Source organism: Brugia malayi, assembly GCF_000002995.4.
Source record: "Brugia malayi strain FR3 genome assembly, contig: Bm_v4_Chr3_scaffold_001, whole genome shotgun sequence".
In the NCBI taxonomy this organism is placed as follows: Eukaryota; Metazoa; Nematoda; class Chromadorea; order Rhabditida; family Onchocercidae; genus Brugia; species Brugia malayi.
Genome location: NW_025062477.1, coordinates 2,528,221 through 2,792,500, shown reverse-complemented (window position 1 = coordinate 2,792,500; position 264,280 = coordinate 2,528,221). Strand labels below are relative to the sequence as shown.

At 26.6% G+C, this 264,280-nt stretch overlaps 39 protein-coding genes, 2 non-coding genes and 1 further gene across 59 annotated transcripts; 22 read left to right on the top strand and 20 right to left on the bottom strand.

The window, feature by feature from the left end:
• Positions 1 to 2,936: 2,936 nt before the first annotated feature.
• On the top strand, positions 2,937 to 6,226 carry Bma-pars-1.2 (Uncharacterized protein; the record flags this gene model as incomplete). Of its 2 annotated transcripts, XM_043079812.1 has the most annotated exons (10): positions 2,937 to 3,026; positions 3,274 to 3,378; positions 3,833 to 4,042; positions 4,121 to 4,273; positions 4,456 to 4,713; positions 4,871 to 5,065; positions 5,155 to 5,379; positions 5,470 to 5,579; positions 5,664 to 5,874; positions 6,140 to 6,226. In XM_043079812.1, the coding sequence occupies 10 exons, from the start codon at positions 2,937 to 2,939 to the stop codon at positions 6,224 to 6,226; spliced, it is 1,644 nt and encodes a 547-aa protein (XP_042935746.1). The 2 variants fall into 2 exon arrangements, with proteins under 2 accessions (XP_042935746.1, XP_042935747.1); XM_043079813.1 differs by lacking the exons at positions 2,937 to 3,026; positions 3,274 to 3,378; positions 3,833 to 4,042; ... (1 more) ...; positions 4,456 to 4,713; positions 4,871 to 5,065 and having other exon boundaries at positions 5,302 to 5,379; positions 5,470 to 5,570.
• A 595-nt stretch (positions 6,227 to 6,821) lies between these two features.
• Positions 6,822 to 11,356, top strand: Bm3645 (Utp14 protein; the record flags this gene model as incomplete). Its single annotated transcript, XM_001894533.2, has 16 exons — positions 6,822 to 6,976; positions 7,103 to 7,249; positions 7,477 to 7,600; positions 7,840 to 7,962; positions 8,071 to 8,165; positions 8,306 to 8,429; positions 8,504 to 8,719; positions 8,797 to 8,961; positions 9,063 to 9,293; positions 9,450 to 9,533; positions 9,748 to 9,838; positions 9,908 to 10,045; positions 10,205 to 10,385; positions 10,506 to 10,611; positions 11,086 to 11,205; positions 11,291 to 11,356. 16 exons carry the CDS (start codon positions 6,822 to 6,824, stop codon positions 11,354 to 11,356), a joined length of 2,166 nt encoding a protein of 721 aa, XP_001894568.1.
• A 10,941-nt stretch (positions 11,357 to 22,297) lies between these two features.
• Bma-trpa-2 (Uncharacterized protein) lies at positions 22,298 to 29,114 on the top strand (the record flags this gene model as incomplete). Its single annotated transcript, XM_043079811.1, has 14 exons — positions 22,298 to 22,377; positions 23,215 to 23,291; positions 23,727 to 23,779; positions 24,071 to 24,277; positions 24,734 to 24,886; positions 25,530 to 25,661; positions 26,523 to 26,621; positions 26,804 to 26,882; positions 27,065 to 27,168; positions 27,273 to 27,341; positions 27,431 to 27,584; positions 27,751 to 27,826; positions 28,402 to 28,525; positions 28,857 to 29,114. 14 exons carry the CDS (start codon positions 22,298 to 22,300, stop codon positions 29,112 to 29,114), a joined length of 1,665 nt encoding a protein of 554 aa, XP_042935745.1.
• Positions 27,598 to 27,674, bottom strand: Bm15763. Its single transcript, XR_006228031.1, has one exon. The product of XR_006228031.1 is annotated as a pre-microRNA Bm15763 (primary transcript).
• Positions 29,115 to 38,994: 9,880 nt separating the features above from the next.
• Bma-tep-1 (Uncharacterized protein) lies at positions 38,995 to 59,363 on the top strand (the record flags this gene model as incomplete). 3 transcript variants are annotated; one of them, XM_043079810.1, is made up of 32 exons in its annotated part: positions 38,995 to 39,113; positions 39,425 to 39,594; positions 40,189 to 40,386; positions 40,523 to 40,645; positions 40,753 to 40,951; positions 41,164 to 41,272; positions 41,351 to 41,536; positions 41,791 to 41,934; positions 42,315 to 42,461; positions 42,935 to 43,129; positions 43,346 to 43,537; positions 43,738 to 43,887; positions 44,195 to 44,338; positions 44,506 to 44,563; positions 46,204 to 46,299; positions 48,744 to 48,915; positions 51,205 to 51,322; positions 51,503 to 51,616; positions 51,788 to 51,867; positions 52,102 to 52,276; positions 52,362 to 52,509; positions 53,080 to 53,281; positions 54,489 to 54,654; positions 54,731 to 54,847; positions 55,038 to 55,200; positions 55,438 to 55,643; positions 55,904 to 56,053; positions 56,612 to 56,787; positions 56,952 to 57,117; positions 57,440 to 57,550; positions 57,821 to 57,914; positions 59,359 to 59,363. In XM_043079810.1, 32 exons carry the CDS (start codon positions 38,995 to 38,997, stop codon positions 59,361 to 59,363), a joined length of 4,593 nt encoding a protein of 1,530 aa, XP_042935744.1. The 3 variants fall into 3 exon arrangements, with proteins under 3 accessions (XP_042935744.1, XP_042935742.1, XP_042935743.1); XM_043079808.1 differs by lacking the exon at positions 46,204 to 46,299; XM_043079809.1 differs by lacking the exon at positions 48,744 to 48,915 and having other exon boundaries at positions 46,204 to 46,369.
• An 8,344-nt stretch (positions 59,364 to 67,707) lies between these two features.
• Bm8924 (Uncharacterized protein) lies at positions 67,708 to 73,990 on the top strand (the record flags this gene model as incomplete). Its single annotated transcript, XM_043079807.1, has 12 exons — positions 67,708 to 67,750; positions 68,834 to 68,984; positions 70,588 to 70,697; positions 70,850 to 71,018; positions 71,218 to 71,293; positions 71,872 to 72,024; positions 72,153 to 72,227; positions 72,369 to 72,494; positions 72,739 to 72,873; positions 73,040 to 73,249; positions 73,521 to 73,646; positions 73,901 to 73,990. The coding sequence occupies 12 exons, from the start codon at positions 67,708 to 67,710 to the stop codon at positions 73,988 to 73,990; spliced, it is 1,464 nt and encodes a 487-aa protein (XP_042935741.1).
• A 945-nt stretch (positions 73,991 to 74,935) lies between these two features.
• Positions 74,936 to 79,617, bottom strand: Bma-ngp-1 (Autoantigen NGP-1, putative; the record flags this gene model as incomplete). Of its 2 annotated transcripts, XM_043079805.1 has the most annotated exons (18): positions 74,936 to 75,035; positions 75,138 to 75,192; positions 75,225 to 75,267; positions 75,536 to 75,643; positions 75,765 to 75,932; positions 75,999 to 76,061; positions 76,269 to 76,403; positions 76,563 to 76,721; positions 77,086 to 77,190; positions 77,295 to 77,402; positions 77,463 to 77,597; positions 77,822 to 77,980; positions 78,113 to 78,265; positions 78,351 to 78,449; positions 78,643 to 78,776; positions 79,088 to 79,182; positions 79,282 to 79,363; positions 79,476 to 79,617. In XM_043079805.1, the coding sequence occupies 18 exons, from the start codon at positions 79,615 to 79,617 to the stop codon at positions 74,936 to 74,938; spliced, it is 2,043 nt and encodes a 680-aa protein (XP_042935739.1). The 2 variants fall into 2 exon arrangements, with proteins under 2 accessions (XP_042935739.1, XP_042935740.1); XM_043079806.1 differs by lacking the exon at positions 74,936 to 75,035 and having other exon boundaries at positions 75,163 to 75,267.
• A 712-nt stretch (positions 79,618 to 80,329) lies between these two features.
• On the bottom strand, positions 80,330 to 81,199 carry Bma-mutd-1 (Uncharacterized protein; the record flags this gene model as incomplete). Its single annotated transcript, XM_001895398.2, has 3 exons — positions 80,330 to 80,500; positions 80,697 to 80,822; positions 81,038 to 81,199. The coding sequence occupies 3 exons, from the start codon at positions 81,197 to 81,199 to the stop codon at positions 80,330 to 80,332; spliced, it is 459 nt and encodes a 152-aa protein (XP_001895433.1).
• A 940-nt stretch (positions 81,200 to 82,139) lies between these two features.
• Positions 82,140 to 83,927, bottom strand: Bma-hprt-1 (Phosphoribosyl transferase domain containing protein; the record flags this gene model as incomplete). The annotated part of the gene is made up of 6 exons (XM_043079804.1): positions 82,140 to 82,283; positions 82,443 to 82,568; positions 82,826 to 82,909; positions 83,357 to 83,479; positions 83,645 to 83,776; positions 83,877 to 83,927. The coding sequence occupies 6 exons, from the start codon at positions 83,925 to 83,927 to the stop codon at positions 82,140 to 82,142; spliced, it is 660 nt and encodes a 219-aa protein (XP_042935738.1).
• A 465-nt stretch (positions 83,928 to 84,392) lies between these two features.
• On the bottom strand, positions 84,393 to 87,819 carry Bma-riok-2 (RIO1 family protein; the record flags this gene model as incomplete). The annotated part of the gene is made up of 12 exons (XM_001895400.1): positions 84,393 to 84,533; positions 84,787 to 84,929; positions 84,988 to 85,094; positions 85,348 to 85,484; positions 85,663 to 85,780; positions 85,883 to 85,995; positions 86,081 to 86,182; positions 86,526 to 86,638; positions 86,761 to 86,905; positions 87,101 to 87,246; positions 87,423 to 87,564; positions 87,754 to 87,819. 12 exons carry the CDS (start codon positions 87,817 to 87,819, stop codon positions 84,393 to 84,395), a joined length of 1,473 nt encoding a protein of 490 aa, XP_001895435.1.
• A 1,840-nt stretch (positions 87,820 to 89,659) lies between these two features.
• Bma-mfap-1 (Micro-fibrillar-associated protein 1 C-terminus containing protein) lies at positions 89,660 to 93,115 on the bottom strand (the record flags this gene model as incomplete). The annotated part of the gene is made up of 9 exons (XM_043079803.1): positions 89,660 to 89,845; positions 90,264 to 90,413; positions 90,690 to 90,789; positions 91,135 to 91,304; positions 91,619 to 91,727; positions 91,801 to 91,985; positions 92,128 to 92,290; positions 92,687 to 92,782; positions 92,961 to 93,115. The coding sequence occupies 9 exons, from the start codon at positions 93,113 to 93,115 to the stop codon at positions 89,660 to 89,662; spliced, it is 1,314 nt and encodes a 437-aa protein (XP_042935737.1).
• A 1,170-nt stretch (positions 93,116 to 94,285) lies between these two features.
• Bma-spt-5 (Micro-fibrillar-associated protein 1 C-terminus containing protein) lies at positions 94,286 to 101,841 on the bottom strand (the record flags this gene model as incomplete). Of its 2 annotated transcripts, XM_043079801.1 has the most annotated exons (24): positions 94,286 to 94,426; positions 94,712 to 94,807; positions 94,877 to 94,998; positions 95,084 to 95,125; positions 95,241 to 95,315; positions 95,412 to 95,618; positions 95,890 to 96,082; positions 96,246 to 96,427; positions 96,626 to 96,769; positions 97,040 to 97,196; positions 97,538 to 97,663; positions 97,741 to 97,908; positions 98,375 to 98,530; positions 98,775 to 98,926; positions 99,102 to 99,177; positions 99,394 to 99,496; positions 99,750 to 99,817; positions 99,917 to 100,009; positions 100,194 to 100,439; positions 100,533 to 100,767; positions 100,841 to 101,028; positions 101,101 to 101,205; positions 101,311 to 101,376; positions 101,770 to 101,841. In XM_043079801.1, the coding sequence occupies 24 exons, from the start codon at positions 101,839 to 101,841 to the stop codon at positions 94,286 to 94,288; spliced, it is 3,213 nt and encodes a 1,070-aa protein (XP_042935735.1). The 2 variants fall into 2 exon arrangements, with proteins under 2 accessions (XP_042935735.1, XP_042935736.1); XM_043079802.1 differs by lacking the exons at positions 97,040 to 97,196; positions 97,538 to 97,663; positions 97,741 to 97,908; ... (10 more) ...; positions 101,311 to 101,376; positions 101,770 to 101,841 and having other exon boundaries at positions 96,626 to 96,674.
• Positions 101,842 to 102,499: 658 nt separating this feature from the next.
• Positions 102,500 to 104,161, bottom strand: Bma-prx-19 (the record flags this gene model as incomplete). 2 transcript variants are annotated; one of them, XM_043079799.1, is made up of 4 exons in its annotated part: positions 102,500 to 102,794; positions 103,108 to 103,241; positions 103,470 to 103,655; positions 103,967 to 104,161. In XM_043079799.1, the coding sequence occupies 4 exons, from the start codon at positions 104,159 to 104,161 to the stop codon at positions 102,500 to 102,502; spliced, it is 810 nt and encodes a 269-aa protein (XP_042935733.1). The 2 variants fall into 2 exon arrangements, with proteins under 2 accessions (XP_042935733.1, XP_042935734.1); XM_043079800.1 differs by having other exon boundaries at positions 103,967 to 104,059.
• A 1,780-nt stretch (positions 104,162 to 105,941) lies between these two features.
• Bma-hda-3 (histone deacetylase 1 (HD1), putative) lies at positions 105,942 to 110,429 on the top strand (the record flags this gene model as incomplete). The annotated part of the gene is made up of 13 exons (XM_043079798.1): positions 105,942 to 106,002; positions 106,312 to 106,424; positions 106,990 to 107,113; positions 107,366 to 107,440; positions 107,613 to 107,761; positions 108,235 to 108,366; positions 108,569 to 108,673; positions 108,872 to 108,968; positions 109,145 to 109,285; positions 109,443 to 109,551; positions 109,840 to 109,898; positions 109,988 to 110,047; positions 110,200 to 110,429. The coding sequence occupies 13 exons, from the start codon at positions 105,942 to 105,944 to the stop codon at positions 110,427 to 110,429; spliced, it is 1,455 nt and encodes a 484-aa protein (XP_042935732.1).
• Positions 110,430 to 114,276: 3,847 nt separating this feature from the next.
• Bma-hnd-1 (Helix-loop-helix DNA-binding domain containing protein) lies at positions 114,277 to 116,927 on the bottom strand (the record flags this gene model as incomplete). Of its 2 annotated transcripts, XM_043079797.1 has the most annotated exons (5): positions 114,651 to 114,683; positions 114,901 to 115,028; positions 116,060 to 116,156; positions 116,603 to 116,761; positions 116,898 to 116,927. In XM_043079797.1, the coding sequence occupies 5 exons, from the start codon at positions 116,925 to 116,927 to the stop codon at positions 114,651 to 114,653; spliced, it is 447 nt and encodes a 148-aa protein (XP_042935731.1). The 2 variants fall into 2 exon arrangements, with proteins under 2 accessions (XP_001894335.2, XP_042935731.1); XM_001894300.2 differs by having other exon boundaries at positions 114,277 to 115,028.
• A 3,465-nt stretch (positions 116,928 to 120,392) lies between these two features.
• Positions 120,393 to 121,098, top strand: Bm258 (Uncharacterized protein; the record flags this gene model as incomplete). Of its 2 annotated transcripts, none has more annotated exons than XM_043079795.1 (2): positions 120,393 to 120,510; positions 120,899 to 121,098. In XM_043079795.1, 2 exons carry the CDS (start codon positions 120,393 to 120,395, stop codon positions 121,096 to 121,098), a joined length of 318 nt encoding a protein of 105 aa, XP_042935729.1. The 2 variants fall into 2 exon arrangements, with proteins under 2 accessions (XP_042935729.1, XP_042935730.1); XM_043079796.1 differs by having other exon boundaries at positions 120,426 to 120,510.
• A 316-nt stretch (positions 121,099 to 121,414) lies between these two features.
• Bm6338 (Src-associated protein SAW, putative) lies at positions 121,415 to 125,603 on the bottom strand (the record flags this gene model as incomplete). The annotated part of the gene is made up of 13 exons (XM_001894299.1): positions 121,415 to 121,585; positions 121,709 to 121,812; positions 122,195 to 122,336; positions 122,505 to 122,627; positions 122,735 to 122,822; positions 122,986 to 123,137; positions 123,338 to 123,466; positions 123,651 to 123,853; positions 124,070 to 124,244; positions 124,364 to 124,482; positions 125,079 to 125,181; positions 125,284 to 125,376; positions 125,511 to 125,603. 13 exons carry the CDS (start codon positions 125,601 to 125,603, stop codon positions 121,415 to 121,417), a joined length of 1,695 nt encoding a protein of 564 aa, XP_001894334.1.
• A 298-nt stretch (positions 125,604 to 125,901) lies between these two features.
• Bm6339 (Mitochondrial ATP synthase coupling factor 6 family protein) lies at positions 125,902 to 130,808 on the bottom strand (the record flags this gene model as incomplete). Its single annotated transcript, XM_043079794.1, has 16 exons — positions 125,902 to 126,015; positions 126,209 to 126,406; positions 126,609 to 126,749; positions 126,947 to 127,084; positions 127,243 to 127,449; positions 127,528 to 127,687; positions 127,968 to 128,056; positions 128,126 to 128,213; positions 128,408 to 128,527; positions 128,649 to 128,881; positions 128,956 to 129,060; positions 129,359 to 129,523; positions 129,776 to 129,948; positions 130,162 to 130,318; positions 130,411 to 130,602; positions 130,683 to 130,808. 16 exons carry the CDS (start codon positions 130,806 to 130,808, stop codon positions 125,902 to 125,904), a joined length of 2,406 nt encoding a protein of 801 aa, XP_042935728.1.
• Positions 130,809 to 131,380: 572 nt separating this feature from the next.
• On the bottom strand, positions 131,381 to 132,517 carry Bma-atp-4 (Mitochondrial ATP synthase coupling factor 6 family protein; the record flags this gene model as incomplete). Its single annotated transcript, XM_001894297.2, has 3 exons — positions 131,381 to 131,644; positions 132,013 to 132,180; positions 132,440 to 132,517. 3 exons carry the CDS (start codon positions 132,515 to 132,517, stop codon positions 131,381 to 131,383), a joined length of 510 nt encoding a protein of 169 aa, XP_001894332.1.
• A 4,399-nt stretch (positions 132,518 to 136,916) lies between these two features.
• Positions 136,917 to 138,740, top strand: Bm5101 (Uncharacterized protein; the record flags this gene model as incomplete). The annotated part of the gene is made up of 4 exons (XM_043079793.1): positions 136,917 to 137,070; positions 137,861 to 137,956; positions 138,178 to 138,336; positions 138,646 to 138,740. 4 exons carry the CDS (start codon positions 136,917 to 136,919, stop codon positions 138,738 to 138,740), a joined length of 504 nt encoding a protein of 167 aa, XP_042935727.1.
• Positions 138,741 to 141,037: 2,297 nt separating this feature from the next.
• On the bottom strand, positions 141,038 to 144,294 carry Bm1182 (ferrochelatase family protein; the record flags this gene model as incomplete). The annotated part of the gene is made up of 9 exons (XM_001894295.2): positions 141,038 to 141,146; positions 141,253 to 141,351; positions 141,781 to 141,891; positions 141,999 to 142,231; positions 142,440 to 142,513; positions 142,743 to 142,815; positions 142,989 to 143,082; positions 143,226 to 143,422; positions 144,187 to 144,294. 9 exons carry the CDS (start codon positions 144,292 to 144,294, stop codon positions 141,038 to 141,040), a joined length of 1,098 nt encoding a protein of 365 aa, XP_001894330.2.
• A 2,625-nt stretch (positions 144,295 to 146,919) lies between these two features.
• On the top strand, positions 146,920 to 150,435 carry Bm8922 (Uncharacterized protein; the record flags this gene model as incomplete). Its single annotated transcript, XM_001894293.2, has 6 exons — positions 146,920 to 147,071; positions 147,503 to 147,589; positions 148,050 to 148,168; positions 148,625 to 149,074; positions 149,471 to 149,659; positions 150,227 to 150,435. 6 exons carry the CDS (start codon positions 146,920 to 146,922, stop codon positions 150,433 to 150,435), a joined length of 1,206 nt encoding a protein of 401 aa, XP_001894328.1.
• A 3,119-nt stretch (positions 150,436 to 153,554) lies between these two features.
• Positions 153,555 to 155,237, bottom strand: Bm7587 (HD domain containing protein; the record flags this gene model as incomplete). Its single annotated transcript, XM_001894292.2, has 4 exons — positions 153,555 to 153,749; positions 154,518 to 154,616; positions 154,706 to 154,836; positions 155,132 to 155,237. The coding sequence occupies 4 exons, from the start codon at positions 155,235 to 155,237 to the stop codon at positions 153,555 to 153,557; spliced, it is 531 nt and encodes a 176-aa protein (XP_001894327.2).
• Positions 155,238 to 155,674: 437 nt separating this feature from the next.
• On the top strand, positions 155,675 to 158,469 carry Bm8921 (DEK protein, putative; the record flags this gene model as incomplete). The annotated part of the gene is made up of 9 exons (XM_001894291.1): positions 155,675 to 155,710; positions 155,896 to 156,166; positions 156,350 to 156,493; positions 156,756 to 156,943; positions 157,212 to 157,268; positions 157,397 to 157,523; positions 157,601 to 157,791; positions 157,911 to 158,027; positions 158,374 to 158,469. The coding sequence occupies 9 exons, from the start codon at positions 155,675 to 155,677 to the stop codon at positions 158,467 to 158,469; spliced, it is 1,227 nt and encodes a 408-aa protein (XP_001894326.1).
• Positions 158,470 to 159,592: 1,123 nt separating this feature from the next.
• Positions 159,593 to 161,499, bottom strand: Bma-ubxn-1 (UBX domain containing protein; the record flags this gene model as incomplete). 2 transcript variants are annotated; one of them, XM_001894290.2, is made up of 7 exons in its annotated part: positions 159,593 to 159,639; positions 159,708 to 159,852; positions 160,065 to 160,277; positions 160,344 to 160,451; positions 160,551 to 160,752; positions 161,070 to 161,285; positions 161,450 to 161,499. In XM_001894290.2, the coding sequence occupies 7 exons, from the start codon at positions 161,497 to 161,499 to the stop codon at positions 159,593 to 159,595; spliced, it is 981 nt and encodes a 326-aa protein (XP_001894325.1). The 2 variants fall into 2 exon arrangements, with proteins under 2 accessions (XP_001894325.1, XP_042935726.1); XM_043079792.1 differs by lacking the exon at positions 159,708 to 159,852 and having other exon boundaries at positions 159,634 to 159,639.
• Positions 161,500 to 162,761: 1,262 nt separating this feature from the next.
• Positions 162,762 to 164,027, bottom strand: Bm8920 (Uncharacterized protein; the record flags this gene model as incomplete). Its single annotated transcript, XM_001894289.2, has 5 exons — positions 162,762 to 162,848; positions 163,057 to 163,145; positions 163,264 to 163,342; positions 163,429 to 163,613; positions 163,925 to 164,027. 5 exons carry the CDS (start codon positions 164,025 to 164,027, stop codon positions 162,762 to 162,764), a joined length of 543 nt encoding a protein of 180 aa, XP_001894324.1.
• A 728-nt stretch (positions 164,028 to 164,755) lies between these two features.
• Bma-rpl-4 (60S ribosomal protein L4, putative) lies at positions 164,756 to 166,978 on the top strand (the record flags this gene model as incomplete). 2 transcript variants are annotated; one of them, XM_043079791.1, is made up of 6 exons in its annotated part: positions 164,756 to 164,773; positions 164,946 to 165,126; positions 165,451 to 165,593; positions 165,779 to 166,006; positions 166,116 to 166,652; positions 166,901 to 166,978. In XM_043079791.1, 6 exons carry the CDS (start codon positions 164,756 to 164,758, stop codon positions 166,976 to 166,978), a joined length of 1,185 nt encoding a protein of 394 aa, XP_042935725.1. The 2 variants fall into 2 exon arrangements, with proteins under 2 accessions (XP_042935725.1, XP_001894323.2); XM_001894288.2 differs by lacking the exon at positions 164,756 to 164,773 and having other exon boundaries at positions 164,955 to 165,126.
• A 524-nt stretch (positions 166,979 to 167,502) lies between these two features.
• Bma-lmd-2 lies at positions 167,503 to 168,794 on the bottom strand (the record flags this gene model as incomplete). Of its 2 annotated transcripts, XM_001894287.2 has the most annotated exons (3): positions 167,503 to 167,617; positions 167,931 to 168,205; positions 168,627 to 168,794. In XM_001894287.2, 3 exons carry the CDS (start codon positions 168,792 to 168,794, stop codon positions 167,503 to 167,505), a joined length of 558 nt encoding a protein of 185 aa, XP_001894322.1. The 2 variants fall into 2 exon arrangements, with proteins under 2 accessions (XP_001894322.1, XP_042935724.1); XM_043079790.1 differs by lacking the exon at positions 168,627 to 168,794.
• Positions 168,795 to 169,732: 938 nt separating this feature from the next.
• Positions 169,733 to 171,857, top strand: Bm8919 (RNA recognition motif domain containing protein; the record flags this gene model as incomplete). The annotated part of the gene is made up of 7 exons (XM_001894286.2): positions 169,733 to 169,791; positions 169,876 to 170,016; positions 170,174 to 170,287; positions 170,518 to 170,637; positions 170,725 to 170,799; positions 171,586 to 171,624; positions 171,803 to 171,857. 7 exons carry the CDS (start codon positions 169,733 to 169,735, stop codon positions 171,855 to 171,857), a joined length of 603 nt encoding a protein of 200 aa, XP_001894321.1.
• A 970-nt stretch (positions 171,858 to 172,827) lies between these two features.
• On the top strand, positions 172,828 to 176,295 carry Bm7045 (Cyclin, N-terminal domain containing protein; the record flags this gene model as incomplete). 3 transcript variants are annotated; one of them, XM_043079787.1, is made up of 13 exons in its annotated part: positions 172,828 to 173,020; positions 173,201 to 173,274; positions 173,438 to 173,526; positions 173,612 to 173,664; positions 174,012 to 174,087; positions 174,603 to 174,678; positions 174,788 to 174,895; positions 174,962 to 175,022; positions 175,147 to 175,292; positions 175,382 to 175,488; positions 175,649 to 175,745; positions 175,944 to 176,048; positions 176,152 to 176,295. In XM_043079787.1, 13 exons carry the CDS (start codon positions 172,828 to 172,830, stop codon positions 176,293 to 176,295), a joined length of 1,329 nt encoding a protein of 442 aa, XP_042935721.1. The 3 variants fall into 3 exon arrangements, with proteins under 3 accessions (XP_042935721.1, XP_042935723.1, XP_042935722.1); XM_043079788.1 differs by lacking the exon at positions 172,828 to 173,020 and having other exon boundaries at positions 173,263 to 173,274; XM_043079789.1 differs by lacking the exons at positions 174,012 to 174,087; positions 174,603 to 174,678; positions 174,788 to 174,895; ... (4 more) ...; positions 175,944 to 176,048; positions 176,152 to 176,295 and having other exon boundaries at positions 173,612 to 173,723.
• Positions 176,296 to 177,442: 1,147 nt separating this feature from the next.
• Bma-rps-17 (40S ribosomal protein S17, putative) lies at positions 177,443 to 178,821 on the bottom strand (the record flags this gene model as incomplete). Of its 2 annotated transcripts, XM_001894283.2 has the most annotated exons (3): positions 177,443 to 177,502; positions 178,005 to 178,185; positions 178,661 to 178,821. In XM_001894283.2, the coding sequence occupies 3 exons, from the start codon at positions 178,819 to 178,821 to the stop codon at positions 177,443 to 177,445; spliced, it is 402 nt and encodes a 133-aa protein (XP_001894318.1). The 2 variants fall into 2 exon arrangements, with proteins under 2 accessions (XP_001894318.1, XP_042935720.1); XM_043079786.1 differs by lacking the exon at positions 178,661 to 178,821 and having other exon boundaries at positions 178,005 to 178,169.
• Positions 178,822 to 179,734: 913 nt separating this feature from the next.
• On the top strand, positions 179,735 to 181,590 carry Bm4807 (cDNA sequence BC008163, putative; the record flags this gene model as incomplete). The annotated part of the gene is made up of 7 exons (XM_001894282.2): positions 179,735 to 179,781; positions 179,910 to 179,976; positions 180,129 to 180,278; positions 180,434 to 180,589; positions 180,785 to 180,925; positions 181,247 to 181,375; positions 181,564 to 181,590. The coding sequence occupies 7 exons, from the start codon at positions 179,735 to 179,737 to the stop codon at positions 181,588 to 181,590; spliced, it is 717 nt and encodes a 238-aa protein (XP_001894317.2).
• A 2,619-nt stretch (positions 181,591 to 184,209) lies between these two features.
• On the top strand, positions 184,210 to 191,071 carry Bma-dyf-1 (MGC80272 protein, putative; the record flags this gene model as incomplete). Its single annotated transcript, XM_043079785.1, has 17 exons — positions 184,210 to 184,263; positions 185,175 to 185,240; positions 185,646 to 185,828; positions 185,949 to 186,101; positions 186,704 to 186,766; positions 186,881 to 186,989; positions 187,144 to 187,272; positions 187,440 to 187,553; positions 187,709 to 187,797; positions 187,917 to 187,982; positions 188,136 to 188,261; positions 188,566 to 188,636; positions 189,832 to 189,894; positions 189,999 to 190,062; positions 190,218 to 190,340; positions 190,434 to 190,623; positions 190,935 to 191,071. 17 exons carry the CDS (start codon positions 184,210 to 184,212, stop codon positions 191,069 to 191,071), a joined length of 1,800 nt encoding a protein of 599 aa, XP_042935719.1.
• Positions 191,072 to 192,369: 1,298 nt separating this feature from the next.
• Positions 192,370 to 196,799, top strand: Bm1995 (PWWP domain containing protein; the record flags this gene model as incomplete). The annotated part of the gene is made up of 15 exons (XM_043079784.1): positions 192,370 to 192,441; positions 192,596 to 192,748; positions 192,867 to 193,008; positions 193,265 to 193,408; positions 193,510 to 193,625; positions 193,740 to 193,927; positions 194,128 to 194,358; positions 194,440 to 194,524; positions 194,737 to 195,080; positions 195,356 to 195,457; positions 195,673 to 195,742; positions 195,816 to 195,899; positions 196,045 to 196,090; positions 196,250 to 196,436; positions 196,628 to 196,799. The coding sequence occupies 15 exons, from the start codon at positions 192,370 to 192,372 to the stop codon at positions 196,797 to 196,799; spliced, it is 2,136 nt and encodes a 711-aa protein (XP_042935718.1).
• A 1,780-nt stretch (positions 196,800 to 198,579) lies between these two features.
• Positions 198,580 to 200,879, bottom strand: Bma-syx-7 (SNARE domain containing protein; the record flags this gene model as incomplete). The annotated part of the gene is made up of 6 exons (XM_001894279.1): positions 198,580 to 198,708; positions 198,870 to 199,007; positions 199,540 to 199,632; positions 199,966 to 200,121; positions 200,250 to 200,404; positions 200,804 to 200,879. 6 exons carry the CDS (start codon positions 200,877 to 200,879, stop codon positions 198,580 to 198,582), a joined length of 747 nt encoding a protein of 248 aa, XP_001894314.1.
• Positions 200,880 to 205,300: 4,421 nt separating this feature from the next.
• On the bottom strand, positions 205,301 to 209,579 carry Bma-fcp-1 (NLI interacting factor-like phosphatase family protein; the record flags this gene model as incomplete). Its single annotated transcript, XM_001894278.2, has 11 exons — positions 205,301 to 205,570; positions 205,684 to 205,821; positions 206,054 to 206,138; positions 206,528 to 206,724; positions 207,057 to 207,263; positions 207,368 to 207,507; positions 207,930 to 208,110; positions 208,336 to 208,464; positions 208,572 to 208,662; positions 208,859 to 208,956; positions 209,385 to 209,579. The coding sequence occupies 11 exons, from the start codon at positions 209,577 to 209,579 to the stop codon at positions 205,301 to 205,303; spliced, it is 1,731 nt and encodes a 576-aa protein (XP_001894313.1).
• A 2,039-nt stretch (positions 209,580 to 211,618) lies between these two features.
• Bma-mtx-1 (Metaxin 1 homolog, putative) lies at positions 211,619 to 214,013 on the top strand (the record flags this gene model as incomplete). Its single annotated transcript, XM_001894277.2, has 8 exons — positions 211,619 to 211,687; positions 211,865 to 211,934; positions 212,032 to 212,123; positions 212,606 to 212,698; positions 212,884 to 213,116; positions 213,258 to 213,441; positions 213,527 to 213,616; positions 213,888 to 214,013. The coding sequence occupies 8 exons, from the start codon at positions 211,619 to 211,621 to the stop codon at positions 214,011 to 214,013; spliced, it is 957 nt and encodes a 318-aa protein (XP_001894312.1).
• An 8,720-nt stretch (positions 214,014 to 222,733) lies between these two features.
• Bma-che-14 (CHE-14 protein, putative) lies at positions 222,734 to 225,897 on the top strand (the record flags this gene model as incomplete). The annotated part of the gene is made up of 5 exons (XM_001894324.2): positions 222,734 to 223,134; positions 223,628 to 224,185; positions 224,406 to 224,686; positions 224,958 to 225,388; positions 225,727 to 225,897. 5 exons carry the CDS (start codon positions 222,734 to 222,736, stop codon positions 225,895 to 225,897), a joined length of 1,842 nt encoding a protein of 613 aa, XP_001894359.2.
• Positions 225,898 to 233,012: 7,115 nt separating this feature from the next.
• Bm3618 (Papain family cysteine protease containing protein) lies at positions 233,013 to 241,225 on the top strand (the record flags this gene model as incomplete). Its single annotated transcript, XM_043079783.1, has 10 exons — positions 233,013 to 233,268; positions 234,194 to 234,257; positions 237,600 to 237,689; positions 238,639 to 238,735; positions 238,985 to 239,094; positions 239,493 to 239,666; positions 239,764 to 239,913; positions 240,123 to 240,218; positions 240,596 to 240,667; positions 241,006 to 241,225. 10 exons carry the CDS (start codon positions 233,013 to 233,015, stop codon positions 241,223 to 241,225), a joined length of 1,329 nt encoding a protein of 442 aa, XP_042935717.1.
• Bm16338 lies at positions 233,322 to 233,491 on the top strand. The gene has a single exon (XR_006228060.1). It is a non-coding gene; the product is annotated as an Unclassified non-coding RNA Bm16338 (non-coding RNA).
• A 3,968-nt stretch (positions 241,226 to 245,193) lies between the features above and the next one.
• Positions 245,194 to 248,261, top strand: Bma-lact-3 (Uncharacterized protein; the record flags this gene model as incomplete). Of its 4 annotated transcripts, none has more annotated exons than XM_043079780.1 (9): positions 245,194 to 245,348; positions 245,493 to 245,616; positions 245,859 to 246,029; positions 246,176 to 246,240; positions 246,424 to 246,542; positions 246,667 to 246,812; positions 247,074 to 247,214; positions 247,564 to 247,698; positions 248,088 to 248,261. In XM_043079780.1, 9 exons carry the CDS (start codon positions 245,194 to 245,196, stop codon positions 248,259 to 248,261), a joined length of 1,230 nt encoding a protein of 409 aa, XP_042935714.1. The 4 variants fall into 4 exon arrangements, with proteins under 4 accessions (XP_042935714.1, XP_042935713.1, XP_042935716.1 ...); XM_043079779.1 differs by having other exon boundaries at positions 246,424 to 246,584; XM_043079782.1 differs by lacking the exon at positions 247,074 to 247,214.
• A 77-nt stretch (positions 248,262 to 248,338) lies between these two features.
• Bm15640 lies at positions 248,339 to 248,397 on the top strand. The gene has a single exon (XR_006228018.1). It is a non-coding gene; the product is annotated as a small nucleolar RNA Bm15640 (small nucleolar RNA).
• The last annotated feature ends 15,883 nt before the right edge of the window (positions 248,398 to 264,280 follow it).

The window sequence follows — 264,280 nt, the reverse complement described above, 5'->3', positions numbered from 1 at the left end:
TTAAAAATGATTTTATTTATTGCTATTAATTAGTGCAGAATTAGAAAGGAAATGAGAATAAAAAAAAAGAAATATGAGATCAAAAAGTGATCATTGCAAAATTATTAATTTATGAAGAGATAATGATAATGATGATGATAGTGATGATAATAATAATGATAATGATAATGAAAAAGAGATAACAGTGCGACAAATTTATTTTTCCTACAATCATCCAACAATGATAACTGAATTGAATTTTAATAAAATAAAAGTTTCCTTTTTTTTTTTTAACTGGAAATATTGGTGATAAAATATTAATGAATGATTTACTATAATTCTAATGAAATCTTTATTGATACTATGCGATATAATAATTGATAATTTAATATGTATCACATTGCTCAACAATTCATACTTATCAAATTTTTAAATCAAAAATTACAATCTTTCATCTTTTTTATCAGATATCATTTCCTTTTTGTTATTTCATTTTAAGTTACTAAACTGCAATGATTGCTATAATGCTAACAGAGAAAAAAAATAGTGAAAAATCAATAACTCATATATTTTATGTAAATATGTTATTTTATAGCTTATCATCGTTATCACTGATATTCCCATTTAGGTTACAGTTCAGTGAAGAAATATCAATGTTCCAATCTTTTTTTTTTGGTGAAATATTTCGGATTATAATTGATCATCTCTATTAATTTAAATTTAATATATCAGGTAGATGATGACATGATGGTAATATTCTATAAAATGTTCTGCAGTGGATCAAGCTCAATAATTCAGTCTCGGGTTGATGAATTGTTTATCAGTTTCATAAGATATGACATGCTAGCAGCATAAAAAATAACATTAGAATCTCTTCTACAAGCTTACTGGTATCGTTCTATGAGAAATCATCGCTAACAAGTAATTATAATTGTTGGTATCCCTTGTTTGTGAATTTTCAAAACACCCATTGAATCTCCGATATATGTTATCCTCCGGTAATGTGTCATACTTGATTCAACTTTTTCGCGACATCTTTAATATCCTTGTAACATATGTATCAAATGTTCACTGAACTCAGATTGAACTAAGCAAATGCAAATACTCGAATTTGTTTTATAGATCATTGAGTTATCCAATTAGTTCACTTGAAATAAGATCGAAAAAATTGGCACCAATGCATTTCTTCAACGAACTTCATTTGATGTAACTTTCATTGCATATTTCATTCTTAAAATTGATAAAATAAAGGAAGAAACGGAATGTACTCAATTGAAGGTATAAATTTATCAGTGACAAATACAATGGAATAATTTTAATATTATCAAAAATATCTTAGTGTTCAATGCGCAATAAAAATTACAGTACAACAAAATATTATTTCAAATTCCATTTAATTCCCATAATTCCATATTTAGTGTCCACTTTCTGACACAAAACACTAAAGGTTCACTTCTCTCTCTCTCTCTCTCTCTGTTTATCGATTACATTTCTAACTTTTACTATAAAGCAATTGCTAAAATATATAAATATGTTTATTTCCTTAGTGCCAAAGTTTGTATAACACATCAAATAATTCACTTTTCTGGATGACAGTTTTCCGCTCAGTGTAACATTTTCCGCCAAATAATCTTCCTCACTTTAGTTCTCCTTTTTGTCTTTTTTTTTCACATTCACATTCCATTAATTTCTATTTGAGCGAGGACTATTTTTATGAACATGAAAATATCTATTAAATTAAATTTTAGCCAAGAAGAAGAGAAAAAAGAGCCAAGAAAATAACTGCATCTATTTATACAAACAGATATATAAACAAACATTTATACAAATAAACAAGAGTATCAGTCTGAATATATCGATATTGATAACAGCAATGCTATTGGATAATTTTATATCACAAATTCGATACAATCTACCATTTTAAATCCTATTTATGCATAATTTTACATGAGATATTAATCTAAAACCTAATGATGATAATTATATATTCGATGAAGATAAAACTGATTGTTAATTTTCATAGCTAATAATTGTCTACTATCTCTATTTTATCCAAATAGATAACTTTTAAATATTTGAAGTCAAAAAAGTAGTATTATTACTGTTAAAACTAATAATTTAAACTGTCAATTTTAATGACATACACTTTCAGGCTTAAATTTTCAATTTTCCAAATGGTACAGCAAATGCTAAATAGTTCATAGCTATTCCTACTTATTTATGGCCATGGCCTACGATCTATCTAAGACATTCAGTTTGAGTGACTGACAATCAATCTTCTTCACAAAAGCATACATAAAACATTCGGTAATAATGCGAAATAACTTTCAGTAAAATAAAATATTCATTAAATTCATACTAACCATAGTGAGGTTAAAGGTCAGCAAAATTATTGGCGATTTGGGAAATGAAAAATAGAGGATTTGTGAGATAAACTGAACTGAGAAGTCATTTTAGAATAATATTCTCTACTCCCTTTCTCTCCTACTTTCTACTTCCCTCGGTGGTCTGAACAACGAGACATCGCGGGAATATTGGGTAATTAGTTACTCGGCCGAGTCAGCGCATTTTTCGTTTCATTTTTCCGTTCTCGATTTAACTTTCAAGTATTTGTAGTGATAATGGAATAGCATGACTGTTATATGCAGGGAGTTCACAGAGTTCGTAGTGCGAGAAAAGTTTGGGAGATACCAGTTGAATTTTGGGGAATTTCGTGTTTGGAGAGGTGCTAAAACGGAAATCTTTGTCGAGATTTTCTGGATTGTAAGAAACGAGAAGGCAATTAAATCATTAAAAGTAATATGGAAAATAAGTCATTAAAAGTAATATGGAAAATAAGGTCGATTTATTGCGAACTAAAATTATGTACATTTGCATTTTCTTTTTTTGAAGTAAGAAGTTATTGAATTCATTAGTAACTTATCACTTTATTTATAATTACAGTTTCAAACAACGTGATGAAGAATAAAAATAGCACATTGGAAGTGCAAACTGCTTCCCAGCAAGACGTCATCCCGAAGCTTGAGAATGATTTGTCAAATTTTCATGTATGTATGTTGTTATTCATTTTTTTTCTTTTGCGAAGTAAATAGAGTGAATTGTTGTTAGTGTTTATTTATTTATTTTTTTTGACTTTTTCATCACAATTATCATCATTTGCCAACGATGAGACATATTTTAATGTGAGCGGATGAGGAAAGATAATTGGTATGATTATAAGAAACGAAAAATAGTGCATTAGATATAGGCTTGATAGTTTTAACTTCATTTATATTGCTTACATGTAGATTTCAGATAGCTACTACTTCATCTATGAAAGGTCGAGGAGATGTAAAGAAGCAAACAAAATTGGGTATTGAAGTAACTAAAGATGAGAATTATTGCGAGTGGTATGTTCAGGTCAGTTTCCTTTTTTTTTTTCTCATATTATATATCAACTAGTCTTGACGAACGTTTAACTTTCATTTTGCATTAAAAGTGCCGTAACGCAGATTCTGCAGCACAGATTCAGATTCCCTTCCCTTTAATTGAGAAATTATGTAGCAGAAAGTTAACGTTAACAAAGGCTTGAGAGTATTAAATGTGTAATAATATTATTCATAAAGCAACTATTACTCATATCAGAAGTAATTCTTGTATTCCTAAAATACAGGAATTAGAAGCAAATCACTTTTTAGGACAGAAGGAAATTTTTTCCCTCGGTATCTTTTTCTTAAGTAGTGTTAGGCAGTGATGGAATTGATGCAAAAGCGAGCATTATCAGCGTGTCATAAATTAGGTTTTAAAAATTTGTGAAGTTATGATGTTGGTTTTATGCTCATATTCTTTTTTTTAAACTATGCTCATATTTTAGGTTATAACGAAAGCAGAAATGATAGAATATTACGACATTTCTGGTTGTTATGTATTGCGGCCATGGTCGTATGCTATTTGGGAATTTATTCAGGAATGGTTCGACGAAAAAATTAAGAAACTAGGTGTTAAGAACTGCTATTTTCCATTGTTCGTTTCACAAAGCGCTTTGGAAAAGGAGAAGACTCATATCAGTGACTTTGCTCCCGAGGTATCATTTTAAATTTATTTACTGTGTATCTGAATTTTTCAAATGTAAATATTTCTTTAAATCTACAATGCACTGTAGGTTGCTTGGATAACGCGAGCAGGCCAGTCGGATCTGGCGGAAGCTATTGCAATTCGTCCTACTAGCGAAACAGTGATGTATCCGAGCTATGCAAAGTGGGTACAATCTCACCGAGATCTTCCAATTAAGCTCAATCAGTGGTGCAATGTTGTCGTATGTTTCATATTCAAATACCGTAAAACAAAAGAAAGAGAAAATTTTTTATGGTTTTTAAAATTAACTGCTGTTTTTAACTTCGATTTTTGTAATTGTATTACAATTATATTGTATTATATTATTCAAGATTTTCATTCATACTGATTGTTTTAGCGTGTTATTCATACTGATTGTTTTAGCGATGGGAATTTAAACATCCAACACCATTCTTGAGAACTCGTGAATTCTTGTGGCAGGAAGGTCACACTGCATTTCAAACTAAAGCTGAGGCAGAAGATGAAGTATTCAAAATACTTGACTTATATGCTCAAGTATACACCGATTTACTGGCTATACCAGTTATTAAAGGACGGAAAACTGAAAAAGAAAAGTTCGCTGGCGGAGAATTTACAACTACCGTTGAAGCGTATGTACCTATTAATGGGCGTGGGATACAGGTTGCTAGCTTTTTCTTTTGTTCAAATTCTCTTTTTCTTGTTTTACAATGTACTTTTTTTAAATTGATTGGACAAAAAATAAAGAAAAAATCAGTAAAAGATTTTGCTATTATCTTTTTATACATTTTTCTGAAGGCTGTTAATGTTCTACTTTTAGGGTGCTACATCGCATCATTTAGGACAGAATTTCTCAAAAATGTTTAACATATCGTTTGAAGACCCAAACGGCGGCGGAAAGGTTTATGCATGGCAGAACAGTTGGGGTTTATCAACGAGAACAATTGGTGCTGTTGTGATGATACACGGTGATAATTATGGCCTTGTGCTTCCACCCAGAATAGCTGCTATACAGGTTTGCCTTATAGATTTAGACGTAAGCTTTGAAAAGATGAAAATCTTTTGTTTTCGTCATTCTTAAATATCTATTCATAGGTTTTGTAGATGGTTATTGTTCCTGTAGGAATAACTGCCCGAACAAAAGATGAACAAAAAACGGCTTTGATTGAAAAAGCAAAGGAAGTCAATAATATATTGTTGGATGTGGGTATACGGACTGAGCTTGATGTGAGAGACAATATATCGCCTGGATGGAAGTTCAATCACTGGGAATTGAAAGGCGTTCCTGTAAGAATCGAAATTGGTCCCAAAGATTTAGCCAACAGCCAGGTATCTTCGAATATTATTTGTTATCATTCTCTTTTTATTGTAAATTTATAACTTATATTATTCTCAATTACAACTTATTCTCTTTTTTAGATAACTTGTGTCATTAGGTATTCTGGTGAAAAGAGAATCATTCCTATTGATGTTCTTGCTACAAAATGCAAAGATATGCTGGACGAAATTCACAATTCCATGTATAATAGGCAAGCTCTTTTTCAGCCTTATTGATTTAATGATAATCTCCAGCATGGAATAAAGTATTTCTGAGTATGATAAATTATTTTTAGAATACTGGAAGTTCGCGAATCGCATACAAAGATTGTATTGGAATGGAGTGATTTCCGAAGTTTCCTAGATCAAAAGTTTATTCTACTGTCACCTTTCTGCGGACGCACTGAATGCGAAGATGAAATCAAGAAAGAAAGTGTGAGGGAAGAGGAAAATGATCTGAGTGCTCCTTCAATGGGGGCAAAGACCCTCTGCATCCCATTTGAACAGGTGATTCACATAATATTTTTATTTTTAAGAATTAAGTTAATGGAATTACTTTTCTGTACATTTGTTGAATATCACAGTTTTAAAACTAATCCTACTATATATATATATATATAAAGCTTAATAAAAAAAAAAAGCTGAATTCTATTAAATAATATTTTAAAACAAAAGATGATTTCTATTTGCACCATTCACAGCATCTATATATTGTTTCACTTGCTCTCTTCTCTGAAATTCTGTGAAGACTTCCATGAGTTTATCATTTCAGCCTGATATTTCGCTTCCGACTAATTGTATCAATAAGAATTGTTCAGTAAAAGCGCAGTTCTTCGCACTGTTTGGCCGAAGTTATTGAGCGGGATCATCATTTCGTGTGAACCGGAAGATTCTGAACTACATGTGATTGTCGTTTTTTATGGATTGCTTTGATGTATTGTTTCTTTATTGGCATAGTAATTAATTTACTACTGACGTATCTTTTACTGTTATGTTGTTATGGACATGGTAACTGATTCAGTTTATTTATCTGTTATATTGTTTGTTGGCATTTTATTTAATCGCTTTTGGGTCGGTTTTTATTTGGTGGAAGTAAGAATTTTAAATTACTGAAGCGGAAATGCTTTTATGGTATGCTATTTCTTTCTTTTTATTTGTTTCGCACTGTGTATTATGAGAAAGTGGTTAAGGTACACTAATCAGTCGAATTTGCAAAACTGATAAATTGTCTTCTGTTATTTCTTATGACGATGTTGTCGATCTCGTTTCGTAGCATATTTGATGGAAATCAAAATTCATATCGATATAACCGAGTATTATAAAGTAAACTGAAGAAGCATTATGCAGTACTTTGCAAAGTTTTACTTTCTAGTTCATTAGAAATTCATAAGGAAGGCGCACATGCTAGTCAATTTTTATCATCCTCACTTTTTATTACAGTTAAAGTGGGTGCGATGTCAGAGGATTCGGATTTTGATGAAGAAGCTCATACAAAATTGCTAAACAATATCAATAGCTTGGGTAGTAGTGTCAAAAAAGGACCACTGATTAGGAAGTGTCAGAAGAAAGTTCATGTTAAGGAGCTAGTTGGCCTTATACGATCCACAAAGTTAGTTTTTCAACTGATTTGCTTTAATTTATTACAACAATGCTTCGTCATAAAATTCGGGCAGTATTTTCCAATTGCATAATTGGTTTAGATAAATGTTTTGGGCTATTTTCAAAATGATTTCAGAAATGTTGACGACGTGAAGGAGAAATTGGTAAAGAAAAAGAAGCAAGGAAAAACAGCAGCAAAAGACGAACCGAGAACCTTGCAGGCACCATCTCATAGATTGGTCCGAGAAAAGATTGAAAGTTTCATTGCATACAACGATATTCGGTATTTTCTTTACCTACATAGTTTTTAAATACATCTGGTGCAAATGGAATGTTTGGTATGGTATCCAACTGGAAATTGAAGTATTTATTGTATGAAGTAAATTGAAATGTAAGTGAAATGTAGAGATTTCCTAAACTCTATTCTTCACTTAAAATTAGAGATGAAACTAATTAAAAATCAGGAAAGATGGTTAAAACCACCACAAATAGCTTGAAATATTGTTGCAGGAAGGATTTGGAAGAATGGGCTCCAATTGTCAAGAGAAATAGACTTGCTGAACAATTAGTATTCCCACTTACTAAAGACCCACCACTTGAACGAACAGCATCGGATTTGGTACTCTTTTTCAAGGTTTGTTGAATCCTTCATTTGCTGTTTTTCTAGAATGAGTTCTGGCTTAAAAGGAAAATGTTTGAATATGTTTTATGTGTTGTATCCTGTGCCTTAGTAAAAGTACCTAGTAACTTCAGTAGTGGAATTTCTCGTACAGTACTTTTTGAGGTGTTAGAAAAGTTATTGCTATCTTAAGTACAACATATGATGAGGGCTTGGGAATAATCTCTGCTTTTGCATTAAGAATTGAATTATAGCCAAGGACACCGTTGGAAATACAATTGGCCAAGCTGTTGAAAACATCAAAGAATAATCTTCGTGATGGCGAAGAATATACAGAAGCTGAATTAGAATTATTGAGAGCAATGAATTTGAAAGAGGTATTTTATGTTTCAGTTTTTGTACCAATCCTACAGCTATGCAGTTATAAGTAATTCTTTTGAGGAAGAGTCAAGTAGATATTTGATTTTTTTTTTTTTTTCTTCCAGGCAAAAGCGAAATGGGCTGAGTTAAAAAAAATGCGGGCTTTAGTTGGTTATCGAGAAGCGAAACTGAAACGACAAGCTAAAATAAAAAGCAAATCGTTAGTTTAACTATCAATGTATTCTTCCCTTCATTCTCCCTTTGCTCTATAAACCTTAAGACAATCTTGTCTTTGAACTTCTACCATGTTTAAAAAAAAAAAACTTTAATGTTAAAATGTACTAACATGATTGGTTACAGATATCATCGACATATGAAACGTCAAAAGAGGAAGCAGTTAATCAGAGAATTTGAAGAAATGATGGTCAAAAATCCAGAAGCTGCCAAAGAAAAACTGGAAGAAATTGATCGGCAACGGATCCTGGTATCATAGTCTTATTCACAAACCGGATAGGATTATGAAAATTCAGAATAAATAAATTAATACGAATGTTACAGGAACGAGCTACATTAAAACATCGCAACGGTGGAAAAGGTGTCCAACAGTTGGCAAGATATGCGAGTAAAAATAAGGATTTCAAAAAAATATATGAAGAGCAAATAAGATTGGGGAGAGAACTGGCCGAAAAACATGGTCGTGAGAGGAATTCGGATTCCGATTCTGAATCAGGAAATACGGGTGCAGTGCAGTTGACCAGTGCAAAAATGCTTGAGGTGTAAACGTTGTTTCTCGATCTTTCAACAGTTTTTGAAAAAAAAGAATCTAGATCTTTTGATTTTTTGAATTACAGAGGGCAGCCGAAGTGCTGGAAAAAGAAGAAAAGGAAAGGGAATCCACCAAGCCAGAGTTGAAAGCGAAACTGCGTGAAATGAGAGAACGAGAACGTGAGAATCTCAGAAGTAGCGCATTACGCGCCGCAGATGCAGGATCCGTAGCTCGCCAAAGACACGAATTGGTACATTTTAGTTTGAAATTATTTTTATGTTTATAAGGTATAAAGTATCATATAATTCGAAATCAAATTCTTACTATTCTCATTGAATATATTTATTTAAGGGCACTGATGTAGCTGATAAATCAGTGGTTCCCATTGAAAAAGTTGTGGAAATAGAGTGGGGTCAGGAAGATGCAGTGAACAATGAAGAGCAGTCGAATGAAACAGAACATCAGCAAGATATCTCTATAAACTCTGAACAGGACCATACTGAAAAGAAAGTTGATAAACAGTCTAAAGAAGGTCTCAAAAACTTGAAAAAAAAGAAAAAGTCAAAGAAAATGAAGAATAAAGTGCGTTTCCCCTTTAGAACTGTACATTAAAATGAGCAGTTTTGAAGTTTCCGAAAATAAATTCCGATTTTATTAAAGTATTTGTTTACTTTTAATAAAAAAAGCGCTGGATATATTGATCGAAGTATAGAATAAAGAATTGTTATTATTTTTTAGCAGGAAGTCACAGATGTAAAGGACATGGATATCGATCAGCTATTTGATAAAGCAGAGCAGCAGCTCATTGAAAATGCTCTAAAGGTATCAGATGCGCATATAATTTTTTTTTTTTTTTTTTGTATTATTCGATTTGTTTTCGTAGTAAAAAAAATGTTCTAGTTTTTTTAATGACAATTTTTCTATTTGTCAGATTATTTTTACTGGGATTGCGAGAGATTGTTGTAAAGGCTTCATAACAAACAATTCAATAAAATGTACGATATTTATTAAGTATCGGAAGCACTATATTTTTTAGAAATGTGAACTTCTGAAATTAGAGGACGAAGAAAATAAGCGTAATCATAGTCTTCCAATTGCTCCTGAATCTACAGTGATCCATCGACAAAGTAAACTTTTTTTGAATAATTATGCTAAAGATTGCTTTTTGTTGTAGAATTATCTTAGTGTATTTGCAGAAGAGAAGAAAATCGCTACAAAAACCGAGGAAGCAGCCATTGATATTTCTCTGGATCCAAGACATTTTCTTCAAGTCGAAACGATGGCATTGCCACAAGTGTCAGCTGACTTCGTTGAAACTTTGGAAGATACTTATGGCATGTCCTTTGTCTTTGACTGACTTATTTTTATGAATATTCAATGTTTAATGAGCAAGGAAACTGATAACAATAAAAATAATAGATTTTACTGCAGGATAATAAATTGTAGTTGCAATGATAATGATATATTATACTTGCAATCATCATTAATTGCAGAGCAAGCAAAGGATCAGGAAGAAATTATAGCCAAGGCATTCGAAGATGTTGATGTTATTGGTGATTTTGAAGCGGAAAAGGAAGCTGTGGAAGCAGCAGAGAACCCAAAAGACATCGATCTAACTCTTCATGGATGGGGTTCATGGACGGGACCGGGAATAACCGATAAGAAAAAAGATAGGTGAGATTTTTTTCGAGATTATGTTGCACTGTTCAAATATTACAGCTTTACAGTTATTTATCTCTTCGATATCATAGCATCTTGAACTTAATAATTAAGTACAAATATAGCAAATTTTAGATTTGTAGTCAAAGTGCCGAAAAAGAAGAGGAAAGATGCTGGAAAAACAGGCTTAATTATATCAGAAACAGTGGATCAGTCAATTGAAAAGATACAACTCAAATCGGTGAGGGTTTTTTTTTTTCTTAATTTACTTGAATAAGTATGAAAGATGTTCATAATTTTCGATGATTTATGTTAACTTTTCAATTGTAACAATTTTTGGGTATTGTTTCTTTAAGTTAAAGGATAATTATAAAATAGTAATTATATGATTATAATGGAAATTCCTATCATAGAAACAGGAATTGAATGGTAAGTGTTAATGCATGAAGAAATGAGGTCCTAATAATTTTGATTAGCATGTCATTTTTAATTTGCTAATCTTCTGGAAATACAATATGGTTCAGAAAATGCAAATAATCCAATTAGGTTTTTAAAATTTGTATGAATCTTATATAAATTATCTTTCGACTAGCATAATGTTTCTTTAACAGCACTGATTTTTTTTTTTTTGTTTTGATTTAATGCAAAATATAATGACTAATAGTAACGGAGTTTTTGAATTTTGATAATAAATAATTAAGTGCTATTCTTTCAGGTACCATTTCCTTATACAACCGTTGAGGATTATGAAGCTGTAATACGACAGCCATTAGGAAAGGAATGGAATCCACAACGAATTCATATGAAACTTATTCAGCCACAGATTGTAACAAAAGTACGTACAATTTGTTTATGCTCAATTTGTCTTTCTTTTTTAAAAGGAAAAAATACCTATATTTCACCTTTTTTTTCCTTTTCAGGCGGGTAGAATAATCAAACCACTGGATAAGAGTATATTGGAAGATGAATCTGATGATGAAAAATAAATGTTTTGTTATTATTAGTAAATTCTCTCAAATAAATGCTCATTATAAATATTTTTGTTTACAGCTTAATCTGATGAAACAAAAATGACAGAATCAGTGAATTAGGTGAGAGATAGATTGACTAAAATCTGTTAAGGATGAACTTCTATCCATTTAATATTAAATTCTGCATAATCATAATATTTCTTCATACTTTACAATGGATATCACATTATTTGTGACTATTATTTCTGATTTATACCAGTATTAGAGTAGAAAAACTGGATATAAAAATCGAAAATTTTTTCAGAATATTTGCCAAATTGGTTTTAATACATTACCGATCTTGAACAGCTGGTAAATGCAAAAGTAACACATAATTTCCTTTACAGAATATTTCTTCTGCAACTTTTCGTTCTTTCGTAAATATGAATTTGTTAATTTAAATGATAATATAAAATGAGAGAAGAAATAATGTTAGAGTAAAAATTAATTGGAAGATTAAATAAAACTCAATTTCACAGCTAATAAATCTGTCTTTGAATTTATGCATTTGAAAATGTTACATGTATTTATTTAAAATACTAACGAAATATTTGTGTAACAATTTATTAGATCTTTTAACATTACTATAAAATGCTATATTTTAAAAACATTAATAACATTAATATTTCTTATTATTTACATAAAAATTTAATGAGATTTAATAATAATAATTAACAATAATAATAATCCATTATCACATATGAAAGATATTATCTATCACTTTGATTAAAAAATTACTCATTTATAATAATTTCCATAAATTATAGAAATTATTTTGAAATTAGAAAAAAAAATATGAGTGAAATAGAATGAATATATGTATTTGTTTGATCAGCTTTTAGTTTTTTTTTTTTAACTTTAAATAACCAACAGAGAAATGAAATGAAATAGTGAGTGCATTACTGTTTTATGATGATTATTTGCCATGAATAATTTGCCACTAACAAATAATAAAATTAATTGTATTTAAATTCAATGAACCATAACTAGTATTATAGAGCTAGACATGGAAAAACTAAATAATTGAGAGAGAGGGAGAGAGAGAGGGAGGGAGGGAGAGAGAGAGAGAGAGATGAAGTAAAAGATAATTTTGGTATGTTTAAACATTTCAACAATAGCTAGAGTTTAATGTTTATGTTATTACCTACCATACATCCTCTATCCAACTATAACTTTTCATCACTTTATTGTCATCCTTATTTGGATATATAAATAGTCTATCAACTTGTTAGCATTAATATTTATTATTATTTCATAAAAATTTAATGAGATTTAATAATAATAATAATTAACAATAATAGTAATAATAATAATAATAATAATAATAATAATAATAATAATAATAATAATAATAATAATAATAATAATAATAGTAATAATAATAATAATAATAATAATAATAATAATAATAATAATAATAATAATAATAATAATAATAATAATAATAATAATAATAATAATAATAATAATAATAATAATAATAATAATAATAATAATAATAATAATAATAATAATAATAATAATAATAATAATAATAGTAATAATAATAATAACAATAACAACAACAATAATAATAATAATAACAATAATGGTACTTCCAATTATGTTTAAGGAATGATTGATATAACTTTATGATAATTTTCTGATTAGTTAAAATTTTCACTATAATACTCAAATATATTTCCATTTCATTTATGAATTTTTTAATTCCCAACAAGAATCTGAATTTTAATTTAAATTTTGAAATTTTTTTTTTCTGTTTGATTTAACATAGCATTTATCTTTCTTTGACCACTTTCTTTGCATAAAAGCATTTCTAATTAATTAACATATTGTTATTAAGATCAATGCTGTGAATACTATTACTACTCGCATACTTATGAATCATTTCTAATTAACATATTGGCATTGTCATTTTAAGCTTTAATCAAAATGAAGAATAAATGATCGTTGCTCTTTTCAATAGTTCTTTCCGGTAGAGTAAAAAGTTTGTTCAGAAATGTAAATCAATCCGATATTGATCCAATCGAATCCTTTAAAAGGCATCATTAAACATTTCTGCAATACACAAACATCGATGATCAATTTTATTTCATTTCTCTTTTGGAAAACGACTACTTTCCCACGACAATAGCGCCCATTACCCATTCTCATTCAATATATCTGTGAGAATTTACGCTTATCATTTCCTTCATTTGATTTTTTATCCTTCTAAGCATAACTAAAGAAAAGGATTCATGTGATAATAAAAAACAAAAACAAATTATAATATAAGGGAATAGTTGAGGACGTGTCCTTCACTTATTATTTACGTCTATTACCACTTTTTTAGCGTAGATTCTCATCAAACGTTTCATACGGCAGATGATGTATATGAGTGACGTTTCAAAAGTATTGTTTTGTTTCGTTTCGTTTCGTTTCTATAAGTCGATAGAGAGAATTTACACGAGAAGAGAGAGAGAGAGAGAGAAAGCGAAGTTTACTGAAACATTTGTTACTGATAAGTTTTATAAATTTTTTTCCACGTAGCAGCACGCTACTTACGTAATTTTATTAACTAAAATATTACGTGATGTGATTTTTTTTGTGTAATGCATTGTCTAATTTAATTTTTACCCTCAATGCATTTTACGTGACGTAAAACTAATTACTATGATACGTTCAATCAAATAATAACAATCGTTGACTGATTACGTCAATGAAATTTGAGCTCATTTCTCGAAATCTTTATTTCAGCAAGAAAAAAGAGATGTGTGATTAATTTAAACTTATTAAAATGGTATATTTTCAAAATTTGTCAATAATAAACAATGGAAAAGATCAGAGAAACATTTTATAATAAATTGAAATATTTAGAAATTTAATAAATATGCTTTCATAGCTTATGCATCAATTATTTTTGCTTCACAAAGTTAGCTTTGAAAGAATATTCCCGTGGGAAAAGACTCTCATAGATTTTTATCTTGTTTATGTCTCATATTTTGATATTTTACCCAACGGTTGCTTACCCAAGAGATGTCGCTATAATCAATTTTTAAAAATCATTTTCCTTTTACAAAGTTTTTTCCTTGATTAGAAAGTAAAACATTTTAAAATTCTGTCGAATGTAAAATTCTTTGAACAATTATAAAATGTATAAGCAATTATACTTTTATATTTTAATGAAAAAATTATTTATGTTAAATAAATGATTGAAAATTAATTAATTATCAGATAATATCCAAAAAAAAAAATCATTTGTATGTAAGAAATGTTTTAAGTAATAAGTAATTTTAGGTAAAGTTAAATTTACCTAAAATTAAACAAAAGTATTAAAAATTGTTTGAATCATTCATTCAAATGCTTATTCCGTTATTGTTTTTTCTTTCTTTTTTTTTTTTTTTTTTATTTATTCTTATTAATAAAATCATATGTTCAGTAATAATTTCAATTTCAATATAAATATTATAATTTTATAAATAAAGCTTTTCTCATTATTTTTTTTTTTGCTAGGCCAATATTTCATCTTCTTTCTTTGCTAGGCCAATATTTCATCTTCTTTCTTTGCTAGGCCAATATTTCATCTTCTTTCTTTGCTAGGATGCTAAATTGCCTAATATTATTGTGGGAGTAATTTTTCACTTATGGCAAATTGTCTTGTTTAGCCAATTTAATTGTTCAATTTAGGAAATTACATCCATGGCTTCGTCAAGTGGTTGCAAGAAGAATTTATTTTGTTCGTTACGATTGTAAATAGCTTATCATTGAGTTTTAATGGTACTTCCGTTAATTAATTTTTTGCTTAAAACTTTGGAACTTAGCCTTTTTCATAGATATCATTTGAAAAGTGGTTGATTGATAAAAAAAAAAAAGATAAAAAATAATAATTTGAAATATGAGAAGAAGAGAATGCCAGCTTTTTTTTTATTAAATATTTCTAATAATTTAATTTTTAATTGTGGTAAAATTATATGTACATAAAAATTTAATTATATAAAAATTTTTTAATTATAATAAAAATTAATTTGTAAACTAACTTCCTTCATCTTTCTTCTACAATCCAATATTATTATAACATTATGTTATGAGATCAGTTTTTTTTTTTCTTTTCTTTTTTTCTGATCGATAATTTCACAGACAAAATTTCAGCGAATTTCATTTATACTTGAATAGCACATAAAATTTTTATTTGGAAGAAGGATGTTATTAAAAATAAAATTTAAAATTCTTTTTCCTATTGCTTGCAATATATATTGGATCCGCCATTTTATTTATATATTAAGCATAAGAAATTTTGAAATTTAATTAATAAATTAATTGTTTTGAGACGAATTAATTATTGGAATATGTATATTTAAATAATTTTAAATATTTTTTTTTCTTATTTTGATTTAAATAATTTTTTGAAGCAGTTAAATTCATTTCATATTTATATTCTTGTCATTTTTTTTCTTCTGCTCTTTTCTTTGCTCTTCCTATAGGTGGAGTTTATAATTAGCCTAGAGCCTATAGTAGGCTTCTATTGAAATAGCCTAGCCCCACCTTCCACTTTTTCGTTCATAGGCATATAAAATTGAATTGAAACTTAAGTTTATTTGAAATGCTCTTACCCATCCCAATTTTATCAATTTATTTTGCAATATTTTTATGGTACATTCATAACTTAGGTATGTGATACATATTTAATCTTTTCCTTAAAAAAAAAAATTCATTTCAATCTTTTTTTTTATTTCTTTGATTACTGTACATTTTCATTTTCATTTTTTTATTTTTCCGTCATTTCTTGATATCATTCTAATGTAATCCATATGATCCATCAAATCAGAAGATATTATCGATCGATCGATCGATCGATCAATCGATCGGTATACATCATGAAAAATTCAATTATTCGAGACTAGGCTATTTGCACTTTGCTTAACTAAAAAAAAAAAAAAAATGAAGGAAAAAAATTGTCGAAGAAATTTAACTTTTCAAAATTTTTCTAACAGTTAAAGTGTATAGCTTTAAAAAGAAGAAAAAACGATTTCTAAATATTTAGAAGTTTTAAAAAATTGGAAAAAGAAAGAAGTCGAAGCAATCAAAAATAAAAATTCTCTAAAAGATATAAAAAGATTATGTGATAATGATAAGTTGATATGATTCAGAAGATATGTCACCTAAATAATATCTGTCACCTAAATCATTATTATATCTTTTACAGTTCTCATTTTTCTATCTTTTGTACATTTACAGTAAATTATTTTGCATTATTTTGTTTAAAACGAAATAATTTCTTTTCCATTCTTAGCTAAATTTCTTCATGTACAGAGTTAAACATTAAAATTTACAATTTACACTCAAGAAAAAAAAAAAAAAAAAAGTTTTGTCAACAATTTATTCAATCAAAACAAACAAACAAACATTCAATTGCAATGACATACATATACAATTTGTGGAATAATACAAAGAAAATGTGGAAATTTTGTTGAAAGATACACAAAAAAAACTAAGTCCTACAGTAGTTACTCTTATAATAAACTTTGGTGACACCAAATTTAGATTTATCAAAGTTTGTCAAATTGAAAGGAATAAAAAAGAGTAATGAAATAAATAATTCAGTAGTAAATTTTAATTGCAGTTATTTGATATATTTTATATTTGAATTTCACAGTTAAGCATTTATTCCAGTATTATCACATTTTGATTATCATTTATCTAAAATGATAATTATTTTATGATTGATAAAACATTCTTTAAAAAAAAAAAAAATTCCTATTCAGCTGTAATATTTTCAATATTTCATAGAATATTTTTCATACTTTTTTGCATTTTTATAAATGAAACTATAAGAAAAATATTTTTTCAAAAAAAAAATATTATTGATAAATCAACTTTATATTGATAAATTAAATTTAACTAATGTACACTGAATTTTAATTCTCTCAAATGAAATTTTTTTTTTTTTTTTTAATTGAAGAAAATAGGAATAATTATATCTTTAAAGATAAAAAATGATATGAGATGAAAGATTTTGAAATTTTATATCACTAACACTTATCAATAAAAATTTCCACTAATTTTTTTTTTTTTTTTGAGCAAAATTATTAATGTTAACTAAATTATTTAATGTTTTTTTTTTTTTTTTTTTTTTTTTTTTTTTTTTTTTACTACTTTATATTTTTTATTAGTAAATAAATTTGGTGAAATTTTACTGATGGATTAATAGGAAAAGTATTTGTTATTGTTATTGCTATTATTGCTATTATTGTTATTATTGTTGTTATTGTTATTGCTATTATTGTTTTATTAAAGCAGTAAATAAGGGATGATTTATCAAAATGCACCAACAGCTGCACATTTTCTCTCTTTTTTTTTTTCATATCTCTCGAAATGATCCATAAAATATTACAGTGAAAGAGATTTTCAACCAGATGTTAGCAATATTTTCACAAACTTTTTTTATTTCATATTTAAATCTCTTCTTTCATACCTATAATATAGAAGTTTACTTCATTTAAATTAAATTGAAACAATTTTTTGATTAAATTTTGAGAGTTTTTTTTTATTTCATATTTAAATCTCTTCTTTCATACCTATAATTTTTTTTTATTTCATATTTAAATCTCTTCTTTCATACCTATAATATAGAAGTTTACTTCATTTAAATTAAATTGAAATAATTTTTTGATTAAATTTTGAGAGTTTTTTTTTTTTTTTTTCAAATTAAATTTCTTCAAAATAAAGAGTTCATTTTCAAATAAATAAATTTTATGCATAAGTAAAAGTAATTTATGTATGCTAATAACTTTGTATTAATAGTAAAATAGACAATATTACTTCAATATTTAAGCAATTTGAAGAAGATTAATAAGATAAACAATTGAAATATTTCCTAGTAAAGTAAAACAATACCATTCAATAATTTTAATAAATTATTGTTTGAAGAAAATTTTCATATTTCTATAATATTAAACCAAAAAAAAAAAAAATATTAAAAGAACAACAAAAACAAAATAGCTAAGTATTAAAATTTTAGGATAATAAATGTTATAAATGAAAAAAAAAAAAATAGCTCTACTAATTTTTCATTTTTTATTGAAATGAAAAATTTATAAATTCAATTTCTGATAATTTCGATTGTATCATTTTTCCTTCTAATATTGACAACAACATGGATATTAGCAATTGTTGTTGTTTTTATTGTATTTTCACGATCATTCTGTTAAAATAATTTGAAATTAATTCAACGAAACAAAAAAAAAAAAATCAATTTAAACTTAACAGAAATATTTTAATATACCTTCTTTACTTTTTTTCTTTCCCTCCCTCTCCCTCTCTCTCTCCCTCTCTCTTTCTATCAATAAGAGAATTAACAAAATCCTATACGAAATGCTGCTTCATTTGCTTTTATTTCCCTTTTCCTGTCTATAATTTAAATAGCCAAGGCCAAATGAAGACAACATCATATTTTAATCGATAAATGTGATACGGTAGCATTTCCAATTTATAATTTTTTCTTTTTTTCATTTTGTCCTTTTTAAGGGGAACTTTTTGATTCATTTTAATTTCAAATAAAAATTTTTCTCATATATTTTCATCATTTTTATCATCTATTCTTATCATTAACAATGGAAATGTTTATCAATTAATTATTATTTATTAAATTAATTACCACTTAGTAATATCTTTTCTTATTTTCATTGTTTAAAATTAAAATTTGCTCTAAAATATTATTCCTTTATTATCTAATTTTGTTATATTTTTTTTAAGGTAAAAAATATTTCCAATTTTGAAATTTATTTTTTGAAAACTTTGAAATTGCCTTAAATACATTGAAATTCATTTTTTTTTACATGCATTCTCTTATGGCACCGTAAATTTTATTTTCATTTCATTCAAAAAAACAAACCATCAAGGCATTTTTTTTTTTTTAAATTAGAAATAAAAATAATTTTCTATTTCAATTTGAATGTTTGAATAAGATAATTATTTATAAAGACAAAATTTTAAGATAGAAATATTTTTTGTAACATTTATTATTCCAAATATGAATTTTAATTTTAATTCTAATGCAATTTATTAATAAATAACATAAAACAGAATTTAAATTATTGACTAAACTTTCTTTGAAATATATCAGAATTAATTGATATATCACTTAGTATAGTATTAGAAATTACAACAATTCAAAGGATAATTTTGTCATTAATTTTTTTAATTAATATTTCATATATCTGTGATATATATTCTATAAACGATAATATAAAGTATTTTGAAATGATATTAAGAAATAAAAATGAATTAATGATTAACAATTAACGATTTAATTTTATTCTAATTTAAATAATTATTGAAATAATTATTTCTTCATTTTAGGATTACTAAAATGAAATGAATGAATTGATGTGATCGTTTAATGATGATACATTCATTGTCGATCATTCATCTATTGATGAATTTCCTTCAGATATTGTTGAGCGTTGAACGAAGAGAAAAAATAGTTTAATCCTTTCATTGCTTTTTCCCTCTTTCCTTCTCTCTCTCATTAATTCTTAACAAAATTTTATTCCCAACAATTATTTTAGTTTATTTTATTTATTCATTTTCAACATTTTTTATTCTTCAATAAAAGGAAAGCAAAAGAAAAAAAAAAGTTGAATTATTCAATAATTATTGCTAATTTATACTCTAATAAAATCCTTAATTAGCAACTATTTTAGCACTACAAAAAAAAAAAAAAAAAAAAATGAAATAATTAAAAAATTGGAAAAAAAAAAACGAGAAAAAAATATTCTTTCATATTTTGCTTACAAAAAATTTTCAAATTTTTCCATTTTCTCATCAAATGAAAATCAATAAAGAAATTTTATTAACATTCAAATTTTATTATTTCTTATTATTATTCACTTTTAGATAGAAGCATTGAAAATATAAAAATAAATATTATGAAATTATCATACTAAAGTATATTGATCAGTTCTAAGAGAATAACCAATAAAGTATTACACTGATAACATTGATAACACTGATAACATGCTAAATAAGTAAACGATAACCTACCATATCATAATTTTTCCAATATTTCCCTTACTAAATTCTTATATTAATATGAACTGATAAAAAAAAAAAGAAGCATAACAGGAAATCCATCCATTATTTATAAACAATTTTCAGATAATCCAAATGATACTAAGTTTCCGTTAACAGAAACGTCAAACGGAAGTTAAAAACGTTAAATTAAGCGACACAATTTGTTAACAAAACTTTTTATCATCTTACACAATTATCACCATCCTAACATCAATTCACAAATTTTACATTTAAAATTTGTCATGTCACTGTCCTCATCCTTTTCATCATCTAATCTTTGCTAATCAATCAGCAAATCATTCCTATATTAGCTTTCATTATTCAACTATTCCAAAACAAAAAAACAAAATTGTCACTCTCTTTTAGTGAGTAAACAATATTTCTGTTTATTGAATTTATTGTTGACTAACTGACATATAAAACTGTTTGTCATCTAAATTTGCTTTTTTAATTTCACCCATTCAAATCGATAATGTTAATATTTCCAATATAATGAAAACATAATAAATAAACAAATAAGGCTAATAATAACAATTTATTTTCATTGTCAAATGATTTCAAACGCTCTTACATTATTTTCAAATGTGATATAACGGTGTTTGGCACTGTGATAACGCTATCTGATATGATAAGCACTCTCGATTTAGTCGTAGCTAAAGATCTCTCCCTCTCTCTCTCTGTGTGTGTGTGTTGTACTATTCATGTAATTCAGTTTATTATTGAATAGCTTTTCTTTTTTAACTCTATTTGACAATCAGCAAATTTTGTTAATGACAATTCGGATGACAGTTCGGCAGTAATCAAAAGTAATATCAGTATGATAAGTGATAAGTAAATACGTTTCATATGATAAGTAAGTATGTTTCAGTTAATTGCAATATTCTAAAACATTTAAATAATTTACAAAAAATTATATTTACAATTACTTTATAATACCTAATGAAAACAATCTAAAATAGCATCTTTTTTTTTCAAAAAATGTAAAAAAAAAAAAATTCAATTTTATCTGAATTTTTATTTTTTGCTTCCGTTATATTTGATTTTAATCATTAAATTAAAACAAAATTCAAAGTTTATATAATAACTTAACATAAAGCATTCGTTTTTTTTTTTTATTATTATTAATATTAATTTTAAAACAAAAATAGATTTTATGATTAAACTATTCTATCAAATTGTTTATTTATTCCAAGAGAAATGAAAAAAAAAAAATCATACTAAATAATAAATAATTGTAAAATTTTAAGATTAAATTCGATACTAAAATATTGTCTATCACTTATAAATAATAGTTTAAAGTATCTCTTTCAGCTTCTTTTATCAATTTGTTCTAATCAGATAATCAATCCTTTCTCTCTTCCTCAATTCCTCTATTCTTTTCCTCTTCTTCCTTCTCTCTTTTTTTATTTCAATTCAACGACTATCAAAACACATCGATCGACAATTTTCTCATTTTTTTTTTTTTTTAATTTTATTGATAATCATTAACCATTGCTCTTATTTAATTGATTTAATTATTTGTATTTATCAATTATTTATTATTGAATATTGATTAGTTGGTTTATACGTATTTCACGTAAACAAACGTAAACAAACGTTTACATAAATTACACAAATCAATTTTACAATCAAAACATTTGCTATTAGTTATTTAGTTTGTATCATATCATCTGTTCTTCTAACACTTTTGAAATTAATAAATTTATTATCAAGAAATTTTCACTTATTAATATCACACTAATCGCATTATTGCAATATTATGATTATACTCGAGAATTGCTATAACAAAAGTTTAATTTAAGACTCGAGAATGACGATGAATAACGAAGCAAGCTGCTATCGAAGTGTTTGATAAGCTTAATTTCTATGAATTTTACAAAACAATCAGCGGTAAAAATTCCCGAACTTACAAGATTAATGGAGAATAATGACGAAATGCTAAATCCGTTCGTTTTTAAGCACATTTTTCGGAATAAGCAAAAACGGAATACGAAATGATTAAACAATTTAAAATTTTTTATTATCTAATTTGATCGTTTCAAATTAGCATAAAATTATAAACTTTTTTAAATTTCTAGTTAACATATAATTAAAATGAATATTTGAAAAAAAAAAAGTTTATAATACAATCGTAAAAAAAATAAAAAAAAATTTTGTCATAGTAATATGATTACCGTACTTCTCTGTGATAATAATAGTTGATGAGCTTATGAGTGATACTGTAGAAATTTGAAATGTAAAATTACCATTATTTTACTTAATTTGAAACTGAAATAATTACAAAATAATTGCTTTTAACAAGAATTATCAGTAAATAATAAATGCAATTAATTAAATTAATATATTAATATCTAATGATTATAATTATTCATTGTAATATTAAAAAATTTTAATATATGCAATTACTTAATTTTAAAAAATTTCAATATATTTTAATATATTTTAAAAAAAATCAATAAATTTAATGTTTATAATTATTTATTGTAATATTAGTATTTATCATAATGATAGATCTTTTTTTCTGAAATGTAAACAGAACTAATAATTGAACTGATAAAATTATCAATTGTAAAAGCTAGATTTCTTTTTTAAATGTTAGATTATTAGAAATAAAACTAATGCTTAGGTTCGAAATTAAAATGTAAAAGTTAAAATTGATTTGTAAAAAAGTGTAAATTTCTAATAAATTCAATTTTTAATTTTTTTTTTATAAATAGAGAAGCATTTATTTAAATATGATTATATTTAGGAGAAAATAAATGTTAATATTATGCATTTTATAGTTGTAGTAGAGAATTCTATAATAGTCGTACACGACGGATACAATCTGATGATCGAATTGTTTACTTCTTTCGATACGGTAAATTTAAATTTAATAATTGCAAATTTATTCTACAATACTATCTGATGCATTTATATGTGTATCATTGCACTATGATAAGAAATACTACTAAAGAATGATAAATTAATTTTTAAAGATAACTTTCATCATTTTTTTAATAAATAATGCAAATGATCTCAGTTCAGCTTTTTTTTCTCTTAATCTAATAAATTCAAATTTCATTTTCAAATATTTTAAAAAAAAGAAAAATTAAATTAACAAATTGTTGTCGAATTGAAGCGAAACATTTAAAAATTATTTAAAGTTTAGCAAGAATATTTGCTTAAGTTTAAATTGTTATCATAATGATATATAAATTGTTTTAATTATAATTATTATTTATTAAAATTGAAATTTTGCTACTCCGAATTATTTACTAATAAATTACCTAAAATGTATAATAATTTATTTTAGATAGTTCAGAGGAAGGAGAAGAAGTGATAAGTTGGCGAGAATTGAAACATTTGGTAATTAATTAATTAATTAAGCAATTAATTGAAATAAATGATAGATAGAACAGCAAATGCATGTATATATTTTCAATAAATAATACAATTAATTAGTTACAAAAAAATTTTTTTTCCTTAAGCTAATAAATTTGAAATTAATTTTAAAATTAATAGTTTATGGTAAATATAAAATTTCAAATAAATGTGTTTTTTTTTTCTTTTTTCTTTTTTTTTTTTTGTGGTAAATATGAAAATTAATTTTAAAATTAATACTTTGTGAAAAATAAATATGAATTAAAAGAATTTCAGAGAGATAATCATCGATGGAATATTATTCGTCATCCAATGGTACTCAATTTTATCAATGAAATACTTTTATCACAAGCTTATCTCTACGTTGCACATATTATTTCATATTTGATTTTTCTACTTTTACTTTCAAGTTATATTTTTGGTAAAAATAATATGCAAGATTTTCTGTCAACGTTATTTCTTATTGTTTTTGGATTTTGTTTGGTTCGTTTTTACAATTTTTTTTTTTTTTTTTTTTGGAATTTTGTCTAATTTTACATTAATAGTAAATATTAAAATTTTTAAATTATAAACATATTCAAAAGATGCAATCTTAATTATTTTAAAAATATATTTCAAATTTAGTCTAAATTTTATTTATTGTGATTGTATTGTAATTGTTTTTATTTATTGTAATTGTAAAATAAAAATAACAAAACTTTCTAATTTCTTATATATTTTCATTTTTTTTTTTTTTTTGAATTCTATTTCAATGAAATATAATTTATAAATTTAAAATTTAAAATAAATTTAGCTATAATATCAAAGGGAAATATAATATAATCATTAATGATAATTATGCATAGATTTTATACTGATTTTATCAAAGAAATATTTTTTGATAAAATTATTACCTAAAAAAAAATTTCCCTTTTTATCATTTAATTAATTATTTTACAGGTAGTGAAATGTGCTGTAAAACTGCAAACAGGTAAAATTAGTAAATGGTTTATCTTATCATATTCATTCAATGTGATAACCTATATTGCTACTTTCTTATTTATCTGGACACCATTGCTATTTTCCTACAATGATTACAATTCTGATTTAAAGGTTATTTCTTTTCTTTTTTTTTTTTTTTTGGAAACTTTAAAAATGCATATTTTTTTATTGTTTTTTTAAATTAAATTCAAAATTTTTAAATATAACAACAGACAATTTTATGGTAAATTAATCATAAAAGAAATCAATTTTTTCTTGTTGAAAATTAGAACAACAAATTATTATCAATTTAAATATGATAAAATAAATTAATTTTGTTTATTGTTTGTATAAAAAGAAAAGGTTTTTATTTGGTTATAACAACAATAATAGTTACAATCAGTAAACAATTTCATATATTCAAAAATTATCAATAATATTTAACTAAATTTCATAAAATAAGTACAAAAACTGAAAACAAAAAATAATAAAACATAGAAATAGAATTGTAATAAATATAAATTTAAGAAAATACTTTTAAATATTTCCAGAAAATAAACTATTATCAGTCGTTTTTGATGACTGATAACAATACATATTGATATAACTATTTAATTCCGAAAAAAAAAAACAAAAAAAACAAAACAAATCTGAGAAGCTAAGCAAAAAAAGTGAATTAAAGTTTAAAAATGATAATAATAATTCTTTACTTATTTACCAAATTATAGAAAGGACTTATTTAATTAATTATAGAATTATGTTTATTCTTTTATAGCATTTTATCACCTGGTTATTACCAATTATCGCTATCATTTCGGCATGGATTAATTTCTTGTACATTCTCAGAAAATCACCGTACGGTATTTACATTCTTATGCTTACGCGTATTCTCTATTCATTCTCTCAGGTTTTTTCTTTTTTAAATTAATTTTTTGATAAATTTCATTTTTTTTTTTTTTTTTTGGTATAATTTTTCGCATAAATATATTTATAATTTCAACAGTAATATATTTTAATATATTCTTATATTAAAAGTTTTTTTTTTTTTCTTCATTTTACATTCTTAAAATTATTGTCTTTGATTTTCATTATTTTAAGTATTAAAATTTTAAATTTAAACGTTAAACATTTTGCGCTTATTTTCTTTAGAACAATGAGCGCATCCTAATATTATCATCCAATTAAAAATAAGAAAAATAAATAAATAAAAGGAGAGAAGAATTAAAGATAGATAAAGTAATGATTTATTTTTCTACAAATTTTTGTAAATATTTTTTTAGGAAAAAGAATTAACAAACTTAGAAATCAAATTTTTGATTTGAAAAGATTAAGCAAAAAAAACAAAAAACAAAAAAAAAAAAATGTTAATTAATTCTCTTTCTTTCTTTCTTCCACTTTCTCTCCTATCTTTCTCTCTCTCTCTCTTTTTTTTGTAAAATATATTATTATTATTAGAAAACTATGAAACAAATAAATTTGAATGAAAAAATTTCATTTGAAAAGTTTATTTTAAATGAAATAAAAAAAATCTTTTTTCTCAATTTTCAAAATTTCAATTTTTTTTTTTTTTTTTGCAAAAAATTATTACAAAATCATTGCTATTTTGTCAATATTTAATAATTTTTAATTATATTCAAAATATATTGAAAAGATTATTTTAATTATTATTGTTATTATTATTATTATTAGTGTATTATATTGGTTGATAATGATAATATAACAATGATAAAATATGATAAGGATTGATAATAATTTAATTAAATAATAGATTGCAATCATATGGATACCAACGCTTCTTGCATTTGCATTCGCTTTTCATTTAGTTATGCGAAATAGTGGCCAAGAACCTTGGGAAGCTGCCGAAGTGGTAATAAAGTATTAATAAAATATTACAATTTAAAAAATTTTAAATATTCAAAAATCTTTTGCATAGTAGTAAAATAATTTTAATTAATTTATCAAATAAATTTTTTCTTATTGTTAATGCATAAAGAAGAAATTACCAAAAAAAATTGTTGAGCAATGATAAGTTAAAACTATTACTTTTAGTTTTCACCAAATTCAACAGTATCACAAAAATTACTAATGATATTACAAGCTATCACAAAAACATCAGCTATGATGATTGGTTAGCTTAACTTACTTTTTACTTTTACTTATTCTATTCGTTTCTCTTTTCAAAACAAAAATTAACTTAAGTTTTTGCAAAAATTAGCAATAAAATTTAAAATGATCATTGATATCCTTTTTGAATTTCATTTAATTTAAATTAATTTAAAATTTGAAAAAAACAAGAAACAAAAATTAAAGGTGAAGTGGATGCAGACAATGTGTTAGAACGTAAGGAATGGATACCAAATTTGCTTTTATTAGCATTTGAAATAAGCACAGTTATACTGCTAATGAATTTAATGGTTTGTATTAATTTTTTTTTTCTCCTAATTAATTAATTTTTCTATTTTAATTAAAATAATTATTCAAATATAAATTATTCTAATTTTAATGAATTAATTTACAGATATCTCTAGCAGTTGGTGATGTAAATGAACTTCGTCAAACAGCTCAAGAGAAATTACTTGATATTAAGGTTAATTCTTCATCACTTTTTTCAATTTAATTTTTTTTTTTCCTTTCATTATATTAAAATAAAACATTATATACTACTCTTAATTACAGGTAAATTTTGCAATCGAAAGTTTGCAATTATCAGAGACATGCGACTGCTTATCCATTTATATAAATATGCTACATCGTAAACAAATTAATAATATTCTTGTTATTCAAAATGATGGTACTTCATTTACAACATGGATGAATGTTAAAATTGATGGTATCAATTTTTACTTTTATCTCTCTCTCTCTCTGTTATCTTTTTTTTCTAAGAGAGGGAGAGGGAGAGAGAGAGAGGGAGAGATGAGATGTTTACTTTGGAAGAAAGAAATTGATTATGTAAATAGGAAGTTATATAATTTAAAAAATGATTTTCTTTTTTTAAGATGAAGATAATTTCGATATTACCAAGCAAAATATCACCGAAACACGACAAAATATGAAGAAGAATTTGTCACATTGGTAATTATCATTAATCTATTATCAATCACCTATCAGTTAATAATAATACAATTTGATAATAAAAATTAGAAATTTAAAAGTTATAATAAAATTATGGTTATAGGTTCTATTTCTTATATTTAAATAAATTATCAGTTATTTATCAGTTAATGACAGTGATGCAATATGATAATAAAAAATTAAGTATTTAAAAATTATATTAAAATCAAAAAGTTATAATTTCAATTTCTTATATTTAAATGAGTTATCAGTTATTTATCAGTTAATGACAGTGATGCAATATGATAATAAAAAATTGAGTACTTAAAAATATATTAAAATCAAAAAGTTATAATTTCAATTTCTTATATTTAAATGAGTTATCAGTTAATGGCAATGATACAACATGGTAAAAAAAATTAGAAATTTAAAAATTACAATAAAATCAAAAAGTTATAGTTTCAATTTCTTATATTTAAATAAATTATCAGTTATTTATCAGTTAATGACAATGGTACAATATGATAATAAAAAATTGAGTACTTAAAAATTATATTAAAATCAAAAAGTTATAATTTCAATTTCTTATATTTCAGTGATTCAAATAGAATACCATTGGAAAATATCACAGTTAATTGTGAAAATGGTAAATTTAACAAAAGTAATAACGAAAACGAGCAACAATTGAATGAAAGAAATACGCAAGAATTATCACATAATGTTTGATCTTTTATTTAAATATTTCTAAAAGATATTTTAAATGAATTAAAATAAAATAAAATAATAAATTAAAGATTAATCAGTAATACATTTTGAAGATATTACAACAAAATAAATTAGGAATAATAAATTTTAAATTTCAAAAATAAATTACAAATACTAAGTGTCAAATTTTGTTTTTTGTAATACTTAAAAAAAATAAAAGTTATTTGCAACGAATTAAAAATTAAAATAATAGAATTAAAAAGAAAGTATTATTTATTCATTGAATTATTTATCTAAAGAATAGCAATATTTTAATCAAATCAATACTTACTTACCTACTTTTTAGATATATCATCTACAGTTTCCTTCCGGTAATCGACGAATGCGTTTACTGAAAAGAGGAATGGTTGGTCGAACGGTGCAGATTACATTAGATGGAGCAATAATAGAACTTATTGAAAGTATTGAATCCGGAATTAAATCCTTTCAAGGTACCATTAATGGTCAACCGTATGCCGGAATTGATGAAAATCCGGATGACTGTAGGCGAAAATTTGCACGATGGCTTATTGGTTTAGATTGGTCAAATCTGCTACAATTATAATTGTGATCTATTAAATTTTAATAATTTCAAAATGTTTGAAAGCGTAAAAATACTGTACTTGTTGAGTAGTTTTATCCTAATTTAATTCGTTTTTATTCCGGAAAATGCATTTGTATTCATTCAAAAATAGCTTTATTCTAATTTAATTCGTTTTTATTCCGGAAAATGCATTTTGTACTGTTTCAGATTTATCAATTTCTTGTAAATACAACAAATCTTTTCATTCGTTTTTTTTCTTTTTTTTTTTTTGTTCGAAAATATTTTTAAACTTTTCAATAAATGTTATCGCAGACTGTTTTTCTTCATTTATTTTTGAATTAATATTGATAACCATAGAAGTTATTTTGTTATTTATAAATTAAATAAAAAGTTATCGTAAAAGCTCTCTGACACATTCGTTCAAATATATTTCTAAAATTTTAAAGAGATTAGCAATTTATAAACTTATATTTCTAAAATTTTACAAAGATTAACAATTTATAAACTTATATTTCCAAAATTCTACAAATTTAATTTTACAAAGTTTTATCTAAACTAATTTGTAAAAAAAAAAACTTTTTTTATTTAAAAAAAAAACTTTTATTTAAACTAGAGAAAATGATGATGTCCAAAGTTGATCATTTTATAAATTTTGATCTATGGTATTTAATTTTTGTTTAGATAAAAAATAAAACTAAAAATTCAGAGCTTTGAAATGAAATCCATCAAAAAAAAAAACTGTAATTTTTGAAGTAATTTGAAAATTTTTCAAGTAAAAAAAAACTTTCTGCAAATGTTTTTTTTTTTTTTTTTTTTAAATTGCTTATATGCAATTTAATTTTGAATTACCATTCATACTTATTTTTCTAACTCAAATAATCTAAATGTAACTTTTTTGACAATACTTTTTCATCTTTTTTTTTTTTTTTTTTTTATAAATCAGAAAATAAATGCGCTAATTGTCATTCCTTTTTGCAATTCCTTCATGGATTGTTTCACTTGATTTGAATTGACAATTGCGCACAATAAAGTCCTTTCTAATTTCTCAGATTATCGAGAAATTAATTCATTTATGCATAAATATAAAAAATTTATAAATGTACGAATTAATTGAAAAAGCGAAATTTTTCATAAGTTGAATTTGAGCAATTTAAAAAAAGAAAATGAAATTTTATAAATTGAAATATTTATTAGCTTTTCAATATTTTTTTTTTTTTAATTTCGTTCTTTTTTTTTGTTCTCATTTGATTTATAAGACAGGATTGCTCGGCTTTCTTACATTTATCAAAAATTTAATAATTTTCAAATGATTAATGATTATTTAAATTCTGATAACTTTAGCTGACATTTTTGAAGTACGAAAACGAAATTATTCCATCAAAAATCACTTCAAATAATCTTTTCTTCAAAAAAAAAAAATGAATAATCGAGAATAATTGTGATTGCTACGATATCTCTTATCAATTATCTATTATCTAACATTAATCATTTTTTTTTTTAAACTATCATATTTGTTAATTTTTTTTCCTTCTTAGTTAGAAAAATTAATTTCTTTTCAAATTATTTATAGAATTATCTAATTTCATTTTCAATTTTAAATTACTTAAAGACTTATCTAAAAATGCTTATTTATGTATGTAAGTGTTTTTCTTTTTTTTTTTATCTTTTGAAGAATTAAAAAAAAAAAAAAAAACATAAAAATAGTGAAATTTCCTTTTTCCATTGTCAATAAAAAACTTAAAAAAAGAGAAAATTTTTCTGTTCTTTTTTTCATTGTTAAATGGCAAAATTATTTTTTGTCAATAATATTTAAAATGGATGTGTTTTGTGTTAAAAATGATAAATAAAAGAGAATATTTTTGAATTCTCTCTTTGGCCATCGTTTTATTCATCAAATTTTTGTTTCATAGATTAAATTCTCTTTTAAAAATTAAATTCTAATATTTCTTCCTTTGATGACAAATTTTTAAACTTTCCTGAAAATATCACATTCATTGGTTAATTAATAAATACCATTTTTTCATTTTTATTTCATTTCATTTTAATTTCTTTTCAATATTTTTATACAATTTCACTTTTTATTATTTTTTCAAAGTGGAAAAAAAAAGAGAAATTAATTTAACATTGCACTTGAAATATCATTCATAGCAATTGAGATAATAAAAATTGTATTTAATACTTTTTTTTTTTATAAATTTTTATAATAATTTTATATTTTTAAAATTTTTATAATAATTATAATAATAAAAATTTTTTATAATAATTTACAATAATTTTATATCGAAGAGAATTGATTAATTTTAGTTTATAAAGGGATATTTTTCTTTCTTTCTCTCTTTCTCTTTTCTCTCTCTCTCTCTCTCCCTTTTTACTTGTCATAATTCCATCAAGGAAAAGTAAACATATACAAAAAGCTTTTAGAAAATTAAAAACTATTATTCTGTTAACACAAATGTGCAATACATAAATATTTTTATTTAAATTTTTAATCAAAATCAGAACTGAAACGAAATAAAAATACAAAATAATGTTTTAATTAAAGAAACAACAAAAAAAAAAGTAATTATCACTGTGAAATTTTTAAATATGTGAAATGAATGATTAAATTTCAACTTACTTTCAAATAAATTTTTTTTTTCGAAACATTTAAAATGAATTGTTCATTTCACAGAAATTATTCATTTCACATATTTTAAATTACACAATAAAAATTATTTCACTTTTATTTTTTATTTATTTATTTTTTTTTTTTGGATCAAATTACATACATAATAATTGCATTAATTGTTAATAATTACTGATATAAGATTATTGTTAAAATTTAATCCATTAATCAATATTTTATAAATTTCAATGAGGAACAAATGCTCAAAGAATTTGAAATTTTGACTAAATTTAATGAATTTAAAAAAAAAAAAAAGAAAAATCAAAGATTAATTATAATGAAATACTAATTTTTCCCTTTTTTTTTTCCACTTCTTCCTTATAACTTTTTCTTTTCTCTCAAATTTTTTCTTCCTTTCGCTGACCTTTTGAACTTTCGTCTTCTTCAATCTTTCATCCTTCCGAATTTACTTCTTCTTCCTCATCAGAATTAGCTCAAACCTTGGCTTATATTTGTTTTTTCTTTGCCACTTGCAAACCAATAATTTGTAGGCTTCCATTGTAAGTAATCCTCTCTACATTTAAGCCTTATCCCACTTCATTTTTTCGGTCCCATTGCGCAGAAATCGTTTTAGCATTTTTCCGCTTATGACACTGCTACCTACCGCAATACTACTTTATGCTTATATTTACATTTCTATTTTTGCTTTATGACCTTTTCATATAACCTTTTCATTATGACCTTTACAACTTTTTCTTTTTTTTAAAAGAGCTTAGACTAAAAGCTAAAGCTACATAATTACATTGTTTATTCATCGAGAAATTTTCCAAACACTCAATTTCATAACCCATTAATTAGACTTGGATATGTTAATTAATTAATTAATCCATATTCAATTTTTTGCTTTTTTTTAGCAAAAACATATTTATTTATTTATTTGCTTAGTTTGAAAGTTTGAAATGGCTTCGAAAGATTAATTAACAATCATTGAAGTTGTATCTTTTTTTTTTTTAAATCATCAATAGACTATTTATTGATTGATTATGATAACAGTTATCATTCAATAGCTTAGATCAAAAGCACTGTTAAAAGATAAATGATAAATGTTACAGAAATGAAATTAACATTTCACAAAAGTAAAAATCATTTCATAAATTTTAATTTAATTTAATTTAATTTACAACCATAGCAAATATCAAATACTATGCTAAATATCAAAGATCAAACATCAGAGATTAACTTATCAGATCACTGCAATGCGCTCAAGTGTTATGACAAATTGTCAATTTCATCTTTCCATGTTTTTCAATTGTTTTATGTTATGCATTGTTCCGTGAATTAACTTACGTGATATACGTGGTACGTGATATATATATATTTCTGTATTATACATTTATTACATGCATGCTACATTAGAAAATTTTAAATTAATCAACATTTTAAATTGTAATTTTTGAGAAAAATGTGAAACGTTAAATTTTCTTTTTTTAAAAAAATTCAAGCATTTTGAATGTTCAAAAATTCTTTATGGAAAGAAAAAAGTGAAAGTAATCGATTTAATTAAAAATATTATAAAATTGATTTAATGAAAAGTATTATAAAAATTGAGAAAATTTCTGAAAATTTTTCCTAAAATTAAATATTTCATGCAAATTTGATATTACAATTTCTTCATTTCTTATCTGATCCAATTCAAAATATTAAAAAAAAATTTAATTTATATGTTTAGATATTTTCAAAAACATTTTTTGCATTTTTTCTGTAATAGATAAAAGGATAGTATTCAATTTTCAAAATTGATTATAATTTATCAATTAATCATTTTTGATACTATTGGTCACTTCAATTCAAATTAATTCATTCGGAAAGTGTCATATAATTTAGATACTTTAGTTAAATAAATAATAATTGTTGTAAAGGATTGGAGTTAAAATTAGAAAAGAAATGAGAAATGGGACAAATGTTAAATGAGGAAGAAGAATTGAATTGTACATTGTTGTGGACATTGGCCTGCTTCTCGTAGTGGACACTGGCTAGCAATTCAATACAATTGGCCACTTAATGCTAGCTTAAATACAACCATTTCTTGCAATCAGTTTCGAATCATTTTAACATTTTTCAATTTTAAATTTAATTTATTTTTAGTCTTTTCCTAACTTGACTTAATTCAATATTTAATTTAAAAAACTCAAACAATTGTGCTAAATTTTATTGCTACTTTTTAATCTATGGTACATTTCATTAGCAATGAAATTTTTTAAAAATAAAAAAAAAAAAAAAAACTTTCAATTTAAAAGAATTACATGAAAATTATAAAATAAAGTACTTTGTTTTTTTTCATCAATGTTTAATGTCTAATTTTAAATTCAATAATTGTTGGTAAAATTCGCTGATATAATAAATTTGCTAATTGTACAGCTATTAAAGAATTGAAGTAAAATAAATGCTACCTATATAAATTCACTCAATTTTTTCACTTTTTTTTTTTTCTCAAAAAGACAATTTTAATTGCAAAGAAACAAATTCAGATAGTATCGATAACATTAAATATCTCAAATTATATTTTATTGTACTAAAAAAATTGTTAAAATAATTGAAAAGAATTTGAAAAAAAAATATATATATAAAACAGAAGTATTTTGTGCTATTTCTAATGTTTTAAAAAAAAAAAAAATATTAATAAAAAATTATCAATAATATTGCAATATTGATTAATAAAAATTTAACTGATTAAAATAGCAAATAAATTGTTGATTAGATCTGTAAAGTACAGGCAAGTTAATTATTATTAATTATAAAAACTAATTATTACAATATTATAATAACAATAACAATAAGGGCATAACAATACGAGTAGCAACAACAACAACAACAACAACAGCAATAACAATAGCGATAACAATAACAATAATAATGATAAATAATAGTTATTGTTAGTAATACAAATAGATCGTGACAGAATTGGGAGAGAAAGATTGAAAATGGATGAGATTATTATTATTATTATCTGTCCACTTCAATTCTTCAACAATGACAAAAACCCATTATAATTGTTCGCAAGCAATTATATTTCATCAATTCATCATTTTGTTCAGTTTTAAATTTTAAATTATTTATATTAATTTTCAGAATTTTCTTATTTGCAAAATTAAACAATTTAGCAAAACGTTTTTTAAGTTAAACTTTAATTAATTAATTAATTAAAAAATAGCTTTTTCTTCTTTCTTTAAAATATTTTTTTGTATAGAAAAGAAAAGGCATTAATTGTAAATAAAAATAAAAAAAAGTGCAAAATTTCTTTCATTTTTTTTCTCTTTGTAAAGAAAAAAAAAAAAAAAAAGAGATTTTCTAGACTTTTTGCTTTTTCTTTTTGTCTTAAAATCAATATTATTGTTGCAATATTTTATTTAAATAATATTTTTGAATTAATTTACTATCATAATTTGTGATAATTAATAATGATTGTAATTAATGTTAAAGCAATGATAAACTTTTAATTTGATGAATTTCTTTTTTATTTTAAAGATTATCAAAAAGAATTATCAGTTTATTCAAGTTATCAAAATTTATCACTTATTATCAAATTATTGTTTAAGTCTCTTCGTCTTTAATAAAATATATCTGTTATTTATTTTTTTCTAATTATTTATTCATATTTATTGATATTTTTAGGTCTTTACAAAATCGTAGAATTTATTTTATTTTATTTTTTTTCTTTTTTTTTCGTAGAGAAAAATTAACTTTTCTGAGGATGCTATTAATTTTCTTGTTGTTCGTTCTTGAAATGCTACCAGATGGTAAATATTTTATGAAAGTAAATTATTCTCTAATCCTTATTATTCATATATCTTATATAATTGTGCTATACGACAATTCTATTAATTCAAACAAAAAAAAAAAAAAAATGTTATCAAAATTTTTTTATCACTTACAAATTTCCATAATTGTGATAGAGTTAAAATTATCAATATTTCTCGTTACATTTTTTTTTTTTATTGTATTTTATGCTTATAATTTAGTTTTTGTGCAAATCCACACATTTTTTTAAAATTTCAATTAGTGATTATAAATGATAATTTTTCTTTTAGTAGCTGTAATATATCAAAGTATTTTGTATGTTATCATTATTATCATTATTATTATTGTTATTATTAAGTAGTAGTAGTAGTATTAGTATTAACCATATTCTAATTATTATCAATATGTCGTAAATATATGGTTAGTAATTATCACCTTTAATTGATGAATGAATGTCCTTGGATGTCCTTATGAAATGGCCAAGGTATCATATGCAAAGGTAGCAGGTATGCTCGTGTTAACGGAGGCAAAGGTAACCTCTAATTAACTAATTAGTAAAAATGGAAGAATAGGAGAAGTGCTGGTAGAGCAATTAAGATTAATTATTTCTTCTTCCGAGGACAAACATTCGAACTCCTCCTTCTGCCATTGCATTTACATTTTTATTTTATTTTATTTTTATTTTTATTTGTTGATTCTTTTCTCATTCTTTTCCATCCTTCAAACTCATCAATAATTTGTCCTCCTTTAAATCCTCTTTTCTCTTTAAAAAAAAAAAAAAAAGAAAATTGATTTTATAATTTTGCTAACATAAATATACCATTGAAAATTAATCTCTAATTTATAATTTAAAATCTGAAAAGAATCTTTCTCAACTATCATTCATTCATACAAAATTTTTCAAAGATCGCATCTAAATAAATGCAACTGCGATTATTATTCGCATCGTTGCGAAAATCGTTTTTATCCGTTGATGCGATTACTTACTCATATCGATTGATATTTAATTATAGGTTAGAAAAGTTATTCAGATCAAGTTGAACGACAAATTTATCCTCTTCTAAATTCTTTTTTCTTTTAAAAAATTTTAAGAAGAAATTTCATTAATTAAAGCATTGATTTCTACTGATTTATACTTACTACATTCATAGTTACTTTTTAAATTTGCTTACTTACATTATCAGAAGTGATAATTTGAGTAATTGATATGATTATCATACAATTATCACACATAATCATATATTTAGAAAATTTCTTTTTCAAATTGATATCATTTCATCCATATAAGGATGCAATTTACATTCAATAAATATCCTAAATTGAATAACCTGAATTTGAATTCATTAGTCTTTCTCTCTCTCTCTCTCTTTTTTTTTTTCCTTCCCAATTTTTAAAATTGGAAGCTCCATTGATCATCATCAATGGATAAAAATATATGTTTGCAAACAGAATTTTCTCTATCACTAAAATTTCCTCCTACAAATTCAAAAAAAAAAAAAAAAAAATTTTTTTTTCGCAAGTTTCATTGAGAAATTTCAATGATTTTAAAACTGGTTTAAAGTTATTAACAGAGTGAGCGTTGTGTGTCATACCACTTCGTAAAGGCAATAATATCATTTTATTTCCTCTCTTCAATTTTCTCTATTACATTACAAAATTGAATCATTCTTGAGATATTTGCTGATTTTTCTAGAAAATAATTAAAAAAAAAGCTTATGATAGCATATATTTATGTAATTTAATATAATTAAATTAATTAATTAATTAAAACTATTTGTTTTGATAGTTAGAAATATGATCAAATATTTATAAATTCGAATAATATTTATATTTTACATTTATTCAAACTCATAATTTTAGCATCTCATCAAAAATTATCTCATTCAATTATCTACTTTTATCATTTAAGAAAATAATTGAAAATATTCTTAAAATTGATTTGCTGACTCATTTCTTTTTCTTTTTTTTTTTTTTTTTTGAAGCAGCTGACAGAAGAATTGCATTTAACCGATCACATGTCTCAAACATCATTTCTCTAAAATCTTTTCAAAAGCAAAAAAAAAAAATTTTTTAATTCTTTTAAAATTTTTTTGTAAGTATCATTTTATTTTGTACAATTTTGATTATAATTTTAATTGTTTAGAAATTATAATAATAGTAATTATTGTTACTGTTATTATGATAATTTATCAAGATTTTTTTTTTTTATAATTTATTATTAATTATTAATTAATTATATTCGCTCAATTTGTTTTTGTTTTCTTTTCTTTTGCATACAAATACGAATTATTAAAATTCATAGATTAAATTTACAGGACAATCTACAATAATATCAAAAAAAAAGAAAAGAAAAAGAAAAGAAAAGAGAAAATATAAAACTTTGCTGAGATTTTTCATTTGCAAATTTAAAATGCTATTTGCTTATTCAAAATTGCCATTTGATTTTTATTTTTCTGTTAAACCATTGAATTACATTTTTCAATTTCTATTTTTATTTAAAAAAAAAAAAAAAAAAAAGTAGCATTTGAAATGTTTTGAAAAATGAGAAATCTTAACGATTTATGTATGCTTCAATATTTAAAATGTTTAACAATTTGAAAATATTTCTTCTCATTTCTAATTTCAATGCTAATGTAAATTTATTATTAAACACAAAAAAGAGTTATTTGATTAATTTTTTATTTACCTAATAATATAATAAAAATTAATGGAATGCTAGGAATTTATAAATTATCCATTTTTGAATTAATTGTCATACTTTTAAAATTTAATTCCATTCTGTCCTATTCGAATAAAATTTTATCAAATATGTATCGTTTAATGGAGGAATTTTTTGTTTCAAATATTGAATGAAATTATGTGTTTCCCAAATTAATCATCCTAAAATGATAATTAATTAATTAATTAATTCTTAGATTATAAACTGATATTAGCAGAGCTAAAAAAAAAAAAAAAAATTATACTTTTTATGCAACTATTATTAATTTTTTAGTGATAATTATAAAACAAAATGTAAATAATTGTTTTATAAATTTAAAATGAAATTAAATGAAAATGAAATTGAAACTTAATTGGAAATAAATATCGAAAACGGGAATGAAATTCTATTAGTAATTTTAATTTAAAACATTTTTAGCGTAATATTTATGTGAAAAATTATTAAAGAAAATATTTATCTATCATATTGATAAGAAATTATTATGATAATATTTATTATCAAAAATATCAAATAATTATCAACGCATTTTCTATTGTGTAAAAATTGTTTGATTGTTATACTATTTATTTAAATAACATTTTTATAATGCATAATTTTAACTTATATCAGAAATGCTATAATTGATATTCATTATCAGTTGATATCAATTATTATCATTTTGCTTTCACGTCTTATGCATCACTCATTTTTATGTTTTTCTGAATTTCATGCTATAATTAATACTCAGAAATAGAATAAATCAGTGCTACAAAGAAGATAGCAAATCCGGAAAGGCCGAAATGTTTAATGTGTGGCTATTCGGCCTTACTGCCGTAGCCTTACGTAACGTGATAGCTGTTGACGTGATGAAACCATTTGGAGATCATTTTGGGATCACTGATGGAACTGAACAAACGCAGTAAGTTTTATAAATTTATCAATTTATCATTATTCAAATTACTAAGGTTAATTCATTAAATTTTGAATAATAAGTAAATTTAATTTCAAAAATTCTTATTTAGTAAAATATTAATTACATTCTATCAATTATTCATTACGAATTAATCAATTAATTAACATGGGAAAAGGTATAATGTTACAGATAAAATTAATGAACTCATTAAGTATTACAAATAATTTTATGCTAATATTATAGCTAATTATTCGATCTTTAATTATTTCTACTTCTTACAATGAAATGAATTATTAAAATTTAAAATGAAATTTCAGTCCTGGGACATATTTGGTGATTGCTCCTAAAGTGGTAAGGCCAAGTTTGCCGTATGCTGTTTCGGTGAATGTGCTAAAAAGTCCGGAAAGTGATCATATTGTAAGAATTGAAATCCGAACTACTCAAAATGATACAGTGGGAGCTCGTGTTGTTAATAATGTTAAGACAGGTTCTTATCATCTTTATCATTATTATCATTTTTCTTATCATAACATTAAAATGATTCATTTTCCAAACTAATCAATTATTTTTAGGCTAAAGATTTTAATAATCATTTTATATTCTAAAATTTGACGATACATTTATTCAATTAAAGAATACAAAGAGAAGAAGAAAGAAAGAATTTAAAAAAAAAAAAAAAAGGAAAAAGAAAATAATTAATTTTGAGTTAGTTTTTCAGGTTTACTGAATTAAATTAATCAGGAAATTTCTTTCGGTTTTACTTATTGTCCATTATAATTATTCTAATAATTAATTTACTATGAATTATTTCATAAGATATTTATTTTATAACTTTTATAAAGCACATTTTTATTAGTTTAAATTAAAACAAAAAATAATACCTCAATGTATAAGAAATGAAAGTATCGCTAAAATTTAAATGTTTTAATTTGAAATTGATAAATTTAGCAAACGAATAGTTTAAAAAAGACTCATTTGATATCATTTTCAATTTTATTGGTTTCCAAAAATAAACTGCTTAATAAATTTTAAATTCTACTCATTTCATTGAATTAATAAATTACAAATTCAATAAATTCAGGTGTACCACAGACAATAACAATCGATGAATTATCACCTGAAATTCTTTTACCTGGCTCATACTACAAGGTGTATGTGAGATGCGAGACGTTAAGTTCAAAAATTTTATTTGAGGATGAAGGCGATGTCCGTTTTGATGAAAAATCACTTTCAGTGTTTATACAAACCGATAAAGCAATCTATAAGCCTGGATCTATTGGTTTGTTTAATTAAATTCTAGAAATTGAATTTAAAAAAAAAAAAAAAAGAAATGTCAAATGGAATAATTAATTTGTAATTTCTAAATTCCAAAAAAAAAAGTTTTTGAAATTACTATAATTATTTAAAAATTGCAGTGCGATATCGTGTAGTAGTGGTAAAACCTGATTTGAAACCTTATTCGGAAACACTTTCGGTAATGATCAAAGATCCAAATCAAAATATTATTAGTCAAAAAAATGATCAAACGTTGACAAAAGGTATTATTAAAAATTAATAATTTTATTCAAATATTTACAATTTCTTTCCTTTTTTTTTTTTCTGATGAAAAAAAAAAAGGAACAAATTTTGGAAAAATGATTTATAGGAGTGTATTCAAATGAGTTGGAATTATCAGTGGAACCACCACTTGGTGATTGGCAAATAATGGTGAAAACAAAAAGTGGAATTAAATTTGAGAAAGATTTTACGGTGGACAAATATGTATTACCGAAATTTGAAGTAAACGTGAAAACGCCAAGTTTTATTACTATCAACGATGATTTAAGCGTTCATATTGAGGCTAAGTAATTCATTTATACATTATATAATATTAAACATTCATTTTAATATAAACAATAAATTCAATAAGTATTACTTTTTCATATTACATAAATATTTCTTAAAGTATTTGAATCAATAATAATCAATCGATTTCAAGCATTCGCTTCATAATGTGTTAAAATTTTAAAATAATTCAATTGCAATGAAATCATTTACATATTTTAAACTATTATAGGTATACATATGGAAAAGGAGTATCTGGTAAAGCAAAAGTAACTTTAGAATTACCTTGGCATCATTTTACAGTACCATTAGTTGTCTCAGATGATGGAACTATTCAAAAGGTTTGAAATTAATTAATTAATTAATTTTAATTTATTTTATATTAGCTAGCATTTATGTAATGTTCATTTTATTGCTAGGAGGAGCACGAAAACATTATTGAAAGAACGATAAATTTGAATAATATGGGAGAAGCAACGATTGTTTTCACAAATGATGAATTGAAGAAGCATAAATTGGTGACAGGATATGGTGGTAGCTCGGTGAAAATTACCGCAACAGTTACCGAAGATTTGACAGATATTAAACGAAATGCTACCACACAGGTAATTTTTATTATTCATAAAAAGAAATAAGTGCTTATTATTATGATTTATTATTCTAACAAAGAGTTTTATTTGCTTTATTTATGATTTTATTTTTTTTTGTTCAATTTAATTTTAATTTTTTAATTTTTAATTTTATTTTATACAATTTTATTTCTTATAATTTTATTTATTCTGTTTATATTCTTTTTCTAAGAAGAATTTCTTTTTTTTTTTTTAATTTCTAAAATTTAAAAGATATGAAATAAGTTCAGATTGTTGCTTATCGACATGATGTTAAACTTGATATGGAAAAACAAGGTGAAACATTCAAACCTGGCCTTGGATATAATATTGTCATTACATTAAAGCAAATGGATGATACACCAATTAAGGCTACCATACCTAAACGTGTACAGGTAACACGTAGTTTTACTTTACTAAATTACCTAAACGTGTACAGGTAACACGTAGTTTTACTTTACTAAATTACCTAAGCGTGTACAGGTAACACGTAGTTTTACTTTACTAAATTACCTAAACGTGTACAGGTAACACGTAGTTTTACTTTACTAAATTACCTAATGTGTATAGGTAATACATAGTTCTATTTCACTAAATTTATAGCTTAACTAAACTTCTAATTCTTTTTTCCATCACTACAAAAAGTTATTAATTGTCAAAACATAACTTAAGTAAAAATTGTATTACTCATAAAATACAATAATACAATGGGAAATATTTTATCATTTTTTATCACCGTTAATTTTTTATAAATTTTAATAGATGAATCATTCAGGTGACAACATTCTATAGCTATTTGTTTGGGACCGATTTAATAACACAACATGAAGATAAAAAAGTGAAAATTGTGGATTTGGATGCACATGGAACTGCTGTGATTACCTTGCAACCACCAAATAATTGCACCGATGCGAGAGTTGAAGTTACTTTTTATCCTATTTAAATTTTAATTAATATTTATCATTTTCTTTCTTTTTTTTTTTTTTTTTTTTTTTTTTTGCTATTAAAGTATCTCTTTGAAAGAGAGAATGAAAATTTTTTTAATTCTTATATCATTTTAGTTTTATTACATATTTCAAATGTAAATTTCAAATTTTCAGATATATTACCTATAAATTACTCATAATTACTGATAATGATTTGACGGAGAAATGCAAAGATTACTTTTCATTTACTTTTTTCTAACATTTAATACTGTTTACACATTTGTTTATATAAGTACTTGACTATAATTTACTTTTCTTTTGATAGTTCATAGTTCAAATTCAATTCATTTTTTCTTTTGTTAACATTGAGAAAGGTTAAGATAAGTTTTAAAATTAATAAATAATCACTAGGGATTGTCTTCTTTTTATTTTTGTATATAACAACAACAAATATTATTAATTATTATAGGCTCATTATGATCGTTCCGGAAAAGACGATTTCGAGAGTGCAAGCATTTATTCAATTCTTTATATTGAACCAAGCATAAGTCCATCAAATAATTTCTTGCAATTGATTGCCGATCATACCGGTGTTGTTGATACCGGGAAAACATTATCATTTACGGTGAAAGCTACTGAACCGTTATCAACAATCACTTATCAGGTTTATATACTTTAAAATTTTAAACCAATGCTAACTTTAACAAAAAGTTCATGGCTAATTAAGTGATAGTCTTTTATTTCTATGTCTCAAATTTTTTGAACTTTAATCTGATCGAATTGCTATTATAGATGATTAGCTGTTATCATTCTTATCACAGCATATCAAATATTATCTACACTACTGATAAGTATCGATACTTTATAAGGTATATTTCAGGTAATAGCTCGTGGATCAGTAATTCTTGTCCAAAATATGTCAGTTAATGGTGATTTAGCAACGATTACATTTACTGCGACATCACAAATGGCACCAAAAGCAATGTTAGTCGTATATACTGTCCGAGCATCGAATCAAGAAATTTTGGTTGATGCAACCGATTTCCGAGTTGATGGCTTATTCAGGAACAATGTTAGCTAGTTTACATTTTAGCAGATTGTCAAAAAGATTCGACAAAAACTATTGATTGTAAATTAAAAATTAATTAAAAAAAAGAAAGGGATTAATCTTAAAAAAAAACCAATTAAATAATTTAAAAAACATAATTGAAGATCAAAATTTAAAAAAAAAAAAGGAAAATTTTGAATAAACCATTTCGAATAGACTTTCAGGTCTCACTTACTGCTGATCATAATACTGCAGAACCGGGTACTTCAATAAAATATACCATAAAAGCAGATCCGGAATCATATTGCGCTTTACTTGCAGTTGATCAAAGTGTTTTGCTTCTAAAATCTGGCAATGATATTACAAAAGATTTGGTAAATTTGAAATTAATTTTATTATTAGCATTAAAATACAATTTACAAAAGAATTGAAATGAATATATAAGTCAAAATTTAAAAAATATTTATATTTAATGCTATGATATTATTTGTTTATTATGTAAAATTATTTATTGTTTATTGATTGTCATACTCTATTCTTTAAAAAAAAAAAAAAAAAAAATGAGTAATAAATTAATTTGATCATAATATTTCATTCTAAAAAATAAACTTACCATTTTTAAATGTTTAAAGGATAATTTTTTTTTTTTTTTTTTAAAAAAAATAAAAATAATATTTTCAGGTGGAACAAGATGTAGAACAATATGATACAACAATTGCTGGCCATAGCTTTCGATCATGGGAAGCAGATGTAAAACGTCGAAAGCGATCCGTCTGGTATCCGTGGTGGGGTATTGGTGGTAAAGATGCTGCAACAATTTTTGATGTTTGCATCTTTTTTTTAAAAAAAAAAAAAAAAGTTTTAATTATTTTTAATTAGTTTAATTAATAGTAAATGAAATCTTTTTTTTTTTTTTTTTGAATTAATTAGAATTAATTTCATTCTCAAAATATACAAACAAAGAAACAAAAAAAAACAAAAATAATTTGCAGAACTCAGGTCTTGTCATTCTAACTGATGCACTGCTATTTCGTGGCCCTGATGTTGCAAGTAAGTATTTTCTCGAGCAAAAAAAAAAAAGAGCCTAATGTATGGCCATTTTTTTTTTTTTTTTGAACTAGGCTTTAAATATTAATTTAGCATATGAATTGATGAAAAAGATTTCATCTCACCTTTGACCTTTCTTCTAAGCATTATAATTTGCTATTTTTAAATTTCTATTTTTTTATTTTGAATTCAGCAAATAAATTTTACAACATTTGGTTTTAGTTACAATAAACAAATGTTCACAGATGATTGAATTAGTAATAGAATGAGGATAAGGATGAAATGCATGCATTGCATGCATGCATGCATGCTAGTATGTTTTGCATTGATGTTTTGCTGCTTTTTTTTTTTTTGCAAGTAACATTCATTTATAACTAATCCAAAAATGCTTGTCTTTTACTCAAATAATACTTAATATACCGTTCATTTTGATAGTTCAAAAAATGATAATCAAAATTTGCCTCTTTCTTGGGCTAATATTAAATTATTTCCTTTCTCAGTGAATTCCCGAGAGCTGTTTGATTCGAGAATTTTAATAAATAATAAAATAAGAATAATCAATAGAAAAAAGATCTACTGATCAAAATCACTCATTCTATGCGATCAATCTTTTTTTTTCTACTATAGTTAAAGTTAAAAGCTAAAACTTTAATATGATCTCTCTTTAGAACTTTTATTTTTTCTAATTTCACTATCACTCAGAAATGCTTAATGGTTAAAAATAAGTCATTCATCGATTTTATATCTTCAAAAAAATAATAATAAATGGATCTCTCTCTCTCTCTCTCTCTCAATAACTGATCCCGAGATGTCTAAATAATATTTGGATATTTAAATTGGAGTCTTTTCTGATATAATAATTGATACAATACTTTTGCAATTTGTATTTTCTAATCGTTTTGCTGAAAAAAATCAAAAAATCAATTGATAATTTTATTTATTAATCAGATTAGATAATACTTGTAATAGTAATGATAGGCTTTAAATGAAGAATTTTGATTAAAATTTGTTCTAAATATATTTGCATAAAAAATTTAAAGTTTAATAATTTATTTCATATTTAACACATAAAATTATCTTTTATTCATAATTCATCAGCTTAAAATTATTAATTTGCTCATTGTTATGTTTACAATCATTAACAAAACGCGTTAATTAATTAATTAATTAATTATCATAAAAAATTAATCACAATTAACTTTTTTTTTGCATATTTTTTGCTATTAATTAACACGAAATATTTATTTATAAGCTTGTTTTTATACTAAATAAAAGTTAACTAATTTTCACTTCTAATTTATCACACTTTTCATAATATGTTACTACTAGTTAGTAACTATTATCAATGATAATGTTAATGATATGTGTTACTCTTGATATTGCAATTATTATTCTTATTATCAGCATAGTATTTTGCTTTATCAGTAGTACCATCATTATCGATACCATTTGTTTAGTTATTAGTATCACTGTTAGCAGTATCATCGCATCATCACTATCACTGCTCTTATCACTAACAACAATTGAGGTAGGATTTGGCATTTCTAATATGACATGAAAATATAGTGATAATGTCTACATGAGCAAAATGATATCAAAATTATACTTATCAGCATCCGGAGCGGAAGGAGCTAATATTTCAGGATTCGCTCAACCAATAGTAGCATATCCATTGGGCAGTAATTTTCAACCTAATCTAATGTTAGAAAACGATGTGAACCAAGCCGGTTCTATGAAAGGTTCTGAAATGACACGAATAAGGAAGAATTTTCCGGAATCCTGGATATGGAGCGCTACTTTTGCCGCAGAGTAAGATCGATTCTTGTCCATTCTTCTCATTTTTATCAATTTACAAGTTTTAGTTGAGGTGTAATTTCTATTTGATTCTCTTTTTTTTTTTTTCTAAAAAAGAAAAAAATTTTTTTTTTTAGTTTGATAGAAAAATATGGGCAGGCAGAAAATGTGTGGGCAAATTTCAACACTTTTTCTACATCTAAACTATAATTATTTTAATGATAATTAATTTAGTCCATAAAAAATAAAATGAGAATTAATTTGAGTTATATTATTTCAAAATTAATAAAAACTTATTTATCTTTGTTTGATTACTTTAGAAGTAATACTAATTAGGGACAAGTTAATTAGGGAATGCCTCATTTTTATTTTTAATTTAATCGAAAAGTTTACTTCTATAATAATTTATTGACTAGAAACTAAAATTTGTTTTCTCCTTTTCTTACAAATACAAAAGTACATTCATTTATTTGTTAAATTTATGGGAAAAAAAGTTTGTAAAAAAAGTTTATTTATGTGACATTCACTTTTTGAATTTTTTATAAGTATTCCATTTGCCTAGGATACTTCAATTTAGTCTGAGAATTTGTATTTAGTGCTAAAATCTTTTAAATTTTGCCGATCATTAATTAACTATAATACTATAATATTTAGTTATAATTAACTAATTAACTTTTAATCTATCATAATACTAATAATCGTATTTGATTACAATAGTTTATTATCAATTTATCAACTTGATTACAATAGTTTACTTATCAATTGTAATCTATTTTTCTACTTTATTATCAATACAATAAACTTTAAAAGTTTAAGCTTATTCTCCTAGCAGTATGATTAATTCAATTAAACAAATGTCAATATTAAATCATAACTAAATTTCATAAATAGCTTGTTGATTTTTCAAATCACATAGACATACAAGATATCATTTTTATTTTGAATTGAAGCTCTCATTATCAGCACCGTTATCAGTTTTTGCTTATCCTTTACGTAATCCTAATTCAAGCTACGTAATATTGTAATTTTTAGAGATTTATAAGATTATTTGCTCTTTTTGTCAACTTTATCACACATACAATCATATTTTTTAATTGAATTATCAATGACATTTTAATTTTAATTATCAGTGATATTTTAATAATATCATCTATTTAAATTACATTATCATCATTACTGATTATTATAATATGAAATAATATCTCGTGATAGTTATCAGAGAGAATAGAGATAGATCATACCATTTATAAATGAATAATTGATATTGATTGGCACAAAAGAATTTGAAATTATCAGATAAGCAGCTGAGAATAAATTTTGAATAACATTCAACTTATTCCATCCTCTATAGTTCTTTTCCCTTTTTAGAAATTATTATCAGTGTTAAAGAAGAAAAATTTTTTGCAGTTCAATTCATTTTACAATTTTAATATTATCACTTGGATTTAAATTTTCATCATTTTGGACAAAAGCAGTTAATTAGAATTGGAAGTTTTTATTTTTATTTTTATTTTTTTTTAATTTTCACCTTTAACATTCATTGCATCATTATTCTTTGACTTGCAAATATGTTAATCACTTAATTTAAAATTAATTTTTAAAAAATAACTTCAATCGTTAGAAAAATTGTGTTATCATTGTGTTATCACAGTGCATTTATCTCATTGTTTTTTTTTTTTTTTTTTGTTGTTTACTGGACGCATGATAAGCATCCATCAATCACTAGCAAACATAACGGTGTGATTTTAACCGAAATAATAGCATTTGATTTCCGGTCAATTTATTTCAGACATATCCTGAAAATACTATGAAAGGAAGATGACAACATTAAATTTATTATTTATTTTGCAAATAAAATTAAAACTAAATCATTTACTTTTCGTGATAACTTTTACAATTAATATGCCTGAAGAGAAATGAGAATTGTCAAATTTATCAATTTTTTAAAACTTTTGTTAAGTTTTTAAGACTATTGAAATTATCATTCTACTCTCTTGCAACTAGCTGCAGAACAAATATCACTTTATCAGTGTAATCATAGAGATGTTGTCACTTATCTTTTCTTTCCTTCTTTATCAGCACCATATAAGAATGATCTCTTTTTTTTTTCTTATCATTAGCACTGCATGATATTGCTATTAAGTTATTTAAGAATGCATTGATCATATAGGATAATCATTCTGATAATGTTATCACTAATTGTTGATAACATTCTGTGTGATATTTTAATTTATCATTTTTTAATTCATTTTCATTTCTCTCATATTACATAATCATTGCATTCTCCCTTGGCCCTATACAAAATCTTTTCGATGCAAAGCTTTGATCCTTTGCTTTCGCTGAAGTTTGTTTATTCCAAACTGATCTGATTGGCTTTTTTCCATTTTAGTGAATTTCAAAAGTTGGCGACGATTTCCAGCAATTGCATTTGGTGCTGCGCGTTCTGTCCTTAAAGTAGGTATGGATGAAGAAATATCGGAGAAAAGTTCCGACCTATATGACTTACCTAAGATACGGAAATTGTTTCCGGAAACATGGGTTTGGAGCAACATGCGAACTCGGTACTGTTTATATCATTCTGTTCTTACGAACTATTTCCTGCTCCACTTGGTAGTAGTAAATTCTGATTAATTAATATAAATTCAGTACAAAGATTGATTATTGGTCTTATTTAGTGGATAAATTAATAATTAGATGCTTGTTTTCTCAATTTTTTAGTTTATCATTCTTATCATTTTCCTTTCATACATACTTAATTAATTATCATATGCAAAAAAGTATGTCAAATAAATATAGTCAATTTAGTTTGACCTCCTTTAAGGTTTGACTTTTGCATGATATTAATTACTTAGGTTAAACAAGCTATAATAATTTAATTATTAATATCAAAAATGAACTCATACGATTTGTATATATGTTGACGTACCATCATTCTCTTCATTACTTCTCTTTCTAACTTAAAAAGGTCATGATAGTATGAGTACTTTAAAAAGGTCATGATAGTATGAGTACTCTTCACGTATCATAATTTCACACCTGTGTAATTGTTTGATGCACAGCTATTACTTACAATTTTGAAATGCATTATTTTAATAACGTACACACGCACATCACGCATTACACGTAATTCTTTCAGTGTTCTGCTACGTACTCATAAATTCTAACTCATTTTGATAGTTTGAAACTGAGTTACTAAGTCATCAATATTATCATATTGAATTGAAGACATAACTCTGTACTATATAACTTTCTATGGAATACTTTCTGTTTTTCTTTTTTCTTTTCCTGAAACCATAACACTTTCTAATTTATTTAACAATTATCAGTATTTTGATTTTTTTTTTTTTTTTTTTGACTTTTTTCAATGATTTTCGTTTTAATTTATCTTCCATCTTGTACTTCAAGCTAAATTATCGGACTTTTAAACTTGTCCCCGTATAATTTTTCAATTTCTAAACATATTCTTTGTATAATTTTAGCATCAATCTATTTTCCTAAAGGACAACAGAAAACCTGTTCTCATTTTCAATATATGTATATTCTACTAATTGGTTGTAAAAATTTTTGAAATCGCTTTGAATGAAAAATATCTCACGCAAAGATAAACAGGTTTTCTATTACTATCACTAAATGATAAATTAAAAAAAGAAGAAATGATTGTTACAATGATTTCTCACTTTGTGTCATATCATTTACACCTGGAAAATTATCAAAAAATGTATTTGTTGAGAAAAGTATGAATGTTTTATTTCCTCCAACGATGTCTTTTTTAATTCAATTAGAGAAAAGTTTTTTGTAATTAAGTAAAATATACATTTCATTCTTAATTATTCCTTCTAATATAAGCAATAAAATCTAAGTAATAAATATGTAAGTACAATAAATTTTCTATTGGATTCATTGAATGGCTCTAAATATTATTATATATCTTTGTGCTGTGATTATTAAGGTGATAGCTGATGATAGCTAATGGTGATAGCTAATGATAATAAGCAATTATATCAGTGATAAAGAATTAATTACATATTTTATTCATAAATTCAAATTTATTGAATTATTTATGTTGGCATACACCCAGAATCATTCACTTTGCAACACATATCTAAAAAAAAGAAATATATTGCCGGACAGTAGTGATAATAAAATGATAAGAAGATTGATAAGAACAAAGTCAGTTTTATGTTGTCCTTTTGAAATGTAACTTTTAGTCCTTTTCCCTGAAATATGACAAACTGCTTGTGATATAATTAAAGAAGCATGGTGATAAGTTTTTAAGAAAAAACTAATTAATTTTGATTTGCTATTAAAAGGAAAAAGAGATAAACATTAGGGTTAGAATTCAGTGAAATTAAAATTTTATATAAAAATTTGTAAATAATTTGAATTGAATTGATCAAATTCATATATTAAAATTTCAATGTTTGAAAACTGAAACTTTGATTTTTTTTTTTTTTTTATGAAAAGATAAAAAAAATTTTTGCAAGAGAATATAGGCTAATATTAATTAAAGTCATTTTTTAAAAAAATGGACTAATATAAATGAACAAAAAAATTTCGCTTAATGAAAAGATCTAAAGTAAAATCATTTTTATAGAAAAGAAAAAATGTTTTAAATGGAAAAGATATTTTGAGTTTTCCTTTTTTTTAAAGAAAAAAAAAATTTTGATTACATTTAATTTTGATTTTAATAGCATTTTCTTTTCGAATTGAAAGATTGCAACTTACTTTATTTTTTTATGAGAGATAATTTACAGTTCGAAGTTATTACTCTGTCATATAAATTTTAACTATTATTTTGATTTTAACAGGATGATAAATGCAAATTGAATTTGAACACAATGATATTTCAGAGATACCGGAGAAGCTGTTTTCGAAGCGGTTGTACCGGATACAATAACATCCTGGGTTGCAAGTGCTTTTGCTATCAATGATGAGAGTGGTCTTGGAGTTGCTCCATCTACTTCAAAAGTATTTTTTGTCAATATATATAGTATAAAACTTTTTTTTTTTTTTTACTCAAATCTAACTATTAAAATTATTATTTATTCTATTTCAAAATTTATAATTAATATTTGTTACATTTTTTTTTTCTTTGAAATAATATTTAATTTGAATAAATGATATTTATACTTATTTATTCAATTTTAGCTTACAGTATTTCGACCATTTTTCATTCGTATCAATTTGCCATACTCAGTGAAACGTGGAGAAAAATTTGCTTTGCAAGTGTTAATTTTTAATTATATGGACAGTGAGCAAGATGTTAGTTTATTTATTTTATTCATATATTAATTGTAATTGGTAATAATAAGTATAATAGTTATGATTATAGTTTATTATGATTGTTATTATTTTTTATTGTTTATTTAAATTTACACAAATTAACTATTAAACTTGTCATCTATCTTAGCTAATGATAAATTTTCTGCACAGGTAGCAGTAACACTGAAAGATGATGATGATATTGGTTATAATTTTCTACAAAAAGATGGTACTACTAAAAAACCTATCAGGTAGGTTAGATTATTGCATAAAATGAAACATAAATGATAATGAATTTCAGTTGATCAGTTGATCAATCAATTAACAATTATTTCTTAAAAATTAAAAATTATTGCAAACATTACAACTTCATTGATAGTTTAGTTTAGTTTTTTGTTTTTTTTTTTTGTTTTTTTAGCTAATTATATAAAAGTTTTTTTTTTTTTAGCTAATATCACTCAAAATTAATCAATCTAGTTTTACAGTAAAAATGTAAAAGACAAGGAGTATAATGTAAGATTAATATCGGTACCAAGTGGTGGTGTATCTAAAGCAGTTTATTTTCCAATTGTACCAACTAAAATTGGTGATGTGATTCTTTCTGTGACAGCACAATCTGCTATAGCTGGTGATGCGGTGGAACAGGTGTTACGAGTTGAGGTATATTTGTTACCTTTTCTTGGCTTAGTATCAAAGTAAACAAAATTTAATAATCAGAAATGAGATAATTGAATATGAATTGCAGCCGGAAGGATATCGAGTAGACAGGAATACTCTTATAATGATCGATTTAACACAAACAAATGATAGTACTGAAATTAAAAAACAAATCGATATGCAATTTCCAAGAGATGCAGTAGAAGGATCTCGAAAAGCACGATTTGATGTTATCGGTAATAATTTTCAGTTTTTAATCATTCTGATGCTAAAATATTAAAACCATTTCTGTTTGAAATTCTATCGCTGATATTCACGTTATAGCAATTATTTCACTTGCGTGTATAAATCGACGTAATTGAATATTTAACAAATAATACAGCATTAGATTTCATACCTTAAATATAAATATTTTACTCTCATTTGCTTTTCCCTACATTTTTACAATCACTATATTTCATTATTTGAATGTTTGATCTGATTTGATACTGAAAATAAGATTTAAATCAACAAAAAATAGAAATTTGTTTATGAAATTTTTGAAGTGAATAAGTTAAAAGTTTATAAACTAGATTTACAATTAGAATTACAATAATTCTTAAAATGATCAAAATCATTGATAGATTAGAGTACAAATAAAATTTCAATAGAAAATATTCTTTTTATGCTAATTTAGTTAGCTTTTAGAAATCGTAATAACTTTCAAATGCATTTATATCTACCCTTTAATTCTTTTAATCTTTTTTATATTAGTTCATGTAATTCTTTAATCTTTATATTTCACGTGTTCTTTCATTTAATTTTAGGTGATTTATTGGGTTCAGCTCTTGCTAATATAGATTCTCTCGTACGTATGCCTTATGGTTGTGGTGAACAAAATATGATCAATTTTGTGCCAAATATTGCTGTACTTCGCTATTTAAAAGTTACAAAACAGGCAGGAACGCAAATTGAAAATAAAGCTAAAAAGTATATGGAATCTGGTTATCAACGAGAGCTTACTTACCGGTAATTTTGTATTGTTAATTGGAACAAAGTAATTGTTGGAAAAGTTTAATTTTTTTTTTTTCGATTAATACCTTATTATTGTTGATCAGTTAACATGAATAGTCAGTCGGAATAAACGTTTGTTAATTAATAAGAAATATTAAATAATCATATACAATAATTAATCGTGGAAAATTTTTGATTGAGATTAGCTGCAAGTTTTCATTGAAAGAGATTGATTGATCAAAGGTAGAGGAAGTACTGAGATACATTGAATTAAAATTTTCTGTCGTTAAACAATAGATTTAAATTTTTATTTAATGGACATTGATTTAGAGGAAAGAGTATATAACAGTGATTTGTTTAAGTAAAGAGTTGTAACTTTTGAATTAAAAAATTTGTGTAACATTTTAAATAATGCAAATGAGCTGAGCTATAAATTAGACGATGAATTTGAGATGTAAGATTGAAACAGTTTTACATTGTTGTAAGAAATATTCAAACGAGATAATCTTTATATCTAACTTATTTCGACGTATTATAAAATTATTTTGGTTTTTTGGGACAGTAATGATTGGTGATAAAACTGAAAGGAATAGGAGTTTAAAATTATCTTTGAAACATTTGATAATTCTTATCAGCAATCATTAATGATTAGGCTAATGATAATGTCAGTGACAAAAAGATTAAATAGGAATTTATTTCATACTGGGAAATTTCATATTTGAGAATGAAATATCTGTGAAATGACATCAATTAATGAAACAGCAAACTTTTTTCCTCTTTTTTCTCTTTTGTATGCTTTTTTCACTTTGTCTCTTTTGTCATTTGTTCTCTCCATTCTATGATAATAAAATACTAAGAAAAAAATACAGTTAAGAAGTAAATATTTAAGTAATTGTTTAGGATTTGTTGTAAAACTCTAAAATTGACAATTCTAAATATATGACAATTTTTCTAAAACAATTTTGACACTGTCGTGTAAACGAAATCTATTAAATTGCATGAGATTGTAAGCTGAAGTAAAGTCTTGCTGATAAGTACACTTATGAAGAAATTATCTGATTGCGCATTAAAAACTTACACTTTAACCTTGATATCATTTAATCTTAAAAGTTATAATGTTTGCAAATTTGTCATCAATTTTTTTTTTTTTTTTTTTTTGGAAGTGACATTAAAAGAACCCTAAAAGGATGCATAAATGAACTTCAAAATTTGTCTATTCTAGAAGAGATGACCATTCATTCTCGGCATTTGGTCAAAGTGATAAACATGGCTCTACATGGCTTACAGCATTCGTTGTTCGATCTTTTAAACAAGCCCAGCAGTTCATCTTCATCGATGAGCATATCCTTCAAGAATCTATTGCATTTCTGAATGCTCAACAACAACAGGTTATTACTTTATTCCTTCTTCTTCTCAATGCTTAAGCGCATTTTAGCAGATAAAGCGCTAATTGTCATGTTGCAGGAAAATGGTGCATTTGCTGAACGTGGTGAAGTTCATCATAAAGCGATGCAAGGTGGTGCAGCTGAAGGTGGTGTATCACTGACGGCTTACGTCTATATAGCACTTCTCGAAAATGGAGTCAGTTTTATGTAATTCAAAATAAATATATTTAGTTACATCATATCAATGGTAAATTTGTTACCAAAAATTAGCATAAATTTTTTCATTAACTAAAATCGTTAGTTTGTTAATAGTATAACTCACTATCTTGGATTAGTGAACTTCAAAAAATACATGTATTTAATTAGATCATGATCCGATATTTGAGGTTCGGGATGATAAAGCACAGTACTACTTGGAGCAGCATCTCGAGGAAATCAAAGATGACCCATATGCATTAGCTATTGTCACCTATGTATTTCATTTAGCTAATAGTTCTAGAAAAGAAGAAGCATTGGAAATGCTTGAATCTCATAAAAAAGAAAATGCTGGTTAGTTTTATCAGATTCCATTATTGATAACCAAATGATATAATTATAGATGGAAAAAAAGCTGAAAATTTTCTTACAAGAATACAATTCAATTATTTGTTTATTTGTAATATTTATAAATAACAGTATATAGATTACATGAAATGAAATTCATGAATTCATTTAGTATTTCCTAAGATTTAAAATATCTATCGTGAAATGTTTTTAATGATAAAATTTAATTTTCAAAAATTGTAGAAGGTGTTTACTGGTCTACGAAAATTGGTCAGGAGAAGCCGAAAGATACACAACATTACTTCTACCAACCAAGACCAGCAGATGTTGAGATGACAGCCTATGTTTTACTTACTTACATGATAAGAGATGATACTGATAAAGCTCTTCCTTTGGTGAGATGGCTTACATCACAACGAAATGCATACGGTGGCTTTAGTAGTACACAGGTTGGACTATCTCATACATATTATGGAAATTATTGTTTGATTCATAACTGACAATGATAATTTTAGGATACAGTAATACAGGCATTGTAAGACAATGATAATTTTAGGATACAGTAATACAGGCATTGTAAGACAATGATAATTTTAGGATACAGTAATACAGGCATTGTAAGACAATGATAATTTTAGGATACAGTAATACAGGACTAATGATTTTAGGACACAATAATGAGATTGCAAAACAATAACAATGATTTCAGGATACAGTAATGGCATTGCAAGCTTTGGCCGCTTATGCAGCTAAAGTTTATTCACCGCAACTCAACGTTAGCATTATGATAATGAATGGCGCTGATAAGCAGAATTTCGAGGTGACAACTGATAATGCTATGGTACTACAAAGTTATCAGGTTATTTTAATTCTTATTTTATTTTAGTAATTGTTTCGTAACATTTGAATTTAAAAAAATTCATAGTGATATAACTACTAGTGAAAGCTGTATGCTTTGCATATGAAACTGATCTGAAATTCTGTCATTTACTGACTGCAAAGTTAATGTGATATCTCACTTTCAGTCATTCCTGTTCTCCTAGAAATTATCAGTAAATAGCATGATAACAACATCAGCAACAACACTTATAGTGATAATTGATAACTGTAATTAACTGTGGTAACTATAAGAGAAATTTCTTATTCATACATTACAATTCTACAATTCCCCATGAAAATCTTTCACTTTTCTCATCCAAACTGCCATTAATCTTTTTCTCTAATGTTTAATTAATTGTCTTGAAACATGAATCTCTTTTCTGACAGTTTACTTTATATGATTATTGTACTTTTTTAAATAAATTTTAATTTTTAATATGTTCAAATCATTTTATTTAATTTAAAACGCTACATATGTGTTCTACTTCTTATCATCTTTTATGAATAGAAAAGAAAAGGAATTAATGTCTGTTTGTAGTTGACAAATTTGGACGAAGGATTAGAATTGAATGCTCGAGGTAATGGCATTGTTCTTGCACAACTGCAATATTCATATCATCGTACCACAATGAGAGATGATCTTCCGTTTTATTGTACAAAGGAAGTTCGTGAATTGCATAGTGGCAATCGATTACAGCTCGACTTATGTTGCAAGTAATTTTAATTTTAGATATTTTCTTATCTTTTCTGATTATAAAAATTTCCTAATACTTTTAAATTATCATCTATTAACCGGATTATCATTTATTAAATTTGATTATTATTTACTAAATTTGATTATCATCTATTAATTTAATTATAATACTTTTCTCTTTCAGTTACACCAAGCTAGATTCACGTTCTAATATGGCAGTTGCTGAAGTAGATGCCTTATCAGGATTTCGATTTGATGGTGATCAACTTGACAATCTTATGGATATTAGCGATTTGCAAAGAGCTGAATTGGACAAAGAGGATACAAGGATGAACTTATACTTCAATCCTGTATAAAATTAACATTTGTCGAAAAATTTAAACAATGAAATGAAGTCTATGATAAGAACTATTAGTTATTATTAGATTTTTCTTTTTTTACTTTCTTCTTAAATATTAAACTGCTTTTTTTTTTTTAATTCAACATTTTTTTTTTTTTTTTTTTGTTTATTCCACTAGACTTTCTCACATATCTGATAAAGCTGACTATATGATCCACTTTTTTCCTCTTAAGAAAGAATAATTACTTGTTATTATTAGCAGTACAGGGAATATTTTTCATCATTTTTCTTTATTTTAATTTCATCAACATAGAAAATGTTGCATGTTGTAGATTGGTTCAACACCGGTATGTCTCTCATTGTACAGTGATATGGTTTATCAGATATCAGAACAAAAACCTGCACAAGTTGTCCTCTTTGACTATTATGATCCCGAACAACAGGTATTGCTTATGATGGGAAACCATTATTGATCTTTGCTTTTCGCAAAGTTATAATAATATTGTCTTTATAAAATGTAATGCAATCGTATGTATCACAAATGTTTAACAAATACATTATCATTCACTGTATTTCTTATAAAAAGGATAATTGAAAATTCGACTAATTAATTAACTTTTAAGTTTAAAATGTTTTTGTTATTAATTTAAAATGAAAAAAAGGAATTCAATATGATGTTCATAATTTATATTCCAATCCAGTTAATGTTACAGGTGAAGACAACCTATACGGCTAAGCAGACGAGATCGTTGCAAGATGCTTGTCCGGAATGTTGGCCAGCAGTTGAGGCCAACGAAAAGAGTGCAGGTATTTTATCAGTGCGGGCTGAAGCCTCTTCAATTATTAGTGGTACCAAATTGCATGTTATCATCCTGTTTGCTTTACTTATTTCAATTGTTAGGCCATAACCATCTATGAAAATACTTTCGTGCCTTATTGCATGGATTGAATTTTATTGTCATAAAATAACCACTTTTTTTTTACTCTGATATTAATATATTTAATTATTTATAACAATGCTTGGACGTGTTTGAATGAATAAACATACACATACACATACACACACACACACACACACACACACACACACACACACACACACATACATACATACACATATACGTATACATACACACACACTGACAGACATGTATTTATATTTATTATCAAATTTCTCTTTTTTTTAAAATAGCTATTGCTGTAAGTAATAAGCGGTAGTAGTACCAAAAAGATATTACTTTTGAGTCTTAATTATTCTAAAATGATAAAATTGTCATTACTTAGATACTCTCATTACTTAGATACAATTTGAGCTTTTGGAAAAGTCAATTTAGATTAGATTTTTACATATATTTTTTACACTAATATAACTCTCAAATTTCATTTATTTTACTTGATGAAATATAATTTGTTTGCATCCTTTTGTATGAACTATTTTGACTGTGATCGGGAAATGTTATCAAAGGATGTCAAAGGACATTCTTATCTTCTTTTTTTTTTTCCCCTCTCACTTTAACTCAAATTTTATGCAAATCTGAATTTGTTCAAATTGTTTGAACGATTCAATTATTTGTGAGTATTTTATAAAAGGAAGAAAAAATTGATAAATCTTATTTTTTAAAATTTTTCAGTCATTTTATGATTTGAATGATCTTGCTCACACTATCAATCATTATCATCATCACTATTATTATCATTTCCCTGACATATATCAAATGTTTAAAAAATGGGATCGAAATTTAATCAATCTTATTGTGTATGCAAATAATTATATGGTCAAAAAGATAAGCAAAAATATTTCAATAAAGGTAGGATCTAATTTGGGATTGCTTTAATGAGTTGTGTATTCTAAAAATAGTGCTCCAAATACTATTTTATATTACCATTTTTAATTCATTAATTTGCTTGTCAGCATGATTTATTGAAGTGAAAAAGGATTGCTGTGTTCTTCTGACAATAAGTTACAACTGAAATAGATTTCAAATGAGCAAGATTCAATTAAAATTGGAACTCAGCTTTTTCTTTTAATTAATTTATTTTAATCTCTAATTGATTTGAAATTTCGAAATTGTATTATTTTCATTTTTGATTTATGAATTGATTAATTGTTTGAAACTGTTCAACTTATTCAAATGTTTTTTATTCGCTAAGTGATAAAAAAGAGATCTCTGTAGAAGTTAAAAAAAGAATTAGTTGTCAATTAAGGGACAATTGTATCATGAAATAGGGCTTATTTTAAAATGAATTTCAGGATAAAAGGAAAGCTAAACAATTTTTCTGGTACCACTAAACAGGATGGCAGCAGTAAAAAAAAAAAAAAAAAAAAAAAAAGATGGCATCTTTCTAATGCCTTCCTTTCTAATTTCATATAATTTATTGTTTTTTCTTTCTTTTTTTTTTTTTTATCTAATTCTTATGTGTAATTTATACTAGCTTATCAATGATAAATGATGATAATGTTGACATTTTCTCATTCCGACAAATAAATTATTCAAATGTATTTAAAAATTGCACACATATAAACAAATAATTTTTTTTTTTTTATCTATCAATAAAATAAAAAGAAGAAAAACGATGAAAATTGAAAATTTAGATAAAACATATTTTTTTCATTAATTTTAATTTTTCATTCATCATACACTTATTGAAAGTAACAAAAGTATATATTAATTATTGAAGGAAATTTTAAACAATTCTTTTGCATTGATATTTTCTTATGGTAACAATTTTTACACATTAATGAATGAATGAATGAGTGAAGGAGAAGAAGAAGAAATATTTGCTGATTTTCATTAGCAATAATATATTATTTAATTGTTGATTGGTGCAGGTTATTTCTTACAAATATTACCGGTTTTTTTCTCACAGACAACAGAAATAAATTAGAATAGAAATCAAATAGTGCTGATAAGAAGTTTATTAGTATATTACCTATCAGTATGTCATAATTTTGTCTTCTCTTCTTACTTCATTCGTTGTTAGTAGTATTTGTTAAATGTTTCATAAATGAGAAAAACATGAAAAGACAAGAAAAAAAAAAAAATAAAGCAAATAAAAAACAATGTAATAAATATATTTTATTTTTATCATAAATGAGCATCCTGCTATTATTATTTACTATTATTATCATTATTATTATTATTATTATTATTATTATTATTATTATTATTATTATTATTATTATTATTATTATTATTTGCTATTTTTGATGCTTTTATTTATGAAATAGTTGACAAATAATGCTAATAATGAATGATATTATTATTGTTACTAACTATTTATTATTATTATGTTATTACAATAATTAATTAGTTATATTATTATTATTGTTGTTATTACTATTATTATTATTATTATTATTTGTTATTTTTGATGCTTTTATTTATGAAATAGTTGACAAATAATGCTAATAATGAATGATATTATTATTGTTACTAACTATTTATTATTATTATGTTATTACAATAATTAATTAGTTATATTATTATTATTGTTGTTATTACTATTATTATTATTATTATTATTTGTTATTTTTGATGCTTTTATTTATGAAATAGTTGACAAATAATGCTAATAATGAATGATATTATTATTGTTACTAACTATTTATTATTATTATGTTATTACAATAATTAATTAGTTATATTATTATTATTGTTGTTATTACTATTATTATTATTATTATTATTTGTTATTTTTGATGCTTTTATTTATGAAATAGTTGACAAATAATGCTAATAATGAATGATATTATTATTGTTACTAACTATTTATTATTATTATGTTATTACAATAATTAATTAGTTATATTATTATTGTTGTTATTACTATTATTATTATTATTATTATTATTATTATTTGTTATTTTTGATGCTTTTATTTATGAAATAGTTGACAAATAATGCTAATAATGAATGATATTATTATTGTTACTAACTATTTATTATTATTATGTTATTACAATAATTAATTAGTTATATTATTATTGTTGTTATTACTATTATTATTATTATTATTATTATTATTTGTTATTTTTGATGCTTTTATTTATGAAATAGTTGACAAATAATGCTAATAATGAATGATATTATTATTGTTACTAACTATTTATTATTATTATGTTATTACAATAATTAATTAGTTATTTATTACTATTATTATGTGACTAATTTCATATTTGTTGAAACTCCTTACTTTTCACTTGTATATATGATGAATTCTGTAAGATATTTCGACAGTTTTGGAATAGTTTAAGATTTAGTAAAATTAATTTCATTTATAGTTTTTTTTTTTTTTTTTTTTTTTTTCTAAAAAATATTATCATCCAATCCTTTTTTTTTCCTGTAATCTATTATAGCTTACATAAATTTGATTTATTATTAATCAGTGAAAGAGTTAAAAACTAAGTTTAACAATCAAAAAAAAAAAAAAAAATTTTATTTTCATGGAGAAAAATATGATTTATTTTTGCAGAACTAATTTTAGAGTAAATATATTGGAATTTATTTGAAAACTGGCTTAAAGTTGATTTTGCAACGTTTCATACAAAAAAAAAAAAAAGGAAAGCAAAACTTTTTTTGAACTTTTCATGTCAATTTAATAAAAAAAAAAAAAGCACAGGCGGAAATGACCTAAGAGATCATTATCACTCAAACATTTTTCAAACCTTTTATTTCAAAAATATTTTACCTACAAGAATTACTAATGCGATCTTAGATGAAAAGTGAAAGTGTTAAATGAACTCTTTCAGATGCATTAAATTTAATAATTGAAAAGAATATTTTAAAAAACATTTGAAATTTTTAGTTTTTTCATCCAACTTTTTTTTTTTTTTTTACAAGAAGTTTCTGATGAGTTTTAGATGATTTCTTGGTAAATTTGAAATTTTTTAGAAATTTTATTGCCTGAAATTTTTCAAATTTTCCTGATAAAGCATTCAGGCATACTATAAAAATAGTTCATTAAATTAATTCAATTTAGTCAATTTGATTAATTAATTCAATTTTTTGAATTGATATAATTTTATGAAAAATTTAATGTAATAAATAAAGAATTGATTCATTTATAAAAAAAAAAAAAAAGAAAACCATGGTAATTATTAAATTTAATTAATTCTATCACATGTTTCATAAAATATTTTATTAAAACTTTTGAATTTAAGAAACTTTGATTTGTTTAAACTCTAACATTGCATAAGAAAAGCAGAAAATTTCATTTACTATTTGATTTAGTTGAAAAACTTGCTATTGTTATCATTTTGAAGAAAAAAAAAAAGAAAATTATATGCTTTAACTAATTTCCTCTTTGATTTTTTTCTTTTTTCTCTATCAATGACATTTTTTTAAAATTTTTTTCTCATTTGAATTTCATCATTTGTCACGAATATTTAATTATTAAGAAAGTATTATTAGTAGCATTTGATGTAGGATGTGACAATCCAAAAATTGCGTTACCTCGAAGCCATCATACATTTTCAATTTCTCTCTTATTCCTGTCCCTCCTCTCCTGTCCCCTGTCCCCTGTCCTCCCCCCCCCCCCCCCATCCCCCGTGCTCATCTCTGATTCTTTTCTTGCATTTTGCACTTCAGACTGCTTTTATGAGAATTTGTTCATTCTATCGGAACCTGTTTTTACAGAGGTACAGTGGAGAAATAAATAATATAGCATTTCTCGGAAGCTATCACTCTTCTATTTCCCCTCCCCGTCCCCATACCTCTATCATTTCAACCCTACCCGTCATTCTCACTTCCCATAGAGAGGTTGTTTTTGCCAAGTTTTTCAAAATTATAAATAAAAGCTACAAGTTATGAGAAAATTTGACAGAAGATATTTCGCTTCTTTAACATTTATCATTTTAAATAGCTGCTTTGTTTTATAGTAAATGCATGTATTAGGAGGAGATAAGAACTCCCAGATATAGGTTGATAAGCTTTAGCTTTATTTTAGATAGATATATCAATAAAACTTATTTGTTTAATCGAATAATTTAGTATATTGTGAAATTTAACTGATAAATGATAGGTGGTAGGATTAATATTATTTGATCTGAAATTACAATTAATTTCTTTCTCTAAATTAAAATGTTAAATAATCAGTGGTTAGATGAATTATCATTCATTTACCTTCAGCCAATTTTTTGTGCTTAATTTTGTATTAAACTATCTTATCACTTCCAATGATAGATGAATTAGTTATCATGATAAATAGCATCTAACTATTAATGGCTATGTACACAATTTAGGTAATTAATTTTATTGAGAAATATAATATAATTAAATGAGTAAGTGAATTTTGTTTATTCTAATAAAAAAAAAAGAAACAATAAAATCATAAACAAACAGCAATTATGATAAACAAAAATTTGTTAATAAACAATACAATAATTATTTTTTTTTAAAAAAAATGAGAAGAAATATATGTCTAAATAAAAATTATTGGTCAACAAGAATTACAAAAACATATCAATAATTTTAGAAAGGTTAAGCAAAATAATTTAAATGATTAGCAAAATTTTCTAAAGAAGGTGGAAAGAAAAAAAAAAGGGGGAAAGGTGCAAAAATAACAAATTATTCAAATATTTAATTGGTAGGCTAAAATCAAAAAATCAAAAATATTGCTACGACTTAAATTTAATAGAAATAAAAGGAAAAACAGGTGAAATTATTGAAGGTGTTTGCTCTGACACCGTATCATTTATTTTAATTCCACTGAAATACTTTGCTGTAGGTAAATATTACCTACCAAATCATTTGTTAAATTTTTTTCTTCTTTTCATTTTATTTTATTAGTAATGACTTTTAAACTTTGTTACCGAATTATGTCACAATTCTAAGTTCTTATCTTTTTCTTCTAAAAAAGAAAAAAGGACGAAAATTGCGAGGAAACAACGCACTCTCTTTTATCATTCAATCTTCATTATCTTCACTGGTTGAGAGCTCTTATTACTATTATTATCCATCTCGAAATATTATTAATTTAAACAATAGTTAAATTAATTGGTTGGATTTGATCGATTTAAGCATTTACAAAGTCTTATTGCAGTAGCATTATCACATCAACTATTATCAACATTATCAGTGTTATCATTTCCGTTGTCACAGAATGTTGCTACTGCCAGTATTATCATTTATTATTATCGTTAGCATAATTTTCACATTAATTAATAGATAGAATCTTAAAATCATTAAAATTAATAAAACTATAACCAAAAAAAAATTTTTTTTATTCTTATAATGATCAGATTCCAATAGCATTTTCACTCTTTTCTAATTTTTCTTATGTTAATTTGATGTAAATTTCAATTTTTTATCAAAATGAATTTCTAAAATTATGGTGGAAAGAGACTAATAATTTTGTATGACTGCCATCATTTATTTAAACTTTACTTATAATTTGCTTGTCGTCATGGAATGAGACAATATCACTGTTTTATCACCATTATTTAAATATTCTTTTCTGCTAGTTTTTTTCAATTTGTACGATTGATTAACTGATTTGATTTTTTTAATTATTAAGTAAAAATTTAATTATTTGTTCACAAAGTTATATCTTGTTAGTTTTTGTTACATAATCATCAGTCTTACTTTAATTTAAGAAAAAAAGAACGATAAAGCTGCTAGTTTACACTATTTTTTTTTCCATTCTTGACAAGAATTTTCAGGTAAAAACAGGAAAAACTATTGATAAATTACGGTAGAATTGTCATAATTTAATTTGAAAAACATTTTAATTTCAATTTTTTTTTTTTTTTTTTTAATCATACTTATATAAATTTGGAAATGACACAATGATAGACAAAACAAAGTAAACTTTTATTATTTCATTTCATGGTGCAGAAGTATATATAATTCAGATTATAGTTTATTGCACTTTATATGATAGATTATTGTAAAAGAAATTTGTTTATTCATATATTATATCAACTAAAAAAAAAAAAGAAAAAATTTTCTTTTTTAAAGAAATTCCAAAAATTTGAAATTAAGAGTAGAAAAATACGGAAATAAATTTAATTTGAAATAAAAAGAAATGGAAAGGTGGAGCAAAAAGAAGAGTAGAAGTAGTTATGTAATTGGTGGAAGATGCTTGTATATCATAGCAAAATTACTTCATTTTCTTTTCCTGTTTTTTACACCCACTATGTGAGCTCTTTATCGATACGAATGATTTATTATCGAGAATGTCATACTTCCATTTCAATCAAATGTTTGTACTTATAGAATGATATTCATAAATATCAATCAGTCTACACTTTTTCTTATCAGGATATACTTCCTTTTTCTTTTTTTTTTTTTTTTAAAAAAATTTCATTTTTTTTTCAGAAAAGAAATGTTTAAATTTTTAGAAAAATTTTAGTCTCTTATAAATGTTATAATTAAAATTAAATTATTTATTATTCATAATACATCTTTAGATTACTAATAATGTTAGACAGGAAATGATAAAACAATATTAATCTTTGAGATTACTTATTTAAAAAAATAAAAGAGGAAGAAAATGAAGACAGAAGTTAAGTGATATCATAAATTTTATATCAGTAGTATTTATTAATTTAAAATTCTAATTTAACTTTATTTATCTTATCAACGCAAATGTTGCAGAACTAGACTTATCCTACAACAGTTAATTAGTTGTAGTTAATATTAAAATGATATCAATGTTGATTTCTTCCGTTATTATTGTTTAATTATTAAATATCTTTTTAACAAAAAAATTTAACTTTAATTTTGGTCATACCATTAATTTCTAGACAATTTTTATTACAAAAAAAAAATTTTCTTTACGGTAATAAAAGTAAAAGGAAAATTAATTTAGTCATTTTTACAGCTTTACATCTATTCTTCCAGTCTTCTGTAATGATTTTGATAAAAGAGAAGCGAAACAGGTTAAGGTTAAAGTAATTAACAAACAGTATGCTATGTTAATTACTCCCTTCATTTATTATCTTCTAATATTTGTTGGTAGTGTAGTGTCAATTGTTGTAGTATACATTTACCGCTTACCGAATTTAACGGACATCATTGTTGTATGAATAAAACATGCGCTAAATGCGCTAAATGTTATGGGTTAAATTTTTTAGCAAATTCTGTAGTGCTATCAGGAGACAAATGACAATTGAGCCATGTTTGGGTCATCGCTAATTTCCTAAATATATCATTTCTCTATCTCTTTCTTTCTCTCTCTCTCTCCCTCTCTCTTTCCTTCTCTCTTATTCATAAAGATAAAATGTTGTCAAGTTAAATTTAAAAAAAAAAAAAAAAAAAAAAACGCAAGTCATTTTCATTAAGAAATGCTATTTTACCATCAAATAGAATAGATGATTTAATGATGATATCAGTGTGAAAAAAATATATTTCTGTTTAAATGTCCTTATATTTTGAAAAATAAAAAGTCTTTTTTTTTTTGTAAAAAAAAAGAGAAAAGATTTAAAAGAGAATATAGAAGAGAGAAGAAAAGAGATTCGATAGCTTAAATAAAAAACAGAAATGAAAAGAAAGAGAAGGACGAAGAACAAGTAAAAATTATTTCACAATAATTTAATTAACAAAAAAATCGAAGTTATGAAATTTTAAATGGAAAAAAAGTAGGTATTTCCAGCAGAATATATTTTCATACACACACACACACACACATACACAAATTCACATACATACACATACATATACATACACACATACACACATATATACACTGATGAACAAATAAGCACACCTGTACCACGCCCATTACACCTTACCGCACAGGTAGTTTTCATAGTGATCGGAACCATTCAACCATCCGATTGAACCAAATTAAATAGTGCATGCATTTGTTCCTTCCTTATGGAATTTCAATTGAATTTAATAAATTTTTATCGGCTTATATCATCTCATTTAGACTAAGCACTACTATCCGTTTAGATGACCTATGAACTTTATGCCTCTTTGAAATGTCTTAACCTAATGGAATGACTTATTCATCAGTGATTATTATTTCCATAGAAATTTCAACAAACGATTTAATCGCTTAATTTTAATCCTAACTAAACAAATTAAACCATAACTATTACAATGATGTATTACGGTAGAGTACAGTATGAAATACTACAGTATGATAGCATCTTATGGCAGAAATTCAATCTGATTTCAAAATTTTCTCTTATGGTTTATTTGATTAATGTGATATTACTATCAAATAATTCATACAAATAATTGGTGATTGATAGTATCAGGCAATTTGTGACGTTCGTTGCAATCAAATAACCTATCTAATGTCTCATTGTTTTTGCCATCATTAAAATGTGAAAAAAGTTCAGCTAAATAATACAAAATAAATTTATAAATTTTTTCAATAAGTCTTTTATATTAAACAAATACTCAATACTAAGTATAAATTTTATTATTTAATATATTTTTTTGCCTTGTTTTTTTTTTTTTTTTTTTGTTTTGTTTTGTTTTGTTTTTTGTTTCTCTCTCTCTCCTTCTCATTTATTTTTTTCACATTTTTAACTAAAGACTTGTTTAGATAATTGACAGAATAGTAATATCAAGAAAACCACAATAGAAGGAAAACAAACTATCAAAAGATATTATCATCATTTATACGTATTCCGTGGAAAAAGAAAATGAAAATTTGGTGCCTTCTGTTGCTTGTTTCAGCTATAATTGGTAAGTTTTATTTGTTTTCTAAGATATTTTAAAAAGTATTCTATGAATTATTAATCAATTAGAAGTTCACACTTTTCTACAATAATATACTGAACTGAATGATATTGAATAAATTTTCATTAGCTATTAAAATGAGAGCTTTTATTGCTTTAATTCATTTAGTTTTAATAGAAATTTTATTTAACACTCATAATATATCAATAATAATAAAATAATAATAATGATAATAATTTCAATTATCAATTTTTCATTTGATAAATAAAGAATAGTTTATTCTTTTCCTCTACACTTTATGAAATCAAATTTTAGCTAATTTATTTTTCCTTCACACCGTATCTCATCAAATTGTCACCCTCAATGTCCTTTTCATTTCTTCTGTTATTTTTCTATCAATAATTAAAATTATTTCCTGTTCATCATAACATGCGATGAATATTTTATTTTCTTTCATCATTCATCTCTTCATTCAATCTCTGTCACATAATACTTGCTGATATGTAGTAGACAAAAAAAAAAAAAAATAAATAAGAAAGAAGGAAAAAATAGATTGAGAAAAATATCTGAACTTTGAATGCACGCATGAAAGGAAACGATTTGAAATTTGAAATGTTAGTAGGGATGAACGAAGTCAGCTGTAATCACTAGTATTTGATGACAGTCATTGTGTTGAAGGACATCGGACGGAGAAATGAGAGAATAAATGAATCAACAACAAACAGTACAAGTATTTCCTATGAAGGGACCGACCGTTCATCAACCATTCTGAATATTTATAAAAATTTCTTAGAGCATTAGCTTTTTGTATATCACATCTTTATCAATTCTTATCATTCCTTGAAATCATTTGATAAGTCTAAAGATAAAAAACTTTCTAAAAACTATCATACTTTATGTACACACTTTAATAGTAACTAGTAGATTTGCTTCTCTTTGTGATCTGTAATTAAATTTGCAAAAAACAAAAAACAAAAAACAAAAAAAAAAAAAAAAAGAGAGCTGCGCTAAATACTTGTTTGTTGTCATTTAATTTCATTCATTTCATGTTTTTTTTTTTCTTTAAATTTAATATTAACTTTAATTTAGTGTCTGTTTCGACTCAAATTCCATCACAACCAATTGCAACGACAAACAGTGCATGTCTTAATGATTGCTTAAAACAGGGATCACTTATTTTTGCAGCTGATAATCTTCGTAATTTCCGAAAAATTGTGCTACACATCGAAGAATTCTGCAAGTGAGTACTTCTGTGTTTCATAGCTTTTCTTTTTTGCTTCTTTATTTTGATAAATTCTTCCATTCATAGTTAATTATCATTTCAAATATATTTCTTTTGTTTTTTTTTTTTTTTTAAAATCCTATGCTACTGTATAATTTACATGTGCAAAAATGTTTTGAATAAATGCAATTAATGTTAAGAAACATGAATCGAACAATAGTATCAGATAGAAAAATGCTTTATAAAAAGTTTTAATTTCATCTCCTAAATTAAAATTGTAAAATAACCATATGATTTTATTTGTACGCAAAAGAAAAAAGACTTCAAACTTTTAAATTTTTTTGTCTAATTTATTAACTTTTAAATTTAATGCTCATTCCATAATTTTTAAATAGTTTGAAGAGAAATATTTTCATTAGATTGCCTATTTCTTTTGAATATTTTTTTTCTTTTTTTTTTTTTGATCGTTAACGAATGCAAATATATTTGACTGTTTTGTTTGCACTGATAAAGCATGGATCAGATGATAAGAGATGATAAGCGGTATTTTAATCGTTTATACTGAATTGTTAGCTTGCACATTTTGTTTTCACTGATAAACATTTGAAATTTAAACAAATGAAAAGAAACAATTAATTCTTGAGAGATACTTGGGAATATTTTAATTCCTCGAAATAAATTATATTGTTTTAGAAAAAGTTTTAAAAAATTAAAAAAAAAAAAAAAAAAACAACAACAAAGAAAATGTAGAATGAATTATATATTACCTTCTGAGAATTTATTTTTGACTTTCATTTTCAAATTGTACTTCGTCTTAATCATGAAAAAGTTTAATCATTTAAAAGCTGCTTAAATTCACTTTCAATGTTTTTCATTGAAAATTAATTCGTTTATCTCTCTATTATTTATTTAAAGCATTAAAATTATTTATCAATTTAATCCTGTGCACTTCAGTGAAAAGCAGTTTAATTAAATTTACTATAGCATTCCCAGATATTATATAATTTCTGCTAACAAAATTCAAATTTAACAATCTTTATCAATTTTGAAAATTATGTTAGCTAAAAGAAAAAAAGCAATACATCGATAATTTTTAGTGAGTACTATGAATTCGTTACAATAAACTTTTTAAAATATTCTTTATAAATCATCAAATAATTTATTCAGATTACGATAAAATTGTACTTTTATTCAAAATTACACTTGTAAAATATTTTATTAACTTATAAATACTTATTTCCTAAGCATTACTGATAAGTACACTTCTAAAAGTTTAACATTTGTCCCTGGTTTGCTAACAAATGGTACTTGAAATTATAGAATTTTTTTTTGATGACCATAAATTAACCTCTTATTTCATAGAGTTAAATACTTATTTCACAGAATTAGTGCATTTGTTCCTTCATCCTTCAATCGAAGAAATACTTTGAAAATATAACTAAAATGAATTACGGAAGAATTTGAATTAATGCAAAAAATATTTGTGATACTGTAACTGAATGTCGATTACTTCTCTTCCTCCTTCCTCTCTCTCTCTTATTCTTTCTCTTTGTTTCTTCAAGAAATAGAAATTAAATTGTTATTAAATGCTAAACCTATGTTTAGTAATATTTAATTGCAGTACTCGTGAACAATTATTAAAATGTATTCAATCATGTACTAATGATGAACAAGAAGAATTAAGAAAGAACACATCACTTAGTGGATATATATGTAAGGATAAATTAGAAGGTAAGTTAAAAAAGTATTATTTTAATTAATTCAGTAAATTTCTTATCATATCATTTATTATAGTACTATTGCTATAATATAATAATCATTCGAATAATAAAAATTTAATTAATTTTTTTTTTAAAAAAAAAAAAAAAAAGTTTCTATTAAAGAATTTCGATTGGTAAAGGAATGTATGGGAAATCAAGGTGATATTGATAGTGTCAACAATTGTTCCAACAAATGTGGACATCCTCTAGATGCTACAATTCAACTTGATTCATCACCATTTGCACCTGTTAATCCATTTGCAATCACTGATAGCACTACACAAATTTGTCGGTTTGTATATTTCAGTAGTAAATTATATTTACATAATTAATTAACTAAAACCTAATTGTTTATTTGTGCTTAAAATAATTTTCATTGAATTATTTTATTTTTTCTTTTTTATATGTTTTAAAATGAACTTTATTCATTTTCTAGTATTTATTAATAGAAGGTATTAATGAGTTACTGTAACTTTTATTTATATTTACAGTACGATTGAATGTACCATCAAATGTTCCATCGTGGAATCTAATAAAATATGTGCTGGAAGTGGTTATTTATTTAGGGTTTGTTTGTTTTCTTTTCTTCCAGAATATTAGTTATAATGTTTTCTTAAGCTTAAAAGTATGCTAAATTTTATTAATAGATGAAAAATTAATTAAAAATTAATTTTGTTCATAATTTGATCTATTTGAATTGAAGAAAAAAATAAATTAAATGCAATAAATTAAAAGTGTAATTTCGTATAATTCAATACGATGAACATTAAATTATATATTGTTTAAGTTTGCATTCAACGGTAAATTATATATTATTTAAGTTAATAATATGCGAATTTAATATAAATTGTTGAAAGTAATATTTAATTGTTTCACTGAAAATCAAAATAAGGTGCAATTAGCAATTGTTCAATAATTAATCGAATTATAGTACTTTTAGAAAAATTCATAAAATTATCCATCTGCAAAATTATCATTTCAAATTATTTTTAGAGAAACAAATAAACAAATCTTCAGAATATCCATTGTTACAATAATAAATCTGAGATGAAACTATAGTACAATACAATTAATTAATTTATTTTATAAAATTAATAAAATCAATTTTCAATTAACTATCATTAAATGAACAGGAATTTTTGTAGGATATTGGCTTTAAACAAGTATTGGAAGCAAGTCAACAATTGCAAAATGATGCATTAAATTCATCATCAAGTACTCAACAATTAACAAAGACATATTTAGAATCACTTCCTCAGCAGTGTACATATATTGTTAATCCTACCAATTACAACATGGTATTAACTTTTTTATCATTTCTTTAAAAAAAAAAAAAAAAGAAAAAGACCTAAGCAATTATCTTATCAGTCATAATTAATTCTTCGTTTCTCTTATCAGTTTACTTTTTCATTTTTTTTTTTTTTAGACATTTGGAGAGCATGAAACAAACGATGAATTCAAGACATTAATATCAGAAACATCGGAAAATGAAAAAAATATGGTGAAAATTCCATTTTATAAAAAAAAAAAAAAAAAATAGGATGAAACATTTTATAAGCTAAATTAGATTTTTCTATTATCTTATAACTCTTACTTTCAAATTTAGTTGTAATTGTAAATGTTACAGTAGCTGTAAATTTAGGATGAAGAAAGAATAACTCCTGAAATGCTTAGTACAAATAATGATGCTATTATAACACGAATAATTGATGAACAATTTACAACTAAAACTATTGATGTATCAAATGATGATGATACAGCAAAAGAGGTAAATTCAATTTTCTTTTTTCTTTTTTTTTTTAGTAGAAATGAAAAAAAAAAATAAATTTTAAAAAAAGATTGAAAAAATGTGAAAATTTTTTAGCTTAAATTTAAATTCATTTATTTTTTTTTTTTTTCACAGCCATTTTGTTACAGTTACAGCTAAAAATAATTTAAGATGATTTCAACTGATAAAAATAGCATCAAAAATTATGCTAACTGTTGCTCATGAATATGTGAGTGGAATTTAGAAAATGGAAAATGAAGAAACAACGATTGCTAAAATTGAAAATGAATTTGATAATATAATGGAATCAACAACATTGGACAATGTAGCATTTACTACAGAAAATGTTGATATTACATCGCTAAAATCTGAAATAACAGTAAAGATTAAAATATATTATCAAAATTGTTGTATTCTTATTAATTAAATAAGTATAAATAAATGAGAATTGAAGCGGAAATGTTCTAATAAGAATACAGCATCTCTTTATTTGTAATTTTATTCATTTGTTTAATTTAATTTAATTTGTTAATTCTTAATTACAGACAGAAATTATGGAACAAGAAGAGGAGGAAGAAATAGAAAATAATGATAAACATGATGATAATGATGATGATGATAAATTATCAGCAACAACAATTTCAACAGATGAACAAACAAAAAATATGGAAGAGGATGAAACTACTGTAGCAAATAATGAGGAAGAGAATGAATCAGTCAAATGGTCATCAACAATGGTTACAATTCAAAAAACGGTTAAATTTTTTACATTTTGATAATTTAAAAAATTCGTTTGATTAATTAATAGATGATGATTATAATATTATGAATTGAATAAGGAGAATAATGGGAGCATTTTAATTTAATTATCATTGAAGTAATGATTATATGTATATATAGAATGTGAGAAATTAAATTTATCCTAAATTTTATTTAAATTAATTAAATTAAATCAATTCAGTTAAAAAAAAAAAAGAAAATTAATATTAGGATGAAAATGATGAAAGAGAAAGCAACAAGTTACAGCATCAAAGCACTTCAACCATTGCTCAAGAGATGACAGAACGTACTATAGTAGTTGTAAATGATGATGATAATGATAATGATAATGAAATTGATACTAATACTATTGTAAAAGCTGAACAACAAAAGGTTTTTGTTTTTTTTTTTTTTAATTATATTTTTTTATTTCTATTAGCAAATATCTCTATTATTAATTAATTCAATTGATAATCTCTTTTTTTTTTTTTTAATTCAGTTAATATTTTTTTAGAAAAAAAAAAAAAAAAAAACCATACACACAAGCAAAAAATTCAATTGGTTTTCAAAAATTGAAATTAAAAAATTAAAAGATAGAAAAAGTAATGATTAAATGAGAAATGAGTAAAATCACAATTTTCTTTTAGGATGCAACAAAACATGGCGTACGTGAAAGGATTACTCTATCATTACTACTGATACTTCCATCAATGTTGTTATATCTTTTCAGTCAATGAAATGATGCACATTAATTTAAACTAATCTAAATGTATATATAATTCAATTTTGATATGATAATTATTTGTCAGGATGGGATGAATAAAAATGGGTAGTTTTCAGGTTAACAATTCCTTCATGTAATTTCTCTTTTTTTTTTTCTCTTTGATAAATATTCTATGGGGAAATATTGTTTCAAACATTTTTTGAAATTGATAATCATTATCACTTTTCTCTTTTTCATTTCTCTCATACATCATCCCATAGTGCACAAGTTAATATTTTTATCAAATTTGACCATCTTCTAATTATTTCTGGCTAACTGCAATGAAAATTTTGGAGATTATTGCAGTTAGCATTTACTAAGTATACCAATTAATATTTTTACCTCTTATTTTCTTCTCCCTCTTTTTTTTTTTTTTTTTCATCCTAAACTCTTATAATTGTTAAAAAAGAAAAAAAAAAAATCTGTTTTCCATTTTATCTACGATGCCTTTAACAGTTAATAGTAAAACTTTATGGCTGAAATTTAAGTATTGAGAGAATAAAATGTCTAATTTCTACACACAACTTCTTGCACATTGTTATGCAGAATTAGCTGATTAATAAGACATTTCTTATCTTCCCAAACTTCATATACAATAAGAGAAGAAATAATGAGATTTAAGTTTCATCTTCATAACACCTATGACTAACACTCAATGATAAGCAGAAAATATTTAACGAAGTGAGCAACAAGAAATTAAAAATTAGAAAAAATTGGGCAAAATAAATAAGTCAAATTGTTCCGGTATACTATGAAAAGGTTAACTGAAATATTGGTGTTGAAAGTGACAACTCATTCGAAAGCTAAGTCATAAACATGCATGCATTGGTACTAAGTAATCGAGTATGAGTTAATGATATATTTCAAGTTGCAAAATTGATAGAATGCTTTCTTTAAAATAATTGTAATTTTATTTATTTTACAACATGACACACATTTCAGCAACATAATTTGACAAGTGTAACGAAAGCTGGAGATCAGCATGTTTACTTATCGGAAAATTCACCAAGATATAAAACCTGAAAAAAAGCTATTAAATGTTTACTTCTTTTCAAGCTTTAACCAATTTCATAAATGATGCAAATCTATTTAACATTGATAAGGTGATAAATAAATCTTACTCAACAATGATAAAGTTAATATTTGTCACTGCTGATGCTTGACACGTCGACGTTTCTCCAATTTTCTTCTCCATCCATTTTTATTACCTTTTTTCTTCTCACTTAAGCCAAATTCAACGATACCACTACACTGTAATTTATTATATCTTTTGCTAATGATTCAAATTATGCTCTTACCAAATATAAATTAACGATTTCAATATTCCAAATCATGAATGAGTAAATATTCATTCCAGTTATAAACAAGACAACAACAACAACACATAATCATTATGTTCAGCAAGATCATTCAATATCAAATAAATTTTTTGATGAAGATTTTACTCATTGCTCTGTTGCACGATTGAGAATATGGAAGTTTCAACTATGAAAAGAAATCTGGATTAAAAAAAGATTACCTTGTCGAAAGGCTTTCCATGTTTCAATCTGTTACGCTTTTCCGAAAGCTTCTTTCCTGCTCTCTTTCCTCGTGCACGTCGTTTCTCTAACTTTGGTTCATTCTTTTCCTTAATGATTAATTTGCTGTAATATATTCATCTCTTGTACAATAAGTTATACAAAAATTTTTTCAAATTTAAATAAGAGCATTCAAAAAAAATTTTTTTTTTCGAAAAATGCAAAATTCACTATAGGTTCTGCACCAGCATCGATGGTACCTTCAGGAGCTTCCGGAAGTTGAAAATCTAAATCGTCTAAATCCGATAAGTTAGTAAGACCACTACACGTTGAACCTAAATCCGTTAGAGTACCATTATCATCATCGTCATCGCTGTTATTGTGATCATCAGCAGCATTCTATAATAACAACACTATTATCATTATTATCAGCAATTCTTTTAAAGTAAATTCAGAATTACTCACACTTTCTTCATTTGCAATATCATTTGAATCGTTGCATTCATTTGTTGCTATTTCTTCTGCACACTGGAAATTTTCTTTTTAGCTATCGTATCAAAAGAATAAAATATGTTTTTGTTTGTACATTCTGCTTCAGGTCTCGTCATATATCAGGCAGCAAATTATGTTAAAATGCTATCAAATAAGATCACATGTGTAGTTACTCGTTTTTTTAATGCATCATCAGCAGATATAATTACAATTTTAAACTATATAGAAATTTTTTAAACAAACTTTTACGTTATCTTCACAATGTCCTTGTGCATTTTGCAGTTCACAACCTGGAGGAAGAACAAAATAAGGTAAACGACCTCGCTGAAAATCATTCAGCACAATTTTTGCTGCTGTGTTCCAGTCAGGTTCACCACCCTAAAACAGCTTTTATGCTCAGTTTTTAATAGGAAAAACTGAGAAAAAAATGTAACAACTCATGTCAAAGATATACATTAATTTTATTTTATTTTCATTTTAAGAATAATAAATCTAGAAAAGAATTCATGCATGAATAATTGCAATGGAACGATTTACCTTTAACAATCGACCTGTCTTAACACAAATTTTTGTTAAGAAATCATACACATCATTCCATGGGTCGATGGAATACGTCTTTAACAGGTATTGTTCTCTTACTCGATCCAAAACTCCCTGGACATGATTGATTGGATCTTTCACATTTTCAACACGTACCTACAAAACTGAGGTAATTTTATAAAAACTAAACAATCAATCAGCGGGAAAAGTTTTCAGTGTAATTGCATATTTCATGTTATTGACGTGCATGACATATTAAAAAGAAATTGTTTTGGCAACCGTTTACTTCATTTGTTAATTAAACTGACATAACTAATGAATTCGTTCTCCGAAAGATTTTAGAAAAATAATTGCCTTAAAATGTAATTTAAACAAGTAATTAAAAAAAAAATTATTTTAAAATGATAATTTAAGTATATGCAAATATTACTTTATAACTATAAATTAACGGGCAAAAAATAAAACAAAAAAAACAATACCGGGATTAAAAATATTGATATAGATAAAAATTTAGACTAACCACTCCCTTCAAGATGATCTGAGTCTCCGAATCTCCTTGTGGATAGACAACACCTGGACAGTCAATCATATAGATACGTCGCATCAAACTAACGTATTGCCAAACCTTAATGCTTTTTTTTAAAATGTACATAGAAATATAAAATATCCTGCTACCATAAGTGATCAATTCTACAGAACTCAAAATAAGAGAATCAAAACAAAACTTACTTTAGTTTCTCCTGCAATTGGAGCAGTTTTACATACTCGTTTAGACCGCAGTGTATTGATCATTGAAGATTTGCCAACATTTGGATAACCAATGAAACCAACGCTTATCTACAATGCGATTTCATCATTACTAACTACATATATACCAATGAAGAGTAGGTAAATTACCTGTTGACGATCCTTATGAAGATTTGCGAACTGTCTTAATAGGTTAATCAGTGTCCCTTTGCCAAAGGAATGCTGCATAGAAGCATGGAAAGCCACTGTTGGCAGTTCTTGTGATAATAGTGTCAGCCACTTTTTCTGAAATAAAAATACACTTTAAAAGTTTGCAGCATATTTCAAAAAATTTAGGCCAATTATAGTAATAGTACTATAAAACAATGAAGTCCAACTCTTTTTCTTATTATGCTTCTCTTATTGCATACTAATCAGTTGTTGCATCCTCTCTGATGAAACAGACAAAATAAAAGTTTAAAGAATTGTATATAATAAAGAAAAAAGGAATTGAAAAGCAAACAATATACCGTAATCCAAGTTGGCACCAAATCAACCTTGTTCAGGACCAAAATTAAATGCTTATGGGGCTTTTCCTTTCGTAAAAACTGTTCAATATGAAGACATCGAGTTCCCATTGGATCTCGTCCATCAACTACTTCCACAACAACATCTGATGAATCAATTACCTGAAATTCACAAAAAAAAAAGCTCGAAGAAATTACAGTCACATATTAGAATAGAATTCCACATATCTTTACCACTGGAAAATAAAAGCGACACTATGCAACTGGTACACAAAAGACATAAAAATAAAACACCTTGTATAGCTCTCCCCAAACACGATTGCTCTGTCCGGCCTTAAATAATGGATTTGAATTCTCCACTGCTTCAGGAATGGCATTTTTTATCAAACTGCTGTCAGTTGCTTCATCGTATTGTTCGGTTCGTTGAACAACCTCGCCGCATAATGTCTACAAATATGAAAATTATGGCTCTTTCATAAGCTTTCATAAGTAATCAAGTGATTACTTATGCAACAATCGTAAGATAGTATACCTCGAGACTTTCCACTTTGACCTTTGGCTTCTTCCTAAGAGCTTTTTTGCCGAAAGTGTATTCGAAGCTCTCTGTGTCAAGTACGTGAACACGCTGTTGCTAAAAATATTTCAGAGCTTAAACTTGGCATCATCTGAATCGATGAATAACACAGAAAATGATTACTTTGCTTCAGGAAAATTTAAATAATTGTATCGCTTCAATAGGTTTCGTCTGTATGAAAGCAGTTCGACTCAATGGATAAAGCTGTGCATCAATTAATTTAATATAAGGAATTAAAGATAACAGTTACCTTTGCTTTTTCAGTTAACAACGAAATAGGGAGCTTGGTTTGCCGCATAACCACTTGGAATGGATCTTGCAATGCCTTTCCCAAATTCTCCTGGAATTTTTGTAGTTGTTCTTGTCCAACCACTCGAGTATTTCCTAAATTAATCTGATTTTTTTTTTTTTTTTTTGAAAATTTCGCTAAATTAACACTTCAGCAGCAACGTTACCACATTCCTTTAATTTGTGGCTACTGAAATTTGCACTCCATAGCAATCCTGAACTGCTCACTCTATCTCCATAAATCATATGTATTCTCTTTTTTGTAATTTTGGTAGCAATCTTTACCACTAATTGAACAGTAAATACTTTTGCTTCATTAAGATTTTTTTTCATTAAATTGCAATAAATTAAATGGTGTTTAAACTTTCATGTTATATAAAAGTCCTGCAAAAGAAAAATATACTTACCAAACCATTTTCGATGAGGTTCAACCCTGGCAACTGTTCCAGAAGGCAGTTTTTCTTGATAGGGTGCAGCTCTGACAATTTTACCTCTGGCATCTCTACAAAGAGATTTAAAAAATAAAAAAAAAAACTTTCAAATTTAAAGCAGTTACTCATAAAAAACTCATTGTGCAAATTTCTGATGCAGGATTACTTACCTGATAGGTTTGAAATTTTTGTACATGCGTAACCGATTGATTGTAGCTCTGGAGCGAAAATGATCTCCTTTCGCTTTACGATCTTCAATAATGAAATAAAATACAATGTATTATGTGTTAACTATTCTTTAACTAAGTACTTTCAGAACTTTACTGCTATTGCTTGAATCTCTATTTGAAACTCTAAACCTTACCTGGATTCAAGCTGTGCTCGCCTTTCTTGAACGTCAGACCGTTCCTCGTTCCCTGTGTACGTTTCACAAACTTCTTGGTGTTCATTGCAGCACTCCCAGAATCAGAACGACTCTTCTTCAATGATGAACGTTTTTTGGCCATGTTGCTTGTCCCTACAACAAATTAAACTTTATATGCAATGTAAGCATTATCCGTTCTCGGCAGACATTGTAAATACTGAAATGCTAAATTAATAAAATACAGCATGCATATAAACTGAGAAATCCCGTTTAAATGACGGTTTTGCAGCTAAAAAATCATGGTAAAACTTTTTATACTATTTGCAGTATACAAGAGAAACAAGGGACTACGAATCGTAAAATCTACATGTGGTACAGAAGCTTTTAAATAAAAAATTAGAATGAGAAAATCATCGAAAAGACTAGGGACAATGTTAAAAATGGCACAATTTCTTTCTTTTTAAAAAAGCAAGTACTAAATTCTTTTCATATGCTACCGTACATGAAAAAATGTTTAGTCAATAAATAAAAGGAGTGATTAATATACATAATGTATAAAGATATACAACATTAATTAAATAGAAAAAAAAGAAGTATGTCACAAAATCTTACGCATAACAACACTCGAGTCTACTATTCTTGAGATAATCAGAATTTGTTATCAATGACCACCCCTAAACTTTAAATTTGCTTCAAATCACATCAGAAAAATTGTTTGAAAAAAAAATTCCTTTATATGCTATAGCACATGAAAAAATCTTGTCAATTTTTTTTTTTTTGAAAATTTGTCAACAGCGATTAAATATACATTGAGAATTAATGAATTAGGTAATAAAATCTACAAACAACAAATCTCAATCCAAGTTAATTTCAGTAGTACTGGAAATATTGGGGGAAACAAGGACTTCATCTGCATTACTATCACCCGCTTTCAACGCTTGTCGCTGCTGTTCAATTGCTGATTCCACTATTGCTTTTTGTTCATTCTGACTTTTACGTATTGCTTCTAAATATTCGTCGTGTTCCTATAAAATTTGGTTACAGTAAATTATCACAATAAAGTTTAACAGAACAAAGTAATTTCCAACCAATGCTGTTGCCATTAAAAAAAATTAGAAATACAAAATAACCCCGTTGCTGATGAAAACGAGATAAATCGCTTTAAGCTAAATGTTTTCAACGTACCACTGTTAAGAAATTGAGAAGCAAAAGAACTATTACCTTACGATAAGGCGGAACTGTGAGTTCTGACAATGCACAAGTTGTTTTCTTAATTTGTTCGTTAAGCTTTCGCAAATCATTCTTTACTAGTACCATTTCCAAAGGTACATCTGCCGCTTCCACCAACTGCAATACAACCAAACATGCGTTCAATATTGACTTAGATTAAATAATCAATAACAGAATAAAATATATGTAAGAAAAGAAATGCACAATCCTAAATAATGCCCAATTTCCGACCTAAAAGATATCTGGGATTTAACGGAATTTACCATTTTGCAACAGTAACTTTTGCAAACAATGATGATTCCCAGTAAATATGAAAAGATATCAGTACATACCGAATGACTAGCACGAATAATACCATCAAATTCTTTATGCCGTTCATTTCGTTCAAAATTGTCCAGAAATTTGTTAATCTGATTTCGTATCAAAGAAGTATGATCAAATATTTGCTCACCAACCAAGCTAATATCCTCCATTAATGTAGAGACCGAAGCCATTACTAAAAAGAACGAAAAACATTTCGTTGATTTTAGTTATAAAGGAAAGCATTACGCGGCATTATAAAATTGATTCTTACGTACTTAATTCCCATTTACCAATTTCCATAATCCTCTTATTCTCTTGATCTAAGTAAAATGCTACTGAAAGTTATGGAATATTCTCTTTTCAGGGACATGTTCTCAACTTCCTTACTCAGAGTTTAAAACCATACTGTTGTCTAGTGATTAGGAATATTTTTAAAACATAACATTTTTTCAAGAAAAAAGAATTGTTGCAACATAATGATCGAATTATGATTAAGCAAATTTGAGTGACGCGGCTCTGCAACTGCAGCAGACCCAGAGATCCGACTTATCACTATTTACTTTTCGTTGTTTTTAGGCTTACTACTTTCACATTAAATATTTATGAATCCACAGATCCAAGCAGCCCATCCGAGGATTTCTGATAATTATGCCGATTCCACAAGTGTTTGCACATAATAAAATCATTAGCAAGGTTTCGTACTACCTATCTTAAAACTGTTTTTCAACAGCCAATACAAAATTTATAAAACTTTTATCCCAAATTAAGTAAAACAAAGAAACAAAGTTAGTACAGCATAATAAGCATATGACTGTATAAATTTAAAGAATGCCAAAGATAAAGAACAAATAACTGGTTAAGAAGAAGGGATAACAAAACATTATAGAAAACAAGGAAAACGGATCGAAAGATCAATGATATCTACATAATATTAAAAATTTTATCGTTTGCAATTAAATTCGTTGGAATCATGAGCTAACGTCAAAAAGTACGGTTAGACTCAATGCTTAGCCAGTAGTCTCCGCTGAGCGTATTAAACGAGAAAAAAGTACATATATCTATAAATTATCTGTAAAACGAAATAAAAATCTGAAAATATTACTTATGATATCGAAATATCTCATCGAATGTCTACTCTGCCACTCTATGTCTTTCAATACCAGATTCGCTCATTATACATATATGACCTAAATCTCGAAACTTCTGGTTATAGTCTAATCCAAATCCCACGACGAATTCATCCGGTATGTCGAAAGCAACGAAATCTTCTTGCACCTGAAAATACAATTAATAATAAATAGCAGACCCGATGTAATAAAATGTAATGTAATGAGGCCATGAACATCAATATTCCCGTCACATTGCTCACCGCTTTATCGTTTTACAACTAAAACCGCTTACCAATTTTGCGATATAAAATATAAAGCCAGATACCTCAAATTCTCTCTTGCATCTCTTAGACAGCAAAATCGCGGTCCATTTCTGCTTTATACCCATTTCCTCTAGTGTTTTCAGAAGCTGTGACATCGTTGCACCACTATCTACGATGTCTTCTACGATCTGTATCAATATTTTATTTAAACATTTTTGTAGTATATAGATAAGACTACTACTAAGTAGCATAGCTTTTTGTTGGCAGGAAGAACTCCGCAATTCCTAAACTCGATTTTCTCAATCTACCACGATGACAGATTTACGGAATCTGCATTATGAGTGAGACGACAAACATGTTCACCCATTCAATTTTAAGAAACAAATTTCCATTTAAAACAAGATTCAAAACAAAGTTGCGATAAACATAAAACATAAATTCTCACCACAACATTCTTATTTTCAAGCTGTTTTGCATTCAAAAGACCAATTATTTGCAGTGTGTCAGAACGTTCCGAATTCGTATAACTCTAAACAAACGCAGCGTAAAAACTTCTTTAAGGACTAACATGATTATCATAAAATGGCCATAGCATTCAGTCTTACTTACTTTTTAGATTGAACAAAAAGTAAGGCCACAAATCAATTACTAAACGTCTGCTAAGTAGGTTAACTAACAGACTAAACTAGAAAAACCAAACAAGAATGCATAAATCCATATGAATATAACAGTACATGTCATAGTGTCATTAATTTGAAAAACTTTTGCTTCTAGATGACAAATCATCTTTCTGAAGATTTCTTCTCCCTTACTTATCTGTTGACGATGTTTTGATCCCCTTCAAGACATAGCATTTACAGCAGAAAATTTTCCACTAACTACTAACCAATAACAACATTTACAATGCCGCAACGAACGACATGGGATCAGCTCATTTCATTATGATACTGTGAAATGAAGGATGCCTAATGATAACCTTAACTCGAATGAATTCAACCTCCAGCGGATGTCTGCAGGACACTCGAACATGAGTTAGTTCTTCAACTAATTCCGTAAAAAACCGAAATGAACCTTTCAGAATACAAAGTATTATCAGCGGCTGCAATAATGAAATCTTGTAAACCACATAAATATGAAAATAAAACAACTTTAGACAAGTTTTTCGAATACAGATCTTGCTAATAATTTTCATCAACAATTTCTTCTATATTCTCGAAATAAGGAGGCACAGAAAGACCTGAAGCGAATAACAACGCAACATTACTTTGTCACCGGTGACTTGAAATATTTCTCGTGCGAGACACTTGATTCGATCACTAATAAGACCTTTTGGTATTAGTACTGATTTCAGGTCACCACGGTAACAATTTGGAAGTACGAATGACTCTAATTTGAACTGAAAATTTCAAAAAACCCGAAAAATGAAGAAAAAAGACAAAGAAAGAAAAATGAAAAGAGAGACATAAAGCGCACATCATTTCCATGAATCAGGTTACCTCAGTATTATCAGGAATTGAAATCCTTGACGATTTTGAACCTTTTTCCATGGCTTTCCTAGCGAACAGTCTAGAAAATTGCGCTGTATATTCCCAGAAATGATATCAAAACATCACGATTTAACTCAGTACTCATCCACGATAAATTGCACAATAAAACAAGTAAAAAAAGGTCATTTATACCAACAATATTGAAAGAAGCATTTTTCATATCATATTTTATTGCATAACATGTACTTTTATAAGCAAACCGTTGAAGTACGGAATATTAGCAAAGCCCGAGAAGTCGTTCCTGTGAAAATTGCAAAAGCAAGCATTCATTAGGTGATAATTGGCCTCAAATTTGTAATAGCCTAGAATTTGAATTCGTCAAGCTAAGTAATGAAAATATTCTATATTATGAAATTTGACTTTATGAGATCAGTTAACCCTTTAAGTATATGCTTGAAAGCAATCTGAGAATTTAACAATACATTCCAAACGACAGATTTCGTAATTATGATTTAGAACAGTCCTTCAGAAATCCCATCCAGAATAATCCTTAATAATCTTTGCGTTGGTTTTTCTTCCTCGAACTAATGCGTTAGCTTTCCCTTTCACTCGCAAACGTGTCTTTTTCTTTGCGTTCATTTCTGCAGCAACACGCTTTCGGACCACCTAAAATATTTGATTTTTTCAACTTTTTTTTTTCAACTTCACAACTCTAAATTTTAATATATACGAGATGTTTCATAATATTTTATTTGGGATATTAGGCTATCAGTATAGACAATAAGCTATAAAGTCATTTTGGTATATGAACAGTCATCCAACAATGGACGAATGAACTCCTATAACTGTAAAAATCAATATGGTGATACAAAAGATCAACGACTACATATTCACACTCGTTTTACTATTAAAGTAATACCTCTGGTGCTATTGTTGACCCCATGCTAAAAACAGACTTCGTAGTCACTCTATTTTTAAGCGGCGCTACGACTTGCTCCTCTTCATGCAGCATATTATCTTCAGGCTTTGAACAGCTTGCAGTACAATCAACAGCAATTACTTCTGGAATTAGTTAAAGTACTATGATGTTCTTTTGGTATCTGAAATATGCTTCACTAACCACGATTCTTTTCATTGACGGTATATGAGCAGTCATCCAACAATGGACGTTCGTTAACATCTAGTTTTTCCAGCTCATCTACAGCATTCTTCAACCAATCGCACAGCCTAAAAAAAAGCTGTACAAAGAAGTATTAGAAATCTAAATCAATTCATAAATATAGCTCGAAAGAAATCGAAGAGTACCATGAAATGGAAACAAATATAAAACAAAAACAAAAATTGCTTTAGTGATTTCATGGATACAGATCTATTGATAAGTCGGAAGTTGAAACACACATTGGTAAGAAAAGGGTAAAGTATCCATATTAGTTTTAGTATGATTCATTTAAAATTGATGCAATTATACATTTTCACCAACCTATTATTACAACTATTATTGAGCATTTGTTCATTCGATTCATCGATATCACTGTGAGGTTCAGATGACTCCTCGCTACTATCATTTTCATCCCCGATAGTTGAGGAATCATCATCCTCTTGCACTTCTTCCAGAGCCTACAATTATTTTAGTATTGTGGAAAACCTTTAACTCCAATGTATAAAAAAAAAAAAAAAAAACGGAATTAAAACTCACTACTGCATAATAGTGAGTTTTTTTTTTAATAAAATTAAAATGATTGAATTTTTAATAGCAAGAATTTTTTAATAAGATTAAATATGATTGAAAGAGGACCTTTTCATAAACTTTTGACATGCGAGAAGTAAACCCGCTAGCACTCACTTCCACATCAAGATTATATTTCCTCGTCATAGCATCGAAGTTTGGATATAATTCGCTCTCATAATTAAATCTGAAATATATATGAATGCTTAAAATTCGTTTCATGATTAGGAAACAAACAAGAAAAAAATATATAATGGCTTAAACCAGCTTTTAAAGAACAAAAATATACCGTCTTCTAAAAAAGGTCCGAACGCAGTTTACATCCCTTTCGAAATAGAATTGCGCATTTGTATGATCCATACTGACCATTTGCGGTAAGTCGATTAATACAGGTTCCTCTTCCTGTAGATGATGTTTACCTTTACTTTCAAATATCAGACTTTCAAAAATACACAAAAATATTAATGGAAAGAGCAGAAATTCTTACTTCAGTTAACATAATATTGAATTCATTGAAATCACCATGTATAAGTCCATAACGTGCTAAGCGTACGATAATATTCATCAATTTTTCATATAGTCCCTCTACCTGAAACCATAGCTAACACTGATCATAACATATGAATATCTGATAATTTACATAGAATCAGGTCAAAAAAAGACATCGTTTCTTGAAGTTTTGGTATTCCAATATGGTCGAAATGGATGCATAATGAAACTGTTTTTGATATTTAATATTTTTGTTATTAATGAATTCAAAATACTAAATGTTACACATTTTATTCACTAGATAATATTACAAATATAATAAATAAGCGTGATTCCAACCATTTATTTGTACTACTATTTCATCTGTTAGCTAAACTGAAATTTCTTTTTTAAGTCTTAAACACAGTAAAAGTTTTGCAGAGGAAAGAGAAGGGAAACCATACATCGTTTAGTTTTTGCACATGGCAAAGCGTTGTACCATTAATTAAATCCATAACAACCACATGACGACACCTATCGATTGGCCTTGGAAGTGGGAAATTGTGGTCGTGTAATGCTGAAATAAATAAAGAAAGTATATAACTGATCTTAAAAAAAACGAATGGTAAAATATGATTACACTACTTCAGAACAAAACAAAATTCAATTTCTGCTAAATAGACAAAAGCGAATAAATACCTTTCAGGAAAGCAAACTCTTTTGCTGCAGCTAGACTAGAAAGATAAAGCCAAGAACATGACTTTCGCTTTTTGCAATAATCTCTTTTTTCCTTTAACTTTCGAAATGATATTCTTCCCAATCTATGGAATTTCAATACTAAGTCCTGAAAAATTCCTTAAGAAGGAAAAATAAAAAAATAAATGAAACTGACTAGCACGATTCATATAATATGGAAAATTGATAAAAAAATTAACTTAGGCTGCTGTAAGATGAAAAAATAAACTATACTACTGACTCTAAGAGACACCAGTAAAACTTATGACGAAAAGACTTCAAAACAAATCTTTAAAAAATTAACATTAAGTTTTGGATCGCCACCAACAAAAACATCAGACTCTTTGCCAACGCCTATCTGATTGCCAACTGCTCCAACTACTTCCCGAGAACAGAGATCTTTCAGAGCAAGAATATCGTAACCAAGTGTCGTTAAGCGATAACCATCATCTAAAATCCTACATATTTCCTCACAACATAATAGCTGTAATTCCAAACAAGTAAGATACAATATTATTTGTGTGTGGCAGAATTCTTAAAATTATCTCATTATTTTAAATTGAGAAATAAAACACTATTCAAAATAAATAGTTCTGCTTTTATCTCATATATTACAGTCAACTTACAGCGTTTTCCACGTTCATGTGCAACAGTGCCATGCTTTGCTAAATTAATAAGACTACATGAGACAGCACCGCGATGTATTTTAGAAATTGATGCAATCAATTCCAAAGGTACCAATTCATGATTTCTCATTCCCATTTCCAACTATAAAAATTTGCTATGTATCATTAAACAAATTAACATATCAAACTAATTCTTTCAATAATTTGTTGTAATCAATGAAAATTTTGAAAAAAAAAAAAAACTAACGAATACCAAAACAACATATAGTTACAATTAAAAAATAATATACAATTATATATAATTACATAATTAGTATAGCCAAAAACAAACCGCAAAAAGAACACGGAAATGTTCTTGTTCCATGTAACGAATCACAGCTACATTCATACGTCCCATAACTGAAACACATATGTGTAATAGAAACTCGGAAATATTTCCAAAAGTTTGATGAAATTAAAACATAACACAACGATGACATATATATATATATTACAAACATTGTTCATAGCACAGTATGCATTAAAAGAAGCAAATATCATAAGAAACACATAAATCATCCTTCTCCCATGCTCAACTACTTTCGTTGGGTAACCAAACATCATATGCATGTGTGACCTTTAACCTAGCGTTGTGAATTAACGAATCGTATCTTGCAGCACTTCTATTTAAAATTGAATCTTCCATTTACTAAAAGCCAATCCAAATAAATTAAATTGTTTTAAGAGTATTTTATTAATGAATAGATATTTCGCTGATATTTAGCAAAATAAAAAAAGTTAACAAAAAAAAAATCTATTTGGATAGTATTATTTGTTGCGAATTAAAATAAACAAAAACAATTCGCTTCTGGACGATGTGTTGATAATTTACCAGTTTAGTTGCTAGTAGCTCAAATTTTTAGATGACCTAAACGGATTTGGAAGTGATAATATCTGATGTAAAATAACATTATTTCAGGAAAAGACCAACCGGACTCTCACCTGTACTCACGTGAGTTACGCTTACTGATACTTATAAAATTAGTTTTGTTGACACTAACTGGAAATAAACACGTCATTTATGCGGTATATGTACAAAAAAAAAAAACTTTCTTCGATCATAGAACAAGGTTAATGACAACCTGTATTCTCCAATACAAAAAAAAAGTACATTAAATTTAAATCAAAAAAAAAAAATTAATGACAAATAATTATTAATAAGTATAATAAGTAACAAATTCATTAAATCGCAAGAGACATATACTGCAATAAAAGTCAAACGAAGAGCTATGCCTACATTATTATTGAAATTAGTTGAAAGAAATTATAACGAAGTATAGAAACTTTTTTTCCAAAAGTTCCAAAGTTAAAATACCAAAATGTGGAAGAAATGATGTAAAAACAAATGATACTTTTCATGTGAAACTAATTTGATAGATTTGGCAATATTGACGGAATTAAAAAAACGAAATGGAGATGATAGAACTGACAGAAGTACGAAACAATTATAAAAATCTGTACTGAACTGGAACCACTTGTGTATATATACATATTACTTTTGAAAACATTAAACAGAAACTAGAATCTCAGTTTAAATTTTTTGTAGAAAGTGCAAATAACACTAACAGTATTACTAACCTTTTAATCATTTCTTTGTTCATCTGTTATTGTCTCTTTTTGTTTTTCCTTACTTTCCCCTACTTTATTTCTTTTTTCATCAATAAGTTCAAACATATTTATCTAATGATTTCAAAATTTTTTTACCTGGACATGCTGAAACTAATGTTAAAGATGTGTTTATTCACAATAACAGTGCTTGTCAAATTGAATAAATAACAACAAAGATACTTCCTCGTAACTCTATTATCAGAGCATAAAGATGAGAAGCCAGCAAACAAATAACTTATTGTCGTTGTTCATTCACTACATACACATACATCTACGGAGAAAGCAAAAATTTTCTTAAAAAAAAAAAGAAAAGCAATGTTCATCTTTGTAACATTGCCATAAAAGATACCTATAATTATTTGTTTTTACTATCTCTCTTTCCTCTTCAACATGATTTGGAATAAATCAACCATTTTAAGGGTAATCAATAAAGAATTCAGAAAACATGTGAGTCTTCATTTTTTGCAGTAATATTGATGAACATAATGAAATAGTGTAGAGAGTGATATCTGTCATAAAACAAAAAAGCATCTAAATTCATAAACCAGTGAACAACAATGGAATATATCCTGCAGTTCATTACAAGTGGATTATACTTCAGTTTTCCGCTTCTTTGCAGCCGGCCTTTCAAAGTTATTTTTCATACCACCGGCGTGTTTTACAAGGAATTTACTATTTAATGCCGTCGTAGCAGCCCAAGCACCCTGATGATCAGTTGTATCCTCTGCTGTCAAATGTGTCCATTTCGAACGGCTAGCTTTTCCAAAGTTTTTGACCTTAACAATAATCATTTATAATTTCTTGAACTGAATTATTTATCCCCCAAAGTTCGATTTATCTAACAATTCTGTAACTTCTTCCTTACTTCCACCATGGAAACATCTAAACTAAATATTTAACGACAGCATCTTTCATAGTTATATGGTACCAATAAAGCAGTCCTTTGTTCCTTGTGAGTTTATTTCCACGAATTTTATAGTACCATTTAATATTCTGCACACTTTTTAAACTTGTTACTGTACTTCCATCATGCAAATATCTATTCTGGTACCAATAAGTAGTCCTTTTTGTTCATTTTATTTTGTACTGCACCATCAGAAAGATCGCGAAATCAGTGAAATTGGTTTTTCATTAAAAATTCCTTTCGTGGAACAATCTGACCCAATTTAACTGCAAAATGAAGTATATCTCTACCTGCATAACCTTCGGGAGCACAGATTTATCAAACTGGTCATCAAGCGTCGCTTCAGCAAAATCTCGTTTGAATATATCATCTTCAACATCCAAATAGAATGCTCCACGATGAAAATACTTTTGAAGGAATTTGTACTTGCCCTTCTTTTGCTAAAATTTTCAACCAAATCGAAATAAAAGTTATTTCGAAAAGAGAAGTAATAAACCATTTGAAAGCAGATCGCTTCGTGTAGTTAGTTTTCCGATATAAGTAGAAGATACAAGATATATTTGGAAAATATGTTTGCACAGAAAAACTAATATGCCATTTAAAATAAATAAAACAACTCTTTTTAAAAGAAGGGAATTATAAGAACAAATGCAAATGCTACGTAAAACTGAACAGATTTCCAATGAAAGAGAATTACATAAAGAGAAATCGCTAACCATGTTCGTAATAATTTTTGGATTCATTCTTAAATACTGCTTGCGCTCTTCCTCTGTCATGCCATGTATTCGATCTAATTCTGCTTTTTCTCTTGCAATTCTACAAAACCTAGCAGTAAGCACACTCCAGCAAATAATAAGAGACAGAGAATCCTAACCGACCAACTTTCACCAAATAACTAAATTCATCATAAAAATATTCTCCGTCTCTATTCAAACATGAAATAAAACGAAAATCTGACAACTACCTCGATTTTTTTCTGTCAGCTCTAAAAGCATCATGATGGTAAGCATTCTACAAGTGCCTAATATAAGCCGATTTTCATCATCAGTTACAACTGATGCATTTACAGTAATCATTTTTAAAGCTATAAACCTAGAGAACTGGCAAAACTTTTATTGAGAGTTTTCGCTCATTATAACTGTCAAGTAAATCACTACTTACGCGTCACGCTCTTCTTTATTTCTTTTTAATCGCTTCATTTCACGGAGTTTCCAACTTTCATATGCAATTTCTTCATTTTCATCATCAGTTACAACTGATGTCAAATCGATGTTATCCTCCTTTTTTCTTTTTTCCATATCTGCTTCATGTCGCAAAATCTCTTCCAATAACTAAAAAATTTTACATAAATTCCGGAAGTTTTGGAAACAACTTTCACCTTTCATATTTATTTGGTCTTATCTCATGTACTTTCACAATATGCATATATTCATTTTCAAAAGAATGTTATGTCTTTCACCAAACGGTTGAAATAACAAAACAAAGCAGTGTTACCAGAAAATACAGGAAGTTTAGACTAACTCTGTTAATCATATAACTAATCAGAACTATTCAGCAATTTTTTGCAAGATTTGCAAGATGAAAGGTAAAGAAATCAGGCAATAATAAAGAGCTGAAATGCCAACACATTTTATAGTGGTGTTACCTTTGCAGACTCTTTCTTCCGCCTTTCCTTCCTTTCTTGCTCCTCAATTTGTTGCCTCTTCGCACGTTCTTTCTCCTTCTCTTCTTCTATTTTTGTTATTCGTTTACTCCTTAATATAGTGATATGAAAATCACATTTTCAATTAAAAGTTAAAAATGAGAACGACGAGAAAGCACATATACTTTTCTACGAAGACAGGTTTCATTCTGGGGACTGTTTCATCTTCGCTTTCCTCGCTTTCTTCTTCACTTGATTCTTCTTCACTATCTTCATCTTCTTCTGCTTCTTCCTGTTTTCCTATGAGCTCCTCTTCTTCCTTGATCAAAGCCCGTGCTCTCAGTAAAGCTCGTCGTCTTTCAAATTCCTCCTAGAGTCACCTTTTTTAATTAAAAAATTATAAGGAGAAAAAATTTATTGCTGCGAGACTGTGTATTACCATGCAAAGATCAAAACGAGGAACTGGTAACTTACAATGAACCTTTATTATCAGTAGAAGGATCATAACTTACCTCATCATCCTCGTCAGGTTCATCCTCCTCAACAGGGGCTTCTTGCATTTCCAGTTGCATTCGTCGTAATCTTGCTCTTGTCCTTCTTTTTTCTGCCTCTTCATCATCATCTGAACTCGATGCTGCTTCTACTTCTTCTTTCGTCACATCTGCTGCGCGTCTCCTAAACGACTAAATTAATCCCTTTCTTCAGTGAAACATGTTTAGGTCTCTTGAAGAACTAAGAACTAATAGTTTGCAGACCACCATGCTGCAGATTTTAAATTAATCATGCATTCGTATGGATGAGTTTCTTTCAAGCTTTCAAAAAAAAAAAAAAAAAAAAAAAAAAAGGATGATGGAGATTTTCAAAAAGAGAATAAGTTAAGTTAATTACAGACATATATTTCATTTAACTGCTAAAGTTACAGTTCTTATGACCAGTATCTTTCGAGCTCCTTCCAAATATAGCAGAATATGAGTCGCTGCGCTTCTATCCACTTCCATAATTCGATAAAAGAAAATTTTAAAAAAAATAATAAAAAGCTCTTTGAAAAGTGACTAGCAAACATAAGCTTACGTTTCTCTTTGAAACGCATCATTGAGAGGTTTTTCTTGTTCTTCATCACTCTGTTCTCCACCAGATGAATCATTTTTCCCTAAGGCATATGTTGGTCTGAAATATGCATTTACAAACTCAATAACTTACCACAATAATCAATTCAGTTTCGAGCAAACAGTGGTAAAGGCAATAATTTTGACCATTATCGCTTCAAATATAATAATTTACAATTCCAACAATAATAGCTTTCTGAGAAAAAAGATTGAAAAATTCTAAATAACGAGAAACGCACACTTTCCCAGCCATATATCGAACCACCTTCACTTTCTGCATTGTTATTTCACCTTTTTCATTCCTTACAGCAATAGCACCAGCAGTAGGTAAGGCTTTTGGCCCCGTACTACGGCTCTCCAAATCTCGCTCAAACTTCGGAGTGAATTCTCCCATATCTGAAGTATACTGAATGCATCCGGCTAGTGAAACTCAAAATTTGATACGAGTTTCTTGAAGGACAATATCCAACTATAAGCCGGTTAAAAACCACTATAAGTGAGACCACCTATCAAGAAAACTAAAAATTTTACTTCATTTTCAACTACAAACTTTATAGCAAACACAATTATAAATTTAAGAATAACAGTGAGTCGCCCACAAAATGATCCATTCAGAATATTTGCCAGTGATTAGAAACACATCTCAAGCAAACTAGAATAAAGATAAAATGTAAAGTTTAACGATTTTCAGTAATTTTTTCATTTCTTCCAAATTTGAACAGAAAAGTTGAGTGGAGCATCTCAATAATCAACTGCAATAGTGTTTAATCATATTTTAAAAAGAAAAAGCAGAAAAATCCTCATAAGATATTACATAAGAAAACAATATACTAATAATAAATTTGACATTGATGTTACAAATGTTAAAAACAATAAATATAACCAGTATCAAATGACATTAGTCATACTTAAATGAATGATAATGGAGAAGAAGGGTCATGGAAGAGGCCAGACTTCTTCTATTAATTTTCAGATCTTCAAAGAACGTCAGGGATTGCAAGTTCATAAGAAGCTTTGAATTCAAAACTCTTATTCAAGAAATTTGATTTTTTTATATTGTTTAATTTATTTCTGCAATTGTTTTTGAAAAGAGATATCGTATCAACATTTGAATAACCAAATCCTTAAATCTTTTTGAGGATTGGAATCCTCAGAAAATCTCAGGACAGTATTTTGAAAGATTCCTTTTCTCCCATTCACTCTTCACTGGAGGAAAAAATATTTATCAAATCTATTATATGAAGAGTATGAAAATTCTGTGTCAATAAAGAGATTTTCCGACTTCTAAAAAAAAATTTCAAGTACAGAAAATTTCTGATTTTTTCATCTTTAAGATACAATTATAAACTCTTACAGCTCATGTGATTTGTAATGTGCTGCATTTATGGTTTTAATTTGGCTCAAGATTTGAAAAAAAACCTTGTATACCGCCAAATTTTATGGTTGAACTATTGATCAAGTTTGAATTCCAATAAACAAAAAATACTGTATTAATTTATGTCCCAATCATGAAAGTCAGAATGGAAATAAAGTTGAGAAAAAATCGCGATACAGCGAAAAAGAATTATAAATTTTCCATGCGACAGAGTGATTCAATATGACTCAAAACAATATCGTTGTTATCAGTTTTCACCACTGCTTCAGTATTGTCCACGGACACCAAAGTACCGCTGATGCCAATATCATCGCCGTATATTATTTTTGCCTGAATACAACCAGTGTAGAAAGCTAATTTTCAGTAAAATGGTAGTAAACATTCCAAGCTTAAGAAGGTCAGTCAGCTGTTTATATCTATCGTTTATATAAGTTGTTTATCTGATATTATCGTCCTTTAAATTCATGCAAGGAAATAAGAGTAAATTAAGTGTAAACAAGGAAATTGCCAACTGACTTAACATGCTACTAATTTCCTTGACTTTTTGTTGCATTGAAACCGGAAAACAAACCTAATTTCTAGATCAGTTACAGTTATTGAACAGAAGAAACGTACCCTATCACCCTGTTGAGGTTTGACCGGAAGAATTTGGTCGAAATATGCCATTACCTCACGATCTAACTCAAACGAATAAATACTGCAACGACCCTCCTGAAAATCCACAAATCCATTAATTTATACCATGTATAGTAAGAAAAAGCAAAAACAACGGCTACTTACCACATTGTCGACATTTTTAACAGTTCCTTCTTGACCTTTGAGCTCATCATCATCATAGCTGTCACGGAACCGTACCATCATGTCAACTGATACCCATTCGCCTGAGTTCAATACGTGTTGCGCTATAAATTGCAGGAAATATGGAAATTTTTTCAAAGCGATCAAAAACTTTGTTTTGCATTATTTTTCAAAAATAAAAACACTTACGTATAGCACCAGAGCCTGTTACAGCGCCGCTTGTATTTGAACCTAAAATGATTATAGTAATTAGAAATCGTTAATAAATCTTAATATATTTGATTCCCAAATCTTTCAAGACATTTTGAGTCTCATGCAAAGTGTAAAAAAGGACATGTAAACTTACGACCATCCGAAAAAGGACTCGGAGCAGCGTAATCTGCATACATTCCGCCAGGTGTCATTGGTGCATATGACTGACCTGCAACTATGCGTACATAGGTACTCACACTACTGTTTACTTTCAACAATTCACCAAAATCCATGGCAAAACTAATTTTGAAATAGCAAATCTTACCAAGAGAAGAATCCGGATTGTAGCCAGGCGTATGAGGATTCATTGCACCCGGAGTAGGTACATTGAAAGGTGATGAGGGTTCATCATAATGAATATCATCACTGATTGGATGCGCTGGTGTTGTTGACGGATCCCAAGCCGAAGAATGAACTGGAGTACGTCCACCATCATATGACGGCGTCAAAGCACCGTAATGTGGTGTACGTCCTAAATGAAAGATAATTTATTAAGATCATTCATCACTATTCACTATTTTTGGAGACTTAACTCAGAATCTCTTCTCTTAAGCGCAATAGAACTCTTGTTACAAACTCTTTTGTGAGTTATTATAAATTAAAATATTGACAAAATTAAATGCAAGCATTCCGATTTGTATCGTGCAAAATGGTTAAGTAATTAATATATGCGAAAAAATCTGAAAGCGATAGCGCGTTAAAATATCCTTGTTTGCTAAACAAATAATAGATGTTATTCTCACCTCCTTCATGCATAGGTGTTTGAGAACCATACATTGGTGTTTGAGCTCCATACATTGGAGTTTTACCACCACCGCTGTACATTGGTGTTCGACTGTCACCCGATGGTGTTCTACCAAGAAATCCACCAATGAACGTGCCACCAGGAATGCCATCACCAACGATCATTATTCGTGATCGGTCAACACTGATTGTCTTAATAACATTTAAAAGTTATCAAAGCTTCCACGCAATATTTGACATGAAATTTCAACTAATTATCCTGATAACTATAACTATGGTACTTCTGGTCTTCACGAACATACCAATAAGTAGCTCTATCAACAAAGTAACCGAAAACCAGAATAAAATAAACAACCTTGCAATTAGAATGAAGTTCAACACGCGCAGTTTGTTCAGTAGCATCCTTAACAATACCGAAATATCCTTTCAAAGGTCCCTGTGTTATCCTCACACTTTTTCCAATTATCTGATTATCTCGCCGCACTCGATTTTGTGAGTCAAAACCACCAGTACTTGGTACACCCACAGAGCTACCTTCTAAAAATTACAATCAGTCTCCGTATAGCACAATCCACAATTAAATTCTCATAAACAATCTTACGTCACGACTATTAAAAAAGAATAAAACACAATGAAAACTGGTCATAATATAGAAACTGTTCACAAAAATACTGAGAACACCAAAGAAAATACGGAAGAAGAAATTAGTGTTACCAGCAGTAACACAAAACTTGCCATGCTGTGAAGGAGTTGCGCCGCCACGAATACTCCTGCCACTTGACATGTTACCAGGTCGAGGTGTCTGTCCTCCTAGCTCAACATGTCGAGGACTTGAGAACGGATCAGGGGTTGCCAATCCTTTCACAATGAAATCGCCAACTGTTAATTAAGTGTAAATTAAAAGACGTTTCTAACAGTTAAAAATAAATGAAGGAGTGTTAAACTCATTAACGAAAAATAAGAAAAACTGAACTGAACAGACATATACTTTCTGTTAGTGCAGAAGCAAATACTTTACATATTGACCTCTGAACAAACTAAAAGCAAATGTTCAATCAAGGAAACAATCCATCAATGCGAACAGTTAAAGTATAGATCCATCAAGATTTTCCGCAAAGGCATTCAAAAATAAATCATTTCCTAGCTTACTTTTCGTATTTGCCTTTGAACCAACCAAAAGCAAATGTCTCGGCTTGCAAACGAACAAGCCACCATTTTCCATATGTTTTCTGGACATCACGAATGCATATGAACGATATATATGCTTAATTTCGCCCTGTTTCTCATCTTCTGCATCACCACGGCTCTAAAAAAATGATTAATATCTTTGCAATTTACTAATACACATCTAATTTGATAAAGCTGAATTTAAGGTGTACAGTACCTCATCCATAATTTCATGCTTCATGCAAAAAACAATTAGAGAAAAGGTATCATCAATAAATCCGAATAACTATAATTCCTAATCTAGAAAACAAGTTGATTTACGGAGCAAAATGGATTCATCAACTAATACTAAAGCAAACAAGAAAAAACACATCTTAGAGAAAACTCGTTAGCTTATTTCTATGCATTGCACTGCAAACGATTTGTGAAAAGCAGATAAATATAATAAAGCAGAATAGCTAAGCTCCGAATAAAACTTACTGCATAAGGTCCATCTACAACTTTAACTGTATCTTTCACTTGAATGCTGTTCTGTTGACTGTCAAGTGCTTGTGCAAAGCGCGTATCTTTTTTGCCGTGAATTGCTTGCGGTTTTACTCGTACAACCTGGAATTCAGACAGATGTATAATAAAAACCTGTATAAAAATGCAGATTGTAGTGAAAAACAAATGAGGTGTATTACCTTTCCATGCATATTCAAAACTTCCAAATATTCTCTCTCTAAGCGAACGATAACACCAGCTGTCTGCTGATCCAGCATTACAAGATCCTGATACTGGAACTGTCCAAGGGAATCCACACCTGTGGTCACATCAGCACAAAGTTGGACATCACGTGGTAATACTTTCAACTGAAGAAAATATAACTAACAATTAAAGATAACATTTGATTACAAAGAATTTGAACTGTTTAAATACCAAATTTACTACGTTCTCCTTAGAATAAAACCTAATCACAAAATAAAGTATATATATATGAAAATGTTTGATTGTGAGTTCTACTTAAAAATACATTCCAATTAAGATCGTGAGCCAATAACTAAGACGAATGTAATATTAATATATAATCAAACGCAGATAAAAATATTATCAACGCTACAGATACTTTCATATACCAAAATAATCAATTCAAATTTCTAAAATATAAGATAAAAGAAAGCAAGTTTGACGTTATATAGAGAAATTAATGTAAGACAGTTTAATTTCTGAGGAAGTGAGGCAGTATTTGTTCTTTTCTACCATCGATAGCCCATGCTAAATTTGCAATTCTTTTTTATCCCAACTAATGAGATTCTGTGTAAAAGATTTCCCGTTTACCTCGTGCATTGTTAAATCCGATAATAAAATGACAAGATTATCTTCCACACGGACAATCAAACCGGTATCTCCTTCGTATCGACCGTTGATCACTTTCACATGATCACCTGTTTTGAAGAATTTTCTCAATTCACAAGCATTTAACGTCAGTGGCTCCTGCAAAATACACTACTTTGAAAAGTTCAGAATACATAATTTATTCCTCTATGTAAACTATATTTCTTTTGTTCTTGACCTATCAATGCTAATAGTCCTTAAATTTACTCATACGGTCAATTTCTTGATCTGATTGGTGACCATATCGTTTCATCAGCAATAAGAATTCATTAAGCATTACGAAAGCTTTCAATGTTTATAAGATATTGCTTTGCTTATTTTCATGATTAGAAAAAGAAAATACTTTTAAATCTTCATGGTCAGGCAACATCACAATTTTTTCGCCATCAACACTTTGAACTCTACCACGCAAGTTTACAAGTTCACCATCTGCGACTTCAACGTAATCTCCCGGTGAAAAGATACACGATAAATCTTTTACTTTCATTCCCTCTACTGCAAGGATTAATATTTCTTCAATTAAATCAATTGAATATGTCCAATTATTATTCCAGTTTCAAATAAACAATCACAAACAGACATGATATATTATTTCTATGAAGTTATCGAAACTAATGAAAACTCAACGCGTAAAAGAAAGCACTGAGATGTTATAAACTAAGAAACGAACATTCTTTTTTCAAGTCATCGCTTGTTTCTTGGAATTTCTCCAGTTCGCTCAGAGAAGGTTTCACACCGTCAACCTGCTGAAAAAAAAAAAAAAAGTCGCTAAAGTATTTTCAACTTCTTTTACTAAAGTATCTACTTAAAATTGAGATAAAAAAAAAAAAGATTCCTGAATCCCTTGAGATACAATTGTGAAATTAAGACAGTATTATAAACTAATAAATGATGAATGATTTTAAAAGTGAAGATTAAGATATAGTGAATAAAATATGTCGAAATGGAGAGATGATACTTACGATAATATTCAACGGAAACCATTTATATAAAAATCCTCGACGATATTGATTTCCTTCAAATGTCACGAAATCGCCGTCTGTTGATACATCACCTCCTATTTCTCTGAAATCATAGTATTTATTCGTCTAACGATATAAGACAGAAAACTAATGCTTAATAACTGTGATAAAATGACTATTGAGAATCACTAAATGGTAACACAAGTAGTTTGCCTAAACTGATAGAACCTCTTTCCTAATTCCGATTATTGTTTCGATTCAATGAAATATAAATATAAGGAAATAAACTGCTACAGAAATGTCCTTTCAAAGAAAAATATTTTCAAATAATGACACAGTGCAATCATTAAACTTACTTAATTCTTTCAATATCAAATAATCGTGCTTGTGGTCTTCGTTTCATTTTTACAAAACGAGGTTCATCCTAAAAATGTAGCAGCATATCAATAATGCAAGAGAAGAAACATTAAACCAATTTACAATGTACATAGGAAGACAGACATAACAAAAATGCACAACCAACCGGTGCTCTAAGCGCTCCACGCATGCGAGTGTAATCTATACGTGGTACCAACTTCAAATAAACCTTATTGTGTGCCACATCCACCCAATCAACCTGTTTTCAAAAAATATATAAACAATAAGGACAGTATTAAGATAATTACCAATTATTCGTACTCTAGAAAAAAAAAAAAAAGAAAAAAACAAAACAAAACTGTTTAGTAAATAATGACTGTACTCATATCTGACTCTATACTTTACTTAACAGAAAATAGTATTTTGAAAAAAAAAGTGAAAACCTGAGCTAAATCATCGCGATACATGGTTCTTCTTAATCGAACGTACATTCCATTCTTCAATGATGGAATATCTTTAGCTACCTTCAGGGTGTCACACATTTCTTTAATTGGTACCATAGCTATTCGGAACTGATTTAAAGCTGATACTCCAGTAATTGCTGTTGCTACATGTGATTGTTTGAATGCTTCGATGTAAATCATTCCTTTCAGACCTTCTTTTACTACCACCGATTTGATTTGCAGAGACTATAAACCAAATTTTACTTGATCTAAGCTTGCCAAAAAAGGAAAAAAAAAAAAAAGAAACATTTCATAGCAAAAGGAATAATGAAAATTTACATTATCTGTGTTTTCATAAGCGATGAATTTCCGCATAAGTTGTAGTGCAACCAGTTTCTCCTCACCCAAACGGCATTTTACAATCCACAAATTCGGATCTTTATTTGTGCTTGGAAGTAAAGAATGACGACTTATGTCATCTAGGGCAGTTTCGTCATCCATCACACTAGCATAGGACGATTGATTTGCATATTTCTTCTTGAAATAATCTTCTATTTGGTCTTCGTTCATTCCACTGAAAAAATAAGCCATTGAATAGTCATACGTTAATCCCATAGAAATTTAAAACAAACTACGATATCTACTACCTGAATAAGTCTCGACGACGTCCTTCACGATTCCTTTCATCTTGTTCCTTCATCATTCTTTCGGCCTCCTCTCTTTCTCTTGGATCAATGCCCATCTCGTCGCCATCCTCTTCAAAACCATCCTCTTCCTCCTCGTCTTCATCAACTTCCACATCATCAAGAATAAATTGGTGTACTCCTGTACGTCGCTAAAACTCATATTTTTTGATCAAAGTTGGTGCAACCTGATGCAACCAAAACAATTAAATACAGGTAATTACCTTCTTCCTCTTCTTAGACTTTTTACTATGATGGCCATCCTCATCATCATCATCATCATCGTCATCCTCTTCTTCATCCTCATCTTCTTCATCTTCATCGAAGTGCTGTAACTTGTTCAATACTTAATTATATAAAAGATTTCTGATGATATCATCATCATTAAAATTATGAACCGATTTAAAAAAAAAAAAAAAGTTAACAAATGAAACCTTTCTTTTTCTGCCATTTTTGACAACTTCACCATCACTTTCCGGTCTCTCATCATCGCTTTTTTCCTGTAATGATTTTGCATTACTTTTAACTCAGATAAATGTTCAAAGCATTTACCTGAACATAAAAATTTTCAGACATTGAAAAATAATTCAAAGAACTGTGAAACATGAAATGACCCCAAATTACGCCATCCTTGAACGAACAATAAAGCACATTGAACTAAAAATCGCACTACTACCTAAAACAGAGGCCTTTCCTGAACGCCATTTTTTAATTCTAAATATTCTATAATAACATATTGTGCAAATCTACTTTCTGGCCTTATTTCATCTATAATATCTCTTTAAAAGCCTTGTATCATCTTTATCTGTTGGCTAAAATGAGATTACAAGGTATTAAATGCCTCAAATCAAAACGTGGAATCCCTACATAGGACGAAATCAAAAATAAGACACCTGGCTATCTACAAAATCCTCTACTTCATCTTGGTCTCGTTGTTCATCACCAGATTCCCCACTGTCGGACATTGCGAAGAACCCTTAACCTGAAATAATTAGACTAAACCTAGGACATTACTTCCTGAAATCAACGAAATCAAAGAATATGTAGAATTGCAGTACTGATTAAAATATCGAGTATAATGACAAAAATATGGGCATTTGGAGGATTAAAAGAGTCCCACACAGTGAAATTAAATATAATGTAATGAATTTTTTATGAATTTTGATAACAGCATTATTACAGTTGACATTAGTACCAAATGTAAGCACATATATCGTTATCAGCTTTGCTATAAAACAACAGTACCTACCAACTGAAGTACTCCAATATTTTCCTAAATCTTCATTTTTTTTGTTCGCAACAAGAATTCTTAAGGTCGAACATAATAGCTATCACTGTTTCCACAACAATAAATATAATTTCATTATAAAATAGGGATGAACACTGAAATAATGGGAAAAAAAAAACCTAAAACCTAATGACAGCAAATTTTTTTAGGTGGCAATTGCAGTACTTCTTACATACGACTTTACATTCTCATTATCAAAAGAAATAGCTAAATACCCATCTACAGTCAAAAGAACAACTTAATAAAACTTCTTGCAGACAATTACATGAAAATGTACAATAAGTGATACTCTACATAAAAACTGATCTAAGACAGAAAAAAAAAGGAGTTAACAACTACATAAGTGAGCAAGATTCGGCAGCCTTTGATATGTCATCCACTTTTGGTAAACCAGTTTGAGGATCCGTAATCCAGCCAGGGGGTGCTTCACCCACTAAATCCTCGGGAGGATACCCATACGATTGCAATTCCAGCATTAATGTGGTGATAGTATCAAATCTTCGTTTCATTTCTTCCAAATCTTCGCTATCGTCCTTCTCATATTCCAAACATATACGTTGTATTACACAAATCTGTTTTTCATAACGAGCCTTCGTTTCTACGTCTAACTCACTGTGTTCTGCTGTATAGCTGAAAATGCTAACTCATAAAATCGAAGCACTCCTTCAACAATTTGTATTGTTAAAAAAAGTAATTCTAAATGCATGATTTTAGAATTATTTTTAACAGTATAGTAAAAATAAATTTATTCTTTACTCCATATTAGCACTAATCTTATCTGAGAAAAAAAAAAATTAGAATTCTATTTCTTAATGAAATTCTCAACAATTCCAACCGTCCAACAACTTAATAATTTACACAGTATATAACACATAAATTCACACAAATTTTTTATCACTAAAGATAAATAACGTAAGTGGAGTAGCAAATATTAGAGACATACTTAACAAATCTCTCCAAAAGCTGCTTCAAAGGTGGATACATCAAATCTTTTGAAAAGAACGCTTGAACAAGATTTATTAACGTTTTACACTGCGATTCGTCCGTTATATTAGCTGGATCTTGTTCGGATAAATTCTGTAAAATAAAGGGTTTTATCTTGACAATTTGCAAATTCACTTCAGCAAAATTCCAAATATATCTTCCAGAAAAGTTGCCAACAAAACATTTAGTTGCACCGCAATTCAGAAAACAATTCAGTTCACAATTCAAAACATTTAGTTACAAATTCTGAACAATTCAATTCAGAATCACTTTTACAATTCAAAATAATGCAAGATTCATGATAACAAACAAAGAACTCACTTTTAGTTGCCTAATAAAAGCTTCAGCACTATCCTGATCATAGCTATGCTGGTCATCCTTATTTGGCGGATGTTCGTCTAATGCTTTTTGCTCAGATTCAATCAATGTTTTAAGCATGTTTTGGAAATTTTCGGCCGCTTTGCGCTCATCCACAGTCATTTGTATTGTTTCAGATGAATTAACACTCTGTAATTATTACATATCAAAATCTTTTCAAGATCGTAATGCTACAAAAAATATAAACTGAGATAGAAACGACTGATAAGAGCTTAGCACCTAAAGACAAATTTCTACAAATCTCAAAACTCAATATCGCAGATCATTAAAACATTGCAAAACTAATTTGCAAAAATGAAAAAATACAGTAAAATACTCTCATTTCACTTTCTTCTGCTAATATTTTTCTCATTAAAAGGGAATGCATTGTGAGAGTTGTAAAAACATAGGTATTAGGAATAAAAACTGAAAACCATAAACAAGAAAATATGAAACAGTACCGTACGACTGCTGGATCTTTGAACTGTTTTCATTACATCATCAAATTTCTGAACCGCCTTTTGTACAGCTTGCTGATCCATTGTATTCATCATTGAATCCAGTTCATCATCCGTATTACGAGTACGACCAAAATCTGCCAAAGCACTATCCAACAATGCCGACAAATCATTCTCCGTTTCACCGGTTTCTGCCATTTTCTTGTTAATTATATTCCAACTTCAATTTAAAATTTAATACAACCAGCACGATATTAGATGGTAATTTTAATATCATCAAATGGATAAAAATTAGCAAATAAAATTAAGCAAAAGTAAGAAGTGTTGGAAATAAAATATAAATTAGGAAAAATAAAACTGACATGAGGAGGAAATTTCATGCACATAATATTTATATTAGTAAATTTAAAATCAAATCACAAAATGATTGATAATGAAGAATGACAACATTTTGTGAAACGAAGCTATTTTTAAAGGATTAAATATATTTGGAAACATTACAATTCTAGACTATATAATGAATAATGCAATGGAAATATAGCACAGTAAATACAATTAAGACTGATAAGAATTGATAACAAATATTTCATAAAATATATGAATATACTTTCTATAAGTCAAACAATGTTACAAATGAAATTAAGAATTTAAGAATAAAAACGAACAAAAATAAATGACAACACTGCACCATAACACAAACTCCTTAAATGTGACACAATGCGTGAAATATTGAATGAACCAGTATGAAAGAAAATTGAATCAATGAGCAAACATTGAAAGATAGGTGAAGTAAGATTTGTTTGGTAAAACGTGACATAACACGTACGTAAACTTGTCGTAATTAATGACAGTGCTAATTTTATAAATATTTAACAGTGGAGGAAAATGAAGCAATCAATTAGTTCTTTTTGACCAAATCAAAGTCAAAGTAACATATCGTACGTGTCATAAAGTATATTCTAATTTTATGTCCGTGCGCTTTGATTTATTTGTTTTTTTAATTATTAATGTGATAGGTTAATTAATACCTGAATAGATATGTGATAAGTGTTGGAAAACAGAAGATGTGAGAAATTTATTCTCGTTTACTACCGTTACGAACACGTCCGTAATAGAAATGAGTACGTGATGCTGAAAGGAGGAATATGTGCAACCGTGAAGAATACGTGTAATCGAAAATGCATACATCGGGATGAATATGTGCTACTGGCAGACGGGAATATATGTGTAGCCGTGAAGCCGTGAAAAATACGTGTCATAGGTATTATCCCAGTTGCATACTGTTAGGGAAGGAGAAAAAAAGTGTTTCTTTATAGTGAATGTCAAATGAAATTAAATTCAAATTTGTTTGTAAAATTTAAATTTTAACTGAAAATAGAAATATGAAAAGAAAAAAAAAAAATGTATTGGTGCAAAAAGTGAGATAATAGAAGTTGGAGTTATTACGATTGAAGCAATTTATAAGAATATTTATTCATACAACATGTACGTTTTATTTTATTAAATTTTATTATAATTTATCTTTAATACATTAAGATTAATGTAAATCTTGTTTCTAATCGACTAATTTTATTGTTAGATATGGTATAGGATAGACCATTATGTTAGTATTTATAGCATTGCATCGATGAAGGAATCATTTGGGAAATATTTAAAAATAGGTTAGATTCAATTCATGCAAATTATAACTTTACCATTACAGTCATCGTTCTTTTAATTATTTAATGGATGTTCTGACTTTGTTTTTTCTTTTTTTTTTTTTTTTTTTTTGATTATTCAAGAAAGAGGATTGTTTTTAAGAGGAAATTTTTCAGATATATTCGCTTCAATGATTGTTAATTGTTTGTTTGATGTAGATGGCTTTCAGCTTATCCATTGCTTAAAATATTTCAACCGCAAATGCTGTTTGTATTTCAGTTTTTGTTCGGAAAAGTTGGACTGCTGAAGAATTATCATTTTTGTTGATCACTGAGGTTGAATGATTATTGGTATGGCTATTCAGGCTCATAGCAAAATCAGGGTTGCATACTACTATGATGGTTAGTATTTTATGATTGTAAAAAGGCTATTTATTATTATTATTATTATTGTGATTATTATTATTATTGTTATTATTATTATTTATTATGCCACTAATTTAATGTATGATGTTATATGTTTATGTAATATAATAATTGATTAATAAAAATTAGTGATGCATTCTCTGGTATATAAGAATTAGATAAGATCTCATACATTGTGGTACTATTATTTAATACTGAAAATCATTACATAATAAAAAAAGGAGGTATCTAGGTGCTTCCGTTTATGGAATTGTTTCGCGTAGAACAAATTTGTAAAATTTGTAGGAGATGTTGGGAATTACTACTACGGCCAAGGGCATCCGATGAAGCCACACAGAATTCGGATGGCGCATAATCTCATTCTCAATTATGGTCTTTATCGACGAATGGAAGTTTATGTTAGCTTTTACAGCTGTTATAATTGCATGAATTATGTTGTGAAATTAGAGAATTTAGAGATATTTTTAAAAAAATACTTTCGTCAAATTCATCAAATGCATTGATTAGGTTGGTTTAGAAGAAAGTTTATGAAACATTTAGAGGCTTGCGTTTAATCTTCCACGTAATGATTTCTTCTCAGAGTAAAGCAAATTTAAAAAGAAATATCCTAAAAATTCTTTAAAAAAGCCAAAAAATTCTGAAATCCGAATATGCAGCTAGAAAATATAGATGTAGAGCACTTATTTTATGAGGGAATTTATAAACAAATATTTCTTTAACATTCTAAAAAATTGACTTGAAACTTGTTTTATTGTTGCGACGAGAATTTTAAGTTGACAGAAGGTGTGAGGGAAAATTTCTGATTTTTTAAAATGATTTTTAAACTTTTATAGTAAACTGATGATATAGGTATGTCCCTTTGGTTTTCCTACAGTCTTAACTTAATTTTGGAAAATGCTTGAGTAATATTTTCGAGTTTGCTGTTAATTTCTTTTTCCATACCTGCCATTGTTTATATTTCAGAGACCGCATGTGGCGACATTTGAGGAAATGACGAAGTATCACAGTAACGATTACTTAACATTTTTAAAAAACGCACGACCAGAAGATACCATTGATAGCAATACAGCGAAAGCTCGTCAACGATGTTACTAATTTTTGAATTTTATGCACAGTTGTAATTTCATTTTAAAAGCATGGATTACGATTTAAGCTGTTTAATGTAAGTCTAAATCATAAAAGTAGCCGTTTGTTTAGATTCTCCCACTGCAAATATTCCTTGATTACGTTAGAATTGATGTTAGTTAGGAACTATGGTGTTTCGAGTATTTCTCTTAGCTTCTGCCTTCTATACTGATGCTCTCTAATTATGTGCAGTGTTTATTCTAAATTCTTGCAGACAATGTTGGCGAAGATTGCCCTGTTTTTGACGGTATGTATGAATTTTGCCAAACTTCTTGCGGTGGCTCTCTTGGTGAGACTTATTTCCCCAAGCTTCTTCGTACCTTCTAGGAAATAATTATGTTTTATTGTTATCATAAAATTGAATTATTTAATTGAATAATTTTCACGGAATTACTGATTTGAAAGCATAAATGAGGATAAGTAATATAGTGGATTGCTTATGATTTTATGTTTTATTTAAGCCGCAGCAGCGAAACTTAACAAAAAGCAAGCAGATATTACCATAAATTGGATGGGTGGTTTACATCATGCCAAGAAAAGTGAAGCTTCTGGATTCTGCTACACGAATGATATTGTCTTAGCAATTCTTGAGCTTCTCAATCATCATCAGGTTAGCTACGTTTACTTATTTTAGTTTTAATGATATGGAGAGTAAAGATCTACTTAATATACCCACAAAACCATGAAGATAAAAATCTTTATAATGATCGAAACATAATTGGAAACATTAAACTGATATAACGCTCATATTTTTCATCATTAATGATATTCATCATATATTGGCCTAATCAAAAATCTCACGGCATTAAATACTTCATAACATTAATCCCAGGTACGGGAATATTAACCTGTTTCTCTTTCAATTTATCAAACGAATTACACCTTCATTCCTCTAGTTTATTAAAACGGCATTAACCGATATCTTAGGACCACATGAATCAACTGCTATTCACTAGCACCCTTCTTCATTTCAGTCTTCAAGGATCTCACTTTAATATTTTTACCTAAATTTTCCATTTCATTTTCATTCTGTTTTAGCTATTGTATACATATATGAAACATATTCGAGCAGTGTAATTTCAGCGTGTTTTATATGTCGACATTGATGTCCATCATGGTGATGGTGTCGAAGAAGCATTCTACACAACAGATCGTGTAATGACCGTTTCGTTTCACAAATTTGGTGAATATTTTCCAGGTACTGGAGATATTCAGGTAACGTTCAGTTTTCGATGCTGTTTTGAAAGGTTTTTCTTTTTTTTTAGTTGTTTTACTATTATTTTAAGGAATGGTATTTTTTCAACTAATTAGTACAGCATGACAATTTTATATGGTTATTACCATTAGAAATGTAGGATCAGAAGAGTATAAGTGTTCTAATATCTAATATTTTATTGCTTAATAAAGATATTTTAAGGATATCGGCTCAGGTCGAGGAAAATATTATGCTGTAAATTGTCCATTGCATGATGGTATTGATGATGACACGTATCAAAGTATATTCAGGGCAGTTATGGAGCAGGTTTATATATTAAGTTTGCTTGAATCATTACATATCTGCAATAGGTTTTGTTACAGTACAATAGATTTTATCATCAATGATGTTTTGGTGTATTAACCTATACGATCTGAGCATCAGTACATAAGGATTATTCATTACATTTATTCTTGATCCAAAATTTACGCTTTTGCTCAAAAACAAATCTCCGTGTCATTTTAGGTTATGCTGTCTTACCAGCCATCAGCTATTGTCTTACAGTGTGGCGCTGATTCATTAGTTGGTGATAGACTTGGATGTTTCAATCTTTCTCTAAAAGGTAATCCTATATTAAACATAAAGCTAATCTCAGAAAAGTCTTCTACCGATTGGTTGTAACAGCCTTATGCTTCAAAGATATATGCTTTATGAAAATGCTTTAAAATGTCAGCGATTCATCTTATTCGTCATTTTGTTTAACTATGAAAGTAAACGTTTTTGCATTCTTAATTGTAGGACATGGCAAGTGTGTTGAATTCATGAAGAAATTCAATTTACCACTTTTGTTACTTGGTGGTGGCGGTTATACCATTCGTAATGTTGCACGTTGCTGGGCTTATGAGACAGCTATTGCTTTGGATGTTGAAATATCAAATGGTAAGCTGCTCATTCATTCTATTAAAGCTGCAATTTTCTGGGATTTATTTTTGCTTTTATAATTTTCTCTTAGCTTTCAGCTTTTTCTTTACAGCTTTCGAAGTGTTTCTTTGCTGTACAATTTTCAATTTCAAATTTTAAGTTGCTTTGTCTTTAGAATTGCCGTACAACGATTATTTTGAGTACTACTCAAATGATTTCAAGCTCCACATCATCCCATCAAATATGACAAATCTGAACACACCCGATTATCTTCAAAAAATGCAGTAAGTTTTAAATGATTGCTGCTTATAACATTTCACAAACAAAAAAAAAAAAAAAGAAAAGAAAAATGATACAGGAGTTTATGCGAAAATTATAAGAGTTTCAAAAAGTTCGTTTTAAATGTAATTTCTGTAATTGAGTCACGAATATCAGTAGATTTTTTAGAATCATATTCTAAGGACTAGGTGTTTTTAATTTCTTTTGCAATTAATTTTCAGTTTATATTCGTAGTTGCTGCTTTTAACTGTAAGGCATATAAATCAGTCGAATTAAAATTGTATTTATTGTAGGTCGACGATTTTTGAACATCTGCGGCATTTACCATACGCTCCCAGTGTGCAAATGCAACGTAAGTTGTATTGTAGCTCTTTGTCATGATAACTTTTTTTCGCAATGATTGCATAATTATGGCCTGACTTTTGCATATTTTTATTTCAGCAATAAAAGACGAAATCACCGACGAAACAGTGTCGAAAAGTTCATATAAATGCTTCTCAAGTAAGTTGTAATCTTAGTTATTCTGGTGTAAGAAAGAAAGTTTCAAAAAGGTAGCATTTTACAATTTCTTCAGTTTGTACAAAAACAGATAATCACATTAGAAAGGTTATTTTGTCATACTTTCAATTTCTAACTTCCGTAGTGCATTTCAGTTCTAGAAAACTGCGTGGAAGGCGATAACGAATTTTATGAAGAACATAGCATAAAACCAAATCGAAATGAACGATCTCATAATCTTAGCGCTGAGGATTTATCTCCAGAAACAAAACGAATTCGGATCTCATCACCAAAGTCTCCAAAAAGTCCAAAATCTCCTAAATCATTCTTAGGTTCAAAGTTTTCGAAGTCTCCTAAGTATTCTAGGTCCACATCAGATTCATGATCTCTCACATCTCCTCCAGGTCCGGAATCTACCAAATAATAGCCTTAAAAACATTTTTGTTTTAAGATTGTTTTAAAAGTTTAGTACAACAATCAAGGTTCAGATTCTAATCAGAGATTTTTTCTAATCAATTGTTGAAACTATGTGTTGTTGAAGGGGAAGTTTATTATGGATGAACTTGGTTATATTTTTAATCAAGGAGTAAATTCAAACTGTTATATAAAGCTTTTTTTTTTGGTAGGAAGAGCGGATTCAAATTTTTATTATCAACGAATTTAATTCATTCTGTATAGTTCCGCTCTACCTCACGCAGCCGCGCACTGAAATATGAAATGAGACTCTGCGCTGCAAACGACATACTGAAAAAAATAAATAAGTTTTGATCTTTGCAAATTTTAATGCTGTTTATTCGGTAAAAACTTCGATATGACAATTTCAGTGCACTTTTTATCAACTGTTCATTGACTAGTTCATTGTGCCTTTGAGGAGTTCTTGTAATAATAATAATAATAATTAAAATAATTTTTTCCATAAACTTTGTATTCACGTTCAAGTTTTCTAGAGATGAATATGTTATTCGGTATTTGAACTATTGCTGCATTTTGTTGTTGCATTTGTGCTTCTTTTTATCCACTTCACATTCCTCTTTTTTGCCTTTTTTTTTTTTCTTTTGTTGCTGACATAATATTAATTGATAGTTTTTTTTTTTCATAAATATTTGTTTTGTATTAATTGACGTTATGTCCTGGATTAATTCCTGCATTAATATATATGCTTTAATAAGTTTTTCAGTTTAACTTTTTAATAATTTCTGGTTGTTGAAATTTGATTCCATCAAATTGTTTAATAAGCTTCCGTCTTCAATCTTAATTGTTTAGTATTATTTCTGAGTGTCCTGTTTTTTACAATGTAAATGATTTTTACTTATGCTAATTTCAAGCAATAAATAATATGTTAGCCTTGTTATCTTTATGAAGTTTGAAATTGTATAATTTCATTTAAAATCAGAAAAACAAAAGTAATTATCTTTCTGAATGAATTTAGAATTCTTGAAGTTCATTCGCCTTTCTCTGTTTTCTTCTTAAAAGGAGCTGAGAGAGAGGGAGAGGAGTGGATTTAATCTCATTACTTGTATTGTTTCTCGGCTCAGTCTAAAGCGTTCTTCCGCAGTTGCTTCCATCAGTTGAAGAAATTCAACTCATAATAAATACATCACTGCCGAGGAGAGAGAGAGAGAGAGAGAGAGAGAGGGAAATAAACAGGTTATTAAGTAAACAGAACCTGGTGGGAGAATTGAACTCCGAAGGAGTTTTTTATGGAGGAAACCGATCAACCACTGAACTTCAAGCAAAAGGTCGAGAGAATCCTGTAGAAGCACACAAATATTATAGAACTAGTTGAATAAATGATTGTCATTTTGACCGGAAATACTTACATATCGGATAACCGAATAATGCATTCCGACTGACCAGACGTATGTGTATTGAACAGTTAAAAAAGCGAGAGATTAGAGATCAAAATGAGAATTTAAAGATTAAAACGAGGGATTAAGAATTGACACATACAAAATGAAGAAAATAACCTAAATTGTTTTAACTTTTAAATTTAGGTGGCAAATATAAATGTGTAATTGTTTCCCATCAAATTATGATTGTATTAATTGGACGATAATCCATCGTTTCCTTGGATGCATGTGAATAATTAATTGCATTGTTATCTATTACACTTTACATTCACCTTTAATTATACCTAATCTTTTCGATTTTCTCATCTTTTCATTTTTTCAACTTAATCTTTAATTTTATAGTTTATTTGATGAAATTTAATCAATTTTAAACTATCTTTTTGATTATTAGATTTACTTAAATTCTTTTTTTTTTTTAAATTAATTGTACAATTTTTTATCATAATTGTCAGTTGTATTTTAATTTTCATCATCGGTTCAGGTAATGAACAGGTAAGATAGAGATGTTAACACCGATGTTGTAACTCAAATCAAAATATACTACATGAAATGAATGACTAATTAAATAATTAGTATTGAAGATAATCAAAGTTTGAATTTATATTCTAGCAAAATAATGACTTTCTAAGTGAAAGCTAAGCTTAAGAACTGTTTACTAGTGTTGAAAGTATATTTATATGTTGATCCTCTAATTCCTAAAATTTGTTTATTATGTTATGAAATTAGTCTAATCAAAATTTCTAAAAGTTAGCAAAAAAAAAAAAAAAAGTTTGGTGCCTTAGTCTAATCAAAAATTTCTAAAAGTTAGCAAAAAAAAAAAAAAAAAAAGTTTGGCATTGCTGAAAACACAATTTAATCTGAAATGATTTTATTTCTCAAATGATGACATTCTCTTAGATGTAATTGCTTGTGAAATTGATGACTTTAGTGCTTTTTCAGATATTTCGTAAAGCTATGAATGATTTAATTGAATTAGATTAATTTTGCATTAAATTAACACTCATACATTTATAAAACAAACTATCCATAATATATTTTCCAGTTGAAATATTGTTTAAAATATTTATTTTAATTATCTGTTCAAAATTACGGTAAATTCTGTTTCAAAATGAAACAGATTTGAAGAGTATATGAAAGTCACAAAGAAGAAAGTTAAACTATTCCATTGATTATTTTTTGATTTTTCCAGGCAGATTTTAGAGATTTGTAGATGAGTTCATTGCGCGTTAAAGTAGTGGACAGAGAGGAAAGAGGACATTCCCAAGAAGGATTACTTAAGGGTCATTGACAACATAAGCATTTTTTTTTTTAATGTAAACAAAAGAATTACTCTTTATGATTGTGAAATCTGATGATAAATGGATGAAAAAAAGAAAAGCAATAATGCTAAATATACTTTTTAATGAAATTTTTAATGAAATAGCGCACTTTTTAATGAATGTAACAACAATTGATAATAATAATAATAATAATATTAATAATAATGACGATATTAATAATAATAAAGGCCAATCAATTACAATTAATAATCATTATAAAGGATATAATCATATGTAAATGCATGATAAAATGAATGATCATGCTTAAGTAGTTCAAATATAAATCATTTAAATGATATTTCTCATTCATATCCACAATATATTATAACAATTTCAATAAAATGTCAATCTGCTATTCATTTCAAATTTGTAACATTTTCTCATAATTAGAAAGATTTTCTGGCTATTACATATGAAATATTGTCATTTTATGATTACTTACCGTCTAAGGTATTTCTATTCATTGTACATAGTACAATTCAATCTAAACAATGAAAGTAATAAAGTTGCATGAAAGAATGGGGCGCATTACGTCATATGCATGTATGGAGCTAAGTGCGCAATTCAATACTTCATTGCAGTGCTATTATTCTTCAAGTTCACGAACTATTGGCACATTGTTTCGTCCTATGGATTATTATTCATTTATCCTTCAAATGATAAACTGTTTATGATTTCCCGTGGCGCAAGCAGTGCTACACTCGGGGAAATAGAAGAAAAATGGGATTAAGAAAGAATCAACAGTAAACTTTACTTATATATGTTTTAAAAAAAAGAGAGAAGAAAAAGAGGGAACAATTCATATTTATCACTTTTATACAACAATTTTTCATTCATAGAAAAAAAAACAAAACAGTCAATTAATGGAAAATCAATAATAGTTGAGTTGATCACGAAAAGGTTTATACTATGTAAATACTATACAAATATTTGCATATTTTTGCCAGTGAAAGAATATTATATAAATAACCGATCTGTCGAGAAATGCAAATGTAAACTAGGAAAACAATATTTGTTGTATGAAAGAAATTTTTGAAAGTGATGAAACAGGATTTTGCAGAATTTAATTAGGAAAAGAAAAATAATTTAAATTATCTGCGACAGATTGTCCGGAAAACGATGAAACCTGAGATGAATTATCATGAATTACTGGCGGTGATGTTGCATTACTAGGAATTACGGTTGGCGAAGTTGCGTTATTACGGATTACTGTTGAAGTGGCCGCAGCAGTATTATGAATTATTGCCCGCTGCGTTCCATTACTAGGAATTACTGTAGTCGACATTGCGGTATCATGATTATTATCATTATCATGAGCTATCGTCGGAGATATTCCATTATTAGGAATTACTGTAGGAGAGATTCTGTTATTAGAAATTACTGTCGGAGACATTCCGTTATTATGAATTGCTGTCGGAGAGATTCCGTTATTATGAATTATTGTGGGAGAGATTCCGTTATTATGAATTCCTGTCGGAGAAATTCCGTTATTATGAATTACTGTGGGAGAGATTCCGTTATTATGAATTATTGTCGGAGAGATTCTGTTATTATGAATTGCTGTCGGAGAGATTCCATTATTCGAAATTACTGCAGGAGAGATTCCGTTATTAGAAATTACTGTCGGAGAGATTCCGTTATTATGAATAAACGTAGAAGAAGTAGCATTATTATTATGAAGTATTACTGGAAATCGTATAATTGATGAGAAGTGATTTTGCGTCGTTTTTTCCTGCAGTGCGTAACGTTCTGGTACAGTTTGTCGACAAATATCTTCCGTTCGAACGCCACGTTGCAATTCCTTCTCTGCTAGGTCTAAAATTTATTCTTTTATATTACTTTGAAATATTTTGAATGTCGTTATTTGATACGGTAGAATTAATGTTTACTATTATTGATGATTGAATAAATAATGATTGCATCCGTGAAGTGAATTAATCACCAATTTAGGATTAGTTTACTTCAGATGAAGCTTGAGAGTTAATGAAACCTGAAGTTATTATATTTGATAACTTTAAGATTCCTTATTTTTTTTTTTTTTGTCTCAATATTTCTTAAGTATTAGCATCGGAAAGTTCAAAATAAAGACGGCAAGAATATGACAAGATTATAAAAGGAGACAATTTAGAGCAATTAATTAATTACATCTGAGGTGTATTTAAGATGGATGGCTCATTTAGTCATATAACAGGAGACAATAGAGTTGTTTACAGGTATATTCTATGATTTATTAATGCATGATTGTCGCCATGTCATATGACAGGTCAAGTGAATATTGTTGACAACAAAATTTCAATTTGTTTCTCTACCTGAATAAATGAAGGATATTTTCACGTTTTTCTATTCGTATTTCAGGTCAATAGTTCAATGATCAGTTTTAAGATCATTATGAATGATTATTATGTTATCATTCATCTATGATAAAGGGATCTGTTGACTTATTGGAAAGGAAGAAATCAGTTAACTCAGTGCTGTTAATTGACAAATGATTATCATTGCTATGACAAATAAATTGAGACTGATATGATAAAATTTCAATCTGAATTCCATTTTTTGCTGTAATAAAGATAAATGATAGTTAAATAAAACATTTCAAGAAAAAAATTCAAAAAAATGTTAAAAGAAATTGAATTAAATCCAAACACAAATATGTACTATCATTTTTATCAATCATTTTTTTCACTCAATGTTGACAAACAAATATGTCAAATGAAATGAATGGATAAGATTAGGGAGAAAAAGAAAGAGAACGAGAAAAGGAGGGAAAGAGAAAAAGAGAGAGAGAGAGAAGTGGTAATGATAATTCTAAATTGAAATGAGGTAACATTTTATTAATTTTTACTTACCCTTGTAATTATTTCTTGCTTGTATTTCAGCCATTGCAATTGATGCAAAATCTTCCACTTCAAGCGGTCTTAATTCGTGTGATGATGAAGAGCGAATCTTAAAAAGAATACTTCGAAAGGACAAAAATGACCTTGATTGACAGGTATAATAATATAATGATCCCAAAAATTTGTTTTAATTCAAATTCTTTTCTAATCCTCATTCATAATTTCTATCATCATATATATATATATATATATTTTTTTTTTCTTCTTAATCTTTCATTACAAATTTTTCACACGTAGTAATTAATTAGTAATTAGTTAATTGCATAGATAATTATTCAACCAAGCAAAAGAGAAAGAAAATATAACTTTTTTCATGTTTAATTATGTTCAAAAATACAATTATTTTATTTTTTTTTTTTACCACTATTTTACTAAATTGATTGAAATTAATTTTTCAAAATTTTACATCATTTAAATGAAATACATGTATATATTAGAAATGAATGAATTTAATGCAAATTTTAAGAAAAAAAAAAAAAAAAATTTTTTACATACCCGAACAGATCCATCTACTACTGCTTCTAAATGCTTAATGTAAAGCATAGCAAGTCGTAAAGTTTTAATTTTAGCTAATTTCTGATCATGCGGTATATGTGGTACACAACGTTGTAATCGAGCATATGCAAGATTCATCTCTTCATTACGTCGTCGTTCCTAGAAATTATTTTTAACTTTCTAAATATATCTTAAGATTAGTTCATTCATTTATATTCCATTAGTTAACAATATTTTATTCAATTATTATTTTTACTTTAAATTTCATTCAATAATGAAAACAACAATGACAAACCTTTCGATTAGACTGATTTCGTTTCTTCATACTTAAATTTTGTGATGATCCTTCACCTTCTGTATCATTTATCATTCTTTCATTTTGTTTATTTCTATTATCCCTTCAAAATATTTTATGACACTCCGCCTTGGATTAACATTAATTAGGATTAACATTAATAAAATATTTGAATTAATATTGGTAACTAGTAAAGTAGTATAGAATTTAGTTTAATATCATTTGCATGAAATGATGCAAGGAATTGATGAGAAGTAATATCAGTATTTAATTTTATATTACTAATTAATTAAATAACTTAATCCCGTTTCTATGTCTTTCGTATAAATTGATATTAATAATTAATGAGAAAAAATATTAATGCTTAGACCTAGTATAAAATACTAAAATAACTTAAAATTTATTTTTGTATATTAAAATTTTTTGATGTGCATAGAAAATACGAAAAAAAAATTTTGAAACTTATTTTTATATATTAAAATTTTTTAATGTATGAAATGATGTGAAGAATTAAAAAGAAGAGATATTGATATTTAAATTAATATTACTAATTCATTAAATAACTTACAATTTGTTCCCACTAAATTAACTAAAATTTAAATACTAATACTTATTAATGCTGTTAATTTGTAAAATAAATTAGATTTAAAATTATTCTACGATAAGAGAAAATGTTAATGTTTAAATTAATATTAGTTAAAAAAAAAAGAAAAACTCAAAATTAAATTAAATCTTAAATCAAAATTAAGATCTCTGTATTTCTTCCTTCACTCTTTTACAACTATTCCCTATGAAATGCAATAAAATGCAAATTGATAATTAATTTAAATTTAAAAATTAAGCAAAATTAATGCAAAAATACAAGTTAAATTATTGGAAATGAAACATTTACTGCTGAGAAGCATCGAATTAGATAGCAAAACTAACTTTCATCAACAAATATTTTCAAAAAGAAATTCTATTAGCTAAAATGATGATCCAAGGGCGTGGTTATGTCATCCGCTATATCGATGATACTTCTTCTCATCGATCTCTGAAGGATCTTTTTTTCCTCTTTTTTTTTTTTTTTTTTTTTCAGTTGACCTCTTTTCCGCTTTTTCACAACTTTATATTTCTCATAATTTCATCCTTTATTAGTTTTAAATCATTCTAGCACCATTTATGATCGTATGATTAACAATAATACTGTAAAAAAAAATTGAATTCTTCCTTTTTTTTTTTAAAAAAAAAAAAAATAAATAAATAAATAAACATTTAAATATATAATACTAATATTTACTTAAATTATTATACTAATTAAAGAAGTCAAATGATTTACTCTAAATTGCACAATTTTCGTTTGTATATTATCATAATCATTTTATCAAATTACCGTACATGAGATATATTACTGATTATTATCAAAAAGCGATTATCAATTACTAAAAAAATTTGAAATAACGGAAAATAAGTAAATTAGTTTGAATAAGAATTAATTTTTGGTTATATAATAAAATAAAATATATTAGTGAAAGATAACCAGAGAATGAATATATGATGTTATTATTTATGCAGTACATATTACAGTATATGCATTGTAAAATAGAAAGCGGCCGGTTTCTTTGATCAATGTAAAACGAGCAATTCGTTGTCACCTCACGAGCAATTCGTTGTCACCTCACGTCATTTTACCTTTCTGCAAGCGAACATAGCATATAGCTCACGCAATATAACGCAATTCTTCACTTTCACTTCACGTCGCTTTTTTTTTTTTCTTCTCCTTTACTCATAGTATCATTGACAATTTAACGTAACTACTGCTTAATTTGTTCATCTTGCATAGCTTTTGCTTTCTTTCTTTTTTTTTTTTTTTCTTTTGTTTACCGACACATTTCATCTAATCTCTTTCAGGTCATTTCGATTAGTTATTCAAATATATTTTAAGAAAATTTTAAAGTAGTATTTTTCAAAAGTTTTTTTTTATTTTTTTTTATTTTAGAGTAGTATTTTAAAGTGAATTTATTGTACAAATTTATTGAATTTATTGTATATTTTTATGAAAGATGTTATAACACAAATATTGAGTGTTTTTTTTTTTTTTTTTTTAATTAAATTTTAAATGAAATAGATGGATGAATAATGATTTATATCGAATATTTTTTTTTTTTTTAATTGCTATGTTATTTATAAATAAATGAAATTTTTTTCTTTTTCTTAAAGTAAGTAAGTTTGTAAGAGTTATTTAAATAGAGTAACACTTATTATCAGTGTGAACAGATAAAAGTATAAGTAACATAATCAATTCGATAGAGGAATTTGATTGAGTAAAGTACTCCACTCACTCAATCAAATGAAGTGGATGAAATATCAGAGAAGCATCATATCATTTCTCTATGGCTTATTGTCCTTAATCGCCAGGAATAATTCGTCGGATACGGTATAGCAATTAATTTCCTTCTCTTTCTCCTTTAATCCATCCATTCATTTATTTATTTTTCAAATTTATCATAAATTATTGGCACACTAGGCTAAGGTTCATTTTTTCATATCAACAATTAATTAAATTAGTTGTGACATTTTAATCGAATGAAAACGATTATCTAATGTTGTCCCCTCTCTGTCACTCTCTCTCTCAGCACTTAAATGATCACTAAGTATTGATCATTACAAACATTGATAACTGTGATCTCGTGATGAAATCCGTGTAAACAACGGTATACGTGATTCGTGTAAATCCTTATATTTCATATAAATTTGGTATTGATTATTTTTATAATAAATTATTTATGTTATTAATTTCATTTATAAACTAACACCGATAATTACTACTGTAAATTTTGTTAATTGCAGATTAGTAAGATGACAAATTCGAAATGAAATATCGATGTGAACTATACTAATAAATGATAAAATATTCTGATATATCAATTTATAAGTAGTCAAATATCATCTTAAAATTTAAAATGAAATTTTGGATATTGACAATATAGAAAACATGTTTCCATTATATGATTGACGATCGTGTCAATTGAACTAGTTTCTTATAACTTTATATAAAAGTAAGTACTTACTTATAGCTTCAATTGCCAATAGTTCGTTCATCATTTTAACTCAACTCTTCATATATGTTTACAGTGATTCTACTCTTTTTCAATATACTTTATATTGTCATCCCACAAGGTTACATTATTTTTTCTATCATTTTACATTAAGAATAATGTTATAATGATAATAGTAAAAATAACATTATAGTATAGAGATCTGTTAACTGTTATCATTATTATTTGTATAAATTAATTATTAGCAGTTATTTTTCCTTATGCAATCAGAATTTTGTCATTTTTTGTGTCAACATTATCTTCAATATTTTGATTTTGTCCAGCATGTAATTTGAAAAAAAAGCTCATTTCAAAAGAAGAAATTTTTTCTAATGGGATGAAAATTAGGGAATTGAAACGAAATGTCATATATTTTAAAAAATTGAAAATAAACAGGAGATCTGCAAAAAAGATTAGTATGAGTGATTTAGGATACTCGGTGGTATGTTACATGTGCGATAGCATCGGAGACATTAACTGCTTCGGCGGAACATGTATTGGTACCGCATGTATTAAGCGTTCCGCTCTTATCGACGGTAAGTACTACAATTAGTATAAAATACGTACACAAAACTTTTAAATTAGTAAAAATATTGAGCCTTAAAGCAAGAATGTTTCAACTCAACTTTTTGTTATGTACTTTATTTCAAAGTGATTTTGGTAAACTCTGATGAGAGATTTATGCTCATAAAATTATTTGCATACGTTGTCAAGCGATATTACTGAAGTTTTAAAAATAAGTCCAACATTTTTTATTTCATATATCTTAAAAAACTGTAACTTTATCACTCACTGCTTCATACTGAACACCGAAACTTATATCACTTAATCGTTTGAAGTACTTATATGAATTTTATAGTGAGTGTTTCAGCGACATATAAATCAGAACATTTATCAATAAAGAGCATAAAAAAGTTACTTCAGGAATTCTACGAGTACAAAAAATGTGTCAACAAATCAGTGAGCCACTGTTAGAATATTGTGAAACAAGCGTTTTGTGGAAAGGGGGTATAGGTGACGAATGTATTTGTCAAACCGATTACTGCAATAATACCGGAAAAATATTTGAAAATACCGCTCTGATTTTCCTTCTATTATTGCTACTTTTATTTCGACAATTTTAAGTGCCTGTTTTTGAATAAACCAAAAATTACTTGTTGATTGGAGTCAAAAAATTGATGAAATAACCCCAAGGATAGAAATGTTCTAATCAAAAGATGCGTTTCAAGTAGGAAGAAGATAAGCCGATGCAAACTAATCCGTAACCAAACAACACCTGACATATCAAATGTTCCCGTGTAGGTATTAGTACCAAATAAAACAGAAAAACAACAAAAAACAATGCATTACTAAAAAGAGAAAAATGTTATATCACTTTATTTTAATTTTATCTAAACCTGAAAATCGAAGGTTTACTTAGAAAATTTTTCAAAGAAAACTTTAGGCAGTACTAGAAAAACCGTTATTCTTACTTCGTCCATTAGCATCCATTGTAAAAGGAATAGGAGTTACAACGACTTCACCAAAAATTCTATCATCTTCTTCATTATCTATCAATTTTCCATTGTTCATTTCTGATACTTGAATGAGCATATCTAACATACCACGTAACTAAAAAATGAAAATATAACCATATAGTATTAGTATTAGATGATGTAACATATAACTACTTTATGTAGATCATTAAAAGTAATATGCGAAGTTGAACATTGAAAAGAAAACTCAGTTGTTTACCTCAGCTAACTTATTGCGAACTTCAATTTCTCGCTGAACTGCGCGATGAAGTTTAGAAAATATTCTGGCAATTCTTTGCTCGATATTCTCATTCCCATAAATATCTGTAAATCAAATCATAAAATATTTAGCTCTCTCTCTCTTTCTCTCTCTAAAAAAAAAGTAACATGTTTAACAAAATATGTTCCAGTAAAACAGCTTCATGTCTGCTCATGCATGTACTCAAATTTATTTAGGCTAAAGTAGTGACTTAGCATATAAGACATCCATTTGGTTCTAGAAAAGTGTGACATACTTAATGATTCCCTTTTGAGTAAAGTCCCCTCCCTTCTTTTTTCGATCATTTTTTTTGCCCCATTCTCAATTGATATTATATATATATATATATTTTTTTTTTTTTTTGGATTTGGAGAAAAAAAAAAAAAAAAGAACGTGCAGTTGTAATAATTAACTTAGCAGTGTGAACTATAATAAAATAGAACTAACCACACATAATGGTTATTGTCTTCAGTAATATATGCAGATATTCGGGGCGAAAGAAATTCTGCATCAGAAAGACAAGTATTGGATGAATGGTATCTGACTTACGTCCTGACAGCGCCACCGTTAATGCTCCACGTTTATAAATCTGAAGAAATAAGGTGTAAGGGAATCGTATTTTTTAGATTGCAACTGTTTCTAGTATCTTACTGAATCTACGATTAATAATACATAACTCTAAATCTTAATTACTGATGATTAAGAAAACTTGATGAAACAAAAATAGTGATTGAGGAGCAAAATGCATTAATGCTACCTGCATTAATGCTCCGACAATAATATCAGGACGTGATTTATAGTGTTTCTCCCGAAACAGAACATCGACTGCTTTCCAGTGCTTAAATCTTCGCAACAATAAATCAACTTTATTCAATTTCGCCTGAAATTAAACATTTTTACAAATAAATAATATAATAAAAAAATGTAGCTAAGCTTCTCTTCCTTATGATTATGAACAATTCATGATTAAACAAGGTTGAGAAAAACCTCCGGAATGCGAGCAGCAGAGAACTCAGCCTTTTCTACAGTTCCACCTCGAAATAGTTGGCGTACGACAGGTACATCTGGGGGCAATCTAAAATAAAGTATTGTAGTGATAACCGAAATATGACTTTGCGGGCGAAGTGTAAATAATGTTGTTGATAATATTAAAGATAAAACATTGTCAAAAGTATATATTTTTTTTAAATATATTTAAATTTGAAAAGATGAAAATTCTAAAATTTTGTAAAAAGTACTTTTTATGGTATTCAAGTCCTGCATTTTCAGCTTGTGCAGCTTCTAAAGATTGTTCCAACTTTCCTGGTTCATTTCGCATGGAAATTTGCAATAAATTACCCATACCTATAGCAATGAACTTGTCATTTGACGAAATCGACAACGTAAGTATCTGAAATGAATGACAAAGTAAATATATACCAATTTTAAAAAAGCAGTACTATGCCACACTAAAGGAAATATTTGCTTTATTAATAACATTTAAGTAAGAAAATTTAAAAAAGCATCCAAACTGACAAAAATAGTTATTTTCGACTGAAAATAACTGAACTTTAACGATGTTTAAAGTAGTTGTAAAATTATAATATGTACCTGAGCAGGTAAACTGAACGAATGTACTAGTTTGTAGTCACCACTGTCGAGACTGAAAACATTTACCCTTTTATCAAGGCCACCCGAAAGAAGACGAGTACCTTTTGAAGCAAGGCAAAGTGAAGTCACCTGGAAGTTTTTTAAAATAATATATATCATAACAGAGGATAAAATATTTAGCAAAAATAATTGAAAACAAGAATAAACCTGTTATAAAAGGTTTTTTTTTTTTTTTTTTGTAGAAAAGTTTACTTATTTTTGGAAAAAGAATTTAGAACTAATTGAATTTATTTCAAACATAACATATATCTACCGTTTTGTGATGATGATGAAGAGTATGGTGCAAAATACCACCAGAAGCAATATTCCAAAATTTAATGAGCTGTCCGCCGGCTGTAACAATGAATGAGTCACCGGGAAGAAGTAAAATTTGTTCAATGGGTGAGCCATGATCCACAGACATTAAAGCTTCCTCTGCTTCAGCATTCCAGACTTTCGCTGTATGATCGTATGAACCTAAGAAACAAAAGTTACAGATAAATTTCAAATTTCGCTATCCGTTTTTTTAGTGATGCAAATGTCACATGCATCTAGAAAATTAAAATTTTAGATAGAAAAATTACAGTTCACCGGTTATGAGGGCTGAGCTTGATTCATTTTTATCAATTTGATGAAGTAGATATGATGTATGGCTCATAAGTGAGAAAAAAAGAAAGCAAAAGCAGAAATTACCGCTTACGAATAGATGATCAGAAAGGACAGAAGCATCACTGCATCGAATGTGATCCATATGAGCGGCAGTGAATACTTTAAGTGGAGTAGACTTCGTCTCAGTAATATCCCATAATTTGATACTACCTTCATCACCCATTGTTACAAGTGTTCGCCCAGATCTTGTGAAAACCACCTAAAAATTTAAATGAAATACAGTGCTAATGATGTAAACTAAAACCAATACATCATATAAGATCATACATGAATATAAAGAGTAAATTTTTTGTAGAAGTAAATGAAATGTCAACGGACCGTATGGACTGCACTTTCGTGAGCTTTAAAAACTCTTAATGGAGCTTTCTTTCCGTCAGAAGTTGCTGCTTGTTTTCGCACATTAAACAGACGAACCTTTCCTTCTTCGTCACCAACAGCTAAAAAAAATCTTTTTTTAAAAAAATATGCCAAGCAAAACGTATGTTTTTACATAGAAACCTGGAACTCTTAAAAAGTGGGAATGGAAGAAAATACACAAACTAAGCTTTCCTGAACTTAATAAAATTCCCATTATTTAAAACATAATAACATTTCTCATTGGTTAAAATAGTACTCAGCTTAGTCTTCATTCCACTCGAATAATGAATAATGAAAACATTCCTCTTAACTATCGTTAAAACAATTTTTACGGTATCAGAGAACTACAGATGCAAGAAATATATTTCTCCGTGCTAGATTTAAGGTCCCATTAATACATCAAACTTTCATAACCATTTAACTTACCTTAACTTATATTATTACTTCCAACTATATTCTCCTCTTTGTGAATAACTGATATGATTCCTTTAAAATGTAGTGTACCACAGTACTCCATCTTTTACGGAACAGCTACGACTCTAATCATTTTATATAACTAATATCTACTTTAAATTTTTTCGATAAACTATGCAAAAAAAATCGCATGATAATTCATATGCTACCATTTCTTAAATAGGCAACAAATTAAATCATTACAAAAAAGAAAAAAACATACCTAACAGTTTGCCATCACGACGAAGCCTTGCCCCATAAACAGCTTGCTTGAAACGTCCGTATGTTACTAAGGGTTCACAAATTGTGGCATCATAAATTGTTAGCTGGAAAGAATTTCTTTTTGTTTCACCCAGAGTTGCTATTTAGTTCTCGAATAATCACTTTCAAAGATAAACAGAAAGTAGTAAGGTATAAAAAAAAAAAACCTTGACAGAAGAAGTACTAGCGACCATGTTGCTATCTGTTGGAGAGAAAAACGTGCTAGTAATATTACCTGGCTCTTGAAAAACTGCCAAACGCTGAAATGAAATTTCTTTAAAATCAACTACAAAACATCTTCTGTATTCAACGATTGATTACTTTGTTTTCTTTTGTAAATGCTGCAAAATTCCAACAAAGCTAAAAAATAGCCTCTAAAATCAAGTAAACTAACTTCCACACGTCGCCAATATAATACATCTTTTGAGAAGCGCTTTTCCATTTTATCGCTCATAATACGAGCTGCTGGCTTGTAAGGTTCTGCCATTCTGCTCTGTAATATCCCTTCCGAACGTCTATAAATTCAGTACAATAATTATTATACTAAAATAGTTAATTACAGTTATGATAAATATAAATGTACATGAAATGCTGAATTGCTCTCGATAGATACTGGTAGAAAAGTTACTGAACAAAACAAAATCTTATAAACAAAATCCAATTATTTTATTTTCAATCACAATAAAGAACTAAACAATTCACAGTTCACAACATATGCAAAATTTACTAAAGTAATATAAAATACACAAATATCATTATAAATGAAGAAAGCTGATATTTGAAGATTAGGAACAACGCAATAATGCTAAAGCTCTTTCTTCATCATCCAATAGTTTCCTTTTTCGTCCTCGTATTGATTTCATTTCACTATTATCATTAGCATTACCATCCATATCTTTCTAAAGAGAATATGTTAGTGAAATTATGAAGTTCACTGCTGCCACAGATTTACTAGTAATGAAAAAAGTTACACAATGATGTTCGTTGAATTTTTAAAATAATATTTCTTCAACAGAAATAAATCCAATAAACTTTCTAAAACATCTTTACTGCTACCATAATTAAATACTAAACTCGCAGAAATAAACATACATCGGATTCATTCATGGAATTATCTTCAACTTCATTCCATTCTTTGTCATACTTCTTTGGCCTATCAGGATCAGGCAACCACGACAAATCCGCTTCGCCATCATCTGAACCACTCCCTTCAGCTCCCAAATCCAATATTGCTCCACCCTCCTTGTTTTGTAATTTCTTTATCTTGTCTTTCTGTTTCTCTTTCTTTTTCTGACAATATCAAATATTTATTTAAGAAACTTTGACGAAAAAGAAATAAACGCTGTCCAATAAAAACTGAAGTCTAACCTTCCCACGAGTAAATCTATCCATAGAAATTCTTACCTGAGAGATGAAACGGAGAAAGCAAGAGAAAAAACCAATATATAATAAATTACTGAATCATAAAAATAAGAATAAAGATCAAAACTACCTTTCTCCACATCTTTTGCTTCTCCTTATATGTCATTTTATCAATCTGATCGATTTGTACCATTTGACGTCTTGCCTCATCTACATCGAGACCGACCAATTCGTCATCATTTGAGACAGTAGCAGGGAACAATTTGTTTTCCTTCAAAGAAAAAAAAGATGCAAATCAACTCAACAAAAACCGAAACTTGAATCGACTATTCCAAATCCAAAAATGAGTGCTTCATTTTCGCAAATATACTGCAATAATTATAAACTAAAATATATATTCCGCTTAAAAAATCATTAAAAAATTTTTTTAATGAATAATGTTAAAAAAAAATAACGACAAAATCATACTACGATTTCCATTCCGTCGTCTGTGAATACCTTTTTCACACCCAACTTCACTCCTTTCTTCAAAATTTTCCTGGCCAATGCATGACGTGTCACAGGTTTCCTTGATTCTCTTTTCGTTTCTTCTGGCATCTCGGCAATCTAAGTATATAAATCAAAAACATGACATATGATTGATGCCGACTGATATTTTGTAAAATTAAGCAGTACTTTCGGTAATTTATGATCCATAAAAGACAAAATACTGAAAGTATTAACTCTTAGAAATAAAAAATGAGTTGCCATATAATATAACCAACTTTGTCTGGAAATATATTGAACACGTTTTTTCGGATTATTTTCAGAAAATCGTCGCTACCTTCATCTAAACCACTACCACTTGCAGATAGATTGAAATCGCTCTGATTTTCCTTAGCTTCATTATTTTCACTTGTACCTAATCCTAGATCAATTTCTTCATCCTCTATATTATCGTCTTCATTATTACTATCATCTTCATCACTTTCCTGAAATATAATTCAAATATATAATAATAATACGTAAACATAATACCCAATAATCTGGAATATGGAAAAGAAACTTACCATCGCTTTTTTTCCTCCCTTTGCAGATGAAATCATCATTTCCACTAATTCTTCAGCACTTTTCTCTCCTTGTTTTTGGCTTATGGTTGCGTGTAAATTCTGTTTATTTGCAACTCGCTTCAAAAATCGAACTCGCGGTGTAGCAGCAAGTCCATAAGATCTATAAAGGAACGAAAAAAAAAAATATCTAAAGGCAAGTTAATGCAAAACTAGAAAATGACAGTCAACAATTAATAAACACATCAAGTGCAACTGGCCAATATTTTACTCATTTCTTTACAGATGAACTCTTGAGACGTCGTATTTACAAATAACTTAAGCCTTTAGGTCATATAAACTGAATGAAAAAAAGTTTCGGGTAGCCAAATTTAAACTAGGAAGAACATAATCAAAAAAGGTAAGAATTTCTGAAATTATGAAAAACAACCAATGATCAGTACTTGGCCAATGATGCCAGATCAACAGTGTCCAAATTGAAAACATCTTTGTTCCGCATCAGATAAATTGTTCGAATATAAGCCACAAAGCTCTAAAAGAAGTAGAAAATATTCTTCTCAAGAAAAAATTAAATTGTCTTAAGATTTGGGAATAAACAAACCCTCTGAGCGAATTCTTTCATTCCCGGATATTGTGCAATTACCGACTGCAAACGTTTGCTGATATCCATTATTTGCTTTTCATTGACACTAGAATGAAAAATTTACACTTCTTAGTTCCCGAATGGTAATAGCAGTCTGGCTTCGATACATCAAAACTACCAAATTCATCCAGTACCAATTTCGAAATGACAATTAAACCAAAAAGTTACCTAATTCTTTTCAAGTGTTTGTTTAATTTTTACATAAAACAGCGCATAAATTTCAACTTTGCGAAAACAAACCTAATTTTAGTGATTAAAATGTTTCTTGCTTGCAGTCGTGTAAGCATGGCTTGTTCTTGCGCTGGCGTGAGAACTAAAATTGCTTCACCCTTGGCATCCATTCGCGCAGTACGTCCTACTCTAAACATAACAATGAAATAATTAAATTGTGAAATAAATCCATTATTCTTTTTGATAAAACATTAATTAATATGGTCTTTTTCTTTCTTGAAGCAAAAACTGCTTAAAACTAAAAATTAACCTATGAATATAATCATCAACATCTACAGGACAATCCAGCTGCAATACAATGTCAACACGAGCAAAGTCTAATCCTCGACTGGCAACATCTGTAGCAATCATTGCAGCTCCATATGTTTTATTATTAAATTTTTTAAAAACTTCTAGCCGTTTCATTTGATTCATTGTACCCCACAATCCCATCAATGAAAGGCCCGGTCGCAAATGACAGAACGCTTCGGTTAAGAACCGTGCCTGAATATTTCATAATTGCAAAAAAAAAAAATAACCTGCACAAATTATAAAATTGCATAAAGAATTAGAACAACCTGCTTGCAGCATGAAACAAATATTAATGATTTCTTCTTTCGGTGATTCAGTAAAAATGACCATAATGCATTTAATTTATCTTCATCACTGCATACAAAATAACTCTGCAAAAATAGTTTATTTTCAACAAGTAATTGTTATCATTTAATTTGAACAACATCCTTAACAATTTCCATGATTCGCTGATTTCACATCTTTGTTGCTCTACTCCTTCACTATAAATCAGTACTCGATTTTTATATTTGTTCATAGCAAAGTGAACCAGCGATCACTTACGACGGCAAATTTATGCAAAAGATTAGCAAAGAAAGAATTCCAAAAATCCTAGAATACTTCTTAAATCCTACAATCTTATCTGGAAGTATTAAAAAAAAAATTTAGGAGAATCAATTAACACTTCACCTGCTGCAAAGATTCTGGTGTAGCTTGAGGAGCATTTTCGTGAGCAGAAATATACAGTGGATCTCTCAGAGCCAAACGCACTAAATCTTTCACATTTTTGGTTTGCGTTGCCGAAAAAAGCAGCGTCTGACGGTTTTTTGGCAAATTTTCCAAGATTGCATTCATCTGCAGCGAGTAAAAGGATGAATTACATTACATTTTTGATTTCACTGCTCCCTTCACAGCATTCTGTCTTCGAATCAGAAAAGAGATTTACGATCATGCATTATCACTCGAGAAAATGCAGCAGTTAAATCTTTCTTGAACTTAACTTAACGGAAGGTCTTTTAATTCCAAGTTCTTTATACTACAACGCATAAACTGTTGTATATGTTCCAAAATTATAGTATATGTCGTTTATAATGAATGATATCTTACCTGTCTCGAAAAACCAAGGTCTAAAATCCTGTCAGCTTCATCAATGACAAGAATTTGCAGCTGTTCACATGAAAATGTACTATTCTCGTCCATATGTTGCAACAGCCTGCCAGGCGTACATACCACAATATTCACCGAACCTATCCGCTTACTTTCAAATTCTACATCAGTTCCTAGAAAGATAATGATAAATAATTCTCAGTTACTTTAGAAAATTACAGGTGAAATTTAACAAGATAATGTTGCCCATCTGAAGAATGAAAATAAGCCTTAAACTTTGGCATCTTTATCAAAAGATGACTTGGAAGATTAGCAATGGAGACGAAATCATCGCACTAGTAGCATTTGTGATTACATATATGATATTAGCAGTGCATAAAACATACCTCCAATAAGTACAGCAACAGAAAAATTATGGTGTGCTCCGATTTTGTTCAAAACTTGAAACGTTTGAAAAGCGAGCTCCCTGGTAGGACTGATAATCAAAGCACCTAATCCGTCAACTGTACGCGACCATCTCTGCCTCCACAAACACTCCAAAACCTGCAAAACCACAAATGAAAACAGATCCAAAAGCAAAGATCTGTAAGAAAATCTACTGAATAAATACAAAAAACTGCATGAACAAAACTGGCCGGAATAAGGAAAGCAAGTGTTTTCCCACTGCCTGTTTTGGCAGCACCAACCACATCAGCACCGGTCAATGAATATTGCAATGACTCGCGTTGGATGTCAGTGGGATTTATGAAATTGTTTTCTGCAAGGCCTCGTTGTGTCGATCCCGATAACGGCATTCGCGAGAATGAAGTAAATGTCCTGCTATCTTCCTATAATTCAAATCTCCTTGCGAACAAAAATAATTTACACCTGAACACACTAAGTAAATTAACCTGAAATCAAAACATACTTTCGCAAAATCAGCATATCGCGCGGTTACAGATTCAACAGTTTCCTTTACAATTTTTCCATTTTTACGTTGTTTAGAAACACATTTTTTCGTAAATTTGTTATGCGCATCCCGCGTTTGACGCATGTCTAACACTGAAAACCCTGATTTGCTATAAACCATGTGAATAACACGCATCACAACAGTGATTAATATTTGCATAAAAGCCGAAAAAAAAAAAAAAAAAGAACACGAATGACAACTCAATATGCAATGTGGAAAAACGTACTACTCGAAGATAATTCTAATTTATATCTTTTCATCGAACTGTAGTTTTGTAAATCCTTTCATAAAAAATACCGTATCGAAAAAAACAATTCAAATGAAGGAAAGCAAAACCATCAAAAGAATAATGGACTTTACTTTATGCTCGTCCCATTTCAATGATTAGATGAGAATCTATGAAATGTCTTAAATATAAACAAATTCTAGGAGAAGGAAATTAACAAAAATGCTGTGGCACATGACCAGTTCAAAGTACAAAGAAGTAAACCAAAATAGAACTTTTTATTTACATACTATTCATGCATACTATAAATTAGCTAATACCAATGCACTGTCAATGACAGCAGTAAAATGACAATACATTATCGTTTCAAATTAAACTCCTCTGAAAAAAAAGCTTGTCAAGATAAACTATTTTTAGGCTTTTCTGACTATTACTGCTTGACAGTTCGAAGATGTGACTGCATTTCCTCTTCCGCTGCTTGCTTCTTCCGTCGCATTTCCGTGTATTTTTGAATTTCATTTTCCAATTCTTTATTCAAATCATCAACTGTTTTCCCCTCGAACATCACGGCCACAGCACTTTCAATAGAAGGAGTTTCCATTTGCTTCACTGGTAACTCGTTCACCACTTCTTTATTTTCTAAGTGATACTTACTAGCTAAACGGTGCAACTGATCTTCCAATGACCGATGTGTCTGCAATGAATTATGCTATATTCATTTGTCAATGAAATGACCAACAATCAAATATTAAATATATCTATGACTCACAAGTCAAATGCATTCTAGTTCATATCACAGAATGTGTTGTAGTATTATAAAATTCATTTACTATCAAAAATTCCTTAAATATGAAATAAAAAGTGGCAAAGAAATTAAAAAATGCTTGATCTTATATTCTTCTAAAAAAAGAACGGTTGTTTCTCTAATGAATGCTCTAATGATGCTCTAATGAATCACATTGATTCAATAAAAAATTGAAAGCCATTTGGTTGAATCCTTGAAGCTTTCAGACGAATGCTGCTATAGCTGACCACACAGCTGAAATCAAAAAACGATCGTACCTCAGGTGTGGCATCCACAAGTCCACCTTCTTTTCCAGCCATCTTGGACTCATATTCCTTGATCTTTTTCAGAAATAAATTCTTAACTAAGTTATCCGATTTGAAACTTTGCGTTCCTGTGCTTACCATTCGCCATCCTGCTGGTAATCTCAATCGCAACAACATCACCTGACAACTACGAATTATGAATATTTGAGAGCATATAACATCAATAAATCAATCTGAATCTTGATATTATAACGAATTAATACAAAATAAACATACCAATAAAATATTATACTAATGAAATAATAATAAGTAGACACATACAATTATAAAAATATTATACGTAGTCAGAAACTCGTGAAACGCATTTCCTAAAAGAATCTCAACTTTCTCTAGGAGTAGCAATATGTTCAAAATTTCTGGAATAATTCCTCCACCTCACAAAATTGCCAAATTCCTTCCTGCCACCACCTTCCCAAAACAACCAAGGTGCCATCATCATACGAGCATTTTCGAACATAGCACACAATGAAAATTGCTATCTCAATAGATGATTCGATTCTATAAATAATTCCATTTTGTTGAAATTAAGTAAATTCAAATTTAATGAATTTATTTTCACTGAATCAATGTTAACTCTAACCATTGCATTATTAAATTTATTCAGTCATTTACTTTGCAAAAAATAAAAAAATAAAATGTAAAATATACACAAGAAAATGAAATAAAATATACCATAAATTTGAGTTTTTTTAGCTAATAAATAATTTCATTTACTTATTTATTTATTCTTAATTTATTTTACCTTCCAATATATTTCCAATACATATCACATCACTTATAATCAATTAATTTAATTATTATATTAGCAATCATCAATTCTTTCTCTTTCTCTCCTTTTTTTCCTATTTCTTTCTGTTTTATTTCTGTCATCGAATATTTAATTGAGAACGAAGGATTAAAAGTGGACATCTTGGCTTAACGACATATTTACAATTCTCCTTTTACATTTATTGCTTTAAATGCCAGCATTAAAATTTATGTGTATTATCTAACACTGTATTAATAATAATACTAGTAGTACTAGTGGCACCTGCAATTGCACCTGTAGTTGCAGTTGCAGTTGCAGCTGCAGTCATCGTCGCAATTTTAAGCTTTAACATAAATGTTTTAGTCTAAGCAAGCATACAACAAGTGGTTGTTTTGTTTACTTAAGTAAGATGTGATGAGCAGACGACCGTTAATTCCCAAAGCACGCCAAGCATACCATTTATTTTCCTTTCTTTCCCTCTTTCTATCTTTCTCTCTCCCTCCCTCTCTCTCTCTCTCTCTCCCTTTCTTTCTACTTCAGTTTCATTCTCTTTTCGTTTTACCTCCTTTTTTCAAATAAAAAAAAAAATTGAAAAATTCCATTTATCTATTTGCAGAAGGACCAAATTTCATTATTTTAATTAGTATTAGTAAGATTTTTTTTTTTCTTCTTCACTTAGCAATTATTTACGGAAATTGAACGTTTGATAAAATGAAAATACTTTGTATGCAAATTAAAATTAAAACCTTATTTTAACATTTCAATAAATTTTAATTATCAAAATTTATAATAATTATATAACTATATGTAATTTCGGATGTATGAATTGTTTATCACAGGAATCTTTATTTGATTAGTAAGCAAATGAGCGCAAATATTTCATTTTGTGTGATACAGCGACGAGCAGTATGTTCCACTTATATTAGTTTTATCAAATTTAAAATGATTTTTTAAATTTTATCACATAACTTTCTTTATACAATTAAGAAATTCAAAGAAAGCAAAAATTCTAAATAATTGATTTCTTACATTAATTTATGGTATAAAATTTACTTTCTTTACTAATTGATGCTAAATTTGTACTAAAAACTTCATTAAAAATCATAAATGAATCGATTATTTTCAAATGATTAAAAATTTGATTCATTTATATAAGGCATAAAGTTAAATATGTAAGTACTGATCGGAATTGATCATATATCGATCAGAATGACTCATCCAATTGGAATTGATCAGAATGACTCATACAATTGTTTATTAAATATTTTCTGTTCATAACTCTATCGATTCATCAAATATGCATCATTAAATGTTAACTTTTATGGAAATAAAATTGACAATGCCTTGGATACTACTATTCAATAATAATCAGTGCATTCAATAAAATATTTTTTTAATCGTTTTGCAAAAGAAAAAAAGAAATTTAAACTAATAAATGGATTATTCTTACTGTTAAATTACATATTGTTTTGACGTATAAATGATAAAATTAGTGAGAAAATGGCTTACTCAAAATATATTAATATCAAATTGATTAATTTAATGATTATTAATTAATTGTCTAATTTCACATAACTGATAACTTAATATCAATTTGATTAATTTAATGATTAGTTAATATCAATTTGATTAATTTAATGATTATTAATTAATTGTCTAATTTCACATAACTGATAACTTAATATCAATTTGATTAATTTAATGATTAGTTAATATCAATTTGATTAATTTAATGATTATTAATTAATTGTCTAATTTCACATAACTGATAACTTAATATCAATTTGATTAATTTAATGATTAGTTAATATCAATTTGATTAATTTAATGATTATTAATTAATTGTCTAATTTCACATAACTGATAACTTAATATCAATTTGATTAATTTAATGATTATTAATTAATTGTCTAATTTCACATAACGGATAACTTAATATCAATTTGATTAATTTAATGATTATTAATTAATTGTCTAATTTCACATAACTGATAACTTAATATCAATTTGATTAATTTAATGATTAGTTAATATCAATTTGATTAATTTAATGATTATTAATTAATTGTCTAATTTCACATAACTGATAACTTAATATCAATTTGATTAATTTAATGATTGTTAATTAATTGTCTAATTTCACATAACTGATAACTTAATATCAATTTGATTAATTTAATGATTATTAATTAATTGTCTAACTTCACATAACTGATAACTTAATATCAATTTGATTAATTTAATGATTATTAATTAATTGTCTAATTTCACATAACTGATAACTTAATATCAATTTGATTAATTTAATGATTAGTTAATATCAATTTGATTAATTTAATGATTATTAATTAATTGTCTAATTTCACATAACTGATAACTTAATATCAATTTGATTAATTTAATGATTAGTTAATATCAATTTGATTAATTTAATGATTATTAATTAATTGTCTAATTTCACATAACTGATAAGTGTATTGTTTAAATTCAAACTAATTCCTTTATGCTAAAGAAAAGTGTCATAAATCATTGTCTTTAGTAATTTTTCATCTATAACAAAAATTTTGTATACAATATGAAAATATAATAGCTATCAAATGAAGAAATTCATACTTAAACATTTATCTAAGTAATTACATAAACATTAAACTTTAAACGTTAAAAGCAGGCGTATCACACGTAATTAATGTATAAATAAAGTTGTATATTCCATTTGATGGCTAAGCACTGACACTTTAATCTTTTTGAATGTATGATTCATTGATGAAAAAAATGAATTACTCATCACTGATATGGATAGAATAGACCTTCTATCAATGCTTCTTCATGTTTGCATTAGCATAATGCTTTCAATATTTTCATTTCATCATCAAATTTTACACTGATATATTTCATCTGATCAGTTTATCTTCAATAAAAGCAGTCGAGAATGTTTACTTTTCTCGAGAATCTAATTAAACCAATTAAGTTGTAGGATAAAATTAATAATTCTTATACTCGTTTTTTTTTTTTTGTTGTTTTTCTTACTTCTTTTAACTTAATATTATTTGATTACTTATCATTGGATGTAACAAAACTGTATCATTCATTTTATGTTTTAATTTAAATTAATAAGCTTAAGACAAGAGAAATATAGGTAAGCATAATTATTTCAGTAATATAGTAATACTTAGATCGTTATCTTCAATGTATGAAGCAAAAAATTGAAGAGTAATGAAGTGAGGTCAAAAATTGATAACACTGATTTAATTTGTGATAATGAAAATAGTATCCTATAACTTTAGGACTATTTATTATTATTATTTTATTTATTTATTTATTTATTTATTATTATCATTAGATTATTATTGCTATTCATTACTTATTAATTACTTTTAATTAAAAAAGTCTTAACATAAATTCTATTATGATTCACAATTTCCTTCATTAATGTACTTGTTAGATAGAAATTTATTTTAATAATAAATTTATTTCAAATTGTGTTTCATTCTATCTTTATGATTCTATTCCCATCGTTCATTAATGATTCTGTTATCACTACAACCATATGGAGAAATGATAATTTTCTAAGCATATCATCATGTAATATTGATTAGTTTAAAACTGATCACTGATAACACTATCAGTGTTTTTATTCACTCCATTTTTTTTTTTTTTTTTGATTTTTCAACATTATTTCATTGCTCTTTTCAGTATGCGTTAAACTAAGCATTCATCATCATTTTTTTTTTTCTAAAAAAAGAATTCGAAAAATTGAAATTTCACGAAATTGTCAATTGCAGAAGATAAATTCATTTTCATTTTTCATATGGATGATAAATTAAAATTATGGATGACAGATTAAAATATAAATTCTTTACATCACATATTTGTTGAAATGAACGATAATCGGAATATTTCATTTTGCTAATTTATTAAATTCATATTTGTAAATTATATTTTATTTTTTTATTTTTTTTAAATTAAAAATAGAGCCATTGAATAATTTCTATCATAGCACTTTCATTCATTAAGCAAAATATTTAATTTTACTTAAAATTCACACTGATATTAGCAATGTTTCATAAATTTTGTAAGATGGGCTAATTTTCTCGATCGATTGGGTAAAATGAAGTGGAAAAAAAAAGAATTTCTCTCAATTTTCAGCTTAATTTTCAGATTCGATTACAAATCAAATTCAGTGGAAAAATCTGAATCTATTAAACAAAATATGCTGATTAAACCGACTTATATTTGGCCCTGCTATTTAATATTTGCACTAAGTAAGTATTTTTATTATAAAAATTTATCTTAAATTTGAAGAAATTATTAACTGTTTTGCAATTTTTTTTTTTTGCTCACGAAAATAATTTCCATTATTTTTTTCTTTAAATGAATTTTAGTATCACTTTTTTTTCCATTTCGATTAATCGAAATTTATTTGGATTTTTTCAATTTGATAAAGAGAAGTAAAGATAATAAATTTATAAACATTGAAAAAGTTTTTTTTTTTTTTTTTCGATCAATTAAAGCAATATATAATTTGATTAAACAAATTTATAATAATAATTTGATTTAACCGGAACTGTAAATTTCCAGAAAAGTTTCTAACTAATCAACCAAAACTACAAAATCTATATAACTATATTTGCATTTGGCATGAGAATAATTGTCTAAACAATTGATATAACTTTATCTAAGTCTTGATTATAACATTGATATTACTAACTATCAATTATTCTAATATTGTCATTAACAATATGATTATTAATAATTCTATTTAACATTTGCAAAATTTTATTTTAGATGACATATTGAGTGGTCACTTTATTTTAGGTGATATAGTGAGTGGTCACTTTATTTTAGGTGATATAGTGAGTGGTCACTTTATTTTAGGTGATATAGTGAGTGGTCACTTTATTTTAGGTGATTAGTGAGTGGTCACTTTATTTTAGGTGATTAGTGAGTGGTCACTTTATTCTAGGTGATATAGTGACTGGTCAGTTTATTTTAGGTGATATAATGAGTGGTCACTTTATTTTAGGTGATTAGTGAGTGGTCACTTTATTTTAGGTGATATAGTGAGTGGTCAGCTACACAATCCATTGTCACATTATATCGAGGGACGCCTTGGTAACAGAAAAATTTGGTGGTGTCCATCGGGATACGGTATTCTTCCTAATTAATTCAGCTAATATCATAAATACTTCAAGCATTTACGAATACTTTTTTTTTTTTTGTCTTAACTATATAATATTTTCTAATTGCAATAATTTTTAAGTTTTAAGTCCATCATAATTAATAGTAATTTTTTAATTTAATTTAGTTAATTAAAAATGTTAATTAAAAAATCTAATTAGTTAGTTGTTTTTTTTTTCTTGGAAATTCAGGATATTTGGCTTACTGTCCACAGCCAACAGATTGGGATAGCTACAATTGGTGCTGTACATGGCCATATTTAGGCTCATGGAAGCCATCTTGTTGTCCATTTGCTATTCCAACTGGTGCATTAATTGCTATTATTATTGCTTCACTTATTTTAATAGCTTGTAAGTTTTGCTTTCTTAATTAATTCCCACTTATAATAAAATAAATTATTAAAAATTTTATTTATTAAAATGACTTTTTTTTTTTTTTAATTATCAAAAAATGATTATAGAATTTTAAATGAAATACATCTTTTGGTTTTTTATTTGACATAGTAATTATCGAATTTTTTGGCATAGAGTGAATATAATTTCATCTGGATGAATTATCTGATGTTTATCATCAAATGCAGAATCAATTCATCAATGATAAGATAACCTTATCGGATGATTGATCTCATCAATCAATCAATCAATAAATCCTTTTTGCAGTGCTTGTTTTCCTGTCCTGTTGGTGTTGCTTCTGTTGTCCACTTTATAAGCAACTTTATGATATCGATGAGAAGGATTATGATGCAAGGCGCTAATAATGCAACTTGAAGCGGTAATTTCATGTCAAAATTCATTTTTCCATCATTGCTTACTGCCATATTTGAATTTTTGCTAACTTTTGTCAGATTTTGGAACATTTTGAAATATGCTATTTTCATTTAAATTATCAAAAAAAAAAAAAAAAAAAAAAAGGGAAAGAAAATTATTAAACAACAAAATTATTTAGTCACAATAGAACTTTTAGCAAGCATTTTTATCAATTTCATCGTATTATAATTACAATAATGATGTGTGTTTGACCAGTGGTCAAATTTTGAATCAAATTTTCAATTATATACTCTAAAACAAAAATTAGTGATAAGTAAGCCTTAATCATAAGTAAGATGAAAGATAAAAAATGATAATGTTGGAATAATAATGAATAAAATTTAACAATATTTAAAATATACATTCATCATTTATCCCATTTTCATGCATTTCACATCATTTACCACTTTATTCTAATTGTAATTTTGCTTTTTTCAATTTAATTTCTAAGTAATAATTAACTCTTAAACTATTCATCGTTTCTTTATGAGTAAAAATAAAATTCTACTCCAAATATTTGAATGAAAGAAAAGGAAAAAAAAAAGAAAGATTAATTCAGATAAGTTAAATTCATTGTATTTTCGAATTATTCAAGCGAATATAATTTCTTTTTATTTCTCGAACTTTTTTTTTTTACCTCGAAATTTTTTTTGAATTAATAAGCAATTTATCCAACTATTGTGCAATATGAATTGCTAAGGAATGATATGAGTTTGACATTTTAATTAAATTGCATTTTTTAATTTCTTATTTATATAATTATTTACTTTTACCTTTTTCATCCATACTATTATTGCCACTTATCCCAATTTGGATCACTTTTAATAACATTACTGCCATTAATGAATTCAGCTGAATATTTTTTTTTGCGAATTTCATTTTAAAAACTTATTTGAATTCCATTTTTATATGGAGTGGAAATAGATGTGAAAGAATCAGAAAGCACATTTCTTCATTTAGTCATTTAGTTGTAGAAACTTTTCGGTTATTTTAACTTTTTAAAAATAGGAGAAAATACAGGAAATTGCTTTAAGTCTTCTTTTAATTAAGAGTAATTAAGAATGCTTTTAAATAGTTTTAAAATGGCATTCATAAAACCTTAACAACTAAACAAATCTGAAAGAAGATTCTTTTTTTCACTCTCAAAATAACTAACTTCTGTAAAGCGATGGAATTTTTGTCTCACATTTTCCATAATTAGCTTATCATCAACAATATAGTACTTTTTACTTTTAAGTATCTTATTTTGTTTACCTAGAAATGAAACCTAGTAGTATGACTTTCACTTATCTTTTGTTAATTTTAATTTCATTATCTATTCATATGATAGTGCAAATTGTTTCGAGGATGATCTTCTTGTCAACAAACATAACTTAAAGCTAAAGTTACACGCAAACACTTTTCATGTTCAATTAAATGTTTTAAAAAAGGCTATTAGTGCCAAATGATATTAGTGCCAAATTTGTAGAAAAAATCCTTATATACGAAAAAAAATAATCCTTATAAGATTGCTTGTTTATGATTGTTGTCATTTTATTACCTCATTTAACAGATGCTCCAATATCTTTTTGTATGTCTGTAAAGTGCTGAATAAAATGTGATTGATTAGAGCTTTTTTTGTGTAAATCGAAAATCTGATGGATAGTTTATAGCAAAGCAACTGAATTGTTATTAGATTCATTGCTATTTATATCACAGCTCTTCATCACAGATGACAGAAAGTGTAATGAATGGTCAGAATGACCAGAAGTATGAACATAACAGATGACGTAAGTGACATAACTGATGTAAGTAGCAAACATTATAATAATCTATAATGTTGTCTGAATAATGCATGTTTGATCATGAAAAAAATCATATGGAATAACGAACAGATAAATTAAGAAGGTATTCAAATTATAACTCATTTTTACAATGTCGTTATTGTAATATTATAGTAAATCAGTTTGTAACTAGAATATGATTATATTTCAAGATTTATTAATGAGGATGTAGCGTAAAATAGTTCCTTGCCGTACATTTGATTGAATTTATGCTATGTTATGACATAAGCCAACGGATGGAGATGTAATTATTTTCGTTTGACATCAATTCGTGTATTTTTCACAGTGACAAATAGAAAAGACAAAGAGATAAAGAGAAGAGGACACAGTAATAAAATCACATTGAAATGGTTTGAATTTTTAATAGATTACAAATATGTCTGGAATGGGATCTATTAAATTATATTACTGATTAGTAGAAGTTACAGAAAACATTGGATGTGTTTACGAGAGAGTGATTCAAGGATATCGATTGCTTCCGTGCTATCATTTAAACATGGCACATAAACGTATTCTTCTCCACCATGTTTTCTAGAAAGTTATACTTGGGTTGAATCGGGATTCAAAATTTACAGATATAATTACAAGACATAAATGCATACTTTTTCGGCCAAATTTTAATCACAAACTAACATACCGAAAAGAATCGGCAAGTTGAAGTTTCAATTCATCTATTGTTTCCAGACAATCGCTAAAGAAACCGGGTGCAATTACCATGATTCGTTTCACTCCACGCCTCAAAGTTTACAAAAAAATTTTCAAAAACCAGAAATTCATTAAAATTTCAAAAAAAAAAAAATAAAACAAAAATTTTTACTGAATTAAGATGCTTCAAGCTGGTTCAGACGGCTTAAACTAAAACATTTTACAAAAATAACAGATCAAATCTACTTGAAGCTATAGAAATTTTATTGCTTATAGCAAGTTAATAGTAGCAATTAATAAACTATTAATATAGAGATGTTTACAGTTTCAAGAATACCTAGCAATAAAAAAAGCGCATCGTAACAAGCATTTGATCTCTCCTTAAATTAAGTTTTAATATGTCAAAACCGTGTTGATAAATTCTTCCTCTTTTAAAATGAATAACTACTGAAATCTTTCTGGCCTATAATGCAATAAAGTAATGATTCGAAATTACGTTAAGTCTGAGCTGAAAACTTACTTTGCTAGTTCTATGACGGTATCTTCAGTGTACGGCTTCAACCATTCTGCGGGTCCAAATCGGGACTGGAATGTTGTTATTAATTCACAATTCGAAATTCGACATCTTTGCCTGAAATTACCTAATTCCACAAAGATCAAAATTTTGAAGTAGTTTAAACATTGCTCAGTGTTTTGTTATGAATTATTTCCTTAATTCATCAAATTCCAAATACAAACCGTAAAAGTGAAGTTGTGTACTTGCACTGGAACCCATATGGATCACCACTAGATTGATATGACAATGGTATTCCATGATATGAAACGATAATTACTTGTGGTGGTGCTCGAAATCTTTTTAGAGCAGAATTTAGATGCTTAAGAATTGTTTTGATGTACAATTCGTTATCATAAAATGGTGGTACTACCGACAAAATCATTTGACGACGCTGCTTCATCAAACAACGACAAGTCTAAAATTAGTTCTGACGACGAATAAGAAAAATCAATAAATTTGAAATGGTAACAAAAAAAACGTGTTAAGTAATGAAGAGATTTTTCGTGTGAGAGACTTGTTATGTGGGTAATGTACAGTGTTGGAATTTCACTAAATTGTTCTTGAAATCTGTAGTATTCAATAATAGAAGCTATATAAAGAATGAGTAGATAACTCAAACACACTTCATCGAAAATGGAAGCATTCGTAACAGCAGAGAATTGCGGAAATAATGGAAATATGATAAGCTTGTCGCACGCTGAAATTCTTAAATTTTTTCTGTAAAAATTTCGACAACATATTTCAAAAATATTCTGCCTAAAAAACCTGTTTTTGAATCTTATGGTTTTATTAAAACCAAGCTAAATCTCATTTAAACCGATCCAACCATTTAAAACTCATTTAAACCATTTAAACCATTTTTGCGACAAGCGAAGTAAAGTATTTCTTAGTTTGAATGTTTGAAAAAAAAAGGAGGAAAAAGATACCTTCCTTTTCAAATTTACGTATTCGGGAAGCAATTGATGGCTCACCATATCGAAATGCCCAATCAACCATTATCTAAGCAATAAAAAATCAATTCTAATATTAGGTTAAAGGTAAAATAATATAAAATTAAAAACCTTCAGAGCCTGATCCACGACCAAGATATGCTTAGGAATATGACATCTACAAGATCATTACCCTTATTCATCTTTCTAATCATCCAAAATCGACAACTATTGCAACATTACCGATTGATCACTTAAACGATTAGCCAATTTAGCCGACTGGTTACGGGTTACAGTCTGCAATGGACATTCGTCTTCTACTGTATTCCAAATCAATCTAAATATTGTAATATTTCCATTATCATCCATTTCCGATTTTATACACTGTCGAGCGGCGCCTAATAAAAATATGAGAGTAATAGTTGAAGGATTCTACTACACCTAATCTAAATTTCTTCCTTCTTGAAAACATTGTATTACTTGTATGATTTTCCTACGATGAATGGTCTTGTTGTCAGAATAAAAAAGTGCAAGATGGGCCACCAGAGTATTCGGGGTAACTCGATAACTCGTCGATCACTGAGAAATTCCCGCAGGAAACGTCTGATCGGCAAATAATCATAACCAGATGGTGTACCAACATTTACCACAAGTACACCTGTTTTCTTCTTTAACTCCTGGAATAAGCATTAGAACATATGGTGGAAAAAATAAATGAATTAAATGATGTCACTCTTATGGATGTAAATGATTAAAAGAAGAAATATGAGAGAAAATAATGGTAATCCGTAGATTGATATATTTATCAGAAGTAAACACTGATGGTAACGAAGTGAAGTGATAACGATGGTGACAAGATTTCATATGGTTATAAGACTTAAAAGTTCAGTGTATGACAGTTCATTCTAAACTACCACGAAACTACCGAAAAACATTCAGTGCAATATGACACTTATTTGAAAGCACAATAACAAATCAATATAACCTAGTACCAATTAATCGTAAGAAATTTCCCGATAGGAAGAAGGAACTGCTAAAAAGAAAGAAAAAAACATTAATTTGAAAGAAATTTTCAAAGGAGGAGGTTAAAAGATGTATTCTTTTTTTTTGAACAAGCTGAGGAGGAGTTATCTGACTAAAAATAAATCAAATAGCGATAATATTATCGCTGTATTATATATATATATATATATATATATATATATATATTATCTTTATAAAAAAATAATATTATCTCTATCTCTCATAATGTATCTCAATACCTCTTGGAGTATATCTCGAGTATATTTCTTCAACAAATATATCTCTTATCCCAACATCTTCTTCACAAATAGATCTTTTATAATCTTAGAATATATCTTCCTCATAAATCAGAAATGATCCCAGTGAGATATTGAGAGTAGAAAGTTAAGTAATTTCTAATAATTAAAAAAAAGATTACCGGTATTGATCTCTCCTCATTGATAACACTAGGAATTTCATTAGCAATCCATGAAGTCATACGTCGAACAGCAGTATACCATACTCCACTATTTTGAATAGCATACATTATCACATATTACTTGTTACACGTACGTAATACTCCATTAATCTTGCTATAAACATAATATATACAAGTAACAGTAATATTAATGCATAAATTATAATTTTCAGGTATTGATAAAAACAATTCTGAAATGAATGACAATTAGCTAACAATCGATCGACCAGTTAATAATCGATTATTAATATATTGATTACAGAGCAAAAATCGATGATTAAATCATTACTAAAATTCGGCCAACATAGCATCACAAGTAGGTCGGATGACGAATTCTATGAAGTTTATTTAATTGATATAAAGCATGTGCTAAGCTTATGTTAAGTTTTACGACAAAAGAAATGCCGCATATTTTACATTAGATTTTATACTACGCTTCATACTACGTTTTACGTTGAAAGAAATAACAGATTTTCAATCAATCGATAATCGATAATTCTTTTTTTTTTTTTCACCCAGTTTTTTCTTTTCTTCTCCTTCATTCAGTAATTTACTATACTACGTGTAAAAATAAAAAGAATGTTATTCAGATATACTGAAATTCAATCACTTATCTAACTTTAATCAATTACTTTCATTCGCAAATAATGATTAGCGATATGATATATTTATATATAGCATTTTTAGTGTAGTATTATTAAAATATAAAATACGATTTAATATGGTGTAGTTTTATTTACAATACAATATAATATGATAGATTCATGATTATTTGCTTAATCGCAATCTTTTAGATATTTTTAGTACGAGTGATATGATGAAATTATTTATGATTATAATGTCATATGATTACCATTTATGACTTATAATTGTTATAATTACAGATAAAAAGAAAAATCAAAAAAAAAAAAATTAACTTACCGTAAAAGAATCATTGCAATGATAAACATTTAATATTCGATATTAAATGAAAATGAATCACCCATTCATTCAATCTTATCCATCATGCAAATATTATTGTGAAAGGAAAATTTCCTTTCAAATTTTATCACTGAAAATAGCCGAATAATTTGAGAGATTTATTATTCATACATTTATAGTATAATTTCACATATTAGAAATAGATTTAATCACTACATTGTTTGTCTCAGAGAAATTTGATCCTTAAATTGTGCTAAAATTTTGTAAGACACGAAAGTTTATGCTAATTGTGAAAGTTAATTCTTGCTTATATAATAAAATGAAATTCATTTCAACATCCAATAATTACAGTTAGTTAAAATAATTTTAAGAACACATAAATCGGACTGGAAAACATTTGTAATATTTTATGATACTATAATAGCTTTATTATATAATTAAAAAACATTCAAAGCATCAAAAAAAAAAAAAAAAAGAAGGAAAATCCAACATAATAATACGCTTATGATTAAATTAGAAAGATTTCTAAATATTACCTAGCAAATGTTTTGTTATTTTAAAACATTTACAAATTAGATAAAAGATCTATTATTTTTAAAAGTTTAAGCAATAGTTTATTTTTTACTCTGAAATGTTTCAATTAAAAATTTTTATGAATAATTTTTCAATATACTTTTATATCATACATCATCTCGATTATTCCACAAATATTGGTATGTGCGTTAGCAGTTTATTAGTTAAGCCGACCATTATCTCGTGCTACAGAAGTACACGTGAGTTAGAGTAGCGTCATACTTAAGCACTTACGTGAACCGTAACATAATGACGGATTGATACGTGGAGGAATGCAATTAAGCATTTTGAGAATATACGAATGAGAGATTGGAAGTGAAAGGAAAGAGAGGGAAAAAGGGAACGTAAAAGAGAGATAGAAGTAGTATTTGTGGAGTAACACTTTGTTAGAAAATGAAAACAGAAAGTTTGAGTATATTAGTTTACGGAGAGAAATGGAAGTGAGAGGGTTTTCTGCTCTGAGAGAAACCGGAAATGTGAACCGGAAGTGTACCGAGACATAAGGCAATCTCAGAATGATTGTAACTTCTTATTATTACTGCAATTTTTCATCCCAATGGATTATTTATTGGTGAAAATATTGATGGAAAAATAATCTTACCAGCGTTTAATGGATGAAATTAATTTCTGAAATGAAATGAAATTAAAATAAGATGTAATTTGGATAGGTAATTCAATAACGGTATATTATCATTATTTTGTGTTTGTTTTTTGTTTTTTTTTTGTTTTTATTGTTGACAGAAAAGGAAATGCTAGTTAAGGAATGAGATTAGCTGTGGAATAGTTACTTCATTTGAGGATTAAATACTTTTAGATTTTTAAAGATTGGGTTGGATGATCTGTAAATCTGTGTTACTGTCGAATTTGATTAAATGCAACAGATCAGTTGTTGTTGATTTATTTTGTTGCTTAAATTTTAAACCTTACCTGGTTATTCATTGACTTTTGATCGATTTTTTTTTTCTTGTTTACATCACGGAAACCGAACCAGCAGTTATTTGTTATATCAAATGATTTGCATCGTTGGTTTTTAAAAATTTAACATATAATGGCAATGACCTATGATTTTTTTAAGAAAGTATTATATTGCTTAGTTACTTTGGAAGAAAATCTCGAAGAAACATCATTTATCTTTTATCAGTTTACAGTCATCACTGGGGAAAGTTTTATTCTAATTGTTTTCGTTTTTAGATGTTCTGAATGGAGCAGCAGTTAATTTTATCACAGAGTCAAGAAGTCGAAATGCCTGCTGGCACAGATGAATTCGGGAAGCGGGATGGTGAAAATCGGCGAGAAGAGAAACGGAAATCAGAAACAGAAAGTCGACCTTCAACAAGTGCTGATGACGGAATGTTAGTTGTTTAGCTTAAATTTAAAATAAGCTTTAGAAAAGTTGATTCTGAAGAGCATTTTTATCTTCCTTCCTTTACTTTTTTCTGTAGCTAGCGGAATTATTATAATTACATATATTGAAACCACAACACTTTACACCAGATTTCTATTTTTTAAAAGCTGGTGCTGCATAAATATGTAAAATAAGCATATATAAGTACTTTAATGCTATTATGAACAGTGGTTTTGAAAATATTTGTATTATAATACCACTGAGGCCATGTTACCTGGAAATTTTAGGAAGTTATAGGTGGCTTGGTTACACATCCCATTTTCATAATATCTGTGTAACATAATTGTTAATGATGTATTAGTGTTTTTCCAAGAGATATTTTAGTCATGCATCAGCATGATTCTCTTTAATGAACAAACTGTGCACAAATTATTGCAGTTCGTTACCTGTCGTCGATGGTGTTATCTATAGTTACAAGTACATATCGAAGGTCAAAGATTTGCCAATCAAAGATATGATTAGCACGTAGGTCATTTCATTTATCTGTGTTGACTTTCAGGTTCGTATATTCTGACTTCTAAAATTCCGTAGTTTTTTTTTTTTTTTTTTCTAATCCAATAAAATATGGTGTGTTAAATCTTACTTCAGAAATATTCTTTTATTTACTCAAAACTGATCTTAGACGATAATAGCAGTTCGTTGTTGTTGTTGAATATAGTATTTTGAACATTTTGGAGAAATAAATTTCTTTTGCTATTATGTCGAGCTTCTTCTTTTCGGAAGCTCACTTGTTATTGTTGTCAGTCCTGCAGATTGATACAGTGTTGATAATATCAGGAAATAACTTCGAGTAATTTTATGTGCTATTATTTTGTCAAATGATTTTATATTGTATTTTAAAGTTTTATGCAGCTGATACAGATTTGTAGTTTTCGGGATCGAATCAAATATTTTGCATAATTAACCGTTGGATATTTGTTTTCAGTTTTGTGGAAAGGAATATAAGATTACCGAAAATTTATTTAAATGGTCAACCTTTTGAAATTTCATTTCTTTTGGATACAGATTTCATTTCCGAGCGAGATCTTTGGGTGGACAATTTAGGTATGTCTCTTTTTAAATAATTTTTCATATGTTTGTCATATACTGTTTTGTTTTATCGAAACGACAAGTTGAAGAATTATATAAGTTTGCCGAAGATAATTGGTGAGAATATTGCTGCAAAAAATTGAAGACTCTGCACATTTTTATTTTTAGCGCATTTATATAGAAGAAACATTTCCATTTATGCCTTAGAACAACATATACTTAAAAACATAAAATAAATAAGAATAAAAAAACAGAAAATTTATTCTGGAATAACTGGTTGTAATAATTATGTTAAATAATACTTTCATTTTCTTGTCATGATACCACTTTTAGAATCTTTTTCTTTTTGCGAAGTAGATTATGGGATAATTCCAAATTTCAATGTTTGATTTAGGTATGTCGCTTTCTAAATAATTAAGACTTCAATATATTATTCTTCTGTGCTACTTAGCAATGTTAGTTAAATTATAGGTTCATGGGCTGGTACTGTACGAAGACCAACGTGTAAAAGCATAAGAGTTAATGCTGCAGGTGTTCCGGACACAAAAAATCCATATTACGTCATAAGGAAAAAGTACGGCAGCCATCCTCATTCGGATCCACCTCTTGGTTTAATGAAATGTTTGTGTTATTTGACCAGAAATGGACGAGCAACAGGGAATGCTCTCCTGTCATACAAATGTTTGGAAAATTGTAATTTGCAACCACGTCCTCACGGAAATAATAAGCATAGTCAGAATCCATACATAAGGACATATCCATCAACTTTGCTCAAGATCAAGGAACGTATCGGTTCACAAAGTCCTGCAACTATTTGGAATGAGCTGTCGGTTGATTCGACTGGTAATATGGATGCACAAGCGACACTTCGAGATAGGAAACAGGTTTATAATGCTCGATCGATTCGAAAAAAATCACCTGGTATACTATCATATTGGTTGCACTTGCGTAATTTTCTTATTAATAAAATTTTAGAAAATTTATGGTGCTTTAGTAAGCAATAGTTTCCGTAAATAATAGTTTTTTCGGATAAATTCTGTAATTGAATAATAGCTATGCCATTAAGTAAATCTTGTAATACTGATAATTCTTTGACATTCTCCCAATAATTTTATCCATTAGGTATTTTTATCTGTAAGCTGTAGTTGTTGTCTTATCTATTCCAACAAATAGAAAAAGTAAGATGATATATGAGTTGTTTTTGTTAGTAGTGAAATGTTCATTCTTTAATAAAACATTTCTTTCTATTGAGTGATAAGAGCATAATAACCAGGATAGTATTATTTTTTTTCCTATGAAACACCTTTTTCGTTTTAGATTCGCAGACGCAAGATGACGTTAATAATCTCAGGCAACGTGTGGCAACATTGGAGGAGCAAAATAGCAAGTTAATATTTACAAATGCTGGTTTGCTGGAAATAGTGAACGATTTACGTAAGGCAAAACAAGAACTGGAAGCGGAAAATCGTCGCATAAAACAAGACAGTTATCAAGAAAGAACGAATGGTATTAGTACTTCTATCGAATACTTCTGTCTTCTATCAGTTAATAATTCTTTCTTTTTATTAGAATTAATCTGAGGTGCATAAGTATATATTAGAAAAGTGAAAATTAATTGCTTAGTAGTTGGTATTTGAATAAGTTATGAGAAGTTTCAAAGTCTTTCTGCCACGAAAAGTCATTGGTTCGGTTTGAAATAAAGGCATATCTGCAAATAAAGATAGTTCAAAATAAATTTTCTTTGTCTTGATTTACTCATTTGTTTTACCTAGGAAGTTAATATTTTTTTTCTCACTTATCTAATACGGAGCGATCTTCATAATATTACTTCTCTGTTCATTTGATGTTGCATAAGTAGTTGAATATAGCATTTCAAACTTTTCCTTATTTCAGTTTTCTTATCATTAATGTTTAACACAAGTTAATTGAAAATTTTGTTTTATTTTTGCTATACTGTATTACAACTGAAAGGTAGCTTTAATTTCTTTTCCAGAGATCTTCCAAAAGTTCTTTAGCGGATGCATCTAATTAAATTTTTAAATTTCTCTTTTGTGGACTGAACCTCTTTTCTAGGTTTATTGCTTCCTCATTCTACAATACTTAATTATCCGGGACAACATCCAGATAAAGCTCGAGCTAGTATCTATGAAATGGGAACGGAAACAACGGTAATGATATGTGATCGGTGTACTGAAGAATATCGAGTGCAAGAACCTTCAACAGTAGATCAATCAGCATGTTGCAAAGCACGCTTTGCAGCTATTCCAAGTCACAAATACTGATCATAATAAAGACAAATGGTTTTTCTAATCTCGCAAATATATAATACTTCACAATATTTTCTTCAAGCCTTTAGTCTGTCAATCTTTATCGATATCTGGTTTAACATTGTGAACTTAGGAACTGTTGGTGAATCGGTAAGATGTATCTAAAATGTATTCCTGTATTTTGCATTCTGATTGCTTCATTTAATTATTTTTTTTTTCTTTTCAAAATTCATTACGATATTTTTACTTTTATTATTTGTCAAATAGAGATTTGTTAGAAGGAGTTTTCTTGGTTGTGGTTTGGAGTCTGTAATGACGAATGTGTTCTGTAATAGTATCTGTTGCAACAAAGTTTTATTCGCTAGCAACTACATTTCACAAAATATTAATTAAAACATTGACAATATGCTGATAATTTCATAGAGATGTTACTAAGAGTATTTGATGAGGTGAAAGAAATAAACGGATGCTATACATATATAATATAATATAATAAATTTAAATAAATGAAATACAAATTATATAATGTAAAAAAAATAAATAAATAAATTTAAATAAATGAACCTTAATGAGTGCACGAACCAGCCAAACTGAAGCTTGTTGACCCTCGAACACTGATTGAAGCAGTGATTTAACATTTTATATAATAGATATTGGTTTACAACAAAGCGCACGATTACAGTGATTAAGAACTGTCCTGCCGGATGATCTCTACTCTTTGTACAGTAAGAGTTGAGTGATGTCATCACGGTAATATATTGTAGATTTGGTTTAGAATAAAAGAACAATTTCCAAAAATATTAATTATGCATATATTCTTTGTTAACAACTGTAACATTCAAATAACAGCCAACTGGAAGATGAGTGTTGGATAAATGATTGCTTACATGATATGTAATTTGGAAATAGTTTTTGTTTGTCTGAGAGATATTTAATTCAGACAATTTTTGGATTTTATTTCCACATATTATTATAATTGGTCCTGACATTTCCGAGCGGAAGATGTGAAAACCTTCAAGAGAAAAGATTAGATACAATGTTTGAATGTGTCGGTTTGGAGCATTTCTGGTTCGTACAGCGATAGGCTGTTATTGTTCATCGTCTTCCAAAACTGATTTGTCGAACTCAGTTGGTCAAATTTTGAATTTCCTTTACTTCTAAAAGGTACAGCATATTCACTAGTCAATTGAGGGGTTTTCTGTGTGGTAATTCTATTGAAGCACCTCTTAATTCTCTATCTCTTTCTTTTATCCTGGCTAATTTCCACACACCATGGGAACTACTACTTATTGTGGAGTATTGAGCATTTATCATGCAAAAATCTAATTCGTCATCCATTATGCAAAAATCTAATTCTTATCAATATAAAAAAAAAAATGATTATAAATGAAATTTTGTAGTAATGAAAGACAGGCTCGCTTCGTCGACCGTTGATGTTTTACTGCAACGAGCTAAAGCAAAATATATGAATATGGCGAAAGCTGACATACTGTCAGCTTTAAGACACTTTCCTGGATTCAAACCGAACGTGTTTAATCACATTTATCCGGACTACACGTGTTCAACTGCATTTTGTCTGGAGGGCGCCATCCCTGTTTGTCATTTAAGAGCGTTCCTTATTTATTTTGTAGACGGCTTGATTGTTTTAGTCACTCACTCCATTTTGGTATTATATTTTGTCACACACTATTTCGATCTCTCTTCTATCTTTCATTTCATTTACACTTACATTTGCTCTAGTCCTCATTTATTATTATTATTATTATACCACTTAAATGATTTCCTGGAAAGGTCCAATTACGAAGATATGTTAAAGAAATGCGTCCTAACTCATCCACTGTTTCGGATTCCCTCAGTACAATATCCGTCGTTGGGCACACGTAACATGTTGGCGCCTTGTAAGGATGAGTGTCTCGGAGATATATTGCCACCGGTAAGTTGTCTATTTTACTCTGAGAAAAAATTTTTTTTAATTAACAAAAACAACTACATAAATGAGGACTAGAGCAAATGTAAGTGTAAATGAAATGAAAGATCAATTAACTAGTGAATATGCCCCTCAATTAACTAGTGAATATGCTGTACCTTTTAGAAGTAAAGGAAATTCAAAAATTGACCAACTGAGTTCGACAAATCAGTTTTGGAAGACGATGAACAATAACAGCCTATCGCTGTACGAACCAGAAATGCTCCAAACCGACACATTCAAACATTGTATCTAATCTTTTCTCCTGAAGGTTTTCACATCTTCCGCTCGGAAATGTCAGGACCAATTATAATAATATGTGAAAATAAAATCCAAAAATTGTCTGAATTAAATATCTCTCAGACAAACAAAAACTATTTCCAAATTACATATCATGTAAGCAATCATTTATCCAACACTCATCTTCCAGTTGGCTGTTATTTGAATGTTACAGTTGTTAACAAAGAATATATGCATAATTAATATTTTTGGAAATTGTTCTTTTATTCTAAACCAAATCTACAATATATTACCGTGTTTTCTAACCTAGTAATCATTCTTATGAGCAAATGACATCACTCAACTCTTACTGTACAAAGAGTAGAGATCATCCGGCAGGACAGTTCTTAATCACTGTAATCGTGCGCTTTGTTGTAAACCAATATCTATTATATAAAATGTTAAATCACTGCTTCAATCAGTGTTCGAGGGTCAACAAGCTTCAGTTTGGCTGGTTCGTGCACTCATTAAGGTTCATTTATTTAAATTTATTTATTTATTTTTTTTACATTATATAATTTGTATTTCATTTATTTAAATTTATTATATTATATTATATATGTATAGCATCCGTTTATTTCTTCCACCTCATCAAATACTCTTAGTAACATCTCTATGAAATTATCAGCATATTGTCAATGTTTTAATTAATATTTTGTGAAATGTAGTTGCTAGCGAATAAAACTTTGTTGCAACAGATACTATTACAGAACACATTCGTCATTACAGACTCCAAATCACAACCAAGAAAACTCCTTCTAACAAATCCCTAGAACTTCTCGACAGGAGTAGTCTAGAACATCTTGTCAAACAATAGCAAGAATAATATCATTTGCAAAAAAAGGGGATATTGCACAATATTGTCAAGCCTGTAAACTTTTGTTTAATCTCATTTGTACAAATACCTATTAATGACATCATCAAGGGCGACTTCCAGAGCTTCATTAGTTCCTTTTAATTCTGAAGCAATTGCTTTCGACCATATAAAATATTCTTTTACCCTTTGTGTACTCCATCCAACCGGTGTCTCACGTTCCAAATCCCGCAAATTATACAGTTTATCGGCGAGGTGAATTAATTTTGCCTACAACAGATTGTATTTGTGGAACTGCATAACATGACAATCAATAATTCCTGCTCAGTGTATACATATTATTGGGATCACACATTATTTAATGCTCAAATAATATTACTTTCATTTAATTTCAATTTCGACTTCTTTTTAAAAAAAGTACTTAGCACAGAATATTTTCCCTTGCATGCTTACATATTACGTGTGTGCAAATCTACACTCTCCGGTAGTTATATCTCACTAGACTGCGTTGTTCTACCCTATTTAATTCTTACAATAGTTGCACATTTTTCTTTGTGATACTAATGATCGACTCACTGTTTCTATTCTCACCCTTAAAATGATATGTCTTCTTCAACATTCTGGTGAAAAGTATGAATTGCCATATTCTGCTTTTCCTCGAAATTGCTTAACACAAGAACAATTTCTTAAAATTATGTTTTTGAAACTCAGTCGAATAAAACTGCGCCTCATATGGTACACATAACTAACACCATTAAGACGCTGAACAGGAGACAAAGAATAGTAAAATTCGAGATGCTACGTTTCACTTTATATTTCAATATCCTCTGCTGTAAATCTCCAGGATTTGGTTTTGTATTCAAGGACATAAGTTAAGCATTTGGTTTTACACTAATGAAGGACAAGTCCTTTCCAGAACAAGAATATCTCAAAAAAATGTAAAATATACAATACAATCAAAATGAATAATTAGTAATAATAAATACATGATTCAGCTTCCTTCCTATTCTGCTCTCTCATGTTCAATTATAAATTAACCTTATGTGAATGTTTTGCCGCATTTTCAATTTGTAGCTGTTTCCGTACAGAGGCTGGTAAACTTTTATCATCGGTGCATTCTTGCACGATTTGACTAATCTGAAAATAGAAAATAAGATCAACAGATCATAATCTCGTACCAAATGTTCTTCTTTGAGCTACCACAAAAAGTTTCGAGAGAAAAGCACCTCTTCACCAAATAAACTACTGATTTCCTGGAAAGTAGTAGATGTATCTTCAACAGTATCATGCAACAGTGCTGCTGCAATCGTCGCACTGTCTGTCACACCAACTTCTGAGGATAATATGTTCGCAACACCTAAAATAAATTCTTCGAAGTATAAATCCTAATCAAAAATTTTATGCGTCTTAACTTAACATACAGAAGATACAAATATAGAAAAAAAAAATGAAATAGAAAAATATTACATGTGAAGATAAATGCAACAATGACGATGAAAACATACTGAAATGCTTCCAAAAGACTAAATGACATGAAATATTCTTGAAATAGCATAATTGCGGTCAATTATAATCAGTTTCATACTTTTGTTCTATTCTAACTCTAAATATTTTGCAAGCTAAATAACTCTAATAAGCAAAGTTTAATTTACCAATAGGATGATTGATATAAGGCGTCTGCAAAGCATCTTTCCGTCTCTGTAAGCGATGACGTTCAGCTGCAAAATTACACGCTTTGACGACGATGCATACGTCCATAGCTATGTGCTAACATTAAGTCTACGCTACATGGCATTATCACAATACTCCGTGGATTGAAGCTTTTCATATCGAGTCGGTGGTGAGCTGTATGAGAATGTGCCACGATGAGATGTTGGTTTTGGTGTGACCATCCGGGCGGGTCTTAGTTTTAAAAAGTGATGGGTTGGCGGGAGGTGAGGGTGTGGTTGTGGTGTTCAATTGGTAGGGTTGAGTGATTCTAATCTGTGATATGTGAGGTTGTGGTATATCTGAGATTGGCTATTAGACACTTCGCTATTTTTTGCTCCTTTTCTATTTACCACTATTTATACATTGTAATTACTGGTAACCTCATAACCTCATGATAAATCAATTTAACTTTTTCTTCGTACTAATTCGGTCTACTCATGTTTTTGCAGTTTGCGAGGTAGTCTTAATAAGTCGTATGTACGTCAATGGCTGATGAATATAAAGAAGAAGCTAGCGATCGGGTAAGAATGTGTTTATTCATCATTTTGGATAAGATTTCATAAATAAAATTATGAACAGCATGAAATCTATTTACTTTTTTTTGGTACGGAATGTTTTCATGCATTTCCCAAGTATACTTTTTTTACTACCATTTTGTTCTATATTTGTATTTCAGTAGTCAGGGTTTACTTCTTGGTTATTTTAGACGAAAAAGGAAGAGAAATCGAAAGATGAAGGTGATGAAGAGGAAATAGTTGATGGTCGAAAAGAAGAGGGGACAGTGGCCGATGTTAAAAAAGATGAAATGAATGTTGAAAGAAAGAATGAAGGAAGCACTGAAATAAAGGAAGAGGCAACGTCGGAATCATTTACTGAAAATCTGAACAAAAGTGGCAGTGAAATGAATACTACTGGTAATGATATGGAGGAAACCACAGGAATGGTCAGAGAAGAAAAACCGAAACCTATAAAAAGAGGTTCGTTTTTAGGACAATGATCGAACATGATGGTCATTATAGTTGAGTTGAGACAGTTGTTATAATGATGATGATAAGTTGATAAGTTAGTATGCTGGTTATAAATATGAAATTATACACGAATCTTCTCTATTAAAATTATGAACATAATAGGCTGCTTTGCTAATGGTATCGAATTTATAGGTCTCCTTGATGAGCCAGTTGTAAGAGAGGGAAAAAGACAGCGCCATGCAGTGGAACGATTAGCAGCAGTTTCGTCTCCATCTTCAAGGAAAACATCCCTGGACGCAGTTGGGTCAGGAACTTGTCTTGGAGACATTGAATTCGGTAAATTTTGTTTAGAGAGCACTGCTGAAATTGTGGTAATTGCAAGAATGTTGTAATTAGGGTGGTGCAGTGACATAATTTGACATAATATAATTTTATGTCAACTTTCACTATTTAACTATTTTCGCGCGTCTATGTTTTTCTCTAGGAGGAAAATATAACTTCAGGAATATCGAGATTTTAGTATTTTTCCTAGTGGTCTTGTTTGTGAGTTTGACATTTCCTTCATTTGATATTTTGTTTAATACTTTTCATTTTTTAGTGAATAATGGCATTTCTAAAGCGCAAAATGAGACATTAAAATGGCTTCACAGGCTATGTTACGGCACACCTGGGACAGCAACGTCAAGAAAAAGAGATCTTAGAAGATTTAACGGTTTTGCATTTGATGAAAAGAGTGCTGATTTCGACAAGAAGAAGGCAACGGCAATGAAGTTTACAAATAATGAGGTGCTCAGTCAGGAATTTTAATAACTTGAGAAACTTGGTATTCATGGCATAAAGATTTTGTACACCATGCACAGACGTCCAACTGATAGGTTGAAATAGTACAGTAGCTTTCCGATAGAAGCTCGTGGTCTCGGTTCTTAAAACTGAAATCTGCATGACAGTAATCATGGGTTTTCGTGGAAGCAATCTACTATTATTTATCATTACTGAGAAATTTATTAAAATAGTAAAAAATTTTTTTCAATGAATAAAGTTTTTACCTTTTCAGTTACATATGATTGGAAGGATTTTGGGTTCCGAGAGAGGACATACAAAAGAAGAAGCAGTAAGTATATTTATTAAATAACAGCTTACATTTTTCGCGATATAAAGCTATATTAATTCATAAAGAGGAAATCGTGATTGGAGATTTTGTTACAAAATAAGAGGATATTTCACGCAAGTTTATTTAAGGTGATGAATGTCCTTCATTTCTTGCAAAAACCGGAAGATAAGGGCAGAAAGGTCACCTCAGCAAAGAAGCGAAGAAGCTCTTCAAAATCGACGGGGAAAAGAGCAAAAAAAAGCAATGAAGAGAAAGGTATCTGTCATGCTTTTGCAAATGAGGTGGAAGTAAATGGTTGTATTTTTTGAAGCCATTTTGTAAAATTTTTGTAGGAAATAAGAAAAACATAAAAAAATCAAAGGAAGAATCAAGTGAGGATGACGACGCTGGTCAAAGCGGAGAGGAATCTAGCGGTGATGGAGATATTGAAGAGAAGAAATCGACAAGCACAACAGAAAGTCGTTCTGAAAGGATGAAGAGTTCAACCAAATTAGCTTCTGTTTCCAAAAGCACTGTGGCAAAGGTTTGCTTTGAATTTTTATTTTAACTGGTCACATTTCTTGCGTCATAATTGGAATTAGTGTTTAGAATTTCTTATATCAATATCAAAAAGAAGAGTGTAAATGTTTCGCTGATATTAAGGATGACTCGTCGTGGGGTGATGGTGGACCTTCAAATGCAGAGGTGGAAACTACTATCAACGAAATTCTGCGTTCTGTGGATCTTGTTAATTGTACAATGAAACAGATGTGTGAAAGGGTAGGGATTTCGACTGTTGAAACACAGAGCTAATTGGCGCTATGTGGTTTAGAATATCTTAAAGAGAAATCTTATGAAATAAATGATTAGCATTCTAAGTTGACTAAAGGTTCTGTTAGAAGGTTTTTTATTAACGTTAACCATAGAATCAGTAATTGATGTACAGGGTAATATGCTTTAAAACTTTGTTTACATAATACTGATAGTTGAAAGGTCGTCTGACTGCAAATGGGGAGCAGCTGATTCCCCTGTGAAATAACCACTGAATCAGTCCAGTAAGAAGACTGGAACAAGACACTACTACCGCTCTCATTAACTTTCATTTAAAAAATTGCTAAGTTTATAGATTGCGGAAAAATTCCCAAATTTGGATATGGCGACATATAAAGGTGCACTGAAGGAACGCGTGAAAGTGGCTTTAGAGAAAATGGAAGATTCATGAAACTGCTGTCATGTAGCTGATCTCGCAGTTATTGTATTAAAATTTCCAGTTGTTACCTTCAAAGTTTGTTTTTTCGTGGATTTTTTTTATTGCCTCGGCTTTTAATTACGGCCATCTTTAGCTTCAAAATATTAACCTCATTGCGCATTTTCCCCATCTTAATTACGGAAATTGTCTCCTTTATTTTTAAATAACAGAAGGTATATAACTTTCTAACATTTGTGTCATTCGCACTTATCTTAAATTCATTGTCAAATCATTAAACTGTATCAGTTTGTGTCATATTTAAGATGATATCACCTGAATTGTACCACTACCAGATTACTTTTAAAAACACCACCATGTTTAGTATCTAACTCAAATGTTTTTGAATGGAGAATTGTTAATTCCATGAGTGCTTAGCTTTTAGTTTCACTTTTAATGACACTGAGCAACTTTACATTGAGTAACGTATGAATATTTTGTATTTTTGAAATAGAGGTATCAAAATAATTGGTTTACTCTGCCGGACAAAGTCGGCATCATTCCGATATATTATTCCACTTCATTGTAATTAAGCGGTTTTTCTAGATTTTTGCCTCTATAGCATCAAATTATTGATCCCACTAACTCAAGCATAATTTATGGACACAAAGTAGAATCGGCATCTTACGATATCGAGACTTCAGCTGTAAGAATGAAGCCAATCTACTCTTTCAAGGCGTTTCAGCATATTTGGGAATATCGGTGTGCCAGTGAAGATCAAGTTGAGAAGAGGAAGCTGGTTTATAAGGGACACAGAAATACCAGGAAAGGAAATGCAAAATTTTGTGATGGATGAAGTAATTGTCCGATATTTTTGAGAATACTGTAGATGCATTGACTATTTTTTTTAGTGTTAGATGTATTCATTACCAATGTACATTAAAAAAATCGTAATGATTCATGATTTTGTTTTCAAAACAGCAGACGATTCCGGAATGGTTACAGCTGGTATTCGTCATAAATTAAAAAACAGATCCTATGGTAGTATTTTTGCTAAACATAAGCAAAACAATTAAATTACTTGCGGAGTGTGCGTTCAACAAGTTGGTCAATTCTCACAGTGGTTGCTTACATCATCTGCGAGGTGAGTGGAAAAAATTTAGCGAGTAGTGCGTGTAACAACCATGTTTGCAGAAGGCATCAACCCTGAAAATCCCAGTTGAAACTACACGAGCAATGTAGACATGCTTTACGAATAACATTTAAAAACGTACCTAGGACTTTGATAGATGCTTCCATATCTTCATCGGTAAATATTTTACGTGGAAATGGAGTCATAAGGGTAAACGGCACACCGCCCATTGCATCCTTGCAATGCATTTCTACCCATAGACGTACATGAGACAATGGTTCATCTGGCTACAAAGTGATGTTATTACTTGCAATACTCTTTGGCACATCTTTACACGATTGCTGTACTTCAATATTGTGAATTCATTGAAAGTCCAATCGAAGAAGTGTAACGAAATTATAATTCCAGAAATATGTGTGCCATACAGTTACTAAGCTTCAACCAAACTAAATCCCATGATTGCTCGTATATCACCACCATGTTAGAAAATTAAACTTACTTTAAACTTTTCCTTGATGGTTGATCCATTAAGTAATCGTACTTGTATTTGGCAATAATCAACATCCTTTACTGGAGGCGCTTCATTTACAGCAGACAGTGGTGAATAAATCTCCAGTGTTGTTGACTGCGGCTGTTTCAGTTGTTCAGCTAGCTTACGAGCTTCTCGATCCAAACGAATTTGTTCCAAAACACGTTTACGTGCTTCCATTTCCTTAACAAATAATTTAATTTCTAACATTATAGTTTCCATCCAAAACTTTTTTTTTCAAGGTCTTACTTCACGCTTTTCACGTTTCTTTTCTTCCAATATTTTCCTCATTTCCATTTCTTTTCTTTCTTCTTCCATTTTTGCCATTGATTTCCCCTCTAGACGACGACGTTTTTCCTATAATTGCTTTTTTCTATTATAATGATTATCCAAAGGACTGAGGAGACTTAATTTCGAGCAAATTATTCTTGAAAGCCAATGAGAAGAAATACCAACTTTCTCCAGCGTTTCCTTTCTTTCTTCCTCTTCCTTCTTTGCTCTTGCTTCTTTCAATTTCTTTTGCAACGCTGTTATTCTTTCTTTCTTTTCTTCTTCTGTTAACGGCTTCACAGTTTCCGTTGATTCACTAAATGCTTCATGTTTTGTACGTGCTGCATGGAACATAACAGCTTGGTCGTCGGCTAATTGTTTTCCACATCTAAAAAGCCTAGCATGTGCGCCTGCATGTCAAGCAATCACCCACCTGTCGTACGACACTTCGAACGTTAGATGCTTATGAATTGAATTCATGGAAAAGAAAGAACTTACATGCATCACCTGACTGGAATACCGGTCACTAAAGCGGTGAGTACTGATAAAATCTGTCCAAGTATGTCTCTTAACTACAGAAATACGTTTCTTTGACTAATATATCTGCTGTTACTCTTTAATATCTCTCTTCTCCCTTACATTTCATCTTGTCTACTGTAGTCAGTCATTCAACATTATGTGTGGAAATTTTTCAAACATGCATACACATCACATTTGAATGACATTGCTTGCTGTGCTTCAGTAGATGATGGTTTCGATGGTTCCTCTTCTTCAGCAAATTCAATAATCGAACTTTCCTCTTCCGGCAATTGTGGCTCAATAGGTTTCGCCGGATTTATATCATCATCCTTCTGATGGGCCGCAATCCACTCCACTGCCTCAATCAACCCTGCCTCACCGGTTTCTCGTAACGCTTTTTCGCTAAAATCAATAACTGTAGCATGAAGTTCCAATGAATCTTGCACATTTTTTTTTTTTTCAACAATTTGCATATTTATTTCCTCATTTATTTCCTCATTTATTTATTTTCCTCATATTATGGAATAACTACAAAAATGGATTTTTTAAAAAGAATAAAAGCATACGCAACATCGTGAGGGAAACCCATCTCTTCCAGTTGATCCAGCATCGACATTTCCTATACAGTAGTAATTTACTTTGCAAAGCCATTCACTTCATTAAGCAGAAAAACTCAATGCAAAATTAATTTACAAGAGAAAGTCAAAGACTAAAACAGCAGCAGCCGACGAGCTTATCAAAATAGCAATAGTGTTTTGTGCCATATTCATACGTTATATGCCCAAAAACACCGATACTGATACCTCCTAACACAAGTTAATCTGTTTATATTCACAATCACCCCAGTGCTTACTAATATTGCTTGTGAATACTTGGAAAAGGAATTAAAGAAGAGATATCGAAAATCTCAAATATCCGATTTAGCTATCTCCAAACTACAGCGTACTAACACGATGTATGGATGATGCACTATGACATTATTCACTGTTAAAGAAGCATTTTTAAATAAAAAAAATATTTTATTGGCAAACACATCTGCTGAACAAAGCAAGCCACTTATCAAAGCGACAAGTGGTCTTCAAGCAGCAAATCTAAAAAGTTGCTTTTCATTGACAAATATCTTTAGGGAATAATTATCTTATTGGAATCAATGGCAGTAGTAGGAAATTTTTCATAAAAAATGGAATGAGTTATTAAAGAGAACATGTACCTAATACTATATGTGAATATACACAAAGTGCGTTTATAACTGCATCAATAGAGCAAAAAAGAAGCGCACGTGAAGTAAAAGTAACTAGCGGTTAAGCAATAAAGCTAGAAAAAAATCAGACTAATTCCTTGTAATACTAATTTAATCAGATCAATCCAAATTTAAAGAAAAAAAAAAAATGAAAGACAAGAAAAAATAACGCTACGAAATGGCCCTAACTATGTTCAGAAATGAAAGATTTTAGAGAAACATTAACTTAAGAAAAATATTTATACAAAATCTAGAACTCAAAAAAAAGCGAAATATAAATGTTTCTATATAAAATCATCAAATAAAATCAGACCGATTCACTGAAATTTCTAAAATAAACCAAACTTCCCACGGACTCATATGCAATAATAAATATTTCAGCATAGATCATGGACAATGCTGTTGAGATCTCGAAATAATCACCTAGGCTGAAATAAGCGGTGATACATTACCATTTAAAGCTCTATCTACAGAGGAATTTAGTTATCGTAAATGGGAAACTGCTAAGAAAACTAATACTCAATCAGCTTAATTTCACTTGTCTTTTAGTTGATTCAACAATCACAACTAAATTTACAACACTAATCAAGAAGATCTGCATTTTAAACGTTACCACAAACCTTTCATAGGAAAATAATTTAGACACGTGGTGGGAGCTCAATTCGGGATGAATTATAAACATTGCAGAAATCACAACCGCATTTCTTTAGTTCCCATGCTTCAACCTGAACACAAGAGAAATCTGACGAATAGTTCGAATGATTTTTAAAATGCAGCAAGTTTGGAACACCTTGAATTGAAGAAAATGATTACTGAAATCCATTGAAATATGATATATTATCATAAAACTGTCTGTTCATTTCATAACACTACTTAGTCGTTAATTTTTTATCTTCCGGATAACAGAAATTTTTTACAGCAAAATTTCCTTACTTTAATAAAAGGAGTATCGTTGCTGTTTCCGATATTCTCCAATAAATTAACCACCAACGAACCGTTTTGCAAACGCTCCACTCGGTTCACTGAACATAAGATAAAAAATAAGTACAAATGATAGAAATTTTCCTTCCTATTAAGTTATTCCTTAAAAAAACGAAGTTCACACTATTATCTCTTTAATTTCAATAGATTTGAACCTACTTCTTCCCGCTGCTTTTTGTGTAGAAGTAATCTCAGCCATTAGTGAATGACGCCTCCTTAAGAGATCTTCCTGTCGAGACTGAAACAGACATTTTCTAAGACATAATTTTTGACTCGAAATATGATAAATGGAGATAAGATAAATTAACAAATATGAATTGTTACCAATGGATCAATTGCCATGTCTTCTACCGCCATATTTAACATTTTTTCTACCGTTTCTTGACCGCGCCGAACTGCAGCCTCCAAGATAGCAATATCTTTCTTTAATTGAGTTAGTCTCTTAGTTCTAATCGCATTATCTGTTAATTTTTCATCAGCATCATCATCTAGTCGTTGTCTCTTCGGTTCTAAAAGAATAATTCCTGAACGCTTCTTCCTAATTCAATTTTCTTTTCCTGGAAATGAATGGTCCAGTTTAATCTAATAAGATTTAATTTACAAGTAGTGACTATATTTGCTTTAACTCATATCCGTTTCTGTAAGCAACAAAAAACAGCCTTTTGGAATATACATCAAAAATATACATGAATTTTCAGGAAAACAAAAAATTATACCATAATTTCCCTCATTAAGTTTGTAAATGCATCTCTTAATAGTTTTTGGACAATCAAAAAAAGAACTGAAGCAGATACTTCAGTTCTTTTTTTGCGATACTAACCAGTAGAAGAATCAGTGCATTCAGGTCTTTCATGCTGAGTCAATAAACTTGACGTGCAATCCATCTCTTCGTCCATAGTGATCCCTGCTGATATAACTTCCATATGAACGAAAATAGCCTACGTCTTTGAAATATTTTCCCTTAAATGAATGGTAGTGAAAAACGGATTACACAAGAGATAATTTATTGAACGTTTTCAATCACATCATAATTTTTCACGCAAACTATACATCGCTAATTATAATTATAAGCATACATGGTAAAATATATTTTGCACATTTGACTAGCACATTTACCTACGCATATCTTTACAGTTCTAACTTTAACTTAGATCATTTCTAATCATTCATAACACTACACTTTCTCATCCAACACAACATCTCTCCTTCAAATCACCCATCCACTACTGCCAGTCCTAATCAACACTTACGAATATGAACGAACCAACAATCCGAACTATGTAAAGACGAAGTTTGTAATGCATAATCAACTTTTGCAGCCTTATATCGTCTGATTAAGTTTAGGTCTCTAAGTGGTACAGCTATTATGTGGTAGAGAATGATGTGTTGGAGTTGTGTTTACTGATTAATATTTTGATATTAATGCTTAGAATTCTTATGTTATCTCAGTATTGACCTACTATATTCTCTTTATTGACCAAGAAAACCAAGGATAATGGGTTTCTTATATGCAACGAAGCTGTGAAGGCACTATTTTGTAGACTGTTTTTGTAGATTAGTTACATTTAAAGCATCACTAGTGTGAGAATTTTATTGTATTGTTTGTCTTCAGTTATGTGTTTCATATATTTGTAATGTATTTAATAGATGAATGATAGCATATTATGCTGTATATTCGAAAAATGTAATAAGTTAGATGTGTTGCTAGATACTATATGTTAGGGATAAAAAGAGAAATTTAAAAAAAATAAAAGAAAGTTAGATGTATATTAGATGTTGATAACTTTTTATTATTTTTTTCTTGCATGCAGGTTTTTTAAAAAATTTTTCTATTATTTTAGAGAGGTGCTATGAGTGCCCGCCCATTGGTAACCGTCTATAATGATAAAAGCGAACCGACCGATACTCAGATCAGGCTACCCGGCGTTTTTCGCGCACCGTTACGTCCAGATATTGTTTCCTTTGTACACGATCAAATAAGGAAGAACAAACGCCAGCCATATGCCGTCTCAGTTGAAGCTGGTTTGGTTGTTTCCTTTTTTTTTTCTTCATTTATTTTAATATATCGCTTTACTAAGACTACACAGTTGTGCGATGAATATTTCATAAGCTCCAAGTGAGATGATTTTATGAGTGCTGATTTAGGACGTTCTATTTTTGTGAAGAAGATAACGGTAAAGGAATCTAGTTTAGTTGCTAAACATCCGTTGCTTAAAATATGTACAGTCGGCAGTTGTAGAGGCAAGATTAAGTTAATGGTAGTTATTATCTTCCACAAAGTCTAAAATATAGAATTTTCCACGGAGTGACTTATTTTAGTAAATTTCAACATTTTGGTATGTTTAGGGCATCAAACTTCGGCTGAATCATGGGGTACAGGTCGTGCGGTAGCTAGAATTCCGCGTGTACGAGGTGGTGGTACGCATCGTTCTGGACAGGGTGCATTTGGTAACATGTGCCGTGGTGGACGTATGTTTGCACCGACTAAGGTTCGCTTCTGGTTTTTAATTTGTACTGTTGTGATTGGCAGAGCAACTTCAAAGGCTTCGATCTACATCCTTTGATTTTGTTTTATAGTATTTTGAATTTATTTTGTAATATTTTCCTGGACGGCTGTTTTTTAAAACTCGTAATTGATATGTAAACTTTTGGTAAATTAATTGTCAATTTTTAGGTATTCCGACGTTGGCATCGTCGTGTTAATGTTGCACAAAAACGTTATGCTATGGTTTCAGCAATAGCTGCTTCGGGTATTCCAGCTCTCGTGCAAGCTCGTGGACACATCATTGACCAAATACCTGAAGTCCCATTTGTTGTTGTTGATAAGGTGGAGAGCTTCAAGAAGACAAAAGAAGCTGTTTCATTTCTTCGTCGTTCACATTTTTGGGCTGATATCGAGAAAGTTAGTTTCCACATGAAGCTTTTGTTCAAGTAAGGAAAGAAGCTAATCATTGAAACTAACATTTCACCAACATAGAGGATTTGCAACAGAACATCACATGTTTTTTTAGGTTTACAACTCGAAACGTAACCGTGCTGGTAAGGGGAAAGGACGCAACCGTCGCTACAAAGCTAAGTTGGGTCCTCTTGTTGTGTACAATCAGGATAATGGTGTTGTTAAAGCTTTTCGAAATATCCCTGGTGTTCATTTGCTTCCAGTTGACAAACTTAATTTGTTGAAAGTCGCACCTGGTGGCCATCTCGGACGTTTAATCATCTGGACGGAATCTGCGTTCCGTAAATTGAATCGTATCTACGGAACGGAAACTCGCAAAGCTGTTGCCAAGGCTAAGTTCGTCATGCCGACAGCAAAAATGGCGAATGCCGATTTCTCACGACTGATCCGGTCCGAAGAAATTGTGAAGGCCATTCGAGAGAAAAAGAAAAAGATATTTAAGGTCAGGGCTTCAAGGATGCATCGCAATCCATTGAAAAAATCGGCAATCATGGTCAAGTTGAATCCATATGCAGCAGTACTGAAACGTACCGCTGTTTTGACCAATCGTAGACGGCTTGGAACGCAACATCCGTTTGAAGAAAAGATTCAGGTAATGGTTCTTCTTATTTCCAGTGACATCTATGTATCTGTTGGTATTCAAAACAACATCTGAATTAGATGGGATAACTCCATAGGGAATCATAAGCCTTAGCCTAAGTGGGAGTTTGAGTGGTTAATTCTCTGAGGAACGCAGTAGAATGGTTAATCTGGAAGCAATAGCTCCTATTAGATGTACCCTTATTTGATTGACTATAAAAATTATGAAAAGAGTCTTTTATTATTCATTATACATTTCAGATTTCACGTCGGAAAGAGTTCAAGAAAAAGGCTGCTCGGAAGACGACGGCTGCTCAGAAAACACCGGCTCCAAAGTAAAGACGTATTTAGTGATTATCATTAATTTGTTATACATCGTTGGATAAATTTTCACGTAAATGTAGGGGAGTCAACAATTTATAGTAATATATTCATAATAAAATCATGGGAAATGCTGATTCAGGTAAAATGATATTGAATATTACAACTCTATGATAATCTAATTTGAAAGAAGAGCTATGGCGCTTATTAGAACTCAAGATAATGGTTTGCGGATAATTCCCGCTGATTGGTGAGTTCACAATATAGTACTATTCCAATACCAACAAAGATGCGAAGATTTGAGATTACAGAATTTGATTTGTCCCACAAGAGATCAGAAATAGTGGTAATAAAAAAACGAAGGAAACTTGAATCGCATACGACTTTGTAGGAACTCCATGTACACTGTGAGCATACAATTTCCTGGTAATTAGTAAAGCAACTGGCGAACATGGCACATCTGTATGGATATAAGGAGTACATACAATACCTGATAAAACAGGAATAACAATGCCTCTAAAAAGCACGACAAATACGACTAATTAGTCTTGATAAGCTTCATTTTGAAAACCCGAAGAATGACAATCAAATGAGTGTTCACCGTTCGGCTTACTTCGTGCAAGTTCCATTTTGAAACTTCCAGCGAAGAAATCAGGGCTAAAAAAGGTCTGCTAAAGGAAGACGTGAAAGACTTGCCTTTAAAAAAAAAGTCATTCTTAATATTTGCTGACAGTTCCTTCGTTATTTTAACTGTTGCAGAATACAGGGCGGAAATTCCCTAAGAAAAAAGGACGCACGAATAAGAGTCACTGGATGCATATGTCAAAGGCTGGTAATTTTTGAAAGACGCCCCAGCGGGTGACAATTTGGAAAAAAAAGTGCAATCAGAATTCTCTAATTTTTTTCTCATCAAATAAAGGGGAAAACTCTTAGATTAATTCCCATCAGTACTAAAAGTCGTCAAACTTACGCCGAATTCTCCGTTAATTTGTGTACAGTATCCGTTGTCTTCCTGATATTCATGTCAATTCTTCTGAAGATGTCTTGTAGGCTTTCTTCGTTGATATCATGCGATTTCTTAGATTCTTCATAGCACCGGTCTTTCTTCACACTTATAGGTCTATCCTTATAGGTCGATGCATGATTTTTCTCAAAAATTTCATCATAGATTGGTATCTCGATATATTCCTTGAGGTAGAGACTTTCATTCGACCAAAGACGATTCAATCGTTTTATTTCGCTCATCTACAATTAATGTTAATATTGCTTAGAAAATAATACGTTCCACGCATTCTGATAGAAATACTAGTTCCTATCTCATCAAAAAGACAAATCATTAAGCTGCTTCATCTAAAATAAAGGAAAAGAAAGTCAGCCAAAGTTAAGAAACGCTAGATACCTCGCTTAAAAGATTTTCGAAGGGAAACACCTATTATACGTAGCTTATTCGAGATGACAAAAAATAAAGTTTTTTACTTCATTTTCTTCTAAATGATTTTCAAAAAAATGTCATAATGTAAATAGCTGAACATTGCTTGACCTTTCCTTTCATCTCAGTGACAAACAAATTCGTAAACAACGATGCACCGAAGTTATAGTCATTTCGCACAATTTCAACTGACCGAAAAATTATTTATAAGAAATAAATTTAATAAGAAATACATACTGAAGTGTTGTATTTCAGAACGAGTCCTTGAAGTGTATCATTCGGTTTAATCTGATGTTGAATGATTGTACGATAAGTTTTTGCGGAAATATGAATATTTGATAAACTGCCGTATCCGCGTGTTCGTTGATAACCACACAAAAATGTGCGCTCATCTTGACCTTCCATTCTTGTGCCACATAGTTAGTGCTTAACAATTTGTAATAGCTAATTAAAACACAAAAATACAAACAATATAATCCAAAACGCTCACATATAACAGTCAAAATTTACACTTAAATTTGCCATATTAATATAAAAAAGTGTCGATCCGAAAAAATTTGCACAATGACTCGCGCACGAATTTAACTAACCATAAATGCATAGCTATAAAAATGCGCCCAACTATTTCCTAGCCGTCATAAATTAGGTTTCTTAGTTCGGAGATAGTGTTGAGTTGTTGGTAGATAGACGGGAGAGGGTTACTAGAGAGTATTGAAATGAGAGATACGAGGGACAGTGGAAGAGAAGTATACAATTTTTTGTCGAATATTAAAATATACAATTTGGTGTGTTGTACTTAGTGACACAAAGAACTGTAAGGTCAACTGGTATCTCTCGGGAATTCTAGTAGACGTAGGATCGATAAGGACAAAATGTGTGCTATTCTCATAATAATGTCAAGTTTAGAGCTAACAGTTAGAGAGGAAATAATAGTGTGAGCTGTAGAAGGAAGTAAAAAATAGTGATGAAGAGATGAGGCAGTGGTTAGCCGCATTGCATTGATTTCTCTCATTGTCCTTTTCACTTTTGCTTTGTCATCGATTGCTTGGTTGTGTGTGGTTTGGATACAAGGAAGGAAGTAATCGTACAGAAATTTTGAGCTTTTTTTAAGGTAGAAATAGGTGTGAACCGATTCATTCTTTCCGGAAAGAAGTCAAGAAATGATTCATTCTTTCCGGAAAGAAGTCATTCCGGAAAGAATGAATCATTTGTTGTGTGTTTGACTCATTCGTTTTAATATTTTTTTCCCTTATGGTACGCAAAAAAAAAAAAATTCATACGTACTGTGTTACTATTTTTTGATGAATGTGTTACTGCTTAAGATAAAAGATATATTTAGGAAGATGGCACCAAGAAAACGTTCTACGTCGAAAACCAGTTCAAGTTCATCATCAACAGAACGGTATATTGATAATAAATCATCATTTGCATAGTTTAATAAAAAAAATAAAAAATAAAAAATGGAAAATTCATTGTTTAATTCCAGATCACGTTCACGAAGTCGTACACGTTCAAAAACCCGAAGCCGCAGTAAAACTTATTCACCAGAACGTGGTGAGGAGGGACGTCTTCATGTGGCGAATATTGATGAGTCAGTACGTGCAAGAGATCTAGAGGAAGCATTTTCGTGAGATTTTTCTTCCCTTTAATATTTATAACATCTATTAACATTTAAGGTAGTTTTAGTCTATGTGATTTTATCCTTATTTCATCCAATCTACTTTTTTGATTTTTATTTACAAACAACTGATACCTTCTCATCACGTATTTTCTTCTGTTTTCAGACGTTTCGGAAAGCTCTCCGAAGTTTGGGTGGCGAGTTATCCACCACTTTTTGCATTTGTGGTATTTAAGAATAAGTCGGATGCAAATGAAGCGTTGGCAGCTCTGAATAACACGTAAGTCGCGATTTGTAATAATTTGTAAAAGAAAAGTCCTTGCTTTGGTTCATTAATGTTTTAGTTGTTTTCTAAAGAGGAGACTTAGTGTTTAAGTTCACAACTTTAGAAAACTAAGTGTCGGATAGCTCACTTTTATGCTTGTACGTGGAATTGTACATCTGCAAGATGTATCATTGGAGTATACCATTCTCATCGGAAGAGCAATTTTCGAAATATTTTCTTTTTAGATACATTCGTAACTGCCGAGTACGCGTATCGGTAGCATTGCCTCGAGTTCGTGCACATGATCGCTATCGCTTTGGTGGTGGTTATGGGGGTGGTTATTACGGTGGTGGTGGTTATGGCAGGTAATTAGTGATATTCTTTATTTTACAGATTATAGTATGGACTGGAGGGGAGGGGAGATTAAGGATGGAGAAAAAATGAATTTTTAGATATGGTGGTTATGGCAGCAGTCGATATGGTGACTATGGACGTTATGGCGGATATGGCCGAGATCGAGATAGACGGTGAGTGTTGCGGAATTTTTTTTAATCTGAATGAAGTAAGAAAACTACAAGAAGGTAGGGGAAGAAAGATAGCTTAGTAAAAGTTATTCAACCACATTTCCCTGAAATATTACCTTTCAGCACTCTAAGATGTCCATTTACTCCGGGATGGGCGGGATATACGAAGGGCTATCCATTAAATTAGTTTGATATAGGCCTGGATGATGGTAAACTTTGGTTGCTTTGTGTGTGATGGAATCATTATGGACAGTGTTGAAACTTTGGTGGTAATTGGTTTGTTGGCTCGGCTCCCTCCGTCGTCCATATTGTTTGGAATGGATGAGCCGAGCTGTGAATTGGTTTTGATGTTGATGGTCCATCATTTTGTGTTTTTGGCATCTTCTGGAATATTGTTGTTGGAAAATGGAGGAAGTGTATGGTGATGGGAATTCTGTAGTGCACGATTCGCAATTCTTTTGAAAATGGTTTTTATTCATTTTTCGGACATTGTGCAACAAATGTGCCATCCATGTTTCAATCATCTGTAAAGGAGGTGCTCTCCTCTTCGCATCACCCACGAAACACATTTTTTCATGCTTTTATTTAGTTCTGTGATTACAATTTGTCTCTTTTTTGTTTTACGAGGTGTAAAAATTGGGCCTTTCAACTCTTTAAGATGTCCATTTAAATGAGTTGTTCGTAAAAGATTGAATTTGGCTTCTTATGTCGTGGAATTTTACTCCAGGATGACAAGGAATTTTACAGTGTGCATCACTGTTTCGCTTAAATAATTCCAACTTTTTGCAGGCGATCACCGCCACGACGAGAACGCGAACGCCGCAGAAGGTATGGTAACGCATATGTTTTTTTTTTTTTTCTTTTTTTTTCGCCTTTATATAGGAAGACGCGGTATGGACGAGGAACAAGAGGCGGAAATTTATCATTCAAAAAAAAAAAGCAAACCTGTAAGCATATTAAAAAAATATTCTATTTTTGATCTTTGACTCTGAAATGCGCTTTACAGGTCCCGTACTCGCTCGCGATCACGTTCACGTTCTTCTTCATCCCACAGTCGTTAAAACATCAGTTCCACAGAGAAATCTGAAATTTTCGAGGTGATGGAATTGCTGCTGACACATATGTCTTAATATGTTTCTGTGTTTGATTTTTAACCTCATGTATCGTTTTTAATTTTTATTCGATTTCTACATCATATGCATAAATCAAACTTTTTAATTCCAGTCAGTACGCAACATCATTCATCATGTGTTTGAGGAATAATTTTTTATGAAGAACTAAATTAATATTTTTAGTATTTGCCAGTATTTGGAGAGCTATATATATAACATGGATGGGTTTGAGTGATATTTAGGCAGTTGCTAGTATATTGGATAAAATGCTTTTGTGGAAGCTTTGATAATTTTAACTGCTAATATTTTTTTAAATAAGGGTAAGCCAGATTAATACAAATATTTATGTAACAGTATTAATGCATACATTCACGCATTCTTGCGTGAAATGTTTGTCTTTCTTCATCTTATAATTAGTAGTTTCCAATTTGACAGCGTTGGGATTGTCATTTGTTATTGGATATAAAGTTGTTTCTAAAATAAATTATATCATCAAAGCATATAAGGTTGAAATTGCTTGTTCATTCTTATGATCGATCACATAAGTTATTTTAGGTTTTTAAAATGGAACAAAAGTTTACTGATAAAGTCTTGCTCGCTATTCTAAGATTATCTGTGTCGCAGATGGAAGGTGGTTGGAGTAAACAGTACTGGAAATATGAGGTGTAGTTTCCTGGTACCTTGGGGTTTTGACTTGGAAATAGCTGATATCATCAAAGATTGGGAATGATTTTTAGAATATAAAGTGGGTAAAGAGAAAGGCAAGTGGAAGTTAACGGTCACAGATTGATGGTTGGTAATGGTGATTTGTAAAGAAGATGGGAAAAGGAATGAATATTCAGGGTGCAATGCTCATTATTAAACAACCAGAAGAACCATATGTAATCTATTTCTAGACTGGGGGTGTTCATTGTGTGTAATGTATATGCATAACAAATTATCGAAACGGAATGCTTACCAGCTACTTATCACGCAAAATTCTCTGTTATCTATGACTAAAATTGGTAGTTGTGGGAAACGAAAGTCAAATCATGACGATAAATTAGTTAGTAATGCTAACAGCTCTACAAGGGATATCCTTTGCAGCGAAGAGGAATGTCAGCAGTCAGAAGGTATGTTGTTTTTAAATTAAAAGTGAATTGTATCTTACTTTCAGTGGTGTTAGAATGTATCATTACATGGTGCAAGATAAGCAATACCTGAGGCGAAATGTCTGCATCATATTTAGAAAAAATTATAATGTTACATAACTTCATGGTCCACTACTGGAGTTTCTGGACTTTTCGTTTTAGGAAATTGTGAAGTAGATAAAACCGACGATTATGACAAGTTGGAAGTAAACATCGAAACATTAATGCCGAAGCAGGTGAATGTTATGAATACTAATAAGTATAAATGAATGATTTCCAATCGATTGTATGTAAAAATTCGCTTTAATTCATGTGTACTAAAAACTTCTATATTCATGGAATGGTTTTCATATGTTTATATTTTTATTGAATTGCATTCACTTTCTTAATATATTGCAGCTTTGTCGGACACGTGGAATTAGTGGTAGCAGCAGTGAAAGCAGCAGTGAGAAGTTCAATAATACAAGAGCTGACGAAACTTCTGTTAGGTGTGTAGATTATGATTATTTATTAATTATAGGAGAATATACCTTTTGCTTTTTTTTCTTTTTTCTACAAGTCTTTAGGTTTCAGATCTTTAAGAAAGTGGTCAAGAAAAAGTTGCATTAATGCTACAGAAGAAAAAGGTTTGTGTTGTTGTTTGCAACAGGATTCCTTGGAGGAGTTTACTAATTGTCTCCACTAACTGGTACATCCCGTTTTAGCTTGGGAAAGGTAATTTAATAGACCAATTTTGAACTTGTTCAACGAATTTAATTCCTTTGGTTTGGGTTCTTTGGTTTAATCACTCCATTTGCTACTCCTTTTTTGTTTTCAATCTTCTTGAATCATGTCATTTTTCTACATAACATTTGTCAGCTATCTTGTACGATAACAAAGAATTTATGGTGAATTACGCGAGAGTTTTCCATTGATTATGTAAATTCAAAAACTTTATTTATGCTGTTTTAAAATGACGTGAAATTTTTTATAGAAAAGAGCGAACAAAATGTGAAAGAATTGACGAGTCGTCAAAAGTTCTTAAAACTTTGTAATATCAAAAATCAAAGGTCTGTTAAATTTTCGTTTTTAAAATCTGTTACTGCAGTTGATGCAACTCTGATATATTGAAATATGAAAGTGAAATGTAGGATTTTAGACAATAAAAGGATATTGATTAATATAGTCAGTAAGAAAACTGTTAATTATAATTTTACTTTGGCTCAAATAAACTGCATTCTTCTGCATTATTATTATTTTTTCTTTTAACTACTTTTAACAGTTTCTGTATATATTCTGTGTTGTCTAAATAGGTAAAAATGTCAGTCGTTATTTTTTCACCTACCACTAACTGAGTAAGATTGACATGTAATTATAAGCAGAGATATTATTGTAAGATTTGTAAACGCATGAGATTATTACTCTGTAGGGGAATTAACTTTTATTCTGTTGATCTTTGAAAAGTAATGATAGTTAAATGAATTCGGCTAATATATTTCAACGAATACTTCGTATGATAAATTATGTTTGTATAGTTGAGTACTTCATTTCTCATCATGTTTCGTAGTAAGATAATAGATTTCAGCGAAAACTCTGATCGGTTTGGCGTTATCTCGTTTGCTTATACCAGAATCAAGCCAATCAATTATAAGCACATGCAGGTTGGAATTGTTTTAATATACCTGCAAGATCTCACCTCTATTCGCTTTATGATATTATTTCTTAATGCATATTCTGTATTCAATCTGCTATATTTTGTTACTAATTTAGGAACTCAGTTTTCGTGATTTAATTTTAACAAGTGTGAACAGTGCTTCATATTCATCAGAGGACAATTCGCAATTTCTTAAGTATTCCGGTGGTGATAACAAGAGCTCGGTAAGTTGATAAATCAGTTTCACTTAAAGACGGTAATGTATTTTTTAAATGCTCTAGTTTTTTCAGAGCACAATGTATCCATGTGTTTCTGCACGATGGTATGCATCATCTTGTGGCAGGATTATAGGTATTAATAAGTATATTAAGGTCATATATGAATGTTTATATGTTATACATTATTCCACTATTGTATAGTTTCATTTGTATTGTGTTACTTAAAGTAAGGTCACTTTTGGTATCGAAGCTTTTAGACAGAATAGAAGAAGGACCATCATTTCTTCATTCAACAGTATGTGGTTCTGGTAGCAATGCAAATTCAACCGAATATGATCCAAATCTTATAGCAAATTTTGATTGCCGCACTCGAAAAACTGTGATGAAGTTCAATGGATATGTGGTGAGTTTTTTATTTTTAGACAATGTTTTTTTTGACTTATGAATTTATCTGCTAATGTATGATATGAATGACTTATTTTCCATTCATAGAGTATAGTAACGCATTATCAGCCAGACAGTGAAGTGAAACGTTTAGTGAACGAAGCATTTCGGTCACGTTTTCCGCATGTTCACGTCTCCTTTAGCAAAATTAAAAGGTTTTCATTTTTCTATCTTTTTATTTTTATTCCTGAATACATTTTTTTTTCCCCAGAATGTGTCTTTTCCCACTGACAATGATGATAATTAATAATATAATTAATAATACTACACACTGTTTATTTTTTCTTGTCGATTTTTCTTTCAATTTTATTTCAGTATTAAGCGAGAGCTTCACCAAATAGCTGTTGCATGTAATTTAGAAGATGCTACAACGGCTCATGCTTATGTTTTCTACGAGAAAGTACTGTTGAAGGTCTGTTTTAAAGAATTTAATAATGATCACTTTAAAATCTATCAAATTAACGATTCTTTTCATGTTTAAGACTTATTCAGTTTAATGCAATCAAGTGACTGTCGGATATAGAAGACATTAAAACAAGCATTACTTAAACGATCTTGCTTAAGTAGACTTCTTTTTGATTATTGATGTCTGAAAGATATTTGTTCGTAGGGCTTAGTGTGTAAAATGAATCGGAAATTGGTAGCTGGAGCAGCTCTTCTTATTGCTGCAAAAATCACTGATTTTGGATCAATGTGTATTTCTGACGTTGTAAACGTTAGTTTCGAAATAATTTTATTCATTCAAAACTCCCCTTTTAAATCCGTTTTCATAATTGATTTTAAATATTTCCTAAATTAAATTGGACTCAGGTTTTCAGTATTTGGAATCATCATTACGAATCAGTCGCAAAGAACTCTTGCGATATGAGATACCACTGTGTGCAGCACTTAGTTTCAACTTGAGGGTACCTGTTTGGCAGCTTTTACCGCATTATCAAAGGATCGTCTTGACAATGTTATGATTTAAAAATGCTTGTTTCTGTATATATTGTTCAAATAAACCTCTACTCTTGTGACTGGTTATAGTTGCAGAATGCTCCATTGTTAATGGCGTCTAAATGACGCCTTATCGGATATTGGATTTATTCGAGGTTTTATTACAGAGAAGAAAAGCAAGACTCAAATTACAATTATGGTATTAGAAATTGTGTCATATAAGTCTGGATGATACAAGGTAATAAAAGGACAAACATTTTCAGAGTTACGGCAAATACATTTAAAACAAAAATATAAGAAATTAATATAATGAAATGGTAACAATCGAATATCATTGATGCAATAAATGGTAATGATCATACATCAGCTAATTCTTCATTCAGATTTTGTTGAACTCGTTTTACAGTATGAAAATGTGAAGTAATTTCGATCTGAGAAAGTTTAGTAAATACACGAAGTTTATCGTTAAATAATTTCCACAAATTTTTATACAGCAATATTTGTTGAAATACTAATGTGACGAGTCTCAGTTATCATTCCTTCTGGCCTTTCATTTTTCTGTGAACTTTAAACTCAGTAATATTTATATTCTTAATGCAATCACCATCAATAATTTCTCTATTCTCCTTCGATTTACAGTGTTGGACAAGCTTTTTTTTTTTAACATCTATTCCTTATTTAGAGGACATCACTAATATACTCAAATATCGTTAACATAAAATTTGCCGGATTTTTGAACGGATATGACCATAACTTTCCTCGTAACAAGATTGGATGTGGAACCAACCGCAAGTACATAAATTTAGCTTTCTGTTCGTTTTTATGTTACAATCATCTAATCGCTTGCTACAGGCAGTTTTAAGTAACACAATGGTCACACCGTCTTATAATTTACTAGTTTAAATTACGGAATCTGTATCAATAACTGATAATTTAATCCATTAAAAACTGTTATGTAGCTATATAAAATTGATTCATTCTTTTATCCAATTATCTGTCACCGATTCAGCCTCATGTGAAAAACTACAGGGACTTATTTTATGCTACATACAAACAAATTGAGGATTTATTAGTACATATTTCAAAAAAATAACAGAACGAATTTGAGTTTGTATGAGAGTTTTCTTCAAGAAACAAAAGAACAAAAGGCAGAAATTCTATTCTTTCTTCGGATTATCTTCGACCAGCCATTCCCGTACTTGCTGTCTTGTCGGTCATCGGAATACTCAGTTCCTGCAATCACAGAATATTCGCATATACATTCTGTTTATACCTACTGTTTATTTGCTCAAGAATATATTCCATTGCGACACTTACAATCATCGATCACCATCCCTCATGTAGAACTTTTCAACATAATTGTTAGCCTCGCGAAAACTAAACAAATATCTGCTTAATATGTTTCCGAATAACTTCAAAACTACTCATTACTTGATGCTTGATGAGGCAGAATAACCCAATATTATCTCTGAAGGCTATTTAATTAGTCATGTGTAACATCAACTTGAGGGATAGTAGCAATCCCAAAATAAATGATACCATAGAAGGCCATAATTTAATAACAACTATTACATTTACCAACCATTGTAGTAATATGTTCACAAATGTAGGTAAACTAATTTTCTTTCTCATGCAAATAATTTATTTTCTATCTAATAACAAAAGTAATTTAACTTTCTATCTACGAAAAGAAAGTAAAAAAATCTAAGGAAAAAAGGTGAAAAAAAAAACAAACCATTGACTCAATCATCTGCTTGGTTTCCGTATCTACTTCAATTGTGGTCAACATTCGCGGATCAACGACAGAAATATCCGGCATGTAGTTATCGCGACGCTCTCTTTCTTCCTCTTGTAATTTGATTGAAATACCACGAACCGGTCCCTTTTCGATACGTTTCATCAAGTGTGTTATATAACTGAAATAATTGTTTATAATTCCGGAACTCCAACCGACTTACACAACTTAACATAAATATTGGACAAAATATGATATAAATAGCTGTCTTTCGTTCCTACATCAATAGAAAAGATCTAACATCTTTCACCTTAAATGATAAGCAAAGTAACGCAAAATGGGGGACAATCTCATGAACGAACAGCTTCCCAAGTAGATAAAATCTTCCTATATATAGAATCTACTGTAAACTACTAGACTTTTCAATAGTGATCTCAGCAGCAGATTTGCCCTGAAATTATTAAATGATTCTTTTAAATGTCGCCCCCGTTACTACGAAACTGAACTATCTGCTCCAAAGTTCATCCTCACAAAGGCTAGACTTTGTCCATCGATATGAGCACTGTTAACAAAAGTTAAACTAGAAATTTGAGCAAAACTGGCTCCAAATAATTCATCCGAACTCAAGCTTAGTCAGCAATTCAATTTCCACTCACCCCGCAATGCGGTTCCTCATTTTTTTGCTCGGAATAACTGCAATTTCCTCGCAAATTCGTTTATTTGTATGGAAGTCATGTGTCAGCTTAGTATAATACTTCTCAATAATTACACGTGAAGCTTTCTTCACGGTTTTTGTTCGTACACGTCCGCAAACCATTATTTTACGCGGCTCACGTCACTTCCTGCGCTGAAACATTTAAAATAATCTGAGTTTCAACTTCAAAAAAACTTCTTTGCAAAACAGTCAAAGATGGTGTAGCTTTTATCTGGTGTAGCCTAAGAGTTTTACAGTGAACAAGAACAGACCAAACCCATAGCTTTTAAGACCTTAAGAAAACCCGTGACCTCGGATCCCTAACCCCGGGTAACCCCGGATAACTCTAGCAACCGCCCAACAATGACTAAGCATCACCACACCTCCTCCCAAACATACCGCAGCAACCCAAACCTCGAAGGTAACAATGACCCGAAGTTCCCTACCGGTTCGCGTTGTGCAATTATTTCATCCCAAACACTTTATGAATATAATGGCCACAGTTGGGTAAATATGCACCACTCTGTGAAAATTGTATGTCTCACAAAACAGTTGATTTATGTGTTTTCCACTTTAAGGTATGGGTAAATCCCTTATAACAATTACAAACATTTTTTTCCCAAACGGATGCATGACGCTTTCAATTTCTCATTTGAAATGTTGTTAATTAATTTAGATGATTTATATAATTGAATTTATATAATTATATAATTTGGAATGCGATAATTTATGAAAGCGTTTTATTCTTTTTTCTTCTTTGGACTTTTTTTTTTGTAATTGACATAGACGAAAAAATTTTGACCATTGATATGATTTCTTGTTGATGATATCTGTTACAACTAAACAAAACTATGATGAGTTATCAGGAAGAAAGCAGAAGCTATGAATCCTTCGATTGATGTATTATCATTTTCATCTTGGAAATCTGTTTAGTTGAATTTCTCATTTTCTTTCTCCTGATTAAATGAATGAGAATTTCTATTACTTATTTCTAACTTATTGTGTTTTCAGAGGAAATATCGATGAAAAAGATAAAATGACACGTAAATGTTACTACTGCAAGGCGGGAATGCCTGAAATAACGTACGTTGTCTTTCATAAACAGTCCGTTGCTAATTTTGAGATGAATTACAATCTATTTTTTTTCTTTTTCTTTTGAATTTTTGATTACTAAATTTTTATTATAATGCTATGTCGAATACGATTTTTAGTGCAGGTAGTGAAAATGACTCGCAGTGTGAAAAGTGTAAGAAGAATGAGGAGAAATATAAAACAAAGGTTAGTCACATGTTTTTATGGTGTCCTTCTTCTGTTTCTTTGACCGGATAATTTCTTTGAAATTTTCATTAATTAATGTTTCAGTCCTTCAATAACTTAAGCTTGCCAAAGTAGTATGTTAATAATAATAATAATTGCTCAGTTTATTTCAGCCAACAATATGTATGTATTGCCAGCTACAAGCTGCTTTCGTTGCTAACAAATGTGTTTGGTGTTGCCATGCTGAGAGGAAGTATGGTTTACCGGTGCAATGTTCTCAGTGCCTTCAGAAATCAGCCTTTGTTCGAGAACCCTCACAAAAGGTTGCAAATATTCGTGACGATTGACGATTTCTGATTTGTCCATTTTTTTTTTTTTTTTTTGTAGTGGCTGTTAATGAATTATTTTAATGCGAGATAATGCTTTATTAAGAATGCTATTTAATTCTTTCCCAATCAGAACATTTAATGAATTATAGGACAAACCGCTATATTGTCGTTTATGTACAATGTCTAGAAAGGCAATGTTTGGAGAAGCTTCAACATATAGCAATATGCCAAAGTCAAAAAGTAGCAGTCATTCAAAGCGAAACAGACTGAGCTCTTCTGAAAACAGGGGAGGAAAAGTATCAAAGGTAGGAAACTTTTTGCACTATTTTTTGTTATTTATTAATTTGAGATCACTTCCTTTGAAGTAGATATAAAAGGTTTGGAGCGAGTATTTTTTATATGTTCTAACAATTTAAATAATTTGTTTTACATAATCTTAATGTCAGCAACAATTCCTATCTCGTTTGAATGTAATTGTCATTTGATGAGATTTTTTTTAGCGAAATGCTATGACAGAAACAACGCTAGATAATGCTCATTCGGAACACATCTTTGTCATTCAACAATATAAGGACGAAATTTTAGAGTTGCAGAAGAAATGCTTTGAAAAAGACAGAATTATACTGGAAAGAGATAAGAAGGTTATCTTCCTTTCTATCTTCCTTTTGCACTGAAAAAATCAGGAAAAAAAAAAATCGGGAAACGAAAAGAATGTGTATCATTTGTTTAATCAGAGGTTTTTATCATAATCAGCAAACAGTTGTCACTTATTTCATGGTTCATGATTATCAAGCATTAGAGACCTATTTAGAAAGGCTGATACTCTATAGGTGTGTCTGAATATAGTTGCAATATGCATGGAAAATAATACCTCAATAATCACTTCTATATTCTCACCGTTTAATTTGTGATGATACTCTATAATAGACATAGTTTGTTTTTGTATTAATCAATTTTTGCAGATTGCGGAATTGAATGCTGAAATAATAATGCAAGAACAACAAGGACGAATGAAAATAAACATGATGCAAAAGCAACACGCCGAATCGTTGCAATCACTTCATGATCAGATACGAACTTTAAACAAACAAGTAATGTTGAAAATATTTCAATAACATTTGACAGATTTGACGTCATTTTCCTAGACTAAAATTTTACTAACATTAAATTAAGATTGTTTGATTGCTTTATGTAAAGTAATAAAATCCAGTAGTGTAGACTGTTTTTTTTTTTTTTTTTTTTGCCATTTCAGTTTTACATTTTCATTTTCAAATTTTAGGTGCGGCAGTTGCAGAAAGGATTTTAACCGAGTATCCGGTTTGTGTGATCTCTTTTCTATCCTTTCTTATAGTGTAAGCACTTTTCTATCATCAAAAATGGCACTTTTGATACAGAAACATATCAGTACTAATTAACAATTTGGAATATATTAGAATATATTAAGCCAAAGATCTTATATTAGATTGGTGATATTCGTATGTTTTTTACATATCCCTTATGTTTCTTGCATCATTCTATCTATTTGGAATTCCAATTCTTTTTTTTAATAGAAAATTAAAACAGCATAATCACATTTTAGTGGTGATTTCTATCTGCAGATGTACTTACTGTCTTTGGTAGGTAAGATTCAGGAAAAGACTACTGCTTTCTAAGAAACAGTAATTTGTGAGAGGACTTTTGTTTATTTTCTCTAAGTGAGTAGTTTTTTTTTTCTTTTTTTTTGGTAGTATTTAATTACCTTTGATATTTAAGTTCTGTTACAACAGAACGATTTCATAGTTTGTATGTTTATTTCTATATTATGCATATTTTAACTATCCATTTTACTTCTTTTTGTTCGTTTTTGGCTTGAAGACAAAGCTCTTTTTCCTTATTTGCGCAGACGAATAGCTTTGAGTAGATGAAGATTCACTGCTAATAACTGTTACAAAATAATTACCAAAGAATATTGAGAATAAAGTTAATCATAGATTGCACTTCTTTTCCTAGTTCATAAGAATATTTGGGTAGAATTTAGTTGTGATGATCATTTTGTAAGCATTTGATTAAAATGGACTGTTCTTAGGAGTTGAGAGAAAGAAAGAGAGGGAGGGAGAGGAAATAATTAACACCTATAATGTGGGAATTATATTCTTTCCTTGTGTACAGTGACAAATAAAATGCAAGATTTTTAGGACATAAATCAAATTAGAAGATGTTTTGGAAGAATATTCAAAAACATTACAAATAAGATTGGAAGATAGATGAATAGTAATTATTTAAATATTTACAATAAAAATTTGTTTTATTCAATTCAAAATATTTCTACAATATAAAATCTGTTATTCCAACTTTTTCGTTGATGATTCTATGTTTGAATTTCATATAATATATGTCTTTTTAGTTTCTGGAAAATATCTTCATGCTATTTATAATTTCGAAAATCGTTTTGAGGATAAATCAATTTAGAATTTTGATGTTAATAAACGTGCTGAAAACGAAATGTGATTGATAGCTTGTACATTGTAATTTAATTTTATCATTTAAATAATTTCATCTAAAAAAAGTATCATTCGTTTTCAATGTGAAATTTTTTCTCAATTTATTAGTGTATGTATAATAATCCGCAATAATAAATGCAGGGTGATTCATTTCATGTAATAATTTAATATATAATTTATATTGCTGTTATTTTCATAAATTTGGAATTTTGATGAATCAGGTATTGCATAAACATTTCGACACAACTTAGGTATGTTCATGAATTTTTTTCTTCGAAAATTCTAAAACTGAAAAATTGATTAAAATTTAAGAAGTGTGGTGTTGATTTTGTCACATTTCAATGATTAGATGACCAGATCCTAATTTAAGTAAGCAAAAAACTATCATATATGCGATTCGGAAAAAAGTTTATGATACAATTTCATCATTATAACTTACATTTTTCTCTTCTCACTTACCTGTGCGATCTATTTTGTTGTCAATATTAGTATTCGTCATAATAGTAAGAATTTAAGTAATGATAAATGATTAGTACTTCTTGTCCTTACCTGTATATACCTTATATAACTGTTTTAATAAAGACTTTTTTAATAATTTTTAATAAATCCATAATGCAATATTAATAATTTAATATTTCTTTGTTGTTAGAGCTTAGTGAAACTAAAAAAGAAATGTGAAACCATAAAAAAAATTTATTAAAAATTATAAAAAGAAAGAAAAAAAGCAGATTAATCTGAAAATTTCAAGATGAAATGAATAAAATCGAATTTATTGAATTATCTTAAAATTTTACAATTATTATTTCTAATACATGATATTATTATCATACATCAATATTATTGAGAATGAAAAAGAATCATAAATATTGAGGAGATAGAAGTTTATCACTTTTAAAATTTAACTCATAAAGCTTCATATTACTTATGCTAACAATATTGTTAGATGAAAGTTTATGTTTCTTTAAAACTTAAAATTATGATTTGAAATGAAATATTTCCACAATTCATTGCTAATCAAAGATGAAGTTTGAAAACTAAAATACTGCATATTAGATGGATGGAATTTTTGCTAATATTTTGATATGAAATTCCTAGTGGAATTGATTTAAATGAAAAATATTTGGAATAAATAATCAATTTTATTATTGCAAAATTTTGAAAAATTTTTTCTTTCGTTTGTTTGTTTTCTCTTTTTTTTTTTTTTTCAAAAAATTTTAATCTGTGTCATAATTTGAAATCATACATACCTGTAAATAACTAATGTAAACATATGAATATGAAAATTGATTTGAAAATAATATGAATAGCAGAAAATTGCTTACATATTGAATTTACATTAAATATCTTAATGAAAGCATAGGTACGTGTTACCATAGCAATTTCATTTTACAACTTGGAAAGGTTGAAAAACGAGAATTATGGATTAGTATGTAATTTTAATCAAAATGCCGTTTGCACCAATAAAAGATGGCGAATTTACGAGTACAATTTATGGAATGGTTTGTTTTAATAATTTAAAAAAAAAAAAAAAAATAATAAAATGAATAAATAATTAAATGATTATAATTCCTAACATTTTAAGTACTAACTTTTTACTAATTTAAATAAATGTGAAAATTTTTAGAATAAAACAATTTCGAATAATTTTTATGCAAATATACTAAATTTGTAATTTAAAATAAATCGTTCGTTTACGTTAATTATTAGCACAATTTCATTGATAAGTACTAAAATTAGACAATATGATTCATTAATTATTAAATTTTTTTTAGTAATTAACTAATTGTTAACATTTAAATAGTTTGAATGATAAAGTTTTCATTAATTTTCTATATATTTACTTTTTTTTTTTTTTTTTTTTTTTTTTGTTTTTTGAAATAAGTCAAAGGTGAAAAAAAAAAGAGATAGATAAAAGTGATACGTGCTACGTGAACTACGTAATATGTTAATTTCGTTTATTCAATAAATAAGCAAACAAAAATTTATTATATATTGATGATTTATGTTAGAAATAATTAAAAATTATTGAAATTTTTGTTAAAAATTTGTAAATTAGAAATCAACAAATGAATATATAGCACTAAACTTATGAAATTGAAAGTTTTTATGCAAATAAAAATGAAATTTACTTCTAAAATTATTTCATTACAATCATAGAAGTTATTTTTTAAGAAAAAATACATAGAAATGAATGATGGATGTTATTAATTGTAAAATAATGAAATGAGTTTTATCATTTAGTTTTATCAGTTTTATCATTTTTAATCGAAAAAAAAAAAAAACAATTCACTGAAAGTAATGAATATAAAAATATTATTTAGTATAGGAATTAATAAGAGATAAATATGCTAATGAAATAAAAATGATAATTAATGATTAAAATTAATTAATGTATTATATTAATTTGTAGATTAAAGAACGTCGATATGAAAATGCAATTCGATCATTGCAGTATGAATTGCAACGAACGCCAAATGTAATTTTTAACAAATTTCAAATGAGAATAATCTTTTTTTTTTAATTGCAAAAAACATATTTTCTATGTAAGAATTTGTTTTCAGTTAATTTGTAGTGAACTGAATGAATTATATATGATTTGTAAACAAATGATCAAATGATGTAAACAAATTTATTAAGTGCTATTTAATAAAAACCTTTTTCAAAGAGAATAGTTATCAAAGAGAGAGAGAGAGGTTATCATTTGTTTCCCATATACTAGTATACTTTAATTTTAATTGCAAAAAAATGGAAAAATAGGAAATGAATGTTAGATATTTGCAATTATATTTTTCATTAAAAGAAACAAATAAAATGAAAAAGAATAAATTATAAAATTTTGCATTAATTAAATTTTTAAAATAACCAAAATTTGTATGTTTAGAGTAGAGCAGCATTATCATTACTTGGCTATTGCTATTTCTATTTACAACAATTTATTGAAGCAGCAGAATGCTATGAGCAACTTGTCCGGTTACATTCATCCTATCCGGAATATAGACTTTATTGGGCTCAATCACTCTACAATGCTTTTATGTTTCCGGAAGCTAGTGCTGTTATTTCACAAGTAAATTTAATTTTTCAAAAATTATTAATTCAATTTTAATATTTTTATTTAAAAATTAAAAAGTTGAATTTTTCTTTAAAAATGAAATAAAACATGAAATTATATGAGATAATTTTTAAGATTGATGAGCCACAATTTGCTCAACAAGTGTTAAAATTAGAATCAGCAATTAAATATCGTGAGGAAGATATAATAAATGCTCGAATGCTTGTTGAAAAATATGCAATGGATGATCCAGATGGTGATATCAATTTAGCATGTCTTGAATATAAGGTTAATCAGTACTCTGAATATAAGATTAATCAGTACTCTGAATATAAGGTTAATCAGTACTCTGAATATAAGGTTAATCAGTACTCTGAATATAAGGTTAATCAGTACTCTGAATATAAGGTTAATCAGTACTCTGAATATAAGGTTAATCAGTACTCTGAATATAAGGTTAATCAGTACTCTGAATATAAGGTTAATCAGTACTCTGAATATAAGATTAATCAGTACTCTGAATATAAGGTTAATCAGTACTCTGAATATAAGGTTAATCAGTACTCTGAATATAAGGTTAATCAGTACTCTGAATATAAGGTTAATCAGTACTCTGAATATAAGGTTAATCAGTACTCTGAATATAAGGTTAATCAGTACTCTGAATATAAGGTTAATCAGTACTCTGAATATAAGGTTAATCAGTACTCTGAATATAAGGTTAATCAGTACTCTGAATATAAGGTTAATCAGTACTCTGAATATAAGGTTAATCAGTACTCTGAATATAAGATTAATCAGTACTCTGAATATAAGGTTAATCAATACTTTGAATTAATAAAAGTTAAAAAAAAATTTTTTTTACAAAGTATATTTCAGTTATATTTCAGGAAGGAAATTATGAAAAAGCACTTGAACGTTTTACAACTGCTACACATATTCATGGTTATCAGGTTAGCAAAATTTAAATTAGCTGAAATTATTTATACTTGTAATTTATACTCCCATTTATACATTTCATTACTCTAAAATAATCATTTTGTTATCATTTTAAAATAATTTTTCAGCCATGTTTAGCTTATTCAATAGCATTATGCCATTATCAAATGCATAATTACTCACAGGCATTAAAATTTATTGCTGATATTATTGATCAAGGTGTGCAAAATCATCCAGGTAAATTTTTTTTCATCAAATGAAAAGAAAACTTTTAGAAAAAAAAGAAAAGAAAAGATTTATTCTTAATTAGTAAAAATTTCAAAAATTCTAATCAATAAATTGTAATTTATAATTGAATTAAAAGAAAAAAAAGAAAAAGTGAATTGAGCAGAATTATCAATTGGTATGGCAACGGAAGGTATGGAAGTGAGTTCAGTTGGTAATACACGTCTTTTACGTGAGACATCATTGGTTGAAGCGTGTAATTTAAAAGCAGCAATTGAATATAACCTAAAAAATTGTAAATTTTATTTCTTTATTTGTTAAAATTGTTAAATTCTTTAGTACCAAAAATTATATCAAAATTTTTGCATTTTAATGATTTGAAGAAAATTAAAAATTATTTGTTAAATTATAGCAATAATTATGGTTTATTTAATTTTTCAAATAATTTGAATATTTTTATAGTATCAGCAGCTTCTGAAGCATTAACAGATATGCCACCAAGACTGGAAGAGGAACTTGATCCGGTCACTTTACATAATCAAGCTTTAATTAATATGGATAGTAATCCGTCCGATGGTAAATCTTTTAGTTTCACTGTCATTTTAAAATGTCAATTATTTTCACTTCATTAGTTATTTTTGCTATTATTTCATAAAATTTCATGATTTAATTTCATGCTAAATAAAAATTTTCCTAACAAACAAATTATTTTATAATTAATTTACTTTTAGGTTTTGCAAAATTACAGTATCTTTTGAGTCAAAATCCATTTCCACCGGAAACATTCAGTAATTTACTTCTTCTCTACTGCAAATATGAGGTAATATTTTTTCTACGTATGGTAGTAAAATTTCTCGATTAAATAAAATTTTAAAAGTAAACATTTATTGGTATTAATTTTTGTTATATAATTAATCAAAACTGATTAATCATTTTCAGTATTACGATTTAGCAGCTGATGTATTGGCTGAAAATGCTCATTTGACGTATAAATATCTTACGCAAGTAATTTTATTATCATCAAAAATTTCATTTTTTTTTTTTTTTTTTTTCAATTTCTCAAATCATTATTATCATTATTATCATCATTTTCTAGAATTTGTATGATTTATTTTAATTTCCAGTTTTTGCTCAAAAATGATTGTCCACATTTTCCAGTATTTGTATGATTATATTGATGCGCTAATTACCCAACAGACAGCGCCAATGGATGCATACAACAAATTTGAAGCAATTAGTAACGAACAAATTAATGAATTGCGTAGATTGACGAAACGTATGAATGTACGATTTTCATTCTTTACAAAAAAAAAAAAAAAAAATTGATAAAAGATAGTATATTGATATAATTATTCTTATAGTATTCATTTATTATTTAAAGAAAAAAAAATTTTAAATAAATGAAATTTTAATTTTTAATTAGAATTGAAATATTCTGCCTAATATATCTTAACTTCATAATAGGTTCGAAATTTTGCATCTTATTATATTTTATTTGAAATAAACAAACAAATGAAATTTTATTTCGGAAACAATTTGTCTTTATTTTATTCATTTAATCAGCAACAGTAATTATAAAATAATTCAGGAAATTCGTGATGGAAATGATGAATTGATTATTCAAAAAACTGCTAAAGCATATGATGATACAATGGCTAGGTAAATTTTCAATGATTCATAATTCCATAATTAAACCGGATTACCGGAATTATTCATTTAATGAATAGTACTTGTCATTTGGACATATGAGTAAGACTAAAAATATGAAATATTTTGAAGGAAATTTTTGATATAAATCATCGAAGTGATCGATTAATTTGATTTAAATTCTTTTTGTTTTTCAAAATTTTAGCTTTTTTTTTAATATTTATTATACTGCAAAGTGATTATTTTTGACATTTATATTTGCAGTATTGTACTGAAATTAAATATTATTAATTGAATTATATATAAAATTATAAAATATAATAATACGAATCATTTTGAATTCTTATTTAGCTTACAATAATTTCATTTACAGATGGATTTATAAGGTGGAAAAAAAAAAGAATTTGCATTAAATTTTAAATTCCAATTTTTTATTTCCTTCTTTATAATCGTAATTGAATTTAAATTAAAATCAGATATATGCCAGTGTTAATGTCGCAAGCTAAAATTTACTGGGATATGAATAATTACTCGCAAGTGGAAAAAATTTTTCGAAAATCAGTGGAATTTTGCAGTGAAAATGATATATGGAAATTAAATGTTGCCCATACTTTATTCATGCAGGTATCAAGTATTGGCCAGAATTGCTTTACTATCATTATTTAGCCAAGTTGCCTCATTGTCATTATTAAGCCAAGATTGCTTTATTATTATTATTAGGCCAAGATTGCTTCATTATCATTATTTAGCCAAGATTGCCTCATTATCGTTATTAAGCCAATATTGCTTTATTATTAGGCCAAGATTGCCTCATTATCATTATTAAGCCAATATTGCTTCATTATCATTATTTGGCCAAGATTGCCTCATTGTCGTTATTAAGCCAATATTGCTTTATTATAATTATTAGGCCAAGATTGCTTCATTATCATTATTAAGCCAATATTGCTTCATTATCATTATTTAGCCAAGATTGCCTCATTGTCGTTATTAAGTCAATATTGCTTTATTATAATTATTAGGCCAAGATTGCTTCATTATCATTATTAAGCCAAGATTGCTTCATTATCATTATTAAGCCAAGATTGCTTTATAACACTATTTAATCAAGATTGTTTATTGCTTGGCACTAATATTTTAATATTTATTTTGTTGAATAATTTTAGCAATAGTATTCAGTCAAATTCAATCATTTTTCTTTTTTTAGGGCAATAAATTTAAGGAAGCAGCGGGATTTTATGAGCCAAATGTTAAAAAGAATTTTGACAATGTATGTTTTATTCGTTAATATTTGATTGAATCAAAACTCAAATAGTTATTAATGATTCATTTGATATACAATGATTCATCCATTTCAAATTTTCAGATGCTTAGTATAACAGCGATAATTTTGGCAAATCTTAGTGTCTGTTACATTATGACTAATCAAAATGAAGAGGTTAATTTAAATTTCATAAATTATTTGTTTCTTTTTTTTTTTTTTTTAAAAAAAAAAGTTAAATTTCATTTTTAAGTTGAATTTTGTAATTGAAAAGAAAGAAAAAAAAAAAAAGAATGAAGTAAAAATCTTAAATAATTTTTATTTTATTGAAGGCTGAAGAATTGATGAAAAAAGTTGAAAATGAAGAAGAAGCAAGTGCAGCAAATTTAAATAAAACAAAATTCTTCCATTTATGTATTATAAATCTTGTTATTGGTACACTTTATTGTTCAAAAGTATGTCTTATTGATTAATTTTAAAAAGTTAAACTTAAAAAAAAAAAGAGAGAGAGAGAGAGAAGTGCTTTTATTAAATAAAATATATTTTAGGGTAATTATGAATTTGGTATTTCACGAGTAATTAAAGCAATGGAACCATATGATAAGAAACTTGGCACTGATACATGGTTTTACTGTAAACGTTGTATGATTTCATTAATTGAGAATTTAGCAAAGCATCTTATTAGCATAAGAGATTCAGTGCTACAAGAATGTCTTCAATTTCTTGAACAATGTGAAAGTTAGTTTTTAACAAAATTTCATTTCATTCTTAAAACTGAAAAAAAAAAAAATGAAAAATGAAATGAAATAATGAATTCACTGCAATATCAATTAATTTTTTTAAAAAAAAAAGTAAATTTAAAAGATTTAAATTACCAATCATTTCTAATATTAATTTTGTTCAATTTTTTTTTGTAATAAATGAACATATCTTCAAAAAAAAAAAAATTTTTTTTTAATCTTTAAATTTTAATTAAATTCTGCTAAACAACAAAAATGTATAATAATATTTAATCAAAATAATTTTATAAATAATTTCATTTATTTTAGTTTATGGAAAAGATATACCAACAATAGTAGCTGATGCATTAACACTTAATGAATTGGAAAATGAAAATGCAAAAAATACTGTAACTTATGAGGCTCGATTATTACGAGCATTGTTATTAGAAGTAATAAATAATTGAAATAAATGCAAAAAAAAAAATTAATTAATTAAATTGATTTTTCATAATTGATGTATAACTTAAATTAAATTTGATGTTTAAAATTGATGTATAACTTAAATTAAATTAATTAATTAAATTGATTTTTCATAATTGATGTATAACTTAAATTAAATTGATTTTTCATAATTGATGTATAACTTAAATTAAATTAAATTAAATTTGATGTTTAAAATTGACGTATAAAAAATGTATAAATTTTGTTTTTTTGATGTTAATTAATAATGAAATGTTAATAAATGAGTAAAAGCAAAAAAAAAAAAAAGAAAAAAGGTTCAAACATTTTCATCTTTACCGCTTTTTCTTTCTTTTTTTCTCTCACACATTTTCATTTCTTATCTTTTCTTACCCAATTAAAAAAAAAAATAAATAAATGAAATGAAATGAATTTAGCGACAATAATAATTCATTTCTCACACTTTCATTCATTTTCTTTTATCACTACAAGCATTCCATTTGAAATTATTCCAATTTCGATTAATAATTAAATATATTCGATTTAAGAATATTTTAATCAGAAATGATTAAAATTTCACTATTTTTTTCTCATAAATAACTCATTAACACTTCAACTAAAGCTATAATTGATGCAATTAACGATAAAAGACGTGAAACAATGACGTAATCTCGACGTATGACGTAGTATCACGTAGTCATATTAATTCCCACAATTCAAATTACCGCCTGATGGCAGTATGCCAAGCGATTCACGTGCATTTGCAAATGTCTAGACGACGATCTTCTGGAATTCGCGTGGGAGGGTCACTGATAGGCGGGCGGGCGGGCAAGCGGATGGCTGGGTAAATGGGAGCGATGAGACAACGAATGGTTACGTGTCTTTGCGTTCGTTTTATGCGCTAAAGCTCAAATTTCTTCTCTTTTACTATCAGTTGCTAATTTCGTACATTTTGTGCCATTTATTTGAAATATACTTAATGTAACTTATTGTAATATTTGTATTTATATCGATGTGAATTAATATTTGTACGATCTGTGTTTTTGCAGACAAATGTTACTTCAGTGTTATTTGTATATATTCCATAGAAATTTTAAACTTGAAATTTTAAACTTATCTCTGTGCACACACACACACACACACACACACACACACACACACACACACACACACACACACACACACGTGATTTTCATATTTACATCAGAGGCATATTTTTAGTTTGTAATGTTATTAAATTAATATATTCACTCGTGTTCAGTGATTTTTGTTTCTTCCTTTACTTTTCTTTTTTCAGGCGCTAATGGATAAAGATTTTAAATCAGGTGCCGTTGTTTGGGCTAAAATGAAAGGGTTTCCACCATGGCCAGCAATGGTAAGTTTCTGCATTCGGATTAATAATATTTAATTAATTTTATCCGAAACCTTAAATCAATAATATTTGATTAATTTTATCCAAAACACCATAGTTTTAGTGATTGCTTTAAGACGGTAGGGATTAGTTAGTCGTAAACGAGTGTTTGTTACAGATAATGCAATCGTCGGAGAAAATGGAAGGTATACCCGCTGGTCGTTACTCAGTACTGTTTTATGGTACACATGAAACAGCAATAATGAAAAAGAGTGATTTGTTTGACTATTATACTTATCGTAATGAATATGAAGTACAGCGAAAGATTAAGGTAATTCTTCAGATTTATGCTCTTTTTGATTTATATGTCTGTAATTATTCAACCTAGAACTTTCTTTTTTTTTTTAAAAAAAAAAAAAGTTTGTGGCATTAGTGGTGTTATTTTCAAGGGTTTTACTGAAGCTTTGCAAGAAGCACGTGAAGCTGCTGGTTGCATGGAACCCAGTTTGACAGCATCAAAAACTGAATTGTGTTTATCAGGTGTTGTCGAAAAATCATCTCCAGGATCATGTAACGCTAATTTTTTATCAGGTTTCGCACCTTTTTTTTTTTTTTTGTTTGACAATAGATTTCTATTTTAAATTTCACTTTGTTATCTTTTGTTATATGCAGTGTTAATAGATGTCTTAATTTGTAGAAATTTGAGAACATTTGGATCTGTGTCGCAAAACTTTAGCGGAGAGCCATGCTTGGACTATGTTTGAGACGTTTTAAAATGTGGTAATTTTGCAACGATAGGATGATAATTTTAATTGTTAGAGAGTGAAGAATCTAGAATATTTTTTAGGAGATAGAGTTATTAGCGGGAACAGATCTCGAAGAAAATCGAGTCGATCTGATACCAGTGATAGTTTATTGGAAAATCTTTTATCAAGTCCAACCACATCTTCACCTCTTCCAACCAGAATGCGAACGCCGTCTCTTTCACCAAGTATTTTTCTGTGAATGGCATTTATAAAGCACTGAGATCAATTACACTCTGAACTATTGAATTATATTAGAAAACTACAGTAATGACTTATTTCTTTTCAGTTAAAGATAACACCGAAATAAGAAGTGAACGGAGGCGTCTGGGAAGCTTCACGTCTATCTCAAGTCGTAATAAAACAAATTCATTCTCGCAATCATTTGATATAGATTTGGGCGAAGTAAATTTTTTCCTCTTGCTTAATAAATCACATGTTCTAGAATATTAAATTAATTTGAAATAAGGATGAATTAAATTTCATCTTCATTATTGTTGGGTAATATTTCCTTTCTAGGATCCTATGCTACCGATTTTAAATGAAGGTACTTGTAATTTCCTATTGGATCGAATTGGTACAGACATTGATGAAATTTCAAGACCATCAGTGAAAAGTAACCTCAAATGTCCCAAGTCTGTTATTGGTGATTTATCATCTGAAAAGCTACGTGAACGCTTCAACAGCTTATCTTCAGGGCGTACAAGGTTCATTTAAATCAATCCATAATGCTGTCATATTCATGATAGCATTTTTTTGAATTAAGCGTTCATTTTTCTAATATCGCACTTTTTTATCTGCTTTGTATTTCTTATGAAAATTTAGTTTGCAAGGATCATATATTTCATTCTTATACTTTTTGTTTCTTCTCTTTCATTCACTGTGAAAAATTTTTCGGATTTTTCAGATTGTGTTCGGGTATGTCAGACGGTTTCGATGATTTGTTTGGTTCTTCGCCACTCTTCAGCCCTACAGATCCACTATCGTCATTGTCATTTAATGATATTCTGGGCGCATCTGATGATCGTCCATTAGCAGGTTTTGATGAGCAGAACTTCAACTTTCATCACCAAAATTCTCTCCAGAAAAATTGCTCAAGTTGTGGTTACTATTGCGTCCTGTATGGTATTAAATGGAGGTTTGTGCATTTACTCAATTAAAAATCCTACAAACTATCTGATTAAAAGTTCAGAGCTGTGATAGTCAACTAATTCTCTAGGTGTGCAAATGTGAATTGCCTGAAATGGAACGAAGTTCATGAACCATCAATTTCTGAAATAAATAACCAGTTGCCTAGTTTTGTGGTAAGTGCCTTTTTTTATTCCGTCAAGCTTCCCAAAATTAAAAAATTTTCAATCTTCATATAAATCTTAATGCATGCATTCTTTATCAAAATTTCTTTCTGATTCTCATGATTATATTTTTACTTGTTGCAATACATCCACTTCTGTAGATGAAATTAATAATAATAATAATAATAATATATATACATATATATATATATTTTTTTTTTCAGAAAGAAGATCCTGATGATGTTAAAACGGATCTTGTAACATTGAATGTTTCTCCAAGCAAACTAAATGATGGCACTTTAGACAGTATTCATGATCCGATCATGTCAAATATTATACCTGATTGCTTACCACCAGATTCATTTTCTAATATTTTTGCACAAACATCACTGCCAGCTATAACAAAAGTTGAAAATGAACCCGGTCAAGTTCAAGGATATTCTCAATATACCGAGCAGAAAGATCCAGCTTCATTACAATCTTCACTTTCTCCGAATCAAAGTGGATCACTTCCAAATAGTCAAAATATTCCGTCCAGGAGAACTGGGAACGGACGTCCCAAATTTTAGTAAGTTTTCTTTTAGGTTATTTATACATAACTCGAAATTTTCTCACAATGAATTTTTTATTATGCTAAGTTTCCAAAAATTTAATGGTTTTTTTGATTTTTCATTTGCGAATTTAATGATTGACTGAGGTGATGATATATAAGACTTAATAAAATTTCAAAATGACTTCTTTCTTTTGTTATTATCTTGTAAATAAAAAAATTGGCGAAAGTGTTGTTTGAGTTCACTAATTTCAGTAAATGATTTCTTCATTTTGCTCTCTTTTTTCTTTTAGCAAAGTGGAAAAAACACCGTTAGTAGCGGAAGATGGTTGTAGGCACTGTTTTCACTGCAACGGACAAGTACGGCCACAGATGTGCGGTGGTAATAGACACAGGTATTTTTTGCATAATAGCTTTTTAAAAAATTCTCTGTTTTATACAATCATTTCTCTCAAATTGTAGATTTGAAGTGCTCTGTATTTTGCTTCTAATGAATAGAAAAATTTTTTGAATAAATAAATAGAAAAAATTGTGGCCTGTAAATGGCGTGTTAATTTTTACCCCTAAATAACTTGTTAATTCCATCATTCCTCAAATCTTATTTTTTTAGATGGCGTTGCGTCGATAAAAAATGCCGAAAATGGTACGGTTGGGTCAGAAGTCATGAGGAGATACCTAAGGTATTAAATTTAGTAATTTTAAATTGGTTTCTTTTGTTATAGGTAATGTAAATAACCTATTATTTATTTTTAGGATTTGGGCAAAAAAGGAAGATGGAAAGATCTTATCAAAATTCGGAGGAAATCGCCATCAGTTAGTGAAACTGAGGGTGAACAGGTTGTTTTGAGGCAGTTCAATTTATCTTCCATATTTTAGCCTACTTAATCTACAAAACTTGATAAATGTAGTGAATAAACTTTTCTTTCTTTATCGCAAGATTTCGTTTCTTATAGGTCTCTCTCATATGCTTCATTATTTTCAGAGTGAATCAGTTAGAAAAACTGCGAGAAAAAATGCAAGGCAGTCAGGTATGTACACTGATGTTAGGTCGGTTCTTCTATTTCAACAGTGAGATGTTTTCGCTTCATGGAAGAGGCACCATGATTAGTTACAAATACAATTAAAGTTTTTCAAAACCTTGATTTCTTAGTTTAGTTTATGTTTCTAAATTGAAAATTTTAATTTAGGTAATCGAACTCGATCATCTGGGGTTATGCAATTGAGGAGTTGTATGGAACGGCGTGTAAGATGGTGGACAAATGAAAAAAGAGAAAGTGGACTGTCTCCAGAGAGAGAACTCCCGAGTGATCCATTAGCTGCAGCCGCTGTATGCATTACAGTATCGAAGTCAATGACCTCAGCCGCTAGTACACGGTATTTTATTACTCATCAATATAACATCAGGAGTATGATAGAATTTGGATTCTAGTATTTCAGTTTTTATCAAAGATTTCTACAATGTTGTATTTTGGATGAGTGCTTAAGTATTTTTTAACTGCTTCTGGCGAGTAAGAGATGATTTATTAAAATGTAATAATTTAACATCTGTTTTAATTTAAATGTAGAACTGATGAACCGGGTACTGTGGATGGTTCGTTGGATTTGTTAATGGACACACTGTTCAGTTTATTAGCACCGCTCTTAGCACTAACAAAACAGGTGCCCAGTATTCTGGACCAAGAGACAGAAAAAAAACTTTGGGAGGCATGTGCTATGCATACACCACGATTTGCATAGTTAGAATTTTTATTTTTTTCAAAGTTGTTGAAGTTAGTTCAGTTTTCTAATTTTGATTGATATTTGGTTTATATGTTAGTGTTTGCACTTTTCCATATGTTTTCAATATTGCTATGAAATTAATGTATAATTATCAGTTTGAGAAATTATAGTTTAAAAGGTTTTAGTATACTACACCGTGTACTAATCTGGAATATCTCATAGTGAACAGAGTAGAGTGATAACATCATTACACACTATTTCGTCATCCTCATGAAATATTTGTAATTTTTGCAAAAATTTCATGTGCTCTTTTGTCATATCATCAGGTCCGTTTCTCCGTGTCATATTTGCTTATTTTGCACTTTATATAAATTGAATAAACTCACAGAAATTGAATTTTTTAGGATTTTTGTTGATGACGCTTTTTTGTTGTTATTGTTTTATTCAGTATTACAGTTTGGGACAGGAGTTCGTCATGCTAGTCTTTGCAGTCGTTTTAAGGTTACGATTTTTCGTGAATTGTTTTAATGTATGTAGTTCTATTTGAAAAGTTTACCAAACTTTTTAAGATCTTTTATAATAAACAGGACTTAAATTACTAATGTCTTAAGTTAAGTTAAAGTGGGATCTTTGACTTAACCGTCAAATTATAATTATATGTTTCTGCATTGCTTTGTAAAATTCACTAAGAATCTTTGCTCATACTTCTTGCTTTACAAATTCATGTCCCATTGTATGCAGCTGAAAGTTACATATGCGTTGTTTGTTTTCTTCTTGTTCCTAATTCTGTTTTTTTTTTTTTTGCAAAATATTTACAATTCCACAGTTGGTAGTAATTCTCGATGATTGCAGTGCTTCTCGTTCAACGTTATATTTACTGTTAATTTCAGTTGAGTTCATTCTACCACTGTTGTTAGCTTTTCTTGTTGAGATAAAAGAAAAAAATAAACGGAATTTTTTTTCTTGAAAAAATCCATATATACATAAGTAAGCAAAATTAATGATAAAACATACACATACACCAGGAAAATCCATAAATTGTGTAAATTTCATGCAAATTAGATCAACGAATACCCAGAAATAAAAGAGAACCATTTGTCACTTTCAAATGTTTAAGAAGATGCAAAAGCTAAACAGAAACACCACAATCACATATGATATGATATGTGATAAGAGGAGATATCATTATATGAAATAGCTAAAGCAATCCTTCCAATCTCTTTCTAATGATACCGAAAATGGCATGCAACCTGCAATTCCTGTAGGAAAAAAAAGCGGGAATCTGATAATAAAGTGAAAGAAATTATCAAAAAAAAAAAAATTATAATCGCACTAACGAGATAGCATGATTGCCTATCATTAATTGACTTACACAGCTTTAATATTCATTTTGCCACTTTCAAGGAAATTACAGTTAAAGCAGCTCGCAGTTATTTTTATTATTCATGAAGCACGAAGATTAAATGCAAAGAATGCAAAAAAAAGAAAAAAAGAACATAGCTTAACTAAAATTAAATCTGAGATTAACATAGTATTGGAGTGAAGTTTTTGAAGGATTAATTTTGCTACCTATAAATATTATTCTACTACAAATTATTTTTTTGCTTCAAATAATGCTAATGAAAAATCTCTTCCTAATTTGTAATTACACATAAAATACAAAATCGATAAATGGAATAAGCGAACGAAAGCCATTAATTAACAAAATTATGCATAAATTCATACCTCAGCAAATTCAATATCATATTCATCTGTGCAATTTTTTTATGACAAGTTAGACAAAAATGATTTATTTACGTTATTTGGTGAAGAAGTATGCAATGAGAATGAGAATGAGAATGAGAGTAAAGAAAAATATAATTAAAAAAAATTTCTTTTGTCGTGCCCTTTGTTGGTATATAACAGCTCGTTGTACTGCTGTTGCACCCTGAAAATAATTTTTTCTTTTTCCTTTCATTTCTTCAAATGAAAAAGAAAAAAGTAACGAAATATATCTTAAATTTAAAACATAACAAGAATAATATTTTGAAGTCGTCCAACATTAAAGTATTAAAATATTTAACATTTTAAACAATAAAACTACTATACCTGTTGCACTTGCATAGATGCATGTTCCACATTTGCTTCAATACTATCCATAATTTCACCTTGATCATGCACAATTCTCGCTAAATCTTTCATTACCTGTGTCACGTCACTGATATCCTGATCAAGCTGTCTCATCGCCTGAATATATAAATCATAGACAAGTTACTAATTCTAATATTGCTCCCTTATTTCTACAAATAAATTATTTGCATATTTTTCTTTTTACAAAAACATTGGGACAAAAATATTTATGTAGCAAATTACAAAAATTTCGATTGTGTAAGTAGGAGAATTTTCGAGTTTAAAGGAATTGATCTGAAATTAATTTGGAGAAAGTTATAATAAACAACTATTCCTTAAAGTTATAAAAACTATTCATCATTGGATTTCAAACAATCAAAAACTAGCAATAAATATAAAGTAATAAAATTGACTTAAGTTGTGCGACATCGGACACAATATACATGTCTCCTACTTCATCTGCAAATTTATCAGAGAAATAAAATGGATCATGACTCGTTCAAAGCAAATGCCCATAAGGCTTTCTTCACAATCATTAAGCAATTTATAGTTGTAAAAAACAATGCTAATAAATTCTGTTTAAATTAATCACCTATTAGCATATAGAGAGTTAGATTATAACATAAAAGAAACAAGCTGTAAAAGTGACCTCACTCCTTTCTCGAATTTCCGTCAGATGCTGCTGGTGTTGAATCTGGAGTTGCTTTCGTTCCTGTTGCCCATTATCGTTTACTTGTTCTATCTATAATAAAAATAACAAACGGTCAACAATGACATTCTTTAAAAAAAAAAAAAAAAAAAACAAACAAACAAAAAAATTTTCTTATGGACTTGTAATTTATGCTGAAAAATCAATGTTTATATGGATGGGAGAAAATGACTACCGAACTAGAAGGATCCAATCTTTGAAATTAATTTCATGATTTGTAAATTTTGAATTTATATCTATTTGAACATCTTAGTTTCCTTGAAGCAAAATGAATGTTTTCTCTCTTTCCTTCTTGCTTCGTATGTATCATAGGTTATCATTGCTTAAAATATAATATTCCAATCTTAAAACTAGAAGTTAAGTTACCTGATGGCTAACTTGCTGATCCTGAGCAGCTACTGCTTTCATTGATTCCTTTTCTTTCGCAATTGCATTCCTTTGTGCCACTTGTAAACGATTTAAAACACCAATTAAATCACCCATGAGTCGTTCACGATGCACTTTCATTGTCGATGCATACCTCTAAAAAATGACATAGTATTATATTGGATAAATAAATGTTAAGAAGAAACTTAAATGCATAATAATTTATTTTATCAGTACAGCACGTATTTGCATTTTAAAATTATAAAATCAATCATAGATGAAACCTGATCGTTCGATAATTCCACCAAGCGTTTCATTAAAGTATTCGTTTCTTTACTTAATACATTAGCTGATGATGTTACTTCTGCTACCTGATCACGTAAATGTTCACCATCATCCCTGCTACCTATTTTTCCACCTAACACTTCCAATTGTTGCACTAAAATTTGATTATTCACGATTTCTTAAAATTACATTAATCTTAAACTCAGATCTCTTTCTTAAATTAATTTACCACTTGTCCAATTTATAAAAAATAATCGAAAGAAGATTTTTATTATGAGCTTTAAGAAATAAACATGTTCGGTCTTTTATCTCATTACCTGTAACATTACATAGGTAAGGTTGTCTTAAATTGTTACATTAACAACAACAAATTAAAGAATGAAACACCTCGAGATTTCTGAATTTCGAGGATGACAGGAAATGAATAATGCACGAAATAAAAGCAAATTTCATGTTAAGCAAAAAACATAATAGCATATAATTAATATTAAGAATTATTCTAAGATGATGATTTTAGTAGAAAAGAATTCAAAGACGGAAAAAAAAGTCAAACCGTATTGGCTTAATCGTTGGATATTACTTGCAATTGTTGACACTAACGTGCTACCTTCAACACTATCTGAATTCATCGTCCGTTACCTGAAAAGAAAAGTACAAATGAAAACAAAATTCAAAAAGCAAAATGCATAATTTCGAAAATAATATACAGAATAAAAACAATCAAACAGTACTTGTCACAATTTCTTCCCTATCAAACTGATTTAAATGATAATTTAAACAGATAAATTAAAAGAATAAAAATATACTTTAAAAAAAAAAAGCGCCATGAAGATAATATATAGTTTCATGAAGATTATGACCTCAATTTATCGCGGAATGTTAAGTATTACTCCATATTAGTAATATCGATTTAATTCTAGTAACACTACTTCATATCACACCATTCTACAATATACTTCCTTCTTACATTATATATTATAGATCATTCTCTCAAATATATGTCATAAAGTAATAATTAAATTATAGAATATTATTACTTTTACACATTATTTCAATAATTCCATTAGTAGACTTATTACTTAATCGACTTACTTCATTAATTCTTGCGCAAAATTACTGCTAGTACGAAGGTATGCCAACTGACTGTTAAAAACAAATGTTCAAAAGAGAACAATTCATAAAATATAAAAAAAAAAAAGACTTTAGGAATATTATTTCAGAAATTACAAAAAAAAAAAAAAAAAAAAAGCCAATAAATTATATTACAAAGAAAAAAAAGTGGTATTGAATAAATTGTTAAACATAAATAAATATATACTTTACTTAGATATAACAATTAGACATGAATCAGTTTATTTTACCTTTCCTTTATTCCTACTTTTCCCAAGTATTAAAATGACAATTATGTATTTCAACAAGTATCAATTGAGATGAAAAGATAACAAATCACAGTTATTGCATTATCAGTTCGGTATATAATAAAAAATGGGGAAAAAAAAGAGTAAATTTTAGAGGAAATAGTCATATGACAAAATAATAAATTGTCCCTTTTTTCTTATAGAATATGCAATGAATGGAGTGATAGAGAAATGAATTTTTTTCATTTTATTCTTATGAAGGAAAAATAAATCTTTCATTAACATTTTGTGTTATTTTCTCTCAATCATCATCCTTCTGTTTACAGAGAGAGAGAGAGAGAGAGAGAGAGAGAGAGAGAAAGAGAGAGAGAGAGAGAGAGAGAGAGAGAGAGAGATACCTTTACAAATTCATGTGTTAAGTCATTTTGCTTCTTTAATAAAATTTTCAAACATATCACTACAATTTTGGGGAAAGGCAAAAAAGACAACAACAAAAAAAAAAAAGAAACAAAGAAAAACCACTACAGCAATGAAATTTTAAGTGAAATAATGTCTATAATAGTAGTGGACAACTGATTATTTAATACTAACTGTTCTTAATTAATTTCATCAATGATATACATTCTCTCAAATAACATTTCTTAATTTTAATTCCTATCATTAATAAAAACAAATAACTCTCTTTCTAAATTCATCAATTTTATACCATCAACATCTCCTATCCATTCATAATCACTAGAAAAGACTGAACAGTACATTCTTCATTCTTAACAATATCAATAACTTCCATATATTTTGCTTATCTTATCATCATAAAATAAAAGCTACAAATCACTTAAATATGCAAAAAATTTTTCAGTTATCTGTGTAAAATTTGCATAAAATTTTAGACAAATCTATTCAACAAGGTAATAATATTATCTATGATGATGAGTCATCACAATCAATACTACAACTACTACTACTATCAATAAAACTAGCAATAATAACTTCTAGAAAAATACCACATACAAATATATGTATTTCTCTAATATGATCTAAAATATTCCTAATTTGACAAAGAACTTCATTTAATTCATTTTAAATAGTAGCACAAGAATAGCAGATGAGAACAAAATAGAACAATGAAAAATTGCAACCAATAAATGAATGAATGAATAAATCAATCAATCAATCAATCAATCCCATACGAATGAATCAATCAATCCCACATGAATGAATCAATCAATCCTATATGAATGAATCAATCAATCCCACATGAATGAATCAATCAATCCCATATAAATGAAATTTCACTCTATCAGACAAATAAATAAAGCTGTAATTTGATATTGAGAATTGAATAAAAATATCAAAGCAATTGGAAGGACAATTTCATTCCTTTTCACAACTCTCTGTTTCACTCTCGATCGGTCGTCTAAAAGACATTCGGCGTATCACTGTTATAAATATTGTTGATAATGAAATAACGGGAAGGTTGCAATTTTGTTTCGCAAATTGTTTAATCGTCGTAAATCCAATTTCTTATTTTATTCATTCGAGAATTACCACTCAAACTTCACATTTAATCTTATCTAATTTCATTGTTATTATCTATAAATCTACTCCCTATCAAATAATTCAGATTTTTAATTTATTCTCATTAATTATTAAAACAATCAATAAAGATGTCTGAGCATTTTCTAAATTTATCTTCAATCAAAGAAAAAACATAAAAGTTCATATCGATTCTCTCTCTCAAAGAAAAAAGACATAAAAGGGAAGTCATATCGATTCTCTCAAAACCTACAAATTTTGTGTCTCAGAGATTTCTTAGATTAAAATTTCAATGATTCATTATGTACATATAATTTAAGAAATAATTTTAACTTCATTTCGAGACGATATCAATGAACTTTCGGCACTATTAATGCTACTGCTATTTCATAAAATGATGAATTTAAATTCTTTAAATTTTTTTCCTTACACATTTAAATTCTTCCTAGGTCAAACTAATTTTTTTTAAAACCAAAACTGATCAGCTCATTTTCTCCAAACTTTACATGTTATTACTTAACCCTTTATGAGATTTAAATCATACAATCATGCTGCAATATTAAATACCAACCCAAAATTTCCTAAATTTCATTTCTTTCCTACTTTAGTCCTACCTTTTTAAACAATTCAAATTTAAAATCAATATTTCAACAATATAATTCTCAGTTCGTATACAGATATTTTAATTTAAGTAGTAACCATTAACTAAGGATAAGAAGGATAAATAATAATTGCAAAACTGACTGAAAATACGGATGAGAAAATTTTAAAAATAACTATAAAATAGGACAAATGATGCCATTCTTCCAAGAATATGCCTTTCTTTCTTTTTTTTTTTTTTTTTTTTTTTTTTTTTCTTTTCATATTTTATGATAATCAGTACCATCATTATCCACTATACTTATACATTCTCGTACTAAACAGAAAACAACACTCACTTAATTCATTCATATAGAAAAAATCATTCTAACTTATTCATCATTGTTAATAAATTGAAATATCAACTCCTATTGAATTTAGATTTTTAATCAATAGATAAGAGAGAGAAAAAAAAAAAAAACTCAATATGCTCAGATCAAAATTATACAATAAAGTAAAATATAATAATATGTTATCCAGCACTTCAAATTATATCATATATTTTTCAAATGAAGAAAAAAGAAAAAAGGATAAGAAATAAGTTGTAGAATTGAATAAAATCGATATTATAAGCAAATTGTTTCGTTGAATAAATCATTTTACTTATGTACAAATAATAGCAAAAACCCGTAGATGAAAATCGCTTCATGCTGGAAGATTGAATGGATGATGATCACAAAGACTGAAAAGAAATGCTTTTTAAAATACGACAGAATATCATTGTTCAAATTTATAAAACAAAAGATTATTAGCAACTAAACGCATTTATCTCTCCCAATTCTTGTTTTCTTTTTTATACTTTTGATTCTTTCTTTTTTTTTTTATCTTCTCTTTTTGACCATATTCAGTGGAAATAATTGACATAAAGAATTCGATTATATTTAATAGAAATAATTGAGATCTTTAACAAAGAAAGGTCAAATCCGTCCAGTAACAAAGCACAATCTGCGAAAAATTATAATTTCCATAAACTGAAATAAATTTCATGGTATGCAAACCAAATTCATAATAATAAAAAAAAAAAAAAAAAACCCTGATAAAGAAATAAACAATAAATGATAGAAAGATTCAAAACAATATAATCAAAAACAAAAAAAAAAAAAAAAAAAACAAATTTAATTATGATATCATGAGGAGCATATTGAAAAATGCAACACAGTAGAATAATATACAAAAAATGCTAGCAATAAAAAGGAATATTTTCAATGAAGAAGGCCTGAAATAACAAAAAATTCGAGTAATTTGTTGTTGGAGTATAACATATAATTTCATTCTATTCATTAAAAAGATTTTCTTATTCAAAATCTAATATAAACTCCAACGTAGTTAAAGAAATTATAAATAATAGTACAAATTTATGAATGATTAAACTGATCAGAAGACAATCGCTGGGAAAATAATAATAGCAATTAAATGCCCTGAGGTAGTATAAAACAAAAGAATACATATAAAAAAAAAAAAAAAAAAAAAACAGAGAAACAAATGGAAGACCTAAAACAACGAGAAGAGTGAAATCGTTACATTGCAAAAAATTGCCGTTCAACATCAGCTGCCATATCGTCATCACCTGATTCTGATTCAACAGAGCACGATGATTTCTCAGATTCATTCTCTTCCACATTTTCTAAAGCTTGTTTCTTAGCGGATGAAGCACTATCTTCCTCCTCGTTCTCTTCTGATCTTCGTTTCACAGAACTTTCTTCTTTTGAGGATAAAGTTTTCATTGATTTTTCTTCTAGATTTTCATCATCATTATCGGATACATCCTCTGATAATGCTTCATCAACCTGAAATATCAGGTAAACATTTATTAATATATTAAATAAAAAAAAGAGGTCTTAAATCATTGAAATTTATGTCATTTCAAAAAAAAAAAAAAACGATTGAAACAAAAATTTACTTCGCCAGTCATAAGCGACAAAGTTTCTTTACCAAGTGTTGGCAATCTTGAGATTTCATCAACGACGATAATGCCACCTTGAAGTTTTTCCGTGCTTCGTGCTTCATCTTTCAATAATTCAAATTCTTTTTCATCCGCCTAAAAATACATACAGAAATTAAGCCTTAAATAGAAGGAATTCAATCTTTTTTTCAATCTATAAAAAAAAAAAAATGATAACTGATAAAAAGAAAACAAAATTATTCGTTATAATCAACAGCTGTAACAAAGTTACCAGTAATCAAAACGTTTTACTGAATGTGTCTTGAAATGATAACTGCAATTAAATATCAGTTTGCTAGTTAATAAATTAAGTGATAATGGACGATACCTTTTCCCATCTTTCGACGCAGGTAAATAACCATTTGGGATTCACTATGTGTATATTTGATAGTTTTTCTGCTTCATGAACTTTCCTAAAAAAATCAGAATGTTTTATAAATAATGGCATTTTGAAAAATTTAATGAGTCAAAAAATAAAATCTGAAAATTCGCAAACAATTCACAAAGGTCTACGAAATACTGCTAACTGAATTCTTTTTTGGTGGGAACTAATCATGGTAACTTTTTGGAAAGTAAACATGATAATGAATCGAAATATTATGCTAAGTGTTCCTATTTTACAACTGGGCTTTTTTTTTGGAACGATATCTACTATAGTACAAAGTTGCAAACCACTATTAAAAAAGTTTTTTTCAATCTGTGATTTGAAAGTTTGATTATTCACATGTTAATACATGTTAATATTCATTCAAGAAAGAACAAGAACAAACAAATATTGAATTAAGCTAGAAATTGCACTAACGTTGTGCCCCATCGTGCCGCGATCACGTGAGTTGTGGAATTATTCACGTTGTCAGTAACAACTGCACCGAACTGCACACATAAACGATACACTTCTGTTTTCTTAATATCAACACCAACGGGTACAATGCCACTGAGTACTATCGAGCATTCACGTAACACTTGTTTTCGAAGATATGATATTATTCCTTTCAAGTCCTTAAATACCAAATTTCATATTACAAATATCCAAGGGAACATTGAAGAGAAGGTGTTTATAAGGTGAACTACAGAAACTATTGTTGTGAACAATTTTTATATAACTTATTTAATAATGAATATCACTAATTTTCAATATTATTCTATCAAAATGCGATGTTACAAAAACTCACATAGCACATTATATTACAACAAAACTAGAATTTCTAGCGCTTTAATGTTTTTTATTTCATTAAATGTTGTTTTATGTCGCATATAAATGGAATATGTTAATAAAACTAATCAAAAAAAGATATATATGGAAAACAAATACAGAAAATTGTTGAACATACCGGAAAACGGTTTACTTTTGCACTGTCAAAGAGCTCATAAAAAGCACTATGTACTTTGGTCAGGACAAGAGCAATATATTCCAGTGTTTCATCATCTTCTGATTCCATATCTTGTTCTGCGTAACTGCCAGAAAGAATTGGTTCACCTTTCTCGTTTCTTGGAGCATTAATGTCACCAATTTCTTTAAAGAATCGATATGGTTTAACCTATAAAATAAATCTGAACTATACAAATTTTAACAAATGCATCCATAACATCGATATGACTATGATAAGTTTCTCATCACAAAGTTTATCAAATTCTTAATCACCTGAATAAGAGCATCTGAGTATTGCCAAACATCAGGCCTGTCATCAATCATTACAATCATATGATCACCACATGGAAATAACGCTTGCATATTTCGTGTTTTATACATTGCAGAAAATAATTCATCGCGTGACAATATCCCTTAAATATTTTTTAAAACTAACTGTTCAGTAAATTTCTAATCACATTTTTTGGTATGTGGGATTTCTGAATCTTTTCAAACACGGCAGAGCTAAGAAACAATCATAACTACATAAGTACCAAATAAATCTTTCGACAAAAAAGATGATAATGTTTATTTGGCAAAAGAAAAAAAAAAATGATTTAGGTATAAAATCTAATTTGACATTAAAATGAGCTGTGTTAGTACTGAAAAGCCTTTGCTTTCTTCCAGCTATAACTGACAGAGTGCATTAGAGAGAAGAAGCACTAAGCATTAACAGATCATTTTAAATTTCTTAAACACTTTTAAATTAATTTGAGAGCTGTTAAGTAAATCAAGTAATTCACGCGATCCACATATAGTTTTGCTATCTGAAATAATAAAAGTACAAATAACTAACTGTGGCCAAAATATATCTTCTCAGGATCTAAAAATTCCGCGATACGATGTGCGTATTGTCTTTCGCCGTAACTGATTATATGCATTTCATAGAGGCTAGCCATACGTCGCAAAAATTCGTGTGCATGTGGACGAATTTTAGTGTAAAAATCAGTCCCTTTTAGTTTATAATGCAAAACATCCTGAAGAAAAAAACTAGTGAAAAGTATTCATGCTTAATAATAACGTAACATACATATTAGTAAGTACAAATGGATATTCGATTAGATGCTGAAATCAAATTTCCTGTTTAGTAATTAATTTGAAATCCAATTTGCTACATGACAGAAAAAAAAAAAAAAAAAAAAAAAACGTTAAATTAAAAACCATTATAACATATCTTCAAAGGCTAGTTTTACAATGATTACCGTATCGTTTTCCAAGTTAAAAGTATGATTGGTTGTATGTATAAGTGTTTGGTCTAAATCAACCAACAACACCAATTTGTGTGCTTTTAAGAGCAGTTCACGATCTCGATTGCCTATCTTTCGAGCCAGCTAAAATCATGATTACGTATAACATTTAACATTTAATGCCAAATTAAAACATTTAGAACACACCTTAACTTAGAATGATTATTTTTTTAATAGGATTTAGAATGAACCTCATCAGAAACGATCAGTTCAGGAACATGATGTATCATCGATACGTTTGCAGTACTGGCTTCCGCTAAATCTCCAGATGTTCCTGGCTTACTATAAAAATGCCTTTTAAATCTCACATTTTATCAACAAATATATCTTCAACAAATAATATATATATATATTTATTACATAAAATTAGCAACATTATATTAAGAAAATCTTTTTTTTTGAAGGAACATTTTAACAGAGTTTTGTTGATTTTTTTTTTTAGTAAAAAGAATTGTTAACTGATACAAATACAACCAACCCTCTTAAATCTTTGCCGCACGATGCGCACATATCTTTGATAACAATTGCATGACTACAGGCTCGTAGACTGGCAACAGTCATACCTTTTTTTAATTTCTGCAAAAAGAGAAATTCGATAAAACTGAAGTTTGGACTTAATCAAATCAAGTGTATCAATAATTGCGGATAATGCATCAAGTTTTAGATGTCTAATTACCAAATTATGAGGAATGAACTTACTATTTTGCTCAACTTAAGAGAAAAATATATTCTAATACCATGAATGGAGTACTAAAATATCGAATAAGCTACTGACTTCATCGTTTTTACTATTTTTTTTTATCAAATGATGCAATTAAAATTCGATTAAAATAAGAGGGGAAACTTAACCGTCATACAACTATCTCTAAATACAAACAAAGGAATTAAAAATTACACATTTGGTGGATACTAAGTGATTTTTACATATGCACTTTTAACGAGTGAAACATTTAATATATGTAAATAGGAAGTTGTAAACAAACATCAGCACCAAACATACTTACATTCCCTTTTTTAATGGTAGTATCAATGCTAACAACACCGGATACAGAAGCTTTTAACGATTTTTTCTCACCACTTTTACTATCGTAGATGAGAAGAACAGCATCAGCAGATACGTAAGCACCATCGGTGACTTTCCAATTAACCACCTCACCCTCTTCCTCATCATCATATATTATATCTGTTTTACTTTCCATATTTCCAGCAGCTGAAAGAAATATCAGAGTGTTTTTTTAGCATCATTTAATAAAATAGATCTCATTTTCCAACACGTAATATACGTAAACTCACGGCACTCACTTATATATACATATATTTACAACTCATATAGTAGGGAAATTTAATAGCTTACATACTTCCATGTAAATGATAACATGAAAATTAAGGAACTTTAAGCAGAAAAATAATTAAGTAATTGCATACTAAAAAAAAAAAAAAAAAACTTACTGAAAAGGGATAGTTTACAGATAAGCTAATTATAATAATATGTCTAATAAAAAAAATTTAATCACACTTACGATCCGATATTTTTTAGGAATGTATCATTACTAAAAAGTAATAAAAATAAATTGAAAAAAGGCCTATTTCGAAGAGATTGAAACTAAACTTATTTTTTTTAACATAGGAAATTAAAAAATGATAAATAACAATGGCTGAATTATAAACCAAAAATATTGATTTCTCGAAAATTTCCTACAATATGAACAATTATCATTCGAGCATTAAACAAAAAGAGATCTGATAAATTTCCGTCAATTAAAATGAAATCACTATTTAATTCCAAAGGTATAACTACCAATCTAGAAAAAAGAGATTATAAAAAGTATAATTTAATAGAGGAAGACGAGAACGTTAATTTTGAAGGAATAAAGAATAAGGAAAGTACAAAGAAAATCTATAGAAAAGGATGCATCTTGATAATCTATAAGAATAAGAATATGATAGAATAGTCAAGAATACTTCCAGAAATTTGACCTATTCTCTTAGATCTCAGCTCAACCTTTCATTACCATCGTCATTATCATCATTATCATGATATCACCGCCATCTATTAAGTCCACTATGCAAATAAATTATTTTTGCAATATCATATTCCTAATAAATTATTTCTTTATAACATAAGTGCATATCACGCACACCTATTCACGTCTCAATTCCCACGCGCAACCTGTTCACGTTTCTAGTCTCACGTGCATCTCTCATCTAAATTTATGCTAATATATCATTCGTGCATTACTCTTATCACAATGTTACATTCAATTAACGCTGATAGAAAAGATCAAAACATATTCAAATATGAAAAGAATCAATTTACTTACGTTAAATTAAGTGATCTCTCGAGATTACCTGACAACAAATTAATTAGACGGTGCAACATGTGATCTCACGTGCTGCCTCACTTATACAATGCTATTACTTATATTTGACGTTTCTTACTTCTATAGCACTCAAATGTTTGTCTATTTCACGTCAATCATACGTTTCGGAAAATCTCAACAAATACAAATTATAGAAATTGAAAAAGAAAATTTAATACGCCACCTTAAAAATCATTCGCAAATTGAACACAATCCCATCATAGCATTATCAACAAAAGTGTTAGTTTTATTTTGGTGGTAATTTTGCATTGTTACCTGTATTCTCGAGAAATCTCGGGATTTGTTAGCATTGTGTATGTATGTATGCTGCCTCATCTCACAATTTCTCACTCTGTTACCAATGATATATTATTCATCTCTCAATATCTATAACCATCTCATTCTAATTATTACTCATAACTATCCCTCTACACTGACATTCTTATCCCTCTCTCTCTCCTCTCTCCATTCATTCTTTTCTCTCTTTCTCTCTCTCGCTCTCTCTCTACTCTTATTCATCCCTGTCGAATTATGTTATACAAAAAAAGTCAAAATGTTATTAAAATTAAACAATGAAAAAAAAAAAAAGTGTTCTAAAAATTTTTAAAAATTTAAACCATTCGTTAAATTTAAAAATACATTGTGAAAAAAAAAAAAGAAAGAAATGCAATGAAATTTTTAAAAATATTAAATTTATTTTACCAAAAAGTTTAATTCATTTAAATTCCTTTCTAAAAATTATCAACAGAAAAAGAAAGAAATAAATGAAAATGAAAAAGTAATAAGTACCAGTTGTTTTTATCGTAAATTTTCTCTTCCTTTCAGATTGTTTTTTTTTTTTTTTTTTCAAAATTGGTGGATAATTTTGTGGAAGTGAGATGGAATTATATATTTGGCCATCTGATTTTGGATTACCTTCCGTAGACTCTCGTTGTCTTCAATTTATGGTAATTAATTGTATGTTTTATTTAAAAATAGACTATTTAATTTGAAATTTGAAAATTCAACTTCCAAATAAAATGAAAGTCTAAAAATTTCGAAAATTTTTTCATCCATTTTACTTTTTAAATAAAAAATAAAAAAAAAAATAGGAGAAAAATTAATAAGTTTAATCATATTAACAGGCATGTGCCAAATTTTGTGCAGCACCGGTATCTGTAATTTCTGCTTGCTCACCATGGAAAAGTCATAATGGTAGGTGCAATTTTACCAAATTCAATTTCCTATTCATTTTGAAAGAGATCCAGTTTAGTTTGACTCATAACCAATTGAAAATTATTTGTTATTGTAGGTGAATATCCAATGTTTATTGATCGAAGTAATATGGTGGAAAAAATTTATGACTTTGATAAATTTGCTGACATATTACGAAGAAATGCCCAGGTGAGAATGATGTTATTTTCATTGCATAATTTAAGAAAAAAAAAAAAAAAATAGCAGTATAGAGTATCCTTTTTATGAATTTAATATTAAACTTATATTTCATGTTCAACTATATTTTGTTATATATATTCCAGCATAGAAGACAATGACACATTCTCTAGTAGTACTTGAGCACAGGTTTTCAAAATGTTTTGACAACCACTTAAATTCATTCGTAGATAATGACTGTTGATAAGTAAACGATACATTATTGACGAGAAATTGAGAAAACGAATGAGACATCAAAAATATGTACACAAGCAGACATACATGCATATACATAAGCAAACAAACAAATAAATAAATAAACAAACATATCCATTCTATTGGATATACCTGAGAAAAATAAATTTACCATAGAAATTAAATAATCGTTTGTATATGTTAGCAGTATGAAAGAATTGATAAAAATATAATTTATAAAAAAGTCATTGTTATTTGAGGAAGTTGTGTTGGACAGCGAGCTGAGTACCAGTGAAAAATGCGAATTTGAAGCATATTCAAGTTTAATGCATCGAAATTTTTATCCTGCTGAGGTGCAAACCACTTTATGTCTTAATATTTTTTTATTAATTTTTTTAATTGATTTGAATTGATTTGTCTGTCCAAAAATATTATTCTCTCGAAAAGTTTTTAAGAAAATTCTATTTTAAAGACAAATACCAATTTTCACTTCAAAGTTTTTGAATTTTTCCATCCAGATTCAAACTCTCTATTTCAGTTACAATTCCTTTGGCTTGATTCGTATAATTATTCGGCGATAATGCAACATTGGTATTCAAAACAACTACCGTTTGGTTATAATTTATATTACTTGGAGAAACGTCGCAAGCGTGCTCAAGCTTATGTTTCAGCTTGTGGCCGAAATGAAAAGCAAATTATTCATGATGCCATAAATACGGTCAATTTTTTAGAAGACAGACTTGGTAATAAGAAGTACTTCTATGGTGACAAGTACGTGGTATTGAAACGTTAACTTTTATGCTAATTTCTAGTTTATATATATGTAAGCAAAAATATGTACACATTTTGATCTTTATTGGAAGATATACTTTGTATATTTGATATCATTGTTCGCTTGTACATCTTTTTTAGACCAAGTTCTATTGATGCCTTAATTTTTGGATATTTGGCACCAATTCTAAAACTACCGCTTCCATCAGATCGATTGCAGCAACACATAATGAGTTGTCCAAATGTTGTACGATTTATCGAATCTATTATAAGCATATACTTGCCTTTGAGTGAAACTCAAATAAGGCAGCAAGCTGCTCTAAAGGTTATCATTTTAGCCTTATTTCTCATGAAATGATTTAGATATATAATTTTGCTTTCGCTTGAAAAAATGTTTTTTTATTTTTCAGGACAAATGGTATAGCCGGCGACGTCGCGCACAAAAAGAAGCAGGACAGATGAATTTGCGACGGACGACAGTGAAAGAGCAGCAAACATCAGTAAGTTTACAAGTAGCAAATATAAAAAAGAAAAAAGGAACAAGTGTATAGCAATGATGATGAAAATTAGTTGAGAGATTGGAGATTAGATTATTCCTCTTGATCTATTCTTAATCTTCTAATAACTATATATATCATCTAGAAAAGTTAAAAGTAAATTTTTAAATGATTAGATCTCGTGTATTCTTCAATATTTCTTTTAACTTTTTAACTTTTAACAATTAGATACATCAAAACAAGGAAAATATTACATCTTTGTTACATTTTTCAGGGTCCAGTAGCTGAAACGATCTTCTTTGCTGTAGGCGCATTAACGATATCGGTGTTATTTGCTGTGCACTGTGGTTTAGTAACATTCGGTGTGGTAGAGGAGGAACCACCGTTTGAAATGCTTTGAAATTTTCATTATTTTTTGTTTATAGAATTCATTTTATTGGTATAGCATTTGGTCTAATGCAATAACATTTCATACGAGTTAATAAATGTTGTATCTACAATAGATGATTCCTCTTATGTTTTGTGTTTTATAAACTTTTTTTTTTTTAATATTACATGTTTGTTATGAAACCAATGACTGACATATTATCCATTTGTATTTGCAGAAATTTTAATTCTTTCCTATGTTTGTAATATTTTTAAAATGATAAAAAATTACATTATATTCACAAAAAAAAAAAAAAAAAAAAAAAAGAAAAAAGAAGAAAAAAAACAAATTGCTAACATTCTTACAAAAAAAGAAATTCTATGAAGTTAATAAGCTACAATATCATTAAGTAATTTACCATTTTATGATTTTTGATTTTTTTTTTTAAAAAAAAAGAAAAAAGTAAAAAATTATTTACACAGAACTTACAACCACTAATAAACTTCCGTTTTTTTTTTTTTTTGTTATTTGTTTTATTAAATAGAAAAAAAAAACTTTTATTTGAAAGAAAAAAGGCAAAAAAAGTGGAAAATTTAAACCGGTTTAACTTCTTTTCTTTATTTACTTTTTTATTTCTTCTTTTCAGTTAATTAGAATGCTTCTAATGTTAAACACTTCACCAATTTAATACATGCAATTCATTTCACAAATAACTATGACCAAAAAAATAAATAAATTTCATTATGTAATTACTTTAAATACAACTATTAATTATACATTTTCAAATTATTTAAGAAAAAAAAAAAAAGATTAAAATTAGTAATAGTAGAAAAAAGAAACGAAATAAATATAAGAATGTTACATTCATTATTATATTTCAATAATTTAAAAAAAAAAAAAAAAAAATCGTAACTAATGATTGAACATCATAAAATCGTTAATCAACAGAGCAATTTAGTAGGCGTGGCAGGGTGATACTACAGAAATGATTGATTTCTATGTTAGTTTATTTCATCCTTTTCATCCATTCCTTTTCATTCATTCATTCATTCATTCATCCTTCCAATCTATCAGTCAAACAATCATCAATTCAATCAATTCGTTGTATCTAATTTGAATGAATGCATGCAGCACGAATGCATGTGCATGCATTTTGTTGCATTTCTTATCATTCATTTATTAGCTAATAATTATTTTTAAAAGAAAAGAAGAAAGAAAAAAAAAAAATGGTAATGAATAAAATTAGAAATAATGATATTTTGCATAATTTATTAGCTAATTATTCCATTTTTCTATTCAATTATCCAGGAACTATTCTAATTGTAATCTCAATTCTAACAACAATTTTACCTATAACTGTATTATTCTTTAATCCATTACAAATTAATCAAAATCCTGAAACTGTAAGTTTTTCTTTCCTTCTTCTTTTTTTGAAATTGATTTTTAATTTTTTCATTTATAATTGTTTAGGAAAAATATATTGTTTTTCTTTTTTTTTTTTATTCTGTAAATTTATTTTTACCATTTTTTAATTCTATTCATTAATAGTACTATATTTAATTTTAATTAAACAATTGATTTATTAGCCTTATTCATTTAAAAATTACTTATAAAATGTTTATTTTAGATAACACATATTAATTTAAACAATTAATTTGTTTATAATGAAGAGAGAGAGAGAGAGAGAGAGAGAGAGAGGAGAAAAAACGAAAGCTTATGTAAAATTTTGGAATTTTATTTTATGCATGAAAAAGAATGAAGGAATTTGTTGATATATCTGCGGGTGAAATAATGATTGAAAAAAAAAAAAAAAAAAAAACAAATTTGAATTCCTGTTCTTATCGAAAACTGAGAAAGAATACTGCTTGAAAATATTTAACGAAACAAATAATCTTAAAATAGCATCGGAATAGATCAAAGTATTAGTCAAAAATTTTCAAATGCTTCTTTTAAAAAGAATAACATAACAAAATTTTTAAATAACACAAATTTTATTCATTTTGAATTGCATTTAAAATTTGTTATTCTTTGTTAAAATTTGGCAAATTTTATTCATTTAATGCGGTCATCGATCAATGAACTTTATGCGAATGAGAAATTCATTGATTGAAATAAGATCAAAGAATGAATTTGTGACACAATTTAACCTAAATGCAAAAATATCAAATTGTGATATTTGATAATATTGACTAATTGATATTAAAATTAGATTTGTGTTAAAAAAAAAAAAAAAAAATTTTCAACATTATCTTCTAAAAATTAAATTTATCAAAAAATATCTCTTAGATTTGTACATAGCAAAAAAAATTTACACTTACCCATACATTTACCCATACCTGGATATATTATTTGTAAAGAAAAAATGGGTAAAATATATATATATATATATAATATCTATGATGGATTTATGATTGTATTATTTACTTCAACAAATTTTAAAAGTTTGTCATTGAAAAGTGAAAATTAAATTCACATATTGGACAAATATTTGAGTGTTAGAAATTTCAAATTAATATTTCAATTGAAACGATGTATGAATGATGTAAAATAATCTTTTTATAATAAAAGTTTGCTGAGTGAATGCTCCATATATTTACTTATTTACCTAATTTTCATGGCGAAAATGAAGTACAGAGAGAGAGAGAGAGACAGAGAGAGGGAGAAAGAGAGGGAAAGAGAGAAGGGAATAATGTTTAAATTTAATTTCACTGATAAAATCTTATCTTTCCTCAATAAATTGAAACACTTGAAATGATTTTGAAAATAAAAATTAATTAATGACATAAATAGGTATAATTATGTACTGTTTAAAATATGGTCCTTTATTTCCTTCACTTTTTTTTTTTCTTCCAGTAATTTGTTTGCGAATATTTTTTTGTAATTAAATTTTATAATTAAATAAGTAAATAATTAAATTTAATAATAAATAATAAAATATTTTTTCTTCCAATTTTATAAAATAAAAAAGCAACAATAATTTTGAATTTCTCCGTTAATTGAAATCTTAACTATACTTATAAATTACGATACATTCAGAAGATGGAATTGGCTAATATTAGGTAATTTATTTTTGTTCATTAAATGCCGCGGAATATTCCCGTTATATCCCGGAATTTTCTTAATATCAATTTTGTTGGTTGCTTTATTCACTTTTTATAAGTTTTTTTTTCTTTTCTTTCTTTTCATTTTTTTTTTTTTTTTGACCTTAGCTTGAAATTTAACATTTAAAGAAAAAGAAAAGTTGAAATGGACACTTCAAAGAGGAAAAAAAAAAATGATAAATAATTGTTGACGAATTGGCTGGCATATTATTCAAATTTTTGAAAATGAATGCAAAGAAAGAGAAGCATTAATTTTTTTTTTTTTTCACTTTTTAAAATTTATACCTTAAACAGACATAAGAAATGTCCTTCTTCATAATATAATAAGGAAGGTCATTTGAAATGAAAAATAAGTGAATATAATAAATTCTAAAGAAATTTAAATTTGAAAAATTCAACTTAAATAAACAAAAAAAAAAAAACGACAATTTGGCAGTGATTATCAATAATTACTAATATTACTTCCATATATGTCTTAAAAATTACTTTTTCATATTTATATATGAAAAATTAGCCAAATTATATTTTAAATATCGAAGTATTATTTAAAAAGAAAAAAAAAACATTTTTAAATTTGATTAATTGGATGAATTAAAAATTTTTTGATTAAAAGATTTAGTATTAATTTCTAATATAAATATTCAAATAAAAATTATCAAAATGATATTAGCATTCTTTTTTTTTTTTTTTCTTTTTAGGGTTTCGATACCCGTGATACGGAATATTCTGGGCAAAGATTAACATGGGAAAAAATAGGATTAAATGTTCAAATGGGTAATCGAATTGTCCTATCAAATGCGACAACAATAAGAAAGGATCGTTTGAAGCGTTCTTGGGCTGATGAATTATTAAATACATTTGGTCAGGTAGCATGCTATGAGACAGCTATTCCAGGAAGTAACTTTTACTTTCTTAAATTTAAATTTTAAATTATATTTGTAGGATTGATTAGCATAGGAGAATTAAACTTAAACTTTAGTTAAAATTAAACTCAAACTAGTAAAAAGTAATCAGTAAGATAGGTTAACTGATAAGAAATATTATTGAAATAGCAATTAATTAATAATTTTTATCGTTTATTTACTTTTTTTTTTTTTTTTTTAACTTGCTTAAAAGTTTTTGAAATATCTTACTGTAAAAAAAAGTAAGCGAAAAAGAAACAAAGAAAAAATTACTTTAAATTACTTTAAATTTTATCATCAAGCACAAAATATATATATTCGTATTGATGTTTTTCTTTTTTTTTTTTTTTTTTTCTTAAAAAATAAAAACTTTTTAAAGTTTTGAGAGTTTTTTTCCTTTTTTTTCAAAGCTTTTAGATTAGAATGAAACAGCTATAATAGATAAATTAAATAAATTTATTATACTGAATTTAATGCAAAAAAGAAAGGAAAAGTTTTTGTAAATTTTTGATAATTTTCCAATGTATTACTACTTTAAAATTGGATTAATTTTCAAAATTACAATTTAAATTACATGTAGAAATATGCGATTTCTCTCAGTAATTTCCATCAATATCTTTTCAATTAATTAATTTAACAATTAATTAAATTATAAATGAAAATTTCATACATATTTTTGACAAAAAAATATTTTATAGTGGATCATTTAACACAATTCGTTGTGGAGGTAAACTCTTATGATGACCTATTTGACCTTGATTACCTGAAAATGCTCTGTTCATTGCATACCTCACTCAACAATCAATTACAATTATTTGCTAATATAACACCGTACAGGTAAATTTCTATGTTTTTTTTTTTTTTTGAAATATAATTAAATTAAATTAAATTTGTTTTTTTCTGCATGAAAAGTTATTCATTTGAGAGAAGAGAAAAGATAAATGAAAATAGAAGCAAAAAAAAAGAGAAAGCCAAATATTGAAATATAATTATCATATATAAAATTATTTTTGGAAACGATGAGGCAAAAAAAACTGTAAGAGAGAGAGAGAGAGAGAGGGAGAAAGAGAGAGGTAAAGCAAAAAAAAAAAAAAAAACAAATTCTTTATAAAAATTTTTTTATCAAAAAAAGAAAAACCGGAATTTGATATGCATAAATTGTTGACAAACATGTTCTGATTAATTATCAATTCATGAAAATGTTAACTTTTGCAATGCCAAAGGCAGTAAAAAGATAAAACTAATAAAAGAAATTCCCTTCTTATTAGTTTTACATTTACGGCAAGGTAACCGGTAATAGAATTGATTCCATTTTATCCGGTTCAGTTCATTTTAAATTTCAAAATTACCAGTTATTATCTTTTTAATTGCCATTTATTCACATTGAAATTATTTCAAAAGCACAAAGATTACATTCTGATAAAAATTTTTCACTCTTCTATTTTTCCTATTTACTAATAATGATAGATTTAATGAAATTTACAAAAATTACTGTATTTTTTCCATAATATTATAAGCATATTATTTCAACGATGAAAATATCATTAACAAATAGGGTCAAAGGTCGTTTAAAATAATAAATTTAAATTTATAGGAATGACTCATTTCAAATATATTAAGAAGAAATTATTTATTATTATGAATTTTTTTTTTTTTTGGAATTTCTATATTGCAAATTTTTGAGTGAAATTGCGTTTATATAATATACTAAAATCATAAAAGTGGTAGAAAGCTTTTCCATTTATTTTCAAAAATTATTTTTGAACTAAAAAAAAAAAAAATAAAATCCATTAGTTTGTTTTTTTTTTTCTCCTTTTTTTTCAATGAAATTTTAGATTTTTAGGTTATTGGGATGATAAATTTACTCAATTTTCTAAATAAAAAAAAAAAAAAAATAGAGATGTGAATGAGATAGGCATATTCAAACAAAATTAAAAAAAAGAAATGTACACAATTTCTTTCGGTAATTTATCATTAATATTTTTTTATCCGAAATTAATTGGAAATTCTTTTGTGTGTCATTAAAAATTAAATGTTTTATTTTCTTTGTTTAATTTCTATAATTTCCATTTAAATTCTAAACCTTTTCGAACAAAATTTGTATGAAACAATTTGATAACCGTAAAAAAAAAGCAAATACTTAAAAACTGAAATAATATTTAAAAACTCAAATCTAAAGTTAATTATAATTAATTACAAATGCGAAATTTTACTGAGAATACTATGAGAATCCTTTAGCTTTCCAATTATTTATATTATTCAAATCATTCATATAAATGACAAACTATTAACTTTAACATCGATAAGTCATTTAATTATTAGACGATAATTAAATGTAGTAAATATTTCAAAGTACTAATTTAAAATATATAATTCAAATGTCAGAGGTCAATGAGATTTCCTTGCAAAAAAACAAACAGAAGAGTAAAAGTTAGAAGAAAAGAGCTGATTAGGTTAAAATTTTATCACTAATTATGATAACTAGTAGATACTTCTGTTTATTCTTAAATTAAATTGAATTAAATTTAACATTTTAATTATTTTTTTTTTCTTATCACTAAGAAAATTACTGTTATGAAAGTAAGTGAATGTAAAGTGATAATATTCTTAGCTTCAATGATTCTAACAATATTTCAATTAAATCTGTTTCCCAGAACTTTTGAATCCGTTTTTTCTAGAACTAATGAGAAGAAAAAAATAGGTCAAAAAGATAAAAGATTGAAGTTAAAAAAGTAAAATATAAGAAAAGATAGAGAGATAAATTAATAAGAATTTACCTTTTATAAGTTTGAGCATTTATTTTTAAAATTTTAGATTTAAATAGATCAAAGATTAACATTTTCCTCTTATAATCATTATAAATTAATGATCGATAACCTGAATTACCTCAAATTCTCATTATTATAATTTAATTTTTAGCTATTGCGATAGTAATAGCCAGAAATTAACTTACATTAATAATAATAATAATAATAATAATAATAATAATAATAATAATAATAATAATAATAATAATAATATAATAATAGTAATAGTAATATCTTTTAATACTTATAGTAATAATAATAATAGTAATAAGTAATAAAAATGATAATTATTATTATTATCAGTTGTTATTTTGCATTGTTATCATTGCTTGATCACCCTTTATCATCTACAAATGTATTGAATTTAAATTTTGGTTTGTAATTAACATATTTATCTTTTGTGATTAATGAAAAGTTAATTAAAACTTTTTTAATTTTTTTTTTTTTTAAATAAAGATTAATGAAAATAATTGATAAAAATGATTAAATATACATATATTTCTCTGTTTTATGATTAATAAAAATTTATCTTTTATGATGGATAAAAAATTATAAATTATAAACCAAAAATTTGTTCTAAATTTATTTTTAAAATAAATTTCATACTCTAAAATTATTAAATTAAATTAACTTTTAGAAATATCTGGAGTCTACCAAACTATTTATCATGCTTCTCACCCAATTTTCTAACAAACTGCTCATTTCTTACTGAAAATGATATACAATTCGGTCGTGATATCATTGATTACTGTCAATCATATCGTCGTGAAATTATTAATTGTCGTCGAAATTGCTATTTGGATTGTTCGCCATGTTTTAATGTTCCAACAAATTGCTCCACACAAATGATTTTTGATTTATTTTATCGAATTTTACCAAAAAATCTAAACACAAAACCAATTTATATTAATGGTTTTTTGCCAATTTTTACATCAGGTGGTTATCGATCACAAGGTTTTCATCAAGGAACCATACAATATTATTTAAATTTACAAGAAGCATTTCAAAATTTCTCGCTGAAACATGACAAATTTATTTTAAAAGGTAAAAAATTATCATATTATAATGTAATTTTACTAAATTATATTTTTTGAATTATCAATGAATATTACTACTTATTACATTTTATACTAGATGCCTTTTTTTTTTTTTCTTTTTATTTTCTAATTTTATCCAAATTTTAATTGTATTTTTAATTTATAATTATAATTAAAATAGAAAGCTATTTAAATGAATTGTTTATAACGACTCAAAAAAAAAAAAAAAAAATTTTTTTTTTTTATAATTAATAAATAACATAATATTTTGCAATTTTTTGTTAATTTGGAAAAAATTTTAGCATTAAAAAAAAAAGAATTTATTCCTTTTACAATCATTAAATAATTTTATATTAATTTATTTTCTATACTGATAAAAGAACTAAACACATTTCTTTTTATACCATTTATGATATCATTTATTTATATTTTTCGATATCACTTGTATATTTCTATACTGATATCATTAATTAATTTCTATACTGATATCATTAATTAATTTATACACTGATATCATTAATTAATTTATACACTGATATCATTAATTAATTTCTATACTGATATCATTAATTAATTTCTATACTGATATCATTAATTAATTTATACACTGATATCATTAATTAATTTCTATACTGATATCATTAATTAATTTCTATACCGATATCATTAATTTAATTTCTATACTGATATCATTAATTAATTTCTATACTGATATCATTAATTAATTTATACACTGATATCATTAATTAATTTCTATACTGATATCATTAATTAATTTATACACTGATATCATTAATTAATTTCTATACTGATATCATTAATTAATTTATACACTGATATCATTAATTAATTTCTATACTGATATCATTAATTTACATACTGATATGATTAATTTCAGGCTTATCAATGGATATCAAGCGTGACCTTTTATACGACGGTGCCAAACGTGACTCTCTGCTCGCTTGCGGCGCTGCATTTTCCGTATTTCTAATTGTTTTCCTATATTCATTAAATATTTTCTATTGCATAATGGTTGCTTTTGTGCTATTTGCATCTGTTCTAAGTGCTTTAGCAATTTATTCGCTATTTACAGTGAATTTTCCACTTCTAAATTTAGTCATATTTGTGCTTTTATTAGCAATTGGATCAGATGATGCATTCATTTTATTAAATTCATTTCCAATGGATGTGACATCACAAACCATTCATCAATGTTTGTCACATACAGCTAATGCTATGCTATTAACTTCCTCATCAACAGCTGTACCATTTTTTACAAATATTCTTAGCAGTGTTGTTGTCTTTCGGTTAGTATTTCCTTTTCTTTTTGTTTTTTAAAAAATTTTTTTTAATAATTTTATTTTCAAATATAATTGATTTTTTTTTCCTTTTGTTTACTACATTTGTTCTTTAAAAATAGCAAAAATTCATTATTATCAAATGAAAAAGAATGAAGAAAAAAAATTTTTTTTTTTTTTGATTAAAAATGATAAAATTTTAAGAAAAAAAAAAGAAGAAATAAATTAAACAAATGTTTTTTTTTTTTTTTTTCAACAATTTAATTTATATATTTTATTTTTAAAAATTTTTTATTATAATTGTATAAAAATATTTTACCATTAAATATTTTTCATTTAGATAATAATAATAATGATAATAATAGTAGTAATAACGATAATAATAGTAATAATAATAAATTATAATTTATTACAATTTGTCATTTTTTTTTTTTTTTGAATTAAAATACCTATTATTTTAATTTTTTAACATTATTTATCTATTTAACTTTTTTTCTTACAGATGTTTTGGTTTATTTGCTGGTATAACATTAGTATTCAACTATTTGCTAGAAATATCACTTCTACCAGCAATGCTTATATTCCAGGAACGTTACATCCAACGTTGCTTCACGTGTCGTATATTTTCTAAGTTTAATTACTTAATGCGTGATTTACTACCATTTGTTATCATTTCGGGTCGTTATATTTGGATCTCATCTTTAGCTGCTATTGTTATCACAATGACCTATTTAACCTATACTAATCTTCAGTTTCCACCTTATAATCCATTACAACTATTTACTGATTCAAATAAACACGAATGGTACGATAATAATGCTGAAAAAAATTTTGAATTTATTACTAATAAACTTCAAATTCCTATTGCTATTCGATTAATTTGGGGTTTAACACCACGTATTTCACAAAATATTTTTCAACCTGATAAATTAACACCTGTACAGCATGATTATAAATTTTCATTGCAAAATACAACTGATATACAGGAATTAGCATTGAAATTACGGAGCTATAGAGAATTAAACTTTATCAATCATCAAAATCAATATTGGCCAGAAAGGTAAAAAATTAGAAAATTTTCTTCGTTTTTTTTTTTTTTTTTCTTGTAAATATAAAATAAAAAAAAAAAAAAAGCTAACACAATGATTTAGTAAAATATAAATGTTTAATTTGAAATTCAAAAAAAAAAAAAAATGAAATTTTCAAATTTTAATTTAAAAAAAAATTATAATATTTGTTTTTTTTTTTTTAAATAATTTTTTAAATATTTTATATTTCAGATATTTAATTTGGAGTCGTAATTTCACTTGTGAACCATCTCAAATATGTTGTAATTTTGCTGATTCAAATTTTCACGAAAATTTAACAGATTATTGCATTAGATTATCAACAGCTTATCTTTACACACAATACAATGATACACCAATATATGATAATAATACTTTTAATTTAATTGGTTACACTGCAATGCTACCAACTAAACTCAAATATTCTCATCGATTCAAGAATTTGTCACATACTTTTGACTTATTAAAACATTCATTTAGTAATATGAGTTATGGTAAGTTTAAGTAAATTTTACTTTTATATTCATTCAATAACCTAAATTATTGCCAATTGTTGTTGTTCAAATTAAAAATTTATTAAAAAATAAACTAAAATTGAAAAGTTTTTGTTTTTTTGTTATGATTTTATAAAAGATTAATTAATTGATCAGTATGCTGATCAAGGTCAAAGGTCGTATGAATGATTTTACAGGTATGCAAATCAATAACAATTAATTATTTCACTACAATTACACTTAATAATATTTAATGAGTGAATCATTGCAGGTGGTTGGTATACCACAGAATGGTCATTAATTTGCATATGGTTTGATTTGCTAAATTCAATAATTACGGATTGTCGCCAATCTTTATTGTTGTCATTTACGGTTGTCGCAATTTTTGCATTTTTACATTTGCGACTTAAATCGCTAATTGCATTAATTACAATTTGTTGTATTGTCATTGTAACGGTTGGTTGTGTGACAACATTAGGTTGGGTAATTGGTGTCCTCGAGGCAATTATTCTGGTACTTGTGGTTGGCTTATCATTTGATTTCACCTTACATTATGGTGCTTCCGTACCGGAAACCGGTTGCGGTAAGCATCGTATTTGGTTTGCAGCTCGTAAATCAGTAATACCGGTCAGTTTATCTGCTCTATCATCGTTTGCTGCTGGTAGCTCAATGCTAATCGCCGAAACACATGCATTTCATCAAGTATTAATTTTTCCGTTTGTTTTTTTTTTTTTTTTTTTCTTTTCTCATATTAAATTTATTAAAATAAAATTAAAAAAAAAAATCTATTAAATTTGATTCTATTTTTTAAGTTATAAATTAAATTTACTAATAAAGAACGAAAAGATGAAAAATTATAAAAGTTATCATTTGAAAAAAAAAAAAAAAAGAAAAGTTAATTTATTGCTACAAATTCAGGAAAATGTATACTTCCTGAAAAAAAAAAAAAAAAAAAAAACATGCAGTTTAAGTTTAAAGTAAAACTATCAAAATGATATGAAAGTAAATTAGATGCATCAAAAAATGTTTGAATATTTCAGGTTGGTGTATTTTTGATAACTTTAGCTACTGTTAGTTGGCTTTTTGCTACATTCTTCTTCCTTCCGCTTCTATCCATCACGTTGCAATCAAACGTGAACTGTACGTTATGTCAAGAAAATTTGACGGCGCAAAATAATTTACCAATGAAAGAAAAATCAACTTTTATGTAGCATAACTATTAGTTATTTACAAAATTCGAAAATGCAAAAAGTAAAAATTTGTAAATTTCATGCAAAAAAAAAATATTAGTTTGTAAAGGTAACAATTATGTGAATATTTTAAAACTTTCCGAAAATAATTCCGAAATTTTCTTTTTTAAAAAAAAAAAAAAAAAACAAAACAAAACAAAGGAAATGTTAGTTCTATTTGTAAAATATATTTAATTTAAAATTAAGCAAAAATATTTAATTTTTTAAAATGTAAAAATATATTTAATTTCAAAAGAAAAAAAAAAATTAAGCGAAAATATTGATAATATTACAAAATTTTGAAAATTTCGTTGAGTAGCATAAAAATATTCCATTGAATTGAATTCAAAATATTCGAATTTTGATAAAAAAATTTTTTTTAGGAATTACTGTGCAAAGAAATTTTGTTTACTTTATCTAATTGTTATTATAAACTATAAATTAATTGCTGATAGCTCATTTTTCCTTTATTTTATTTTATTTTTTTAAAATTTAGTTAAATGCTTTGCACAATTTGCATGCATTATTTTAAGTGTAAATTAAACAAATTTTTTCTTTTTTTTTTTTAGAATTTACTCAAAAAATTTTCAATTTAGAGCGAATGGCATGTAAAAGAGCAATGATTGAAAAATTTTTTGGTAAATTTTGAATATTTCATTAATCTAAAAAGGTGCATAATGCTAATTTAATTATGTTTTACTTTGATAAAATGTTTATTGATATTGTTAAAATTGTATATATTTAAAAAAATAATAGTAAAAATTATGTGCAAAATGATTCTTCCAGGTTTTTTTTCCTCTCTCTCTCCCTCTCTCTCTCTCTTTTAATAATTAAATTAATTTTGCTTAATTACATAAATGCTTGACTAATAGGAACTTTAATGCATTTTTTTTTTTTTTGTTTTAAGTTATTTAATAATTATTTTCTTTTCAGAGTTAATTAATAAAATTTTGCATTCATTCATTCATTCAATTATTTATTTTCATTTTAGTAATTTTTTTTTTTTGTAAAATATGGGAGAAAATTTTTGCTCATAATTTAATTTACAATATTGCATATTGTTTTGTCATTTATTAATTTTGAAGAGTATAATTTTATTGTAATATTTACGGGTTACTTTTCAAATGCTTTTTAATTAGTAATCCTTTTCATTTATAAAATTGCTGTTAATTAATGATTAAATATGATAATAAATGCGATAAAATATTTCTCTGTAATTAATATAATCAAAATACTTTGAAATAAATTTATGTTTTATTCTAATTGTTATTTTATTTTTATATTATGATAATTTTGCCCAATTAAATGTAAGTATTTATTATTAAATTTGTTACTGAATTAATTTCATTTCCATTTACTTAAATTCAAAAAAAAATTATAGGTCAAAAAATAATGGCTTTTAATATTTAAATAAACAATTGAAAGGTTAAAGGTCATTTTAAAAGGATAAAATTGTCACTTCGAATCTTCAAAAAAAAGAAATGAACTGGTAGAAAGGAAATAATTATTTTTTTGAATTGCAACATGGAAATATTAGAGATATTATTGAATCTCTTCGTATTTTCCAGAAAATTCTCAATGAATTAAATTTTGATAAAATATTTAAATTTCAATCGAAAATTTTATTTCTTTAAAAAAATTCATCTAAATGCTTTCGTTATTCACAGCACTTTAGAATTGCATTATTTCAGGTTTAATTTTTTATAATAAATGGATTTTTTTTTTTTTGAAATTTATTTCCAAAATCTTTATAATATAAAATTTGCGAAAAGTACGGAGACATAAAGTCTAAGGTCGTAAAATCTTCAATAAGAAAAACTCTGCTAAATAATAATATCAATATTATCACAGAAAATTATTTTAAAATCTTTTAAAATTCATTTAAAAAAATTACTTATTCATGCCAAACTGTCATATAAATTCTAACAAAAAATTTTAAAGTTTATTGATAATTTCAAAACTTTGAAAAGAAAACAAAAAGATAAAAAATGAAGTTAAAAAAAAACATTTAATTTGCAAATATTAAATAAAAATATTATTTAAAAAAAAATTAAAAAAAAAATTAAAAAAAATAAAAAAAAAAAAAAAAAAAAAAATATTAAAAAAAAAATTTTAATAAACAAATAAAATCAATTTTTACAACATATATTTGTCATTAAAATGATAATTAATTTAAACAATGAAAAATACTTTTGATTAAAAAGCATTTCATTGATTTATAATTTTATGAATGAAAAAAGAAAAAAATGACAAATTATAGCAATAAATTAATTAAAAAATGCGAATGAAATAATTCATTAAAAAATGCGAAATTAAATTACAACAATTAATTGTTGTAATTAATTTAATAAAAAATAAAAATTTGAGAAACAAATAAATAAACCATATTATTTCTAATTTTTCCACTTTATTAATCTTTTTTTTTAAATGTATTTCGTTTTGTTTTTCCTTTTTTTTTTTTTAATTTGTTTTTTTTTTTTATTTTTTCCTACAAAATATTTGATTTATTTGAAATTATTTCAAATTAAAGATTGCAAAAAAAAAAAAAAAAATGAAAGTTATTTGCCTTTTTTCTTCTCCGAAATATCATTGTAATTTATTTGCTAAGAAAGTCACACAAATACGAACAGTAATTTATTTTAAGGCATAACTAAATCATTCATTGCAATTTTATTTTTTAAATTTAATTTTAATTTCTATTTTTTTAAAAAAACTTTTTTTAACGGAATAATTTATATTCATTGTAGGAGAATTAATCATACATTTGCATTAAATTTTCCCCAATTTATATTTAAATGAAATGGAGCAAAATTAATTTAATACGTATTTTCTGTAAAAATTTTTGAGAGCATCAATTTATGGCTAATAAATTATTTATTTCATTTAAAATTTTTTATATATATATTAAAAGATTTATTTGATTGGTTTAAATTATTAATTCTGTTATAATAAAAAAAAAAAATAAACCTTTTCTTCAAATTAATTATTTGAAAAATGAAAATCTAATTTTGTAAGTAATTCGATTTAAAAATTTTTTTGAATTTTTGAAAATTATTGAAAAATATATGTAGGAAATTTGTAATAATACAATTAAATGAAATAGTTAAAAAGAAATTTAAGAAGCTAATTTTTTTAATCAAAAAAATTTTTTTTTTGTTGTTTTACTTTTTATTTGTTAGACAAATATTTTAATAATTTTTTAAAAATATAAGGAAGCATAGCTGGTGTCTATTTAATATTTGATAATTAATTAATCTCTTAATTAATTTTAGTTATGTAAAATCAATGACTTAATATTTTATAATATAATTCATAAGGCAAAAACCATTCCAAATCAAACATCATTTTTTTTTAAATTACTACAAAAAATTAATTCAATAAGTAAATTCCAATTAATAAATTGAACGAATAAATTAACAAATAAATAAATTCCAATTAATTTATATCATTTCTTTAAGCTTAAATAAAATTCTTTTTTTTTTTCCTTTCTAAATGGCCTTTTCAATTTATCTAAAATTTTTGAAATATTTAACAATCATAAAAAGATTTGATATTTCTCATCTATTACATCTTTCAGACTGCCATCAAATGTTCAATTTACAATTTATCACAAAATTGTAGGAGCAAAAAAAAAAAAAAAGAAAACAATCCCTTATTTTTTTTTTTAAAAAAATATTTTTTAAAATGTTAACAGTACGTTTTTTTTTTCTTTTTAGTAAGATTTATTTTGATAACACTGTTAATATATGTTGTCTATAGCATTTATCAATTCATTCAGCTTTATCAAAAATGAATTTATCAACAAAAATAACATTTCAAATTATCACTAAAATATTTTTTACTTTCACTTCAATCAGACAAAAAAAAAAAAAAAAAATTCTTTACGAAATAAACCGATGCACAAAAAAAAAAAAATGAAAAAAAATGATTAATTTATTTTCAATTCATTTACGAATAGGAAAAATTTTACGAAGCTCTTTTGTAACAAACAATGCAAATAATATTTTCAACATTATTTCGCTAATAATTATAAGTGGAGCTATTCTTTCCTTTTTCTCTCCTTCCCTCTCTCTCTCTCTCCCATACATTTAATACTTGCATATTTTTTTTTTATCTCTTTGTAGAAATTTCAAATTTCAAAAAAAAAGTTTTTTTTTTCTGAAAAGTTCATTTAAGAAGAAATACGAAATAAGTCCGAGAAATAAAAAGAGGAAAAAAAAAAAAAAATCGTACTTAAACTTTTTCCATTTTCTCTTCTTCAAATTCTCTAAAATTAATGTAAATAAAATTTCAAAAAAAAAAAAAAAAAAATAAAAATAAAATAAAAAAGAAAAAAGAAAACTATTGACATTGTTTTGTATTTAAATAAATCTTTCGTTTATTTTAATTTCAAGAAAAAAAAAAAGATAAATAAATTAAAAAAAACAAAAAATTGAAACAAAAAAAAAAATTTACTTCTTGTCGAAATAAAATTTATTATTTCAAATATTTATAAGTAAGCAAACATTTAGAGGAAATAATTAATTTACTTTTACATTTTTTTTATTTATAAAATAAAAATGAAAAAATAAAAAACAAAGAAAAAAGCGTAAGAGGAAGCGATCAAATATTTTTGATAAAATAAAACGATGCATAAAAAATGATTAATTTATTTTTAGATTATTTGTGAAATAACAAATTTTTTTAAAATACTTTTGTATTAAGCAAAATAAATTCTTTTTTTTTTTTCGTCGGAATTATTCAGAAAGTAAATTACAAGCAGAAAAGTTAATCATTTTTTCAAATTTTGCTTTTTTTTTTTTTTTAAAAAAAAATGCTTACATACTTTATCATTTCATTCAATTTTTTTTTTTTTTTTTTTTTAAACAAAAAATAAAGTTTACAATGAATTGAAAAATTTTATCATTGCGTAAATATCGAGAAAAAAAAAAGTAATATAATGATTATTTATTTTTAGATTATTTATGATAAAAAAAAAATTTTTGCAAAATTTATTTGTAATAAGCAAAAAAAAAAAATTATTATTATTATTAATTTATGAAAAAATTCATTTAATGATTTATGGAAAATTAAATTTGAATAATAATTAATCGAATAATTTTTATGATCATTGCAAAATTTAATAAAATGCATTTAAATTTTTAAATTATTTTTTGTTAAAAAAGTTTTAATTGTTAGAAATATTCACATACACCTTTCAATTATATTCAATAATTATATCAATTATATGTAATAATTAAAGTGATACTGCGTTTTGCTACATTTGATTCTAATAAATATTTTACAGATACAATAATTAAACTATAAATTGTTTATGGATTTTAAAAATTAAAATTGAAATTAAAATTGAAAATTGTTAAATAGTAGTAAAGTAATACTGCATATTGCTCTGTTTGATTTTATTACTGTAATATAAAAGAATTTATATTTTCTCTAAAATACAAATTTATTGTTACTCACTTTTTTCGAAAAAAAAAAAAAAAAAAAAAAAAAAATTTTGATAGAATTTTTAGATAAAAACTATAAATTATATAAATTATTTAAAGAATTTATTAAAATGATAAGGCTAAATGAGATAACTGATATTTTAATTGATAAAATATAACAAATTTATCATCCAAACGATGTCATAATCAGAAGTATTACACAGTGTTTAGAAAGTTCCATTTATTTATAAAATTGATTGATTGAAACATAAATTAGTTCATTTTCCTTTATCACAAATTAATCATTTCAATGTAATATTTCAATTTTAAACTTTCTTTATTCTTTTAAAACTAACAAAACAAAATATTTTTCCTTTCCAAATTTTATCAATTTTAGATTGCTTATAAGATTTAGATTTATATGCTTATATGTTACCCATTTTATTCCACTTTACCCAATGCTACCATAATAATTGACCGGATTTACCCACTTCCAGGGAAAGGAAGTGTGTGTGTGTGTGTGACCGCAAGAAAATAAAAGAATTAAATATTAGGAAAAGGTTATAGCTAAAACTTTGAAAATCATTTTTAGAAATAAATGCAAGTAACGAATAAAAAAAAAAAAAATAACAAAAATTAGAATAAATGAAATAATTTTAGAAAAATTTAAAAAAAAAAAAATCTCTTAAATCATACGAAAGAAAAAGTTGCCAATTTTATTCATATTTGAAATATAAATTGTTGTTATTATCATTTAAAAAAATTAATGAATTAATAAGGGCTTCTTAGAGAATATTTGAAAAATGTTAGTGTATTGTTAGTTATTATTATTAATTAATTAATTAATTAATTAATTAATAATGTTCGCTATGGTTAATTAATTAATATTGATATTATTATTGTTCGTTATGTTAATTAATTAATATTGTTACTATTATGGTTAATTAATTAATATTGCTGTTATTATCATTATCAATTAAATTAATTAATTAATATTATTATTGTTAAATGTAATAAATGTTTGAGAGAGAACATAAATAATAGAAATTGTACTTAATTTTTAGATTGCAAACAAAGGCGTAAATTTTCACTTCATTGTGCCATCACAATATTATAGTGATGAAGTAATCGAGAAAGTGAAGAAATTCGGTTGACAAAAATTGATCTTACGTCAATCACTTAAAGACGATCGAGAACGAGAAAGGTAATCAACGACAACGACGAGAACGAGAAAGGTAATCAACGACAACGAGAACGAGAAAGGTAATCAACGACAACGACAACGACGACGACAACAACGACGACAACGAAGAAGAAAGAAAGAAAAGAAGGAAAGAAAAGAAAACTGCGGGAAACACGTTTACAAATTTAAAAAAAAAAAAAAAAAATAGAAGAAAAAAAAAAAAATAAAGAGAGAAAATTTATTTGGCGCTATTGGTAGGTAGTGTGATTCTTCTGTCCGCCATCACCATCATCACCATCACCATCACCATCATCACCATCACCATCACCATCATCATCATCATCATCAAACTTCTTCTATCATCAAAAAATAAATTGCAGCAACAATTTACGAAATCTTTGGCTAAAAATTTTTTACTATTTTCTAAATTACAAATTTTTCTGTATCAAATATTTTCATCTATTTTTATAATAATGATAAAGAAATTAATGATAATTTTATTACTGCTACTATTATGGTTGGGAAGAATTACTGTTGGTATTGGCTTTCATGATATTCCGGGTATTTATTGTGGGAAACGATCACCAACATGTTGCCCGAATCGTGATGATCAATGTACAATGGCAATTCTTGGCAATCATCTTTGCTACTGTGATATGTTCTGTGATCGAGGCGAATATGGCAATGATTGCTGCCCAGATTTTAAGGCAGTTTGTCGTTACAGTCAACGGACATTAGCGCCAGGTCAGGTAAATTTGATAGAGAAATAAAAAAGAAAATTACTTGCAGAAATGATATTTATGCAAAAAAAAAAAGTATGTTGTAATTTTTGTTTTGCAATTTTGCATGCATATTAGCGCACTTTTATGCATTATTTCTTGCATGCAAATGCACACATACATACATACACATGCACACATACATACATACACATGCACACATACATACATACACATGCACACATACATACATACACATGCACACATACATACATACACATGCACACATACATACATACACATGCACACATACATACATACATACACAAATATTTCATTCAGTCAATTAAACCTGTTAATTATATTTGTCAATTAGAAAAATTTTAATTAATTTGTTTTTTTTTTTTTTTTTTCAGTTAAATTTATTTTTTGTTTTATTATAAATAATTTAATGCAAAATTAGCTAAATTGAATTATTCCATTTATATGTTAATGAGATTACTATTAGTTTATTAATAGTAAAATATATTTTTCAAATACGGCTAGCATTTATTTATCGTATTAAATTACGGAAATCAAATCCGGTTACTTAGTATATTATCAATTCGTAATTGTAGTAATTATGTTAATAGATTACTAGTTTATTAGCAGCAAAATGTATTTTTCAAATACAGCTAGCATTTATTTATCGTATTAAATTACGGAAATTAAATCCGGTTACTTATTACAGTATCAATTCATAATTGTAGTAATTGATGATAAAAGTTTTCTTTTTTTAATTTTAATCTTTGAATTAATTACTTAATTATTATTTAAATGTAATTATTTAAAAGTAAGCAGAGAGAGAGAGAGAGAGAGAGAGGGAAAGGGAGAGGAAAGAAAAGAGATTTTTGATATGATTAATTGATAAATTAATGAATATGAAATACTGTTAATTTTATAGTATTCAGATTGCATTCATGATGGAATAACATATTCAGAAGGCGATACAATCACCAGAAATTGCAATCAATGGTTTATTTTTCATTTTCTTTCTAAATTAAATTAAATTAAATTTTTTTCATTTAAATAATCACAAAAAAAAAAGGTTTTTATCAATTAAGAAAAAAAACACTAAAAATTCATAAAAAACTTTAAATAAAAGGAAAAAAAAATGAAAGAAATTAGCAAATTAAAATATTAACAGAAATTATGAATGAAATTAATTATGTGTGACAATTTTATACTGTCATATTTGTTAATAATTTCAAAAATTAATAAACATTTCATCATTGTATTCACATTTGTAAATTTTAATTTGTAAAATTTGTTTTATTTTAAAAGTAATTTATACCATTTTTTATAATTTGAAATTTAATTATTATTATTTTTAAATTAGTAAAGAATATATCTGCTCATATATTCATTTCTATTTCTTCATCTTATATTTCTTTTAAAAAGTCAAATCATTATTCAATTAAAATTAATTTATCAAAAATTACACAAAAATTTTTCCCTCTTTTCTTTCTTTCTCTTTCTCTCTCTCTCTCTCTCTCTCCCTTCCAAATCAACTAACTACTATTATTTTAATGGTTCCAAAACACAAAATAAAGTAATTAAAACATATATTGTAATTAACTAACAAATTCTTTTAAAAAAAATTTCACATTTTTCTTTTTTTTGATATATATTTTTTATTTTATTTATTATAATAATTAATGAAGAATGCATTTAAATTTTCAAACAAAAACTCTTTTAATCCTTAGCAAACAAAAAAAAAAATCTCTTTTTGCTCAAACATAGAAATAAATTAGTTAATCAATCAGTCAGTCAATCAATCAATTAATCACAAGGTAAAAGTTCAAGTAGAAAGGAAGGAAAACAAGAAGAAAAACAAACTCTCTCTCCCTCTCTCTCCCTCTCCCTCTCCCTCTCTCTCTCTCTCCATATTTTGTAGTTTTTTTTATTTAAATAATTCTTTATACTCTTAAATTTAATTTCTATGAGAAAAAAAAAATGATGTGCGAAGCAAATATGGGATTAATGAACTTTTGAAATTTGATTGATTTATATGAAAAGATCAAAGGAATAATTACTGAATGGAAAAAATTGTGCATTCATTTTTTTTTTTATTTTTTTATTTTTTATTTTATCACTAATAGTTTGATCAAATTATTTTCTTTTATTTCTGATATTTTTTTTTTTTTTTTTTTGATTTTCATTTCACACATTTCTATTTCAATTTTATTTTAAAATTTTTTAAAATAATTATTTGCCATATTTAAATATGATTAACTCTTTAGCATTACTTTTACTTACTTATTTAATAATTGATTAGCTATTATGTTTGATATTTGTTTACAAAAATTTTTGAACACTTTTGTCATACTTATTAGTTAGAGTAATCTTATATGATATTATAATTCTGCACTTTATTAAGTTTGATTGTTGTTAATTTTGAAATTTTTAATTATTAAGTTTGATTATTGTTAATTTTGAAAATTTTAATTATTAAGTTTGATTATTGTTAATTTTGAAATTTTTAATTATTAAGTTTGATTATTGTTAATTTTGAAATTTTCAATTATTAAGTTTGATTATTGTTAATTTTGAAATTTTTAATTATTAAGTTTAATTGTTATTAATTTGGAGATTGATAGTTTTAAATGATATTGTAAAAAATATCAAATAAATTTTACTATATCTAATTACAACTGAGCTGAAATTATATTTTTTAATTTTAAAATTTTTTTTCTGATTTCTGATTTATTGTTTAAATTTTTTATTTTTTCTTCCTACTAGTTTTACTTAAAGTTATAGATGGAATTTTGATAGCATACTTGGAATTATATTGTTATCTCAAAAATTTTTTAAACTTTTGATTATATTACTGGAAATACTTTTTAGTATTGTTCAGTATTTTCTTATCTGTTGAATTTTTTTTTTTTTTTTGAATTTTTTTAATTTATTATTTATTTTAATTTAATTTATTTTCTTATTTGCACCATTTTATTCCATCAATTCTTATTTTTTTCCCATTTTTAATAAATCAAACACTTAGAAAACACTCTTATTTGTCTAGATTAAAATTTAAATTTTGTAAAAATTAAAAATTAAACAGAAAAATTGGACTAAAAATGTTATGGAATGATTTATATTTTAAAAATTGTATATTTTAAATAAATATTTTGAATGAATTTTTTTGTATATTTTAAATAAAAAAAAAATTTTTTTTTTTATTAATTTACATCAAATTAATAGAATTATTCCATTAATATTAATGAGAATTGACAGATTTTCAAATTCAATTTATAAAAATAAGAAAGAGAAAAAACATTTATTAAAAATTATAATTTAATTCTTTTAAAGTAAATGTATTTTGCTATTAATTGATAATTAATTGATAATTTGATAATCATTACTGTCACATCTCCTATTTCAATTTTTTTTTTTTTATGTTTCAATAATTCAAATAGAAACTTTTTTTTGTTTTTTTTTCTTATGATAAATAGAATTGATAAATGGAGCAATTAGGAGGAATAGCTATTTGATTAGTTATGAAAATAAAAATTTAAATTGAAATATGTCAATTCAGTCGATTAATTCAATTTTGAAAATTTGCATAAACAATTTTTAAAGTTTCTATCACTAATCTATAATTTGTATTTATTCATTTCTAAAATATTTTTATATTATCTATGAATTAAAAAGCCAAAATAAATTCATTTAAAAAAAAAAAAAAAGAAGAAAATACGCCACGTGTAACTATTATGAATTTCACGTAGCGTTAAAGTTTGAATTTTAATTTTTTAATTCAAAAAGTTTTTGAAAAGATGCGCATATTGTACTCTTTCATTTCATTCCCTTTTTTTTTTTTTAAAAAAAAAATTTAATTCATCTTATTATGTATTTCTTCTAATTTCACATTAAATATACAATAAAAACAAATGGTTAAATTCCTTTTAATTGTTTAAACTAATTTTTTAATTCTAAATTATTAAAAAATTTAATTTGCATTAAAGTTTATTTGATTAAATGTAATTTTGAAAGTTATTTTATTGTATTTATTTGTTTTAAATGCATCTTTTAAAGCTTATTTATTATATTATCATCATTATCTATTGAATATTAAATTGTAATATTACTTACCTTTTAGGATCAATGAAATGGGACAATTTTTTATATCCATTCATTAAATTAAAATTTAATTTAATATAATTAATTTAAATGATTATTAATATTTACAGTACTTAATTTAAATATAATAAATAAAATTTAATATATATAATAAATAAAATAAATATAATAAATAAAAATTTTATATAATTAAAATTTAATTTAAATATAATTAATTTAAATGATTATTAATATTTACAGTACTTGCACTGAAAAAGAATGGAAATGTGATCATGAGCCATGTTTGATTGATGAAAATTTACTGCTAAAAATTCAAAATGGACGATATACGTTAGTCGTTTACCATTTAAAATTCAAAAAATCATTTACTAATTGTAATTCAAAATGAGAAATTCAAAGTTTCAAAAAAAAAAAAAATTAAAATTCAAAATGAGAGAAACATATTAGTAAAATTCCATTGTATCATTTTAAAAAAAAAAAAAAAAAAAAAAAAAAAAAGCTTAGTTATGCTAATGATTACATTATGCAATAAAAGATTGTAATGAATTTTTTGCTTTTTTTTTTTTTTTAAAAAAAAAATTTTAGCTAATTTTTTGCTAATCGAAACCCAAAATGCTAAAATTTTGTACTAATCTTTTTTTTTTTTTTGCATTATAGTCAAAAAAGTTTCTCATAATTAATTAGATTATAAATTTGAATATATTGAAGTATCAATTGAGATTTTGAAGCAAAAGCAGAAAAATTAAGCTAATTTTTACTTAACCTTTGACCCAGTCATTGATAATTACTGATAAAAAACGAGTCATTTATGCTTAATTTTAAATACTTTTCTTTTTTACAATTAACTTGCAGCATTTTATGATTCAAAGTATTTAAGTTTAAAGTTAGATTCTGGCTGGAAATATTCCAATTTTGTTTAACAGCAAATTAAAGTTTAAATTTGATTTTTGATTTTTGAAACTTTTGCTTATTGATATTTTATAAAAAAAAAAAAAAAAAAATGAAATAATTCACAAATAATTCATTTAATAGTAAGTAAATCACAATAAATTTTATTAAAGAAAAGAAAAAAAAAAACTTTTTATTCTTTCTTTTTTTAAAAAATTTATTTTGAAAAATTACAGAATTAAACAATAATATAATTTTCAATCAGTAATAGATATATTCGAGAAAAAAGATATTTCATTAACTTTTACTGCTAATTTATTACCTAAAATTATGTGAAATGTTAAATTTGTTATTAAGAAAAAGGATTTTTTTTTTTTTTTTGTCATTTCAGATGGACAGCAAGAAATTATTCGGAATTTTGGGGACGTACATTGAGAGACGGAATACGCCATCGTCTTGGTACACTTTTTCCGGAACAAAGTGTTCAAGTATTACTTAATCATTAAACACTTGTTAATTAACATATTGTATTTTTAAATCAAGTTTAATTTTATTATCTTATTATTGTTTATTCTATGTTTTATCATCATTTCTCATTTCCATTTCCAGTATGACTTTAAATTTTTATTATAATTTTCTTCTAGCATTGATATTTTATTTTATTTTTTTTTTTTTTTTTAGGATTCAAGAATTTATTTGTTAAAAGTTTTAAGTAATTAAAAGGTTATTATTGATAGAGTATGAATGAAATGATTGTTAAACCACGCGAATTACCAACAAGTTTTGATGCTCGTCAGAAATGGCCTAATTTTATACATCCAATTCAGGATCAGGGTGAATGTGCTAGGTATTTTAATACTAAAATTATTTCAATTTAAACTTATTGTTTATTTTTTTCAAGTTTAATCATCAAACACTTTATTATTTCAATTTAAATTTATCGTTTAATTTTTCAAGTTTAACCATTAAAGATTTTATTATTTCAATTTAAACTTACATTCATTTTTCTCAAACTTAAACTGCCAAAAATTCTATTATTTCAATTTAAATTTATTTGATTTTTTTTTTCAAATTTAACTACCAAAAAATCTATGTAAAGAACAAAAAATCAAAAAAAAAAGACAAAAGCAAAAATTAAAAATGCAAATATGCGATTCGAATATTTAACTTTTTTTTTTTTTTTTTTTTTGTTCAAATTTTCTTTGTTTAAATTTCAATCATTTAATATTTCATTTTGTCTTATAGCTCATGGGCGCAATCGACCGCGGCAACATCAGCTGATCGTTTAGCGCTCATAACAGACGGTCGACAGAATGTTTCACTTTCAGCTCAACAAATTCTCTCCTGTAATCAACATCGACAGAAGGGTTGTGAAGGTGGTTATCTAGATCGAGCATGGTGGTACATTCGAAAATTTGGGTTTGTTTTTGGATAAATGATTTGCTTAGAGAGAGAGAGAGAGAGAGAGGGAGGGAGGGAGAGAGAAAAAAAGAAAGAAATGCTAAATGATTTATAGAGTAGTAAGCGAAGAATGCTATCCATATGTGAGTGGAATTACAAAAAAGCCTGAAATATGTGAAATGCAAAAGTCGAGACATACTGAGGGACGTGAATGCCCAAGTGGACACGCTAATTCACGTGTGTACCGTACTACGCCATCGTACAGGTAGAATATTAAATTGAAAATGAAAAAGTAGAATTGAATTAAATTTATAATTTTCTTTTTTCTCTTCTATGGAAAATTTCTAAAAAAAAATTAATTTTGAAATTTAATAGTTCAAAAAATTTTTTTAAAATAATCATTTAAAATTTAATAGTTTAAATTTCTATTTTAAGTTTTTTTTTTTTTTTTAAACAATTATTTATAATTTATAGAGTTTCAAGCAAAGAGAAAGATATTATGTCGGAAATTTTAACAAATGGACCAGTTCAAGCAACTTTTCTTGTTCATGGCGATTTCTTCATGTATAGGTAAATGATTTATTTATTTTTTTCAATTTATTGAAATGAAATTGATAATACTCTGATGAATTGGATTTTTTTTTTTTTTTTTTTTTTTTACTATTTGAATGGAAAATAAAATATTTAAAAAAAAAAAAAATTAAAAAAATATTACAATTAGTAAATAAAATATTTATGATTTGATAATGAGAAATAAATTAAAAATTATTTCGATGAATTGCTTTATTATATTTATAATATCTCGAATATAATCTTTTGAATATTATAAATTTATCACAAAAATTTGTAATTTATTTTTTTTAAATGTTTCACTAACTATTAAGTTAGTAATTAGAGAAGCTAATAATTAATTAGTGCTATGCAAAAGTAATATTTAAATGTTTCAGTGGTGGAGTTTACAAGCATTTACCAGCAGTTGAAGAAAAGGTCGAAGGTTATCATTCAGTACGACTTCTTGGGTATAAATTTTTTTTTTTCTTTTCATTTTAGCATTAAATTTTTCACAAAAATTGATTTTAATCATGTAATTTGTAACAAATAAATTATCAGTAAATCAAATTATCATTAAGCTATTTTAAACTTTCTAAATTTTAATTAAAAATTAAAGTTTTTTTTTTTTAACGATACAATAAAATGATAAATTACATATACCATTTTGAATATTTTTCTTTTTTTTTTTCTGAATATTGTTAATTTTTTATCAGTGATAGGAAAAATTGATAACTAAAAAAAAAATTAATAAATAAATATTAAATTTAATAATTTATCAATTAAAAAAAGATGGGTAAATTTTCAGATGGGGTGAAGATCATTCGACCGGAATTCCGATCAAATATTGGATTGCTGCTAATTCATGGGGTTTAAATTGGGGTGAAAATGGTACATTTCGTATTTTACGTGGTGAAAATCATTGTGAAATTGAATCATTTGTTATTGGTGCATGGGGTAAAGGATTTAAAAAACGTCGACGTTTGCTTAAATTACGTAAAATACGGCGTCATTTCAGGATGCTATAAATTATTCATTCATTTTTCTTAAAATAATTAACTCTCTTCTTTTCTCTCTCTCCTCTTTCTCTCTCTCTCTCTCTCTCTGTCTCTTTTAAAGCACTGCCTTTCTAGTCTTTCATAAATCTTTTGTATTCTTTGTGATGAAAAAATTTTTAAATTCCTTTGAAAAAAAAAAAAAGAAAAAAAAACAATTTAATTAATGATAAATTAGAATTATAGAAATGAAATTTAAAAGAATATTCAATTATATAAATAAAATGTCATCTGTGTCACATACTTTTAACAAAATTTGAACTTTAACCTTTTAATAATTCCATTTATAGTTGAATATTATCATTAAAAGTAAATTTAGAAGAGAGATTAAAATAAATCATTTTCATGATATGATATTATGATTAGAGTAATTTATAAAATTTATTAGTTGAAATGACGAAAAAATATTGATTGATTAATTATATAATTTTAGAAAAAAAAATTGAAAAAAAATCAATGAAACATTTCGTCTAATATTATTAAAACTAAATTTTATTATTATTATTATTTTTTTTTGAAATAATACTCAGAAATCAAAATAATTCTTTATCAAATTAATCACCAATTAACCATCTATTATCAAACTAATCATTCGCAGTTATCACTATTCATTTACATTTGAAGTATATCAGATCAAACTATCAAATAAGATACAATGATCAAAAATAGTTATTATTATAAATCAAATTATTTCTCTCATATTCACTTTTTTATGATTGGCTCTTATCATTTGCTTCTTTATCATTCTGTTATCACTTTATCATTATCGCTGCCATATATGATTGTAATTACAATTTTTGTAATATTTTATTTTGTTGTAAATTTTATTATATAAATAAATGAATGTTAATAAATGAGTAAACATTTACAGTAAAAAATATTATTTCAATTTTACTCTAAAATTAATTTTAAATTTCATTCGTTTTAATTAAAAATAACAATAATATTTTATTTTGGTAATTAATAGAAAATATAAATTTAAATTTAATTTACTTACTATATTACAACAATAACTTGTAAAATTCTAAAGTAAATATATGCAAATAAGTCACAAAGTTATTACAAAAAAAATTTTAAAGTAATTTAATTTTTTTTTTTTTAAAGTAATTTAATTCCATACAAAATTTATTTTTTTATATGCAAATCAATTGAATTGTTTGATCAATCGATGAAATACCTTTATCAGTTATTATCACATAGCTAACGATAAGTTTTGATAATTTAAAAAATTTTAAATTTGATAATTATTTCTTTCTATTAAATGGCTAAATTTCATAAACGATTTAAATGAATTTGTATTCTAATTTAATTTCAAAATTATTATCACATAATATTTTATAAAATAAAATTTTGAAAAAGTAATTGAAAATTTCTCATAGTGTAAATTTATTTATTTATTTTTTTTTCACTTGTGGATTATAAGTGAAAAATAAGATTTACATCTGATAAAAATGATTCTCGACAAAGTTATTTGTGTATTTGTGAGATTATTTTAATTTTATTCATTTATCAAATCAGAACTTTCTAGAAGGTATGATTAAGTTATTGATTTTTTTAAATTCATTTTTTTAAAATTTTATTTCTTTAAACTTACCTTATTCTTTCCGTAAATCGATCGATCATTGAAATATGATCAAATAATCTTTCATAAATGTAAAATAAGAAAATTCTTGCCATAGAATATTAAATTTATAAATAAATAAATTTTTGATAAGTTGAAGTAATTTTATATTAATAAAATTAAAGTCTGTTAATTAGAAAAAAGTTAAATTAATATTAAAATTAACACTTAATCGGTGTCTAACAAATAAAATTTATATTTTTTGATCGGAAATTTAATAAATAACAATAATGTAATCTGTTATTATAATCTCATTAATTCATTTTGCATATATCTAAAATTTAAATTTTCATTTCAAAATTGAAAATGAATATAGTGTAATTAAAATATAAAATATAATTATTTTATTTTTTTAAATTATTCGTTGCAATTGAAAGAAAACGAAATTTTCAATAATTGAAAGATAAACGATAATATTTTAAAATAATTTTATATTAATAAAATTAAATAATCTAAAACTAATAATTCAATCATTTTAATATTTATTTAAAATTTATTTGCTAATTGCGTTGACAATAGAGCAATATTTAAGAAAAAAGTGACACATAAAGTTGGCAAAATCTATGACAAATTCATTATTTAAATCAAAATTTGACATAAAATTATTTTTAATTTCAACTATTGAAATCATGATTACCAAGCAATTAAATTGAAATTTTTTTTTTTTTTTAAATTAATTGAAATCATTTATTGAAAATTATATTATCAACTCTCTCAATGTCAACTTTAAAAAAGAAATCCAATGAATCAAAATAAATTTACATCTGAGTAATATCAATATAATCGAGAAATTAATGAATGAAATGAATAAATTAAAAAACAAAATTTTCTATTTAATTAGTTTTATTTGATCATTAATTATAAATCTTTTAAAAAAAGAAACTATTAAAAATTAGCTAACTATCATTTTTAATATGCTAATTTAAAATCTTTCATTGACAATAACTTAATTAATTACTTATCTCTTTTAAGTTTTGTTTGATTTAACTATTAGAGTACTTAATTACTTATCTTTCATTAAGTTTTGTTTGATTTAATAACTATTAGAGTACTTAATTACTTATCTTTTATTAAGTTTTGTTTGATTTAATAACTATTAGAGTACTTAATTACTTATCTTTTATTAAGTTTTGTTTGATTTAATAACTATTAGAGTACTTAATTACTTATCTTTTATTAAGTTTTGTTTGATTTAATAACTATTAGAGTACTTAATTACTTATCTTTTATTAAGTTTTGTTTGATTTAATAACTATTAGAGTACTTAATTACTTATCTTTTATTAAGTTTTGTTTGATTTAATAACTATTAGAGTACTTAATTACTTATCTTTTATTAAGTTTTGTTTGATTTAATAACTATTAGAGTACTTAATTACTTATCTTTTACTAAGTTTTGTTTGATTTAATAACTATTAGAGTACTTAATTACTTATCTTTTATTAAGTTTTGTTTGATTTAATAACTATTAGAGTATTTAATTACTTATCTTTTATTAAGTTTTGTTTGATTTAATAACTATTACAGTATTATAGATAACGTTTTATATTTTTTGCTATATGTTTTGTTTTATTTTTTTAAACTAACTTAAGCAACTTGAAGACTATCTTACTGATTTTCTAATTAATTGTTTTAATTTAAGTTAATTTTTTTATATCTTTGATAAATTTTTTAAATTATAAGTTATTTGATTATGTTTTTTAGTATAATAAGTATGATAAATTTATAATTTGTCCACATTTTCATTTAATTTTTATACATAGAAAAAATAAAACTTAAAAAAAAGAGAAAAAATAATTTTATTAATTCATAATTACTAATTTATTTGCTTTCTTTTTTTATCACACAAAAATTATTCATTAAAAAATCAAAGATTACTTAATTTTTTCAAATGATAATTTTGATAATTTTAAATGAGCATTTATTATCACAATTTCACCTTTTCCAATCATTGCTTGCATGCTTTATTCATAAAGTAAGTATTAGCTTTATCATTTAAATTCAACTTTAACTTACTTAGAGTTATACATTTTTACTTACTACTAATTTCTTCTCGAGATTAGTCGAGATTTAAGTATTTCATTTAAATTTTTAACATATTATCACAAATATTTCTCAGTAAGCTAATGCATAGAGAAATTTTAATGTTAGAAGCAAAAAAAAAAAAAGGAAAGCAAAAGAAATTTGTTGGTTATCACAAAATTTGATAACAAATTAAACAAATGAAATGAATTTGTTTGATTATATTTGTGCATAGTGAATGTAATAACATTTCATATCATTTTCTATCGTTTTTTTTTTGAAATTTTTAAATTATCAAAATGCTTATCACAAGAAAAATTCATATTATCACTATCACTATTATCATTTATGCTATTTCTAACTATATCAATGATAATTTATATACAAAATTATCATTACATTTTGATTACAATGTAATTGATGATCGATTTCAATTAGTTTCAAACATTTTCAGGTTATTTTTCTTTTTTTTTTTTTTTTTTTTTTTTTTTTTAAATTTTGATACAAAATTTTAAAAACTTTAAATGTTATCAGAAAAATTTTATTCAATAATTTATTGATTAAAATGATTGTTAAATAATTTTAATAATTTAATTAGGAAAAATTTTTTAAATGGTTGGGAACGTGGTGGTGCAGCATTAACTGTTTATCATAAAAATCAAAAAATTCTCGATATTTGGGGTGGATATGCAGATGTACAAGCAGCAAGAAAATGGCAAATGGTAAGAATTATATCTCAAAAAAAAAAAAAAAATTTCAAATTTTTAAATTTTATAAGTAATAATTGATTAAATGAAATAAATTTTTCGATGTGATACTGCTAACTGATAAAATTTAAATTTAATCAAAATAAAACAAAAATTTTTTAGACTGATTAAACAATAATATGTAATGTTTGATGTATAATGTATATATATATCTTATCAATTATCAATTATTTAATTTAAAATTTAATAATTATTAGGATACAATCACATCAACATTTTCATGTTTAAAAAATGTTATGGCATTATGTATTGCATTGCTTGTGGAAAGAAAATTAGCTAATTATGATGATTTAATTATCAAATATTGGCCAAATTTTGGTGATAATAATAAAGCTAATATTACTATAAAAATGTTATTAACTGATAAGGTATGTTATTTTGATATAAATTTAATTCAATATTTTCTTTTTTCAAAAATTTGAATGAGAATTACTTTTTTTTATTTTATAATAATAATAAAAAAAAAGTATTACTAATACAAAAACAAAAAAAAAAAAATGAAAACTTAACTTAGATGAATTTGAAATATTTGAATAAACCGCTTACTTTGAAGAATGCCACTGATCATGAAGCAATGAGGTATGTCATTTTTAAATTATTCTATTAAAATTTTAAATTAATAAATTTAATTTAAAATTTTTCAAAATCAAAAATTAACCAAATAAATCAGATCTTTCTTTTTCTTTTCTCTATTAAATGAAACAAAAATGAATATTTTAAAATGAATCGTTAAATTCTTTCTTTTTTTTTTAAAAAAAAAAGAAAAATCTTCGAGAATGAACAACCAAAATGGCTACCGGAAGAAAAATCCGGTTGTTACGGATCATTATTCTATTGGCTTATTGATCAGCTTATTCGACATATTGATAAGCAGAAACGAGGTGTACAGCAATATTTTCATGATGAAATAGCATCTAAATTTGGTATCTAATAAAATTAATTTTAATTCTGATTTTAATTTCAATTATTAGACATTTTTCTTTAAAGAAAAATTTTCAATTTCAGGAATTGATTATTCGATTGGTTTAATGAAAACAGAAGAATATCGCTTGGCCAGAATAGCAATGCCATCTTGGTTTGATATTTTTAGTGAAATCTATCAGACCCCGCATTTAATGTCAAATTTGTTATTTCAATTTTTCACACATAAGGTATAAGTATAAGTATATTTCATTGAAGTATAAGTATATATTTCATTGAAATTTAATTCTAAGTAATATAAAATTATCAAAATTCAATTTTTGAATATAATTTTTTTTTTTTTTAATAATATTGTAATAAAAATTTATTTTCTAAATTAATTCATTTTTATCATGAAATTTTTTTTTTAATTTCGTACAAAATAAGATTTTTTTTTTTTTTTGGAATTTAATTTAATTTAATTTAATTAATATTTTATAGAGAATTTGCAGGATTCGATAATGTATAAAGTAATGAATAATTTAAAATGGTTAAATCCAATTATACCATTACAAATTAACAATCCAAATTTTCATCATTTATTATACCATGGATTTGGTAATGCAAGAAGTTTAGCACAATTATTTCATATGGTTAAATAATTTTATTTTATTTATATATTTTATATACTATAAGTAAATTTAATCAATTATTACAAATTTCATTTAATAATAAATAATTTAAAATTATATCAATTATTCAAAAAAATTTATTGTTATTTTTTTACATTTACATTTTTAAAATATAATTTTTACATTTATTTTTAAAATATATTTTTTACATTTTCATTTTTTAAAATATAATTATAATTGAAATGAACAAAATTCAAAAAAAAAAAAATGATTAAAAAATTGATCTAAAATTTAGAAATTATTTTTAAAAAATCTTTGATCTAATTTTAAACGCTTTTTATCTCACCGAATATTTGATAATATTTTACAGTTATCAACAGATAAACTATTATCACCTGCTAATCAATTTCTTTTGGAACAAATTTCCATCAATAGTACTGATATATGTACAATAAAACATTTAGCAAAAAATATTGGTCTTTTAGTTTTTATTGATCAATCACAGGTTTCTTTTTTTTTTTTTTTTTTTACATTTGAATTTCAAAATTTTAATTTTAAAATTGATTCTCAAATTTTTTATTTATTTTAATTTGAAAATTAACAACTAATGCAAAGTCTATAAGAAAAAATATATACCGTAAACTGGCGGTAATCGTCTAAATCGGATATTTATCAAAATTTTAAATCTAATTGAAATAATAAATTGAAAACGTGACCAATTAAAAATTTTATTAATTTCGCTACTAAAAAATTATAAGGTAGCACTTTCAGTAATCATTTACAAGTTATAAAAATTGAAATTTTGATTACATATTATCACATCATAGATATAATAAAGCATTCAATTACTTAGCTTAATCATCTGACCTTTGTCCTCATCTAACTCATTTGCAGGTGTCACATGCATATGGTCATTCAGCCTTTGGATGTCAACAAGTTATTCACGACAGGCGGAATAATCTAACAATTGCTTATGTCACAAATGCTATCAAAGTTGGAGTTTATAATCAATGTCGTACTTACATTCGTTTACACAATGCTATTTATGATATTATCGAAAAAAATTGATAAAATTTAAAATTGTATAATATGAGGCAAGAGTTAATGATAATAAAAGCAATTATCAATGATATATCACTGATAGCAATCATATGATAATGATAATAACATGAATTTGACTGATCATAATGTTAATCAATATAATATATTAAAATTGAAATTTAAAAACAAAGCTAAATGAGCATAATTTTTATAATAACTATTTGTTTTTATCATAATTTTAGTCACTAAAATATCTATTTCAATTCTATTTTTTAATTTAAAATTTTAGAAGAATAAAAAAATTAATTAATTAATTCTGTTAAACTAATTAATCACTGAATGCAATCATTCTATCACATAATAAAGCTATCAGTTTGCTCAATTTTCTTATGTTTCAATAAAAATTTGCTTAAAATTTTTATCTTTTTTAAAGAAAAAAGAAGAAAGAGAAGGAAACATTGAAATATTTTGAATGTATTTTCTCGTCATTTTCACTCTTTTTCAATGCTTTTTGTTATTTCGTTTTGAAAAATCTAATTTTAGAATGAAACGATTCCGTTTTTCTTTTTTTTTTTTTTTTTTGCTTTTTGCTTTTCTTTTCTTTCATATATATTTTGAAATAAACAAACGTTTCAATTTGTTCTTATATTTACATTTTCTTTCCTTTTGCATTCTTTTCTTTTCTTTTTTGAAATGAAATAAAATGGAAATGAATTGAATTAAAATAAAATGAAATGAAATGAAAATGAATTGAATTGAAATGAGACGAAACGGAAATAAAATGAAATGAACTGAAATGAAATGAAATGGAAATGGAAGTGAAATGAAATGAATTGAAATGAACTAAAATGAAATCAAATGAAATGGAAATGAATTGAAATGAACTGAAATGAAATGAAATGGAAATGGAAGTAAAATGAAATGGAAATGAATTGAAATGAACTGAAATGAAATGAAATGGAAATGGAAGTAAAATGAAATGGAAATGAATTGAAATGAAATGAAATGAAATGAAATGGAAATAAAATGAATTGAAATGAAATTAATTGAAATGAAATGAAATGAAATGAAATGGAAATAAAATGAATATGAAATGAACTGAAATGAAATGAAATGGAAATGGAAGTGAAATGAAATGGAAATGAAATGAAATGAAATGAATTGAAATGAAATGAAATCTTATTTGGTATTCATTCGAGAAGAAAAGAAATGAAAAAAAAAAAGTTTTTATACATCGATTTTTCTCTCTTTTCTTTTTTATTTGCAACTGTTAAATATGAAAGAAATGGAAAATATTCAAGCGGAAATGGCATTATTCAATTGTGAGAAAATCAGAAAAATGAAAAAAAAATTTTTTTTTTTTTTTTTTTGTTTTGCTAAACGATAAATATTCCAAAAACTATCAAAAATTATCATTTTATTTGAATTTTTTATGCTTTTTGAATTTGAATTTAAAGTTAGATTTTAATTCATTTTAATTATGCATGAAAAAAATGAAAGAAAAGTAAGAAATGAAGATTTAGAAACTTTAGATGTAATTAAAATTGATTTTAAACATGAAAATAGCAATTTTTTCTCTTAAATCAAAAAAATTTAAAAAAAAAAAATAAATTTAAAATTAATATTGGAAAATTTCGTTGATTTTTTTTGATTTCATTGATGACAATGAGAGGTAAATTTTGTATCGGAAATTTTTTTTAAACATTTAATGGTAAATGTTAGCTTATCAAATGTATGTCAAATACATTTTGTTTTTTTTGTGTTTAAATTATTAAAACATTCAATTAACTAATTATTTTACTTTTCTTTTCTATAAATTTAATTGAAAAAAAAAAAAAAAAAAAGGGTGGCAGATGAGAAGAGATAAATACTTTTTATTATATTACATTTATCATTTCTAAGATTAAAAAATAAAAATTGTTTAAAATAAAAAATATTTATTAAATAAATTTCATTATCAAGCTAGATTTAAATAAAATTTTTTTTCATAAAATTTTAATCAATCATTTTGAACATTGTATTTTCATCAAATCCTATAAATTTCAATTTTATGTGTATGTATTATCATTATTTTATCTTGCTTGACACTTCGTCAATCACCGCTTCTTGTCATTGTCATGTGATTTTTGCTTACATTTTGCGCTTAATCTTTTTATTTTCTCTCTCTCTCTCTCTCTCTCTCTCTCTTTCAAATCTATCTTTTTTATTTGTAATTTATATTATTTTCACTAAATTCATTTCAAATTATCAAATTCAACAATCACTGTCTAATCTTAATAACAAAATATTCTATCATTTTTTCAAAATAATTCTAAAAATCATTTCCATTTTGTTATCAAAAAATTAAAAAAGTGTCAAAAATAAAAAAGAAAATTTTTGAAATTAAATTCCATAATATTTTTATTGATAAAATGATAACTTTTAATTGATAACTGATAATTTAATCAAATTTTCAGCTTATTTATTCCTATCATAAAACCACTTATCAGGTGAGATTTTAATCGGAAATCTTAGAATAAAACCTGAAAGCATTCAATCATCAAAAATTATTATTTATTATTTTTCATAAATGTTATTGTCACTCCACCATCTGCTTCCTTTCATGTGTAATCATAATTATCGCTTTGCAATTGTCACATTGAATCAATTGGCGGTAATTGTCTATCAACAACCTATAATAACATTTATTTCTTCAATCTACCTTCTACCATACGTGAAAATAAGTTTGAAACGTGATCTACGCTTATCACTTTTTATAATTTTAATTCAAATTATAACATATCACGTTAATTTCTTTTTTTTTTTTCTTGTAACTTACGTAAAACATAAACGAAAATTAATTTGAATTTGTTGTTGAATTGAAATTGAAATAACAACAATTTATCATTTACAAGTTTAAATGTTTTGAAGAAATTAGCTAAAAGTTTTTATTATAATTTTTTTGTTTAGCAACTGCTTATCACATTGATCTTTAATGCTTAATAAACAAATAATTTTATAACAATTTTTTTTTTTCAGTTCAGGAAAATAAAAATATTCTTCTTATGATTGAAAATTTTTGTTACATTTTGCATTAGAATTGAATGAGTAATAATTAATGGAATTTCAAACAAATTAATTCCATTACTATCACAGTTTAACGACATTTTGAGAATTCAATTTCAATTTTAATTTACCAAATATTTTAAATTATTCGGGTAAATTAATTTTGCAACAAATAATTTTTAAAAAGTGCAGAAAAAAAAAAAAAAAAAAACTGAAAAAGCAATGTGATTTTAAAGGAAAATTTGAAAAAAAAAACGACAAAAATATGAACTAAATTGAATGATATATGATAGAATGTTTTGTTTTAATTTTCAATTATTTTTTAATCGAAGCTAAGCTAAGCTAAGAGAAAGCATTGAAGATGACAGTAGAGTGATAATCAGAGGTGGTAATGGTTGCATTAATTATTTGGAAAAGTTAGCTTTGAAAAAACCCGCACAAGCAAAAGAGAAGAGAGAGATTTATCTCTTATCTAAAATGTTGTTGATATCATGATTTAATCAGTTATCACTATTATTTCAGATCTTATCATCATTCATTTCATCCATTCCATTTTTTTCTTTTGCTTTTTGTTTTTGTTTATTTTTAAACTGTTTTCACCGTCTCTACTAATTGATTAATTTATCATTAAATTCAATCAAGAGTAAAATACTTTCTTCTTAGCTTACATTCGGAATAACTTCTTCATCTTCAGACTGCATTAGAAATTTAAAATATATTTTCTGAAGTATCCTAGCTAAATTAGCTAAGTTATATCAGGAATAATCACTTCGTTATCAGTATAGGATTGATTATCAAATATTTATCAGAAGTATGAGTATAGGACTGATTACCAAATATTTATCAGAGGTATGAGTATAGGACTGATTATCAAATATTTATCAGAACTATGAGTATAGGATTGATAATCAAATATTTATCAGAACTATGAGTGAGTATAGGATTAATTATCAAATATTTATCAGAACAAACGATTTTAGCAAGAAAAAGTGATAAAAAAAGCAATTATTCCTGATCAATTCAAACCTAAATCTGTGATTACTTTCTCTCAATTTAGGATTGCTTCCGGAAAAGTTGCTTTTTTATCAAGCTATTTCGGAAATAGCTGTTAAATAACTACGATCAAATACACAAAATTTCATTATCATTAAAATTGAAGCACTTTTTTTTCTTAATTATTATAATTAGTTCTGATAATTATTTGGTGCAACTATTTGTTGATTAAAATAAAAGCATTTTTTATTATCTTTTTTTTTTTGCTTTTGTTTTCTTGTTTTTTAGAAAAAAGAAAGGTAGCAATTTCAAAGAGCATACTTATTATTATTATTTATTAATTAATATTAAATTAGGCTTAATTATCAATAGATATTTCCTTATCAGATTATACTAAGAACGGTTAACACAAATTTAAAACTTAATTTTGCATTTCTTTTTTCAGTTTCTTAGCTTTTCAATTTTATTTAAGCTAAATCCATCAATTTCTTATTTAAAAGTAAAAAAAAAAAAAGAAAGAAAAAATTCTTCAAAATCTAAGATTAAAAGAGCAAATCTAACTATTCTTATTGTTTATCACTATTGTTTTTTATTTTATCAATTGCTAAACAATTCAAAATCATACAATTATCAAAAATAAAATTTTTTAATTTCTTTTGTAATCCAATCTTTTCATTAATTTAATCAAATTTTCTCAATTCTAACTTTTTTAATATTCTCTAAAATAAAATCTTTTACTTTTCATCAACTTTCTAATGTGACCAAAAATTTGTCACTCAATTTTTTAATAAAATGTCATATTGATTATGAAAAATACTTTATATTAAAAACTTAATAAATTTAAAACAATTAACAAAAATCTAAAAATATTTCTTTCCTGCAAATATTTGCTTACAAAAATTTAAATATTATATTCATCATTTTTTTTTTTTTCCATCAGATAAATTTCATTTATAAAAATTCATCGGATAAATCATTTTTTTAAAAAATATTTTCAACTAATTTTTTAAATATTATCTACAAATTTTGATATTATAATTTTGCAGTTTGAAATGATTTTAAGTTTATTTTTAAGTTTAAATTTTTTAAATTTTGTTTTTTTTTTTCAAAAATTTTATTTTATAAAAGTTTTAAATTTTAGCATTCTTCAAAAGTGTTCAATTTCATTTCATTTTATACAATTTTCCATTTCACATTTCAATCAATTGTTTACGGTACTAAATTTAAGGTCAAATTTAAGAAGAATGTCTTGTGTGCATGTATGTGTGTGTGTGTGTGTATGTATGTGTGTGTGTGTGTGTGTGTGTATGTGTGTGTGTATGTATGTGTGTGTGTGTGTGTGTGTGTGTGTGTGTGTGTGTGTGTGTGTGTGTATGTGTCACCTTTATAACTTTCAATCATTGCAGTTGTCCCCTTTGATCTTTGATGTCATCTTCTCAATTATATAAATTTACAAATACGATTTTTTTCTGAACAAACAAAAGTTTGTAAAATGTAATATCATCGATGTTTTTTTTCTCTCTCTCCCTCTCTCTCTCTTTCTCTGTCCCTCTCTCTCTTTCTTTCTCCCTGTCACTCTTTCGCTTTTTGTTTATATAAGTTTTTTTTTTTTTTTTTTTGGATGAACAATTTGAGAGTAAAACTAAAAATAAATCAAATTGTCCTTTTTGTTATTAATAATAACTGACAGTATCCGAGTTAAAGTAAAGTAAACATTAGTATCATTCAAATTTATCAATAATTAAATTAAATTTAAAAATTTTTACAAAAAGAACAAAAAAATAAATAAATTTAAAAAATTTAACAAAAGACTAAAAAAAAAAAAAACAAATTTAAATTCAAAATCAAACATAAAAATAGTTAAAAGTTTAAAAGTAAACACAAATTTTAACTTTTTTACTAAGCAAATTTCAATCAAAAAATATTTTACTTTTTCTTTTTTAAATTGAAAAAAAAAAAAATTTTACTATAAAAAATGAGAAAAAAAAAAGTTAAATGCAATAATATTGAAATGAATGATAAATAAATAAATACTTTTTCTCCAATTTTATTATTATTAAATTGTTAATTAATTAAATCATCGAATGATCATTGAATTATTTTAGCTTAAATTTATTTTATCTAATAATTAGCTTTGCTTTATTACAAACCATTTTTTAATAAACTCTTTCTCTTCCCCTTTCTCTTTCTCTTTCCCTTTCTCTTTCCCTCTTCCATTTTTTAATTTGTCAATTTTCAAGTAACACTTCAAATATGAAATTGTCCAGCTGTTTTTTTTTTTTTTTTTTTTTTTGTCCTCTCTCCTTTTCTCTTCTCTCTTTCATATTTCATCAATTGCTTTCAAATTTATTTTATTTAATTTATTTAGTTTTTCATTTCTCATTCATTTCGCTTTCTCTCTTTTACATTATTATTTTCATTTCGAATTAAAAATTTAAATTATAATTTATATTTGAATTAAAATTCAAATTTTTTTTGATAAATTTTTACAAATGTAAAATTTATATTTACAAAAAGAATTGCAATTGCAATTTGACAACAATGTCTTTGAGTTTTGCATTGATTTTAATTGGATATTAATCCATTCAATGACCAGTTTTTAATAATTGATGTAATCATTTACCGTTAATAATTAATTCTTAAATTTATTTGTTGCATTTTCATCTAAAAATATATATTTGAAATGAATAATTAATTCGAATTTGTTAATGAATTATCAAAGAAAATATATTTCTTCTTTTATATATAAAATGTATTCTACAATGAAATAATAATAACATATGAATTACATATCTGAAATACTTTAAATTGATTAATTTAACAAATTGATTAATTAAATTAATTAGACTAATAATCTTTTAAAAAAATTTGTATATATTTTATTTATTTCTAAACAACGTCATTATAAAATATGAAGCAGAATGAGAATGTCATAATTAATTAATTAATTAATTTATATTATCAATTAAAGTATCCTCTTGAGCAGCACTACCCATATATTCAATTGTTTATCAAAATTTGCATCTTATCAATTTAGCATTGTTAATTTTTATTCGATTACTGCTCAATATTTTCTGTTCTTTAATTTTTTATTTAATTAATATTTAATTTATTATTTTTTATAAAAATTGAAATAATAATAAAAAAAAATAAATAAATTTGAAAGGAAATTGAAATGTTAGCTGCAATAAAATATTTGGAAACAATTATTAAGCTTACTGTTAATAATACTTAAATAAGTAATATCAGGTGGATTTCACTAATTTATGCATCAATGCACAACAAATTCGACTTTTTAATTTACCTGCAAACCAGTGAGTTACCTGAAAATCAGTGAGTTACCTGCAATCTCGTAAATCACACAATTATTTACTGATGCATTCAAGATTTTATGTTTTATTCTGCTTTCTCCACCATGAAAGCATTGCATGAAAGCACCATCGTTTTACCGGATATTTCTTCTTCCTGCTTAGGCTTTCCGGATGCAATTATTGTTAGTCGATGATTGGCTATAATAGGGACAAATAAATTTGCATATAAATTTTAAGTATTACTTTTGATTAATAATATAACAAATGATTAAGTATTATTTTTCAATTATAGTGAAAAAACAAATAGTAAAATTAAATTGCTAATAATTAATTAATTAATTAATTAATTTAAATTTGTTTTAAATGTTATTCGTTCTTTTTAATTTTAATTTTTTCCAATTATTGCATAATTTTTGCATAAAACTGAATTGTTTTGTTACATTAATACGAGAAGAAATGTAATGTGGGGTTGTGATAAGTTCGTCGTCAAATTTTAATCCTCAAGACAATTGGTTTAAATTTGAAAAGTTGTAAGGAAACATTGAAAATGATGAAAAAAGATTGATAGTATGATAAGTTGAGTACAACATAACACTCATAAACACATCATAGAACAATTCTCATATCTATTACTAATATTTCAAAAATTTTTAGATATTTCAATCTCTCTTTTTTTTTTTTTTTTAAATTTTAATTCCTATAATTAAATGTAAATGTAATTTGGGAAAAAGACTAAATTAGGAATAATTAGGTTAAAGTATTAAATTAAAATGAATTTCTTTTTTTAAGAGAATTAAAAAAGATGCGAAATTAATGGAAAGAATCGTAAAAAAAAAAATGGCAAAGTTATCGTTTTTTTTCTTTTTTTTGATTGAAAAAATTTTGTGCCATTTAATTTGCAAAGTTTATTAAGTGCTTTCATCATTTTTGCACAAAATCTATGATTTCAAACTTTGAAAATTTCTAAATTTTAAATTTCAGTAATTTTGTAATTTCAGTAATTTTGCTTCAGTAATTTTGAATACGTCAAAAGTTTTACGTAAAATAATAGCATAGATTTTTTATTTAAAATATTATCAATAACATTTCTTCCTTACAACTATTATATTTTCCTATGTTTTCAATTTGAACAAACTTTGAAAATTTCTAAATTTTAAATGACCTACGAGTACGCTTCAGTAATTTTGAATACGTCAAAAGTTTTACGTAAAATAATAACTTACTTTTTTTTTTGAGTTCTTTTTTTTTTGAGAATTTTTTATTTAAAATATTATCAATAACATTTCTTCACTACAACTATTATAATTTCTAAAAATATTTTTGCGATATAAAATGAAATGAATAAAAAATTTTTTATGCTTTCTTTTTAAAATTTCACAAAAAAAAAATTAAAACTTTTTTTAAAATATGTATTAATATTATTAATTATATTACTAATTATTAATTTAATATTAATTTAACACATTTATAAGTTTTCAAAATGACACATAAAAATGAATTTTGTTTTTTAAATAATTAATGAAATTTCTATTTTGCAAAGCTTTAAAAATTTAAACAATTTTGATAAATTGTTTAAGAGAAATTAAAAGATTAATGTTAAAAAGTTTAAAATAAGTTAGAATAACTTTCGTTTTTTTTTTTTTTTTCTCTTCTACGGTTTATCTTTCCTTTTTTCTCTTTGTTTTTTTGTTTTTATTTTGAAAATTTGGCATAATAAATTTGAAATTTTCATTTTGTTAATTTGTTTATGTTATCAAATAATTTGAAATGTATTCAAATTAATTAAATTTTTTGATAAAATAATTTTAGTCGTATTTGAAGCGATACTAATGTGTGAATTTAATCAAATTTGACTTAAATTATAAGTCAAATTAATTTTTTATGTATTAATAACATGCAATTATTTATTTATGTCTAAATTCAAAAACTATGAAAAATAGTATGTGAAAGTAAGTAATACTTAAGTGATATTTTAATTTTCTAATTTATCATACTTCATCAACGACTAAAATTCCTTTTAAATTTATCATCATTCTCGAATTACTTGAACTAAGCTAAATTATTAATTCAATGATTTATTGCTGTTTTGTTGACATATTTCATTTCCATTTCAAATATTAATTTATGATTCATCTCATTGACATCGTATTTTATTCAATAATATATATTTATTACGCGAAAATTTGAAAAATTTCTTTTTTCTTTTTATAAATTAAAATTTTTTTTACATATTAAATTTATTAATTAATTTTTCTTTTTTTTTTTTTAAAACACCTACGCATTTCATTTTAATTAACTTTTCTCTTTTTTTCTTTCTTTTTAAAAAAAATTAACTCATTCAATTACTAAAATTGAAAAAAGTTAGGCAATATTATTATTAAAAAAAAAAACATATAAATAAAAAATTTAAATTTTCAAATTGTTTAAAAATTGAAAAATTTCATTTTTTTTTTTTTTTTTCTTTTGCAGCATAATTTGGAAACAGAAAAAAAGCGCAAAATGGATTAATTGAATAAAATTGATTGGACGATGAAAAAAAATTTGCAACAATGAAAGTATCGTATAAATGAGATGGAAAGAAGATGGATGATCAATAAATATTAAAGAATTTATAAATCGATGCAACCACCTGACATTAGCATTTTTAAACAAACCATCGCAAATGAGGTTTTTCAATTTCAATTTCATTTTATTTCCTTCCGTTTTTTTCTCTTTTTTTTTTTTTTTTTAACAATTTAATCTTTGATTTTTCCTTTTCATTTCTTTTTTTCTTGTTGAATTGAAAATATGAAAATAGAGGTAAATATAAATTAAATTTATTTAGATGTAAATATAAATTAAATTTATTTATGCATTAATAAACTGAGAGAGAAAAACAAAAAGAAATGTAAACAATTATTTTATTCAAATTTCTTATCATTTTATGTTTACTTACATTAGTTTTTTTTTTCTTATTTTTCAATCAATAATGCATTGTCATTTTGCATAATTTAATATTGTAAATTTAAATTTTGAAAAGAAAATTTAAAATTTTAAAATATTATTGTTAAAAATTTGCATCGAAGACATTTTGGAAGACAATTTGAAAAATTGCTTTTTATAATTTACACCTGTAATTTTATTATTATTATTACTTTTGCATTTTCAAGTTTCTTTCAAATTAACAAACACTTCAATTCATTGCCATCAAAGTTTAATGCGTAAAAAGTTACGCTGTAATACTCAACAATAAAAGAAATTATAATGGAATTCATAAAATTTTTAAAAATATGTATATATATAAATAAATTTTAATTTGTGTAAATTATTGTCATTCATAAATTTTTGCATAAAAACACTTTTAACTTATTTTTATAACAAATTTATAATTTATCCAAAAAAAAAAATTTTTTTACTATTTTTTAAAAATTAGAAAAAAAAAAAAAAAAAAAAAAACAACTAATTTTATACTTATAAAAAGAAAATAAATTAAAAATTAAATATTATAAAATGTTTTTTTAAAATAGAGAAAGAAAAAATCGATAAAATGGAAATGAATTAATGATTTAAAAAAAAAAAAAAAAATTTCTTATTTCTTTTTTTTTTTCAAATTTCATTCAAAAATTCCATTTTTATAAAATATGAACTTGGGAAGGAGCAGTTAATTACGGCGACAGATATCATCAAATTGCTCTAATTAAATAATTACACAGACAATTCATTCATTCAGCTATTTTGTCTGAATGTTACAAAATACCCTGCGGGTAAATTTGATAAATATAACTAAGTGACAAATTTATTTTAGAAAATATTATTTACACAAATGCATTTATTTATTACATTCATTTCTAAAATGCATTCATTTTTTGTTAATTTTATTTATTTATCACTTTTTTTCTAACTTTAATCAATCTTTATCAATTATCATCATTATCATTTAATCAATCTTTATCAATTATCATCATTATCATTTAATCAATCTTTATCAATTATCATCATTATCATTTAATCAATCTTTATCAGCTATCATCATTATCATTTAATCAATCTTTATCGATTATCAGTATTATCACTTAATCAATCTTTATCAATTATCATTATTATCATTTAATCAATCTTTATCAATTATCATTATTATCATTTAATCAATCTTTATCAATTATCACTATTATCATTTAATCAATTTTTATCGATTATCAGTATTATCATTTAATCAACCTTTATCAATTATCATTATTATCATTTAATCAATCTTTATCAATTATCATTATTATCATTTAATCAATCTTTATCAATTATCATCATTATCATTTTATTAATCTTTATCAGTTATCATTATTATCATTTAATCAATCTTTATCAATTATCATTATTATCATTTTATTAATCTTTATCAGTTATCATTATTATCATTTAACACTATCATTAACAACTATATCAGCCACTCATTCATTCATTCATTCATTCTCATCAAATCTCTGTGATAATTTGTTGATGAATCGAATTATTTGAATTGCTTTTGTCGTCACTGTCAATTCGGCGTTTTCTTCCTGTTTACGCCGATCAAAAATTTTGTTAGGCATATTAAAATCAATCTTTTAATTCATTCAAGAATTATGGTATTATTTCGAATAAGAGATGTGGTAAGTTATTTATTTATTTATTTTTTTTTCTCTTTAAACTTTTTTTTTTTTTTGAATTTTTAATAATTTATCATGCTGGTATAAAATATCGTTTTGAAAATATAAACTTTATCAAATTGTCATCCATAATTATTTCATTCATATATAAATGTTAAAAGTGAAAAAAAAAAATTAAAAATTAGAAATTTTATTTATTTTATTATTCATTTATTTTTTTTAATATATTTTAAATTTAGAAACAATTTATAGTAATTTTTAGCTCTTTTTTTTTTGTTTATTTTTCTTGTAAAACTTTGATTAATATTCAAATTATGTTCAATTTTTAAATTCAGTAACTGTTTAATTCTTATAAATATAAACTATCAAAAGTACTTTCAAATAAAATACTTTAATCTTTCAACAAAAAGTTCTGATCTATCTGTTAGCCAAACATACAATTCTATGAAACTTACTTTTTGTTTTTTTTTTTTTTATTCTTTAAAAATATTACACTATTATTTTGAAATAATAAAAAAATAGAAACAAAGCTAATTTCTTGTCTAACCTTTAACCTTTGAATTGGTTCTAGGAAGAAAGTATGAATTTCGATATTTTATACATCTAATGCAAACTTTTTTCATTTCATTTTCAGCAATTTTAAATTTAAGTCTGAAAATAGAAATATAAAATTTTTTTTCATAGAAAAGTAAAATAACTTATTTATTCCTAAAAAGAAATCAAAATAATACTATTTTTAAATGAAAATGTTAACAGATTTGAGGATAGGCCTATAGTCAATAGCCATGGGCCAAAGATTTTTTTAAATATAATTTAAAATTTAATTTCATCTCAATGTCAACAAGTATTTCATTTTCAATTATGATGAGTTTTTACCCCTATCATTAATTAGCCTCTACCTTGAATTAATTAGCTTATACCTTGAATTGATTAGCTTATACCTTGAATTGATTAACTCATATCTTGAATTGATTAACTCATACCTTGAATTGATTAACTCATACCTTGAATTGATTAACTCATACCTTGAATTGATTAACTTATACCTTGAATTGATTAACTCATATCTTGAATTGATTAGCTTATACCTTGAATTGATTAACTCATACCTTACATTAATTAGCCTCTACCTTGAATTGATTAACTCATGCCTTGAATTAATTATACCTCAAATTGATTAGCTTATACCTTGAATTAATTAACTTATACCTTAGATTAATCAGCCTATGCCTTGAATTGATTAATTTATACCTTGAATTGATTAACTTATACCTTGAATTGATTAACTTATACCTTGAATTAATTAACTTATTCTTTACATTAATTAAGTTAAACTTTACTTATAAATTCTCTCATTGTTTTTTGACTTTTAAAATAACAATACATAAACGTTTCTATTTCAACTTCTTTTAAAAATAGAAAATTTAAAATAAAAAAAGATTTATAAGAATTAGAATTTGATTCAAAATTGTAACTCAAAATAAAATTTAACATTGTAAAACAGTTAGTAGTTATTCATTAATTAAATAATCTTTCTTTTTTGTTTTTGTTGATGAGTTTATTTAAGCAAAAATAAAAGTTTGGAACATCTGTTTGCTAATTATGATAATATCATTTGTGCCAGTAATTAGCCATAAATTATTTTTTTCATTACATTTTTCTCCCTCTCTCTCTCTCCCTCTGTCCCTCTCTCTCCCTCTCTTTCTCCCTCTGTCCCTCTCTCTCCCTCTCCCTCGTTTACATTTAATGATAATCGAACTAAGTAATATTTACATTTAGCTTTAAGTTTCATTCATCCTTTTCTCTTTTCCTTTTTCTTAAAAAAATAAAAATTAGAATTTTTTTTTAATGAAAAAATTTTTATTTCATTTTAATTTTTATTCAAATTTTTTTTTTGTAATTAATAAATTATTTTTGTAATTTAACAATGTAATCTATCAGTAATCAATGTGTTTTTATTTTGAGATAAATCAAAGTTAATTGCGATTTTATTAAAATTAATTTTATTCATTGAAAAATGAAAAATCATTGTGATTTTATTAAAATTAATTTTTATTCATTGAAAAATGGAAAATCATTGTGATTTTATTAAAATTAATTTTTATTCATTGAAAAATGAAAAATCATTGTGATTTTATTAAAATTAATTTTTATTCATTGAAAAAATGATTCATTCATTCATTTATAAATTGAATTTTTGCAAGTGGCAAAAATAACAAAAAGATTTGAACAATCGATGACGGTCTTACATAAAAGATATTTCAATTTTAATTTAATTTGGCTAATAATTATTTTAAATTAATTTTTTTTTTCTTATAGAAAAAATTCACTCTAAAAAATATTGCTAATTAATTAATTAATTAATTCAATTTGCAATGCAATAAACAAAAAATTTAAAAATTTAAAGCTATTATTTTACTTCAAATTAATTTCATTATTAATTATTATTCAAATTAATTTTTACTAGTTTTGCAAACAAATAAATGATAAAAGTATTATTTTAATTTGATCGAATAATTGAATTTATATTTCAACTATTAGTTTTTAAATAAATTTTTTTTTTTTTAAAGATTTAATAATTATTGAATTGAATTAAATAATTGAAATAAACATTCAAAAAAATTTTCATTTTTTTATTTAAAGAATTTTTTTTTTTTTTTGTTTTTTTAAATTAATAGAAAAATGATTCATTAATTCATTTATTTTTTTTATTAGTATTTTATATATTTGTAATATAAAAGTAAAAAATAAAAGTTAAAAACAAAGAAATTGATCAGTAATATTGGAAATAAGAAAAAGTAATTATATCGATTATTAAGTATACGAGTAAAATGTAATTTGATATAAAATAATAAATTTAAATGTAAGAAATTGGTAATCAATTAAATCATCTAATCTTTGCAATAGTTGAAATAATTAAATAATTACAATTTACTTATTTTAACTTCCTTTAACTTTTGATAAATGATAAGGATAAAGTTTTCAAGTAATTTTTAATCAGAATTAGAAAATAAGATTTGTTAAATTAACAATAATTTAAAATTTTTAAATTAAGTGTAAACAAAAATTTAAATTTTAAAAATTTAATAATTTCAAAAATGTAGCAAAGTTGTCTTAAATGTTTTTTTTTTTTTTTTTTTTATTTTTGATAAGCTAAAATTGCATTATCATATTTTAATCTATCACTAAAAAATTATTATAATTAACTTTTAGGGAAATTACTCGATGGAAATTCTTTCTTTCATTTAAATAATTTGATTAATTCGTTTTAAAAAAAAAAAAAATTTTGAAATATTAGATTTGCTGTGATATTTTTTCATTTTAAAATTAAAATATTTACCAAAAAGAAAAGCTAGAATATAAGTTTATTTTTCAGTTCAATTTATAAATTCAGCATGAATAAAAAAAATTGATAATTAATTGATAAATTTATTTGTAAATGATAAATTTGGTAATTTGTGATATATAAATATATAAAATTGATTAAACAAATATTATAAACAAGAAAAATAAAATAAATATTTCATATAAAATAGACAAATAAGCAATTACAAATTTAAAATTTTAACTTTTTTTCATTCAAAAATTTATTAAAAATTCAAAAAAGAAATTTTCAAAAAAAAAAAAATTCAAATTTGCAAAATATATTTATTTGTTCAGTAAATTTTTACATTTCAAAAAAGTTAACATTTTTAATTTTAAAATGTAAAATGTTTTTCTTTTAAAAGTAATTTATAACTAATTTTTAAAAACAAATAAAATTTTAATAAAAAAAAATAAAAAAAAATTCTAATTCAAATTTAAATTTTATAATTAAAAAAACATTTAAATTATGCATTCCTTAAAATGATTTGCTTTTACATAAAGAAGAAACATTAATATAAAGTGTAAAAAAATATTTCTTAAAAATAACAATTCATCAAAATTTAATTTTAAAATATTCTCTCTTTTTTTCTTTTTAATATATTTATCAAATTTTTTCAAAATGAAAATATTTTCAAAAAAAAAAAACATAGCAAATTTTTATTTTTCATTTTTTTCATATTTTCCTACTAATTAACTTACCTTTCCTAAAAAA